Below are 243,793 nucleotides of genomic sequence, written 5' to 3'. Positions count from 1 at the left end.
CTGCAAGTGAAAAGTACAGCTGTTAAAAACCCAAGATATTTGTGAAAACCTTAATTAGGAAACGAGACCAAAGAGGTACAAGAGGTGGTCTGTAGTGTTCAATTGCTGAGGTAGGATGTGGATTGTGGAGGTCAGTTCAAGAACCTGCCATACAGCACCGAAACAGGCCCTTCAGCTCCACTTGCCCATGCCAACCAAGATTCCCCATCTCACCTGCCTGCGTTTGGCCCATATCTTTCTAAGTCTTCCCTATCCTTAGTTGTAGGAAGGTAGCTCTTCCTGAAACTGGTGGTGTGACCTCAGGCTTCTGTACCTCCTGCTCGAAGGCGGCAGTGAGAAAAGGACCATAACCTTTTGGTGGGGAACCTTGATGATAGATGCCACCTTCTTGAGGCAGCATCTCATGTAAATGTTTTCGATAGTGGGGACATCTATTCCGGTGATGGACCAGGTTGAGACCATCACTCTCTGCAGCCTCTTCCGTTCCTGTATGTTGGAACTGCCGTTCCAGGCAACTGATTGGGATACTTGCTGCAGTACATCTATCTTCGGTAAACTAGCATTTGCAGTTCCCTCCTGCACACTCCTTTCTTTAGCCAGTCTTTATCCAATTCCATTTGGAAAGTTCCTGTTGATTCAGATTCTTGCGCCTTTGCATTCAGCGCACTGTAGATCACGAGCTGACGAAGAATAAAACGACTTCCCACAAATCGCTTTGGTTCTTCGGCTTTGGAGGTGCACGGAAATGAGCCAAGCCTGGGACAAACACCATCAACTCTTAAGATAATCACAAAATGCTGTAATAACTCAGCGGGTCAGGCAGCATCTCTGGAGAGAAGGAATGGGTGACGGTTTGGGTCAAGACCTTTCTTCAGACTGAGCGTCAGGGAGAGGGAGACCAGAGATTTGTGGATGCGTGAAGTGTGAAAACGACAGATCAAAGCAGACGCTGTTTAAGGAAAACGTAGAATGGTTCATTGTTGGCTGAGGGGAAGATGACAAGGAGCCATACAATCATTAAAATTAACCGGGAGGGCAGCCAGTGAAACTAGCAGGAAGGAACTGCAGATGCTGATTTAAACCGTAGAGACAAACTGCTGGAGTGACTCAGCGGGACAGGCAACATCTCTGGAGAGAAGGAATGGGCGATGTTGCGGGTCGAGACTCTTCTTCGGTGAAACTAGTTGGAGAACGAGGGCAGAGTCAGAGGTTCTTGCTGAGCACGAATGGACCGCCTGCCATGGCAACGGGAGCGCCTGCCATGGCAACGGGGCCCGTCGCGTCATCGGCGGCGACCGTGTGCCCTCTGACCCCGTCGGCGGGTGACGCGCTGTCAGCGGCGACGGGCGTTTGGAGCGGCGGCGGCGGCGGCGGCAGGCAACGGGCAACGGGCAGGATGAGCTGGTGAGTCCAGGCCGGTCCGAGGGGATGAGAAACGACGGCCACCCGCTACGGGCCGGGCAGTTTAATTGTGGGAGGGGAGAGCGGAGTCGGTGTCTCGGGCGGCGGAGGAGGGGGGGAGAGAGAGAGAAGGGAGAAGGGAGAAGGGAGAAGAGAAGGGCCGTCCCTACGTTTGAGGCTGGAAGGGGTAGTGGCAGTGGGGTTTACAGTGCAGGGCGGGTGGTGGACTCAGGGTGGGGGGAGAGTCGTAAGGGAGGGAAGATATCTGCCTTATTGGAGGGCGTGTCCTTAACTCTGGGCCTCCAGCTGGTAGTCCCTTCATCTGCGTTTGGGATGCGGAGGGAACAGACCCCTAGAGTAAACGGGGAGGGACGGGACAGGACAGTGGATTATTATGGCGTGGATGGGAGGGCACGATACTTTACAATCGCGTGGAAGGGAGGGACAGTGCTTTACTATGCTCGGCGGGTTGGAAGAGGGGCCAGGGCAACGGGCCTTCATGGCCAAGTTAAGACTCCAACACTTACCAAAAAAAAAGGATTTTGAAGGTTGCAGGATGGCACCAAAATGTGGTGACTGCTCTCATACTTAATATGATTGTGCCTAATGTATAGTATTCATTGTACTTGGGTGCATGTGACGATAAAGTACAATTGAACCATTGACTAACCCCTCGGATCTTGGGGAAAGCACTTCTTAAGATGAGGTGCCATCTTAGCGGAGTGCTCTACACATAATTTCTTACAGTCAATAGTAATAATGTTCTCATTTGTAAGTTAATTTGATGAGATTGCCCAAGTAGTAAACGAACATATTGAATTATAGTGTAAGAAAATAACTGCAGATGCTTATACAAATCGAAGGTATTTATTTCGCAAAATGCTGGAGTAACTCAGCAGGTCAGGCAGCATCTCAGGAGAGAAGGAATGGATGACATTTCGGGTCGAGACCCTTCTTCAGACTGATGTCAGGGGGGCGGGACAAAGGAAGGATATAGGTGGAGACAGGAAGATAGAGGGAGAACTGGGAAGGGGAGGGGAAGAGAGGGACAGAGGAGCTATCTAAAGTTGGAGAAGTCAATGTTCATACCGCTGGGCTGCAAGCTGCCCAAGCGAAATATGAGGTGCTGTTCCTCCAATTTCCGGTGGGCCTCACTATGGCACTGGAGGAGGCCCATGACAGAAAGGTCAGACTGGGAGTGGGAGAGGGAGTTGAAGTGCTCAGCCACTGGGAGATCAGGTTGGTTAAGGCGGACTGAGCGAAGGTGTTGAGCGAAACGATCGCCGAGCCTGCGTTTGGTTTCGCCGATGTAAAGAAGTTGACATCTAGAGCAGCGGATACAATAGATGAGGTTGGAGGAGGTGCAGGTGAACCTCTGTCTCACCTGGAAAGACTGTTTGGGTCCTTGGATGGAGATGAGGGGGGAGGTAAAGGGACAGGTGTTGCATCTCCTGCGTTTGCAGGGGAAAGTGCCCGGGGATGGGGTGGTTTGGGTAGGAAGGGACGAGTGGACCAGGGAGTTACGGAGGGAATCGTGTCTGCGGAAAGGGGATGGGATGGGATGTAGCCAGTAGTGGGTCCCGTTGTAGGTGATGGAAATGTTGGAGGATGATTTGTTGGATACGCTAGCTGATGGGGTGGAAGGCGAAAACGAGGGGGATTCTGTCCTTGTTACGAATGGGGGGAGGTGGAGCAAGATTGGAGCTGCGGGAGGTAAAAGAGGCCCCAGTGAGAGCCTCATCTATAATGGAAGAGGGGAAGCCCCGTTTCCTGAAGAATGAGGACATCTCTGATGCCCTAGTGTGAAACACCTCATATTGAAATGAACATATTGAATTGTTTGGCAAACAGTTCACAATCGTATACATTAACATACTTTGAAATTAACCCACATGGAATATGCAGTACAATCAAATGGCTTTCGTTAACTTGATTAGTGGACCTATTCATCATATGTGAAGAAAGAGGAAAATATATTGTTTTCTACTTTTGGTGTTTGAAGTGTTGCCTGTAATAATGCATTAAGTATCATTGGCATTTTGTTTTCGGCACCTTGAGATGCCTGCTTTCGGAAGTCCAGGTTTCAGATGATTATAGCAGAGCAGGGATTGCTTTTGTCTGATAGAATGAGGTTTGTGCCAAGTGTGAGATTTTGATGTTCAAACGGCAATCAACATTGAAGGCATTGGTGAAGTTCATCTTTTGTCTATCTTTGTTGAATTGGAACCCAAGATATGGGGAAAGGTCCATGTTCTGAAAGGTGTCAGCTTGACCCTTTATTATCAGGGGCCAAGTTGATCGAGGACCTTTGTCTTACGGATGCCAAGAGTGCTCAAAGTGGAGAAGGAGCATTGGGATGGTATTGAGAATTTCAAGGTATCGAGAATGAAGCGAGGATGCACAAAGGCTCCGCTCCATAAGAGTAGTGGCCTATCTGCCCACCTCTGTCGTCTCAAGCCTGTCCTATCTATGGAAGAGACTGCTGCTCTTACTTTGTCCTTGTTAGCTGTCTCATGGCCCACCTACCAGAGTGCAAATAAGTCATCCTTGATCCCGAGGAGCTAGACAAGAAGATAAGGCAATAAATGTGAATTTTGAATGACCACTGACTTGAGCTTTGTTGTGTCAACAGAATGGCACGTAAATTCAAACTTAGAAAATTACAGAAAATTTACAATGCAGGATTCCTTTTGGCTTGTCACATCTGTGCCAGTCAGTAAAGGGTTCCCTGGCCCGTTCCTACCTTCCAACCATTGGTCTGTATCTCAGTTGGTTGTAGCTTTTCGAGTACACATCCAACTACTCTTTAAATGTATGTATTCTTGCTTCTACCATCCTTTCAGATAGTGACTTCACAACCTCACCATCCTTTGGGTGAAAATGGTTTTCCTCATCTCCTGTCTCATCCTTGCAGAAGATGTTTGGGTTCTTTATTTTTGAGCCTTATAAGAGAAATACATCCTGTATCTTCTTCTGAAATAGTCCATTGGGTTTAAGGGTGATTTACTACCAGTCCAGTCTGAGGGTTGTAAGGTGGCCGATGAGGCCACAGATGGAGCAGGAGGGCCAAATATGATATCGAGTCATAGAGTCAAACAGGATGGAAACAGGCCCAACTTGCCCAAGATGCCCCATCTACCCTGGTCCCAACTTCTCGTGTTAGGACCATATCCCGCTTAACCTTTCCTATTCATGTACTGTCCAAATGCTGTTATACTACCTGCCTCTGGCAGCTTGTTCCATGTATCCACAACCCTCTGAGTGAAAAGGTTACCCCTCAGATCCCTATTATTTTCTTTCAGTTTAAATCTATGTCCCCAGCTTCTTAATTCCCCTACTGTGGGTAAAAGACTCTCGTCCATGTTTCAAGACTGCATCTGTATTTCAGAGGCAGTGTTGTAAAGCAGGGGTAGATTGGTTGAGGATCTTTATCCTACATATGTTGTGTAAAAGACCCTTCCTCTGGTACACTTTAGCTGACTGAGTTGATGTTGATGGAGCTCTGATACCAAGTGAGCAAATACAAGCATCGTATGTATTGTGCAGCTGCTGAGTTAGGATAATCGTAGTTCTATAGCGTGGCTACGGTAGATTGAACAGCTTCCCATTGGTAAGGCTGTAGTATTGATACATTTCCTTCAATCTTTCTTGTTACTTTGCCTCCCAGCAGTACCAGTAAGCTTTCACTTGGAGTGGAGTAATCTATGGGACCTTTCTTTGAAATCTTCCTCGTCCGCTCATAATTTTATATAGGTCAATTAAAACTTTCAAGAAAACAGCTGATGTTCATCCAGTTTATTCCCATAAGTTTTTCCTCCTAATAACACTTTGTCAATCTCCTCTGCACTTTCTCAATGTAATTGCAACTTTCCTGCAATACGGTGATTCGAGTCATACCCAGTACTGAAGCTATGGCCCAACTAATGTTGTGTAGACTTGGCCCTTTGGCTTGCCAACCATTGCTTATCTGTACCAATCCCATTTACCAGTCCTCTGTCTGTAGCCTTTTATGCCAATTCAGGTGCATGTCCAAAATGTGGCATGTTTTGGATTTGGATAACATTCCAGTTCTTGATGAGCATCAAAGGTTAAGGAGAGAAGACAGGAGAATGGGGTTGAGAGGGAAAATAGATCAGCCGTGATTGAATGACGGAGTGGACGTGATGGGCCGAATAGCCTAATTCTGCTCCTCTGTCTTCTGTTCTTGTAGCTGAGATCCAGAACTCTGCAGATCTGGATAATTTTCCTTTTGATAAATTAACTCCTATAGGTGCTTATGTCAAAGCAGTTTGATTTACAGGTTAAAAACATTCTGCGATCCATACCTCCACCTCCACTTCAATGTGGATGTTAAATTCAATTAAGAAGTTCAAAACAAGAAGAGAATTTTGTTTGTTAAGGGCAACAAAAATTAGCGAGGCAAGTCGATAGATAAAGCATAGCATTGACTTGTGATCTAGTTTAATAGTGGGACAGGGGACGGGGAGGGAATGAATAGTCAACTCTGGTTTTCTGAAGCACATGATTGCCGTTGTCTATGATACTGCAAGTCCTTTGTCCAGATGAGCAAATGCTGACTACAAGAAAAGTTCAGATTCCCACCCTGATGTAAACAGTAAATGCCAGAAAAAATGTATATGTACAGAGTGTAGAAAAAGTTTATAAGAATTTATTTGATCTGAAGTACATTTATTTATCAATCCGACCATTCATATTTACGCAGTTCATGAAACCAAATGCCAAGGGAGCTGTGACTGGAACAGGGAGATGTCATCATGCTTCGCTATAGCATTCACTGCTGGTTTTCATTACAGCTTTAACTTCCTGATTGCCTTCTGTTTTCTCCTGTGGGTTTGAGTAAAAAAAACCTTTAAGATTTTCAAGCAGTCAATGTCCTGATTTGTCTGGCATATCTGTCTATTTGGATTGTTTCAGATTCTGTACATGCAGAGAATGTTGGCCACGTCCATTTCAGCCCGTTCTATTCAAACATTGCCTTTACTTGGCCCAACAGTATTTATATTGTTGTGAGCATGTTCCGAGATGACATCAAAAACAACACAAAGGGCAATTCGAATCTGGAATCCTCTTCTTAAAAAAGAAAGCTACACTGAGTTTCTCGTGGATGTTTGTACTAATATATTAGCATTTACATATTGCTTTTACTAAAGTCTCTTAGAAGACTGCAAATTGCATTTCATACTCAGGACTTCAAATTGAAATGTCTCCAGGCCGACAGGATTGATGGATCTGGCTGTAAAGATGATGATATAGGTTTATTATTGTCAAGTGTACACTGGAATGGATGGCAGGCGATAGACTCGCAGAATGTGGAAACACAAGGAACTGCAGATGGTGGAATCATGAGTAAAACACCAAGTGCTGGAGTAAATCGGCGTTTTAGGCCACCATTTCATTTCCAGCTTTTGTTCACACATATCCTATCAAAACCCACTCCACCCTCATCTGAATCCACCTATCACTTGTCAGGCTTTGTCTCGCCCCAACTTCTTTTCCAGCTTTCTTCCCCCCTATTGCAATCTGGCTGAAGAAGGGTCCCAACCCGAAACGTCACCTATCCATCTCCCTCTGAGATTCTGTTTGACCTGCTGAGTTACTCCGGCATTTTGTGTTTTAACACACAGAATGTTGTGTCTTGTCAAGGTGGAGGGGTTTCAGAAGAAATCACAGCTAGTGGGGCTCGATTTGAGGCCATATTTTTGGCTCAGAGATACACTTAAGTAATGGAGTTGGCTCATAACTACATCCTCAGTTTAGGGAAAATAAGGGAAGGATAATAAAAATATTGGCAAAGGCAGCTATACCCACATCCTGGAAAATAACAATTTATTAAAAATGTAGTAACTTATCTGATGTTTTCTTTGCTACTTTTCTTAAAAAAACATGTTAACAAATTACATTATCTAAACACTGAACATTTGGCACTTTGTATTATAACAGCAGCTTTTGCAGAACAAGAACCCAATATTGGTGAGACGATTGAAGATCTGTGGTTGTTGTGTGCATCTGCACGAAAGTTAGAATGGTATTGGAATTGAAACCAAAGTTTTGCTATCACAGTATTGCAAGTCAAGTGCAGTTCACAGTCATGATGGTTTAATCTCTATTGCAATGGCTTTTTGTACTCGATCGCAATTGTTCAGTTGGAGAGAAGAAAAATCTGCAGTTAATTCACTTTTTAAACTCTGCATGCCAAGACCATGCGGAGGTATTTGGAATGTTCCCAGGCAATTTAATATTCTTTAACATTGATTTTCTTACTTATGCGTGTGTGACCTTATTTGCATCTGAACATGAGGCAACTGGAATTGCAGGTTTATCACTACAAGTCTATACAATTGCCCTTGGTAAAACTCTGAATGGCTGGCAGCCTCTGCTCATTTCAATACCAACAAAGTGCATGCAAATGCACTGAGTCCAAAATGCTTGTTGTAACATCATGAAAGAGTACTTTATTCATTATTAATAGGAATTTGAAACATCTCATTTTTCATTTGTTGCCCTGTGATCTCAAGTGTATAATCACTGCTCGGGTCAGCATTTAAGACAATCTAGACTAGTTTGAGCTGCACTCCATCTGTCCTGCAAGTGTGTAAAATAATAACTCTTCTTCAGGACAACTTACATCTGAGAGCTGTTCCATTGTTGCCTGTTTTTGTCCAGCTTCCAGAAAGTCAAATTGCGACATTTATTTCATCTGGCGCTGTGGCTCGGCACTGAGGACAGTGGGCATTATTTGTTGGCCTGCTTTTGTTTCTTTGTGAAAGTTACTTTATGGACCTCTGATACTTTTAAGAAGTGGTAAAAACTTGCTAATGCTGTATCTTGCAGTTTTCTATTGTCTTCTAGCACAGTTGAGACTAATGACAAAGACCTGTGTTTATGAAGGAACATGAATTTTATTCTGCATTCAGCTGTCTTCGAAAGACTGTCCGGTCAGTGAGTTCGGATTAATTAATGAGGAATGGAAATGAGTAAATGACTGGAAGATAGGTTTCATCCCTAACCCACAGGCAAGGTGAGGAAATGTTCTTTGGTGGTCTTTCTTGTCAACCAGACTAATTTTCAAGCACGACACGTTTTATTTATTCATTATTCAGGATGACCGTGTGATTAGCAAGTTCAGCATTTAGCGTCCATCTCCATTCACCCTGGAGAACATGGTAGCGAGCCACCTGTTTGAATCACTACACTATGACAAAAGTGCTCCCACAACGCTGCTGAATGGCGAGCTCCAGCATCTAAACCCAGTGACGATGAATGAACGGCGATATATTTCCAATACAGGGTGTTGTGCTCCTTGGAAGGGAAACAGCTGGTGTCTGTATACCCATGTGCCTGTTGCCTTTATCGTTCATGGTGGTAGACGTTATGGGTTAGTGTGGTGCTGTTGGACAGGTGAGTAATTGTGTTTTTTGTTGAGTCGAGCAAACATAGGAGCCGAGGTACATTGGCGATGGAAGAATCATTGTTTAGGGTAGTGAATGGTTGTCAATGAAGTGGGCTACTTTTATCTTTGGTGCAATGGGAGCTGAACTTATCCGGGCAGCTAAATGGTAAACGTTTCCTTCCATATGGTCAGAAGTGGAAGATGATTGAAGAAGCAGCTATAGATGTTTGGATCTAGGACTCTGCCCTTGTGCAGTGATGTTCATTTACTGGGTTCATGAACCTACAAACTACGGCCATCTTCGTTTGTGTCATTATTAATTCTAACAGTTGGAGTTCTTTCTCCTTCATACCTATTGATTTTGGTTTACCAGGATTGTTCACAGTGACCATGTGGATACAAGAAACTGCAGATGGTGGTTTACAAAAAAAACAAGAAGGGTCCAGATCTGAAACGTTACTTTTTAGTTTAGTTTAGAGATACAGAGCGGAAACAGGCCCTTTGGCCCAGCAGGTCCGCGTCGACCAGCGATCCCCGCACATTAACACTATCCTACACCCACTAGGGACAATTTTTACATTTACCAAGCCAATTAACCTACAAACCTATACGTCTTTGGAGTGTGGGAGGAAACCGAAGATCTCTGAGAAAAAACGCGCAGGTCACGAGGAGAACGTTCAAACTCCGTACAGACAGCACCCGTAGTCAGGATCGAACCTGGGTCTCCGGCGCTGCATTCGCTGTAAGGCAGCAACTCTACGGCTGCACCACCGTGCTCCATGTTTTCCAGCGTGGCTGTCTGGCCTCTTGAGTTACTCCAGCATTTTGTGTCTTTTTGACTACCTGCCTTGAATTTAAGATGGTCATTCTCTCCCCACCTTTGGTATTCAGCTTTTTCTTTCAAGTTTAGAACACTCTTATGATGAAATCTTGGTATGACCCGAGTGAAATGTAATATAAGAAAATTACTGCAGATGCTGGTACAAATCGAAGGTATTTATTCACAAAATGCTGGAGTAACTCAACGGGTCAGGCAGCATCTCAGGAGAGAAGGAATTGGCGACGTTTCGGGTCGAGAGCCTTCTTCAGACTGATGTCAGGGGGCGGGACAAAGGAAGGATATAGGTGGAGACAGGAAGATAGAGGGAGATCTGGGAAGGGGAGGGGAAGAGAGGGACAGAGGAACTCCGAGTGAAATGTAAACTCAGTAAAAGTAAACAAGTTATTGGAGAATACTTACGGCTTGATAAAGTTATCTATGACATTTTACATCACTTCTCTGATGTTTGACAGTAGGTTGATTGGATGGTATTCAGCCAGACTTGTGATCAGAAGATAGTTGGCAATTTTTCACATGGTTGGGTAGATTCCAATGTAACTGTTTTAGAACAACTTGGCGAGAGGAAGAGTTGGTTCTGGAATGCAATTCTTTGGCAAGGGCAGCAAAAGCAGAGGAACATCATCACTTGGAAGCTGCCCAACAAGCGAGATCGCTGGGTCAAAAGCCTGAGCTCTCTCCCTGAGAACATCCTCTTCTAATGTCATCAACCAGTTCCTTGGATATTCTGATGTTGATGGCAAAGTTGCTGTTCTGGCACTATACAACCAGATGATCGAACTCCCTCGTATACTCTTGCTCATTATTATCCATAATTTGTCCAACAACGGTGTTGTCGCCAGCGAATTGAAGGATGGATTTAGAACTGTGTGCAGCCAAACTGTGATAGGGGGAGTGAGTTGAGTAGGGGACCGAGCACAGAGTCTTGAGGTGCACCTGTGCCAATGATTATTGAGGAGGGAGTGTTGTTGCCAATTCGTACCACTTGTGTTCTGTTGATGAGGAAGTCGTGAATCCAGTTGCAAAAGAATGTGCAGAAACCCTGTTCCCTGAGTGTTGTAACAAGTTTGGAGTGGATGATGGTGTTGAACTCTGAACTTTAGTCCATGAAGAACAGTCTGATGTATGTGTTCTTATTGCCCAAGTGGTCCAGTGCAGAGTGGAAAGCCAGCGAGATCGCATCTTGATTTTACCTACTCAGCCAACTGATCCATTTCTGCCTTTAGTATGGGTATGTTAATTACCATTATCTGAGCATCATCATCAAAAGCTAGACTACACCTTGCATGCAGTATATGGATAGCCAAAATCAATAAAGGAAGATGTTATCTTTTATGCTGCTGGAATCTTCAATTGATAACGATTGTGACTGCAGCAATGAAAGTCATACAGTGGAACCTGTCATAAAAGATATGTTTGGAAAAGAACTGCAGACGCTGATTAATACTGAAAATAGACACAGTGCTGGAGTAACTCAGCGGGTCAGGCAGCATCTCTGCCGAAGAACGATGTGTGACTTTTCTGGTTGGGACCCTTCCTTTACCTCCAGAGATGCTATCTGACCCGCTGAGTTACTCCTGCACGTTGTCCCTATCTTCTGTCATAAAAGACTCCTCTCTGACCTTTTCCAGGACACACAGTGACATTCAGTCAACTATACCATAGCCTACTTCCAAAACCTGGGCACCAGTAAGCAAATTGCTATCACCGTTTTATGAATAGAGGGAGATCACAGCGTGAGATCGTTGGGCTGTACTGATATCACAAATCATGGCACTATGAGAATATCAAGTGATTTTTTTTTTTCCTCCCCCAAAGATCATGTCATGGCCACGGTCAGATCCTAATGACTGTGACAAACCGGCCTCCCTGGCTTCCAGTTAAAGAAAGGCTGATTGTTCCAGCACATAGCTTGCTGGTGGAGGCCCAAGATACCGGAACCAATAGCGGAAAATCAGTGTAAAAACAATGACATAAAAGCTGAAAGTGCAATAAGAACATGACAGCTCCAGCTGCATTTAGGAAAGAAAATGCCAACAAGTAGTAGAAAGGGTAGCAATTCTGTGTCCACTTTGATGAAGCGATCATCGGAGCATGTTAAGCTGTCAGTGTCTGACTGACCTTTATCACTTCACTTGTCCTAGTTAAAAGAGACTGCAACAAAACAACTTGCATTGATTTTTAAGCAACTCTGTTGGCAGTAGAAAATATTTTCACTGGGCCATTGACTATGTTATTTATTGAACAGTGCCTGGTATAAGTACTTGGAATTTTCTAATCCCAAGTGCATGACAATGGGGCAGTGTAGATTAAATAAATGTGTGCCATGCAGTGACCGCGCTTATATTGAACAAACATTAAAATGGCAAACGTTTGCATTGGCGAAAAATGGCGTGCGTTACCTATAATCTAGGCCTGCTAATTTGTAGTTGTTTGACTGCAATCTGAAAGAAAACCCTCTCCCCCTCCCACCACCATCAATCACCATGGTGGAGTGGTACGTTTCGGAAATGGAGGACAAGTATGTCCCTGCGTGTGATGCCTCCATAATTCAAATGTAGATAAGGCTGCTTGTAAAAGCATATGTTGCTGGGTGTACAATGTTAACCGGAAGTGAGTATAAATTGTATTTTGAAAGGATAGAATAATTAACATTAGACACCTAACATAGCATCATTCAAGAATGACCACCTCTGGCCCAAAACAATATATAGCCAGCGGGGTGCATTATCTCTTAAGTACAATTAATGTTATGATATAGGAAGCCTGCAGCCCAGTCAAGTCAAGTTTATTTGTCACATACACATACACGATGTGCAGTGAAATGAAAGTGGCAATGCCTGCGGATTGTGCAAAAAAAAAGTTACAATTACACCATATAAATTAAAATTAATACAGAAAAGAAAATTTAGTCCCTGGAGTTATAATAGTTAACAGTCCTGATGGCCTGTGGGAAGAAACTCCTTCTCATCCTCATGAAACTCCGTCTCATGTTTTCACAGTGTGGCAGCGGAGACGCTTGCCTGATCGTAGCATCTGGAACAGTCCGTTGCTGGGGTGGCAGGGGTCTCTCATAATCTTGCTTGCTCTCGATCTACACCTCCTGATGTATAGGTCCTGCAGGGGGGCGAGTGTAGTTCCCATGGTGCGTTCTGCTGAACGCACTACTCTCTGCAGGGCCTTCCTGTCCTGGGCAGAGCTGTTCCCAAACCAGACTGTAATGTTGCCGGACAGGATGCTCTCTACAGCCCCAGAGTAGAAGCAATGAAGGATCCTCGGAGACACTCTGAATTTCCTCAGCTGTCTAACGTGGTAAAGGCGCTGCTTTGCCTTACCCATCAGTGCGGCAATGTGCGTTGCCCATGTCAGATCCTCTTTGATGTGGACTCCCAGGTATTTAAAACTGCTCACCCTATCCATAGTAGACCCATTTATTTCCAGTGTCGTGTAGTTTTTGTGACATTCAAGAGGAGGCTATTGTCCTGACACCAGAGTGCCAGATCAGCCACCTCCTCCTTCTCATCGTTGTCGGAGATCCGGCCCACCACCACAGTGTCATCAGCAAACTTGATGATGGAGTTTGAGCTGAACCTGGCCACACAGTCATGTGTGTACAGGGAGTACAGTAGGGGGCTAAGGACGCAACCCTGGGGGGGATCCTATGTTCAGGGTGAGGGGGCTAGATGTGTGTTCTCCCATCCTGCACAACAAGCTTCCATGTGCAGTAATGCAACATCAGTTCGATAATTTACGTTGTGATACTAATGAAGGCATATACATTGCGACCGATAGCTCTTCAGGATGCCATTTTGTGGTTGTCACTCCTTGAGGACCACATCAGAACATCAACTTTTATTTTCCATTTGAAAATGTCACGTAGCAGCAGTCTTGGACAATTTTTCAGTGAATATTTCTGAAAATTGGTGTGCAAAATCATTCATGTAATTGAACATTTTGCAGGAAATAACACTAATTGTTCTTCAACTGCTGATATCTGTGGATTTTATATTCTTGTTATGGGCCTATTGGTTTAATTTGCAAATTGTGAGGATCATAAATCATGTAATATTCCACAAATCATGTAATATTCCACAGAGATTTAAGCAATGTCCTTTTTCGGTAATTTTAAAACTGTAACAAATAGTTTTAAAACGATCCTGAGTGAAAGTAATTACTTTTTCAGTTTAATATTAATTCTTTTCCTTTGCATTAGTTATTTCTTGTTATCTGACAAAACATTTTGAATACTTTCCCTGAATGTTTTGCACTCAACAGTTTCATTGAAATATTGTAATTGTCGGAAATGGAGTACAAACCATTTCAGATTGAAGACCCTGTAGAGCTGGCAAAGAAATAAATAAAAAGGACACACAGAGAGCTGCAGATGCTTGTCTGCAGAAAAAAAGACAAAGTGCTTGAGTAAATCAACGGGTCAGGCAGCGTCTTTGGAGAATGTGGATACATAATGTGAAAATGAATAGAAACTTTGTTCTGTTAATGTTGATTGAGGGATAAATATTAGCCAGGATATTTGCATCCTTGCTTCTTCTCAGATAGGTGAAGGGGGTGGTGGGGGGGGGGGGGCAAAGTGGCAGCAAGCAGTAGAGTTGCTGCCTTACAGCGCCAGAGACCCGAGTACAGAGTTTGCATGTTCTCCCTGTGACTGTGTGGGGTTTTTTCCAGGGTGCTCCGGTTTCCTCCCACACTCCAAAGACATACAGGTTTGTAGGTTAGTGTGTAGGATAGTGCTAGTGTATGCCGGGGTGATCGCTGGTCAGTGTGGACTCGTTTGTCCGAAGGGCCTGTTTCCGCACTGTATCTCTAAAATCTAAAGGACTTTTACATCTACCTGAAATGGTATGGCAATATCCTCAGTTTAACACCTCACCTGAAAGATCTTGCCTTCACCTGCTCTGCTTTGCTGGAGTGCCAGACTCGATTTTTGTGCTGACATCTCCAGAGAGGCACTTGAACCACCAACTTTCTGATCTCGGTTGAAAGTGTTGTGAACTGAACCACAGCTGAACATTACTGCAAAGTGTAGAGTCCGAGGAAATGCAGATCTGAAATAGTAATTGCAGAATTATATTTTACAGGATACCTTTCAAGATCGGTCAACCCAAGAAACAGATTGTGCCAAAGACTGTAAGTAGATGCTAAAAGTAGAGAATGTCTCATTTTCACACTTGGGTCTTGCCTTTGTGGATTCATTACTCTTTCTTTTCAGTTTAGAGCATTTTATGATTCATTGATTTTAGCTTGAAACTTGAGTATGAAACTTGAATTTGTCCATCTCTGCAATACGTGTGATGTTTTCAAATGGATTGGATCTGATTTGTTTTTCTATAAATAAGAGAGAATGTAGCTGTATTTGAGGTGCCCAACAGAATTAGCAGCGCATATATGAGTTAAGTGTGAAAATCCGCTTGTTGGTGTGTGAGGCACGGTGTTCCTCTACGAACTGTGAGAGGTCAGTATTGTGGCAGAACACATTCCAGTTTTCCTGCAGTGAACATTAGTGCTCTTGACCTGATATCATAGCTGCTGACAACTCCTGCAGGTAGAAACCTCCTTGGCACTAAAAACAAATGTACACAAATGCCCACTTTCATTTCTTCAGCTTTATTGGTGATTGTAAATAAATTAATGGCTTCTTTAACTTAATGTCTTTCTTTTTAACTGTGATCACTTGTTATTGTCCCTATTTCCATATAGAATCAGAGTCATACACCATAGAAACAGATCCTTTGACCCAACTTGTTCATGCCAACTAAAATGCCCCATCTAAACTCGTCCCACCTGCCTGCATTTGGCCCATACCTCACTAAACCTTTCCTATCCATGTACCAGTTCAACACCCTTTAAAATGTCTGAAGAAGGATCTCGACCCGAAACATCACCCATTCCTTCTCCCCAGAGATACTGCCTGTTCCGCTGAGTTACTCCAGCATTTTGTGTCTATCTTCTTTTAAATGTTGTTGTAAGACCTGCCTCAACTACCTCCACAGTAAGATAGACACAAAAAGCTGGAGTAACTCAGCGGGCAGGCAGAACTTTTCTAGATCTAGAACTTTTAGAACTAGAACTTTTAAGGCAGTTCCCATTTCAAACACTATTAAAGACGTTCTATCACTGTGTTTAGTCGACGTTACATATTTTTGACTAGAAAAACCTAACAACCAAGTAATACCATCATTTAATGCACATAATAATGGATGTGAAAATCAAGATATAGTTTGCGGAACCCTTGCTAAAGGATTGTAGCTATATTTCCAGTTTTCTGACATGTTATTTGATAATGAAAACTGTCTACTTTGCCGGTCTGCCAATCTAGATTTGCACTGAGATAGCAGTGTTGCAACTGGACAGTCTGGTTCACTCTACTCATTTTTATTTTTTGTCTTCTCGTGATGTTTATTTGCTTACTTTGGCTTATCCCTGTGTACTGTGAATCATGGAGACACAAGAGACTGCAGATTGCTGGAACCTGGAGCAACGAACAATCGTCCGGGGGAACTCAGCGGCTTGAGCAGCATCTGTAAATAATTCTGATGCATGATTTTGACCCGAAACGTCAACCATTCCTTTCCACCCACAGTTGCAGCATGACTTGCTCAGTTCCTCCAACAAATTGCTGCAGTGAATCATGCCAGGTTTAGGGGCAGTGTACAGTAATCCTTGAATTATTTAAAAATTAAGAGCAATTTTTCATTTTTGTTTATATTGAGTGCTCTGCTTGCAGACCTAATTTTTAGGTAGATTTGTTTGCTATTTTTTAACTTGAAAAAACAAGTAGATATACAGATTAACATGACCATCAAAAGTGCAAACAATGCACTGGGGCTCATTTCCAGAGAAATGGATCTGAAAATTTATATTGAACATACATATACTAGACTCTTGTAAACTACTTAAGACTGAAATCCACTATTCAAGTTTCCATGTACGTTAGGAGATTTGGGGTAAATACAAGGGAGCAATATAATAGAATATGTAGAAGTTAGAAATAAATTGAGGCAAGAGGAAGACAGTGTGAAACATGAGCAGACTAGTTGGGCAAAATAGTTTATTTGTATCCTATTTATTGCATGTGTCAAAAATTAAGATTTTTATAGCTTAAATATGGACAGTATTAAGGAGACACTGTCCACTTGCATAATTCAAAAAGTATTTATATTAAAATGGCTTCATGTTTCATAATCACTCATTTTCCTTTAGGAGTGTGCTGTGTTTCAAATTGCTTCTGTGATATAACTTAATATAACCTCTGTGTGGATATGTTTGTTACTTGGGATAACTTGGGATGTGTGTGTTACTTGTGATAACTTCCCATTTTGAAACCAACAAGGATTGATAACTTGATCTTTGAAGAAGCATGCAAATGTTTTCTCCGAGTCCTGTGGTCTTAATCTCAGGGATTCTGCATGATTTATTCCTCCTAACCTCAAATCATCCTCTGCGATAATCCTCAACAATGGTGCCCTGCAAGAATATGTTTTTAGACCCCTTCTTTGCTCCTTATACACCCACGAATGTGTAGCCAAATACAAATCCAACTCCATTTACAAATTCATGGACGATACCTCCGTAGTGGGCCGGATATCAAATAATGATGAGACGGACTACAGGAACCAGATTGAGAACCCCGAAACCTCGTGCCAAGCGAACAACCTTTCCCTCAATGTCAGCAAGACAAAGAAGATTGTGATTGACTTCAGGTACACATAATCCAGTATACATTGACGGAACTGAAGTAGAGATGGTTGAAAGCTTCAAGTTCTTTGGAGTAAATATCCCCAGCAACTTGTCCCGAATCAGCCATATTGAAGCAATAGCCAAAAAAGCACACAAACGCCTTTACTTCCTTCGAAGGCTTAGCAAGTTCAGCTCTTACCAACCTCTACAGATACACTGTATAAAGCATTTTATAAGGATGTATCACAGCATGGTTTGGGAACAGCTCCATCCAAGACCGCAAGAAATTACAGAGTTGTGAATGTAGCCCAGATCTTCACGCAAACCAGCCTCCCTTCCAATAACTCGATCTGCACTTTGTGCTGCCTTGGCAAGGCCACCAGCATAATCAAGGACGAGTTTCATCCTGGTCACTCCCTCTTATCCCATCTCCCATCAGGAAGAGATACTGAAGTGTGAAAACTTATACCTCCAGATTCAGGGAGAATTTCTTCACGGCAGTTATCAGGCAACTGAACCATCCTATCACCAACTGGAGAGCGGAAGTGACCTACCTCATTGGGAACCCTCAGACTATCTTTTAACAGACGTTACTGAACTTTATCGTGCACTAAACGTTATCCTGTATATGTACACTGAATGATTGTAATCATTTATAGTCTTTTTGCTGACTGGGTAGTACACAACAAAAAAGCGTGACAATAATAAACTAAACTATTTCCTGTAACTCTTAAATAATAAGTGGTGAAAAAGTAGTGGCTTAATATTACAATTTAAGAACATGATCAGTGTGCATAATTGAAGTACAAAGTTAAATGTTGCTATAATAAGAATACCAATGATAGAAGTTAGCTGTTGTGGAGCCTTGTCGCCTTCTTAAAAAGAGGACATTTTGATACAAATGACTGCACAATTTTATTTGGTCACGAGATGGAACATGTTGTTCTACTCAGAAAACTATCCTGGCAGATTACAGAAGGTTTAATTCTGATCAAAGGTTTACATTGTACGTGTTTTGGAGTGAGCAAAATCCTGATGTGGATGATACTTCTGTGAGTTCAACAGCCTTGTAATATGCTTCAACACAACCATGATATATATCATAAACTATGCAGTTGTGTACACAGTATTGTCTGCTACAGAGTGCTGTCGTGATATTAATGTATTAGAATTTATCCTGAGGCAGGTGTGAAGGCTTTGACGCGTCACATTTATGTTTGGTGCAATCTTTAACCGTGCTGCTTTGGGTGGGGCAGATTTTCTGACTGAGTATTTAAATTTGACAGCTTATTTTTCTTTAAACATTCTTGCGTTCAAAGGCGTTTCCCTGCACGTTTAACAGATGCGTACAGGTGAGCTTCCATTATTAGACTTTGGAGATACGGCATGGAAACAGGCCCGTTTGTCCACTGAGTCTGCGCCGACCAGCGATCACCCCGTACACTATCCTATACACACACTAAGGACAATTTTACAATTATACCAAGCCAATTAACCTACAAACCTGTACGTTCTTGGAGTGTGGAAGGAGATCCCAGAGAAAACCCACGCAAGTCATGGGGAGAATGTACAAACACCGTACAGACAGCGCCCGCGGTCAGGATCAAACCCGTGTCTCTGGCGCTGTTTCAATATAAAATTTTCTGTTTTTTATAACACATGCAATTAAACTTTGAGTGCATTATGAATTATTTTACATAGTCATATAATAACAAAATAAATCTAGTCAAATTCCCATTTTCTGCACATTAACTAAATATCCAAGGGCTGACCTGATAAGTTATTGAACCTAGTAGTAACAATTCCTGCTACGTTGGCTCAATTGACCAATATGTGTATTTGTTTTTTTATTATTCAAGTTTCCATTAAACAGCTAATCTTTTTACTCCCATTTTGTTAGTATCAGATTAATTTACTTCCATTTCAGCTATTTCACCTCATATATAAATACATTACGCCAGCTACATAGAATGATGACTATATCCACCCGGTTTCCTCGATGTAGAAAAATAAAATTGCATATTGTTATTTCAAAATCAAGTAGGGAGAGACCTAGTCAGTAAATATCCTTCAATGCGATATTACAGAAAGCGATAATCCCAATCATTACTGTTTCTGGGAGCTTGTTGTACACAAATTGGCTGCCACGTTTCTTACATTACCATGGTGACTGCTCATCAAGTATATTTCAGTAATGATAAAAGGCTTTGGAACTGATTTGTGAAAGCTACTGTAGAAATGGTTTCTTCCATTGTTTACTTGGATCAACTGAAGAGCAAGGAACAAACTATGGAGGGCTTCCAACTTGCCACACGTTGACTCTTAGGTCTTTGGAGGTATTTATTCACAAAATGCTGGAGTAACTCAGCAGGTCAGGCAGCATCTCAGGAGAGAAGGAATGGGTGACGTTTCGGGTCGAGACCCTTCTTCAGACTGATGTCAGGGGGCCGGGACAAAGGAAGGGTATAGGTGGAGACAGGAAGACAGTGGGAGATCTGGGAAGGGGGGGAAGAGAGGGTACAGAGGAACAATCTAAAGTTGCAGAGGTCAATGTTCATACCGCTGGGCTGCAAGCTGCCCAGGCGAAATATGAGGTGCTGTTCCTCCAATTTCCGGTGGGCCTCACTATGGCACTGGAGGAGGCCCATGACAGAAAGGTCAGACTGGGAGTGGGAGGGGAAGTTGAAGTGCTCAACCACCGGGAGATCAGGTTGGTTAAGGCGGACTGAGCGAAGGTGTTGAGCGAAGCGATCGCTGAGCCTGCATTTGGTTTCGCCGATGTAAAGAAGTTGACGTCTAGAGCAGGGGATGCAATAGATGAGGTTGGAGGAGGTGCAGGTGAACCTCTGTCTCACCTGGAAAGACTGTTTGGGTCCTTGGATGGAGTTGAGGGGGGAGGTAAAGGGACAGGTGTTGCATCTCAGGTCTTTGGAGGCTGTGGGTGCTCAGCTATTGAGGGGACTTGATTGAATCATCAGGTCCTGGTATAATTTCGGATGAAAAATCTGATATACCAAATGGCAAAGCATCATCTTTTCCATAACTGCCTAATGATCAAGGGAAGCCCACAGGCCATTGAGCCTCTTTATTTTATTGTAGCTGTGAGGGGCTTGGACACCCCTGAGTTTCATCAGTTGGTGACCAAACCATGACCGAGCTGGCCTTCACCCGCATTTCTTTGCTTCCTTAAAGCTTAACCGGTTGACGAAGCTTTGCACACCTATCCTATCATAAAGGAAGCTCCCGCAAGGTGCCGTGGCAGTGCACAAGGGCAGGGCAGGGGTTCCTGCAAGGGGTTGCAGCGGCATACAACAATGGACCTGGCGGCCAGCGTGAACAACCGGTGGCCTGACGAGAATAAGATTGGCCCCGGCGGCTGACGAGAACAACCAGTGACTCGCCAAGGACGGACCAGGCGGACTTAGATCGCAGAGACCCAGCTGGCCGGTGCCTACGTGAGGAAGCTCAAAAGCCCCGAAGACTAGAGAGACGAGGGAGCCGCGAACGACGGCGGACGTAAGGAGTGGGCCGGTCGGAGAGGAACCGGGGTTATTGCCTCCAGCGCATTCAAGGTCAGCTGCAGGAAGTGCCTCCAGGAAACAGTCGATTAAGCGAGAAGAGGGCCGTCGGGTCGCAGGTCTCTGCAGCAGCCTGGGGCTTACCTGGGCCAATTAATATGCACCATATAACTTGATTGAAACACATTCAAAGCTATTAGAGCGAAATTAACTAAGAGTTTTACTATTCCCTTTAATTCGGAGTGCTGCAGTTCCAGTCCCAATCCAAATGAAACGCAGGCTCGAATCACCAGTGCGGTACTGAGGAAGTGCTAGATGTGTTGGACATGCTGCCTGGTTTAAGTATCAAGGAATACGTAGTTCTTTATTTAGGGAGGCATGATTCAAATAAACTGTCAGCATTGGTTCTATAAAAGGAAAAACATTTTTGACAAATACAATAGAACTCTTGAGGATTTAACAAGCAGTGTTAATAGATAGGAACCAGTAGATGCATTGTTTTGATTTCCTGAAAGCTTTCAATGAAGTGCCACATAAAAGGTGGTTGCACACGATAAGAGCTCGTGGATAAGCACACGGGTGAAGTACCTTGATTGGGGCACACCAGTACTTCCAGCATGTGGGCCGGACTTTGGACTTTTTTCTTTAAACGGCACCAAAATATGGCGAAAGTGCATTTATGGGATGTGCAAAAGAATTTCACTGATGTTCGCACGTGACAATAAAGAACCATTGAAGAACCATTGATTATGTATCTCGGCAAAACATTTTGTTTGATAATTCTCCAGTGAAGATTTGGAATGAATTACTATGTTAATTGTATATTTATGCAGTGTCTTTAAATGCTGCAAATGTGTTTCACAGGAATAATTTGAAGCTTGTTTATATGAACAAGATATTCTAATTTCTTTTAACAATCTTTTGGTCATTTGCTCCAATATTTTTTGTCGTCGCTTGCTCTAAATTGATCACTCTTAGCTTATGTGGGAGGGGGGGGGATGATGAGGGCTGTGAGGGGAGGGACGTAAGAATGGGTCGACTGGGCTTATATTCACTGGAATTTAGAATGAGAGGGGATCTTATAGAAACATTAAAAATTCTTAAGGGTTTGGAGAGGCTAGATGCAGGAAAAATGTTCCCGAAGTTGGGAGAGTCCAGAACCAGCGGTCACAGATTAAGAATAAGGGGTAGGCCATTTAGGACTGAGATGAGGAAAACCTTTTTCACCCAGAGAGTTGTGAATCTGTGGAATTTTCTGCCACAGAAGGCAGTGGAGGCCAATTCACTGGATGTTTTCAAGAGAGAGTTAGATATAACTCTTTGGGCTAACGGATCAAGGGATATAGGGAGAAAGCGGGAACGGGGGTACTGATGGGATGAGAGTCAAACTGATGATCAGCCATGATCATTTTGAATGGCAGTGCTGGCTCGTAGGGCCAAATGGCCTACTCCACCTATTTTCTATGTTTCTATATGAAATGCTGGGGGTTAGGAGAAATAGTGGCTTCAAGAGGGGGGTGGGTAGCAGGGCACAGTGGGTGCCATTACTGACGTTTCCTGTTGGAGGAGGGAAGCAGTAGGACCCAGGAGAGTCAAACCGCATGGTATTGGGCCGACAGTGTGGAGGCCCCTGACTTGGAACTCGGCCTTGATCTATTGTCACTGTTCTATTGACCTTCACAATGGACGTTTATCACTAGTGCACTTTGCTATTGCTCTGGTCAGCTATACCTCTGCTTACATGTAATTTCTAACACAGCCGATGTTCCACTGCCCACAATTACTGTTTGGAGCAGGAGGCCTTTTGTCTCCTCATTCCTCATCCTGCTTAATTCTCTTGCTCTCCTGGCCCAAGCTTCTACACATCCCTGGCATGCTGCTTGTTTCAGGGGTCAGTTCTCTCTCCCTGTTTCTGGCACGCCTCTCTCTCTCGCTCTTGGTCCCCTGTCCTCCCTCTTCTTTCCGCTCCCCTATCTCCCCTATCTCCCCCATTTTCTCTCTTTCCACCCCTTTATCATCTTTCTGGCTGTCCTCTTGTGAGTTTACGCACTGAATCTATCACCTGTGATTCTATTTGCATCTTGAATCAATCCAATTTGATTTTTCTCATTTCCGTGAAAAGCAGAAGTCTGAAGATCTGGACCCTTCCGATGATGATCAGGAGCATAGACAGTACAAAACAAGAACAGGCCTTATGGTCATGATGTCTGTGCTGAACATGATGAGAAATTAAACTAATCTGTTCTACCTGCACATGATCCATACCCTCTATTCCCTATATATTTATGCACCCATCCAAAGAACTCTTAAAACACCACAATCATATCTGTTCCCCCCACATCTCTGGCAGCATGTTCTAGGCGCCTACCAATCTCCAAAGTTTAAAAAAAAAAAACCCTATATTTTCAATTTCTTAGATGAAGAACTATTAACAGTATTAGGCTGTTTGGTCCCTTGACGTTTCTTCAATGTTCCCAGACAGTATAAGTGTCCTGATCCAAAAAGTCACCTATCCTTGTTCTCCAGAGATGCTGGCTGACCTGATGAGTTACTCCAGCACTTTGTGCCTTCTTCGCTTAAATCATGGCTGATTCCAAACTTTCCTGTGCTTTCAAGCATAACAATGTAACTCTCAGTTCAAAATATCTGTCAAGCTCAGTTTTAAATATACTCAATAACAGAATATACATGGCTCTCTGAAGTGCAACATTCCAGAGATGCATAGCCTCCCTCCTTTACTTTCCATACTTGTGATCTTTCTTGATGTGTTGAAAAGCAAAATAACCACTGCTCTGATAAGGCTTTTGCAGTTATTGAGATACTGAGCATCTTATGGTGATTAATGAGAGTGATTGTCCTTTGTTCCAAGTGGAAGTGTTGTTTCCTGAATTTTGTGCTGCCTTCTTCAACGATCAACTGGAGATTTCAACAGTGAGAGTGCCTGATCATGTGTTCGTAAGTTATAGCAGAATTAGGCCATTTGGCCCATCAAGTCCACTCTGCCATGCAATCATGGCTGATCTATCCCCCCTTAATCCCATTCTCCTGTCTTTTCCCCATAACCCCAGACATCCGTACCAATCAAGAATCTGTCAATCTCCTTAAAAAATATACATTGACTTGGCCTCCACAGCCTTCTGTGGCCATGAATTCCACAGATTCACCACCGAAAAAAAATCCTCCTCATCTCCTTTCTCGGTACAACCTTTTATTCTGAGGCTATGGGCTCTGGTCCTGAATTTTGTGCTGCCTTCTTCAACGAGCAACTGGAGATTTCAACAGTGAGAGTGCCTGAACTAGTGGAAACATCCTCTCCACATCCACTCTATCCAGGCCTTTCACTATTTGGTGAGTTACAATGAGGTCCCCCCTCACCCTTCTAAACTCCAGCGAGTCCAGGCCCAGCGCCATCACACGATCATCATATGTTAACGCAATCATTCCTGGGATCATTCCCTTCTGGACCTCTGCAACACCAGCACATCCATCCTCGCATATGGGGCCCAAAACTGTTCACAATACTCCAAATGCATTCTGACCAGTGCCTTATAAAGCCTTTGCCTTATATCCCTTTTTGTAGTCTAGCCCTCTTGAAATAAATGCTGTGTGAATGACTGTGCTCCGATCCTGGAAGATTTCTTTCTGGGGTCATTGTTACAGATGGAAGCCCAGCAGTAATTCAACATGGATCAGTAGCGGTACAGGTGTACTGGAGAATTAGCTGTTAGTTGTACTTAGTACTACACATTTGCTTTTTCTTTTTACAGTAGAACTGAATTTAATGTAACCAACAACTCTGCACAATTTTTGTCCTTTTGTATATATATAAATATATATATATATAAATATATATAGAAATATATATATATATTTATATATATAGAATTTACAACTGAATTTATTTTCACATTACTTTCAAATATTCCAGATTCCAGACATATAATTACATTCCCATGAAAAAAAAATGTTCTTCTATCCTCTCTGTTTTCCCAATTGTCTTAAATCTGTGTTCTCTGATTTCCAACTCTTCTGCCAGTAGAAACAATTTCTCCCTTTCTCCCCTGTCAAAACCCTTCATAATTTTGCAATAATATCTTGAGCTATCACTGTAATTATGTATTGTCTGGGCTCTGTATATCCCACTTTGTCTCTCAATTATCAGGTTGTCCATATTGTCAGCAGTAATTATATTTATGGCATTTGTAAATGTCGTTGTAGATAGAATTGGCGATTATTGTTAGTGCCGTGCTAACCACTGTGAATGGCCAATCCTTAACACTGAATGATTCATCAATCTGAGTGTTGGGCAGGTCAAATAGTGTCATCTGAATCATCTGGGCTGGAATGAAAATTGTTCCTTTTAATGCCAGCCCTGGTGCTGAATGGGCCACAGTAAAGCTGTGATGGCATTGTTTCACTGGAGGAAGTATTAAACCAAGAAGGAGCACTTTTACCACAGAGATTCAGAATGTCCTTGCAAATTTAGCATGTAATCCATCCAGTTATATGCATAGGTTAAGCTTGGACTCAGGGCTGTTTTGCAGGGTTCAAGTAAGATTCAAAATGTTTTAATGAAAGATAAATTAAGGTATGTGAGATTTTATTTGCACCTCGAGCACTCCCATAAGTTATTTTCAGTTCTGTTGCATCTCATAAATTGTTAATTAATTCCTTAGTATTGTCCTTTGTCTTCCTTTTAGAATACTTTTCCATTGAGGACACAAGATCTTTTGCTTCAGTGTGATGAGATAAATTGATTAAAAGTTCTGATTAATACAGTATTATGAAGAATCAAAATACAGTGACATGAAACAACTTGGTCAAGGCTTCAGCTCCACATGCATTGTGTGGTACCATCTACTTATTTTGACCATGCGTGCAATGATGTCCTGCTTTTGTTGAGCACTCTAAACTCCTAATTTATTTTTATATTTGCCTTTTTAATTTAAACTTCCCCATTTTTACATACACAATCAGATAAAACCATGCATTGGAGTTCTTTGTAATGATTTTCTATTGGTATAGGAAATGTTTTGAGGGATATGGGCCAAACGCGGGCAAATGGAACTAGCTCGGTTCGGTATGGATGAGTTGGGACGAAGGGCCTGTTTCTGTGTTGTGTGACCCTAGGACTATGACTCTGTTGGTTTAAAATGATGCACCAGAGAAAGTGATCTTCCTATTGACTGGCCATGACGCCCAGTATTAGATTAGTTTATTGCCATATGCACCAGAAATATGCAATGAAATATTTTGTTGACATGATGCTCGTGTCATGTATGACGTGTATATTATTTTGGTAATACATGGTAATTAAATGAACAATCAATACAACAGCAAATGCAAAACAATGGAGTGGTACAAATATTGTTGTGCAATCTGAAGTTGTGCAAAGAAAAGTAACGGGAAAAATAACCAATTCAGACAGCATCTGTGAAGAGAGAAGTATTATCAACAGCAAAAATATCACCAGCTTGAGAAGTACATAAATTACATTTGACTGTTTCTTGAAGGGAAAATTAAACAAATACTTTTTATATACAACAAGCACGATTATTAAATATTTGAGAATGGGGATCGGGTAGTGAGCTGGTCGGTATTCCGGGTGCTGCTTCCTCTCACCACTTTCTGCCCACCATAGATCCTTTTATCTTCACCAGCTTATTTCACAAAAAAATAAGAGCATGGTTGTGATTTGAAATTATTGAACTCTGTTCAGTCTAGAAGTCTGTAGTGTGCTTAATCGAAAGACAATCCAAGAACTTTCTTTGAGCAATGTAGTGCAAAGAAATTAAGTGTGTCCGTTGAACAGTAATTAAAATAATAAGCATTTAACACCCTGGGGTTATATTTATTGACATGGATTTATGTGTTACCTTTAAACATCTCGGGATGTTCTAATGCACTTGACCGCTCGTCAAATCATTTTGAGATTTGTATGACTTTATCTTGTACTAAATGTTATTCCCTTTATCATGTATTTGTACACTGTGGATGGATTACACTGGATTGTAATCATGGATTGTCTTTCCACTGACTGGTTAGCCAACAACAAAAGCGTTTCACTGTATACATGACAATAAATTAAACTTAACTAGATATCAGTGTTGAGGGAAATATGACAGTCAATTTGTGCACAAGATCCCACAAATAGCAATGTGATAAGATCATCTGTTTTAGAGAAGTTGAATGAAGGATACATTTTGGGTGAGGGTAAACACCTTAAATTTTCTAAGTGATTCTATGAGATCCTTTATGTCAACCTGAAGCAGTGCAGCAATACCATTGTTCTATAAAGTACTCGTCACACCTGGATTTAGTCTCATCAAATGATCCTGACTTCGGGTTTAGTTTTATTTATCGTCACGTGTACCGAGGTACAGTGAAAAATGTTTTTGTTGCATGCTATCCAGTCAGCGAAAAGACTATACAAACTTTCAATCAGTTTCTTTTACCCCAATTAAAATCAAGCCACCCACAGTGATACAGGATAACGGGAATAATGTTGAGTGCAAGATTAAGTCCAATATAGTCCAGTTAAAGATAGTCCAGGGGTGTCCAATCGGGTAGATGGAATGTCAGGACTGCTCTCCAGTTGGTGGTAGGATGGTTCAGTTGCCTGATAATAGCTGGGAAGAAACTATTCCCGAATGTGTAGATATGTGTTTTCACACTCTGTACCTCTTACCTCTTGCCTGAAGCCCTTCAAGCCAGCACTGCCATTCAATATGATCATGGCTGATGATCTGAAATCAGTACCCCGTTCCTGATTTTTCCCAATATCCTTTAATTCCTTTAGCCCTAAGAGCTAAATCTAACTCTCACTTGAAAACATCCAGTAGATTGGCCTCCACTGCCTTCTGTGGTAGAAAACTCCACAGATTCACACTCTTTTTCCTCATCTCAGTCCTAAATGGCCTACACCTTATTCTTAAACTGTGACCCCCTAGTTTTGGACTCCCCCAACATCGGGAACATTTTTCCTGCATCTAGCCTGTCCAATCCTTTAAGAATTTTATATGTTTCTATAAGATCCCCTCTCATCCTTCTAAATTCCAGTGAATACAAGCCCAGTCGATCCATTCTTTCTGCATGTGTCAGTCCCGCCATCCCGGGAATTAATCTGGTGAACCTACGCTACACTCCCTCAATAGCAATAATATCCTTCCTCAAATTAGGAGACCAAAATTGCACATAATACTCCAGGTGCAGACTCATCAGGCCCTGTGCAACTGCAGTAGGACCTCCTTGCTCCAAAACTCACATCCTCTCGCACTGAAGGCCAACATGCAATTAGCTTTCTTCACTGCCTGCTGTACCTGCATGCTTACTTTCAGTGACTGATGTACAAGCACACCCAGGTCTCGTTGCACCTCCCCTTTTCCTAATCTGAAACCATTCAGATAATAATCTGCCTTCCTGTTCTTGCCATCAAAGTGGATAACCTCACATTTATCCACATTATATACTGCATCTGCCCACTCACCCAACCTATCCAAGTCACCTTGTAGCCTCATAGCATCCTCATCGTAGCTCACACTGCCACCCAGCTTTGTGTCATCTGCAAACCTGGAGATGTCACATGTAATTCCCCCCGTCTAAATCGTTAACATATTTTGTAAATAAATGGGGTCCCAGCACCGAGCCTTGAGGCACCCCATTAGTCACTGCCTGCCATTCTGAGAAGGACCCGTTAATTCCTACTTTTTGCTTTTGTCTGGCAAGCAGTTCTCTATCCATGTCAATACCCTACCCCCAATACCATGTCCTCTAATTTTGCACACTAATCTCTTGTGTGGGACCTTGTCAAAGGCTTTTTGAAAGTCCAGATACACCACATCCACTGGCTCTCCCTGATCCATGCTACTTGTTACATCCTCAGAAAATTCCAGATTAGTCAACCATGATTTCCCCTTCATAAATCCATGCTGATTTTGACTGATCCCGTCACTGCTTTCCAAATGCGCTGCAAAACATCTTTAACAATCGACTCAAGCATCTTCCCCACTACTTATGTAAGGTTAACTGGTCTATAATTCCCCATTTTCTCTCTCCTTCCTTTCTTAAAAAGTGGAGTTACATTGGCTACCCTCCAGTCACAGGAACTGATCCAGAGACGAGAGAACATTGAAAAATGATCACCAATGCATCCACAATTTCCAGGGCCACCTCCTTGAGTACTCTGAGATGCAGACCACCAAACCCTGGGGATTTATCTGCCTTCAGTCCCAACAGTTTACCGAACATCATTTCCCGACTAATGTGGATTCCCTTCAGTTCCTCCCTCCCACTAGATCCTCGGTCCTCTAGTATTTCTGGGAGATTGTTTACATATCTGTAAAAAAAGATTTTTACATATCTGAAGAAGCTTTTCGAGTTCATCCATGCAGTCTTTAAATCTTTTCTGTTGCATCTCCACCGTCAACCCTTTAAGCATAATTTGCCAGCCTATCCTAGCCAATTCCCATCTCATACGTCCAAAATCTCCTTTCTTTAAGTTCAGGACCCTAGTCTCTGAATTAACCATGTCATTCTCCATCCAAATGTAGAATTCCATCATGTTAGGGTAGATTAAAGTCACCCATGATAACTGCTGTACCTTTGCTACATGGATCCCTAATTCCTGCTTGATGCTATCCCCAACCTCCCTACTGCTGTCTGGTGGTCTGTATACAACTCCAACAAGCATTTTCTGCCCTTGGCTATTTTGCAGTTCTACCCATACCGATTCTACAGCATCCAAGCTAATGTCTCTCCTTGTTATTGCATTAATCTCCTCTTTAACCAGCAATGCCACCTCATATTCCTTTCTGTCTATCCTTCCTGAATATTGAATACCCCTACGTGTTTAGCTCCCAGCCTGGGTCACCCTCCTTAAGAGGGAGTGTCATTCTCCCCGTGTCCACGTGGGTTTTCTCCGGGTGCTCCCATTTCCTCGCACATTCCAAAGAAGTTTCCTGACTGTATCTCTAAAGTAGAGGGGACTGAGAAGTGAAGGGTATACATTTCTGTAAGATAGGAAAGACACTGTTGAGGCCCCTGTCATCTCGAGGTGGCAGGAGGTCCTTGGTTAAGGTAAAAGACATTGAAAGCAGTGGTGAAATGTGGCATTATCTGAGGAGAACAATGGAGATGGAGAAATCACTTTGTGATTCTCGCGAACGGGTTCCTGTCGCAGTTGGGTGGAAAGGATGTATGGGGGGAGAAAACGGATTGAAGGTTTGTTCTCACAGTGTAGATATGATCCTGACATTCTTCTTTTCCACTTAAACTGAAGTATCCTATAACCTCAAAGTGGCATGTGTTGTATTCTGACAGCTGATGAGTGATTGTCAGTGAAGGGTAGAATGTTGAAGTTGGATGTTCTGCGTGGAATGCAGTAATTCAAGGTTAGGTGTTTTTGATCTCGGTATGAAATAGTGAGAATTAGGAATATACTGTCTGTTAGGCTGGTGGAAATACATTGAGCAGAAACCTTCAAAAGGGAGTTTGATAAATACTTGAAGAGATAGAAAGTTGCAATGAAACTAACTGGAATGGTCTCAGAAAGAGCTGCTGGGACTCAGGGGGTCAAATGTCTGCTTTAGTCTTAAGATCAACACTTGATAAGCCTAAGGATCTTTTCTTATTTAATTGACAATTATTTCCCCATTTAAATTTACAGGTAGAGAGAGATTTTGAACGAGAATATGGCAAGCTCCAACAGTAAGTACAATATTTAAAGCTGAGCACAAATTGATAAGATACAATCTTTATTTTTTGTTTTGTGTCAGCATAATGTTTGATTGTTAACATTATTTATTTGGTGCTTGCATTTCTTCTTCGGCAAGTCATGGGCATTTTTGATGATCGATCAGGTGTTGTTCATGGTACCTGTCACTGAATTTAGTTGATGACAACTCATCTTGACTGGTTGCATATTGACTGGTTGCATCATGACCTGGTTCGGCAACTCGAACGGCCAGGATCGAAGAAGATTGCAAAAAGTGGTGAACGCTGCCCGGTCCATCATGGGTACTGACGTCCCCACCATCCAAGGGATCTACAAGAGTCACTGCCTTAAAAAGGCAGCCAGCTTCATCAGAGACCCACTCCACCCTGGCCACTCTTTCATTTCACTCCTGCCGTTGGGAAGAAGGTATGGGAGCCCGAAAACTGTAACATCCAGGTTCAGGAGTAGCTTCTTGCCTATAACCATCAGGCTATTAAACACTACAACCTCCAAAATGGGCTCTGAACTATAAAGACTTGAGGACATTATTTTATATTTGTTGTTAATTATGGGTTTTACAGAGTACTAAGTTTACATATCTGTTGTGCCACTGCAATAAAGAATTTCATTCTTCCGTTTCGGGACATATGACAAAACGCTCTTGACACTTGATCTCCAATGGGTGCCACAGTTTGGTTTGCACCATGGCACTGAGCTTGGTTGACTCAGTTCCTGGTTGCATAGGCACCTAGCCCATTATGGACCGTATAAGAATGCCTCTTTTCAGGTCCATTCCGGGCAGTTCTGTGTCAGATAACTGGTTAAGAGTCAAGCGTGTTTTATTGTCATTGGTCCCAAAATGGAACAATAAAATTCTTACGTGCAACCGCACAACAGGTATGTAAACATAGTACTCAATAGATACTGTAATAAACAATAAGTTCAATTTAAAAAAAAAATGATGTAGTGCATAAATAAAAACTAAAAATCAAGGCCAAAGTGCCTAGTTTGGAGTTCAGTTGGAATTTGTAGTGTTCAATAGCTGATAGTTGGTGGAAAGAAACTGTTCATGAACCTAGACGTTGCACTTTTCAGGCTCCTCTACATTCTTCCCGATGACAGGAGTGAAATGAGAATGTGGCCACAGTAGTGTGGGTCCTTGACGATGCTGGCTGTCTTCAATGGTGGTGAGGTCAGTACCCATGATGGACCAGGCAGGGTTGGTAGTCAACACCAAAATGCTAGTCGTCTTGCTGTGTCAAGTCATCTGTTATGACTTGATATGGTAGCCTCAGCAACAAAGGATATTGTATTGTAAGATCTACAGATGCTGCATGAAATGGTGAGATCAAATGGTTGAACAGAGGCTAATGTAGCAGGTATGTTCCTGAGCAGCTTGCATGTTGCATTCTCCTTTCTATGTGGCTTACGTCTGGGAACCATGGAAGATGAGATGTTAGATTCCTATAACAATAGGCATTGTTGAATTGTGTAAAACACCTAATTTGTTAGATTGTGATGAAATATTTAACTCTTCTGAATTCTTCGTGGCAGCACAAATTACTATCCTTTTTTGATGTGAAATGTTAATATGAGACTCTTTCTGATTTTGTATTTAGGTTAGAAGATCAGATTAAGAAGCTTCACAAGGATATGAAGAAGAGTACTGAAGCAGATGTAGGTAGGTACATGTGCGGTACTGGATGAAATGAGGAGGTGTGGGCAGTGCGGAAAGATCACTTGTGAACTACCTGGAGACAAGGAGGCAAAGCACCATTCTTGTCACATTCACAAACTTAGTTCTCAGAATGGCCGGGGGAAAGCTCGAGGAAACAAGGGTAATGGGTTTAAAATCTACGATTGAGGATAGACAAATGCGAGATATGGTTGTATGGTCTTAGAATGCCTTTTCATGTGCTTCGGGACATGATTTACTTCCTTGCAGATAGAGTGTTAATGTCCCTGTAGGATAGAGTTGATGTGCAGGTAATCGTTGGTCGGTGCGGACTTGGTGGGACTTGGGGCCAGTTTCCACGCTGTTTCTCTAAACTAAACTAATCTAAATGAAGTATCAAATCTGATCATAGCCAGCTGCCATCCATACCAATGGAATGAACATCCAGGTAACTTGCCGTAGGGATTTTTCGAAGGACAAATGTTAGTTGGGACGCTGATTTAAACGTCCTTGCACTATTTAAAAATTGTGCTCAGGATCCTTTCTATCAACCAGAAGCTGGCACCTCGGATGGCTGTGGGAAGCCTGGATCTTGTGCTCAACTCTGGAATAGCCAACTCTCAAGAAACATATGGTTGAGGAAACATTGTGCTTACTCCCAGTGACGTTTGTGCCTGTTAGCTTGGTGCATCGTTCCTGATTCACTTAAAAAATCATTTTCTTAATGAAGGGGTAACATTTCCTATAAAAACATATGCCCATAGAGAAAGCCATCTAACAATAGAAATATTCACAATATGCACCCCTCATCATTGGCAAATAATTTTCTAGGAGACAGGTTATTTGCTCAATGCGAACCAATTTAAGACTTGATTATTGCAACTGAAACAAAAAGAGCAAATTAATAGTTTGTAGCCTATCAGAGAGAATGATTATTGTTGCATGAGCTAGTCAATTTACACAGTGAATACTGAGCCTTGAACTATCCACAATGACAGTGCAACATGAGTATATGATTACATATTGGAACTGAACAACAATTGCAGTGCACTAGAACCTCAAGAAGTGTTTTTGCTTACACAAGCTCTTGCACCCATTATACTTTAAAAATAACGTGAGAAATTTAGATGTATGTTATGTAATGTAGCTAAATGGTCACTGACAAAGAAAAAGTGAATATTGCATGACTCACGCTAAAGTGATAATTGACATTGCAAGCTGGATGTTGAGATTTTTTGTTAAAAAGCTGAATGATGGAAATAAAGCAACTCTAATGTATAACTTATCTTCAGAATTATGCAGGAAAATAACTGCAGATGCTGGTACAAATCGAAGGTATCACAAAATGCTATTATGTAACTGCCTTTGGAGAAAAGCATGATTTTTGTAAAAGGGAACTTGAAACACTTTGGATTGTACTGCCTACATTTCTATTTTATTTTTTTAACCTTCCATTTTGTATCCATTGAATCTAGTAAAACAGAAATACGTGCTTTTTAAATCTGTCTTCTGTGACCTCAGGAAATCCCAAAGTATAGAAAATCATGAGAGGAATAGATTGGGTAAACACACAGAGTCTCTTGCCCAGAGTAGGGGAATCAAGAACCATAGGTTTAAGGTGAGGGGGGGAAAGATTTAATAGGAACCTGAAGGGTTTTACACAAAGAGTGCTGGATATATGGAACAAGCTGCTGGAAGAGGTAGTTGAGTCAAGTCAAGTCAATTTTATTTGTATAGCACATTTAAAAACAACCCACGTTGACCAAAGTGCTGTACATCTGATTAGGTACTAAGGAAAAAAATGAAACATACAGTAGCACGCAAACAGTTCACAGCGCCTCCTCAATGAGCCTCAAACGCTAGGGAGTAGAAATAGGTTTTGAGCCTGGACTTAAAGGAGTCGATGGAGGGGGCAGTTCTGATGGGGAGAGAGATGCTGTTCCACAGTCCAGGAGCTGCAACCGCAAAAGCGCGGTCACCCCTGAGCTTAAGCCTAGACCGCGGGATAGTTAAGGCAGGTGTTAGCGCAACGTTTAAGAAACATTAACACAGGTACATGAATAGGATAGGTTTGGAGGGATATGGGACAAACGCAGGCAGGTAAGACCAGTGTAGATGGGACATGTTGGTCGGTGAGGGCAAGTTGGGCCCACGCTGTGAGACTCTATGAACTGTAACTATATAGCCATTGAAATTTGAAGAGCTGTTGCAGTCTGCAGTAGAAAATATAATGCCTATTTTATTCACCTTTGAAGTAAAAGGAAGAAGTTGCATATTAATTGCATCACTGGCTTCTGCATTCCAAAGACTTTGCAGCCGGAGAAGAAAAATGCAGTCATTCTTGTGGGAATGGAAGTGTCAAATTTGAGTATAGCCAACTCGCATCTACAGCAATGAAATGGACATCCAGGTAACCAAATTCCCATAAGCAGCAATAAGATAATACAGTCATACAGCGTGGAAACAGGCCCAACCTCTGAAGAAAGGTCTCGACCCGAAACATCACCCATTCCTTCTCTACAGAGATGCTGCCTGTCCCGCTGAGTTACTCCAGCATTTTGTGTCTACCTACAGTTTTAATGGTGGCTTTAAAACAGGCCTATTGACTGTTGGAGGCGTATCAGTATTGGTAATTTACAGTCTCTGGGGAAAAAAAAGTCTACTTTGCACTCATGATTATTTTTAATTGGCAATTAATTCATTTTAAGCAAGGACTGTAACATTCTTCTCCACAGCAATGTCAAAATCCGCAGTGAAAATTTCATCAGATCTGTTGGCCAACCCTTTGTGTGATCAAGACCAAACATTCATGGAGACAGTGACTGCTTTGGACACTGCAATGCGCAGAATGGACGCCTTCAATCAGGAGAAGGTGTGTACATTTTTTTTTTTGCTTTAAGGTAGGATATTATTTAAATGATGAAGTAACAGATTATACCATCACTATCGTGCGGAGTGAAAATCAAATGTGATGGTGTTGGATTGGCAACCAGAAGTTGATAATACTCCTTGAGTAATTTGGGAAATCCAAAACTGGGCAATCAATGAGTTTGTACAGATGAAAATTATCGTCATTGTACAAGTGACTCATCAATAGCTTAACTACATGTAACTTGAGTCGAACAAGAGGTGAATTTTAATGCCCCGTGAAGCAGCCATGCACTCTGATTATGAAAAAAATGATGGGAGTTTTGAGCTGCCCACCACTTTCTTCAGAGAAGACTGCACGTTCCAGCCCAGATACCTGAGCAATTAATTGAGATGGCACTCCACTGCAGTACTGAAGAACTACTGCTCTGTCAGATGTACCCGTTTAGTGAAGAGATCCTAAACCACAGGGCAGTCTGCCCCCTCACACAGTGGCAGCGAATGGTGACACGTGACTTTGTTCTAACCATCGCCTCCATCCTGAGAATAAATTTAGATTATCTCCTCTACTTTACCACTTAAATAATACCACATTGATTCTCAGGAGATCACACCTTCCCTAACCAACAAAGGACCTACCAGGCACCGCCTTACCTGCAGTCATTTTGGCTGGCTCTGATTGGTCCGGGGTCTTTCCTCACCTCCATTTCCCTCTCCCCACCCCCACCCCCCCCTACCCTCCTGCCCCTACATTCAGTCTGAAGAAGGGTCCCGGCCCAAAACGTCATCCATCCTCTTTCTTCAGATATGCTGCCTGATCTGTTGAGTTACTCCAGCACTCTGTGTCTATCTTTGGCATATGCCAGCATCTGCAGTTCCATATCTTGCTTCTCCTTTCCTTAGCCACCTATTGTCAAGGCCTTGAGTATTGCCATGGTCTCCGATTCCATTGTTAACTCGGTAGAATATTGCGTGGCTTCAGAGTCCTTGCCTTTTTTTTGCATTAATATGTTTGTTCTGTGCCATCTTGTGACATTCTTTATTTAATATTCTATATTTTCATAATTATAAACTCCTTTATTACAATCCCCTTTGTGTCACAGTTCATGTCTTTTGAGTTGTGTTTCTTCATTCCAAGCAGTAGATTGGGCTATTGTGTCTCTGTTTGCCAACATCTTTCTTACAGTGCGGAACCCCATGGAGAGAGACATTGGAGATGTCCTTGGTTTTGGGTAGGGGGACACTGGTAGGAGAGTTGGCTACCATTAGACTCACCATAAGATTAGCAAGAAAAGGCAAAGATAATCAGATAAGAATCCTTTGATATAACAAGTTGATTGATTAAAAAATCAAAACTTCCTGAACAGGTAATGGAAATGGATTTATTTCAACTTTCAAAGTGAAATTGGATAACTAAGGAAGAGTTGCAGGCCAGAGTGTGCAATGGAACAAGAATGCTTTGCATGCCTAGTCAAAGAACTGGTTGAGACAACAGCATGCTGAATGCCACCTCTGGTGTAAGATTCCATGGTGTAATCCATAGCTTTTGAGAGGCATTTTATTAATAATATGGAAAGAATGACATTTTAGTTGCATGCCGAGCAATGGCAAAATCTATTCCCCACCCCCCCATTCCAACATAAGTAGAGATATCTAGTATCTGCATTTGTCTATCAATTAAAGGCTTTCATTTCTGTTGAAAAGATGTTAGATGTGAGTCCCTGAACGTAATGGAGTCATATAGAACTTGTGAAAATTAGAAATTAACAATTGAACCCTGTGTAAATTGAATGAAAATTACTTGCATCCTAGAACAGTGGAACTGCTCACAGGCTTTTGTTATCTTCGTTTTTGCATGCAGCCTTCGCTCTTAACTTATACTTCCTTTCAGTGCTCAGCATATTTATGCAAAATGTTTCTTTATCAGGTCAATCAGATTCAGAAAACAACCATTGAACCCTTGAAAAAGTAAGTTCAAAATCTTTGACTGTAAGTTCTTGTTGGAATATTGACCTCTGTGTGGCATATTTGTTTGAAAGAAGGGATTGATGTATGTATTCAATAGTGGCAATGAAAGTATTGTCTGTTTTTCCTATTAATGCTGCAGCTAAACCAGTCTTTAAGTTAAATCGGAAATTGAGGCCAAAGAACTTGACAAATGAGCAAATCCAATTGGCGATACACAGAGGAGGCCATTCAATCCAACGGGTTTGTGCTGAATGTAGAGAAATTCAGCAACTATTCAGTGTTCTTTCTCCACAGCCCTCTGCATATTTACCTTCACATATTTATTCAGTTCCTTTCTAAAAAGTATAATTGAGTCTGCCATCAACACAGTTTAAGGATCACCTTCCGGATCATACTGCATAAAATTAAGGTTTTCCTTTCATTTTCCCTGAACCTCCTGCTTATTTAATCTGTATCCCCCACCTGTTTTTTAACCCTTCCATCAAGCAAACAATGTGCTCTATTTCCTTATCTAACCCTGTCAAGATTTTGTACACTTTGATTAAATAAATGTATTTTACAATCTATGCTCCATGGAGAAAAATCCTTGCTTTCCTACTCTGTCTTTACCAGTAAAATCCCCCAGTTCTGGAGTTGTTCCCTTTCCAACAGTTCCTACATCCTACTTGCCTGCAGATCCTTCAAACACGTAGTGGCCGGAATTTAGCTCTATGTTCTGATTGTGGCCAAACCAGTGTTATATAAAGATCAACCATAATCTCTTTATTTCCTCTTTCTGCATCTGAATAGGTTCAAGGAACGTTCAGACTTGAACATCACAATGTTAGTCCCTTCACACAGAATCATTAGTTGGACTTTTGGGATTGCAAAAAGACCTTGGGGAGTAGATGAGGGGGTAGATTGAGAAGTTTCTGGGAGATGAATCAGCCACTGAGCGAGAGTCACAAGCCAAGCAAATCTGAGTCACAAGGCCCACTGAATCGCAAAGTAAAAAAACTATTCAACAGCACAGCCATTGCAGCAAATGTTTCCCAGCTGTGGAGGTGACTTTAAATTCATGACAGTGAATCCCATCCTTTCCATCTCCCATTATTCCCTAATTTTATCCATGACCAGTTTGATTCTACGTGGTGATTTTGCCAGTTGTATTAAATAGGCCTTCCAAGAGAAGCAGGTGTGGATTACCAGTTGAGGGCAACTCAGATACTTGAACATTCTGTTCAATTATTAGCCCATGCATTTATCATTTTGTAAAGAAACAAAGATTTTTGTAAAAGTATCAACAGATAATTTGGGAACGGAATCAAAACTTTTATATAAAGGCCTGAATTATTCTTTTGTTTGAGCCCCCAGGGACTTTCTGTTCCACTCAATGAATTACTGATTCTACTCTTGATTGAGTGCCGCTCTTTTTTTAGCCTGCTGCCTAAGGATCTGTGGGATAGATACAGTAGAATAATATCCTGGAGTCCAGTAGAAATCTGTTTTGGAAGCCAATCGCATGCAGTTCTGCAAGCTGGTTCACATTGATTTGAATTGACTAGATAACCATTTCCATCATCGGCGACTTTCAATTGTGGACACCATTCAAAAATGCCATCGTAATGCCTACCATTTTCATTTCACAAACAGAAGTTAGCCTTGACATAGGAATTAGGATATAATCAGCAATAACACGATGGAGTTAGGCTAAACAAGAATCTGAGAGATTCTGACCGACACACGCTCATGCAAACACACAGCCTCGCTCCCTGAAAACTATTTTTTCACTCCATGGCTTTCTTGCACACACACAATTGCAGGTTGGGACACTGCCGCCATCAACCTGCCAAGTAAAGGGAATTATACTTAAAGGAACATCTCATACCTGTGTTAGACCAACAGGCAACATGTTATTAATTACAACAGGCAACGTGTTATTAATCAAAGAATACCTCTGGGATAACCTTCTCGGACTTGAATAGGCAATTGAAGCTGATATTTAAGCGCAATGTTGAAGCAACGTTTTCTGACTGGAAGCCATGTTCTCAGGTGAGATAGACTGAGATTTAGTCTGTTTAAATGGATGCTGACGACCCTTTAGTTCTGATAGAATGGCTTTAGTTCTGGTCTCTCAATCACTTGGGTAATTCTGTAGTACTGCATTTAAGTTTCATAGATCGAAGTAAGTTACTAACTGTTGTTTAATGTATTTTTGAAGAAAATGTTAGCTGGTCTATAAATACAAATCTACATTTCATTATGAACTGTTCCATTTGTGTGAGTAAATAGAGAAATGAAAGATATATGGGATATTGATTTATTTTATAATTTCTGATTTTACAGTCAATAAAATAATTCCCAAGTTTAAAAAAAGAAAACAATGGAAATAGTCAGGAGATTAGGCAGTATCTGTGTTAACCTATTAAGTCAATGATTTTTCATCAGGATGAGGAAAAGTTGGAAATCAAACCGTTTAAAGTTGCAGAGAAAGGAAAGGGGTGATGGAAAAAGGGGAACGTCTCTGCAGTGGTGGAGACCGACAGAGTTTGGATGAGACAAATGGCAGGCATGCTGGTTGACAGAGAGTGTGGAAGGTTGACCTGACTTCAAGAGAGTAACTCGAAGAGATGTAACTGAGAGTGAATGAGAACAAGAGGAATAAAGTGCCAGAACTGAGTTAATGGAACACTGCGGTTGCTGAAACTCTGAAATAAAAAGGACTGCTGGAAGCACTCAGTAGATCAGGTAGCTGTGAATCTTGGGGAGGAGGCAGAAGTGGGCTGTGCATGTTTGGAGGAACTTCAGAGGAACTGAGGACTGTGAGACACTGGCCAGACGTTCACTGTTGGGGGCCATGCTCCAGAAGGAGAGATGAGAAGGTGCCAGAGAACTGGTGTTGAACTTCTGTGAGATAGGTCAGTTGCCAAACAACACCACAACCATGTCTCTTGTGTATCTCATATTTCTGACAACCACAGGGTTTTTTATGAGACTGTTCCAGGATATTTATTTTCTCCATTCTTGTTCAGTTCTCAATACATCGCCAGACAGACCAGCTGCGCGTGACTTGCCTTCATCACCTCTTAGCTAACGTTACACAAAATGTGTGTCCATTAATCTGGTACTGTCACAGACATTTACTTTTTACTCTTTTCTCTCCTTTCTCGGTCCAATTTCTAATTTTTGCTATTTCTGATGAAAGCTTTTCAAACGGAAATGTTAACCTTGTTTTTCTCCCCTGACTAAAGTATTTCCAGCATTTTTTATTTTTATATTAAATTTGCAGCATCTTGAGTTTTTTTGTTTTTCTCCAGTAATTTGAAAGTGTGGTCAAATACCGTAATTTCAAATAGTGACAGTGCACTTCATTGTTTTTTAATCTCTTTGGATGCCCAGTGATCTTGTTAAATGGCATAAAACTAGAAGTTTTTTCTTCTCTGATTTATTAGAAATAAAACCACATATATTTATTAATAGGACAAAATAATGACAATTGGAACAGTCCAAAATAAAATGAATATCTAATTCAAAGTGAAAATAATTGACAAGGATTATTAAATGGCCGTTCCAACTCAACTTGAATTTAGCTTCCATTGGTGAACCTGTAATACTGAGTATCAAAACGACACGCATGTTGTGAACACCAATAGCTTGCAGCAAGCATAGAGCCTGACATTTTATATGTCTTTTATAGACTCGAGAATGTTGGAAAGTGTTACAATGCCAAATTTATGCTAAAAATTATAGTTTAAATTTATTGATGTATTAAGATTATATGCAAGTAAGGAAACTTGGGAAATATAATAGTGTAGATAGATTTTAAACAAACAGAGTTTATCTTAAACACTTGGAAAATGCCTTCATCATGAGCATGTTTTCACAGTCCAATACACGTCTGTGGCGGATTCTGCCTTTTATTAGCTTACTGGAGTGTTTGTACCTGGATGAGTTAATGTGCTTGCCTTCCCTGTAGACCTTGCATGTTGCCTTAGAAACATATGTACCGGGTCAGAATAATAGCTATCTTGCATACAAAGCCAGCATTAGATCTCAATATAAGAAGCTTTTGATCGGGTCAATTCAAAGAGATAATGGTGAATCACACACAAAGGATTGCTGTTAAAACAGCTGACATAGCTATTGTTTAATTAATTTCTTGATGAGGGTTGAACACTTAGTCAAGGGTTTTGTACTGCTTCTTATTTACAGATTTCCCACCTCTCATAGCTGAAACCCAGTCATAAAGAAAAAGAAAATCAAAATTATTCTCGGGGTGCTTGTGCAGGGAGCACTAAGTTAGTTCATATGTTTGATTGCCCGGTGAAGAGTTTTTAAGGCATCAAGTGGATAAAATAAACCAACTACAAATCGTTGCTCATGCCCCTCTCTTTCGTCTTCAGTTCAACAGCTCTCCAAGGTCTCGCTCGACTCCTTCACTTCTGTCCCTCTTTTACAATCCTGATTTTTATTGCAGCATTGGTGAACTTTTTCAATAACCCATAATTTGCCGTCAAAATAAATTTGAGTTTGATGGTGCTCAGCATTATATATTGTGAGGGTCAGATTCTTAAACGTACAAAGATTGATGGTGTGAGCTACATCTCTAGACCTTTAACTTTGGTAGACGGGCATTTTACTGATTGCCTCACCATTAATCCAATATAAAATAACATGAAAGTACTAGGGTTAGATGGTATACGCAAACTAATTGTGCGATTTAAAAAAAAAAAAATCTCATCTACATACAGGTGCTCTTTTAGTGATGTGATAAATACTAATTCATGCCACCCAATATCTCTGGCAGTGAAATTTGAAGACACAAAATGCTAGAGTAACTCAGCGGGTCAGGCAGCAACTCTGGAGAAAAGGAATAGGTGGCGTTTCGGGTCTGAGTCCTTCTTCTGAAGGGTCTGAAGAAGGGTTCCGACCCGAAATGTCACCTTCTTCCTTTTCTCCAGAGATGCTGCCTGACCTGCCGAGTTACTTCAGCAATTTGTCTATCTTCAGTATAAACCAGCATCTGCCGTTCCTTCATACACAGTGAAATTTGAAGCCTCTTTAGTCTGTAAATCTTCAGTCTAAATATTGAATGCTTTAAAAATTTACATTTCAGATCATTTTCTTTGTCCCTTTCCTTCCTATTTCTTTAAACCTTCTCTTAATCTAATCTTTATTTTGCTTTTTAGTATCTATCTTTTTGTATCTTAATTTCTGCTGAATTCATTTTTATCTTATAGTTCCGTCATATTGCTTGCACTGTCAATTTTAATGGGTTCAGTTAAAGAGGTGTGAAGTTGCTGCTTATTCTGCTCACTTGTGCCCGAGATGCCCAGTTTATTTTTGTACAAAATTTTAAGTTTGCACCTCTGCCAACTTGTCTTTAAGGAAAATTAGAAACTAACTTTCAGGTATCTTTAGTGGATCGCAGATGTTATTCTATGCATTTTTGTAGCTTGGCCAGTTTTGTATGGTCACATCTTAGGTTTTTTACGCAGTTGAATGCTGCAGAATCCTCATCTGTCACAGGTGATTCTAGATTATTTTTAAATAAATGCTGTATTATGTGCTTCATCACACCCTCTGTCCCAACCTAATGTTGATGGATGTTGGTAAGTTGTGAAGACTGCTGCATTAAGCACACATACAAATTTGGCAACTGTACACTCCAAAGTTTAATATTAAGTGTGTTCTATATTGCAGCTGTGACTTGAGAAGGTGCGCATTTGTATTTTGTGATTTTTAATTTTTTCAGTGTGTCCCAAAATGCTAATGACTTAAAACTGTAATTTTGGAGGGTAATATGTCAGACAGCACAGCAAGATCCTGCAAATAGTAATAGAAAAAAATGGGCAGCTAATTTGCTTTTGATTATATTTCTTCAGTGTAATGATGCTTGATTTATTGCTTCTGGACAAATTAATATAAGTATATAAAATTATGAGAGGGATCAATAGGATGGATAGTCGGTGTCTGGGGGGTAGAGGTTGAGAGGAGTACTGAGGGATACATTAAAACAAAACAATTGGTTGGTATTTGGAATGATCTGCTAAATGAGGTAGTGGAGGCAGGATCAGTAACAACATTTAGGAAGCTGGAGTAACTCAGCGGGACAGGCAGCATCTCTGGAGAGAAGGAATGAGTGACGTTTCGGGTTGAGACCCTTCAGACCCGAAATGCCACCCATTCCTTCTCTCCAGAGATGCTGCCTGTCCTGCTGAGTTACTCCAGCTTTTTGTGTCTATCTTCAGTTTAAACCAGCATCTGCAATGCCGCCTTAAACATTTTGGAAACATCTGGGCAGGTACGTGAAAGAGCAAGCATAGAGTGATATGGAATTAATGCATGCAAGTGGGATTAGCGTAGACGTGCATGATGGTAAGTATTGATGCAGTGGGCCGAAGGACCAGTTTCTATATTGTACAACTCCTTGACTTTATCATCAGAGTCGTTTCATGGTGATATAAATGGTGACAGGCATAGTAATGTGAACAATTTTAAGTTGTTCATATTTACCTTAGAGGTAAAAAAGGCAATGAATTGTCAAGCTGCAACAAAAATAGTAATACCAGCAAAGTGCCAAGAAGTCCAACAGAGGGAAATATAAACACATTCAACCTTTCATGAGTTAAGGAGACCAGAGTGAGTGAGAACAGATGACTGAAGAGAAAGCTTTGAAAGAATCTTAAAACGTTTACATCATGTTGCTGTTAGGTTTCAGTGTGAGTTTACAATATAAATGGAGACACGAGACTATAGATGCTGAAATCTTGAGCAAAAACAAACTCCTGGAGGATGTGCAAAAAAATAAACTGCTGGAGGATGAGCAACAAACAGAACTCTTCAGTCTGAAGAAGGACTCGACCCAAAACGTCATCTGTCCATTTCCCTTCACAGATCCTGTTTGACCTGCTGAGTTTCTCAAGCAGTTTGTTTTTCGGTAGATAAATATTTGGTGGCTGTAAAGCAAGGTGTTTTTAAGTTTTCAGGATCTGTGAAATAATTATTTCATCTTTGATTCTTGTGCGAATATTGGTTAAGTGAAGCCATTCAGGCAAAGAGCGCGGCACGGTAGCGCAGCGGTAGAGTTGCTGCTTTACAGCGAATGCAGCGCCGGAGACTCGGGTTCGATCCTGACTACGGGTGCTGTACTGTAAGGAGTTTGTACGTTCTCCCCGTGACCTGCGTGGGTTTTCTCCGAGATCTTCGGTTTCCTCCCACACTCCAAAGACGTACAGGTATGTAGGTTAATTGACTGGGTAAATGTAAAAAAAATTGTCCCTAGTGTGTGTAGGATAGCGTTAATGTGCGGGGATCACCGGGCGGTGCGGACTTGGTGGGCCGAAAAGGCCTGTTTCCGCGCTGTATATGAAATATGAAATAATATGAAATATGAAAATTTGTTCCAAAGCAAAGGAATTATAGTCATACTGGTACAGTATTTTGGTGGCAGGGTATAAAATGGCTAAATGTGTTATCAGTATTCCCTGATCCTATTTTCTTTCGCATCTAATTCTGTAAGGCCTTCGTAGAGGTTAAGCATCGCATACCATTCCTAAGCCACAAGGAATTATGTGATGCCAGAAACCTTTGTCACAACTTAAAAATGCAACATTCTAAATCACTTAGAATTAACGAGAAAGCACAAGGAAAAGACTAAGGTTGAAGTTATAGATTCATGTTGATCTATGTATGGTGACATTGTGTACAAATGGTAGAGAGCATGTGAACTTGAAGCAAGTTCTGTCTTTGACAGGCAGGTGGGCTCAGAGGCTTTGCTGCAGGAGCAGGTGAAAAATAAAAACAGGTAGTTTCTCCGTTTTATTGGGATTCTGTTGGAAGTTGTGTAGACCACAACATTTTGACCACAGTTTGACCAATATCCGAGCAATTTATTAAATCAGTCGAGGAAACCAAGGTAAGTTTCAGGTGCAAAACCTAAGTTTCAGCGTTTCAGGTGCAAAACCTTACTGCACTAAGTGGAAATCGGTGGAGATGGGGAAAGATGGCAGTAGTTTGTGAAACATGGGAACGTAAGAACGAGGAGCAGGTCATTCAGGTGCTGCTTCCATTCCATAAGCTTGTGACTAATCTTGAACATTAGATAGTTTCTCGCACTAACCCCTTATTCCTTGTTTCCCTTAACACCTGCAAGAAGTTAAAATGATGATCCAACTCTTAAATTCAGTACTTTTGATTCTGCCTTTCTTGGCTTTCTTGAGATCATGAAAGATTCCTTTGGTTTCATATTTTGTACAATGGTAAGCTGGGCTGGACTGTTAGCGTTCCAGGAACAAGCATTGTGTTCTTGCTCTGCAGCCCTGCATACAATATATGTTTTGTCTTGGAGGCACATTCGGGTAAGGAATTGCTCATGGTGGAAACAGAAAACTCATCCATATTCTGATGCCTTTCGATGTTAAAGAGCACAAGCTGATGGAAGCCATGGATTTCTGATCACAGACTGTTATGTTTGGACCATGTTTCGATCTATTGTCATAGTCTCCAACTTTATTACTGACATTGAGTGCCGCTTTTACTTTGTCCTGCTTTTACAATTCCAAAGTTGTGATAACATCATCGACAGCATTCCTGAGAATGTAGCAGTTAACTTGTAAAAATTAAAATGTCTGCTGCAGAGTCTGTTATTATTATGCTGTGCTTCGCAGTAGATGACAGACCCAGGGAAAAACTTCACTGAACAGCAGTTATATTCAAGAAAGTGGTTGTAACACTCCTGACTGTACCGTCCATTGAAACTAAGGATTTATTCAGTGGTCCATACTTATGAACGTAGCATAAATCTGTGTGGATCTCATATTTCTACAATTTTTCTTTCAAGGCGATTTATCTAGTGTGGTGGGAAAGTAAGGCATTTATCTATTTATAATTGTAGAGATTTACTGATTAGCACCTCATGCAAATCTTTCCTGTCTTTGGGGCGAGTGCTCTTTGCTCATTCATTGACTGTTAGATCATGCCTGTGGTTCAATGAATGGATTCAAATTTCCCTTTCATTAAGCCTTTAAAAAAAAAAATACTGCTAACACTGCCTTACATTTTAAACCATTTGGCTGAAGCAGACTGGTTTCCATTTCACTTCCTGGTGGGTGGATGGACGGACGTGTAGGTTCACATTGGGGAAGCAAGCATTCCTGAAGGCTGTTTAAATATCCGACGTTACTTCTTCTCTCTGTTGCATTCACTTGATTCATGGCTTGAATTGCACACCTGACAAACCGAGGAAGAATCCTTCCAGTGACGTTGACTGCGGAAGGCATGATGTCATCGTGCATTCTACAATCACGTTGTGCAGTTTAACATAATGGCTTTGCAAAAGCTCTCTGCATTCCTTCAACCTGAATAGCTCCGTGAATAATGGTTTATACAGTTGGCCGGTTTCTTCAACTTTCCAGATATCAGCTTGATTCTTTTCCAAGTAGTGTCATACCATTTAACCCTACAGTGGCTTTTTTCACTCACAAATCAAAGCCATGTATTTAAGGGGAAAAAAGTTTCCATTCTGAGGTTTTGGTGGCAGCAGTATTTTGTGGTTCTGCACATTTTCACAGCTGTGGGATAGTGTGTACTCAATGCAAGACATGAATGATAGGAACAAAATGTATTAAATTGGCACGAAAAGGTGCAGAGGATACGATAAAAGCAATCAATCTAATTGAACCTACTGGTCTTGATGAGAAAAATATGTTTCACTCCTCACTTTTGTATAATTTTATTAACGTATGTTTATGTTTGCGAGGTTTATACAAAAAACTGCAGGTGCTGGTATATACAAAAAGAAACGGTGCTGGAGTAACTCAGCGGGTTAGACAACATCTCTGGAGAATATGGAAAGGTGACATTTTCAGTCAGGACCCTTCTCCAGATTTTGAAGAAGTTAACGGCCCAAAATGTCACCTATCCAAGTTTTCCAGAGATGCTGCCTGACCCGCTGAGTTACTCCAGCACTGTGTCTGTCTTTGAAACTTAAATGGATCAGAGTCCAAAAAATAGTTTCAAGTATAGGTTGAGATCCAATCCCTACTGTGGCACAGCTGAGCAAAGTTGCAATGCCACTGGGGTGTGTTTGTGTTTGTGTTTTTCATCTTTCATGCCTCAGATGATTTGCGTCTCGTTCACTTCTATTGGTTCTGTGGTGGCTGAGTCAGTCTAGGCAGGATCTGCAACATCATCCACAGGCAATTTGAGTAGTTTACTGGCAGGAAATTCCCATTTCAATAAAGGATATTACCTTTCAACAAAATCTCCGTGAAGCATTTTCTTTGTCCTTCTGGAAATCCATTCTTGTGGCAAAGTTCGGGGGAGAGTTTCCGAGCGGTAAGTCGGGTGTTGGCGTGGTAGTGATTTGATTCCTCATTGGAGCTGGTTGACTGATATCAGAACCTTGCTACTGGGGATGGTGGTCTGAATGTGGACATTGGCTTTGTTTGCCCATCCTGCAAACTGCTTCAGAGGATTTAGCAGAGGTGTCATTGTTGAAATTTCTCCAGTGCCTTGAGGTGCTTTCAATGGGCTATCCACGATTTTAAAATGTACAAGTGGACGGGGATTTCTGCTACTTGGCAAACAGGCAGCTGGGTGCTGAGGTATGAATTCTTGGTGAAGACTATGCTTGTTGGGAGGTGCTCGTTAACATCGTGCTAGATTTTGGAGTGGACATAATGGAGAACGTGTCTGCTGTGAGGAATCTTGTCAACAATCACCGCCTTGGTAGAGAGGAATTACTTGATTGCGCAGTACTGGTACCAATAAAACCGCGGCACAAGTCACTAACCCGAGCAAAGAAATGGTGAAAAATTAATAAAAAGGATTTGTTTGAATGAAATTGATGCCTCAACCGTGGGCTTTTTCTTCATTCCACTTTATATTTCTGAGTGATATGGAAGCTTACCTTGTGACGATCCACATCCATTGTGTGACTGTGCGCTCTAATGTTCAATACAACTGGTTTGCTTAAGATTTTAAAAAATAGTTGAAGCTTGCTGCCTCAATCTCCACACTTCGCTGTGACAGCCTCTGATTTCTTTTCCTGCACCTTCGCTATTATCCGAGTCAGTGATGGTAAAACTGTCAGAAAGACGAATTTGGGCTTTGATCAGTGGCTCGGAAAGCCAGCAATCGCTTCATTTTGATATTTGGGGCTGCCTACAATTTTGAAATGAGTTCAGTTATGTTGCTACTTTGGGTGCTATGTCACTAAGCAACAAGTAAACAGTTAATTGGCAGCTACTCGCTCCATCTGTGGATTTTAGTACCACTGAGAGGATTTTTTTTTTTAACCTTTTGTGAAATCAAATGAGGATGTCAGTCAGCAAAACACCAATCACAGCTCACTGAGTGAAATGAGCCAGGGAGCACAGAACAGCTTTTTTGCAATTGGTGGTTCCAGATTTTATTTCGTGAGTTGAAGGCAGCTGATGGATGAGAGCAGGCATTGTGTTCACGTTTCTCAAAGGCTTGAAAACATTTGCAGGTTTTGTGGAACAGGCAGGAAAATGGAGTTGAGGCCAACGATCAGATCAGTCATAATCGTATTGAAGAGCAGTGCAGACTTGAGGTGCCATATGGCCCACGACTCTTTTTTATTTCTAATGCTCTTATGATAGGGAATAAAGCGGGGGAGTGGGACTAACTGGATTGCTGTTTAACGGAGCTGGTGCAAAGTCGGTGGCGAATTGGATGCCATCCTCCCATCACGTGACTTTATGAATTTACATTGTCAGTGTAAGGCATGTTCATTTTTGAGGGTGATAAAATTATTTACTGTCCTTCTCGGGCTGAAGACTCAAAAAGCTCTCATAACATGAAGTCGTATAATTTCACACCTTTAAATATATATATTTTTGAGATACAGTAAGGAAACAGGCCCTTCGGGCTACCGGATCCACGCCGTCCAGCGATCTTACCCCCCCCCCCCCACACAAGCATTATCCTGCACACTAGCGACAATTTTTACAAAGCTAATTAGCCTACAAACCTCTTTGGAGTGTGGGAGAAAACTGAAGCTCCTGGAGAAAACCCAGGTAGAATGTATAAACTTCGTACAGACAGCACCCGTAGTCAGGATCAAACCTGGGTCTCTGGCGCTGTAAGGCAGCAGCTCTGCCGCTGCGCTACCTTCTTTAGTTCACTTCCATTGTGTTCCCATGCAAGAGGGCTGGCAAAGCTGATTTAACATACGTCGAGCAACCCTGCATTTGGCATTACCTAGTTGGTTATAAAGCTCATAGAGATGCTCCAAGGTCTTATTGAAACATATAAAATTCTTAAGGGGTTGGAGAGGCTAGATGCGGGAAGATTGTTCCCGATGTTGGGAAAGTCCAGAACCAGGGGTCACAGCTTAAGGATAAGGGGGAAGTCTTTTAGGACCGAGATGAGAAAACATTTCTTCACACAGAGAGTGGTGAGTCTGTGGAATTCTCTGCCACAGAAGGTAGTTGAGGCCAGTTCATTGGCTATATTTAAGAGGGAGTTAGATGTGGCCCTTGTGGCTAAAGGGATCAGGGGGTATGGAGAGAAGGCAGGTACGGGATACTGAGTTGGATGATCAGCCATGATCATATTGAATGGCGGTGCAGGCTCGTAGGGCCGAATGGCCTAGTCCTGCACCTATTTTCTATGTTTCTATGTAAGGTCATGAAAGGTGCAGTTGAAATTCAGGTTCGTACTTCCTCGGACCACAGAACTCTTTGGATACGTTAATGTATCCACAACAGGCTTAAATCTGTAATCATAGCACTGAGCTGATGAGACAGGGATCCTCATAAGTATTGAAATTATTTTGTTGGTTGATAGTAAATACAGTCACACCAGCATAGAAATAGAAAGCACTACCCAGTCAAGTGATATGGAAGTTATTTTCATATTAATTAATTAATTACCCCCATAAATAGTAGTAAATGTGAATTATGTAATTGCCTTCACAGAAACACAACTGCAGGGTGACAGTCTGGGAGCAAATTTTGTTTTGAATTTATTTCTTTTTGTGGATTTAGGTTAATTGCCCATCCTTAAATGCTGCGGATGTTGTTGAGCTTCATGGGAGTTGCACTTGACCAGGCAGAGAGTTTTCCATCTGACTCATGAGTAGCTCCTTGTAGATGATGAAAAGCCTTTGGGATGTCAGGAGGTGAGTCATTTGGCGTAGGATGGGCAACTTCTCGACAGCAGTTTATAGCCACAATGTTTGCAACTCATTCAGTTCAGGGTCTGAAGAAGTGTCTCAACCCAAAACATTCCCTATTCCTTTTCTCCAGAGATTCTGCCGGACCCGCTGAGTTACTCCAGATTTTTGTGTCTATCTCCAGTATAAACCAGCATCTGCAGTTCCTTCCTACTCTTTCCATTGAGTGCCTGGTCAGTGGAGACTCCTGGATATTAACGGTGGGGGAGACACAGTGATATTGCCATTGAGTGTCGGGGGTGGTGGCGGAACTCCCTCTTGCCGGAAAGTGTTGGAGGAACTCAGCAGGTCTGGCAGCATCTGTGCAGGGAATGGACAGGTGGAACTTCAGGTTGAGACCGTTCTCCAACCCCTTCCTCTGTGACTGGCATTGATGTCACTTACCTCTTAACAGCCCTCATCTGAATGTTGTTTAGCTCTAGTTGCATTTTGGCATATGCTGCTCCATATCCTGAGGAATTGTAAGTGGAATTGAATGTTGTGCAATCATCAGTGAATATTCTCACTTTTGATCTTGAGATGTAATGAAGATTATTAATGAAACAGTGAAGAGAATTTAGCCTAGGACATCGCCCTAAGTAACTCACAAAGATACTGTAGCGCTTGAATGATCAACCTCCAGTGACCAAAACTGTTTTCCTTTGTACTTGGTGTGACTTCAATCACTGGAGTGTTTTTCTCCTTGACACCAATTGATTTCTGTTTTATTATGGCCCCTCTATGTCACACATAGTCAAATGTTGACTTGATGTCAAGCAGTCATCCTACCTTGTCTCGCCTTGGACCCAAGCTGTGATAAGGTCTGGAGTAGAATGGTCTTGGCAACGCCCAAGTTGGATGTTGTAGGTCAGGCAGCACCTTTGGAGAACATGGATAGGTGACGGTCTGGAGAACAGAGGTAGGTCATCCCACCACTAGTCGCATTTTCTCATCTCCACTTCTTTCCGCCTTTTGCAGTGACCGCTCCCTCCGCAATTCCTTGGTTCACTTGTCCCTTCCCACCCAAACCACTCCCTCCCCAGTTACTTTCCCCTGCAATCACAAGAGGTGTAATACCTGTCCCTATATCTCCTCCCTTGCCTCCATTCAGGGACCCCGTCAGTCCTTTCAAGTGAGACAGAGGTTCACGCGTATTTTACGTCTAACCTCATCCACTGCATCCGGTGTTCCCAATGTGGGCTCCTATACATTGGCCAGACCAAGCGTGAACTCGACCACCATTTGCTGAACAGATGCACTCGGTACACCAAGGCCTACTGGATAGACAATAGGTGCAGGAGTAGGCCATTCGGCCCTTCGAGCCAGCACCGCCATTCAATGTGATCATGGCTGATCATTCTCAATCAGTACCCGGTTCCTGCTTTCTCCCCATACCCCCTGACTCCGCTATCCTTAAGAGCTCTATCTAGCTCTCTCTTGAATGTATTCAGAGAATTGGCCTCTACTGCCCTCTGAGGCAGAGAATTCTACAGATTCACAACTCTCTGACTGAAAAAGTTTTTCCTCATCTCTGTTCTAAATGGCCTACCCCTTATTCTTAAACTGTGGCCCCTGGTTCTGGACTCCCCCAACATTGGGAACATGTTTCCTGCCTCTAATGTGTCCAACCCCTTAATAATCTTATACGTTTCGATAAAATCCCCTCTCATCCTTCTAAACTCCAGTGTATACAAGCCTAGTCGCTCCAGTCTTTCAACATATGACAGTCCCGCCATTCCGGGAATTAACCTAGTAAACCTACGCTGCACGCCCTCAATAGGAAGAATATTCTTCCTCAAATTTGGAAACCAAAACTGCACACAGTACTCCAGGTGCGGTCTCACTAGGGCCCTGTACAACTGCAGAAGGACCTCTTTGCTCCTATACTCAACTCCTCTTGTTATGAAGGCCAACATTCCATTGGCTTTCTTCACTGCCTGCAGTACTTGCATGCTTCCTTTCAGTGACTGATGCACTAGGACACCCAGATCACGTTGTACGTCCCCCTTTCCTAACTTGGCACCATTCAGATAATAATCTGCCTTCCTATTCTTACCACCAAAGTGGATAACTTCACACTTATCCACATTAAACTGCATCTGCCAAGCATCCGCCCACTCACACAACCAGTCCAAGTCACCCTGCAACCTCATAGCATATTCCTCACAGTTCACACTGCCACCCAGCTTTGTATCATCTGCAAATTTGCTAATGGTACTTTTAATCCCTTCATCCAAGTCATTGATGTAAATTATATTGTAAATATCTGCGGTCCCAACACCGAGCCTTGCGGTACCTCACTAGTCACTGCCTGCCATTCTGAAAGGGACCCATTTATCTCCACTCTTTGCTTTCTGTCTGTCAACCAACTTTCTATCCATGTCAGTACCCTACCTCCAATACCATGTGCTCTAATTTTGCCCACCAATCTCCTATGTGGGACCTTGTCAAAGGCTTTCTGAAAGCCGGTTGCTAACCATTTTCACTCCCCTTCCCATCCCCATACTGATCTTTCTGTCCTGGGCATCCTTCATTGCCAGTGCGAGGCCTTCCGGCAACCAGAAGAACAGCACCTCGCATTCTGCTTGGATAACTTACAATCCAACAGCATGAACGTTGAATTCTCTAGTTTTAGATAACCTCTAACTTCTTTCCCCACCCCATCTTTTCTCGCCTCTCCCCCTTTCTTTCTCTGTGCCCGACATGGACTCTCACCTATTTCTCCACTCCACCCCCACCCTCCCCCAACCAACATCCTACCTCTGGCTTTACAATCTGTCATTCTTCAAATCTGTCTCACTGTCTCACACCTTCTGCTCTTATATCAGGCCTTTGTTCTAACCATCTGGCTGCCAAAACCTCATTTGCCTTCGTCAACTTGTTACCTGCCGTGCTTTGATCTGCCTCTCCTCTTTTCCAGCTTTGCTCTCTCCTCCCCCCCCCTCCCCCCAATCAATCTGAAGAGGGGGTCTCAACCCGAAATGCCAGCTATTTATGTTCTCAATGATGGCTGAATGGCCTGCTGAGTTACTCCAGCACTTTGTGTCCTTTAGGATCTGACCTAGTTCTGGAGCTGAAGTAATAGTACTACAACTGGAAGGTTGTCTCATCTCATAGTCTTTGCTTAATCTCATGCTTTATGCTGCTTGTTGATATTCAGAGTATTCAACATTTCAGAAGGCCAGGCAAATATGGAAGCATTTTTAATAAAGGGTTGCCATTGATACAGTCCTTGGGAAAAAAATTGGGTCAGCAGATTATTGTATAAAGTAGAATCAGTTTGGGTTGAGTTAAAAAGCGGCAGAGGGTAGGAAAGATTTGGTGGGGTTGTTTATAGGCTGCTGAATAATAGTTGTGATGTAGGGATGCAAGGCAATTAGAGATGCATGCAACAGGGACAATATAGTTAGCACGGGGGATTTTAATCTACATACAGATCATGTGAATTAAATTAACACTAACAATTTAGAAGATGAATTTCTGCAATGAGTATGAGGTAGATGTCCAGATCGGCACGTCAAGGAACTAGGAACGAGCTTTTAGGTCATACGCAAAAGAGGGCTGATTAATAATTTTGTTGCAAAGCGTCACAGTAACGCAATTAAATTTTGTCAGTGATATTGTTCAAATTGAGAGCAGGTTTGCAATTTGAACAAAAGAAACTATGAAGGTGTGGCTGTGGTAGATTGAGAAACCACATCAACGTCTTAAGGTGGAAGACAGGAAATGGGTAAGATTTAAAAAAAACAAATGAGTTGTAACAAATGTTCATTCATGCAAGGCACAAAATGCAGCAGTTTTATTGATCCAACAATAGATTACAGAGAAATGAAACTTACGGAAACATCTTACAAAAACGTCAAAAAAAGAAATGCTTGGGATTGGGAACATTTTTAATTTAGCAATGGATGATGAAATGGTATGTAGTAATGGAGGGTAAACAATGAGATAGTTAAAAGCATCAATAAGAACTTCTCTAGATATATATTTAAAAAAATAAGAGTGTAAAAAATGAGAACAGATGTGAGTATGAATCAGACAGATGGAAAACTTGTAATGGGGTATAAGGAAATGGTAGTGGATTTATACATATACTTCCTGTTTATCTTTGTAGAGGAAGACCCAAAATGCCCAATAATTCTTTTCTTTACCATAAATCTAGAAGGGTAAATGTGTTGTAATGCATCAAAGATACAATTACTGATTGCTTATTTTACCTGACATTTTTATAAACTAAAATCTTGCTCAGTGGTTCAGGCGGTGGCTGCAGTGAGATGAGCAGAGTTTATGTTTCATAGAAACGGCCTTTCATCAGAACTGGCAATTCTGTACTTAACACGTTATTGGCAAAATCTAGATCAGATTAGAAGCCACAAGTGTTTACCTGGATACAAAATAATGAGTGTGTGCATTGGCTTGGTTTGTGACAGCTCATTGCTTATTAAATACATGTTTCTGATACGATGGGGCAGTATACCTCATGTTTAAGCAGCTAATGCTTGCAGACGCTCGTATTCTCTCTCTCACTCTCTCTTTTACCAAATAGTCCAGTGTGGCCTTTGTGGTATTTGATCTCCATGTACGTGAGTGTGGGAGGACCGGCCTTGAGTTCAGCCAGCTGGAGCCAGTGAATGCATATTCCTGAGAGAGTCCTCCCACTTACAATTCATGAAGAACATTGCAAGTGTGCCTGGCAGATTAGTCTCTCTCTTGATCCTTAAGTAGGGGTTTGAAATGCTTTTTCATCGCTATGGATTAACAATTCTATAATTAGTGTAATGTGGCAGTTTATATATATTAAGGGGTGAACGAAGGTCTGTAATTATTGGGCAAGTATTGAATTTACACCCTTGAAGATAAAGAAACACTTCTATTCCTTTGGTTTAGCATTGTTCTGTGTTATATTCAGCAGCTGGTAGTCTCAACGCTTGATAATTCAAAAGTGGGTATTACAGACGAACTCTTCGAATGAAAAAGAGAAAGCAATGTTGGTGTTGATTTCTAGGAAAGTTTATTTTATAAAGCAGGGAAAATCTTTTATTCGAGCTCTTGTGGCCTTTGAGAAAGCTGCGTAACACCTCAGTTCATGTTCACATGTGGCTTCTATCCAGGATTACTCTTGCTTGGGCTGGAAGCTCAGTTTGGCAGAGACCAGCTTTTTAAAAAAACGGAGACAAATATATTTACTGTCTTCTCCACAGGAGCAATAGGTTTCTATTGCATCCATTGCACACACCCTGCAGGACATCTGCCTGTTCTTGGTGGCTCATTATTGGAAAGAAACACATCAAGCAGGCTAGCGTTTGCATTAACTCTCAAATCTGATTGTAATTGTAGCCTCAACATTGATATTAAGTACCATTACAGCTCATGTCCTTGCTGGTATAGACATTATAACGCTCTTGTTGTGTGGGACCGATAAAGTTGAAGAAGCTGCTGATGCCTATTAACTGTGACAGCTTTCAGTTTAAGACAAGCTGGTGGAACATTCCCTCTGGGCATAATTTTTCTTGGAGAGTTAAGGCTCAGTGGGAGTATTTTCACTTACAGTAGATAATTTGATTTTTTTTGGCGGGGGTCGTGGTCTTTCTATTGGGCTTTGAGAAGTACCTCGAATTGGCAATTACTGCCCCTCCCAACATTGTATCTGATTTCAAATATGGTTCAATTTATTTCTGCATTACATTGTTTTTCTATAGTAACCATCTTCAAAGACCAACCTGTGATTTTTAGTAACCCACCATCTATGCAGTGGCCTACCCTGACCGCAAAATGAAAGAAAATGAAATGTAAATGGGATAAAACCATTTCTGAAAAAAACAAATTAAAATATTGATCAAGTGTGGAATATTTAGTAACTTCTCTGCATTCTCTGAATAAATTGAGATGTGTTTATATAGCACCTTTTAAGATCTCAGGGTATTACATTGTGCTTTACAGCATTTGTGTTGTATTCACTTGTAATACAGGAAACCTGTGTAAAATCACACCAATAATGTTGAAAAAAATGACCAGAAATCTGTTTTATGTATGATATTAGGTGAGTAAATTTTAGCTTGGGAACTGCAGGCAATCCTGTGCTCTTTGTTGAATGAAAGGCATTAGATCTTTCAGATCAATCTTGGAAGCCAGATAGAGTCTTGGTTTAATATCAAAATGTTCCTCATGATTGCTGACTGGGTGCAAGGTTCTGGACTTAAACTACAAATGTCTGGCCCTGAGGCACCATTACTAACAACTGAGCCACCAACAAACTGTTAAGTTCCATAGTTTCCATAGTCACTCAAATAAATAATTGCCATATAACCATTGGCAGCTGCTCTATTTTTAAACCATCAAATTCAGAATAAATTCACTTCAATAAATTTTGGTTTTGTGGCATTTCAATAGTATCGTTAATGATTTGGATCAGTCAGCTCTAAGATTTCCTCATCTTTCCGGCTCCATGTCAATGTGTAATTTTTCATTGGGAGCATGGTCAGACATGAGGTAAAAACTTATTTTTAGGTTATTACCCTTTTAACTACACATAAAACACCCTAAAGCCATAAGAATCTCCCAGAGATAATCAATGGTATCACAAAATGCTGGAGTAACACAGCAGGTCAGGCAGCATCTCTGGAGAGAAGGAATGGGTGACGTTTTGGGTCGAGACCCTTCTTCAGACTGATGTCGGGGGGGGGGGGGGGGTGGGACAAAGAAAGGATATAGGTGGAGACAGGAAGACAGTGAGAGAACTGGGAAGAGAGGGACAGAGGAACTATCTAGAGTTAGAGAAGTCAATGTTCATACCGCTGGACTGAAAGCTGCCCAAGCGAAATATGAGGTGCTGTTCCTCCAATTTGCGGTGGGCCTCACTATGACACTGGAGGAGGCCCATGACAAAGGTCAGACTGGGAGTGGGAGGGGGAGTTGAAGTGCTCAGCCACCGGGAGATCAGGTTGGTTAAGGCAGACTGAGCGAAGGTGTTGAGCGAAATGATCGCCGAGCCTGCGTTTGGTCTCGCCGATGTAGAGAAGTTGACATCTGGAACAGCAGATACAATAGATGAGGTTGGAGGAGGTGCAGGTGAACCTCTGTCTCACCTGGAAAGACTGTTTGGATCCTTGGATGGAGTCGAGGGAGGAGGTAAAGGGACAGGTGTTGCATCTCCTGCGGTTGCAGGGGAAAGTGCCTAGGGAGGGGGTGGTTTGGGTAGGAAGGGACGAGTGGACCAGGGAGTTACGGAGGGAATGGTCTCTGCGGAAAGCAGAAAGGGTAGGAGATGGGAAGATGTGGCCAGTAGTGGGATCCCGTTGAAGGTGACGGAAATGTTGGAGGATAATTTGTTGGATACGCTGGCTGATGGGGTGGAGGGTGAGGACAAGGGGGATTCTATCCTTATTCCGAATGGGGGGAGGGGGAGGGGGAGCAAGAGCGGAGCTGCAGGATATAGAGAAGGCCCTAGTGAGAGCCTCATCTATAAAGGAAGAGGGGAAGCCCGTTTCCTAAAGAATGAGGACATCTCTGATGCCCGAGTGTGAAACACCTCATCCTGGGCGTAGATGCGGCGTAGACGGGGGAATTGGGAGTAGGGGATTGGCCTTTTTGCAGGAGACAGGGTGAGAATCACCTCTTTCACAATTTACAATCTTTACCAATGATAACGTCTGCCTAGTTTCCCAGAAAGTCCATTTTCGAATGCGTGATTATTTTAGCCCCATCAAAGAAGTTAATGTTCATTTTTCTGTTACCGGAAGCTGATGTTAAATTCTCTATAATCTTGAACTACTGAGCTAATTCACTTCAGATTGTATTTGGATAAGGACAATTAAGTCTTTTACCCAACGCTGGCGGCGTATCTGTGGAGCAGTGGCCTTTAAATATGCAAATAGTATGACACATGAAAGCATGTCGCTACAAGTGGAATCTAGAAATCTAAAGAGTTAGTTGGGCAAGTAAAGGCAAGCGTAGAGTGGCTTGTTGAGTAACACTTTATTGAAGAGTGTATTCGCAACTAAATTAGGGTGCAATTTTTGGGAGGGTTAGAAGTCAACAGTGCCAAAAAGCCACAGTATTATCAGTATCACCCATCGCCTCATAACATATGTAGAAACAAAGAACTGCAGATGTTGGTTAATACCCAAAAGGACACAAAGTGCTGGAGTACCTTTTCCCCGCTTCCCCACCCCCCTCCTCCCCCACCTACAATCAGTCTGAAGAAGGGTCTGAAACTTCACCTATCCATATTCTCTAGAGCTGCCTGACCTGCTGACTTACTCCAGCACTTTGTGTACTAACTTTTTTGTTTCAAGTTCTGCTGTTGAAGCAGTGCAAGACTCTAGGCTGCTGCACACGAGTATGGTTCAAAGGAATGCTGTGGTATTAGAGGTGATACCTTTGGAATTAGGTTTTAAACTGGAGCTCTATCAGCTTACCAGCATGGATGCAAAATATTCCCTGGCACTAACCCTTGTTGGGGGTCAACATTAAACACTCACTCAACATGAATGAAAAACATCACCTGGGTCATCATTGTGTTTGTGGGAATTTGCCACGGGCAAACTGGTTGCTGTGCTTCTCGTATTGCAACTCTGACTTTAAAATGGTGCGGAATATTGGATATCCCCATTCGGCCCATCAAATCTACTCCACCATTCAATCATGGCTGATCTATCTCTCCCTCCTAACTCCATTCTCCTGCCTTTGCCCCATAACTCCGGACACCTGTACTAATCAAGAATATATCCATCTATCTCTGCTTTAAAAAATATTCATTGACTTGGCCTCCACAGCCTTCTGCGGCAGAGAATTGAGTATGAATGCAATTTGTGACAGAGTATGAATGCAAATTACTCCTTTAAATGACATCAAGTTTTAGCACTGAGAATGGTAAGTTGCATTACCTTTGTTTTATTGTTTTGTTTTTCCAGAATAAAACAATTTGGTTAAAACATCAAAGTAAATGATACATAGCTGTGACATTTTCCCTGTAGAAAAGGTGTGCAACATATCTTGGTCATTAATAGCGTAATTCTGCTATAATATCCGGAAGGGCCTAAATACACAACCTCCACAATGCCTGTTTTTGTTGGAGCTCTTTGCTTGCACAAGTAACTGCTTGTGCTACTCATGACGAAAGGTCATATTAATCCTCTGTAAAGTGGGCTTGCGTGATGAAAGCATTGTTTGATGCAACTATGATATTCATTGACTCATTTTGCTTTGGCACCAGTTGCCACTGAAAATGATGTGATGCAGTTAATGTCTGCCTTAGTTCACAGGCAAAGGTTTTTTGCTGCGAGATTAGTTGCCAATGCATCCATTGTTTTGGTGTAGAGTCATGGAGTCCTACAATGTGGAAACAGGCCCTTTGGCCCACTTTACCCACACCGACAAACATGTCCCATCTATACTAGTCCCTTCTGCCTGTGTTTGGCTCATATCCCTCTAAACCTATCCTATCCATGTACCTGTCTAAATGTTTCTTAACCGTTGCGTTTCTTTGTGATTTGTTATAGTTTATTTCTGTCCATTAGTTTTGTCTATCATATTACAAAGTTAATATTGGAAACACCATATCAATCTTGATGCAGATATTATTTACTGTGCAGGTGACATCTTATTATAATTTATGTCGGCATGAACTAAGTGCTCAGGTTGTTGGAGGGACAGGTCGAAGATGAGGAATTCTCAAAATTTAGAATACTTGTCATCTCCTGCATCTTTCAAAGATAGTTATTAATGACTGGTGTCTTGCTCCTGGGCAGAAAAGGGAGGGTCTGTGGTGAAAAGTATAAACCTTGGTCCAAGGGTTCGTACATGACAAGCTGTTTAAAGTTACATAATTTGAGAAAAGAGCATGAAAAATCTAAATGTGCCCAGGTTTGAGCCTGCCCAGGATGGGCATCACCATCAGTCATCAGTGTTTATTCGAAAAGCACGTCAACTACCTCATATTATACATCATCCAAAGCCTCTTTAAAAAACTGTGCAAGGATCCTCTTCAACTGTAACTGGTAGCTCTGTTTTCCAAGATGAATCTCAAAGACAGGAATATCGATTGATTCGTCATTTTTCTGCTAATGAGATAATTGCCGTCAGTACATCAGTACAAATTGTCCAGCCCGACGTTCATCAGTCTGTTCATCAGTTCGAATGCACACCCCAAACATAGAACCAAACATCTTTGGGAATGGTCAGAGGCTTTCAGTAATGGACATGTTCATATACCTTGGCAGCACCCTCACAAGATCAGTCCACGTTGATGAAAAGTCAACAACAGGACTGAAAAAGCCAGCTCTGCTTTTGAAGACTGAGAGGTAAAGTGTGGGAATGAAGAAGAATCGGCCCAAAGACCAAAGTGAAGATATATTGTATTGTTGCCAAACTCGCTCTCTGCTTGCATGAAATGGACAGTTCACAGCAGAGATGCCAGATAGCATTGATTCATTTTCTGAATTTATCAGAATATTTTTCTTCACATTCAAGCAGTTTGGCTTGAGATTGAAATACAAATATATTTGGAAGAAAAGAAAATTGTATCTTTGCAGAGACTTTAATTACTAATAGATATCAAATCTGTCTTTCTTCCATCTTCATTTCAATTTAATAACTTAAAATTTAGTTGAATTTTTGAAACAAATGGATAATCCAGAAAGGCTCTGGAACCAAGGATGCTGGAAAATCAGTGATGGACTTGTACTAGATATTTGCCTTGCCGTGCTGTGTATTGCATTCCTCTGCTATATATACTTCACTTCAAAAATGGCAAGAAATAATGATTTCATGTGAAGAAACATGTTATACACAAAGCAATTTTTATTTTTTATGGAATTGTGGAATCTAGTAGCAAGAGCTATCAGCTTGAGACTGGCTTTGACTTTTCAGTACATTGACCTTACCACAGTCCATATTTGCCAAAAGTAGTATAAATAAGAAGGTCACAAGCGAAGAAAGATGCCTTTGCCAGCGCAAGACAAAAAGTACAGAAGAAACTCCGTGAGATGCAGGACGCATGGTATAGCAAGAAGGCCGATGAAATCCAGGGCTACGCAGACAGTCATGACACCAAGCGTTTCTACGACTCATTGAAGGCTGTGTATGGACCCCAGTCCTCTGGCTCCTCTCCCCTCCTCAGTGCAGACGGGACCCAGTTGCTGACAGAGAAGAAGCAGATTCTGGAGAGATGGGCTGAACATTTCAATCGCCCTGCTAATATCAACGACAAGGCCATCACTCGCCTACCTCAGATGGAGATCAACCAGGACCTTGACAACCTCCCGACAGAAGAAGAAGCCACAAAGGCCATCAAGCAACTTTCCTGTGGCAAAGCACCAGGATCAGATGCAATTCCTGCTGAAGTGTACAAAGCGGGAGGCCCTGTCATGATGCAGAAGCTGACTGAACTCTTCCAGTCCATGTGGAATGAAGGGAAGGTCCCACAACAGCTGAAAGATGCCAGCATAGTCCACATCTACAAGAGGAAAGGCAACCGCCAGTCTTGCAACAATCATCGAGGCATCTCCCTCCTGCCATAGCTGGGAAGATCTTGGCTCGCATCCTGCTCAACCGTGTCATTCAACACCTTGAGCAGGGTCTCCTTCCAGAAAGCCAGTGCGGTTTCCGTGCTGGACGTGGAACTGTCGACATGATATTTGCTGCACGCCAACTCCAGGAAAAATGCCAAGAGCAGCACAGCGACCTGTTCGTGACCTTCGTCGATCTGACAAAGGCCTTCGACACTGTCAGCAGAGATGGCTTGTGGAAGATAATGCAGAAGTTTGGCTGTCCCAGCAAGTTCATCACGATTGTCCGGCAGTTCCATGACGGCATGATGGTGAAAGTGCTAGATGATGGAGACGAGTCGGAAGCCTTTCCAGTGACAAACGGCGTGAAGCAAGGTTGTGTTCTTGCTCCTACACTCTTCAGCATGGTCTTCTCTGCCATGCTGACCGATGCCTTCCGTGACTGCCAGGATGGAATACACATCAGGTACAGGACTGACAGCAGGCTGTTCAACCTCAGGCACCTGCAAGCTGTTACAAAGGTGAAGGAGACCATCATCAGAGATTTCTTGTTTGCTGATGACTGCACCCTCAACGCCAGCACAGAGCAGAAGATGCAGCATGAAATGGACTGCTTCTCACAGGCCTATGACAACTTTGGTCTCTCCATTAGCACCAAAAAGTCTGAAGTTATGTACCAGCCCGCGCCTGGAAAGCCCTACCAGGAACCACACATCACGGTGAAGGGGCAGAATCTACAGGCAGTCGACAGCCTTACCTATCTGGGTAGTACATTCTCGCGAGTGGTGAACATTGACGCTGAGGTCAACAACAGGATTGCCAAGACCAGCGCTGCCTTTGGGCGACTCCGTGGGAATGTTTGGGAGCGGAGAGGACTCAGCCTTACCACCAAGCTGAAGGTCTACCGTGCAGTGGTACTCACCACTCTCCTCTATGCTAGTGAGACCTGGACTGTCTACAGCAGACATGCCAAACAGCTCAACCACTTTCACTTGAGCTGCCTACACAGACTCCTTCACATCAGGTGGCAGGGCAAAATTCCCGACACAGAGGTCTTGGAACCGGCCGGAATCCCCGTCGTCCACACCCTCCTGCGGAAAGCACAAGCCAGATGGGCAGGCCGTGTCATCAGAATGCCCGAGTCGACTGTCAAAACAGTTTCTGTATGGAGAACTGTGTCAGGGCAAGCGCTCAGTAGGAGGACAGAAGAAACGGTTTAAGGACTGCCTCAAAGTGTCCCTCAAAGACTTGGACATCAACCTCAGCACTTGGGAGTCTCTTGCTCTGGACCGTCCAACCTGGCGTAGCAAGCTCACCACAGGAGCCCGTGCAGCAGAGAACAGACGCACTGCAGAGGCCCAGAGGAAACGCACCGCGCGCAAGGCCCGGGCTACCTCCACTTCCACTGCAGCACCCATCCACTTGTGTCCTACGTGTGGGCGTGCCTTGCGGGCCCGGATTGGCTTCACCAGTCACTTCCGGACCCACAGTCACCAATCCTCCAACTGAAAGTGAAGTCATGGTCATCTTCGAACCCGAAGGACGAACACCAACAATATTTGCCAAAAGTAGTATACATAAAAAGGTCTGTTAAATTGTGTTTATATTTACTAATATAGTTAGGTGCAGGTGTATGGTAGCATAGTTATGACACTGCTGATTATTAATCCATTAAAATCCAAACTGGAGTAAAAATCCCAAAAGCCAGGAAGACAATTTAAAATCAATTAACTAATTAAATAAAGTTAAAATCTTTAATTATGACCATGAAACTACTGGATTGTCATAAAAGCATCTGTTTCGTTGATGTGCTTCAGGGAAAGAACTGACAGATGTATTAATGCAATTTCAATGAACCTTCTCTATAGACTTTTAGAGCACAAACAAGCCATCATGTCCATGTCAACCATCTGGTCTCCATCTTAATTAATCCCAGTTATGAGCACTTTGCCCCTAACCTTTCCATACCTTGCCAGTTCCAGTGCTTATCCCGATGCTTTTTGAATGCTGCAAGAATCTGTGCTTCCGCCACCTTCCCAGGCAGTGCATTCCAGTTGTTTATACCCACCCTCAAGGTGCAAAAAACCTTCCCTCAGCTCCCCTTAACCCTTCAGTTTAATACTTTGCCCTCTGGTTTTTGATGTATCTATTAGGGGAAAAGGTTTCTCACCGTCCACCCTCCCTGTGCTTCTTATAATTCCATATTCCACTGCTGGGTTTCCCCTCGGCCTCCTCTGCTCCAAAGAAAGCAACCCAGCCTATCCAGTCTCATGGAAACGTTTCATCCAGGTAACATCCTGGTAAATCTGCTCTGCATCTTCTAAATTATAATTGTATTCTACCCGTAGCATTACAGCCAAAGCTGCACAATATTCCAACTGTGGCTGAACCAGTTTATAAAGTTCTACCATGACCTCCATGCCCCTATGCCCATGCTAATGAAGTGCAGCATCTTGCAATGCTTTCTCCACCATCTTGTCCACCCACGCTGCCACCTTTGAAGATCTACGGACTTGTGCACCCAGATTCTTCTGTTCCTTAATACTCCTCCTCGTGCCTTATCATTCAGGGTGTCTGACCTGCCCTTATCAGATCTCCCAAAATGTACAATTCTTGTGTTTATTACGATAACTGTCATCCAATCAATGTTAGAAACAAGGAATTGCAGATCAGAATCAGAATCAGAATAACCTTTATTGTCATCCAAAAAAACAAGTCTTTTGGACGAAATTCTGTTTCCCACAGTCCAATAATATGAGCAATAAAACTAAAGCAATAACACACACACAATCACAAACTAACACAAAACAAAAAAAAAAAAACATCCTTCACAGTGAGTCTCCTCCAGTCATGTCCTCACTGTGATGGAAGGCCAGAATGTCTTTTCTCTTCCCCTGCCGTCTTTACCCGCGGTCAGGCTGTTTGAAGTTGGGCTGTCGGGGCTCCCGACATTGAGGCCCCCGCCGGGCGGAGAAAACCCCGCGGCCTATTCCAGGCCGCGCCGGACGGTGAAAGGTCTGCAGCGGGCCGACCCAAGCCCCGTAATTCGGGGCGGGCGAAGACGCTGTCGCTGCCGGAGCTTCCGAAGTCGGCCCCCACCCAGGGGCCTGCGGGCTTCCGATATCCCCGCGGCCGAAGCCTCCGGAGCCTCCGAAGGCGAGTCGCAGCCGCATGCAGCACCACCACAGCCTCCGAAGGCAGCCAGCTCCGCAGGTGGTGAGCCTAGGGTCCGTTCCGCGGGCTCTGTGAACCAGAGCCCCAGGTGGTCCCAGCTGGAGGCCGCCAGCTCCAGTTATTTGGCCAATGGTAGGCCGCAGCGTGAACGGAGACACGACCTAGAAAAAAAGTCGGGTCTCCGTTCGGAAGAGCAATTTTTACAGTTTGCCCCCCCCCCCCCACACATAGTACACAACCACAAAAACCACTACATCACATCTAAACACTACAATTAAGACAAAAAACAACAACAAAACGCAAAAGACAAATGGACTGCAGGTGAGCCGCAGCTGCTGCGCAGCGCCGCCACTTCCAGATGTTTGTTTACAAAAAGAGACACAGTGCTGGAGTAACTCAGCGGGTCAGGGAGTATCCCTAGAAACATAGAAATGTTACTGTGCATGTTCTCCAGGGATGCAGCCTGACCTGCAGTTACTCCAACACTTTGTCTTTTTTAGCTGATCAATATTGTTCTGTATCCTAAGAGTATCCACCTCATTTATTTCAACTTCCAACTCCACTCCAAGAATTGTGATGTAACTGGCACGTAACATGCAAAGCGAGGTTAAAAATGCTTAATTTTTGAAGAAAGTAGATCATGTTTAGTCTTTTAGATAATGGCCTAAACTTTGCACGTTAACAAGAACTCTTTAATAACAATGAAAAATACTGTGTATAATGATTCACAGTTAAATATTTTAAACCTTGAGTCGAAAGAAGATTTTTCCCTATCGTTCATTTCCAGAGATTGTCATTGAAATTCAGGCGTTTTTGGATCACCTGAAATGTTAACTCTGCTCCTCAGAATTACTATTATTTTAAATATATACTTGCAGGTGATAATCACATCATAGTTACTGGATGGATGCTCTGTTGACGTATCTTTTACTACTATTGGTAAATTCTACTTGGAAGTGTCGTGAGAATAAGGTGTATGATTTATGGGTTTTTTAACATCAACACTTTTTCTTGTTAGTTATGACTTCAAAATGTATTTGAAAATTAAACACATCATTTGCTCTTACTGATTTGTTTTTACTTCGCACATGCATGTACTGGAAAATTTCAGCAAAAAAACCCATTTCCAAATGTTGACTTTTGGTGACTCAAAATTAGTTGATTCAATCCAGCAGTGTCTGATGTGTTGTCCATTTCAGCTAAAATAGTTGTGTGGTCAGCCACTACTGATTTTCTACGGGAATGTAAAGTGCTGATAAAGCTGCTTGCACTTTATGCAAAAGAACATTTCTGTACCACTGAACAGTTCTGGTTACGCTGTTAGCTGTTTTCCTCGCAGCTTTTAAAAATTTGAGCGGGAAGTTTTAGTTCTGTTTACCAAGAATTTAGCGAGCAACATTTCAGGTATCAATTGCAAGATACATAACACACGATGTCCAATTTTTATTGCGTTGCAATAGATAAGTGTATTTTCACTTGGAAGATATGGCATATTTTTCATACTCCTAAACCCCCAACTGATGCATCCTGAGTTGCCAAATTAAATTATTCTGCAAAGTGCATTATTTAGCCAATTGTTTTCAGTTGCTCTGTTAAAATACATGGCCCTCTTAGAATCTTGGAATTGCCTCTTGGAATTTGATACAAAAGTTGACATTGCACTCTTGAAAAAGATTATAGAAATTCATTCTGGTGTGAGACATAGTGTTATCTCTTCAGACAGCATCAGTAAACCAAACTTATCATTTGGTGTTTGAAGGATCTTGTGCATGAAGTGGGTACTTTGTTTCTAGCATTGCAAAACTTCAGAAGTTCTTTGTGGCATTAAAACATTTAATAATAATAATAATATATTCCTTTATTCGTCCCACACCGGGGAAATTTACAGTGTTAAAGCAGCACAGTGGATAGCAAGAGAGCAAGAGATCATTCATTATAAATAAAAGATACATAAATTGTCATCAGTTTTCGGTGTGTTCTTAGCCGTTATTGTTGACTCGTCTGCTGGGGGCAGCGCTGGTTGTGCAGGCTCACAGCAGCGGGAAGGAAGAACCTCCTATATCTCTCCTTCACGCACTTGGGGTGAAAGAGTCTGTCACTGAAGGAGCTACTCAGTGCAGTGACAGTGTCCTGCATGGGGTGGGAGTCGTCCAGCAGCGATTTTAGCTTTGCCATCATCCTCCTCTCTCCCACCACCTGCACTGATTCGAGGGGGCAACCCAGGACAGAGCTGGCCTTCCTGACCAGCTTGTCGAGTCTCTTCCCCTCCGCCGCTGAGATGCTGCTGCTCCAGCAGACCACTCCATAGTAAATGGCCGATGCAACCACCGTGTTGTAGAAGGTCCTTAGGAGTGCCCCCTGCACTCCAAAGGACCTGAGTCTCCTTAGCAAAACATTTAGAGAGATCTTTATTTTTTGAAATGTGCTGTATAGATGCAATAGGTAGTGTAAGAAAATAACTGCAGATGCCGGTACAAATCGAAGGTATTTATTCACAAAATACTCTTGAGTTGTTTTAAATTCTTCACTAATACATATGGCGTTGCCTTTTACCCACATTGCTGTTTTCTTGTGTTTTTTTGATGTTATTCTAATATCTGCAGTATTTTGCATTTGTAGATTCAATGATACTTTATTGTTGCATGTACCTGGGGTACAGTGAAATACATTGTTTTGCATGCAACCTGGTAAAATCATGTAGCAAACTTCACTTAGGCAGTACAAATGTTGCCACGGTTTTGCGCAGGCAAACATACAACTGTCACCGAACTGTCCTATCTATTGCCTGCTGCCACACGTGGCAATTGTTTATTGTCTATTATCTATTGCCCCCCCCCCCCCACCGGGTTCTCCTTTGTACTCGGCGGCCCCCTGCCAGATCCCCCTTTGTATTTAGCGGCCCCCCTCCCTCCGCTGGGTCCTCCTTCATTCTCAGCGGCCCCCTTCGTTCTTCATTCCAGATTTGGTATCGTTTTGGAGTTGCATATGATTTGTAGTGAGTAAAAATTACAGATTTCTCTTGCGCTTTTCTGAAAAAAATGTATACGAGGTACTGTTTGCATGTGATTGGAATATATTGCAAAGATGATGTTTAAATCAAGTTGCTTGAAAATCTTGATTACATCCCTGTTCGTAAATTCCTGGCATCGTGAGTTTGTTTCAGATTTGGGAATCGGTGGTACTGGATGCAAACCACCTTTTTTCATTTATCCTGGTCTTTGACCAAAGAACTCGCCCAAACTTAATGAATAGAAGCCTTCTTTGAATGCTGTAAAATTTCTGCAAACATTAATAAAACCTGACTCTTGTAATGATGCAGTCATCTGTCAGTCCTCCAGCGCACAAGACGTTGAGATCCAGTGCTGCTTTTCCCCCATTTCACTCTGCTTTTGGAAGCAGCTTGTTAAATGAGCATCATATCAGCCTTGAGATAATTCAGTAGCGGAGTGGGCCCAGCTGACTGAAAAGGCTGTACTTGTGTAGCATTTGAATTTGATCTGGTTGCTTCAAGACATATTTTCTTCAACTTACCTCTCCACTTGATTTCTATCATCTTTGATGTTAAAAAATGAAATACTTTGGTAGTGCTGTTAAAAGCCCTTCATTGTTGTTTCATGCCACAATATTTCAGGAGTATGTTGTGCTTTCTCTCCACACTTCTTGGTTTTTATTGTGTTCTTGTTTTCTTCAAGTCTCAGACTGCATACAATCATGGCTTTTCAGTTGATGTTTGACCAACCACATGATTCTTCTATTGTGCTGTAGAATGCAAATTCATTTTTGCTCCGACGTGAAACTGACCGATTGTCATCACCTTGAAAGGAATGTTTCGCTTTGAAATCCCCACAACTTCTTGTCGTTCACTTGCTGCTTGGTTCCCCGTCAGTATCTTACCTTGAATTTGGAGATAATAGATTTTGCAACATCTTAAACATGTGCTCTGATTTTGTTTGTTGTTCTTATTTATTTCCTGTTGATTGTAATGCAATCTGTATCTACGTTTTGTAACAGAAAATCTCCTTGACCCCTTTCTGTATGCATGTCTGAGATGTACTTTCACACCACAAGGTTATTCAGAATTGCACAAAAACTTTTCAACTTCGGTTATTGTGGCTAAATCTTTCTTCCAATAACGTGCTACCAGCATTCATTTCATCGACAGCCTTGACATTCTGCACACTTGCGCTGTCATCTTTGTGAGGTACGTATTGGATTTTATGCTGGTTGACTAGCCGCAGATTATTGTTTAATTTCCTTTGGTTATTTAAACACGAACCATTACGTATATGGTAGATGATGGCCATTGCCATGTAAAGCTAACCATGCCATCTCAGTGATCAAAAATCAAAAGATTGCACATGCTTAAAATCTGAAATAAAAGCACAAAATGCTGGAAGTCCATAACCTTTCAGCAGAACCATTCCAGTGCCTTTCCTCGAGGATGGAATCATCTCCTTCAAATATTTATTCACTTTGCATCAGTTCATAAGTCATAGGAGCAGAATTAGGCCATTCGGCCCATCAAGACGACTGCAGCATTCAATCACGGCTGATGTATCTTTCCCTCTCATCCCCATTCTCCTGCCTTTTCCATGTGTTGCGCTCCTTAGAGTCATAGACATGGAAACTGATCCAGTGGGCCAAATTGCCCACACCAACCAACATGTCCCATCTACACTAGGCCCACCTGCCTGCCTTTGTCCCATATCCCATTAACCCTATCCTGTCCACGTATCTCTCTAAATGTTTCTTTAAACATTGCGATTGTACCTGCCTCAACTATCTTCTATGGCAGTTGGTTCCATACACCCACCCCACCCTCTATGTACAAAAAAAGTTACCCCTTAAGTACCTTTTCCTCCATCATTGCCTTCTCTTGTTCCTTCTCTCTCATATTCTTGTCCAGCTTTCCCTTAGATCTATACTGCATGTGTGGTATTGAGTTCCACTTGCCAACCCTCGTGTGTCCACTACTGCTGGCAGGAGCACCTGTATTATGGGCCACAGCTGCTCAAAGTGAGGAGGCTGCCTGATTTTGTGTCCTGCCCAGGCAGTCTGAATACTAAGCTTGGAATCGAGAAACAGCAAAATGGCACTCTGCCAAATAGGAAACTAAACCTCACCTAGCTTAACGTTTGAGAGCAAATAACCAGCACAAACATTTGTGTAATTTGCTTCATTAGATTTCTAATTGATTGAATAGGTTCAAAGTCAGTACAAATGGAGGTCAGTGTGGGTTAAAACATGACAGCGGTCAAAGCACTCGCACTGAAGTTTGACTTGGGTGGTTTCAGAACCATGGCTAGTTTTATTCCTATCAACTCAGTTAGCATCACACAGTTTTGTGTTGCAGAGAAGTTATGCTTATGGAATCCTGTCCATATTATCATTGAGATGCATTTTTGTGGTAATGAATCTGTTGAGCATTAATGTAGAAACATGGAACTGCAAGTGCTGGTTTACCAAAACAAGGGCATAAAATGCGGGACTAACTCAGCGGCTCAGGCAGCATCGCCGGAGAACATGGATAGGTGACAATTCAGGTCAGGACCCTTCAGTTCAATTTCTTAGATGAAGTATTAGCAGAATTATAGGTGAATTGAGCTGGAATAACTCAGCGGGTCAGGCAGCATTTGTGGAGAAAAAGGATGGGTGACGTTTTGGGTCAGGACGTTACCCTATTTCTTCAGGGATGCTGTCTGACCCACTGAGTTACTCCAGCACTTTGTGTCTATGTTCGGTGTAAACCAGCATCTTCAGTTCCTTTCTACATTTGAAGCAGGATTAGGCTGTTTGATTCCTCCGTGTTTCTCCAGTGTTCCTCGTCTGTTGATCGTTAAATTACTTTGAATTACAGCATGTTTGTGTTAATCTGTAAGAGCCCTTCTAATGAGTGAATGTTCCAAAGCAGTCTTGTGACAATATCACTGGAAGGGAATCCTGCCCATAATATAATTGAGATGCCTTTTTGTGGTAATGATGCTCTGCTCCTGCCAGTGACCTGGGAATGATGGAGAGAGAGAAAAACTACTCGAAGAAATTAACATCTGACAAAAGGTCTGTGGTATGCAGATGTTTAGGAAAAATAGTAGGACGTATTTAAAATGGGCCACTATGTCCATTTTTATTCTCTTGTGTTTGATTTTCATGCATGATGTTGGTGTACATTTAATATCTTAGATTTACAAAATATCTTAATTTATCCTTGGAATGTTGCTAAAGTGCCTCCTATGCAGGGATATGCTTTGAAGGTTGGTCTCAGGCAAATAGGACGATGTGTATGTCATTAAATGAGAATCCAAAAAAAGTGTCCACATGCTTAACATCTGGAACAAATCCAGAAAATACTGGAGTCGCTCAGCAGGTCAGGCAGCATCTGTGCAGAGAGAAACAGCATTAACATCTCAGGTCAAAGACCTTTGGACAGAATTGTTTCACATTTCTGACAAAGGCACGTTAACTTGAGATGTTAACTCTTTCTCTTTCCTGACCTGCTGACTGTTTCCAATGTTTTCTGGTTTTTGAGTAAGTACGTCAATGCAGAGGAAGGGGATGAACCTTTGTGGGTAATGTTTTAGATCATCAGCATCTACATAAATACACTGAAAATTTTAATTTATATTTTTGTGAAAGAGAATAAAGTCTTCCGAGTCACAGAGTCCCACAGTATAAAACTCTTGTCAATACATTGTGTTACCTCCTCAAAAAATTCAATCAGATTAAAAAAGTCCTGCTGGTCATCTCTGATTAGTCCTATGTGCTTTTGAAATACAACTTGCAAAATAGATATTGTCCATTTTTTACCGTAAAAATGACTCAAATTTCAGCCTGTTTATCGGATTCTGTGCTCCAATTTTTAACTGTAAGGCTCTAGAACCCTATTTAGGTTCATAACTGGAACATTTTACTAGTTTTACCTCATTTTATATTTTGTTAGGTTCAGCAATGTTTTTCCAAGTCTCAACATGGCAGTAAAGAGGCGAGAACAGACTTTGCAAGATTACAAAAGATTACAATCCAAAGTGGAAAAGTATGAAGAGAAGGAGAAATCTGGACCTGTGCTAGTGAAGCTTCACCAGGTAAGATGACCCTTGATTTTCTTTGGAGACACGAGAGATTGCAGATGGCATCTGGAGAACTCAGCATGTCAAGCAGCATCTGTGAAGGTAAAAGGATGGTTGACATTTCAGGTTGAGACCATCGGGTTTCGGCTGAAAACATTGACCATCCCATTGCTTAATCCATTGAGTTCTAGTTGCAGTATGAGTTTTTGTGTGGCTTTTCTTAAAGTTACAGAGTGGTTGGTGGGATCTTAAATGTGCACCTCGGTTGGTTTGAACCATACTCCTCAATGCAGGTTGAGGCACAAAGTAATTGTAAACTACAAACAGTTTTATCTGTTCCAAGAAAAGATGCAGGAAAGACAAATAATCTATTGCAGATGTTTCTCCCTTCTTCTTCCCTTCCCCCTACAAGATGAATCAGATAAAGCAAAGTGGCTTTGACTACAAGTGATGTCAGGATATTTGGTCATGGAAGAGCTTGGTTCTGCTGTCAACGTTTCTTGAATTGCTGCATTGGAGTCCTTTTTTTCCCACCCTGGCTTACGACATTGTGTCCATCAAGATATTGCCCCCAACTATCCCATCATGGTCAACAAACTAAGAGCAAAGTTGGGGTACTGAACCAGAGATTGACCACTCTTAGGAAGGGTCCCCACCCAAAACATCACCCATCTTAAGAATTATATTGTGCAGGCGCAGGTTCGGGATGTTGGAGGTGCTCTCAATCAGCTGGGCTGCTTTGTTCTGGATGCTGTTAAGCTTGCTGAGTGTTGCCAGAACTGCACTGAAACCAGCAGCGAGAACCCTATAGGACACAGAATGCTGGAGTTATTCAACAGGTTAAGCAGTATCTCTGGAGAATGTGAATAGGTGACGTTTCAGGTCGGGACCCTTCTTCAGACTGAAAAACGGTCCTGACCTGAAACATCACCTATCCATGCTCTCCAGAAATACTGCCTGGAGTAGTGTGTTACCCCAGCACTTTGTGTCCCTCTGTGTAATCCAGCATCTGGAGTTCCTTGTTTCTACAGAGAGAACTGCATGACCATCCTCATATATGTCTTTGAGATGGTGGAAAAGTTTTGGGGTGTCGGGGTTTGTCATTCTAGTGATTGGTGATAATTAGGCGATCTGATAAACAGAACATACCCAGACAATTCTCCACTGTCAGTTAGAAGCTAGTGTTGTAATTATATTGGAACGGGGAACAGGTTGCCAGAGGTATGATTAGTTATTGAACACAGATCTTCAGTACTACAGCCAAGTTGTATTTTGCACCCATAGCCTTTGCTGTAAACAATGCCACCTGTTTTTACTTATGTATCGTGGAGTGAATCTAATTGACTGAAGAATTCCTTCTGTAAAGGTGGGGGTCACGGGAAGAAGCCAAAATAGACGTTCATCGGGCATTTCTTCATGAGCTTGGCTACAAATGCTTCATCTTTGACTTTAACGCTCATATCCTGAGTCCCAACATCATTTAGGACAAATTGAGTCTTGGAGCCTGCTCCAAGTTTAGTTTAGTTTATTGTCACATGCACCCAGGTACAGTGAAAAGCTTTTATTTGTTGCGTGCTGTCCATTCAGCGGAAAGACTATAAATGATTACAATCAAGCCATCCACAGTGTACAGATACAAGGTAAAGGGAAGAAATGCTGCTGTTGGAGTAGAGGTTTAAAAGAGTGGAGTGATTGTAATGAACAATTGCAAATCTGCTTCTGGGACCAGCATTCAGAGAGTCACTTGGCTTGTTAGTTGTTTAGTTCTCCACCATTAATCACAACTAGATGTGAAAGGATTGCAGAACCTTTCCGCTCATTATAAGATTACTAAGCTTTTTTGATGTCTGTTGTTTAGCACTTGGTTTGCACCTCAATTTTTTACTTGAATCTCTTTCTTATGTTGGTTCCACAGCAGAGTGAATCTCGCTCCACTGTGTTATCAGTGAATTAATGGCAAACTTTAATCTGAACCATCTGAACTTGGCACTTGCAAATGTATTTCTTTGCCCACTGCTGTTCCAAACCTTTCGTGCTACTTCTAGTTCGCATTCCTCATTACTGGCTTCAAAGCAGTGCAGGACACAAACATCACAACTCTCATGCTGTTTGTATTTTGCAGGCAAAGGAGGAACTAAGGCCAGTTCGAGAAGATTTTGAAGCCAAAAACAAGCAGCTTCTTGATGAGATGCCAAAGTTTTACAACAGTCGCATCGACTACTTTCAACCAAGCTTTGAAGCTCTGATTCGTGCCCAGGTAGGCCATGAGCAGAATTAACTTTTCTTAATTTCCGCACAACATCTTATATTTCAGCGGTTACCAGTTGCTTAATATTGCCAGCTACTTGTCCAACGCTGCAGCAGAAGAGTGGGTTCTACAGATAGCTCGTCAGAGTCATTGACAGGTGCTTGTTCTATAGAATGTGTGTTTCAGAAGGTTAGAGTGATTAGCATTAATGTTCAGTTTGCTGCACTTCACAAGTTTTTGAAACCTGTGGATTTTTCATCATGTCTGGCGTGCAAACATTTCATCTATATACTAAAACTCTCGTTTGTTTGTTTATTTGTGATCGAACTACAGCCAAAACGGTACACGATAGCTTAACAATTTTAGGCCCACCTTACTCACCGTCATCGCTTTAATGGTAAAGCAAGTAGTTTTATTGAAATCGGTGTTATATTTTTAAAGTTATTCACATTTTAAAGTTTAAATCTATCTCCTAGGGAGGGGGAGGGAGGGGGGAGGAAGGTGGATAAGGGGGGTTGAGGGGGATGGATAGGGGTAAGGGGAAGTAGGAGGGGGAGGGGGGTAGGAGAGGGTGCTACACCAATGCAGGAGAGGTTTGGGTCCAATGGGTCTACTTGATCTAGTCAGAATATAACATTGAATGAGAATATTATTCCTCAATCTTTGTCCTTTTTATGGACATCTTATTTCCTCTGATTCTAATTGTAATTTAGGTTTATTTACCTAGTACAGTGCAGCACAAGAGCAGGCCCACAATTTCTGCCCCGAACATGATGCCAGGATCATTACTTATCTACGTATAGGAAAAAAACTGCAGATGCTGGTTAAAATCAAAGGTAGACACAAAATGCTGGAGTAACTCAGCGGGTCAGGCAGCATTTCGGGAGAGAAGGAAGGGGTGACGTTTTGGGTCGAGACCCTTCTTCAGACTGATGTCAGGGGAGGGGGCGGGACAAAGATAGGCTACATTCTATCTTTGTCCCCTCTCCTCCCCTGACATCAGTCTGAAGAAGGGTCTCGACACGAAACATCACCTATTCCTTCTCTCCCAAGATGCTGCCTGTCCTGCTGAGTTACTCCAGCATTTTGTGTCTACCTTCATTACTTATCTACCTGCACATAACCCATATCCCTCCATTCCCCGCATATCCATATGCCTATCCAAAAGGCTTTTAAATGTATTAAAGTATCTGCTTCAGGCACTACCCTCAGCAGCACGTTCCGGGCACTCACTGCGCTCTGTGTTAAAACAACTTGCCCTCTGGTATGTGCCCTCTCCATCCTGGGGAAAAAGATTCTGACTCTCTATCCTATCTATGCCACTCATCATTTTATATACCTCCATCAGGTCTTCCTGCAATCTTGCAATCTCTGGCGTTCCAGAGAAAGCAATCTGTTTGTACAACTGCTCGCTGTAGCTATTACCCCCTAATTTTGCTTGTGGTTAGTTACCTAAAATTGGCAAAATCAACTTTCATACCGTTGGGTTGTAAGCTACCCAAGAAGAATATGAGGTGCTGTTCCTCCAGTTTGCGTATGGCATCATTCTGGCAGTGAAGGAGCCCCAGGACAGAAGGGTCAGTGTGGGAATGGGAAGGGGAGTTAAAATGGTTGGCAACCAAGAGACCCAACAGGCCTTTGCGGGCTGAGCGCAAGTGTTCAGCTAAAAGCCTGACAGGATAAGTGCACCAATATGTCCAATCCCTCCTGGAATAACGTCGCCAGTGCTGATTAACTAGTTATATCTGTGCTTGGTAGATTCATATGGGCAGGCACTGTCGAGCAAACATGCCTCAAACTCAATTGAATGGCCCAGGTAACTCAATAATGGCTTCCAGACAGAAGACACAAAGTGCTGGAGTAACTCAGCAGATCAGGCTGCATCTTTGGAGAACATGGATAGGCGATGTTTCGTGTCAGGTCCTGACCTGAAATGTCACCTATCCATGTTCTATGGAGATACTGCCCGAACTGCAGAGTTAGTCCATCACTTTGTCTTTTTTTGTAAACCAGCATCTGCAGTTCCTTGTTTCTCCAATGGTTTCCAGACACACAGGTTTGTTCCTGTACATTTAGAGATAAATTTGATGGGGATTCATTTTTCAAGTGTTGATGGAACCCTGTTTTAGTGACTGCTGTATAAAGTTGCAGGCAACTGAGAAACAAAATCACATCGGTAGGCATTATAGTGGGATGCTCTATTGCTCCTGGCACTGTGCCAATGCCCCCCCTATATAATAAGGGCAGTATGCAATAGTTGCATGATACTATCAGCAATGGTGAATCTTGCTGTTGTTGTTATTCAAGGTTTCAGAGCAGTTGTGATGTCCTAGCTTTGGTTGCACATGATAAGTGCTACTGTGCACAGAAGGGACTCATGGTTTATGTTGAGACCAAGACTATGAGGATCACAGATCATTTTTAATCATCCCCTTCAGAGCAGGAGTACACTGAGTAATGCTGGTTAAAGTTATTGTAAACATAACAAGCTAATTGTGCACTCACTGATTTCCTTTTTTAAACATCCTCTTTTGCGTGATCTGCACCACTCTTCCCTTGGAACATTGCCCAAGACATCAATGTTGTGGGGCATTACATATAATTACAACCCAGTAAAGGGCTATCAACCCCAGCAATCATTGTTGGTGTTTTTTCTTCGTCAGCAGTTCTTGGAAATCAAGGATGACGTGCTTCTAACATGGTGTTGTGGTTTCTGAGGTGGTTATTGAGGTTATTGTGGAACTCACAACCTTGACAATGGATGAGGCAAAAGGCAGGTGGCTGGCTAGTTTGGGAGATGGTGCGTTCCTTCCACCTTTTACCCTCCACTGCTGCGTTCTTGCTGTGTATGGATAATGACATCCTCCATACTCCTGCCAGGGGCTCACAGTGGAATGGATTAATTACATTTATTTCAAGGAGGTTTGGAGGTTTGGAGAAGAAAATACAGAAGCTTGAAAGCATGCACCGCCAGATTCAGGAACAGCATCTTCCCCTCCATTATTAGGCGTCTGAACGGTCCTTCAATAAGCTAGGGTACTATTCGATTAACCTCTTGCCCATTGAGGATATTGGACTTTGTCTATGGAACTGATATGCTATAATGCTAAAACTATGTGTAGGAAAATAACTGCAGATGCTGGTTTAAATCGAAGGTAGACACAAAATGCTGGAGTAACTCAGCGGGTCAGGCAGCATCTCAGGAGAGAAGGAATGGGTGACGTTTCGGGTCGAGACCCTTCTTCAGACTGAAGAAGGGTCTCGACCCGAAAAGTATATAGGAAAAGTAAAAAGTATATAGGAAAAGTAAAAGCAAATGAAAGTATTGTCACGAGGGAGACTAATATTCCCAGGAATCAATGGGAAAGCCTTAACTCCTCAATGAGTTCAAACTCAAGTACAATTGATAGAGCAAAGGGAAAGATACCGAGTGCGGACTATAGTTTTAGCATTGGTAGACACAAAATACTGGAGTAACTCAGAGGGTCATGCAGCATCTCAGGAGAGAAGGAATGGGTGACGTTTCGGGTCGAGACCCTTCTTCAGACTGAAGAAGGGTCTCGACCCGAAAAGTCACCCATTCCTTCTCTCCTCAGATGCTGCATGACCCTCTGAGTTACTCCAGTATTTTGTGTCTACCAATGCTAAAACTATAGTCCGCACTCGGTATCTTTCCCTTTGCTCTATCAATTGTACTTGAGTTTGAACTCATTGAGGAGTTAAGGCTTTCCCATTGATTCCTGGGAATATTAGTCTCCCTCGTGACAATACTTTCATTTGCTTTTACTTTTCCTATATACTTTCTAACTGAACTAACTCAATGTTCTGTAATCCTCATAGATCCCCTGATTTCTCCTCCTCCCAGTATTTATTGGGACATCTTGTTCCTTCAGGGCGTGTTGCCTTGCAGAATTAAAAAATCTACTGTTTTAAGTGCATCATCCCCTTTGGTTCAATCTGGTGTGTTCTGTGGTTTTGCTGCAATTTGTAATAATTTTCTCATGGTTTCGGAAGAGGCTGGGATTTTCCAAAAATTGCAATAGCCCTTTTACAAAAGCTGCAAATTTATTTCACTCCTCTCTTGAATTTCCATGTTGGTAATTTAATGTTGGTATTCCAAGTATAGTCTTTATCAAAGGTACCCAAGTATTTTTCTAAAGGTACACCTCCTCCCAGATTTACCAGCTGCCCACACATCCCTGACAGCATATTGTTTTTATGGAACATGGGTTAGTACCTATCCCTTCTCTGCATGTTCATGTGCCTTTGAGTTGAATTGAAAGATATAGCGCGGAAACAGGCCCTCCAGGCCACCAAGTCCACGGCGACCATTGATCACACTTATTCTATGTTATCCTACTCTCTCATCCACTCCCTACTTACTAGGGGCAATTTACAGAGGCAATTAACCTACTGACCTGCACTTCTTTGGGATGTGGGAGAAAGTCAGAGCACCCGGAGGAAACCCACGTGGTCACAGGGAGAACGTGAAAACTCCACACAGTCAGCACCCAAGGTCAAAATTGATCCTGGACCTCTGGTGCTGTGAGGCAGCAGCCTCCACCAACTGCATCACTTTGCCACCCCTTCCACATGCCTTTCAAACATCACTGCTGTATCTGCTTCCACCAAGCCCTTGGTAGTGCATTTCAGACACTTCCCATGCTGTTTTTTTTTAAATTGCCTCACACATCTCCTTTAGTATTTCCCCCTCTAACTATGCTCTTCGTATTTGACATTACCATCACGGGGGGAAAAAAGGTGAAATGTAAGATAAAAATAGACAGTAAATAGCAGGAATCTTAGGAACATGATATACAGAAGGATGTTGGGGTGCAGTGTGTCGGAAGGAACTGCAGATGCTGGTTTAAACCAAAGACAGACACAAAATGCTGGAGTACTCAGCAGGGCAGGCAGCATCTCTGGAGAGAAGCAATGAATGATGTTTCGGGTCGTCAGGGATGACCGGGAACGTCACCCATTCCTCCTCTGCAGAGATGCTGCCTGTTCCGCTGAGTTACTCCAGCACTTTGTGTCGATCTTGGGGTACAACTCCAATTGCATGTGGGGAGAAAAACCTTCTACCTTATCCATGCCTCTCATATTTTTATGTACTCCTTTAGGTCCCTGACTACTGATATTCCAGGGAAAACAATCCAAGTTTGTCCATCCCCTCCTTAGAGTAAGCACTCTCTAAACCATGCAACATCCTCATGAACCTTTTTTGCACACTCTCCAAAGCCTCTGTCCTTTCTGTAATGCGGCGACTAAAACTACAGGTGCTTCCCGACTAACGATGCTTCGGCTTACGATATTTCGACTTACAATGGTGCAAACGCTGGGCAACGGCCCGTGATCGCTTCCGGCCACATGATCGGGTGTATTAAATGCATTTCGACGTACGATATTTTCGGTTTGTGATGGATTTATCGGAACGTAACCCCATTCTAAGTTGAGGCGCACCTGTACATGCAATACTCCAAATGTTTTATACAGCTGCAACATGACTTCCTGACCTTCACACTCAATGCCCCAAGCAATGAAGGCAAGCGTGCCAGACATCACCTTAATCACCTTTTATACTTGTGTTGCTCCTTTCAAGAAGCAATGGACTTATACCCCCAAATCTCTCTGTACATCATTGCCCACAAGGTTCCCGTCATTGACTGTATATTTTCCTCTTGCATTTGACTTCCTTAAGTGCAACACTTCACACTTGTTTAGATTAAATTCCATCTGCCATTTCTCCACCCATATTTACAACTGACCTATATCATGCTGTATCCTTTGGCAACCTCTGCACTCTCTGCAACTCCACCAATTTTGTGTCGTCTACAAACTTGCTAATCTGCCCATTTACATTTTTGTCCAAATCGTTGATATGCACCGCAGCCAACAGAGGTCCCAAGGCTAATCCCTGTGGAACACCACTGGTAACGCAACTTCAGTCAGATTAAAAACGTCACCACCACTAAATCCTCTGTGCCAGGCCAATTTTGATCATTCACAAGTGGGTGACGTGAGGAGGGTGCTGAAGTTTCAGGGGTTGTAGATAAGCCAGGTAAAGGACGTTTCAGGTGTGAGTGTGTTTGTCCTACAAAGAGAGGTGATGCTGACAAGTCTTTTTACTTTAGAGTTATCTCTATACTTGGATGCGCTGAAATTTCACCCAGAGAGAAGCAGATATTTAGAATAATTTATGCATGAAAGCTTTGGAGACTCGGTCATTGAATATATTCAAGACAGACGTCAATACACTTTTACATATTAAGAGATTCGTGGTCAATGCAGGAAAGTGTAAATGAGATAAATGATTAACCATGATCTCATCGAATGGCAGAGCAGGAAAGAGGGATACATGGATTACCACTGGTTCTGTGTCTTATGTTCTTGTGTCTTGTGGACATTGGGGACTGGACTCAAACACTTTGTCATCGCTCTGTCTCAGCACTATTTGCAGACAGGTTTTCTTTGCTTATTGATTTACACAATCAAAATTGTGCAGAATGATCTGAGGTTGCAGCATCTGGCAAATTATTAGATTAACAGGAAAGATCGTGGAAAAATTTGGCTGCAGTCATTGACGATTAAATAAATTATTTGCTCTGTCTTCTACTGGTAGTGTGTGTTTCTATAGGTGAAACGCAAACACATTTTGCAGTTCTTTCTAGACCACATATGGAACTTACGAACATTGATTTGCATCGTGGTCTTCAGACATTGTAGAACATGGAACAGTACAGCACAGGAAAAGGCTCTTCGGCTCACGATATCTGTGCCGGAGATGATGCCAATGACCTCTCTTAACTACCTGCGCATAATCCATATCCCTCCATGCCCTGCATATTCACATGCGTATCCAAAAGTCTCTTGAATGCCACCATCGTATCTGCCTCAACCATCTGCCCTGGCAGCGAGTTCCAGGCACTCAGCAGTCTCTGTGTCAAAACAAAGGTTACCATACATCTCTCTTAAACTTTGCTCCCCCCCCCACATTAAAATGATTAAATATACAATGATGTGCCTACAAAATCTGTGGATTTAAGATGTCATCATGGCTCTCGGATGTCATGATATCAATATGGTAAAATCAGAATTCAAGCTGCAATCTTTTTCTGGTTTAATGTTTGTAACCATTCAATTTAATTGGATTCTCCTTTTGTCTCAGGAAAACATTTAACCTCGCCTGTTGAGCCAATTTATTGGTCATTTTTTTGTGTGTGATCAGTATTCTCAGAACTGTCTTCAATCTTCCATAATTAAATGGGCAAACCACCAGGAAGAATAGCCACAATAATTGTACTAGTTCAGAATCAAACAGGTTTCTATTTACTCCAAAATGTTGCATGTCATCGAAGAAAAAGCTCTGCCAGATATTTTGTAAAACAAATATATTTTTATCCTACCAGATTTTCGCACATCAATCAGGTTAGAATATATCAAATCTTTAATTGGCCCAACTTTCACCTGTTTTGAAGAAAAATGGCAGTCACTTTGTTTATTGTTGATGTGCTGGTGATTCATGGTCTGAAATTAAATGGTAGCTGTCAAGACCCTCATTTTGCAACCTGCTGAGGCAAGATCTGCATCTGTGGTGCAGGACTGAGCCTTGCAAAGTGTGTTGCCTTTTCTGAAGTATAGTGGCTTGATGTAGTGCGGCATTCCTTCCAGTTGCTCAGTTAAGACCTGGCAAACTCTTCCCAATGAAGGTCAGCCAGGATTCAAACCCTTGATGGTCACGGATGGAAGGCCAGCACTGCCTTGGTAGCTCCGGAAACCACTCGTTTGATCTTAACGCTTCCTCAGAACAGACTTGGATTTAAAGATCTACAGGTGAACAAAGAGAAACGGCTAAATAACAAAATACCGTGCAATGATGGCACTCAGACACTGCCTTAAAATGTTGATTATTTTAAACCATATTCTTGTTTTGTATTTTTGCAAAAGTGAAGTATCTGGCAGTGAAACAGCCTGTGATGTTTTGATCTTAAACAAATGTCAAACAAGGAGAAAACAGGCATTTTTCTATAATCCTTCACAATGTCAGTTCATCCCACAGCACAAGCAAAGGATTACATCATTGGTGAATTATTATCATGTGAAACTTTTAAGTATATATATCAGTCAAAGTGCACACAATCACAATGTGATTATGGGCAGATAATCTCTTTGTCGGAACGAAGAACTGCAAATGCTGGAAAATATACAAAGGGGCACAATGTGCTGGAGTAACTCAGCAGATCAGATCTGGAAAACATGGATAGGTGACGTTTCAGGAAGAAGGGTCTCGACCTAAAGTGGCATCTATCCATCTTCTCCAAAAATGTTGCCTGAGATGCTGAGTTACTTAAGCACTTTGTGTTCTTTTCAGCTAATCTCTTTATTTTAATGTTGGCTGACGAATAAACAGAACACTTGGGTTAAAATTCTCTTTTTTCATTCCTGGATTGAACATTCTTCAACTTCCCTTCCATTGACTCCATCTACACTTTACGCTGCTTTGCCAAGGCCACCAGAAAAATCAAGGACGAGTCTCACCCCAGTCATTCCCTTTTCTCCCCCTCTACAATCAGGCAAGAGGTACAGAAGTGTGAAAGCACATACCTCAAGATTCAGGGACAGTATTTTCCAAGTTGTCATCAGGCAACTTTTGAACCATATTATCAACAACTAGCGGGCGGTCCTGAGCTACCATTTATCCTATATCTGTACATTGGACCGCACAATTGTAATCATGTATAGTCTTTCCGCTGCACGGTGGGGCAGCGGTAGAGTTGCTGCCTTACAGCGAATGCTTGAGACTCGGGTTCGATCCTGACTACGGGTGCCGTCTGTACGGAGTTTGTACGTTCTCCCCGTGACCTGCGTGGGTTTTCTCCGAGATCTTCGGTTTCCTCCCACACTCCAAAGACGTACAGGTATGACTGGGTAAAATGTAATAATTGTCCCTAGTGTGTGTAGGATAGTGTTAATGAGCAGGGATCGCTGGGCGGCGCGGACTCGGTGGGCCGAAGGGCCTGTTTCCGCGCTGTTTCTCGAAAAAAAAATCGTTTAAAAAATCTGACTGTATAGCTTGCAACAAAAAGCTTTACACTGTACCTCGTTGAAACGGCAAAGGAAGCCTTGTTTTAGGTCTCATCTAACTTCCGACAGTGTAAACATTTACTGTGGACAAAATGTCATGTTTCTGGAGTGGAGGATTAATCTATAGGCTTCTGGCTCAAGAACTTGAGGGGTCTGGCACGCCAGCGATAGACATGAGTTACTATAATGGGAACCAACATAAAAATGTAGGGACAGAAGAAAATAGGAACAGGAGTAGGCCACTTACCAACAGTAGTAGACCATATGCTTGCCCTGCTATTCAGCATGATTGTGGCTGATGCACCCGAGCCTTGTCTCTTTGTCTCAAGATCTACCTGTTATATCCCCTTAGAATCTTGTTTCAGTATGATCATATATAATTCTTCAAAACTCCAAAGAATATGGATCTAATTTCTTTAGCTGCTCGTGATAAGACACTCTCCAATCCCAGGAACTTGCCGAGTGAATTTCTTTTGGGCTGCCTCCATTGCCAATTTATCCTTTCTTACACAGGAGACCACCCAAAACTAGACAGAGTAGTTGAGGCATGGCCTTGCCAGTAACTTGTTCAACTGTAACTACACGTCCCTATTTCTAAATTCCAATCTTCTTGCAATAAAGACCAAAATACTATTTGTCTTCCCTACTACTTGCTGTTAACTTTTTTGCGACTTCTGCCCAAAAACACCTAGATCTCTAAGCTATTTAAGAAATTCAGAGGAATAAAAGGTAGCTAATGCAACTAGAGATGCATCAACTTCATCAGAAATCCCGAACCAAAAGGTCGCCCATCCATGTTCTCCAGGGATGCTGCATGACCCGTTGAGTTACTCCAGCACTTTATGTCCATTTAACCAGCATTTTGCAGTTGCTTGTTTCGACTATGTTGTTTTGACAGCATGTTGTTTTGGCAGGAACGGGGTACTGATTGAGAATGATCAGCCATGATCACATTGAATGGCGGTGCTGGCTCGAAGGGCCGAATGGCCTCCTCCTGCACCTATTGTCTATTGACCCTTGTCCATGTTAGGAATGTGTTAATGAGGGAGCAAATATCAAAGTGTTTCCTCCTGAAATATTTTAGGCAGTTTCATCCTTGTGCATATTGAATGAACAAGTATGCAGATGTGTTTTAAGTTAAATATTGCAACCATGCATGAAATGCACAAAATCCCCACACACCAATCCAAGTGTACATAAAATTTAAAGTTTAATATTGGGAGTTTTCCACCTGTAACAGAACAAATATATTCCATCGATGTATAATCCCTCTATTGCCGGCAGTTTTTGCATTCCGTTGCAACTTGCCTGTAAATCTGCATATTTATAATTGTGGGTTTTTTGAATGTCAGTAAAGTCCCATGTGCACTGTCTTTATAATTCCTGTTTTTTGTTCAGAGGTTGGTCCCACTTTGGTTGGGAAATTTGAATTACTTTGAAAGGTTATTTCCTATCTGCGTGGAAGTATTCTTTGGCAAATGGGAGGAAATTATTGACATTTGTAAATGGCAATTTTTGGCAAAGTAAAATCGTCATATTAATCATACTTTCTTGGAGTCCGAGGCTATGGGGGGGGGGGGGTCAGCTTATGTTCGCACTGTTTGGTTCAAGTAATGTAGGTGCTTGAAGTTGCCGACCCATTTAGAGTGAGAGACATCTAATTTCTCCAAGTGGTTTCTCAGGAGTTATGGATTGATGGTCCAGATATCTGAATGTGACCCATGTTTTAATGTGAAAGAAGAAATTGGATGCTGGTTTTTAAAAAAAAAAGCTAAGGTTGGAAACTGATAGGAGTGTAAACAATTTCAGTTATTACGTATGCTTTGTCGGGAACTTCCATCATTTTCAAGTTGTTAGTCCAGTTGCCTCATGCTGTTAGTACATCCTCTTTCCACAATTTGCATCCTCCCATGTTTCTTAGAAAGCATTGTTATGTGAGAGGGCGGTGGCTGGTTCTCAATACTGGGTTATAGGAACGAGGATTTCCCGAGGAAACATCGTTTTGCTTGTCTTGTACAAGCTCCACCTATTATGCCAGCAGTGAATGATGACTATATTTCTGTAAGAAAATAACTGCAGATGCTGGTACAAATCGAAGGTATTTATTTCACAAAATGCTGGAGTAACTCAGCAGGTCAGGCGGCATCTCAGGAGAGAAGGAATGGGTGACGTTTCGGGTTGAGATCCTTCAGTCTGAAGAAGGGTCTCGACCCGAAACGTCACCCATTCCTTCTCTCCTGAGATGCTACCTGACCTGCTGAGTTACTCCAGCATTTTGTGAAATGACTATATTTCTGATCAGATTGCATTCATACTGCACTCAAAACGTCAATGAACCTGCACCAATCCCTGAAAAAATAATCTGTATATGTATAAAAATATGATACTGGAGAGATTTTTTAATGTTATTTTCATTTGTATGCAAAAGTGTATTCTGTTTACTTGATGGGAAAATTTTGCTTGTGTGTGGTACTTCATATAGCCATGTAATACATAATATAAACTTATGGTTCCAGACTTTCTTCAACTGTTATAAAATTAAAATTTGATGCTCAAGCCAAGTAAAATTAAAATTTGATGCTCAAGCCAAGTAAAAAAAATATATGTCCAAAAATTCTTAACTCAACATACTTTAAAGCAAACGAGACATACTGTGCTTACTTTGTTCTCTGTGTCCAAATTGTTACGTACATAAGCAGGCATCATTAACCCGCTGTTGTCATGTCTGGTGGATCTGTCAACTTATAAAAACATTTACATTGCTGTCATGAAAGAACCCGTGGGTAAGTGTAGTTTGTCAGTTTTCTGCTGACGGTGCTGCAGCCTGATGACCCTTCGTGTCTTCGGAGCGTCTGCTGGTTACGTACAGGAGACGTTCAAATGTCTAGCGCTATCTTCCTAATGAAAGCTGCCCACCGGACACCATCTTGTCTGCGTTTTGAAAGGAAAGATTTTGTTTGTATTTTAAATGTATTTTGGGGGAAATACTAGCAGAGTCAGGTCGAGATTACCACGTCTTCTGAAACATCGCGAAAATTCCCACGCTGTCAAAGCTTCTCCGGCGTCCTAATTTTCGCTGAAATCGCTGACAAGTCGGTAAGAACTTGAGAGTTTTGAACTATAACACCTTGTATGGGTTATTTGAAAACCAAGCTTCACTGTAACAAGGAATAAACCGGATTTACTTCCAGTTTACTAATAGCTGTATTAAAAAAAAAAAAATTAAGTGGTTAAGTGGATTTTTGTGAAAAGTGTGTGGGCATTCTTTGAAAATGTAAGGGAGATGCATATCTGGTTTCTAGGTTGAATATCTGGGTTTGGAGCCCACTTTACATGTAATGGCGGAGGCCAAAAACATCGCGAAAATTCCCACGCTGTCAAACTGTCGCCTCCAATCTACCTGTCAAATGGCCTGACGGTAAATAAATTGGTTTACTGTCCAATTTCATTGTGGACCGCCACGGATAGGATGTATCATGAATTAGAAAAAAGAAGTTCTACCATTGCAATCAAATGCCATTGAGACACCATGTTACGTACGTTAACACTTGTGTGGTAAATTTTAAATTACCTGAAAAAGCTACTTGCGGTTGTGGAACTATCTTCTTTCTTTTTGATAGAGTCAGACGGTTGTCAAAATTGTAAATAAATGTGTTTGCATTGGTTTTTACAACAATTAAATTTTGGGTGTCTATGTCACGCTTCTATGTCCCAGTATCATATTTATACACATATAGTTTGGAAGTTTATTCCAGCTGAGAACGAACCCTTTTCTTCCCGGTCATCTTTAATTTCAATGGGTCAGCCTATCCTTGCAAAGTACATTTTGAAATTCTTGTTCTTAAAAAAAACAAACAGATCTCTCATATACAAATATAATCTCTCGCATCCATTCTCTCATGTACACATCCACTCTTATACAAGCATGTATCTTCTAACTCGCTCAAATTCACGATATTCTTTGCGCACATGTTTTCTCCCATGTATACACTCACGCAATCACACACATGCGTATGCACACACCTGCATGCTCTTGCACTTGCAGAAGCTCTCTCATATCTACACAAGAGAACATTGTGCATTTACACCCATGCACACGCGTGTATGCATATGCATGCACACTCAGCAGGGACACATGCATGCACAGCAGACTTGCTAACTTAATCATCTTGGCTAACAAGTGAGCATCTTGCCATCTTTTAAATGTATTTCCTCTTGTGTAGCAAGTGTTTTTTTCAGTTGGAGATGTACTGAATCTAAATGTTAATTGGCTAGGCATTTATCTGATGGGAAAGGTGCACTATTTCATGCACCATCAACGGTCTGCTATTTCATGTCGATACAAACAGGAAATGCTACTATCTCTTGTCTCTCTGTCTCTAAGTTTTTTGCCTGCTTTTTCCCTCATAAAAGCTGAATATTGTAGGAAAGGCTGAAGCAGCTTTCCTAATCTAATTGTAGCCCATTGTGTCTCTGGTCATTTCCTAGAATTTCCTTTGGTCCCTGGAAATGTGGGAACACCAGATTTAGGGAGTTTCTTCCCAGCTGTTATCGGGCAATTGACCCATCCTATCAACAGCTAGAGAGCGGTCCTGAGCTATCATCCATCTCACTGGAGACCCTCGGACTATCTTTAATTGAACTTTATTGGACTTTATCTTGCACAAAACATTATTTCCTTTCTCCTGAATCTGTACACTGTGGATGGCTCGATTGTAATCATGTATTGTCTTTCTGCTGACTGGTCAGCAAGCAACTAAAGCTTTTTAATGTACATGTGACAATAAACTAACATCAAGTAAACTAAATCAATCCAATTTGGATGTTACAAGGGTATTACATGTCACTGGGTATTACACTATAGTTTAAATTATCCACTATGGTATGGACTGAAGAGAACCTGCCATAAAACCTATCAAGGTGGATGTCTGTTTTCCAATGAACAGCAACCTCAGTTGCCACGTAGTTCTGATACGCTGACCTTCCTGCTCAGGTTGCCTTCCTGTTGGGGCAATGGCCTTGCTTATATCACTGCTTTTTCATCCTAGAAATACCAAAATCAACGAACTACATGGATTCTGAAGGCACCACCAGAGCTTTGATAAAATAATGTACAATCTTGCTTCAGTCGGGCACCATCTGAGATTTTGAGCTCTTACATCAAATGCCTAGATTATTTTGGGGTCTCCTACCATCTAGACCCAATATTTTTTGTGTAGTGGGTCAGTGACTAGTGGGGTACCGCAAGGCTCAGTGCTGGGACCCCAGTTATTTACAATATATATTAATGATTTGGACGAAGGAATTGAATGCAATATCTCTAAGTTTGCGGATGACACGAAGCTGGGTGGCAGTGTTAGCTGCGAGAAGGATGCTAGGAGGCTGCAGAGTGACTTGGATAGATTAGGAGAGTGGGCAAATGCATGGCAGATGCAATATAATGTGGATAAATGTGAGGTTATCCACTTTGGCGGCAAGAACAGGAAAGCAGAGTATTACCTGAATGGTGGCCAATTAGGAAAAGGGGAGATGCAACGTGACCTGGGTGTCATGGTGCACCAGTCATTGAAAGCAAGCGTGCAGGTGCAGCAGGCAGTGAAGAAAGCGAATGGTATGTTAGCATTCATAGCAAGAGGATTTGAGTATAGGAGCAGGGACGTTCTGCTGCAGTTGTACAGGGGCTTGGTGAGACCACACCTGGAGTATTGTGTGCAGTTTTGGTCTCCTAATCTGCGAAAAGACATTCTAGCCTTAGAGGGAGTACAGAGAAGTTTCACCAGATTGATCCCTGGGATGGCAGGACTTTCATATGAAGAAAGACTGGATAGACTAGGCTTATACTCGCTGGAATTTAGAAGACTGAGGGGGGATCTTATTGAAACATATAAAATTCTTAAGGGGTTGGAGAGGCTAGATGCGGGAAGATTGTTCCCGATGTTGGGGAAGTCCAGAACCAGGGGTCACAGCTTAAGGATAAAGGGGAAGTCTTTTAGGACCGAGATGAGAAAACATTTCTTCACACAGAGAGTGGTGAGTCTGTGGAATTCTCTGCCACAGAAGATAGTTGAGGCCAGTTCATTGGCTATATTTAAGAGGGAGTTAGATGTGGCCCTTGTGGCTAAAGGGATCAGGGGGTATGGAGAGAAGGCAGGTACAGGTTACTGAGCTGGATGATCAGCCATGATCATATTGAAGGGCCGAATGGCCCACTCCTGCACCTATTTTCTATGTTTCTATGTTTCTATCAATGATTGCAGAAATTGAAGGTAGTCAGGGGAACTAGGGTGAAAATTAATGCAATGGAATCATGAATTAGGATATAGGTTTAAGGTGAGGGCGGAACCTGAGAGGCAACTTTTTTACACAAAGGGCGGTAGGTATATTGAACAGGTTGTGGCAGGTACTATCACAATGTTTAAGAAACATTTGGATAGGTACATGCATAGGATAGGTTTGAGGGGATAAGGCCCAAACACAGGCAGTTAGGACAATGTAGATGGGGCAAGTTGGTCAGCCTGGCAAGTTGGGCCGAAGGGCCTGTATCCACGCTGTATGATTCTATGACTCTATAATGGCAACTTTCCAAGTTTTCCAATAAATTATTTTCTAATTGCCATTACTGTACAGGGAGTCGGAATGAAATTACGCAAATCCAACAGAACAGATCTTCCAGTCATTTTTTTTCCAGTTTAATTAGTTGTTTATTGAAGTAGTTGTACAAACAAAGAGATGAACATACCAAGCTGTACTTATTTCGCATACTAGTCGTAGCTGGCTGCTCTGACCCTGGTCTGGTCCCAGGTCTCCAGGTCTTTTCCCCCCGTCTGCTCACAGGTCTGGTAAGAACTGTCCCTCCCTGAATCTAACTCCTCCCAGTCCCTGTATCCCATATATACCACTCTGTTCAGGCTAACGACCGCCCCCAAGAGTCCAAAAATAATACCGCGAAATATAACATGCTAACAATAGCTAGTCTAAACATAAATGGCTCCTACAGACTCTAATTCCAATAGTAGAGAGGATGACATAGGTGTTACAGATTGTATGAGTTACTCGACCACCTTCTCTAGATTACAACATTCAGCCGCACTTATCTCTTATCCTTTCTCATCAACATGTTCGTTCAGGGGTGGCACAGTGACGCAGCAGTAGAGTTACTGCCTTGCAGCGCGAGAGACCCGGGTTTGATCCTATCTGTATGGAGTGTACGTTCTTTCTATGACTACGTGTTTTTTTCCTGGGTGTTCCGGTTCCCTGCCACTCTCCTAAGACTCCAGCATTTTGTGTCTACATCCTAAGACTTGTAGGTCTGTAGGTTTAATTGGCTTTGCCAAAGTTGTATATTGTCCCTAGTGTGTACGATGGTGCTAGTGTACGGGATGATCGCTTGTTGGCGTGGATTCGGTGGGCCGAAGGATCTGTTTCCATTCTGTATCTGTTTCTCGTATTTTCTATTTGTGCTGTCTTAGCCAAAGTAGTTCCGAACCTTATCAAAAACTGCTTTAGTCCTATCATTTAAAAACAAAATTCAACCAATGTTCCTTTTTGATCATTGTGCCATTTGAACTTGTAAGTCTGGCCCTGTGCTGCAGTTTAGGATATGGCTTGAGATAATGAAATTGTCTAGTTCAGTGGACTGGAGCTGGCTATAAGCCCTGATGTATCACTTATACTGTGGCATTGACAGGCTGATATTATTATCCTTTCTGGCTTGTGAAAGGGCTGGTGGGAGGATGGCAGTAACACACTAGCAGATTCCTAACTTACCACAAACACTAGGCGTTATCTGTGGATGGGTTTCAATGAGTGAAAATACTTTGTGATGCCAATGCCATCAGTGGCTATGCTAGTCTGTGTCATAGTGCAATCTTATGGAGAATAGACAAGATATCACAAGCCACTCTGGTGCCAGAATCATTGTAGCAGCTTCTAAAAGACGTGCTATAACACCACCTGCCTATAGAGATCCTCAAAGGTCTTTCAACTGTGTATTGGCTCCAGTGACCCCCACTCTGCTGTGAAGTAAGCCACTGGGGTACTGTGCAAACTCTTGAATTTATATATCACTTCCTCAGTGTCCCTCACACATGTTATACTCTGTAAACACCATTTTTAATCGCAGATAAGTACTGAATGTTGAGGCTCTTAAAGTGCAGGACAACATTGTTGCAGCGTCTCCAAGTGAACCCTCACTCTCGCGCACTCAAAATTGGGTTGGGCTGTGTGTGTGTATGCGTGTGTGTGGGCAAGTGTGCACCCCGCGGAAGAGGCCTTGCCGAGGTGCCGCAACCGGGGAACCCACCCCTGGGACCTGAAGGCTCGGCCGACCGTGGAACCCACCCGAAGTCTCGACGTTCCGCTAAACCGGGAGGGAGCCATGGGAGATGTCGGATGCGAGGAGCAAGGACCAGTAGGAGGGTGAACTGGGGTAATGCCTCCCGTGCCTTGAAGGTCGGCTGCAGGGGGCACCCCCGGCATGCAATGATGGCCGGGCAAGGAGAGGGACATCGGTTCACTGGCCGGCACGGACGAAGGCGACTGAGGAAGGCTCTCCAGGAACCTGGGGCTTGCCTGGTTTGGGAACCGCTCCAGTAGAGCGTTCGCATGGGTGGACTGGACTTTGGAAATGGCGGCACCTTCATATGTAAATATGCAAAAAGAATTTCACTGTGCAGTGGCGCGTGTGAAAAATAAAGCACCATTGAACCATTGCTTGCAGTAAACTGGTCAGATCGATTGTGGTCTGCAAGGAGTAAGTGACTGCTAACACATTCTGTGAAGTTACCAAACGGGTGAAGGCATACAATCCTCCCTGTGTAATGCAAGATTTCAATCTGCTGATCAACACAGTTTGCCAACAACTTCGGGTCAGCATATAGTTTGCAGGATACCAGCTGTCGTCCAGTAATGCTCGATGCAGTGAGAGAAGGAGACATCAGGCTTATCTCAAGGAATTCCTCATTCCTCATCATCCCCCACTTCTGTTGCCTACCCACCTTTCATGCTCCGTGGCTTCTGTCTAGCACTGGATGGGCCGGGATACACTGGACACTTTACTGCATGCCACTACTCTCCATGTCACTCCTCTCCCCAATCCAGCCCTCTCCTCCTTGTGAAATGAGCACCAAAGCCGATGGCCACTACTGCGAGACAGAGAAAGACAGTTGGTGACTGTGTCTGCCTCTGCCCTAGAAATTAGGTCTTCAGGGAAGGGAGGGATTAATTTGCTGAGAAAATGAATATGGAGACAAATCTGTCCATGTTTTCTCCACTTCTCAAGAAATGGTACTAATTAGAGTAAGCAGCATTTCACTGTTGACGTGGTTGATGTGGGTTGCCCTGAAACATGACCCAGAGTTTAGGCAGCTGATAAGTTGTGCATCATTGATTGCTTGAAGCTTTGTAAGGCTTGAATTTGCCATCCCATTGCTCCTACTTGTCATTTTAGAGAAAATCCAACTTAATAGATAGCTCTGAGTACATAAAACAACTGCCTAGTTCCCAGACAAGAAAAAGTCATATTTTTGACCTTGGGTTGAGCGATATATAAAATTGCAATAATGCCATACAAAGCACCAGTGTGCTGGATAAATATTGGAAGAAGACTGTCTTAATTTGATTAGCAACTCGCTTCAAAAAGCACAGGAATTGGAATAAATATAATTGCCTATGATTAAATTCAATGGCCTGTTTCTCAGCTCTTCTGTATGTGTCATGAATATGGTTCCTCGTGCTGTCATTGTACTGACGAGTTCCCTTTAATCCATTGCTGCACTGCCACCAGCTGTAACACTGCCAGCACTTGCACTTGATCTAAACTAGATTGGATTGATGGCGCATTGCTCTTCAAAAAGTGTTTCTTGGCTCATTTAATCCATGATGCCTCCATGATGCGTGGCATGTTAGGACATCAACGCACAGTGTGACAGAATGCAAGATACATTCTTCCTTTTGCAATTGTTAATCTAACCGTTCATGTGTAGCTGATAACAGAATTTCAATATTTTCTCGCTCTGATAATAATTACACTTTTTATAGATGGTCCATGAGCCACAGTTATATTTGTCAAGGGAAGGTGTGTCTATTTCTTCAGAGTATAGCGATTTTTTTTACCGGACTGGTATCTGGAGACCTGGATTAATGAAGTGGATAGGAGTTCAAACCCACCACAGCAGCAGATTGATTTAAATTTAGTTAATTAAATAATTCTGGATATCTTTCAGTAATAGTGACTGAGAAACTGCCAGATTTTCGTTTAAAAAACCCATTTATTTTAATTCCCTTTGGGAAAGAAAATCTAATGTCTGTCTTAAACACAAAGTGCTGGAGGAAATGTCGAAACAAGGAACTACAGATGCTGGTTTACCAAGGAAAGACACACAGTGCTGGAGTAACTCAGCGGGTCAGGCAGCATCCCTGGAGAGCATGGATAGGTGACGTTTTGGGTTTGGACTCTTCATTAGACTGGAGGAAATTACTAGGTCGGGCAGTGTGTGGGGATGCAATGGGCAGGCGATGTTTCACCAGAGCTCCTGACTTAGAAGTCCGAAGAAGGGTCTTGACCTGAAACGTCACCTGTTGGTCTCCTCCTCAGATGCTGACTGACCCACTGAGTTCCTCCAGCACAGAAGATTCCAGGCTCTGCAGTGTCTCATGTCCACTATCTGGCTTATATTGATTTCAGACCCACAGTAGCATGGTTCATTCTGAAATGGCTGATTAAGACACTGATTAAGTGGAATGATATCTGAGATGAATGACAAAAATTAGCTGCGATAACCAATATAATAAAACAATATGGATTGGTTAGTCTTGACCTGAGCATTGAATTCAACTATGTCAAAGCTGTAGCCAGTCCTGGTGATCAACTGATGTGAACTTCACCTATTTGTGTGGTGTAGATGCATCTGTCATTGTGCTAAGTGGAGTAGTGCCAGAGCAGAATAATTTTAATTCTCTCTGACTAGAGGGTGGAGGTTTTTAAGATGAGGAATGTGGTTTAAAGGGAATCTGTGGAAGAATATTTTCACCCAGAGAGTGGTTTCAATCTGGAAATTAGGCACTCAACTTTTGGAAAGCATCTGAATGAGCCCTTGAATCGCTGAGGCATAGAAGGTTGCACCAAGTGCTGGTAAATGGGATTAGCATGGGTGGTTAGCATGGGCAGGATGGGCTGAAAGGCCTGTTGCTCTACTGTAGTGCTCTCTGACAATGTTCATAGCTTGATGTATCTCACTCGATATCATGTAGTGAGAGACCAGCCCTCGTTCAGTAAGGAGCCCAAAGTCGCATGCCAGGAGAAGCAACAAACAAATCTAAAAATAAGTTCCCATCTTGGGAAATCTACAACTTCTCTTTATACATGCTAATCAATGAAAATTGTCTAAAAAAAAAACGAGTTTAGCAATTTACACTACATATGGATCAGATTATATCATTGCAGTCCTGCCAGCTTGGTGGATGGTTAAACAATCAGCAAGGGTTCGGCGTAGTGAGCACTCCTATCCCTAACTGTAGGATGCCCGGCCTCTGATCTGGTCTTATAACCACTGTGCCCATGTGGGCAAAAAGAACGAGGCAAAAGTGATTATGATCATTTTCATTCACAGAAGCCAATTAAATGTTCCATTTATGTCTTGCTGGGGTCCCTGCCATTACAGAAGTTAATCTCTATTCAACTCGATTTACTCTATGTACTCCTTAAACCATGCTATTCAGAGGCAGCTTCGTTCCAGATTAGATCGTATGCCCTTTACACCAAGTCTGCAGTCAATTCAGTATGGCATCAAGGAGCTCTGGTAAAACTGGTCAATGCAAATAATGATGATAACTGCATAGAGTGGACAGTAACCCTGTCGAAGTACTTTCACCAGAAGGCAGCAGTGATTCAGGAGGTCAGCTCACCATTGCATGTACATGTGAAACAAAAGTGCAGGCAATAATAAATGCAGCTCTGCTATGATACTCACATCCTGTAAATGAATAAGACTCTCTTGAATTTCAAAAGGCAATTGATAAGGTTTAGTTTCGCGATACAGTTTTGAAACAGACAATAGACAATAGACAATAGGTGCAGGAGGAGGCCATTCGGCCCTTCGAGCCAGCACCGCCATTCAATGTGATCATGGCTGTTCATTCTCAATCAGTACCCTGTTCCTGCCTTCTCCCCATACCCCCTGACTCCGCTATCCTTAAGAGCTCCATCCAGCTCGCTCTTGAATGCATTCAGAGAATTGGCCTCCATTGCCTTCTGAGGCAGAGAATTCCACAGATTCACAACTCTCTGACTGAAAAAGTTTTTCCTCATCTCAGTTCTAAATGGCCTACCCCTTATTCTTAAACTGTGGCCCCTTGTTCTGGACTCCCCCAACATTGGGAACATGTTTCCTGCCTCTAACGTGTCCAACCCCTTAATAATCTTATACGTTTCGATAAGATCTCTCATCCTTACCCCCACCCTGTGGCCCACCATGTCCATACTACCATCGATCACCAGTTCTAAGTTAACCCACTTTCTCATTCATTCCCAACACTATTGGGGCAATTTTACAGTGGCCAATTAACCTACAAACCCACATGTCTTTGAAATGTGGGGGAAACTAGAGCACCCGGAGGAAACCCACGCTGCCACAGGGTGAATGTGTGAACTCCACACAGACAGCACCCGAGATGACAATCAAACTGGGTCTCTGATACTGCAAGGCACTGCCTCTACCCCCACACAAGTACCAAACAAGGTTGTCAAGTAAAATTTGTGGAAATAGAGTGGCATCGAACAATGGATATATTGGTTAAATGTCTTGATTTGCAGTGTATTGTCAGGGGATGCCATTAGATCAGTTTTGACCTCAAAGCCAAACGAATAATATATTAATAACTTAAACGAGTCTGTGTGTTGGGGCCCCAATTATTTATAATCTTTATTGGTGACATGAACTTAGGGACCAAGTGTGCTGTAGCCAAAAGCTAGGTGGCAACGTGAGCTGCAACGACGCAAAGTCTTTAAAGGGATATAGGCATGTTACATGAATGAGCAAGTAGGAAGTAGAATATAATGTGGAGAAATGTGAGGTAATTGAATTTCACAGAAGCATAAATCAATATTTTTTAAATGGAGAGGAAGTGATATTTTGTTGGTGAATAGAGGGATGGTCAAGCACTGTTTCGAAACTTGCAGGAGGTAAACAGGTAGGTGTAGTAAGCACTGATGGAAAATTGTACTTTATAACCATTATTCAGTGTGTTGGAGAACAAAGGTAAAGAAATCTCACTGGGAAAATAATCTTGAAATCAGTTTAACATGTTTTGCTCGATTGTTTCCAGTGACGAAATAAAGGGAACTAAATGGTGGCATTCAGAAGGATAAGCGATGATTTAGTTGAAACTAGCAAAATTATGAAGAGGGATGATGTGGGTAGATGCTGAGGTTCTTTCTGCATACTGAATCCCAGCATTACGGGCTGATAATTTATGGCTAAGAGGACGAGAAACTTCTTTGCACAGTAAATTGGAAATGTTATTATGCTCGCTCTTTGTCCAATGCAGCTCGACCAGGAACAATACAATTAAAAAACCCTTGCACCTGAGCCTGGATTAAATTATTAGCCAGCTCCAGTCTCAAGTTTTGATTGCTGCCGTCTTTATTTCCCTGAAGATCAATAATGGTGGTTCCAATTGTAATGTGCATCTTAAAGGCAATGGTGCAGTTCCCTTTGGAGACTCTGAGCCAAAGTTCTGCTGCCTCCACATTGTATTTCCTGTTCAACCTCCTACAATGTTGCACACTTGCAAACTCAAAACCCAGACCTAATCCGTGTGCTGTTTTGTGAATCCACTCAATGCAGCAATCCATTTTGCACCTGGTTCTGCAATTCCAGATTGGGACAGGAAATGAGAAAATTCTTTGTGTGGTTGTTGAGATTTTGCTCGCAGTAAAGTTCTGTGCTAAAGTAATCCAAATTGTACCTTTCCTGTCAGCTACGACTTGATTGATTTTTATAAATGAGATCAGGCAGGAAGAAGATTGATGACTTTCACAACCTCAAAACGTCCCAAAGCTCATTATAATGAATGAAGTATTTCTGAAGTGTTGATAGAAATTCTCAAATTTTGAGTCAGCATGCTGTTAGTCCATTCCAGAGAGCCAAGTAAAAACTGAGACAATTGCAATGCCATATTGGAGGAATACTGCACTGCCAGAGGTGCTGTTTTTCAGATGAGACATTTAAAAGAGAACATACTGTATCTACTCTTGTCAGGTAAGAGATCCCTTGGTTGTATTTTGAAGATGAACAAGGGAGTTCTCTGTAGAAACAAACAACTGCAGATGCTGGTTAATACACAAAAGGACATTAAGTGCTGGAGTTACTTAGCAGGTCAGACAGCATCTCTGGAGAACATGGATAGGTGACGTTTCGGGGTCTGGAAACGTCACCGACCCATGTTATCTAGAGATGCTGTTTCACCTGCTTAGTTACTCCAGCACTTTGTGTTCTTAAGAGAGTTCACTGTGTTGTCCTCAGAAATTGTTATTTCTCAAAAGTCACTCAAATAGATTATCATATTGCTGCTTATGGACCTTGTTTTGTGTTGATTGACTTCTTTCTTTCCTGTCCATCATCCATGTTTCAAATGTTACATCACTGTCATCGTCCGTCCTGAAAAGAGCGCAAGCTTCCGGCGACAATCAGTGGGAGGCATCACTTGTACAATAGATGATGGTGGTCGCAGAATTAGCTCAGGACACTTCCAGTTTCCAGCCTCGCGACGTGGATGCTTCTACTATGGGGTCTGTAGATTGACTATCAGATAGCAAACAATAGTAGGCCTTTGGTCCCTCAAACTTGCTTTGCCATTCAACAAGATCACGATGATCCAACCTTGGCCCACAGCATCATTTCCCCTACCCCCCACTCCCTTTTATCTAAATCTATGCTTACACCTCAAATTTACATTTTGAATGTATTCAATAACTTTGCCTTCATGGATTCCAAAGATTCACAAACCTTTAGAGAAAAAAAAATCCCCTCATTCTATCTGGAATTGATGACCCTTTATTCTGAAGCTATGCCTCTAATGCTGGATACCTCTCCCAAAAGAAACATCCTCTCAGCATCCGTCCTGTCCAACTACCTCCGAATCTTTCATTTTTCAATAAGATCTCATTCTTCTTTATTCAAGTGAATGTAGTCCGAAGCTGCTCAGCCTTTTTTCATGTGTCAACCCCTTCATTCCAAGACTCAACCTTTTCTACACTCGCCCCAATGCAAGCATATTCCTCTTAAACGTGGAGACCAAAATTGAATAAAGTATTCCAAGTGCTATCTCACCAATGCCGTGAAAAGTTCTACCAAACCTTGACGATTTTTATACCCCATTCCCTTTGCACCAACATTCCATTAGCCCTCCTGCATCTGCATGCCCATGTTTTGTGTTTCATATACTAAGACCCTCGAGTCTATTTGACGGCAACATTTTGTAGTCTTAGTCCATTTTAGTCATTTGCTTTTTCATTTATTCTTCAAATTGGATAATCTTGCATTTTCCCACATTATACTCCACCTGCCAACTCCTTACCTACTCATTTGCCTGTTGCAAGCTTTTTGTGTCCTCTAATCCAAAGATAATATCTTTGTATCATCACCAAATGTTACTGTGGTATATTTGGTCCCTTCATCCAAGTCATCAATATGTATATAAATAGTTGAGGTGAGTACTGATCCCTCGAGTTACGATTTTAATCCAAGAATAACTCATTTATCCATTCCTTTTCTATTTTTATTAGTCAGCCATCTATGCCAATACATTACCCCAATTCTGTTTATGCTTATCTTGTGCAGTATATGGCACCTTGTCGAATGCTTTGTGGAAATCCAAATGCACTCTTTTTACTGGTTCCCCTTTATCTATCTGTTTTTTACATCCTCAAGGACTTCTAGCAAATTTATTAAACGTAATTTCCCTTTCAAAAAAATACATTGTCACTGATTGTCTTGCAATTTTCCAAAGTCTTGTTGTCACCTGCTTAGTAATGGAAGCCCAGTAATCTCCAATTGGCCAGTAGTTCCCTGCTTACTGCTCCCTTCCTTCTTTGAATGGTGGCATTATTTTTACTCTTTTGAATCCAAAGAATTTTGGTCGGATTAAAACTTGTACACCCACCCACCACTTCTGCACCCACTCCCTTTAAGACTCTAGGGTGCAAGTTATTAGATCCATGGAGCCTGTTAGCTTTTGGCCACATAGTTTGTGTGGGCATACAGATTGTTTTAAGATCCTCCTGATTATCTATTATTATTGGGATTTATTTTGTGTTTTCTGCATGACGACTAATGTAAAATAATTATTTAGACTCTCTGCCACTTGGTTAAAGTACACTCGATTTCCTATATAAAACAAGACACAGTGCTGGAGTAACTCAGTGGGTCAGGCAGCATCCCTGGAGAACGTGGATAGGAAAGGTTTGGGTCGGGACCCTTCTTCAGTCTCTGTTTCCTATTATTGATTCTCCAATCTCATCTTTTCGGGATCCAATGTTTACCGACTCTAGCTTTTCATATACTGCATTGACTACATCAATAAAAGCACTCCAGGAGTAATTTGTTATTTGCAATGAGCTCTGGGCCATGTTGAGGTAGTGTATAAATCATCATATCATATCATATATATACAGCCGGAAACAGGCCTTTTCGGCCCACCAAGTCCGTGTCGCCCAGCGATCCCCGTACATTAACACTATCCTACACCCACTAGGGACAATTTTTACATTTTACCCAGCCAATTAACCTACATACCTGTACGTCTTTGGAGTGTGGGAGGAAACCGAAGATCTCGGAGAAAACCCACGCAGGTCACGGGGAGAACGTACAAACTCCTTACAGTGCAGCACCCGTAGTCAGGATCGAACCTGAGTCTCCGGCGCTGCATTCGCTGTAAAGCAGCAACTCTACCGCTGCGCTACCTTGCCGCCCCTGATACCTGATCACTACTTTTTGTACCTCCCCTTTGTACCTGATCACTACTTTTGCTCCGATTGATAAGCTGAGAAGTCTCAAAGCTCTGTGCTTTAGCTGTTCCCTGCAGAGATGCATCCATGTAGCAAGTGAGTCTGTTTGGGCAGTGCCTTGGAAATCCGTTACTCTCTGCATCATCTCATGCAGAGGCATCGGGATCTATTTTTCAGGCCGTTGACTATTAACCCAACAATACTGTGACGTGCACTGAGGGAATATTGTATCATTTTAACTGCCTCCAGGAATCTATCTTGTCATGTCTGCAATTCAGGGCACGCCCACCTTGTTCAAATACTTAAGGCATTAGACAATTGAAGCAGCCTTGGACTATAGTAAAGTATATGCCAGAGGTATATCACACCCCTGCCGCACCAAATCCCCCACTGTATCTTCACTAATAGAGTTATACTACAGCAGGAGGTCATATAACTCATTAAGCCCGTACTGGCTCAGTAAAAGTGATACATTTAATCTTATTTTGTTTGCTCTTGCTCGATTAATCACTAACAGATTTTTCTTCAAATGTTCAAACACTTTTTTTTCCAAAAAGGACTCTTGTACTCTGCTGCCACCATTACCAGCTCATTCGGCAGCACAACAAGTAGTAGAAATATTGAACTGCAGATGCTGGCTTACAAAAAAAAAAGAGGTACTAGTGCTGGAGAATCCCTGGAGAACGTGGATAGGTGACGATTTGTAACGGGATCCTTCAGACTGATTGTAGAGCGAGGGAAGAAAGCTCGAAGAGGTGAGGGGCAGGACAAAGTGTTGCAGGTAGTAGATGAACACAGGCAGGGGGGGGACTGGGGTGGGGGGCGTTGATAGGCAGGTGGTTGGACAAAGGCCAGCGATGGGGAAGAAGGGTGTGAGACAAAAAGAGTGAAGAGTTGCGGATTGTGAAGCCAGATGAAGGAATGTAGATGCATGGGGATTCTGAGAAATAGGTGCATATCTAGGTTGGGGAAGGGGGGAGGGGGAGATGTGTGGGAGAGAAATGGGAGGAGGGGGTTGTTGGGAATTACTTAAAATTTGAGAATTTAATGACATAACGACTTCTGTCCAATGAGCCTCTCAACTAATGTAACACTTGGGGCCTGTTTCACCTCCGCAGAAAATCCCAATGCCTACAGAGTATTTAATTTCTCAATGAAGCTTAATGATGTATGGATTTAATGTTGAGGCTATTCTTCAATTTGTAATTTAGGGCCTGCAAGTCAACCTTTACCCAAAGGAGGTGAATTTGGAAGTTAATGGTTTCAGCATCTCCACGCTTCCCTCCCACGCGATTTCCCCCAATCCTCCCCACTCCCAGAAATAAAATTAACTGCTGGAGAAACGCAGCCGGTCGGGCAGCATCAGTTTCAGTTTAGTTCATTGTCACGTGTACCGAGGAACAGTGAAAAGCTTTTGTTGCATGCTATCCAGTCAGCAGAAAGACAACACATGATTGCAACCGAGCCGTTTACAGTGTATAGATACGTGATAAGGGAATAACGTTTAGTGTAAGGTGAAGCCAGCAAAGTCCGACCAAGAATAGTCTTAGGGTCACCAAAGAGGTAGATGGCAGTTCAGCAATGTATTAGTGGAGACAAATGTTGTATGTATGCCTATGCTGTATGACTCTAAAGGCAGGTGGGAGTTGTGTAGATGGGGCATGATGGTCGGCGTAGACAAGTAGGGCCGAAGGGCCTGTTTCCACGCTGTATGACGCTATGACTAAATGGACTGACAATGCTTTGGGTCGTGATCTTTCTTCAAGCTCCTCCAATTTCAGAATCTCTACTCCCTTCGTCCTCTGTAAATAGAAAACATAATTTCTCAAGTGAATCTAACATTTCCTTTTTCATCTGCTGCCCATTAATGTATTGATCATCCCTGAAACACACATTTCTGCCGTCATTCTTAAATTTACTCCTGCCGTTCTTCTGGTTTAACTTCTGCTGCCTCCAAAGACTGATGGCAGGTGGATGGCTCTGAAATGGAGAAAGGTGGATCAAAGTGTTGAGTAACTGAGAAATTTCTGGTCCCGTCTAATTATCGTGAAAAGCTAGTGGACCCCTGTTTAAAAAAATATTCTGAAAAAAGTAGGGAACATTGGCTGTTTCATTCTGGATTCTGAAATACTTAACTGACTATGTTTTCTTCGGTGTGAAAAGGAACTGCAGATGCTGGTTTATACTGAAGATAGACACAAAGTGCTGGAATAACTCTGGGGGTCAGGCAGCGTCTCTGGAGAAGGGTCCCGACACGAAACATCACCCATCCTTTGTCTCCATAGATGCTGCCTGGCCCGCAGTCACTTTGTTTCTGTTTTATGTTTTCTTGGGGTTCTGTTAGGAGGATTGTACTCAACTCCCCACCACAACTCCGCAAGGCTATTGTCCATGAGTGGTGCACTGCCATTTCACCATAATGATGCCTTCTAGGTCTGGAAGTCTAGGATTGTATTCCCTTGGAATGAATGAGTTCTCCCTGATATCTGCAATGATTTATGAAGTTGATAAGATTTAATAGAGAGAAACTCAGTTCTCTGGTTGGGCAGACAATAACAAGAGCAGATAAACTTTAAACAAGATGTAGTACTGCTGCCAGGCACGTTAGTCACAAAATGTTAATAGAACTCTTTACTTCAAAGCTAGAACGATGCATGAGGGAAGTGGGGAAAAAAAATATTTTGTTTAAGCAAGTGTATTAAAGAATGTGAAATCAAGCGGTCTAAGAGTGATTCATAGCTCCACATAATCTAGGGCTGTTCCTAGATTTTTTATAGTGGCTTAGTTTGAGAATCTTTTTACTCTGTGAAACCTTGAGTCTGTTTCCGTCACATCTTTCATGGGTGAAAAGCCGAAATGCTCCAGTTTTTCTCATACTGTTGCTTGAGATCAGACTTGTGGTACTACTCCGAACCGTGCCTGGGGATTGAACATCTCTCTCGTGTCTTGTTTGGCCCTCATTGAAGCAGTGCATAAGGTACCCAACTGAAATTCCCCCCACCCACGCCTGGTCAGATGTGGGAACTTGTAAAAAAAACATGTGACCTCATGAGGGTTTACTCTAAAAGTGAACCACCAGAGTCTCCAGAGTTTATAGCTTGCTGTTTGTTCCGTTCAATCTGTGCACTTTCTTATTATAAGACTGCCCTCATGATCTGATTGCTGCCGTGTCTCTCTCACACTCTCTCTCACATACGCTTTCTCTCCCTCTCCCTCTCCCTCTCCCTCCTCTCCCTCTCCCTCTCCCCTCTCCCTCTCCCTCTCCCTCTCCTCTCCCTCTCCCTCTCCCTCTCCCTCTCCTCTCCCTCTCCCCTCTCCCTCTCCCTCTCCCTCTCCCTCTCCCTCTCCCTCTCCCTCTCCCTCTCCCTCTCCCTCTCCCTCTCCCTCTCCCTCTCCCTCTCCCTCTCCCTCTCCCTCTCCCTCTCCCTCTCCCTCTCCCTCTCCCTCTCCCTCTCCCTCTCCCTCTCCCTCTCCCTCTCCCTCTCCTCTCCCTCTCCCTCTCTCCCTCTCCCTCTCCTCTCTCTCTCTCTCTCTCTCTCTCTCTCTCTCTCTCTCTCTCTCTCTCTCTCTCTCTCTCTCTCTCTCTCTCTCTCTCTCTCTCTCTCTCTCTCTCATCTCTCTCTCTCTCTCTCTCTCTCTCTCTCTCTCTCTCTCTCTCTCTCTCTCTCTCTCTCTCTCTCTCTCTCTCTCTCTCTCTCTCTCTCTCTCTCTCTCTCTCTCTCTCTCTCTCTCTCTCTCTCTCTCTCTCTCTCTACACAAGCGATCAACAGCAGAGATCTCTCTTTTTAAGCAACTTCAAGATAAGAGCAGTTTTTTTCCTAAATACTTCATTGACAGTCTTCATTTTTTCCCCAATACATCTTAATAAAATCACTTTCTTTAAACAATGAAATCGGTCAGACCGACTGATCTTATCAAACATTTGTGGGCAAGGCGAGGAAGAGAGCATCGCATCAGTACGAGGGCATTTCTTGAAGATGTGATTAGATTACCCGATGCCTTTCTGGATATGGGGGGCTGCTGTGGGTGAAGTTCGCAAGCCAGTAACAGCTGTGTTACTCACTGCAGCCCACACTGCCATTAGTCAGGAACTGGAAACAAGCTGAGCAGTGTAAGTGTGTGGGATGAAGGTGTTTGACCCAAATTGACAAAAGGTAAGTTAGGTTGACACTGAAGAGATTTGTCCCTGTGGCATGAAATAAATGGTTGCACTGCCGAGAGAGAAATATGGTAGCATGGTTTTTAGCATGCTTCTCAAGGTGTGTTATTGATCATTTTAGGCTGGGCATCCATCAATTCATCGCTTATAAAAAGGTACTTGTGATACATGATGGTAATTGATACATTGTGAAATAAGTACTGTGTACCATTCTATGTAACCTCCATAGAAAGGGGCCTTGGATTTTCAGAAGCAGGAGAAATAAGAACAGATTTAAACACCTGGCCCCTGTCTCAATGCGAGTAGCTCCTGCAGGTGTTTCAAGCATTTGGTGAGCATGTTCTTGCCCTGGCCCTCCGCCTGTAGCTAAGTGTGGAATGACCTCCTCCTGTCACCTCTCCAGAGACCAAGCAAGATCTGGTGGGAAACTTGAAGCAGATGGTGAAATACTGCCAATATGTGGAGCCCATTATAAACATCCCCCGTGGGCTGGTGGGACTCTGGACATTAAGGGAAGCTTCCGTTACCTGCCGAGTTCCTGTCAGTCGTGTCCGCATAACGTGCCATTGTAGGGAAGAATAGGATTTTTTTAATGTAAAATATCAGTGACAGATTTGGGGCAAATTAAAGTTGTTGCCTTGTGAACTGATGGCATCTCACGGGATTGAAAACACACTGCTCCAGATTCAGGAACAGTTTCTTCCCAGCTGTAATCAGGCAACTGAACCATCGTACCAACAACTAGAGACCAGTCCTGAACAACTATCTATCTCATTGGGAGACCCTCGGACTACCTTGATTTATCTTGCACCCAACGTTATTCACCTGATTCTCTTTCTGTGCACTGTGGATGGCTCGATTGTACTCGTGCATTGTTTTTCCGCTGACTGGTGAGGTGAGCATGCGCCAAAAGCGTTCACTGTACCTCGGTACATGTGACAATAAACTAAACTAAAGCTAGTTTCAAGCTTTGAAAGCTGAACAAATACTTTTTGGGTTGGGCATAGTTAGGGTTATGCAGCCTTGAATCTGCGTCAACCAGCAAGGGCCAGTTACTTATTCATTAAAGGGTGCCGGCTTTGCAGGCTGAGCCATCCCTTGTACTCCTGAAGAAGGTAGTGGTGAGCTGCCATTCTTGAACCGCTTGCAGTCCTTAAAATGTGATATATATGCACAATGTGGGTGGGGAGAGAGGTTCCAGAATTTTGACCTTTGCGACAGTGAAAGAATGGCGATATATTTCCGAGTCAGGATGGTAATTGTGTGGCTTGGAGGGCAATTTCTAGGTGGTGGTCTTCCTATAGTTTAGCTGCTTTCATCCTTCTACTTGGTAGAAGGTGTTCACTTGGAAAATGATGGCTAATGATTCTAATCCTATATTCATTTTAATTCTTCCCACGGAGGCGCATCTGGTAGCGTAATTGCCAGGAACCCGGGTTCGACCCTGACGGCTGATGCTGTTTGTGTGGGTTTCCTCTGGGTGCTCCAGTTTCCTTCCACATTCCAAATACATGCGGGTTTGTAGGTTGGTAGGCCTCAGTAAATTGCCCTGAAGGTGTAGGGAGTGGGTGCGAAAGTGGAATAACATAGAACTAGTGGAAAGGGTGATCGATAGTCGGCATGGACCCAATGGCCCAAAGGGCCTGTATCCATGCTGTATATTTCATTTAATTAATCAATTTGCATCAAATCCCTTCAGTTACTACCAAAGACGAGAGGCACATTTTAACGGCCAATTATGCTATCAATATGTTAGTTCTTGTGACGGGGGGAAACATGAGCGTCCAGATAAAGTGCACGCAATCACATGGATAGTACGCACCAAAGACAGCACCGAAGTTGAACTCTGGTCGTTGGAGCTGTGAGGCAGCAACCAGTACAGCACTACCTGTAAGACAGTCATGCATTTTAGTGTTTGAAAAATCATGTTGGGTCTTGGGAATAAGATGAAAGTGTTGGGAATTCCATTATTTTAGAAGTTTTGAAGTTCTCAACACTTGCGAGAAAAGAGAAAATTCTTGGAGATCATGTTGCTATCTTTGCCGTAATCTGGAGGCAGCAGGCACATGGGGTTGGAACTGATTGCTTTTATTGGGCTGCTTCAAAAACCACTAAGTGTCAATTTGGCAGAATCTAATAAAACATTCAACTTTTGTTTACCAGAAAAAAACTGACTCCAACCCAAATGTATCCCTGCTCCTTTAATGAAAGTCTTAAAGCCAGATATCCAGATTAAATAATTGCCTCATGTGACATGCAATGATAATCAATATAACTCTTTTAAAATCAGGAAGAGGAGTTGAGCCCCCTCTTTCCTCTGCCGAGCCAGTCACAGAAGTGATCTCTGTTGCAGCCTGCAATTTCCTGTTGGCTAGAAACTGTGAATAAAAATTTGAAAAACAAACATAAAACAGCAGATCTTTTCACATTTCTCGAGTCCTCTGCAAACCACTGACTTTCTGTCCTGGCCCAAGCGCGTGTATGTTCAGGGTTTTTCTGTCAACTGATGGCAACTCCCACAAACCGATGTTTAGGAGCTTTCTAAGTGCAATCAAGTGTAGGGCTTGTTTCGAAATTCACTTCTAACCCAAAGCTGCTTTCAGTTGAAGGCATGAATTAGTGTGGTGTCCTTTTGAAAGGAGTTTGTTTTGGAAAGCAAAATATTTTCAAGATTGTTCATCTTAAAAATATGAAGTGAACCTCATCCACAAATAAGCTTGAATGCTAAATGAATCAGCAAACCTATAACTAATGAATGAAAATGCACTGAAAGCAGTAGCGTACCAGGCAGCATCTGTGGAGATGGTTGACTTTCACTAGATAGAGTGTGAGGTGGAACAGATTTTAAGTAAGTACCGAGTTCAGGAATTGCAGGAAAGGGAAGGTCTGTCATCAAAATAGTTTTTTTTCTTTAATTTAGAGATACAGCGAGGAAACGGCTTTCGGCCCACCAAGTCTGCGCCAACCAGCGATCACCACGTACACTAGCACTATCCTGCACTCTAGAGACAATTCACAATCTTTACCGAAGCTAATTAACCTACAAACATGGAAGTCTTTGGAGTGTGGGAGGAAACCGGAACACCCAAAGAAAATCCACGCGGTCACGAGGAGACAGTACAGACAGCACCCGAGGTCAGGATCCAACCAGGGTCTCTGGCGGTATAAGGCAGCGACTCTACCGCTGTGCCACTATGCTGCCCACTAGATCTACCCACAAAGGCATGAGTGGTTAAACAACTGACTACGGGTGCTGCACTGTAAGGAGTTTGTACGTTCTCCCCGTGACCTGCGTGGGTTTTCTCCGAGATCTTTGGTTTCCTCCCACACTCCAAAGACGTACAGGTATGTAGGTTAATTGGCTGGGTAAATGTAAAAATTGTCCCTAGTGGGTGTAGGATGGTGTTAATGTACGGGGATCGCTGGGCGGCACGGACTTGGAGGGCCGAAAAGGCCTGTTTCCGGCTGTATATATATGATATGATATGATATGATATGATAATAGCAGGAAGGATATTGGAAAGCAAAAGGAAGATGGTGATGGGACATAAGTTGTTGCTGAGGAGATGCCTGTGGAAAAAACAAAATCAATCTCTGACTCGGTTTTCAGGGGGCATTGCTGGCAAAGTATTAGGTAATTTCAAACTAAGTTACAATCGGGAGATTGCAATGACATATCATCATATCATATCATATCATATATATACAGCCGGAAACAGGCCTTTTCGGCCCTCCAAGTCCGTGCCGCCCAGTGATCCCCGTACATTAACACTATCCTACACCCACTAGGGACAATTTTTACATTCACCCAGCCAATTAACCTACATACCTGCACGTCTTTGGAGTGTGGGAGGAAACCGAAGATCTCGGAGAAAACCCACGCAGGTCACGGGGAGAACGTACAAACTCCTTACAGTGCAGCACCCGTAGTCAGGATCGAACCTGAGTCTCCGGCGCTGCATTCGCTGTAAAGCAGCAACTCTACCGCTGCGCTACCGTGCCGTGACATAGGTTGAGTATATTGTTTAAAAAATCACCCCCAGTGAGGAACATAATATTGAGGTCAATGAAAGAATTTCAAAATGAGAAAGCAATATGCTGATACATTTAGTTCTACAGTCTGGGAATGAATTTCAGGCAATATAGCTTAAATTAGTTGTCTTGCTGGGTTGAAAAATCTTCCACATGTCTGAAGATATTTTTATAACTTAATGAATAGAATATGTCTGTACAGAGCCCCCATATTTGTTTTCTGTGATAGTACACAAAATTAGAGCTCTTTCTTTTGACTGTCTAGACCAACTCATTTGTTTGTCAAAAGAGTCAACCATTGATTTATCAGTTCTGTTCCTTCAGCAAATGCCAAGTGACTACTAATTTTGAGAAGCCTGCAGTTTAGCAGCTTGCCGCCTCAAAATGAATAGGATAATGTTTTCTTCACGGTTTCAATTTAAGTCATCATGTGCTCGGAAGTAAGCTGCACTAATATTAATTACTGCATCTGAAAAATCATAAAACACTCACATCCAAATGCCTTACCGTGTCTTTATTTATTTCTGAAATACTAATGGAGGGACTGGCTGTTCTGTGAAGAAGGCCCAAGGGATGTGATGGCATTTGGTCTCTGATTGTGGCAACTTGTTCATGCAATTCCGTGACCATTATATGCAAGTAATCCGGTCCATGTAATTCATTCTTCCACCTCATTATTGGGGTTTGTGGAGTTTTAAGTGAGTTGTGACATCTTGGTCACCGTTACCCTGGGAAGTCATTTTAGTTTGGTTTATTGAGGTACAGTGAAAAGCTTTTTTTCTTGCGAGCTATCCAGTCAGCGGAAAGACGATACATGATTACAGTCAAGCTGTCCACAGTGTACAGATACAGCATAAAGGAAATAGTGTTTAGTGTAAAGATTAAAGATAGTCCGAGGGTCTCCAATGAGGTAGATGGTCGTTCAAGACAGCTCTCTAGTTGCCAATTCTCAGACCAAAGGTTCAATTTATTCAAAGTTGAATCCAGTCATAAAGTTTCCATTTCTGCCACGTTTATGAACTGATAATTCCACAAGGATGGTCTGCAGGTCAAAGGAGTGTTCTATCTCTCGTGTGTGTTCAGAATAACTGCCCTAAATATAAGGTTTTAGAAATTCAGGTGGTACCGAAACAGAAGCCACCCCCCATTGGCTTTTATTATTCCTATGATGACACAGATAATTCCCACGATTCCCGCTGCAGGCTCAGCGTGTTGGCAATCAGTGTAGTACCCGCTGTCGGGAATTATCAGCAGATTAGCGTGATGACATTATTGAGTGCAGGAGAGATGCCGGATGTCATACCTGTCCTTCCTGGCACTTGCAAGGTTGTATGATAAACAATCCTAGGAAGTCAAGTCTTAACAGGTGTGGACGTTCTTGCTTGTCCCAAGCACTGATATAGATTGTGAACTTTAAACTTTAGACTTCAGAGATACAATGTGGAAACAGGCCCTTCGGCCCACCGAGTCCATTGCTGACCAGCGACACAAAGGACAGTTTACAATTTTACCAAAGCCAATTAACCTACAAACATGTGCATCTTTGGAGTGTGGGAGGAAATCAGAGCTGCCAGATAAAACCCGCGCAGTCACAGGGAGAACGTACAAACTCTGTACAGACAGCACCCGTAGTCAGGATCGAACCTGGGTCTCTGACACTGTAAGGCAGCAACTCTACCGCTGTGTCGTCCCAATGAAGAAAATAAATTTGTATTTTCCTTCTCCCTGTTTTCTTTCCATTGACCAGGTCTCAGACCATACCAATATGTTGTCATCAATGCCACATGCTCTAATTTTGCTCACTTAACCTCTTTTATAGATAACCCTCCTTAATCCAATTTTCTTTCTCAATTTGGATATTGTACATGATTCTATCTTCAACTGAATGATATTAAATTGGGCCATGTGAGTGTATATATGCATATCCTGTAAAATGGTTGATGAGAATGGTTGCTTGCCTGTTTACTTAAGTCTGGACTCGTATATAAATCAGATCAAGTAAGGATGGTGCCACACGACTGTAGGAACCTGGTTTGGTGCTGATCCCTGGGTTCGGTCTCTGTCAAGCTTGCATCATGATCCTGTGAGCATGTGGGTTTCGCTGGAGAGCTCTGGTTTCCTCTCACGTGTCAAAGGCGTGTAAGTTGACAAGTTAATTAGGTTCTCTAAATTGTTCTCCCTGCGTAGGTCAATAGTAAGAAAATCTGGAGAGGTGTGTTGGGGTGCCCTTAATGGGGATTAGCATTGATGGTGCCTGATAGTTGGTGTAGACAGGGTGGGGCAAGCAGTCTGCTTCCCGTATTGCATGACTCTGTGACTCAAACAACATTCTGTAAAAAAAACATTATCACACAGCTTTTTGTGAACATTTGCTGTGTATAAAATGGGTTCCGCTTTTCTACATTGCAAAAGTTAATTCATTTTGTGAATTAGTTAATTGGTTGAAAAGCAGTTGTGGAAGTCATGAAAGGTGCTACGTAAATACAAATCTTTCTCAGCCGGTGGGATACCACTCACTGCTCAAGTATGAGTCCGCCACCTCAATTGAAAGAGAGACATAATGAAGATGAAAGCTCGATTGTGTGCACCTGGCTAGAGAGGCAGAAGGACCAGGTGGCCAGTCCAAAGTTGTGGTATTGTTTCATTTAGTTTAGAGATACAGTGCAGAAATGGGGCCTTCGGCTCACCGAGTCCACAGTGACCAGCGATCCCTAACACTATCCCACACACTCAAGGGACAATTTACATTTATACCAAGCCAATTAACCTACAAACCTGTACATCTTTGGAGTGTGGGAGGAATCCGAAGGTCTCAGAAAACCCACGCAGGTCACGAGGGGAACGTACAAACTGTACAGACAGCGCCCCTAGTCAGGATTGAACCCGGGTCTCTGGCGCTGTAAGGCAGTAGCTCTATCGCTAGGCCACCATGCCGCCACTAATTATATGATGAAATCTGAAGTACATTCTGTTTTATGCCTATCTCACCACCTGTTTGTGTTTCTTTTTGCAGGTCGTATACTACACGGAGATGTCCAAGATATTTGGAGACCTCACTGGCCAAATTGACCAGCAGGGCATCAGTGATGAAGAACGACAGAAGGAGAATGAAGCCAAGCTCAATGAGCTGCGGGCTCTGTCTATAGTGGCAGATGACTGAATTGGAAACGTTGTACATGAACTGAATACTGATTCCATACTGGCTTCGGTCTCTGATGCTTAGAATAATCCAATCAATGTGTAAGTGGGAATTCATTTGAGAAACTGGTGAAATGTAGAATGTCTTTGGACAATGATCTAGAAATCCTACATTTTTTACCCTGTTACCCCCCTTTGGGTCTTTACGGTTTAGAGGGATATGGGCCAAACGAGGGCAGGTGGGATGTGTGTAGATGGGGCATCCTGGTCAGCATGGGAAAGTTGGGCTGAAGGCCCGTTTCCATGCTCTGTGACTCTTAAGCCAAACAATGCCAGGAAATATCTCTTTTAATCAGTCCTCGATTTGACTTAGAGTGAAGAGTTCACACTCACTCTCTCCTTGTTACAAAGTGCCTGGACTTGTCTTCGTCACTGCCCTTCCTGAAAAAACAGATTTAGGTTTTGGAAGAAACGGATCCACCCTTCCATCCCATGGAAGTATGGAAAGAACAATCTTTGGGGGAAAATAATATAAGTGGGACAACTGGCACAACTGTTGGGGATTAAACAAATCATGGGAGTCATGGACCTTCTTAATATGAAGCTGAGGTCCCCTCAAACACAGATCTGAACAGTTTCACACGGAAAAGTAGATTACCTACAGCTTTTTAAAAATTTATATATAAACCGTGAGTTTAGAAAATATATGATTGAGAGTAGGTCACAGAGCTCCCTCAAACCTGCTCCTTCATTTCTTCAGACCATAACTTTGTCTTCACTTCATTTTTGTGCCTGGTTCCCATCAGCCTGGATTCCACCTTAATTTGAAAATCTTTGTGCCTTAGCTTTGAAACCTCGCACCCTGATGCTCCAGAAATCCACAGCCCTCCGATGGGAGAAATTCTTCCTCATGGTCCCAGGTGGTGATGCTATGTCCTGAGATTCAGACTTCTACACCAGAAGAGACATCCACTCAATCATTATCTCCAAAAAGGGTAGTCTCAAAGAGATTGCTGTTTGTTCGCTAAACTGCAGACAATATGGGTCCAGTCTGCTTAAACTTTTGTATTAGGAAGATCCTCTCATCCCACCATTCTAGCAAAACATCTGCAGAACCACCTCAAAGTCCAAACAACCTCCTTTCCTGAATAAGGGGACTGTAGCTTTATGCAATCTGTGAGTGTGGTCTCTGGCAAAATCACGTGTAGTTGTGGCAAGACTTCCATACTTGAATTTTCCCTGCAATCAGGGCTCATTGCAGGGGCTCATTGCATTTCCTTCCTCATTACTTGCATCTTTGTATGTTAATTTTGTGTTTCTAGAATGAAGCTGACAATACCTTTCTGAACACTAATATTTAATGTCTTCCACTATTTCAATAATGTTCTGCACTTCTCTTCTTCCTACCATAGTTGTAATTTCATGTTTCACCTCTCGAAATCTGTCTATATCCCTTTGCATAGCCACACACAATACAGAAACATACCAAGTATCTATTTATATTATTCCCATTTACTAGCACTTGGTCCATTGCCTCCTAAGCCTTGGTGATTCAAGTGCCCAACTAGATACTTAAATGTTATGTGAGCACCTATTTCCACCACTCACTCTCTGATTCCAGCCCCCCTCTGGGTGAAAACCTTCCTCAGATTTCGTCTGAATCCCATGCTTCTTATTCTAAACCAATGACCTCTACTTAGTTTTCAACACTTCCTGTGGGGAGTTTCCTGCTATCTCTCCTATCTATGTCACATATTTTTGTACATTGACTGATTGAAGGATACAGCATGAAAACAGACCTTACAGTTCACCGAAGATAGACACAATATGCTGGAGTAACTCAGCGGGACAGGCAGCATCTCTGGAGAGAAGGAATGGGTCGCATTTCGGGTCAAGGCCCTTCAGCCCACCGAGTCCACACCGACCATCAATCACCCGTTTAAACTAGTTCTATATTACCGCACTTCCTTGTCCATTTCCTCCCACACTAGGGGCAATTTACGGAGACCAATTAACCAAGAAACCTACACATTGTCGGAAATGCTTTTGGAAACTCCAAACACTACATCCATTGGCTCCCTTCTATCTGTCCCATCATTCTCAAAGTGCTCTCAGGAAAATTTGATGAACACAATTTCCCCATGAATAAAAACATGCCGACTTTATCTAATCATGTTCTACTTTGCTAAGTGTCTTGTAATCGCTTCCCAAATGAGGAATACCAGGTACAACTCAGGATCATTTTTAATGTAACTTTCGGCACTTTATCGGAAAAAAAGATTGTTACACTTGACCTTCCCCACCACCCACTCCCATGATGGCCAAACTACAGCGTAAAGGCTACATCCCGTTCCAACTCTTGATCCTCAAAATCCAGCCAGTTCGGTATTCCCTGTCCTTCTCTAATTTTTAGATTTTTTAGATTTAGAGATACAGCGCGGAAACAGGCCCTTCGGCCCACCGAATCCGCGCCGCCAGCGATCCCCGCACATTAACACTATCCTACACACACACTAGGGACAATTTTTACATTTACCCAGTCAATTAACCTACATACCTGTACGTCTTTGGAGTGTGGGAGGAAACCGAAGATCTCGGAGAAAACCCACGCAGGTCACGGGGAGAACGTACAAACTCCGTACAGACGGCGCCCGTATTCAGGATCGAACCTGAGTCTCCGGCGCTGCATTTGCTGTAAGGCAGCAACTCTACCTCTGCGCCACCGTGCCGCTATTTGACGAGGTTGGGAAAGAGTTTGAGATGGATATGCATTATTGTTGAATGACCCACAACCAGAATACCAAAACTTTCTCTTACCTGAGGTTCAGAGGTAAATTTAAATGGCTGAACCCAAGTTTAATGTGGATCCTACGTGAAGGTTTGGACAACACCTCTTGCTGACCCCACCAACTTTGCTGAATCTGTTTAGCACTTTTAACTTAAACACACATCCTGTCGTTTTTTACCAGCCCCATGTTAAACTGCGGCAGTGTATGCTTCCTGGTTTCCTCTCTGCTTTGTGGCAACAGTTCATGTTGCATCTGCGTGGAAATATCATGATAATGTTGAGGAACTGGAGCTCCCAGCATAAGTGTTACCCCAAGAACCGTATGAAGGAAATGTGGGATTGCACTGCAGATTGAAGGTGATGGTAATTACAGTTATTTGATTATTGTTCCTGATATAATGAGAAAAATGTAGAGCCATGGAAAAAAAGTTGGGTCTTTCTGCACCCAGAGGTTGCTTCAATGGGATGTGAATTTGTAATGTTTGTAAATATTATTAGATGTCATATTTTCTGCACTCCATTAAAAGCACTATTGACCATGGTGACACTGATTTCTTCTGAAGGGAACACCTGCCCAGCGGAGTCAGAGTGTGGGATCAATACTGAGAAAGGGGAAGTTTCTAACAATGCTTTCCCTGGAACAACGCAGAGAGATGCAGTTTTTCTCACAAAGGGTTTTTGCTCCTGTCGCACGGATGGTAGGGAGATGGGTGTGAAAGAAATCAGAACAAGTTACCACTGCCCACAAATAATGACAGGTTACTAAGGGGATTCCAGTCAAACAAAGCCAATCGGTCTTAGACACAACGAGTGCAAGACTAGAACCCTCAGACGTCAGTGCAAAGAGATAAAAGAGCCGATGATTTCAGATAGAAATAATAAAATAGAACCAAGGCGGCCTTAAAGCTTGAATAAAGTTGCTGCCTTACAGCGCAAGGGACCCGGGTTCGATCCTGACCTCGGTTGCGTTATGTACGGAGTTTGTACGATTCCCCTGTGATCCTTTGAGTTTTCTCCGGGTGCTCCGGTTTCCTCCCACATTCAAAAGACGTACAGGTTTGCAGGTTAATTGGCTTTTGTAAATTATCCTTTGGGTGTAGGATAGAAGTAGTGTATGTGTGACCGCTGATTGGTGGGCCGAAGCACCTGTTTCTCCGAACTGAAAAACTGTCTTGATCAGTTTGAAGAAGGGTCTTGAACCAAAACGTCATCCATTCCTTCTCTCCAGAGATGCTGCCTGTCCCGCTGAGTTACTCCAGTATTTTGTGTCTATCTTTGATTTAAACCAGCGAGCACTGCAGTTCTTGCCTACACAACCATGTGTAAATGTTTGGAATAGATAGGGTGAATGCATTTCTTTCATCCAGGGTGGGGGAAAGCAAGAACCAAGACATAAAGGCGAGGGGGCGTAAAGATTTAATAGGGACCTGAGGGGCAACTTTTTGACTCGGAGGATGGTGGGTATATGGAATGAGATGTCAGAGGAGGTAGATGAGCCAAGTACCGTATAGCCTTCAAAAAACACTTGGACAAGTACGTGATGAGGATAGGTTTAAAGGGACAGCAACAGGTAAATTGGACTAACCAAGGTGAGGCATCTTGGTTGGCTTGGATAGGTTGGGCCGCGGGGCATGTTTCTATGCTATGTAACACGTTTTGGCTCTTTGTATTTGCTTTACCATTCTTATGACCATTAGCCTTGTTTCCTATCACTTCTCTATTCCTTTTCCTCCAAGAATCTCTTTCTTATGTATATTTAAGGCTGGTTGCCTCCAATCCTTCAGTTCTCAAGCCTTTGAGGGAATACATTTCTCCTCTCCTTGTACGTGGATGGCTGAATCAGAAGAAGAATCTCTCAGCATTTTCCTCGTTTAAGCCGGAGGGTTTTATTAAATATCTATGTTACACGTTACTCCATTTCTCCCTCTTGATGGTGTGCTTCAATCCCTCTGCCGCCCATAAACCTTAAAGTATTGGAGACATTTTGTAGAATGACACGTTTAAGGGCTAAATGTTTGACTAGAAGTCATTGTGACTTAAAAATAATGGAAACCAAGTTGTTATCAAGCCTCTTCATCTGACACAGATTAGTGCTTGTGAGTTGCTCATGTTAGAATAATTCTTTTGCAGGATGGGAAGTGACCTTTTGGCATTTAAGGAATCCACTTCAAACGATTTAAGCATTGCGTTATAATTTCTACTGGGCTCTCTCTACCTGTATGTACATGGGTGTTAATTGTGCAAGATTTTCCTGCTGCTTTGTTTTTTGGGTTAGTTTTTATTTTTGAAGATACAGCATGGAAGCACACCCTTGGCCAAACAGAGCCCACATTGATCATCGATCCCCCATTCACACTAGTTCTATGTTATCTCATTTTCTCATCCACTCCCTGCACACCAAGGGAAATTTACAGAAGGCAATTAACCTACAAACCTGCACGTCTTTGGAATGTGGGAGTAAACCGGAGCACGCAGAGGAAACCCATGCAGTCACGGGGAAAGTCCAAACTCCATATAGACAAGACCCACAGTCAAGATCGAACCTGGTCTTTTACGCTGTGAAGCAGCCGTTCTACCAGCTGCGCCACAATGGGGGGGCAGTAATATTTCAGTTGTCAGTCCATACAATACGATATGGAGGAGGGAACGAGGTGATGGGGTGGGGGCAATGGAAAGAAAGAATGTGAAGGAGGAGAGGGGGAATTTAACCTGAAGCTGGAGAATTCGATATTCATGCCGTTGGGTTGTAAGGTACTCAAAAGGAATATAAGGTGCTGTTCTTCCAGTTTGCGTGCGGCCTCACTCAGGCAGTATTGCAGACCAAGGACAGACAGGTCAGTGTGGGGATGGGAAGGGAAATTAAAATGGCTGGTCACAGGTCAATTATTCAAGTAAAATAACTGCAGATGCTGGTACAAATCGAAGGTATTTATTCACAAAATGCTGGAGTAACTCAGCAGGTCAGGCAGCATCTCGGGAGAGAAGGAATGGGTGACGTTTCGAGTTGAGACCCTTCTTCAGACTATTATTCAGTATAGTGGTCGTCTAGTCTCTGCTTTGTCCCACTGTTCTGAGGCCATATCAAGACCACAGAATATGACTCGAGATTCCAGTATATGCTGCCCCATTCTTGGAAGTCAAGATCCACAAGGAGAGGGATAAGCCCCCACGGAGAAAATGACAGACACCATCAGCTCAATGTTACTTTCCTCCAAGTTGCAAAACAGGTCATTTGTTTTTTTAATCTAAAGAGAGTGGATTGCCACAGTGGGAGACATTGACCCCTGCTGGAATGTTGATAGTACTGCAACCATTGCTGACAAAATGAATTAGAATTAGATTCCTCGGAATAAATATCACCAGCAGTTTCTTCAGGACCAGCCACATCGAAGCTATGGCCAAGCACACAAAACCTCTACTTCCTTCGAAGGCTTAGGATGTTTGGCATGTTCCCAGCAACTCCCACCAACTTCTACAGATGTGCCGTAGAAAGCATTTTATTGGGATGCATCACAGCCTGGTTTGGGAAGAGCTCCATCCAAAACAGCAAGAAATTGCAAAGATAGACACAAAAAGCTGGAGTAACTCAGTGGGACAGGCAGCATCTCTGGAGAGAAGAAATGGGTGACGTTTCGGGTCGAGACCCTTCTCCAGACTCTGTCCCGCTGAGTTACTCCAGCTTTTTGTGTCACTCTTCAGTCTAAACCAGTATCTGCAGTTTCTTCCTACACAGAATTTGCAAAGAGTTGTGGACGTGGCCCAGATCATCACATAAATCCCCTTCCAATGCCTCCATCTACACTTCACCCTGTCTTGGCAAGGTCACCAGCAAGAACCAGTCTCACCCTGGTCACTCCCTCTGCTTCCTTTTCCCATCAGGTGAGAAGTATAGAAGTTTGAAAAGCATACCTCCAGATTCAGGGACGAGTTTCTTCCCAGCTGTAAAGGGTCTTCTCCTCAGCTGGAGTGCATTCTTACCTCATATCTACCTCATTGGAGACCTTTGAACTATCTTTAATCAAACTTTATCTTGCACTAAATATTGTATCCTTTATCTGTACACTGTCTGGCTTGATTGTAATCATTTACAGTCTTTTTCTTTGGATAGCACACAAACAAAAGCTTTTCAGTGCACCTTGGTAAAGGTGAGAATAATAAACTAAACATATTTCAAAGATCGACACAAAATGCTGGAGTAACTCAGCGGGTCAGGCAGCATCTCGAGAGAAAAGGAACAGGTGATGTTTTGGGTCGAGAGGGTTCTTCAGACTGCTAGCAGGAGGAATCTGGGTGCAGAGAGAGAGAGGGTGTTGCAGAACTCGGAGAAAGGAGGAGAACTTCTTCAAAGTAAGCATACCTTGAGGAGGTTTTCACTGGAGCAGACCCTTTCAACATCTACACGAGAAATGCAGCAACTACAGATCTCATGATTAATTTCTGAATATGATGTAATTATTGGACATCAAGCATCTTTTTAACCTGACCCCGGGTGCTATCATGGAGTTTACATAATGGTTTCTTCTCAATAGACAATAGGTGCAGGAGTAGGACATTTGGCCCTTCGAGCCAGCACCGCCATTCACCGTGATCATGGCTGATCATGCACATTCAGTATCCTGTTCCTGCCTTCTCCCTATATCCCTTGACTCCGCTATTATTAAGAGCTCTATCTAACTCTCTCTTGAAAGCATCCAGAGAATTGGCCTCCACTGCATTCTGAGGCAGATAATTCCACAACTTCACAACTCTCTGAGTGAAAACGTTTTCCCTCATCTCCGTTCTAAATGGCCTACCCCTTATTCTTAAACTGTGGCCCCTGGTTTGGAACTCCCCCAACATCGGGAACATGTTTCCTGCCTCTAGCGTGTCCAATCCCTTAATAATCTTATATGTTTCAATAAGATCCCCTCTCATCCTTCTAAATTCCAGAGTATACAAGCCCAGTCGCTCCAGTCTTTCAATGTTCAACAGTCCCGCCATTCTGGGAATTAACCTCGTGAACCTACGCTGCACTCCCTCAATAGCAAGAATGTCCTTCCTCAAGTTTGGAGACCAATGTCCTTCCTCAAGTTTGGAGACCAAAACTGCACGCAGAATCCTCCCCTTAGTGTGGGCAAGTTGCAAAAATGACCAATTTAAACAATTACCAATTTATCGCTCATTCCTTGAGTTGTTTGACTTAAGAGTTGGCCACTCAGACTCCCAAAGCAGCAAACCCATCTGTCCCAGTCTCCTCATTTCTCTGTACAACCTGATTTCTCTCTCTCTCGTGTCAAAGATGTGGCAATACGTTAATCAGCCAGTGAAAGTTACTCATTTTAGTTTTGTTTACTTTATTGCCACATGTACCGAGATACAGTGAAAGGTTTTCACGTTCTCTCTGTGAACGGGTGAGCTCTTGTTAGGAACTCTGGTTTCCTCCCACATCCACACAGGTTGTCCACTGTGAATGACCCCTCAGTGGATCGGTGGGCAATGGCTGGGCCTGTGAGAGAGAATACTTTACAGGGAAATAAGAGGGGGATGGGATTGCTCGGAGAACCAGTACCGACTTGACAGATCACTTGGCTTCTAATTGTAAGGAAATATGAAACTTCTCCAATAGCATGTCAGGACTTGGTGATGACGTGTGGGTATTGTACACGTCAGAACATTGCGAGAGAGTCATTAACCCATTCTATGTTTTCGAGCGAACTCGCGAAGAATTGAACACCAACTCTGATAGACACAAAAAGCTGGAGTAACCCAGTGGGTCAGACAGCGTCTTGACTCGAAACGCCGCCTGTTTCTTTTCTCCAGAGATGATGTGTCTGACCAGCTGAGTCACTTCAGGTTTTTGTGTCTATCTTCGGTTTAAACCAGCATAGAAACATAGAAAATAGGTGCAGGAGTAGGCCATTCGGCCCTTTGAACTAGCAGCACCATTCAATACGATCATGGCTGATCATCCAGAATCAGTACCCCGTTCCTGCTTTCTCCCCTTATCCCTTGATTCTGTTAGCCCTAAGAGCTATACGTTTCTAACTCTCTCTTGAAGCCTCTGCAGCTCTTTCCTACACCTTCAACCCTGATAATATCTTTTGGCAATTTAACCAATCTTTGTTGTTGGGAGCCTGAGGATGTTGTTGAGGTATAAATTGCCAAGTCGAAAGACGTGTGGGCTTCAGTTGGAGTGCTGCCTGACTGGGAGAGTTTCACTGACCTGTGAGGAATGCCTGGAAGTTCCAATCACAGCAGAGATAACCGATGACAATCAGAAAATAGTGAAAGCTTACTCACTGCTATGACTAAAAGCAAGTTTCACAGCTAAAAATAACTTTGAAGTATTCATTCCTCCGCCTACCCCCAATTATATTTACTTCAGGATGATTATCAGAACCCAAGCATGTGAGCTGAGGCAGGTTGGAACTGGCAGCTCAAGTGCAGCCTGAGACACTTTGTTGGGGGAGCAAGTTTCTTCTCAGTTGTTATCAGGTCACTGAACCAATGTATCACCAGCTAGAGAGCAGTCCTAACTCCCATCTACCTCATCGGAGACCCTGGGACTACCTTTAATCTGACTTTACTGGACTTTATCTTGCATTAAACGTTGTTCCATTCATCCTATATCTATACACTGTGAATTGTTTATCATGTAAATGCAACAAAAAGCTTTTCACTGTATCACGGTACACGTGACAATAAACTAAAACGAAAGCAATAACGTTGCTCATTCACAGCTCCTAAGGGTCAAGAATCATGTTGACAATGAGATTCAAAGATGCAAGAGGCTTTCACAATGCATCTGACAACATCTGAGGAAGAAACATGGATGGGGCTGTGAGTAAATAGACGGGCTGGTTTTCTTGTACAAAACACTAGTATCAGGTGCACAGTGGAGCAGCTTCCCACCCATACCACCCCCTCCCCAGGTACTTTCCCCTGCAACCGCAGGAGATGCAACACCTGTCCCTATTCTGTCTCCCTTGACTCCATCCTAGGACCCCAACAGTCTTTTCAGGTGAGGAAGAAGTTCACTTGCAACTCCTCCAGCGTCAGACACACGGGCTCAATCCTAACCTCAGGCGCTGTCTGTGTGGAGTTTGCAACCCTGTAACCAAATGGGTTTCTTCCCACGTCCCCAAAAATCGATGCAGGTTAGTTGGCCAACAGAAATTGCTCTCAGTGTGTAGGTGAGAGGGAGAATCTCAGGGAAAGACTCATCATGCTGGAATAAGTCAGCTGGTCAGGCAGTATCTCTGGAGAACATGGACAGATGACAGTCCACCGAGTCCTTAGCAACCATCCATCCACTCATTTCATCCACCCGATCTCCAACATCATCTCAATTGACCCACCCGATCTCCAACATGATCTCCAACATCTTATTCAACAACCACTGGCTCCAACATCATCTTCACCCTCCTCTCCACTGGCTCCATCTGCCTCATTATTTACTTCAGGACCAGCCACATCGAAGCTATGGCCAAGCACACAAAGCCTCTACTTCCTTCGAAGGCTTAGGATGTTTGGCATGTTCCCAGCAACTCCCACCAACTTCTACAGATGTGCCGTAGAAAGCATTTTATTGGGATGCATCACAGCCTGGTTTGGGAAGAGCTCCATCCAAAACAGCAAGAAATTGCAAAGATAGACACAAAAAGCTGGAGTAACTCAGTGGGACAGGCAGCATCTCTGGAGAGAAGAAATGGGTGACGTTTCGGGTCGAGACCCTTCTCCAGACTGTCCCGCTGAGTTACTCCAGCTTTTTGTTTCACTCTTCAGTCTAAACCAGTATCTGCAGTTTCTTCCTACACAGAATTTGCAAAGAGTTGTGGACGTGGCCCAGATCATCACATAAATCCCCTTATTTACTTCTTGTTTGCTTATCATCAACCTGTCTCTGTCTCCCAACTCCCCTTCCATTACCAAGCTCCATCCGCCCATCATCCTTCACACCTCCTTGATCCACTTCTGATCCGTGGGCGGTTGCTGCTGGGACGCAAGTCGGGGCCTGATCAACCCCGGCTGCGTTGCCTGGGCGAGGGTGTCTGATGTTGTGAGACCCGAAACACCCGATGACCCCAGGTCCCATCACTGGGCCTGTGTCCCAGTGCATCCAGAAGATGTATCTTGTACCTTCACTCGCTGGCTCCCATCCCACCACTCCCCCTCTGCTCTTTATACCGGCGATTATCCCTCCACGCTCTTAGTCCTGATGCAGTGTCTCAACCCAAAATGTAGACAACCTTCCAAGCCCCAGAGATGCTGCTCAACCCATTGAGTTCGTCCAGCAATTCACTTGAACCTCTAACACATTGGCAAGTTTCCGCAGAAGGTGCTTTCCTTTATTCTGTATTCTTGTACAGTTGTATTCTTTTTAAAATTGACCCGCAATAACTGGCAATAGCAGAGGGCTTGAAGGGCCCGCTCTTGCACCATGTTCTATGTTCAAAGACCATCAAACGGTCATTTTCTGAGGGCAACTCGTAAATTGTCATGCCAAAGTCAAAAGACAGTAGGTGCAGGAAGAGGCCATTCGGCCCTTCGAGCCAGCACCGCCATTCAATGTGATCATGGCTGATCATTCAAAATCAGTACTCCGTTCCTGCCCTCTCCCCAAACCCCCTGAATCCGCTATCATTAAGAGCTCTATCTTACTCTCTCTTGAAAGCATCCAGAGAATTGGCCTCCACTGCCTTCTGAGGCAGAATTCCACAGATTTACAACTCTCTGAGTGAAAAGGTTTTTCCTCATCTCCGTTCTAAATGGCCTTCCCCTTATTCTTAAACTGTGGCCCCTGGTTCTGGACTCCCCCAGCATTGGGAACATGTTTCCTGCCTCTAGTGTGTCCAGTCCCTTAATAATCTTATATGTTTCAATAAGATCCACTCTCAAAAGGATAATGTTTTTATGGACTAATTAAAAGAGTAAAATTAGGAAAAGTCTGATCATGGGGATGTGCTGCAGGAGATAAGTCGCAACGAGAAACATCTATCTAGTTTTAGATTCTGCTTTTTCCAAATAGATCGCCATTAACAAATACACTGGATACAAGAAACAACTTGGAGTGATCTCGAAGAAGGAATGAAATCTCCTTCAATGAATTGATGGCCTGTAATGATTCTCCAGAGGTAGGTGTTCTCAACACCACCCTTTCCATAAAAACAACAGGGAACCTGCCTCAAAAAGGGGATTGAATGAAGTAGAACAGAGGCACGTCTCACGAAGTCCTGATGAAGTATTTTGCTGAGTGTGGACTTTGACCAAACTGTTTATGGTTTTCTATGCAACTTTGAACATTGATTTAAACCCTCAAGTTTGATGTCAGTCTGCCCTCTAATGGTCAGAAGCAGAATTACAAGCGGCGGTGGCTGTCCCGTGCAAACAGTGCACAAACCTGGTCAAGGTTGTAGGCATGTGCATCCTTGTTGGTTGGTTTATACCAAAGATAGACACAAAGTGCTGGAGTAACTGAATCCTGGCACTAGCCTATTCTCGCTTCCAGCTCTTCACCTCCCCCCCGCCCCACCCCTACTTTCAGTCTGAAGAAGGGTACCCACCCAAAACATCACCCATCCTTTTTCTCCAGAGATGCTGCCTGACACGCTGAGTTACTCCAGCACTTTGTGCCTATCTTTGTTCGAAACTGCAGTCAGTCACTGTTCTGCCTTGCTGTGACATGAAGCTGCAGCTGCTCTGTTTAGAAAGTGTGCCTGCAGTTAACTGAATGGAGACAAATGTCGAGCCCCTCTGCACAAATGTCAAGACCATCAGAGATTTTAACTTTGAAACACGTTTCGGATTAATTGAGTCATTTCACACAATATAATTAGTACAATTTACAATTGTGCATAATTAAAATGGGCATAAAATATATTGCTGAGTTTAGCAAATATTTGAAAGAAGCAATAAACAGGGTCCACTAAGTTTCACAGTTGTTTAATTTTAAGTTCAATAATGGTATGTAACAATGGTAGAATTGGAGTAGCACAGTGGTGCAGCGATAGAGTTGCTGCCTTGCAGCGCTTGCAGCGCCAGGAGACCCAGGTTCGATCCCGACTACGGGTGCTGTCTGTACGGAGTTTGTACGTTCTCCCCGTGACCTGCGTGGGTTTTCTCCAAGATCTTCGGTTTCCTCCCACATTCGAAAGACGTACAGGTTTGTAAGTTATTGGCTTGGTATAAATGTAAATTGGCCCTAGTGTGTGTAGGATAGTGTTAATGTGCGAGGATCACTGGTTGGTACAGACTCGGTGGGCCGAAGGGCCTGTTTCTGTTCTGTATTTTGTGTCAAGACCCTTCTTCAGGCTGAAGAGCCATCATGTCACCTATCCATGTTCTCCAGAGATGCTGCCTGACCCGCTGAATTACTCCACCACTTTGTGTTTTCTTTTGTAAACCATCACTTGCAGTTCCGTGTTTCCAGCAGCAAGGAAAGCATAGCTTTGTGGTTAAATAACAAGATTAGCGGCCAGAGTTGCAGACCATTGATCCAGAGTCAAGAGTTCAAATCCCAACACAGCAGCAGGGAAGTTTGCGATGAAGCCCTTTGACCCTCCTGATTGCTTGCTTCTTCTGCTTTGCAGCCTTCCAATACCTCTGAACATACTGTGCTTTGCTTTATTTCACTTAGCAGTGTGAAACCCCTCACATTCATCAGCATCATTAGCTGGAGGGGGAAGTGAAGAGGTTTGGAGAGAGAATGGCAAAGCTTGGAGCCCCAGCTGCTGAAACCACAGCCACCGATGGCACAATAATTATTTTCAGGGGTGAATAAAAGACCAGAGTAAGAAACCTCAGAAGACAGGAGCATGTTTCAGAAACAGGAAGGGAGAGCTAAATCAAGCAATAAAATGAGAAAGTTAACATTGAATTTTGAGTCAACTCAAGTTTACAAACTGAATGTAAATTTTAGTGATACATTATTTAAAAACAACACCTAGCTCTCACGCTCCCCATTCCACCGACATTCCTTCCTTTGGCTTCACAATTTGCAACTCTTCAATCCTTTTGTCTTGCACCTTCTGTCTTTTCAACTCTGGCCTTTGTCCACCATCTACCTATCCTACCCCCCCCCTCCCCCCACCTCCCCTGACCTGTATTAACCTATTACCTGCCAGACTTTGTCCTGCTTTTGCCTCCCTTCTCCACAAGCCTTTGACCCCAACAATCAGTGTGAAGATGGGTCCCGACCCAAAGCGTCACCCATCCATGTTCTCCAGAGATGCTGCCTGACCCACTGAGTTACTCCAGAATTTTATGTCTGCTTTTTGGTAAAACAGCATTTGCAGTTCATTGTATCCGCACATCGTTAATTGCAGGGTGCATTACTGAAAGGAAACGGCTCCATCTCATGGACTTTGAGAAGCCTCCCAGTCAAGGAGGAGCCAAAGTTACATTTAGACTATATCTTCCAATTTGAAGTGCAGTCAATAGTGTTGGAATGAAGACAGACACAAAATACTGGAGTAACTCAGCGGGACCGGCAGCATCTCTGGAGAGAAGGATTGGGTGATATTTCGGGCCAAGACACTTCTTCAGACTAGTTAGGGAAAGGGAAACGAGACACATAGATGATGATGTAGAGAGGCTGTAGGTTTATCCATCTAATTTAGACTTCAGACATTAGAGATACAGAACAGAAACAGGCCCTTCGGCCCACTGAGTCCGTGCTGACCAGCACTCACCCCATACATTAACACTATTCTACACACTAGGGACAATTTATAATTGATCCTGTACGTCTTTGGAATGTGGGAGGAAACCAGAGAGTCTGGAGAAACCCACGTGATCACAGGGAGAACGTACAAACTCCATGCAGACAGCACCCGTAGTGAGGATCGAACCCGGGTCTCTGGCGCTGTAAGGCAACAACTCTGCCGCTGCGCCATTATGCCGCCCTCGTCTAATGCGACGTCTAATTTGTTTGGTCTATTACACTAACACAGGACACCAATGACTGTTAATGGGAGCAAGGTAACACTCTGAAACAGAAGGCAAATGGAATTGGTACATGCTGCTGGGATTCCCATCAGGTTGTCAGCAATGGTCAGTGTTCATTCATCCTTGAAGTTACGCCACACATCCCACATTTTTTTCGGTTCTGAGTGCTATTTTCTCTGTACAAAACCAACTTGTTCTCAAATCCCAACACCAATCTGGCCACTTTTCAAAACAGGTCAATAACACAACCTGCCTCAAGCCAAGAGAATATAAAAGCACTCAGTGGGGATAAAAAATCCTCTCGCAAACTCTTCCGCAATCCTGTGTAACCAGCAGAGGTCAGTCTAACATGGTTTGAAAACACAAATCTCTAAACCTCAACAATAAACGACATCAAACTTGTGAGAAAATCTCAATTCTACATTTCTTTCTACAGCTGAAGCCATTCTCTTTTTAAAACATCACGTTTATTAGATACAGCAATCTCCATTATTAGGTTGCACGGTGGCGCAGCTGGTAGAGCTGCTGCCTCACAGCGCCAGAGACCAGAGTTCAATCTTGTCCTCGAGGGCTGTATGTGTGGAGTTTGCATGTTCTCCCTCTGACCGCGTGGGTTTACTCCAGTTTCCTATTACATTCCAAAGACATGTGGGTTTGTAAGTCTGTAAATTGCCCGTAATGTGCAGGGAGTGGGTGAGAAAGTGAGATAACATAGAACTCAAGTGAATCGGTGATTGGTGGTCGGCATGAACTCGGTGGACCGAAGGGCTTGTTTCCTTGCTGTATCCTTCAAAGAACTATTGCAAATTTAACGAAATTGCATTTGTATCAACTTTAACACAATTAAATAGCTGAGGGATTGACAGATGAATTATCATAAGAAAATAACTACAGGTGCTGGTACAAATCGAAGGTATTTATTCACAAAATGCTGGAGTAACTCAGCAGGTCAGGCAGCATCTCTGGAGAGAAGGAATGGGTGACGCTTCGGGTCGAGACCCTTCTTCAGTCTGAAGAAGGGTCTCGACCCGAAACGTCACCCATTCCTTCTCTCCAGATATGCTGCCTGACCTGCTGAGTTACTCCAGCATTTTGTGAATAAATACCTTCGACAGATGAATTATCAATCGGAATTTGATGTGGAGCAGAGAGGAGAGGTTGGGACAGATTATTGACAGTCTGATTTAAGAGGATGAATTCAAGAATAGAGAAAGTTGAAGGGGTGGTAGATACTCTAGACCCATGACACAAGCAGCTGAAGGCATGGGAATGAATGGTACCTAAGGCAACAATTCATGACTTGATCCAGGAAGAGTGATCTTTTCAATGGAGCTGAGGAACACTGTATTTTGAACATCTTCAATATAGAGATCCCATTGCAGTAGTTTCCAAAGTTGTATCATCTTTCCTGCCATCTGCCACAGTGAAAGTCAATGCAGTCTTCTCAACTACTTGAAGATCTCCCAGAGTTACTCTCATGTCAGGTAGCCCCGGCATTCCCTCTCTCTCTATCCCTCCCCCACCCAAGGCGCACTAGTTTCTCGCTTTCAGCCAACAAACAGCTAACAATAACCTGTTTCCTTTATCATCTTTACTTGTCTGAAGAAGGGTCTCGACCCGAAATGTCGCCCATTCCTTCTCTTCTGAGATGCTGCCTGACCTGTTGAGTTACTCCAGCATTTTGTGAATAAATACCTTCGATTTGTACCAGCATCTGCAGTTATTTTCTTACACTTTACTTTTTTGCGTATCTTTTATTCATTGTTCGTTATCTCTCCACATCATCGTCTATATGTCTCGTTTCCCTTATCCCTAACCAGTCTGAAGAAGGGTCTTGACCCGAAACGTTACCTATTCCTTCTCTCCAGGGAAGCTGCCTGTCCCGCCGAGTTACTCCAGCTTTTTGTGTCTATCCCAGAGTCACAATGTGAGTTCTGTCCACCGAGAGATGCGGAGAACATTCTTCACTGTTCAACACACCAAAAATACATGTGGACCACAAATGCTGCCAAAGCCAGTACTCCCTCACTGACTACTCCTGCGGGGAGGCATTGAGGAGAACGGCAGGGGCATATTTGACATGAAACAGGGAGAACAAAGCAGGGAGAAAAGAAAAGATTTGCTGATAGTGAAAAGGAGAGGCGGGAATGTAGTTTAGTTTAGAGATGCAGAATGGAATTAAGTGCTTTGCCCCACTGACTCCACACCGACCATCGATCACACTAGCTTTATTTAACTTATTTTTTAATATCAAAAAATACTTTATTCCTGTAATAAATATTTACAAAAACATTTTCTTTTCAAAAACTCCATCCAACATTCCCGGATGTTATACATTCAATACAGATATTCATTGCCAAATTTACTCCTTATTTGGAGGGGGGGGGGGGGGGCGTCTCCACCATACCCTGCCCCCATGTCCAGCAGCGGAAGGACCCTAGACTGTGGTCCTCCCCCACAGGGCCTTGGCGTTGGCTGCACCGAGCTTCAGTGCGTCCCTCAGCACATACTCCTGCAGTCTGCAGCGGGCCAGTCGGCAACATTTTATGTTATCCCACCTTCACACCCGCTTCCTACGCATTAGGGCCAATTTTACAGAGGCCTATTAACCTGCAAACCCTCACACCTTTGGGATGTGTGAGGAAACCGGAGCACCCATTGGAAACTCACTTGGTCACTGGGAGATCGTGCAAACTCCACACAGGCAGCAAGATCAGAATGGAAGCTGGGTGCCTGGCACCGTGAGCAGCAGTTCCACCAGCTGTACCACTGTGCAGCTCATTGTCATTGATGTTTTAGAGATAAAGTGTGGAAACAGTCAGGCCCTTTGGCCCATCAAGTCCACGTGGACCATCGATCACCTAGTTCTATCCTACACACTAGGGACAATTTTTTTTTACAGAAGCCAAATAACCTACAAACCTGCACGTCTTTAGAATATGGGAAGAAAGCAGAGCACCCAGAGAAAACCCATGCGGTCACAGGGAGAGCGTGCAAACTCCATACAGACAGCACCTGCAGTCAGGATTGAACTCGGGTCTCTGGTGCTGTAAAGCAATTACTACCGCTGTGCCACCCTAATGAACACCAACAATGCACATCTCCTACAACAAAAAAATATTTTCCTCAGAAGTTGCCTTACAGCGCCAGAGACCCGGGTTCGATCCTGACTACATTGTTTTTGTCTGTACGGAGTTTGTACATTCTCCCCGTGACCTACGTGGGTTTTCACCGAGATCATCGGTTTCCTCCCACACTCCAAAGACGTGCAGGTTGGTAGGTTAATTGGTTTGGTATAAATGTAAATTGTCCCTTGTGTGTGTAGGATAGTGTTAATGTGCAGCACCGAAGGGGCGCTGGCTAGCGAGGCTGGAGGGGGATCCACCGCCGGGGATGTGCACACATTCTCGGTGTCCGAGCATGAGGTGAGGTGGGCTCTGACGCGTGTGAACACGAGGAAAGCTGGAGGCCCAGATGGTATATCTGGGCGAGTACTAAAGTCTTGTGCTACTCAGCTTGCTCCAGTGCTCACCACAATATTCAACCTCTCCTTGGCAAAGTCCGTGGTCCCTGCATGCTTCAAAAGATCCATCATTGTACCGGTGCCAAAGAATGCCTCTCCAGCGTGTTTAAATGACTACCGACCGGTGGCCCTCACCTCGGTTGTCATGAAATGCTTTGCGAGGCTAGTAAAGAAGCACATCTGCGCCCTCCTTCCTCGCAACATGGACCCACTACAGTTCGCATACCGTCCGAACAGGTCCACGGATGATGCGGTCTCCCAGGTTCTACACACCGCTCTCTCTCATCTGGACAGCCAGGGGGGCTATGTGAGGATGCTGTTCATTGACTTTAGTTCAGCATTCAACACAATAGTCCCCAGCAGACTGGTTGAGAAGCTGCTGGAACTGGGGCTTAGCACCCCTCTGTGTGCCTGGGTCCTGGACTTTCTCACTGCCAGGCCCCAAGTGGTCAGGATGGGGGAACACACATCTAGCTCCCTCACCCTGAACATAGGATCCCCCCAGGGCTGCGTCCTTAGCCCCCTACTGTACACACATGACTGTGGGGCCAGGTTCAGCTCAAACTCCATCATCAAGTTTGCTGATGACACTGTGGTGGTGGGCCGGATCTCCAACAACAATGAGAAGGCCTACCGGGAGGAGGTGGCTGATCTGGCACTCTGGTGTCAGGACAATAGCCTCCTCTTGAATGTCACTAAAACAAAGGAGCTGATTGTGGACTTCAGAAGGGCTAAACATCCAAGGACGTACACGCCACTCGAGATAAATGGGTCTATTGTGGATAGGGTGAGCAGTTTCAAATACTTGGGAGTCCGCATCGCAGAGGATCTGACGTGGGCAACGCACATTGCCGCACTGGTGGGTAAGGCTAAGCAGCGCCTTTACCACCTTAGACAACTGAGGAAATTCAGAGTGTCGCTGAGGATCCTTCATTGCTTCTACTCTGGGGCTGTAGAGAGCATCCTGTCCGGCAACATTACAGTCTGGTTTGGGAACAGCTCAGCCCAGGACAGGATGGCCCTGCAGAGAGTAGTGCGTTCGGCAGAACGCACCATGGGAACTACACTCGTCCCCCTGCAGGACCTATACATCAGGAGGTGCAGATCCAGAGCAAGCAAGATCATGAGGGACCCCTGCCACCCCAGTAACGGACTGTTCCAGATGCTACGATCAGGCAAACGTCTCCGCTGTCACGCTGCGAAAACGGAGAGGATGAGACGGAGCTTCTTCCCACAGGCCATCAGGACTGTCAACTTTTATAACCCCAGAGACTAAATTTTTGTCGACACTTTTTGTGCTATGTTTAGTAACTTATTAACTTTATTTATATGCTGTAACTGTAATTATTTTTGTGCACAACCCGCAGGCATTGCCACTTTCATTTCACTGCACATCGAGTATGTGTATGTGACAAATAAATCTGACTTGATTTGGGATCGCTGGTCGGTGCAGACACGGTGGGCCGAAGGGCCTGTTTCCGCGCTGTATCTCTAAACTAAAGAAGCCTGTCGAGTGTTATCAGCTGTTTGTATTTTGCCCTCCACTGTGCAGCGCCTCCTCTGGGTTGTATTTGATCGCCTGGCCAACAGTTCAAAGAGACTCAGTAAATAATGAGTACAGAGTAAATAATGACCACAGCAAATACTGGCCTTGCCTACATTGTCCACATCCCCAAGAATAACCAACGTTTTCATCTCAAAACTTCAATGCAGAAAAGCAAACCACAGCCATTAATAAATAGTCGCCGTGATGGCGTTCGGAAGGGCCGATCAAAGAGCTCTCGATCAAAGAGCAGAAGCCAAAGTGCTGGAGCAACTCAGCGGGTCAGGCGGCATTTCGGGTCAGGGAACCCCTTCAGACTGGGAGGAGTAGTGGGGGGAGAAAGCTTTGAGAGAGCTGACCTTGTCATGAGGTCTGATACCAAGGAACTTGAGATGCCAGTCTGAATTCAGGTGCCAAGCCAAAACATCACCTATCCATGTTCTCCAGAGATACTTCCTGACCCGCTGCGTTACTCCAGCACTTTGTGTCCTTGTGTGTAAAGCACTTCCTTGTTTTTTTTTTTACAGAGAGAACTCCACGACAGTCCTCATTTATGTCTTTGAGATGGTGGGAAGGAGGCGAGTCAAGTAATCTGGTGAACAGGACACACCTAGACCCTTCCCGAAACATCGCCTATCCATGTTCTCCGGAGTTGCTGCCTGACCCGCTGAATTACTCCAGTGTGTTGTGTGTTTGTAAGGAGGTCTGGCGTTTGGAGCGTTAGTCCAGGATGCCGAGTGTTAAAGTGAATGCTCCACGCAAGTCCTCGAGGTGAACGCGTTTGCAATTCTCCTTTAATTACCAATTCATTTTCTCCTTTACCGGTTAGATTTTTTAAAACGAAGGTCGTTTTCTTATTAAATGAGTGCAAGAGCCTAAAGCCGTGGGTATGATTATGTGGCGGCTTTGTGGGTCCAGCTGTTTATCTGGAATTGGTCAATCTGGGGTATCTCCTCGGGGGGATTACAGGGGCCTCCGTTCACTCTGGGGAACATCGGCGCTACAAAGGTCGACGATTGCGTTACTCATTAAAAAAACATTGTTCTTCCTTTTTCACCGGCAACTCTGTAACTGTGATTAAATCCTTGGATTCAGAACTGCATTCGACTCCTCCCCCCACCTCTGCCCCTTACCCCACCCCCCCCACCCCCATCCAAACCTCAAACCACAAGATGCTCACCCCCCACACCACAGAAAATGTCTCTGCTCAGTAAATTGAAACTGACCAAACAATAGAGACTCGAAGGTATTTATTCACAAAATGCTGGAGTAACTCAGCAGGTCAGGCAGCATCTCAGGAGAGAAGGAATGGGTGAATGGGTCGAGACCCTTGTCTCCTGAGATGCTGCCTGACCTGCTGAGTTACTCCAGCATTTTGTGAATAAATACCTTCGATTTGTACCATCATATGCAGTTATTTTCTTACACAAACAATAGAGTCCCCATTATTTGACCTTCACTAAAGCTGGCTCCTGTACATCCTGAATAAGGAAGAAGGTTAAGGCGTATTCTAAAATCTGGTACCTGCAGTCACTGACATAGCATTGAATTTATAGGAGCCAGGTACACAGATATAACTGATATATAATCAAGTCAAGTCTAATGTATGATCACATTTACAGGCATGGTGAGGTACAGGAACAATGAGATTCCCGCTGGCAGCAGCAACAAGGGCATATAGACTCAGACAGCACACAAAGGCATAAATTATACACAAATTATACATAAATTATACATATAATCATCTCCCAATTAACGAGGATTGAGCAGAGGAGGTTTGACTTGCCAGTAAGTGCCGAGAGGAAATTAACCAAAAGATATTGCTGCCGCTTAAAGGTCAAGAATCATGTTGAAAAAGAGATTAAAAAACACGAGAAGCTGTTGTGGGGTTCACCATTCACTAAACATGGATGGTTTTGTGAGTGGATAGACCGGCTTGTTTTCTTGTACAAAACACTAGGATAAGAGGGGAGGCACATTGGCGCAGCTGGTACAGTTGACTAAACTTCCTTCTCTCCCGAGATGCTGCCTGACCCGCTGAGTTACTCCAGCATTGTGTGTCTACCTTCGATTTTAACCAGCATCTGGAGTTTTTTCCCCAAACACTGCCTTTGCTGAATAGGCTATTACTCAGTCCAGGCCAGTAATGAAGTGGTCCGATTATTTAATTTGATATTTCAATATTAAGTTCCCAATGTGGCGTGTTATTTGCACATTTTTTAAAGTGTGCCTTGTTTCTCAGTATACTTAGTTTTAATTTAGAGATAGAGACGTCTGCACCAACCAGCGATCCCCACACACTAACACTATCCTACACACACTAGACAATTTTCATTTATACCAAGCCAATTAACCTACAAACTTGTACATCTTTAGGAGGGAACTGAAGATCCCGGAGAAAACACACCTAGGTCATGGGGAGAACTTACAAACTCCGTAACCGACAAGCACCCGCAGTCAAGATCGAACCCGGGTCTCGAGTGCTGTAAGGCTGTAACTCTACCACTGCACCACCATGTCTGCAGCCCTTGCTCCATTAAAAGACACAACACAAAAGTTGGTGATGTTACCCTCACCCCCACCCCATCCCTTTCGTCAGGGCCTGTTGTTTGGGATTTTATCATCTAGAAAGTAACTGTAGAATGAGAAGGGAGGCAATTCTTTAAACATGTCAAAATTAAATCTTCAAAGTCCATGGTCTGACTTTGGGTAAATTAGCTGTAATCCGTGTGAGCTTTAAAGATGAGATGCCGAACACTTAAACACACAAAGCCGACAGATTCCACCTTAACTCCTACTTGAGTAATGTACTGTAAAGTTTACAAGCTTGTCCCATAGCTCACTCCTATTTACAAAGCACTTGGTCCCTTTGAACTTAAAGTTATAGACTGCAATCTGCAGTTTAAAAAACATCCACCGGGCATTCATCGGTGTGAAATCTAAAGGCCAGCAAATCAATTATCTGACACACTGAACACATTTGTAGCTGGGTGCTACCCAAATGCAAACCCTTTGATGCCTTGGGCCCACCTCCTCTATCAACACAGGCAGAAGTCCCGATGTAGTCCACTTTACTTGGTTGTAATGCTCCTTGTCAGAGTGGAAGAGCCTTTGACTGATGAGAGGGTGCGCCCTGTCACAGAATTGCCACTCCTGCACGAAGCAGTGGATGGCCATTCAGCCCATCGAGCCCACTGCATGGGAATAGGAAAGCCTTTCGGTTACTCAGCACTAAGTGGGTTAACATATGATGAATGTTTGACAGCACTGGGCCACTGCTCGCTGGAGTTTAGAAGGATGAGGGGGGGGACCTCATTGAAACTTACCGAATGGTGAAAGGCCTGGATAGAGTAGATGCGGAGAGGATGTTTCCACTAGTGAGAGAGGCCAGGACCAGAGGTCATAGCCTCAGAATTAAAGGACGTTCCTTTAGGAAAATGAGGAGAAATTTCTTCAGTCAGAGAGTGGTGAATCTGTACAATTCATTGCCACAGAAAACTGTGGAGGCCGTCAAAGGATATTTTTTAAGGCAGAGATAGATAGATTCTTGATTAGTACGGGTGTCACAGGTTATGGGGAGAAGGCAGGAGAATGGGGTTAGGAGGGAGAGATAGATCAGCCATGATTGAATGGTGGAGTAGACTTGTTGGGCCGAATGGCCTAATTCTGCTCCTATCACTTGCGGACATGTGTCTGTGAGGACCCTAATAACTCTTCTGCAAACGCACAGTAGAAAGTATCCTGACAGGTTGTGTCATGGCCAATTCCAACGTGCAGTATTGCAAGAGGCTGCAGAGAGTGATGGACATAGCCAGGTCCATCACGGACACGGCCCTCTCCACCATCACAAGCATCCACATGAGATGCTACCTCAAGAAGGTGGCATCTACCATCAAGGATCCCACTACCTGGGCCATGCCCGCATCTCACTGCTACCACCGGGCAGGAGGGTACAGAAACCTGAAGACACACCACACCAGGTTCAAGAACAGTTATACTTTCCTACAACTATCAGGTTCTTGACCCAACCTGTACATCCCTAATCCCAGCTCAACACTAAAGCCATCTCTTGCACTACCAAGATCTTGTTCTATTTGCTAACTAGACCAAGTGGACCCATTGGGCCCAAACCTCTCCTGCATTGGTGCAACACCCTCTCCCCCCTCCCCTCTCCCCCTCCCCTCTCCCCCTCCCCTCTCCCCCTCCCCCTCCCTTCCTCCCCCCTCCCTCCTCCCCCCTCCCTCCTCCCCTCCCCCCCCATTCCTTTCCCCCCCTCCCCCCCTCAGGAACAAACAAACAAAAAACGAGAGTTTTAGTATATAGATTGTGTTTTAGTATATAGATTTGTCTTATCTTTTTATATGGTCTTTTTTTCGTTTTTTGGTCTTGCAGAATTTTCTGTGTCATTCACGTACAGTTTATGTTTTTTGTGTGGTCTGGGTCGTTGTGCCTGTGATGTTGCTGCAAGCAAAACATTTATTGCACCTGTGCACGTGGCAATAGATAAACTCGACATATTTCTTTCCAAACACTAATGCAACAAAGATCTTTTGCAAATAAAACCAGAACATTGGAAATACCCAGTAGGTCAGGCAGCGTATGTGGAAGAGAAACACGGTTAGGTCAATAACCACCATCAGATCTATCAGATTAGCGTGGAGTTTGCACATTCTCCCTGTGACCGCGTGTTTTCCTTTGGGTACTCCGGTTTCCTCTCACATCCCAAAGAAGAGTGGGTTTGTAGGATAATTGACCTCCGTAAATGGTGTGTGGAGTGGATGAAAATGTGGGATAACAAAACTGGTGTGAATGATGATTGGGTGTACTCAGTTAACAAAAGAAACATAGAAACATAGAAAATAGTTGCAGGAATAGGCCATTTGGCCCTTCGAGCCAGCAGTGACCTTCAATATGATCATGGCTGATCATCCAAAATCAGTACCCCGTTCCTGTTTTCTCCCCATGTCTGAACAAGGGTCTCGACCCAAAACGTTGCTTCTCTCCAGAAATGCTGCCTGTCCCGCTGAGTTACTTAAGCTTTTGTGTCTTTCTCCCCATATCCATTGATTCCATTAGCCCTAAGAGCTGTATCTCACTCTCTCTTGAATACATCCAGTGAATTGGCCTCCACTGCCTTCTGTGGCAGAGAATTCCACAGATGTACAACTCTCTGGGTGAAAAAGTTTTTCCTGAAAGGGCCTGTTATTTGCTGTATCGCTAAACTAAATGCTTCAATTGGCCCCGATCCTCCACAGGAGGGAGATATGAAGCTAGTCCAGATTACTAACAGCAAGTCTGTGTGTGGAATTTGCATGTTCTCCCTGTGACTGCATGGGTTTCCTCCGGGTGCTCTGGTTTCCGCCCACACTCCAAAGTCGTACAGCATGGTAGGTTGATTGGCTTGTTAAAAATGTAAATTGTCCCTAGTGTGTGTCGGTTAGTGCTCGTGTGCAAGGATCACTGGTCAGCGCGGACTCGGTGAGGCGAAGGGCCTGTTTCCGTGCTGTATCTCTAAACCAAACGAATCCCAGAGACGTGCGGGTTTGTAGGTTAATTGGCCTCAGTAAAATCGCATTCAAGAGAGAGCTAGATAGAGCTCTTAAGGATAGCGGAGTCAGGGGGTATGGGGAGAAGACAGGAACGGGGTACTGATTGAGAATGATCAGCCATGATCACATTGAATGGCGGTGCTGGCTCGAAGGGCCAAATGGCCTCCTCCTGCACCTATTGTCTATTGTCTATTGCCCCTAGTGTGTTGAGACCGGATGCGGAAGTGGCATTTAAGAGGCTTTTGGATGGGCACATGGATAGGCAGGGAATGGAGGGATATGGATTAGGTGCAGGTAGATAAGAGATGATCTTGGCATCATGTTTGGCACAGACATTGTGGGCTGAAGGGCTTTTTTTTGTGCTGTACTGTTCCATGTTCTATTTGCAAGTAAGGACTGTGTGAGTGTGGTGGCGGTGTGCCAGGCACCTGTTCCTCATGCCCTGCATCACATTCGCACAAGGATAGAGTTACCAGGCCGATGGATTGCTGCTGTTACAAAATCCGTTACACATTCCTGCTCTGACTGAACACTCCAATGGCAACAGCAACAAACCACTTGACGGGACTGTGGGCAAACGTTACGCTACACCCACAGGAAGCTCGGTCAAAGAGGCAGCTTTAATGAGGAGAGAAAATTTCACAGTTTGGGCCTCACAGTCTCTACATCTGACTAGACGTCAATGCCAATAGTCACTGATCCCCAGAGCAGGGAGTGGATTTATTTATAATGCCAACAGAGCAAACCTTCCCAAGGTGCTTAATACAAGGTGGTCATTCCTTCTTCTCTCTGCCCCCATCCAGCAGAAGGTTCAGAAAGCTTGAAAGTGTGCAAGACCAGACTCTCGAACAGCTTCTTCCCCTCTGAAATCAAACTTCTAAACGGCCCTTCCATAAGCTAGGGTACTGTCCGATTCACCTCTACCCATTAGACATTAGACTTTGTCTCTGGAACTGTGCGACAATGCTGAGAACTATGTTGTGCACTTTGTATCTTTCCCTTTGCTCTATCTATTGTACTTGAATTTGAACATTGTATATTATCTGTATGTTATATCTGATCTGTTTGGATAGTATGAAAAAAAAACTTTTCACTGTACCTCAGTACACGTGACCATAATAAACCAAACCTAATACAACAAAATAAAACTCGAAGTAGCTAATGGGATTTGTATGCGTCCTTTAAAATAAAAAGATTGCAAAAATTAAATGGTTGTAAAGTGAAACTATGCACATGGATTTAAGCCTTTTGTGAATAGCTGATCCTAATCTGCATTTCGTTGTCTGATTGAAATCCCCAGAAAGAGAAGTCACACAGAAAGTGGGTGCTTAGCAGGATCGCTTCTAATATCTAGTACGCAATGAGGCAGCCTGGTTATTACCCCTCAGTCTGAAGAAGGGTCTCCACCCAAAACGTCACCCATTCCTTCTCTCCTGAGATGCTGCCTGACCCGCTGAGTTACTCCAGCATTTTGTGTCTACCTTCGATTTAAACCAGCATCTGCAGTTATTTTCCTACACTCCTAGTAACTCTATCCTCTGCAAGAGGTGGACTCTTAAAGCAGACTTTCTGAATTGCTACTGGTTGAGATAAAGTGGGAGATCGCTGACAGTAAAAGGGGAGGCCCACATTCCGAGGGCCCACCTGTCTGACGAAGGGACCCGACCTGAAATGCCACATGTCCACGTTCTCCAGAGATGCTGCCTGACCCGCTGAGATACAGGCAACTGAACCATCCTACCACAACGAGGGAGCAGTCCTGAACTACTACCTACCTCATTGCAGCACTCAGACTATCTTTGATCAGACCTTACTGACTTTATCTTGCACTAAACGTTATTCACGTTATTCCCTTTATCGTGTACCTGTACACTGTGAATGGCTCAATTGTAATCGTGCATTGTCTTTCCACTGACTGGTTAGCATGCAACAAAAGCTTTTCACTGTACCTCGGTACAGGTGACAATAAACTAAACTAAACTAAGCTAAACTACTCCAGCACTTTGCGTCTTTTTTTGGTAAACCTGCATCTGCAGTTCCTTGTTTCTATACTTCTTTAGAGGTGGGGAGGGGGGGGGGTCGATTGGGGTATGGCTTGGTCAGTTTGGTGCTGGTCCTGGCCAAACTGGCCATTCTGTTCTCTGCCATTGAGTTCTGTGACTGGCAGACCCCAATGCTGTGGTGATTTGTTTACAATCCCCACTCCACAACTGCCTCAACTTCCCCCTCTGGCAGCCCCTTCCATACACCCACCTCTGGCAGCCCCTTCCATACACCCACCGCCCTCTGAGTGAAAAAGTTGCCCCTCAGGTTCACAAGTTATCAGAGTAGAATTAGGGCCATTCGGCCCTTCGAGTCTACTCTGCCATTTAATCATGGCCGATCTCTGCCTCCTAATCCCATTTTCCTGCCTTCTCCCCATAACCCTTGGCACCCGTTTTAATCAAGAATCTCTCTATCTCTGCCTTTAAAATATCCACTGACTTGGCCTCCACAACCCTCTGTGGCAATGAGTTCCAAAGATTAATTACCCTCTGACTAAAGAAGTTCCTCCTCACCTCGTTTATAAAAGAGCGCCCTTTAATTCTAAGGCTGTGACCTCTGGTCCTAGACTCCCCCACCAGTGGAAACATCCTTTCCACATCTATTGCTTCCATTGATTTTAAATCCTGTCCCTCTCACTTTGAACCAAAGTCCTCTTGTTTTTAATTCCCCAAAGCTGGATTAAAGACCTTGTGCATTCACCCTATCTATTCCCTTCGTGATTTTATATGCCTCTATAAGATCACCTCTCAGCCCACTGCGCTCCAAGGAATAAAGTTCTAGCCTGCCCCACCTCTCCCTGGAGCTCAGACCCTCGAGTCCTGGCAGTATCCTTGTAAATCTTCTCTACGCTCTTTCCAGCTTAATGATGTCCTTCCTATAGCAGGGCGCCCAGTACTCCAGGAACCCAGCCACATCCTCAGCAAAACACTGAGTTTCATGGGAGCTTTCTGTGCACAAATCAGTCACTGTGTTTCCTGTGTCGCAGTAAAGTCAGTTTTCCAAATGCTTCACACCCTGAATGTCCCTCTGTAATCCCCACAGCAATCCCATGCCTGGTACTATCCAAATAAGAACATTTGCCAACTCAAAGCAAAAAAGTTAAATCTGTTTAATTATTACCATTAAAACCAAACTGATCGATGCAACTAGTGAGCTAAACGTTGAGAATTATATCCTGCACTCTGCGTCTTCCCCTTTGCTCTAACTATTGTACCTGAGTTCGTCTTGATTGTATTTATGTTTAGTATAAGTGATTTGTTTGGATAACATGCAAAATAAACTTTTCACTGTACCTCCGTACATTTGACTATAAATAAACCTAAACCTAGCAGTATGAAGGGTTCCCATCCAAAACGTCGCCTATTCTTTTTCTCCAGAGATGCTGACTGACCTGCTGAATTACTCCAGCACTTTGTGTCTATCTTTGTTATAATCCAGCATCTGCAGTTCTTTGTTTCTACGGCATGAAGAAGGGTCTTGACCCAAAACGTCACCTATCCATGTTCCCCAGCTGGCTTTCATCTGTCTTTTTGCGTATCTTTCATTAATTTGTTCGATGTACCTTTTCATATCTCTTGGTTCCCTCTCCCCGACTCAGTCTGAATAAGTCTCCACCCGAAACGTTACCTGTTCATTTTCTCCAGAGATGCTGCCTGACCCGCTGAGTTACCCCAGCACTTAATCTAAACCTAAACTTACTTTGAACTAAGTTCATAAGGAATATGAGTAGAATTAGGTCATTCGGCCCATTAAGTCTACTCCACCATTCAATCATGGTTGATCTATCTCTCCCTCCTAACCCCACACTCCCGCCTTCTCCCCATAACCTCTGACACCTGTACTAATCGAGAAACAATCTATCTCTGCCTAAAAAATGTCCACTGACAGCCTTCTGTGGCAAAGAATTCCACAGATTCACTACCCTCTGACTAAAGAAATTTCTCCTCATCCCCTTCATGAAAGAACGTCCTTTAATTCTGAGGCTATGGCCTCTAGTCCTTGACTATCCCACTGGTGGAAACATCCTCTCCACACATCCATTCTAACCAAGCCTTTCACTATTCTGTATGTTTCAATGAGGTTCCCCCCCTCATTCTTCTAAACTCCAGCGAGTTTAATTGAAAGTGAAATTGGACAGAAATTCAGAAAGGGATAGAGTGCAAGTGTGCAGAAATCTTGACCCTATCACCTATCCATGTTCTCCAGCGATGCTGCCTGGTGCAGCTGATTTACTCCAGCACCCTGTGTCGTTTTGTGCAGAGGTTTTTGTTTGTCTGCACGGGATTTGGTCGGTGCAGCGGCCACTGAAAGTGTCCCTTTAACAGAGAAAGGCTCTGCTCAGAACCAAGAGCCAATCGATGCTGGTGTTTCCGCGGGGCTGAATGTGTAATGAGGAGGCTGGGCAGTCCTGTCGGGCAAGTGTGTGTGTGTATGTGTTAGAGATTGTACTGCAGGGATTCCTAGCTTCCCCCTAGAGCTGGAAATCTCAGCGCCTGTGAACGCGGCGAAGCGGGACGGGCGCAAGAACAACTTTACTACGCTCAGGCTGTGGAAAGATGCTGCCCCGAAGGTGACAATGGAAACTGATGCAAAAAGATTCAATGTGTGCAAAGTGCGACACTAAAATGACCCTTGCAGATGAAGCTTCAGCGAAGGAGCCTGCCAGATATCGGTGAGATTTTGCAATTGGAGAAGAATTCTATCGCAAAAGGATAATGAAGAGAGGTATGACAATTTGTACCAGCATCTGCACTTATTTTCTTACACTTATGACAATTTAAAGGTGCACTCTGAAAATACTGAGATACCAGGTCCAGGCACTGCAGGTGCTGGATTCTGGAGCAAATGCCAAGTGCTGGAGTGACTCGGCGGCTCAGGCAGCGTCTGTGGACGGAATGGATAGGGGACCTCTCGGAAGGGTCCCGACCAGAAACGTCGCTTGCCCATTCGCCCCCCCCCACACACACACACACACACTGAGCCGCTGAGTTCCTCCAACACTTTGTGTCTTGCTTTGGAAACACTGTTATCTTGCACTGCAGTCCCTGGGCGCCGAGTGCGTCGGCAGATCCCTGCCCCCCTTATCTGCACAGCCAGGGCAAGCTGAGACGTTTGCACTTGGATGGGTGTACTTGGTCAAAGCAAAGGTGTAAACAGTTTATGTCAGGATGGGAACAGCCGGGGTGGAAGCCAAGGCCCAGAGGGAGTCTACTCTGGGCTTGGAGGGGCAAGAACTGGGACGGGACACTCGCGGGAAGATGGTTTAAAAGCTCAGTGGGATACAACTGATTGGGGATAAAGGTCCAGTATGGATGTGATGGGACGAATGGGCTCCTCCCATTTATCATTCTATTATTGGTCTGTTCACGTCCCTTTAAAGGTCTCAGTGATCCAAGGTTTGTTGTTGGGACCCTCTGTGGCTGCTCCCCCATCTGTCCCCTGCTGTTTCACCATGTTCCTGTCCATTCCCCCTACAGATGGGTAGAGTTGCTGCTTTACAGCGCCAGAGACCACGGGTGTTGGTACATTCTCCCCGTGACCGCGTGGGTTTTCTCCGGGCGCTCCGGTTTCCCCTCCACGCTCCAAAGACGTACAGCTCGTGGATTAATTGGCTTCTATAAATTGTCCCTCGTGTGCACGATAGAACTAATGTATCTTCTTAATGTAATCGTTCTTGGGTCCTGTCTTCATGGGCCGAAGGGCCTGTTTCGGCGCTGTATCTCTAAAGTCAAGACTAAAAGATGCTGCCTGACCCGCAGAGCTCCTCCAGCATGTTGTGTGTTCTGCTGTTTCAAGCTGATTGCATAGTGTTCTACTTATTGTTGTCAATTAATTCTCCGCACAGCTGAACAACGTTGCACTTGGTCGTTTGCTTGACTTGACGTGATTGTGCTACTCTGGCTGTGTGCTGTTACCCCAGGACTGGTGTGTTAGTGTTTGGTATCTGCCCAAAGATTGGCACACCCACCACTCACTGGCTCCATTTACATTTGCAGCGTTGGGCTGCAGCTCTTTGGTGCTAAACTCAATAAAGATCATAGACTCTAAATGCTGCAGTGACTCACCGGGTCAGGCAGCATCTCTGAAGAAAAGGAATACATGATGTTTCGGATCGAGACCACTCTTCAGTCTGAAGAAGTGTCTCAACCCGAAATGTCACCTATTCCTTTTCTCCAGAGATGCCGATCAGCCCGTTCTGCCATCAGGTCCACTCCGCCATTCAATCATGGCTGATCTATGTATCCCTCTCAACCCCATTCTCTTGCCTTCTCCCCATAACCCCTGACACCCATATAGGTCAACCTTTTCTCCAGAGATGCTGCCTGATCCACTGAGTTGCTCCAGTGCTTTGTGTCTACCTTTGGCAAATGGTCTTAGATGGCATTAGCTTTAAGGTGAAGAGGGCAAAGTTTAAAGGAGATGTGCAGGGGAAATATCTTTACACAGAGAATGGTGGATGGCAGGAATGCCCTGCCAGGGGTTGTGGTGGAGTAGATGTGATAGGGGCATTGAAGAGGCTTTTGAGTAGACCCATGGAGGGAAGGATATGGTTTCATGCCAGCAGATGGTCACATGTTTGTAGTGGGCTGAAGGGCCTGTGTTATGCTGTTGAGTTTAGAGATACAGTGCGGAAACAGGCCCTTCGACCCACCAAGTCCGCGCCGACCAGCGATCTCTGCACACCAACACTATCCTACACATACTAGGGACAATTTACAATTTTACAAATCAATTAACCGACAAACCTGTACGTCTTTGGAGTGTGGAAGAAAACCAGATATCCAGGAGAAAACCCACGCAGGTCAAGGAGAGAACGTACAAACTCCATACAGACAGCACCCACAGTCAGGATCTCTGGCGCTGTAATGCAGCAACTCTACCACTGCGTCACCCCTCGGTGCCACTCCATATGTTCTAGGTTCAATGGTAAGGCCAAAGGATAAGCTCCAGTAGCAAGCCTGTGCTACGCAAGCACAATCTGAGTTGACAGGTGCAACCATCTTGGGTGTCATTCTCCATAAGTGTCAGACCTAGGCGGAAGTTAAAGGCATTCACTGCGGAAAGGCCAGCATGCAAAGCTGGAGTAAAGACTGTAAGCCAAAGTAGTACCAGTCAAGCAACTGCTCACTAAAAACGCAGAACAGGCTTGGGTAATGAAATTGCTGAGCATTGCAAGGAGCACAATTTTAAATTGTCGCCACCCCACTGAAGGCAAGAGCAAAATTTAATATAATAGTTAAGAACTGAGCCGATGCCAGGAGTATTGACAAAACATTGGGAATTAGTGAATATATCATCTTCCTCAATACATACAAGGCCAAGTTAGACTTTAGAGATACAGCGTGGGAAAAGGCCCTTCGGCCCACTGAGTCTGCACTGACCAGCGATCACCCTGTTCACTAGCACAATCCTACACACTAAGGACAATTGAAACTTTTACAAAGCCAATCAACCTACAACTGGACGTCTTTGGAGTGTGGGAAGAAACTGGAGCATCCTGGGAAAACCCACACGATCACGGGGAGAACGTACAAACTCCGTACCGACAGCACCCGTTGAACTCGGGTCTCTGGCACTGTAAGGCAGCAACTCTACCATTGCACCCCTATTAAATAACTGGTTAATCAATTAAATAACTCGCTGCACTGGGAATCCATTTCTACTCGGAAGGGTGTGGAAGATAAATTAGAAAAATAATTAATGTAAAAGCACTTCTGAAGTGAAAAGGTGTTTGCAGTTTGTGTGCAGGTAGTTAGTGGCACAAAGCTTGTAGATGCATTAATGCAAATGCCATGCTGATTCACTATAAACCCAGACCAGAGCGTGGGGGATGAAGGGTCAGGTGGACCTCATTGGAGACCTTTGAACTGTCTTTAACTGCACTTTATCAGGCTTTACCTTGAACTAAATGTTGTACCCTTTATCCTTTATCTGCGTACTGTGGACAGCTTAGACAATAGACAATAGGTGCAGGAGGATGCCATTCAGCCCTTCGAGCCAGCACCGCCATTCAATGTGATCATGGCTGATCATTCTCAATCAGTACCCCGTTCCTGCCTTCTCCCCATACCCCCTGACCTCGCTATCCTTAAGAGCTCTATCTAGCTCTCTCGAATGCATTCAGAGAATTGGCCTCCACTGCCTTCTGAGGCAGAGAATTCCACAGATTCACAACTCTCTGACTGAAAAAGTTTTTCCTCATCTCAGTTCTAAATGGCCTACCCCTTATTCGTAAACTGTGGCCCCTTGATTGTAATCCTGTGTAGTCTTTGACTGGATAGCATGCAAACAAAAGCTTTTTACTGTACCTCGGTACATGTGATGATAATAAGCTAAACTAAACACTGATTGTTTTGATGCCCATGGCAGATTGAGTAGGTCGATCTTTTGGAGATTACGTTGCAGATACAAGAGTCTGCGGATGCTGGAATCGTCAGCAAAAAGCAAGCTCAGGAACTCAGCGGGTCATTCAGCATCTGAGGGAGGAAACGGACAGATAACATTATGGGTCTGGACCCTTCTTCAGACTGTTTCTCTGGACTACGTTGCCTTCAGCTGATCTTGGACACCCAATGAAATGCATCCCCTAGCCTTATTTCAGCACCTGTGGGATCAGAGTCTGCAAAATTTACCAGTCCCACACTGAAGCACAGTAAGTGTGGATGAAGGAAGCCAAAGCTATCTGATGATCAACATACATTCTAGATTGTAGACATCAACCACTCTTTAAAAAAATAATCCTTTCTCTTGCCTTAAACCTATGGGCTTTTGTTTTAGATACCCCTGCCACGGAAAATTACTGATTACGTACCCCGTTAATGTCTCATAAACATATTTACCTCTCACTCCAAGGATAACAAACTCAACCTATCCAATCCCTCCTCATAATTAAAATCCGCCAGTCCTACGACCTTCCTAGCTTTCTCTGAAATGCTGCACAATTCTTCCTGTGTAACATACATTTCGCATCAGAGTTCTGCAGAATGCTTTAGTCGTGACGTTATGAAAGGAATGATACAAATGGAAGCTTGGATTTGTCCTCCTAGACTTCTATTGTAACGCAGTGCAGTGCAGAGTGTATGGAGCGAGACTTGATGAGCAGCTCAGACCTGATCATTCTTTCATCCAAAGGTTTTTATCCAATCGCCCACGTACGCACAATGGTGATATAATACTTCCCCGATGACAACCATGTATTTACATACACGGTCTGTGCGTTGGAAAATAATAAACATATTTACAAAGTTTACAAGTTTAATCAAGTCACCTACCTTTGCACTCTTTACAACGGTACTGGCGTGCCTGAACGAAAAGATTCAAGGGAACTTTGCTGTTGTTGTACCATCTCCAGCACTGTTATGATGTCTCGTCTCATCTTTGCTCTTTTCAGTCGTGTCTTTGACTCTTCAACTTTAAGACTCACCTTGACTTTAGTGAAGGTCCAACATTCTTTTTGGTTTGGTATCTTCATAAGGTCATAAGTGACAGAAGCAGAATTAGGCCATTCGGCCCATCAACTCTACTCCGCCATTCAATCATGGCGGATCTATCTCTCCCTCCTAACCCCATTCTCCTGCCTTCTCCCCATCACCCCTGACACCTGTACTGGTACTGGTGTCCTTTGAACAACACGAGCCTTCCCGAATCCCCTGGCAGTCTTTCCACTTGCAAAATTCTCAGATGTCGTTCTTTTAGGAAGGAGAGGAGGAGAAATTTCTTTCGTCAGAGGGTGGTGAATCTGTGGAGTTCTTTGCCACAGAAGGCTGTCAGTGGATATTTTTCTACGGCAGAGATAGATAGATTCTTGCTTAGTACAGGTTTCCGAGGTTATGGGGAGAAGGCACGGTGGCGCAGCAGTAGACTTGCTGCCTTACAGCAAATGCAGCGCCGGAGACTCAGGATCGATCCTGACTACGGGCGCCGTCTGTACGGAGTTTGTACGTTCTCCCCGTGACCTACGAGGGTATTCTCCGAGATCTTCGGTTTCCTCCCACACTCCAAAGACGTACAGGTATGTAGGTTAATTGGCTGGGCAAATGTAAAAATTGTCCCTAGTGTGTGTAGGATAGTGTTAATGTGCGGGGATCGCTGGGCGGCGCGGACCCGGTGGGCCGAAGGGCCTGTTTCCGCGCTGTATCTCTAAATCTAAATCTAAAAAATCTAAAAAGGTAGGAGAATGGGGTTAGGAGGGAGAGATAGATCAGCCATGATTGAATGGCAGAGTAGATTTGATGGACTGAATGGCCAAATTCTACTCCTATTTATTTTGACCTTATGTCCACAATCACTCCTATGTCCTATATTCTCATCTCTGATTCACCTGAAGGTCTTGGCACACAAACATATTCAAGCAAACTCTTAGTTAGTTTGTTTATTTGTCATTCCTTACAGATCATGCAACGAATGGGACGAAACAGAGTGCCTCCGGGGGCTATAGTGCAATACAAATGCAAAACATATAGACAGGGGATGACAGTGCAGTACAATACGATACAGTACAATACAATTAGACAGTGCAATACAATACAATACATATAGACAGGGGATGACAGTGCAGTACAATACGACACAGTACAATACAATTAGACAGTGCAATACAATACATGTAGACAGGGGATTAAAGCATGTAAACGGTAAAAGGTAAAGCATTTAACCTAGAGTTTAAAGCATGTAAATGGTGAATTTAAAACCATCAATGAGAGTTGCCTTTGTGATGCATGCCAAGACCCTTAACATGAGTCAAATGGCTCTCTTCTACATCTCTTTCTAGATTAGGTTGAACCTGATATCTTCTACACCTTGTGTGTGGCAATTCCGCTGGAGAGTGACCATATTCTGTAGCTAAAAATGTTCCAAATTAATGTTTTGTGTTAATACTTAGTTCAATTCTGTTCTGTTTAGTTTATTGCCACGTGTACCGAGGTACAGAGAAATGCTTTTGTTGCGTGCTAACCAGTCGGTGGAAAGACATTGCCTGATTACAGTCACGCCATCTACAGTGTGCAGATACATGATACTCGATCTTTACTAACTTATTTCTTGTCAGAATCGTCATCCATCCATGTTCTCCACAGATGCTGCCTGACCCACTGAGTTACGTTAGCACTTTGTGATTTTTTTTTGTAAACCAGCATCTGCCTGTTACCTGTCTCTTATTTCTTGTGTTGACTTTTCTGTGCACTTTGAAATTTCAGCTTCCCCATTTAGAGTCATGGAACAGGAAAACAGGCTATCCTGACTATGGGCACTGTCTGTACGGAGTTTGTATGTTCTCGTGACTGCGTGGGTTTTCTCCGGGTGCTCCTGTTTCCTCCCACACTCCAAAGACGTGCAGGTTTGTAGGTTGGACACAAAGTGCTGGAGTAACTCAGTGGGTTAGGCAGCATCTCTGTAGAAAAAGGGTGGGTGATGGAACTTTTCTTCAGACCCTTTTCTTAAGAGATGCTGACTGACCTGCTGAGTTACTCCAGCACTTTGTGTCTATCTTCGCTATAACCTGGCATCTGCAATTCCTTCCTACAGGTTTGGAGAGTTAATTTGCTTCTGTAAATCGTAAATTGACCATAGGGCTCGGCGCCGACTCGATGGGCCGAAGGGCCTGTTTCCACATTGTATCAGTAAAGTCTAAATGAAGCTGAAAGCAAGATTATAAATTGACACACATTCTGAGGGAGCAAATTTCTATTCCATATCTCAGGTATTTGTTTGGTAGCGACTTGCCACTTTAGTGAGGGTGAGCTTGTTACCTGAACAGGTGCAGTGCGGATTTCACCTGTAACCTGCTACGAGGGAGGGAGGGGGAAGAATCTTTGCTTTACGCAAATTCAAAGGGCAGAGGTAGCTGAAGACTCTGACCGGGTTGTAAATGATCTGAGTTAGCTGCTCTGGGTTACAGCTGGGCCGTCCACTTGCTGCTTATTTCAGGATGTCAGGGGAAAAAAAGTGAACTTGTCCCAGCTTGTGTTTCACTGTTGGACCTTTCAAGCAGCTGCCCGCAGAAGTAAGTCACTGATACCCAGCACTGCAGTGTGTTGGCACTGGGTCAAATAGTCCCCCAGCTGGAGCGTTGGGCAAAACAATGTTAATATACCATAAGACACGGGCGGCCCAGTGGTAGAGGTGCTGCCTTAGGGCGCCAGAGACTCGGGTTCAATCCTGACTATGGGTGCTGTCTGTATGGGGTTTGTACGCTCTCCCTGTGACTGTGTGGGTTTCTCCAGGTGCTCTGGTTTCCTCGCACATTTTAAAGTCGTGCAGGTTTGTAGGTTAATTGGCTTCTGTGAATCGTCCCTTGTGTGTGTGTGTGTGTGTGTAGGATAGAACTAGTGAATGCGTGATCATTAGTTGGCATGGACTCTGTGGGCAGGGCTACTGCCTTACAGCGCCAGAGACCCGGGTTCAATCCTGACTGCGGGTGCTGTCAGTGTGGAGCCTACACGTTCTCCCTGTGACCACGTGGGTTTTCGTATGGGTGCTCTGATTTCCTCCCGCATTCCACAGAAGTGCAGGTTTGTAGGTTAATTTGCTCCTGTTAATTGTCCCTAGTGTGGAGGATGCGAAAGTGGGATAACATAGAACTGGTCTGAACAGAGGGTTGATGGTCAACCCAGACTCGATTGCCTGCTGGGCCTATTTCCATGCTGTATCTCTAAACTAAAAGACCATAAGATATACAAGCAGAATTAGGCCATTCCACCATCGCATCTGCTCTATGGCTGATCTATTTTTTCCTCCCAATGCCATTCTCCTGCCTTCTCCCTATAATCTTAGATGCCCTTACTAATCTAGACCCTCTCAATCTCTTGTGTGGGAAGGAACTGCAGATGCTGGTTTCAACCCTTCCTTGTCAATCTCTTGCCTTGATAGGGCAGTGGGAGGTAGGAGGGCAGTATTTTCTCCAGGTCCCATGGCGGTACGATTCTGCAGCCTGGGAGGACCAAGGTACTGCACCCTTCTGAATGCACCGTTGAGGTGGACTCTAAGATCGTTGGAGCTCGGGAAGGGAAAGGCCCAGGCAGGTGGGCTGGTACTCTGTGGGCAAGGGCACTGAATGTGAGCCAGAGTCAGGGGCAAGAGAGGCTTTAGAGTGGGAGGCTCGCAGTGTATTGGAGGTAGAAGTGGGAGGAGTGTGGGGAGTTGTGTAAATGATCAGTAAGAGAGGTGATGTTTTTCAGATCACGGCTCACGTCATTAGCGTATTGGTCTTGGTATTAATTCATTATGGACATGTCTGCCTAAATATAGAGAACCAGTCTGAAAAAGGGTCCCGACCCGAGACTTCACGTATTCATGTTCTCCAGAGATGCTGCCTGAGCTGCTGAGTTACTCTCGCACTTTAGAAAGAAGATAAGGAAGAATTTATTTTGCCAGAGGGTGATGAATCTGTGGAATTCATTGCCACAAACAAGCTGTGGAGGGCTAGTCAATGGGTATTTTAAAGGCGGGGATTGATAGATTTTTGATTAGTACGGGTGTCAGGGGTTACGGGGAAACGGCAGGAGAATGGGGTTGAGAGGGAGAGATAGATCAGCCATGACTGAATGATGGAGTAGACGATGAGCCAAATGGCCTACTTCTGCTCCTACGACTTGTGAACTTTGTGTCTTTCTTTGTAAACCAACATCTGCAGTTCCCAGTGTATCCTCTCTCTTTAATAAAAATCTATTTTGTGTGCTATCAAGGCACAGCATTACCATAGGAAAGGCCCAAAGTGCTGGAGTATCTCAGCGGGTCAGGCAGTATCCCTGGAGAGCATGGAGAGGTGATGTTTTGGGTCGGGACCCTTTTTCAGACTGTTTGCAGGGGTGGGATGAAAGAAAGTTAGAGGAGTGGAGGGGAAGGGTGAAGCCTGGCAGGTCATTACTATCAGGCACATCAGGTAGTGCAAAAGAGAAAATAAACAGATTTCAAAATATGGTGTTACAGCTATTGAGAATGTGCCAATTTAAAAAAAAAGTGCAAGGGCCACAATGAGGTAGATGAGAAGATCAGGAATTATCTCCTAGCATATGAGATGATGATGGTGAAGGTGAAAGGGGGTCACAACTTGTTCTTCCAAGGGTTAAGCACTTTACTGAGAGTATTTCAGAGTTCCCCAAAATCAGACATCACAAGGGGCGGCACGGTGGCACTTATGTAGAGCCGCTGCCTTATGGCGCCAGAGACCCGGGTTCAACTGACTCGGGTGCTGTCTGTACAGAGTTTGCACGTTCTCCCCGTGGCCGTGTGGGTTTTCCCCGGTTGTTCCGGTTTCCTCCCACACTCCAAAGACGTAAAGGTGTGTCGGTTAATTGGCTTTGGTAAAAATCCTAGTGTGTAGGATAGTGCTGGTGTATGGGGATTGCTGGTCGGCGCGGACTCGTTGGGCTGAAGGGCCTGTTTCCGCGCTGTATCTCTAAAGTGAGGAACTAATTTCCCGAATGAATAGAACACGCTCGGCACAGACGCTCTTCATCCTGTTGCAGAAATATAGTACCCTTTAATTTTCAATTCATAGATGCATCATTACAAAAAATGCAATTGTGACACTTCACTCGTGTGCCTGGAGTTTTAACAGCTTTTGCGAATGAGAGTTGGGAGGTTATATCGAGGAAGAGCTGCCAGTGGCTCTTTGAGGGTCTCTCCTCTCCCTCGCCTTCCAGAAGCAACTTGTTGAGACAGGCAACACGGGCCCTAAAATAACTCTGGTGCGTGACGTGCCGGTCCAGATTCCAGGTGTAGGTTTACAGCATTCAAAGCCACCATGGAACGACCGAAATAGCTCGACCCTGTGGCTAGAACAGGGCCCACATTCACTTCTGTTTCAAATTTGGTAGCGATCCAAGGAGAAGTATTTCATCAATGGTCGGGCCATGTTAACCAAATGATCGGGCTGTCTTTATAATTAGTGTTTAATTTTTTAATATTCCATTGAACGAGTATATTCTGCGTTCTCTGTGAAGATTGTAAGGAAGATTGAGGTAAATCAAGTCCTTTGAGAGGAGGTTTAGATGCAGCCACATTGTTATGTGAATGGAGTCATGCACAGGGTAAGGGTGTCCTTGAAGCACATTAATTTGTGCCCATCAATAACAACATCCCTTTATGTGATAAAATAATCTCAAAAAATCTCATGGGTATGTTGTCAGGCAATGTTGTAAAGGGTTAGACTGTACTTTAGTGGTACAGCGTGGAAACAGGCTCTTCGTACCACCAAGTCCGCACCAACTATCATCACTGGTTGACACCAGTTCTATGGTGTCCCGCATTCCAAAGACGTGCAAGTTTGGTAGGTTAATTGGCTTCTGTAAATTGTCCCTAGTGCATAGGATAGAACTAGTGTACAGGTCGGCATGGATTTGATGGGCCGAAGGGCCTGTTTCTACACTCTGTCTTTAACCTACACTAAACTAAACTACAGCAAACAGACACACAATGCTGGAGTAATTCAGCAGGTCAGGCAGCACAAAATGCTGTAGTAACTCAGCGGGACAGCAGAGAAAAGGAATAGGTGACGTTTTGGGCCGGAACCTTTCCTTGGACTCCAGCAATGTGTCCCTTGCTCAGCTAGACTCTGCCATGGGACTGAAGCACTTGCATTTAGCCTGCCCACCCACCAGCTTGTGGCTTCTCAAATTCCATCGGAACAAAGTCTAGTTACCACCTCCACCTACGTGCTTGCAATGTGGACCTTTTTTGCTGCTCTCATTGTTTTCATTTCCTAAGGACAAAAGCTAAAGAGGATGTTCAGATGAAGCTTAGTTCTTCATACGTAGATTTCTAAGAAAGAGGAATATCATTTCTATCAGATTAATGCAACTAGCACCTGAATTATTTGCTTTCTTCCAGGTATTTTAGGTAGATTTCAACACAGTGTTATGAATGAAACTCTCTTTCAAGCCACACAATGCTAACAACAGTCCATGCATTCCATGAATTCAGCTTTTAAATATTTAACAAAAGAGATGACGTTCTGAAATTTAAAAATTCACCGTGACAGATAAAAGAATAAGTATGCTTGCCTGAGTCGCAAAGCTTAAAATCGCCATTGGTATATCACAACAGCAAACTCTTTTGAGGGATGACATGCAGCCTTGTGTATAAGGCTTTAACGAAAACTAAAAGGTAGTGCAAATTCAGCCAAACTTATCTCCCAGGTTAAGTCTCACTTATCATTTTGAATGGTCCCTGTTTACCAAGTCTTTGGACTTTAGAGATACAGCATGGAAACAGGCCCTTCAGCCCACCGAGTCTGTGCCGACCAGCTATTACCCATAGACTAGCACTATCCGACACACTAGGGCCAATTTACACAATCCAATTACCCCACAAACCTGTACACCATTGGTGTGGGAGGAAACCGGAGCACCCGGAGAAAACCCACGCGGTCACAAGGAAGATGTACAAACTCGTAAAGACAGCACCCATGCTCAGGATTGAACCCGGGTCTCTGGCAGTGAAAGGCAGCATCTCTACCAAATACAAAGTCATACGAGGAATAGATCGGGTAAACGCATTGAGTCTTTTACCAGGGGTAGTTGAATCGAGAACCAGAGAACAAAAGGTTTAAGATGAGGGGGGACAGATTTAATAGGAACCTGAGGGGTAACTTCTTTACACAAAGGCTGGTGGGCGTATGGAACGAGCTGCCGGAGGAAATAGTTGAGGCAGGTACTATAACAACGTTTCAGGAATATTTGGACAGGTGCATGGTAGAATCAGTTTAGAAGGATATGGGCAAAACACAGGCAGGTGGGACTAGTGTAGATGGGGCATGTTGGTTGGTGTGGGCAAAATGGACCAAAGAGCCTGTTTCTACACTATGATTCTATAACAGCAAATTATTTTGATGGATGACAGGCAGAATTGTATCACGTAAGTGCATAAGGCATTAACTACAGCAAATTAAAAGGTAGTGTAAATTCAGCCAAACGTCTCCCAGTTTGAGTCTCGCTTATCTTTTTGACTGGTACCTGTTTACCAAGTCTATTAATGGATAGACACAAAAAGCTGAAGTAACTCAGCGGGCTAGATGACCTATCAGTCTATCTTCGGTTTGAACCAGCATCTGTTGTTCCTTCCTACACATCTGTCAATGGATATTTACCTGATGCTACATTGATGCTGCAAGCTTTAATTAACATATCTCCAGTTTACTTTTACTTCTGTTAAATTAACAGAGCATGGGCAGAACAGAGGTTATGAGCTGAGTGACCCGAGAAAGTAATTGTCTGGAAGGAATTGGCCAATTAATTCACGTAAGACAATTGTGCTTCTGATATCTGAAGACTAGACAATTGGCACAGTGGCGAGATTGGTGGAGCTGCTGCCTCACAGCACCAAAGATCGGGGTTAAGATCCTGACTGTGTGGAATTTGCACGTTCTCTCCGTGACCATGTGGTCCTGGTGTTCTGATACCCCCCCCACACCGCAAAGACGTGCTGGAGTAACTCAGCAGGACAGTCAGCATCTCTGGAGAACATGGAGAGCGACGTTACCGGTCGAGACCCTTCTCCAGACCCATCAAGGGGAATTTGCTTCCAGTGATAGAAAGGGCATAGGTTTAGCAGGATTGCCAAAAGATCTGGAGGCTAACAAGCAGAGACGGAGTGAGACAAGGAGATCTCGGAGTGAGACGTGATCTGGAACATGGCTGGCCGTGGGAGAAGGCAGATTTAGCAGCAACTTTCAAAAGGAATTGGATAAACGTGCAGAGTGCGTTCATTAGTTGTGGGATAATGAGAAACAGTGTGGATCTAGTTGGCGAGCTCTCTCAAAAATCTGACACCAGCAGGATGGGCCAAATGGGCTCGCTCTACAGTACAGGCTGGACCGGATGAAGATGGATCTTCTCCCATGAACCAGATGAGATATCCAATCATCTAGTAATAATCTACAGCTCTAGAGGACTTTGCTTGGGCAGCATTGGGAATACCGTGTGAAGTTCTGGTCGCCCTGTTCCAGGAAAGATGTGGAAGCTTTGGATGGAATACGGAGGAGGCTTACCCGAATGCTGCCTGGATTAGAGGGGTTCGGCTGCAGGGTGAGGTAGATAGACACAAAATGCTGGAGTAACTCAGCCGAACAGGCAGCATCTCCGGAGAGAAGGAATGGGTGACGTTTCGGGTCGAGACTCTTCTTCAGACTGAGTCAGGGGAGAGGGAGACATTGAGATACGGAAGGGTAAGGTGTGACAATGGGAGATCAAAGATCTCTCCAATATCAAGGATAGAGTTGGACTGTTTTCTCAGTAACATCGGAAGTTGAGGGGAGATTTTAAAAATTATGAGAGGCATAGATTATCATGTAGCAGAGCAGACTACCTGGTACTGAGCCAGGCACCAAATTCAGGTTGCTGGATCCAACACTCTCCCCAACATCACAGCAGTGGCACCTTCATCCATCCACAACACGTAATGGTTTGCTTCACCGGAGAACTTCTGTGCAAATTAATATCGGCTTCCTCATCCAGCCACCTAACCTCTGGGCACAACGGTAGAGCTACTGACTGCCTTACAGCGCCAGAGACCCGGGTTCGATCCTAACCGCGGGTGCTGTCTGTACGTAGTTTGTACGTTCTCCCCGTGACCTGCATGGGTTTTCTCCGAGATCTTTGGTTTCCTCCCAAACTCCTGGTTTGTACGTTAATTGGCTTGGTGTCCCTTGTGTGTGTTTGTGGGAGGTAGTGTTAATGTGCGGGGATCGCCGAAGGGCCTGTTTCCACACTGTATCCCTAAACTAAATTCTCACAGACTGTGCGCGTGCGCGTGCGTGGAGAGTAGGGGAGAATGAGAGTGCAGAGAGAACAAGCAAGCACGCTAGCTACAAATCTCCCAGCACTTTTTGCTTTTATGAGTTGAGGTGTTGTTTATGGCAACAATAAACAGACCATATGTTCATTTGAATAAAGTAGTTAAATCATTAAGTACCCCAGGAACACTTTAAATGTGATCCTCATTTGAGGTGTGCAGTAGTTCGACTCTAATTCGGAGACATACACTCAGCTGATAATCACGACATGTGTTGAAATCTGTTTGGATTGATGTGCGTCGTTAGATTTACAACGTTACATCAATTCTACTTTGCACAAGGGGAAGTGGAGTTGTGGACTTCCAGCAGGGGGTAACAACTGGGGAAAAAACAACTGATCGTAAGGAATACAGAATGGGTGATCGTAAGTTTTGCTAAGCTGTAAAAGGCGAATAGTAAAGGCAGCCATCTATTCTTGTTCAATCAGACTCCTCCCATCAGACAAAAGCACGAACCAACCCCACACTTACATGGATCACAGTATCTAATAGAACATAGAACGATATAACACAGGAATAGGCCCTTTGGCCCGCAATGTTTGCGCCAAACATGAAGCCAGGTTAATCTGATCGCATCTGCCTGTACATGATCCATATCCCTCTATTCCCTGACGTACATGCAGTTATCCAAAAGGCTCTTAAATGCCATTATCGTATCTGCCTCCACCACCCCACCTGGCAATGTGTTCCAAGCCCCTACCACCTTTATAAAAAGAAACTTTCTCCACACGTCTCCAATAAACTTACCCTCTCTCACCTCATAGCTATGCCCTCTGGTGTTGGATATTTCCACCCTGAGAGAAAGGTTTGGACTGTCTACCCTCAAGGATGGCAGGTGGCCCTGCTTCCATGCTGCGGAGCTCTCTGTCTCTCTCACTTCGCTGCAGCGTGGAGTTTCTACAGCCTTCCTGTAATGTGTGGGTTTCTCCCCACGTGTTCCCCCGTTTCCTCACATCCCAAGGAAGCCTTGGCCTCTATAAATGGCCCCTGCTGTAAATTGGTCGCAGGAGGATTGGGAGTGCATTGATGGGTATAGGAGAGAGATTAGGCCGCACAATTATTAAGGGGGGGGGGGGGGGGGAAATAGGGCTGATGGAAATAGAGCCATAGAGTGACACAGTGCGGAAACAGGCCCTTCGTCCCAACTTGCCCACACCGGCCAACATGTCCCAGCTGCACTAGTCCCACCTGCCCGCGTTTGGTCCATATCCCTCGAAACCTGTCCTATCCATGTAGCTGTCTAATTGTTTCTTAAACATTGGGATAGTCCTTGGCTCAATTACCTCCTCTGGCAACTTGTTCCATACACCCTTTGTGTGAAAAAGTTACACCTTAGATTCCTATTAAGTCTTTTCCCCTTCATCTTAAAACCTATGTCCTCTGGTCCTCGATTCAACTACTATGGACAAGAGACTCTGTGCGTCTCGATTGCTGTAGGCCCGGATGCTGTAGGTCCGCAGGCCTGGGTGCCGCCTAACCGAGGTTGCGTAGCAACCTGCCTTCCGGCCAGGACGGCTGCCATTGGTGGAGTGGGAGCATGTGGCCGCTGGCTGGGTGAGGTCACGTGGGGCGCGGGGCGGTGACGTCACCTTGTCCCTTATTTGGGAGTGAGGAAGTTGGCAACCCTAGATCGGGCAGACTTGGATTTTTTTCTCAGGAAAGCCAGAGGTAGCGGGGAGTCCCGATAGAAGTCTTTAAAATTATGAGAAGCATAGATAAGGTAGACAGTCAGAACCTTTTTCCCAGGGTGAAAACAAAATCAAATATTGGAGGGCATAGCTTAGATGAGATGGGTAAAGTTTAAAGGAGACGCGCAGGGCAAGTTTTTGTTGCACAGAGGGTGGTGAATGCCTGGAACGAGCTGCCAGGGATGGTGGTTGTGGCGGATACAATAGTGGGATTTAAGAGACGTTGGATAAGTATGTGAATAAGCGGGGAATGGAGTGATATAGATTATGCGTGTGTACATAAGAGATAGTCTTGGCATCAAGTTAGGCACAGACATTGTGGCTGAAGGGCCTGTTCTTGTGCTGTACTGTTCTATATTTTATGTTCTTTAGTTTAGTTTAGAGATACATGATAGAAACAGGCCCTTCGGCCCACCAAGTCTCTGCTGACCGACAATCACCCAGATACTAGTTCTAGCCCGACACGCTAGGGGCAATTTACAGTTTCCAATTAACCTACAAACTTGCATGCCTTTGGAATGTGGGAGGAAACCCTTGCTGTCACAGGGAGAACGTGCAAACTCCGTACAGACAGCACCCGTGGTCAGGATCGATCCCAGGTCTCTGGCGCTGTGAGGCAACAACTCTACCGCTGCGACACTGTGCCGCCCCAAGCACTTGTTGGCATGTATTGGCTCTAGAATTACCAGAGTTAGCCAAGTAACAAAGCAAGGGCCATAACCGTCGCTGTGCTGTATATGCTGTTTTATGTTCTATTCCACCAAAAGGATGTTGTAGACTTGGGGCATGGATTTGAACAAAAAAAAAGCGGAACGTTGGGTTGATTCTTGGCCAGGGAGATTTGCACATTCCTTGAAACAGGGAAGTCTGGGGTCAGGAGGGGGAGATGACAGGTGCTACAGGAGGTGACTGGTTGAGGGTGGGGCTGGGAGTAAGGGCCTGCGTGCGTCAGGGGCATTCCTGTATTGTGCAACACCGCACGACAGAGAGGGACGCTTTCTCAGTAGCTGGGACGTGCTGGGTCTGGCTGCCAGGGTATTGTTTGCAGTGAACAGGCTGCGGTGTGTGGGCATGGTTCAGGCAATGTTACTGGGCCTGGTGCCAACACTGCCAGCTGACAAAAGGCAAGTGACTGCAAGTGGCCGATGGCAGGTTGAGCTCGGCAGAGGCGCCCACGGACTGTAGCGTGTGGCAACTGGGCCCCTGTGTGTGTGGTCCCACGGACTGTAGCGTGTGGCAACTGGGCCCCTGTGTGTGTGGTCCCATGGGCTGTAGCGTGTGGCAACTGGGCCCCTGTGTGTGTGGTCCCATGGGCTGTAGCGTGTGGCAACTGGGCCCCTGTGTGTGTGGTCCCATGGGCTGTAGCGTGTGGCAACTGGGCCCCTGTGTGTGTGGTCCCATGGACTGTAGCGGGTGGCAACTGGGCCCCTGTGTGTGTGGTCCCATAATCGGCAAGTACTGTGAATGCTTCCTCTTTGGAAAAGCGAAGTGGGATTAGATTTTCAATATTGGTGCCCTGCCTTCAGCTTCCCCCACCCCAAGCCACTCTCAATCTATCCGCCCCTGTCTCCTCCTGTAGTTGTGTCAATGATTGTTGCTAAATATTTGGAGTCCTTCCAACTTGCTGGTAATTAATTTCTTATTAATAGAGTCATAGAGTAATACAATGCGGAAACAGGCCCTTAAGCCCAACTTGCCCACACCGGCCAACATGGCCCATCTACACGAGGGCACTTGGCCCATATCCCTCCAAACCTGTCCTATCCATGTACCTAGTTTGTTTCTTAAACGTCGGGATAGTCCCTGCCTCCATTACCTCCATTACATCCACTGGCAGCTCCTTCCAAACACCCACTACCCTTTGTGTGAAAATGTTGGAAAGTTGTTGGGCAGAGCTCCAAATCCCTCCTCTTTTGGATCAGACTTCTTTCCTGTCAGATCCTCTGAGCACCTGGGACGAGGCCATTCAGTCCATCTTACCCTGTGCTATCTCTGTGGTTCCCCCCTCCGAACACCAGGTTACTTTTCCTGATCCAGTTTCTTGCTCCCATTGTCCCTTCAGGCAGTAAATTTGGGATTACAATCTGCTGTGTAAAGATCTGTTTTGGTGTTGAAATGCTTTGGGGTGTTTTTTTCAAATGAACGCGGCATAATTAATGGCTGAGAAGAAACACGGAACCCTTCAAAGCTAGTTCGTGTTTGTTATCATAGGGAACACGTTGTCAGGAAAACAAAGATAAAAAAGTTTCAGGAGAATGGGGCTGAGAGGGAAAGACAGATCAGCCATGATTGAATGGCAGAGTATATTTTTGGGGCCGAATGGCCTAATTCATAAGATCGTAAGTGATAGGAGAAAATTAGGCCATTTGACCCATCAGGTCTGCTCTGTCATTCAATCGTGGAGCACATTAAACACTGCCTATAGACACAAAAAGTTGGAGTAACTCAGCGGGTCAAACAACATCTCTGGAGAAAAGGAATAGGTGATGTTTTGGGTCGAGACCTGTCTTCAGTTAAAACCAGCATCTGCAGTTCCTCCTTTCACTTGAAACACTGCCTGTTGTATTAATGAACCACGCAGTCTCTTCAAAGAGTATTCTTTCAGCATTTCATTATATCTTTAGCCACTTGACTACAACAAAGCCCCAAAGCTGGTCTGAGGGCTCATTAAACCAGCCATCGTTTACTGGGATTTGTGAATGAGTTTAAATGCTTTCTAATCCAACTTGTTGATTTTTGGAATATCTCACTTTAACGTGCTTCGTTTCATAAATCCTGTGACTCTTCAGAACCAGTGTTGGCGGAGTAACGGCCACTCGGAGTGACCATCTTACAGATAATCAAGAATAGGCAGCACAGCAGTGCAACTGGTAGAGCTGCTTCCTCACGGCGTCAGAGACCTCGTTTTGATCCTGACCTCGGGTGCTGTCTGTGTGGAACTTGCACGTTCTCCACATCACCGCGTGGGTTTACTCTAGGTGTTTCGGTTGATTGGCCTCTTTAAAATATTGGCCCAAGTGCGTAGGGAGTGGATGCGAATTAGGTTAATTCCCGGAATGGCGGGACTGTCCTATCTTGAAAAACTGGAGCGACTGGGCTTGTATACACTTGAATTTAGAAGGATGAGAGGGGATCTTATTGAAACATATAAGATTATTAAGGGATTGGACACGCTAGGGGCAGGAAACATGTTCCCAATGTTGGGGGAGTCCAGAACCAGGGACCACAGTTTAAGAATAAGGGGGCGGCCATTTAGAACGGAGATGAGGAAAACCTTTTTCACTCAGAGAGTTGTAAATCTGTGGAATTCTCTGCCTCAGAAGGCAGTGGAGTCCAATTCTCTGGATGCTTTCAAGAGAGAGCTAGATAGAGCTCTTAATGATAGCGGAGTCAGGGGGTATGGGGAGAGGGCAGGAACGGGGTATTGATTGTGACTGATCAGCCATGATCACATTGAATGGCGGTGCTGGCTCAAAGGGCCAAATGGCCTACTCCTGCACCTATTGTCTATATTGTGAAAGTGGTTTAACATAGATCTAGTGTGGATGGGTCATCTGAAGTGTGTGAAGAAGGGTCCCGACCCCAAATGTCACTTTTCTCCAGAGATGCTGCCTGAGCCGCTGAGTTACACCAGCACTCTGGGTCTGTCTTTGGATTGGCGATCGATGGTCAGTGTGGACTCGATGGGCTGAAGGGCCCGTTTCCATGCTGTATCTTTCAATCAAAAAATCAAAAGAGGTGGTGTAAAAGATTCCCTGGTGTCCCATTTCTGAGAAGAGGAGACTTCTCCAGGGGACGATATTAATTTCTCCCATTAAAGCAAAGCAGATTATCCGGTCAATGTTTGTTGGAGTTTGTTGTGCTTTAATTGGCTTTACGTTTGGCACAGTCGTAGCTGGTAGAGATGCCTTATTATTGCGGTCAATCCTGACCTGCAGTGCTGTCTGTTTGAAGGTTGTACATTCTGCTTGTATCTGCTAGGGTTTCCCAGAGGTAACAGGCCCTTCAGCCCACCCTGTCCATGCTGACCATCGAATGGCCAACTATAATCTTCCCATTAACCAGCACTTGGTTTAGTGCAGTTTAGAGATACAGCATGAAAACAGGCCCGTCAGCCACCCAAGTCCACATTGACCAATGATCACCCGTTCACATTAGTTGTACGTCACCCCACATTATCATCCACTACCTATACACTAGGAGGCCTGTGAACCTACAAACCCTCATGTCTGAGTTGTGGGAAGAAAACGGAGAACCCGGAGGAAACCCATGCAGCCACAGGGAGAACGTACATACTCCGTAAAGGCAGAACCTGTAGTCAGGATTGAACCTGGGCCCCTGGGACTATAAGGCAGCAACTCTACCGCCGCGCCACAGTGCAGCTACTATTTAACATGAATAATTTTGCAGTCATGAGATATTGCACATCTTTTTAAGCTATGGTGGCCAGCAAGGTGGCATGTGGTAGAGTTGCTGCCTTACAGCGCCAGGAACCCGGGTTAGATCATGACTCTGGGTGCTATCTCTACGGAGTTTGTATGTTCTCCTCGTGGCCTGTATGGGTTTTTCCCCGGGTACTCCGGTTTCCTCCCACACTCCAAAGACGCTAAATTGGCTTTGGTAAAAATTGTGAGTTGTCCCTCGTGTGTAGGATGGAGTTAGCGTACGGTGATCGGCGTGGACTCGGCGAGCCAAAGTGCCTGCTTCTGCACTGTATCTCTAAACGAACCGAAACTAAAAAGCCTCCCTGTGCAAGCTGCCTGGTTTGCATTCAAAATTATTCATTTCTAATGAAGCCACATGGAGGGAACCATTATCCCCAGGAGTCCAGGCGTGTACCTTGCGATGTCCTGCTACAATTACAAGGCAAAAGCGTTGTTTGTGTGTGAGAGGGGGTAGGACTGGGTCCCAACTCACCCTGATTTGCATTCCAATAACATCAGCACGGCTGCACGCCTCAGTGACCCAAGACTGGTGCATTTTAAATGAGGCTGAGGCAACATTTGGTTTAAGTGTTCTTGCCATTCACCAAATGTCACACAGATTGAATTAAACAGCGTCGTCTATTCAAAGAAAGCTGGTTAAATTGTTCGTCATGATTAAGCACCGGCTTACGCCTTCTCCTTCAAATGAAAATTAACTTACAGGGTACTCCACTTGTTTGAATTTAATTAAGCTTGACTTTATTTTACACTGCAGTGAAAAGATGTGCCCCCTGTCAAATATCAGGTTGTCACTCAGACAGCTACGCAGATTGAGAAAATGTCCAACATTTTTAGCTGAAAGTTTCAGTTTCACTCGGCTTACTGTCATGGGTCTAGTGAATAAAACTGTAAGGTCTATGTTTATCATTAAAATGTGATCAATAAGTTTAGTTTTGCAATGTAGCATGGAAACAGACCCTTCATCCCACCAGGTCCATGCTAACCATTTATTCACAAAATGCTGGAGTAACTCAGCAGGTCAGGCAGCATCTCGGGAGAGAAGGAACGGGTTGAGACCCTTCTTCATGCTAACCATTGATCACCCATTGTCACTAGTTCTATGTTAACCCACTTTCTCATCCACTCCCTAAATATCAGAGACTAATTAACCTACAAACCCGCACGTTATAGACAATAGGTGCAGGAGGAGGCCATTCAGCCCTTCGAGCCAGCACCGCCATTCAATGTGATCATGGCTGATCATTCTCAATCAGTACCCCGTTCCTGCCTTCTCCCCATACCACCTGTCTCCGCTATCCTTAAGAGCTCTATCTAGCTCTCTCTTGAATGCAATTCAACGTTGTTGGGATGTGGGAGGAAACCGGAGCACCCGGAGGAAACCCACATGGTCACTAGGAGAATGTGCAAACTCCACATAGACAGCGCCTGAGGTCAGCATCAAACCTGGGTCTCTGGGGCAGCAGCTCTACCAGCTGAGCCTCTGTGTTTGATTCCACAGACAAAGAAGGAAGTCATTCAGCCCATTATGGTTAAACTGAAACAAGAAAGACACAAAGTGCAGGAGCAGCGGGTCAGGCAGCATCTCTGGAGAACATGGATAGGTGACGTTTTGGGTCGGGACTCCTCTTCAGACTGCAACAGTGGTTGCATTGCCTCTTTACTAGACTAATCTAATTAATAGCACTTTCGTTTCAGATTTTGAGATATAGCACGGAAACAAGGCCTTTGACCCACCGTGTCCACGCCGAGCTTCCATGTTATCAATTTTATAGAAGTCATTTAACCCCACAAACCTGCATGTCTGTTGAATGTGTGAGGAAACTGGAGCACCCGGAGATAACCCACGCGGTCCCAGGGAGAACAAAAAAGTCAGCACCCATGATCAGGATCAATGTACACATGCACATGCACACACGCATATGGCAGGCAGGGCTTACACTTTTTAAAGAAGACTCTGATCTTCCGCTTTGCTCTTCCTGCTGTACTTGAGTTTGGCTTGATTCTATCTGTAGAAGATACAACAATACCAAACAAGAACAGAACCTTCGGCCCACCGAGTCCACGCCATCCAGCACTATCCTACACACATTAGGGTCGATTTACAATTTTTACCCAAGCCAATTAACCTAGATTTTTGGAGTGTGGGAGGAAACCGGAGCACCCGGATACAACCCATGCAGTCACAGGGAGAAGGTACAAACTCCGTGCATACAGCACCCGTAGTCGGGTCCAAACCTGGGTCCCTGGCACTGTAAGGCAGCAACTCTACCACTGCGCCACCGAGCCTATCCAAATGTCTCTTAAATGCCACTATTGTATCTGCCTCAACCACCACTTCTGGCCGCCTGTTGCAGGTACTCACCACCCTTTGTGTGTTAAAAACGGTCGCCTGTATTGTGTATAGTATTATCTGAATTGATTGGATAGCATGCAAAATTCAACGTTTTCACTGTATTTCAGTACACGTACCAATAATAAACCGAAACTAAACATCCTACTGTGGTGGATATTGGAGTGGTGTACCTATTTCCAGAGTTTGCAGTTCAGCATGTGAACAACAATGTTTATTGGAGATCAGTGCAGTGTTGGAAAAGCAATCTCTCTGACAGCACACCTCTGCATACTGCTGACAAGTAACTGCCTTTACGTAATCAGGATTATCAGTCTTTAGTTCTTCTGCATTAGCTTCAGTTCTGCTTTCCAAACCCTCTTAATGTGTCCGTGGCTCATAGAAATTAGCGGGTCCTGCTGTTTCAGTGACTGCTCTGGGTAGAGACCTTGTATAATTTAGTTTATTGTCACATGTACCGAGGTACAGCAAAAAGTTTTTTTTGTTGCGTGCTATCCAGTTAGCGGAAAGACTATATGTGATTGCAATCGAACTGTCCACAGTGTACAGATATAGGATAAAGAGAATAACATTTAGTGCAAGGTAAAGTCCGATTAAAGATCGTCTGAGGGACTCCAATGAGGCAGATGGTAGCTCAGGACTGCTCTCTAGTTGGTGATAGGATGGTTCAGTTGCCTGATGACTGGGATCAGCTGGGAAGAAATCTTCTCTGGATCTGGAGCTATGGGTTTTCGCACTGCTGGAACACTTGGTTGAAGGGAGAGGGGCAAGACTGGTGCTTGATTATGCCTTTTCTGAGGCCGCATGAAGTGCAGATGGAGTCGATGGAAGGGAGGTTGGTAATGGTAGCCAGTAGTGGATAGCACGCAACAAAAGCTTTATCACCGTACCTCGGTACACGTGACAGGGCGGCAGGGTGGCGCAGCGGTAGAGTTGCTGCCTTACAGCGAAACAGCGCCTGAGACCCGGGTTCGATCCTGACTATGGGTGCTGTCTATACGGTGTATGTATGTTCTCCCCGTGGCCTGCGTGGGTTTTCTCCGAGATCTTCGGTTTCCCCCTACGCTCCAAAGACGTACAGGTTTGTAGGCTAATTGACTTGGTAAATGTTAAAAATAAATAAAAAATTGTCCCCAGTGGGTATAGGATAGTGTTAATGTGCGGGGATCGCTGGTCGGCACGGACCCGGTGGGCCGAAGGGCCTGTTTCCACGTTGTGTCTCTCAACTAAACAATAAACTAAACTGATTTATTCACAAAATGCTGGAGTAACTCAGCAGGTCAGGCAGCATCTCGGGAGAGAAGGAATGGGTGACGTTTTGGGTCGAGACCTTTCTTCAGACCCTTCCTTCTCTCCCGAGATGCTGCCTGACCTGCTGAGTTACTCCAGCATTTTGTGAATAAATCGATTTGTACCAGCATCTGCAGTTATTTTCTTATAATAAACTAAACTGAACTGGATTGGCTCCTGCTTGAAGGGCCTGGATAGAATGAATGTGGAGCGTGGTTTAAGAGTTAAGTTTTGAGACTTAAAGGAGAGGTGGGCCTTACTTGCTGGAGTTTAGATGAGGGGGGACCTCATTGAAACTTACAGAATAGTGAAAGGTCTGGATAGAGTAGATGTGGAGAGGATGTTTCCGCTAGTGGGAGAGGGCACAGCCTCAGAATAAAAGGACGTACATTTAGAAAGGAGATGAGGAGAAATTTCTTTAGTCAGAGGGTGGTGAATCTGTGGAATTCATCGCCACATACGGATGTAGAGGCCAAGTCAACCCTTGCATATCTCTGTTTCACTCTCCCCTGACTCTCAGTCTAAAGAAGGGTATCAATCCAAAATGTCACCCATTCCTATCCAGATATGCTGCCTGTCCCGCTGAGTTACTCCAGCATTTTGTGTCTATCTTTGGGTATTTTTAAGGCGCAGATTGACAGATTCATGATTGGTAAGGTGTCAGGGGTTATGGGGAGAAGGCATGAGAATGGGATTGAGAGAGGAAGATAGAACAGCGATGATTGAATGGTAGAGTAGACTTGATGGGCCGAATGGCCTAATTTTTCTCCTAGAACATATGAACTTATGAAGGGCCTGGATCGTGGCCTGGAGATTTACAGCGCTCACCCATGGTGTTTGTGGCTATGGTGGAAAGTAGTTGGGGCAGCCACCAAAATTGCAAGGATTTTGCAACCTCCTTGTATTCACTGGAGTTTAGAAGGATGAGAAGGGATCTTATAGAGATGTATAAAATTATAAAAGAACTGGACAAACTAGATGCAGGAAAAATGTTCCCAATGTTGGGGCAGTCCAGAACCAGGGGAAACAGTCCAAGAATAAAGGGGAGGCCATTTAAAACAAAGGTGAGAAGAAACTTTTTCACCCAGAGAGTTGTGAACTTGTGGAATTCTCTGCCACAAAAGGCAGTGGAGGCCAATTCACTGGATGAATTTAAAAGAGAGTTAGATGGAGCTCTAGGGGCTAGTGGAATCAAGGGATATAGGGAGAAGGTAGGCACGGGTTACTGATTGTGGATGATCAGCTATGATCGCAATGAATGACGGTGCTGGCTCGAAGGGCCAAATGGCCTCCTCCTGCACCCATTTTCTATGTTTCTAAAAGCAGGCATAAGGAACACCAGTTCCCCTTTCCCCTGTGGGTCTGAACAAAGTTTCTGATGGAGGCTTGTGGCAGAATTGCCTCCTTCTGTGCTCCATTATTCCACGTTTCACAAATTCAGGACAATCTTGCACAAAAAGATTGATATTTCTCGAGCAACTCCCACCTATCCATGATCTCCAGAGATGCTGCCCGACCTGCTGAGTTACTCCGGCACTCTGTGAAGCGTCACCTGTCCATGTTCTCCCGAGATGCTGCCTGACCCGCTGAGTTACTCCAGCATTCTGTGAAACGCACCTATCCATGTTCTCCAGAGATGCTGCCCGACCCGCTGAGTTACTCCAGCACTCTGTGAAACGCACCTATCCATGTTCTCCAGAGATGCTGCCCGACCCGCTGAGTTACCCCAGTACTCTGTGTCCTCTTGTGTAAACCAGCATCTGCAGTTCCTTGTTGCTATAGCTAATTTTGAGTTGGGTTGAGAAATGAAAAATTTAGAGTCAGCGTTTGAGCACAATTCTGCTTCCAGCAGCACATGGAAATGTGTAGGAAGGAACTGCAGATGCTGATTTAAACCAAAAAATGGACACATAAAGCTGTAGTAACTCAGTGGGTCAGGTAGCATCCCTGGAGAAAAGGAATAGGTGATGATTTAGGGGCTCCTATTCCTTTTTTCCAGAGATGCTGCCTGACCCCTGTGACCAGGTTCAGCTCAAACTCCATCATTAAGTTTGCTGATGACACTGTGGTGGTGGGCCAGATCTCTGACAACGATGAGAAGGCCTACCGGGAGGAGGTGGCTGATCTGGGACTCTGGTGTCAGGACAATAGCCTCCTCTTGAATGTCACTAAAACTAAGGAGCTGATTGTGGACTTTAGAAGGGCTCAACATCCAAGGACGTACACGCCACTGGAGATAAATGGGTCTACTGTGGATAGGGTGAGCAGTTTTAAATACTTGATAGTCCACATCAAAGAGGATCTGACATGGGCAACGCACATTGCCGCACTGGTGGGTAAGGCAAAGCAGCGCCTTTACCACCTTAGACAGCTGAGGAAATTCAGAGTGTCTCTGAGGATCCTTCATTGCTTCTACTCTGGGGCTATAGAGAGCATCCTGTCCGGCAACATTACAGTCTGGTTTGGGAACAGCTCTGCCCAGGACAGGATGGCCCTGCAGAGAGTAGTGCGTTCAGCAGAACGCACCATGGGAACTACACTCGCCCCCCTGCAGGACCTATACATCAGGAGGTGCAGATCCAGAGCAAGCAAGATTATGAGGGACCCCTGCCACCCCAGCAACGGACTGTTCCAGATGCTACGGTCAGGCAAACGCCTCCGCTGTCACGCTGTGAAAACGGAGAGGATGAGACGGAGTTTCTTCCCACAGGCCATCAGGACTGTTAACCTTTATAACTCCAGGGACTAAATGTTGTCTTCTCTGTATTAACTGTATTAACTTTATTTATATGCTGTAACTGTAATTATTTTTTGTGCACAATCCGCAGGCATTGCCACTTTCATTTCACTGCACATCGTGTATGTGCATGTGCCAAATAAACTTGACTTAACTTGACCCGCTGAGTTACTCCAGCTTTTTGTACCTGTCTTCAGCACATGGAAATATTTGTTTTGTCAGATGATTAATATCTATGCAGAGTGCATATTTAAGAGGATCAATGAGTTGGGAATCTTATTTGTCTTTGCCCCCACCCTTAACCCTCGAACTTTTCTGAAGTTGGCGGCATTGTTTACCTATCAGTTCCATCATCTTGACACACCAATGCAACACAAACTGTGGACTCCTGTTGTTGCTAGTGGTGTGGGTCCGTACTAATTAATCGCAAAGAGAATGCCGTTAGAAGACCGGCCCTTTGACTTCATGGCGAGTCCACCTAATCCCTCAGACCATATGCTCCTTGAACAAAGATTTTGTAATGTGGTGTCGCAGTGTATGAAGTCCCTCGGATTCCAACGCTGCTGTTTATATTACTGTCAGAGGGCTTGGCTACTTTGGCATTTGAAAGAGTTTTTAACTGCGACTGGGGCAATAAATTGACAATCATTCATTCCTTCCAGACAATTTGACAAGCAGTATCCCAAAACATACATGAGTCAAAGGACTTGTTCTGGAGAAAGTCTTGTGAACACTAACACCTCCGGCAGCACGGTGGCTCGGCGGTAGAGTTGCTGCCTTACAGCGCTTGCAGCGCCAGAGACCCGGGTTCGATCCCGACCATGGGCGCCGTCTGTACGGAGTTTGTACGTTCTCCCCGTGACCGCGTGGGTTTTCTCCGAGAACTTTGGTTTCCTCCCACACTCCAAAGACGTACAAGTTTGTAGGTTAATTGGCTTGATGTAAATATAAATTGTCCCCAGTGTGTGTAGGATAGTGTTAGTCGCTGGTCGATGCGGACTTGGTGGGCCAAAGGGCCTGTTTCTGCGCTGTAACTCTATAAACGAAACTGTCAATTAAAAAAGAAGCATGAATATCTAATGCATGTAATGTTCAGAAAATTCTTTGCTATTTACACTGTACAAACTCAATGGAGCATTTAATTAAACGTTTGCAAAGCTTGTGCTTGTGAGTTTTAATCTTTTAAAAAACATTTATCGATATGGATAGATTGGGTTTAGAGGCCTCTATAGGCATAATGCCAGTGAATGGAACTAGCCCAATATGTCGACTGGTTGGCATGGACAATGAAGCCAAACAAGCAGGGAACATGCAAGAACTCCACACACCTGCTCCGTCCAGAAATTGATGTATACACTGTTGAGAAAGGAGCAGTGTATATTTTGGCTAATGAATGCGTCTCAATCAGACAGGCTGCTTAACCCTGGCCATTGTCAGTCTTCTTCAGTGTGTGATTTCTTCGTTTAGAGATGCAGCATGTAAACAGGCCCTTCAGCCCACTGAGTCCATGCTGACCATCGATCGCCCGTTCACACGGTTTCTATGTTATCACACTTTCAGATCCACTCTGCGGACAATTTACAGAGGGCCAATTAACATACAAACCCCCACGTCTTTGGGGTGTGGGGGGAAACCCATGGGGTCACAGGGAGAGTGTACAAACTCCACACGGTCAGTACCCGAGGTTAGGATCGAACCCGGGTCTCCGGCGCTGAGAGGGAGTGCCTCTACCCACTGCGCCGCCATGTTTAATCCATCAAATTCTTTACCCCTTCCTTTTGTCTCCTGGCAGGAACAGCGGATGGATTGGACGGACTGAGTTGGAGTTGTTTCAGCGATCGGCGATGCCGTGGACATGCGAGGCAAAGCCCGGTCTCGGGAGAATAACCTCGGGCAGCCCCACCACCGTTACGTCATCCAGCCGCACACAACATGGGGAGTGTGAGCAGCCTCATCTCGGGGGGCAGTCTCCATGACAAGCACTGCAAAGCCTTCGAGTCCCGGAGCAAGAAACCGTCGCACCTCCAGAAGTTTATCAGGCAGCAGGACGGGCTGCTGAAGTTTGGCGGCGGGCACGAACCCATCGGCAACGGCTCCAGGTGCGAGAGAACCGAGGACTTTTTCTACATCAGCATCAGCCAAACCAACGGACTGACTGCCGCGGGCAAGCGGAAGAGCTGTGCCTCTGGCCCAGGGCCTAAGCAGGACGTACCCATCATCATGGATATTAAAGGCCCTCCACCAACACTGGTACCTGTCTCCGGCCAGCTAGAGAAGGTGAGACCCCCCTCTTCCACCAGACACCCCACATCACACACCCCACCACTCCAGCCCAAAACCACATCATGGGCTGTGAAGTTGTTTAAAAAAAAATTTGTTTTGCATCCTGACTGCATGAAAGGCGCTATATCAATGCAAAACACTTTCTATTTCATCATGGAGGAAAGTGGTGTCGTCAGAAGCAGGCCCCTCAAGGGGACTAATGGGGCCTCAGGTTCAGCTGTGTGGTATAGTGACGCTACGGTACAGTTGCTGCCTTACTGCCCCAGAGACCCGGTTTGATCCTGACTGCGGGTGCCCTCTGTACGGAGTTTGTACGTTTCTCCCTGTGACTGTGTGGGTTTTCTCCAGGTGCGCCGGTTTCCTCCAACACTCCGAAGACGCACAGATTTTTGTAGGTTAATTGGCTTCGGTAAAGATTGTAAATTGTCCCTGGTGTGTAGGCTAGTGGTAGTGTACGGGGATCTCAGATCAGCGCAGACTCGGTGGGCTGAAGGGCCTGTTTCCGCGCTGCAGCTCGGAATTCTAAAGTGTGGTTTCCAGGTACATTGATTTAAACGTGAAAATTGGACTGACTGCCAGACTGCACCTTTAAGACTGAGCAACAGTGCAATTCAGAAGTACATAAGACCATAAGGCATAGGAACAGAATTAGGTCACTTGGCTCAGAGTCTGCTCTGCCATTCGATCATGGCTAATCTATATTCCCCGCTCGACCCCATTCACCTGCCTTCTCCACATAACCTTTGACGCCCTTACCAATTAAAAACCTATCAATCTCTGCTTTAAACTGTGACTGTCCGAGTGGGGAACCACAAAGACTGGCTTCCCCCCACTGTTTCCAAGGGTTACCACAGAGAGTGAGGGTACAAGTAACGGCAGGATGCTCTGGCAATTTCTCATTTGTTCGGTGAGGAAAATCACAGTTTGGTGTCTGCCGCAAGTGAAATTTCATCCCACTACCAAACAGTTGTTTATTTTGTGATTCACAAGATATTTATAAATGATGACAACTCTGGCCTTCAATTCATCCAACCGATGACCCCTCAGTTGCTCATGCTTGTATATTTGTAATAAACGCCTATTAGGATATTATCTGAAGGGTCCCGACCAGAAACGTCACCGATCCGTGTTCTCCACAGATGCCGCCTGACCCTCTGAGCTACTCCAGCAGTTTGTGACTAACGTTGGGTATAAACCAGCGTCGGCAGTTCCTTGCTACACATACTTCCTGACCCGCTGAGTTACTCCAGCACTTTGTGTCTATCTTTGGTGTAAACCAGCATGTGCAGTTCCTTTTTATTGCAGGATATTATCTGCACTGGCTTTTAAGCTTCACCTGAACTCACCACCATATTCTTATTCACCTTTACCCCAGGTTTTCCTTCACTCCTCTTTTAACGGTCATCTCATCCACTCCCTGCGGGTGCAAATTTCACATTCGCCAAGAGGTTTCCCCTGACCGCCTTTCCCATTTTGAACTCCCTTTAATTTAGTCCTGCACATCATCTTGTTTCTCCATTGAGATACTAAAAGCACCTCATGCCGATGGCTTTTGTCGATTTGAGGCTGGCAAGTGTGCCATGTTTATGTGCTGTAAGATCGCACAAGTAGTTTTGAAATTAACGTAATGATAGAATTGAGAAGGGTCCCCACACTTCTTGGAGCGCAGGAGGATGAGGGGTGATCTTATAGGGGTGTTCAATATCATGAGAGGAATAGACAATAGGTGCAGGAGTAGGCCATTCGGCCCTTTGAGCCAGGACCGCCATTCAATGTGATCATGGCTGATCATCCACAATCAGTACCCCGTTCCTGCCCTCTCCCCATACCCCATGACTCCGCTATCATTACGAACTCTACCTAACTCTGTCTTGAAAGCATCCAGAGAATTGGCCTCCACTGCCTTCTGAGGCAGAGAATTCCACAGATTTACAGCTCTCTGAGTGAAAAAGATTTTCCTCAAATCTAAATGGCCTACCCCTTATTCTTACACCGTGGCCCCTGGTTCTGGACTCCCCAACATTGGGAACATGTTTCCTGCCTCTAGCGTGTCCAATCCCTTAATAATCTTATATGTTTCAATGAGATCCCCTCTCATCAATAGATCGGGTAAATGCAGAGTCTTTTGCCCAGAGTAGGGGAAATCGAGAACCAGAGGTCATAGGTTTAAGGTGAGGGAGGAAAGATTTAATAGGAACATGAGGGATAACCTTTTTACATAAAGTTTGGTGGGTGTATGGAACAAGCTGCTGGAGGCTGTAATTGAGGCAGGTCCTATCACAAAGTTTAAGAAACACTTCGACAGGATAGGTTTAGAGGGATAAAGGCCAAACGCAGGCAGGTGGGACTAATGTAAATGGGGCATGTTGGCTGGGGCAAGTTGGGCCGAACGGCTTGTTTCCACACTGTATTTCTCTACGACTCTATGACACAAAACATAATTTGTTTTATATCTCTCTGCATCATCGTCTATATCTCTCATTTCCCTTTCCCGTAACTTTCGGTCTGAAGAAAGGTCTCAACCCGAAACATCACCCATTCCTTTTCTCCAGAGATGTTGCCTGTCCCGCTGAGTTAGTCCAGCAGTTTGTGTCTATCTTCGGTTTTAACCAGCATCTGCAGTTCCTTCCTACACATCCCACCTATCCATGTTCTCCAGAGATGTTGCCTGACCCCAGCACTTTGTGTCCTTTTTTAAAAAATGATAGTGTTTTTTTGTAATTAATTTATTAGCCAAGTATGTAAAAACATACAAGGAATTTGATTTGTCATACACTCATACCAAAAAAGCAACAAGACACATAACTACATAAAAATTAAAATAAACATCCACCACAGCGCACTGTGATGGAAGGCAACAACAATCTTCTTCCCTCCTTGGTTGGGGCAGTTGATCCATCCAGTCGGGGAGATCGAAGCTCCCGCGTTGGGGCGGTCGAAGCTCCTGTGGTTGCAGCACCCGAAGTCGATCCCTAACCTAGGGACTGCGAGCTCCACGAAGTTAAGTCCGAAGGCTCCCGTGGTTGGAGCTCCCGAAGTCAATCCCCAGCAAAGGGACCGCTAGCTCCACGATGTTAGGCCGCAGTACGGACAGAGATACGATAAGGAAAAAGTCGCATCTCTGTCGAGGAAAGAGATTTTTTTTTAAACCCCCCCCTCCCACACATAATACAAAACTAAAGATACACTAAAACATACATTCAACAACAGACTAAAAATAACAAAAGAAAAGCACGAGACAGACTGTTGACGAGGCTGCCATCGTACGGTGCCACCCGGTGGAGCTTGCCAGAGGAATTTTAATCAGACTGATGAGTGGTAGTGTGGAATTCTCTGCGTCTATCTGATCAGGGCTTTTTAAGATTCCCCTTCAAACCCTTTGCAGAGGTCTTGTCAATCTCTGTAATAAAGATCAAGGCCGACCTATGAAAGCTACAGGTGAGATCAGTGAACCACCACACCAGGGCGGCACGGTGGCGCAGCGGTAGAGTTGCTGCCTTACAGCGAATGCAGCGCCGGAGACTCAGGTTCGATCCTGACTACGGGTGCTGTCTGCACGGAGTTTGTACGTTCTCCCCGTGACCTGCGTGGGTTTTCTCCGAGATCTTCGGTTTCCTCCCACACTCCAAAGACGTACAGGTTTGTAGGTTAATTGGCTGGGCAAATGTAAAAATTGTCCCTAGTGGGTGTAGGATAGTGTTAATGTGTGGGGATCGCTAGGCGGCGCGGACCCGGTGGGCCGAAGTGCCTGTTTCTGCGCTGTATCTAAATCTAAAAAAATCTAAAAATCTAAAAAATCTAAAAATCCTTCGCCTTACTCCTGATGAATATTCACTCCTTCCATTTCATGTCAAGGTTTAAGTTCTTGGCAATGAGAGCGTTACGTACTGAACCAAACAACCCGCACAGTGGCTCAGCTGGTAGGGCTGCTGCCTCATAGTGCCAGAGACCCAGGTATGATCCCAGCCTCACTAACTGTCCTTGTGGAGTTTGCAAGGTCTCCTTGGGTTTCTCCGGGTTCTCCAGTTTTTCCCCCACATCTCAAAGATGTACAGGTTTGTAGATTAATTAGCCTCTGTGAAAAATAAATTCCTCTGGTGTGTAGGGAGTGAGATAACAAAGAACCCATGGGGATAACGAAGGGGTGGCACGGTGGCGCAGGGGTAGAGTTGCTGCCTTACAGCACTTGCAGCGCCGGAGACCTGGGTTCGATCCCGACTAAGGGTGCTGTCTGTATGGAGTTTATACGTTCTCCCCATGGCGCGGGTTTTCTCCGAGATCTTCGGTTTCCTCCCACACACTTGTCCTTAATGTGTGTAGGATAGTGTTAATATGCGGGGATTGCTGGTCGGCGCGGACCTGGTGGGCCGAAGGGTCTGTTTCCGCGCTATATCTCTAAACTAAACTAAATCGGTGTGAATGGGTGATCGATGGCCTACATGGACTCGGAGGAATGAAGGGCCTGTCTCCATGCAGTTTCTCCAAACTAAACTCGTAGGAAGACGAACTGGGTCTTCTGTAAATCTGAAATAAAAGCAAAGATATGCTGGCAATACTGTGGAACGGGGCAAACTTTCACCAGAACAAAATATTCTCCAGCCAAAGCACTTCACGCCAATGATGGCCTATATTCTTTGTTAAAGTTTAATCAATGCTGTGATGTGGGAGAAAATGCCAGCAACCAATTGTGTGCAGAGAACGATTCCAAAGCAGCAACTTGACACTGCATATTTAATCTGCCAATTTAACGGGTAATTACCAGCTAACGATGCTGAGGATGCCAAAGATCCTGTGACAAATTAGTGGTCTGAGATCTGTTACTCTATCAATGAAGAGAGCAGATGGAACCTCTGTGTCTTGATTCTTCCGAAGTATTGGATCTCCAAGATACCGAACCTAAACAGGCTGATTATCGGTGGAAAAATTGAAAGCATGTAATATTAGAGGTGGCACAGTGGAGTTGCAGCCTCCCAGCACCAGAGACCCAGGTTCGATCTTCACCTTGAGGGGGCTGTCTGTGTGGAGTTTGCACGTTCTCCCTGTGACTCCGTGGGTTTCCACTGGGTGCCCCGGTTTCCTCCCACATCCCAAAGACGTGCGTTTTGCAGGTTAATTGACCTCTGTAAATTTCCCTAAGTGTGCAGGGAGTGGATGAGAAAGTGGGACAACACAGAGCTAATGTGAATGGTGATCAATGGTTGATGTGGGCATGCTGTATCTCTAAACAACTCAGATTAACCAAGTCCGATTATATCTCTGATAGACACAAAGTGTTGGAGTAACTCAGTCAGTCAGTCAGCATCTCTGGAGGAAAAGGCTATATGTGACATTTCAGGTCGGGACCCTTCCTCATATTGAATGTGGGGGGGAGGGGGGTGAAGAGCTGGAGGCGAAAAAAGACCAGGAACAATTAACAAATGACCTCAAGCAGGGAGGTGCCCTGGTAGGCCAATTGTTGGCTTGGTAAGGTGTGATCTCAAGGGGGATACAATTTAGTTTAGATTAGAGATACAGTGTGGAAATAGGCCCTTTCGGCCCACCAGGTCCATGCCGACCAGAGATCCCCGCACATTAAAACTATCCTATATCCACTAGGCACTTTTTTTTAACATTAACCAAGCCTATCAACCTACATACCTGTACGTCTTTGGAGTGTGGGAGGAAACCGAAGATCTCGGAGAAAACCCACGCAGGTCACGGGGAGAACGTACAAACTCCGCACAGACAGCACCTGTAGTCGGGATTGAACCCGGGTCTCCGGCGTTGCATTCACTGTAAGGCAGTAACTCTACCGCTGCGCCACCGTGCCGCATGACAATGTGAACTATAGAACTGGTTAACTGGCGAGGGTGGAGGAAGGTGGGGGGGGGGAAGGATTGTTAGTAGAAGTTACTTAAAATGAAACGATACGATAGAACTTTATTTATCCCAGGAGGGAAATTGATCTGCCAACAGTCATAAAAGCACAAGATACATGAAATGAGAGAATTCGATGTTCATATATATATATATATATATACAGCCGGAAACAGGCCTTTTCGGCCCTCCAAGTCCGTGCCGCCCAGTGATCCCCGTACATTAACACTATCCTACACCCACTAGGGACAATTTTTACATTTACCCAGCCAATTAACCTACATACCTGTACGTCTTTGGAGTGTGGGAGGAAACCGAAGATCTCGGAGAAAACCCACGCAGGTCACGGGGAGAACGTACAAACTCCTTACAGTGCAGCACCCGTAGTCAGGATCGAACCTGAGTCTCCGGCGCTGCCTTCGCTGTAAAGCAGCAACTCTACCGCTGCGCTACCGTGCCACTATTCATGCCACTATTGTTTCTCTGCAGGGCAGCAAAAGGACTGTTGTCAGGCCGACAGCAGTCAAGGCTGTGGTGCCTAGAAACGGCGCCAATCTCGACGGTCCCTTGGGAGACCAGACGGACGCGAAGCTTGCGTCTCAGGGAAGCGTCCCGAATCCGGGAAACCCTGCAGGGAAACAGCAGGGACGAGAGCAGAAGCAGACGAGCTGCTCGGGAACATTGTCGGACTCGGGTAGGAACTCCATGTCCAGCCTCCCGACACACAGCACAGGATGCAGCCGGGAGCCGGAGCCCACTGGAGCCGCCACCACCCTTCGTAGAAGGTTTGGAGGTTCAGCCCAACACATTGGTTCCGTTGGGGGCATCTTGAGAAATGGGAGCATCGTGCCCACCTCTGACGGTGGGCATTGGCCTGGCAACAAGGACCTGGGCTCCAACCACTGCAGCTCACGCCACCACCCGACCCCTTCCGCCAGCAGATCCGCGGCTCGGGATCCAGTGGTGGAACCGGCAGGAGGAGGAGTTCAGGAGTCCCTGGACAAAGTGAAGGACCAAGTCAGCCGGCTCCAACAAGAGAAGCAGCAACTGAAGGACAACTTTGCCCAACTTCTCCAGCAGTGCAGCAGCCTCAAAGCCAAATGCAAAACGTACGAACGAGAACAAACTGAATTTGGCCCAACGCTTGAAGAAATTAAATGGGAGGTAGGAACAGCGGCGTTTACAAAGAGAGAAAATAAATAATTAATGTTGTGGCCCATGCAACATAGAGTGTAGAATGCCAAGGGGAATAGGATGGGACACAAGGAACAGCAGATGCTGGTTTACAAGAACAGACACTAAGTGCTGGAGGAACTGAGCAGTTCTGGCAGCATCTTAGTTTTGGAAGGAACTACAGGTGCTGGTTTAAACCGAAGAAAGACAAAAAATGCTGGAGTAACTCAGCGGGTCAGGCAGCATCTCTGAAGAAGAGGAACAGGTAATGCTTCGGGTCAAGACCCTTCTTCAAACCTATGAAACTATAAAGCCTATTAACACTTTTTGTTCTTTTGCACATCTTTCATTCATTTGTTCTATGTACCTTTTCATATCGCTCGTTTCCCACTCCTCTGACTCTCAGTCTGAAGAAGGGTCTCGACCCCAAACGTCGCCTATTACTCTTCTCCAGAGATGCTGCCTGACCCACTGAGTTACTCCAGCATTTTGCGAGCATCTTAGTTTAGTTTATTGTCAGGCGTAGCGAGGTACAGTGAAAAGCTTTTTTTGTTGCATGCTTTCCAGTCAGTGGAAAGACTATATGTGATTACAATCAAGCTGTCCACTGTGTGCAGATGCAGGATAAAGGGAATAACATTTAGTGCAAGTTAAAATCCGACTAAAGATAGACCGAGGGTCTTGAACAGGCTACATATCAGGTCAGGACCCTTCCTTAGACTGATACAATAGACAATACACAATAGGTGCAGGAATAGGCCATTCGGCCCTTCGAGCCAGCACCACCATTCAATGTGATCATGGCTGATCATTCTCAATCATTACCCCATTCCTGCCTTCTCCCCATACCCCCTGACTCCGCTATCCTTAAGAGTACGTTCGCAACTCCAAGCTCATTGGTTGTGTGGTGATTTAAGTCTTCAGTTTGCCACGACATCATGTATTTTTGGATTTGATCTGTTAACAGAGTGGACTCGGTGGACCAAAGAGCCTGTTTCCACACTGTATCTCGGAAGACTAAAAAATCTAAAGTCATAAGGGGAGAAAAGGTGCAAGTGTGAAGCTCGAGGATGAGATGTAGGTGGAAGGGGAAAGGGAATGAAATGGAGGTCATGGGATATGATCACCCAAACACTGGTTCTATCCTACACATTACGGACACTTTACAGAAGCCAATTAACCAACAAACCTGCACGTCTTTGGGATGTGGAAGGAAACTGGAGCATCCGGAGAAAACCCATGCGGTCACAGGGAGAACGTACAAACTCCATACAGGCATCACATGTAGTCAGGATCGAACCCGGGTCTCTGGCACAGTGAGGCAGCAACTGTCCTGCTGTGCCACAGAGGGGAGGAGAGTGAGGGGGGGGGGGGGGGGGGGGGGGGGGAGGGAAAAGGGGGGGGAGGGAAAAGGGGGAGGTGAGTTGCCTGAGGTTGGAGAATTCAATACTCGCACAGTTGGGTTGTCCGCAACCCAAGCAGAATTGGAGGCGTTGTGTTTCCACTTTGCCACAGTGGGCTCTCCCTGGCTGTGGAGGTGGACCAGGATAGAGATGTTGACTTGGGTAGGGAAAGGGGAATTGAGATGGCTTGCAACTGTGAGCTCCAGCAGATCCATGGAACCCGTCTCCAACAAGAGACCATAGAACCACGTTTCATAATTTAAACACTGCAGAAAATTGGTCGACCAGGACTATGGCGCTCCCTACTCCTTGAATTGACTTACAAACCTGAATCGATTGAAAACATTTATTTGGTTATAAAACCTTACCATAAAAAAAGGTTAGTGCATGATGGATGAGAAGGTATTCTACTTGCTGCAAACAGTCTAATTTAGTGTTCCCAATGTAGAGTAATTGTGTTTCATTCATCTTCCATTAACTAAGAAGGTTGCTGCAACATGTTGTAAACCACTTTAGTCTGTGTAACTTGTGGTCCTGAATCGATTGGAAACATTTATTGGGTTTTAAAACGTTACCATGTGAAGATAGTGTAAGATGTATCACAAAGTCTTCCACTGGCTGCAATCTCATTTGCGGGTCTCCAATGCAGAGAAAATGACTTTCATTCATCTACCGTTAACAAAAAAAATAAATTGGAATAAGTTGTTGTTCAGAAGTCCATAAGTTATAGGAGCAGAATTAGGCCATTTGGCCTATCGTCTACTCTGCCGCTCAATCATGGCTGATCTATCTTTCACTCTCAACCCCATTCTTCTGTCTTCTCCCCATAAGCCCTGACACCCGTTATTAATCAAAAATCTAGTCCATCTCTGCCATAAAAATATCCATTGACTTGGCCTCCACAGCCTTCTGTGGCATTGAATCCCACAGATTCACCACCCTCTGATTGAAGAAATTCCTCGTCATCTTTCTAAAGATACGTCCTTTTATTCTGAGGCAATGGTCTCTGGTCCTGAACTCTCCCACTAGTGGAAACATCCTCTCCACATCTACTCTACCCAGGCCTTTCACTATTTGCAATAAATTATAAACCATTTTGACAAGGGGGAGTCACGGTGGCGCAGCGGTAGAGTTGTTGCCTTACAGCAAATGCAGCGCCGGAGACCCGGGTTCCATCCCGACTACGGGTGCTGTCTGTACGGAGTTTGTACGTTCTCCCCGTAACCTGCGTGGGTTTTCTCCGATATCTTTGGTTTCCTCCCACACTCCAAAGACCTACAGGTATGTAGGTTAATTGGCTTGGTAAATGTAAAAATTGTCCCTAGTGGGTGTAGGATAGTGTTAATATGCGGGGATCGCTGGTCGGTGCGGACCCGGTGGGTCGAAGGGCCTGTTTCTGTGCTGTATCTCTAAACTAAACTAAACTATTTTATTTTACATGGTTGCAGTGACCACGGCCTTGGGTTCCCCACTAGTCCATTCCTCAGTGGACGTCTAAGCACAGAGTTTAGATGGTCCATTAAACCACATGACCATGAACACAATTCTTTAAGATTCCTTTACCCCTCCTTGTCTTTGTAATCTCCTCCAAGGACTGTGTAATGCCTGTCCCAGCTCTTCACTTCATTTAGTTACTCTACGCTGCATATCTACCTTTTGCAATTCAAGTTCTCAAGCTCGGGAAATATCTTCTTTCTATTGTAAAAATCTCTCTTTGGTCAAAGATTGATCGGCGCCAAGCCTTGCTTGATCAAGAAAGGACACAAAGTGCTGGAGCATCTCATTGGGTCAGGTAGCATCCCTGGAAAACATGGATAGGTGATGTTTCGGGTCGGTACCCTTCTTCAGAATAAAACGACAAATCGCCACCTATCCTTGTTCTCCAGGGACGTTGCCTAACCCACTGAGTTCCTCCAGCACTTTGGTGCATTATTTTTGTCAGCAGCATCTGCAGTTCCTTGTTTCTACTAATCAGATCAAGCTTTGATTGGTGTCACATCGAGTTTGACAACACAGTTGTGGGGCAGTTGTGGTGCAATTGATGTTCGTGTGCATTTGAAGATTATGGACCATTACTGTTTCAGGTCTGCCAGAAGTCTGGGGTGATCTCTCTTCTAAAGCAGCAGCTGAAGGACTCGCAGACAGAGCTGGCCAACAAGACCAACGAGGTGCTGACCCTGAGGAACCAGGCGAGGGAGGCGAGAGGGAAGCTGTCCTCCCGTGAGCAGCAGGTCGAGGAGCTGCAGGGCGCAGTGCAGACCAAGGCGAGGGAGCTGGAGGTCTGCGAGAACGAGCTGCAGCGCATGCGGAATGCGGCCGAGCTGCTGCGGGACAAGGTCGGCCTGCTGGAGCACAGGGTTCGCGACCTGAAGCGCAGCTCGGTCAGCTGGAAGGAAGCGAGCTGTGGGGGCGAGGGCGACGGCCGGCCTGAACCGGCCCCGTCCCTGCGGCAGAGCCAGCAAGGGTCTGCAAACCTGCAGGGACTAGTGGACAAGTTGCAAGCCCAGCTGGAGCACGAGAAGCAGAGGAACCAGGCGCTGGCCCTCGACGCTCAGAGGGAGCGGCTGCTGTGGTGTGCGGAGAAGGAGCGGGTGATTGAATACCAGAAGCAGCTTCAGCAGAACTACCTGCGCACCCGGCGGCAGAACCTCAGCCTCGAGAGGACTGTCCAGCAGCTCTCAGTCCAGCTGGAAGCCAGAGATTGTGTGGAGAGAGTGGGACAAGGTGCTGACTCTTTTGAGGTGACAGTTGCCACTGCGATATGACACAGGGAAAAATGTCTCTCAGTGAGCAGGGTATTGACTGGCGATGGTACGCAAGCCAGTGAGTTCAAAGGTGGGAGTATGGAGAAAGGGCTGATGAAAACAGTCAATTTACTCAGAAAACAAGAGTGACACAGAAAGCTGGAGTAACTCAGGCTGAAGAAGGGTCTCAACCCGAAACGTCACCCATTCCTTCTCTCCAGAGATGCTGCCTGTCCTGCTGAGTTACTCCAGCTTTTTCTGTCTATCTTCGGCTTAAACCAGCATCTGCAGTTCCTTCCTACACACACTCAAGAAAACAAGGTCTGTTTAGAGAGTGCAGCAGACAAACCACAGCAATGCCTTCAATTAAAATAGCAACGTTTTTCCAGAAAATGACTGGGACAGTTACTTGCAACTTGCCTGCATCAAAATCGATCATTTAGAGCAATATTGTCAGCAAGGCTGGTTGACAGGAATATTGCCTAATGGTCTCAATGGCTGGTTATGGTGTTGTCATTATATACAGATTTCTGCAAATGCAGTGTTGATAACAGGGCTGTGTGTGGTGACTGGATATTTTGTGAAATGCGTCTATTGGCACGTCGATAGCATTTCTTTGAGCTACAACCGAATCAAAGTGCGCCACATTTTTGCTTTTTTTTTTGCGGACTTGGTTCCAAGTGGATTGTATGCTTTTGAACCACACTGCTCCAGCTTAGTGCGACCTGCTTGCTGCCGGTGCTGTTAAAAATGTGAAAGCAGTGAATTGTAAGTTGGGAATTATAAATGCTAATGTTTACACTTCAAACCAAGCAGAACTGAGCCAGTGGCACGACAAATCCACCTGTTAAGGGTGGGCTTCAGGGAAAAACTTTTTGTAAGCACACGGCATTATACCCCATGCCAAAGATCATTGCTCGCGCCAGCGTGGCTGTAGCACCAATTTCTAAAAAGTACTTCCAATGGATTTTCACCTGATATGAGCCTGGGCCGTCAGGATCCCAGGTGGCTGCAGCAAAATTGTTCGAGAGAAAGGATTATCAAAATGCACAATTATTGAAAACAAATAATAAAGACAAAATAAACAGAGGCACTCGGGACTGCTGTTGCTGGGATCTGTAACACACGGAGAAATGCTGAAGAAACTCTGCAAGTGAGGCAGCATCTGTGGGGGGGGATGGTGGGTCAGTGTCTCCTCAGTCAATATGAAGGCTCTCGACTGTCGATTTTCCTCCACAGATGCTGCCGGATCTGCCGAGTTCCTCCAGAAGCTCCCCTTTACTGGGGGCTAAAGGAAATGAAACAGCGGAGTTACTCCACCACCGTGTCCTTTTGAGGCGAGCAAGGTTGTGGTCGTCAGGCGCAAGGAGCTCTTGTTGTTGGTGTCCACGGTGCAGGTGTGGCCCAAATGCCACTCCTCCACCTTGGCAGTCGCCTGAGCTCGAGATCCCCTTCTATCTCATCTTGGGGATCCACAGCGGTGTGTTCAATGGGTGGCAATGCACAAGTCACCAGAGACGGGGAAATGTGTATTCAACATCACCCTCGTCCTGTGCACAAAGTGCTGGAGTAACCCAGCCGGTTCCGACCGAGGAAGAGTCCCATCCCGAAACGTCACCTATCCACGTTCTCCAGCCTTGTGCCGTGTCCTGGGATAAATAACATCGTTGTTTGCCAGGAGATCACGCCTTCCATGGACACATGCTAACAATTGCAGAGAACATTGAAGATTGAGGAACTGCAGATGCTGGTTGACCAACAAAAAAAACACACACAAAGTGCTGGAGTGGTTAAGCGGGCCTCTGGTGAACATGGACAGGTGGGGGAAATGGACACTTTAATGGAACATTACATCATTGATAATGTAGTAGTTTGGAGTTGTAATGGGGTGAGAAAAGAGCTAAAAAAAAAAGTGGGAGGAAAAAACTGGTTTTCTGCCTCCAAAAAAACAGGTACATTGCTTTAATCTCAGGTCAGAGAGCATTGCATGCATTTTCAAATGGCAGACTTTGAAAGTCAAGTAGTGCTGCCCCTAGGACTCTCCTGGTTCGTGCTACAAACAAACATTCATGGGAAGGATGCAGAGGGATCATAGTTCAATAATAATAGTGGGATGGTGTCATTCACAAAGTCTTCCTTCCAAGGTTACATTGCACTGCCAAGAACAGTGCAAGATTGATAACATCAAAGAAACCACCCCAGGCTCTTTAGATGTCTATAAGTTATCCTTCCCACTTACACTGAGCTGCACCTAACTGCCAATATCATTAGTGTTCACGACCCAGAAGCTAAGGCAATGCTTTGCATGCTGCTTCCAATTAAGCATCGCCTATGTTGTTTAGGAAGGAACTGCAGATGTTGGTTTAAACTGAAGATGGGCTATAATATTCAGTTCAGTTTAGAAATACAGCGCGGAAACGGGTCCTTCGGTCCACCGAGTCCGTGCCGACCAGTGATCCCCGCACAACATCACTATCCTACACACACTAGGGACAATTTACACTTCTACCAAGCAAATTAAACAACAAACCTGTAGGTCATTGGAGTGTGGGAGGAAACTGGAGATCCCGGAGAAAACTCACTGGGGAGAATGTACAAACTCCGTACAGACAGCAACCGGTTATTTGATGATGTGAGGCAGCAACTCTACACCACCGTGGCAGAAAAACAAAGGTGTTGCTGAACATGCGGAAGACTGCATGTGGATTCTGGACTCTATCATCGTTCCAACTGTGACTACAGGCTTGACGGCATCAACAAGTCCATGAAGTCCAACCTCTGTGTTCTACTTGCCTGATCCCTCATCTCACTGAGGTTAGAAGGGAAGTCATGTCTACGTTGGCGGTAGATGCTCTAACCAACTTTGGCAGAGGGGATAGATCAACAGTTTAGGTTTGTTACAAGCACCCTGCAAGACCATAGCAATGCATATGTCTTTGAATGCTTCAATGTCCACTCCTGTTGCAAACATTAAATTACAGTGACGATCCATATTCAGAACACGGGGCTTAGACACATCGAAATAGCCAATGGTGGAGGGGAGGTAGTAATCACGGGAGTCGATATCTGCTCCGGAGACTAGACCATAGACCAGTGCAGTACTGGACGATTCCTACACTGTCACAGGTTCCATCAATTGGCTTTGATTGATTCATTGAAAGTGGCAGCCGGCCTTTCAGCCCACCGAGTCTGTACCGACCATCAATTACCCATTCACACCAGTTCCAAAGCACAGGGAACTGGTTGCCAGAAAAAACAAAGGTAAAAAAGCTTCAGGGTTTTTGATTGAAAGACATTAAAGAGCATTAAAACAGGCCCTTCAGCCCACCGAGTCCACGCCAACTGTCGATCGACCGTTCACACTATTTCTATGTTACCCCACTTTCACATTCACTCCCTGCACACAAGCGGCAATTTTACCGAGGCCAATTAACCTGCAACCTGCAATTCTTTGGGATGTGGGAGGAAATTGGAGCACTTGGAGAAAATCAGTGCGGAAACAGGGAGATCATGCAAACTCCACACAGACAGAGATAAGTAGAGCCAAGGTTCTTTTTTTTATTCCCCCCCCCCTCCAAAGATGAATGTAAATCTCTACAAACTCAACAAGCTCGATACAATCAAGGACAAAGCAGACCAATTGATTAGTAGCTCATGCACTACCCTAATCATTGATCTTGATTAACACGCAGTTACTGTATGTATCATCTACAAAATGCATAGGAAAAAAAAACTGCAGATGCTGGTTTAAATCGAAGGTAGACACAAAATGCTGGTGTAACTCAGCGGGTCAGGCAGCATCTTGGGAGAGAAGGAATGGGTGACGTTTCGGATCGAGACCCTTCTTCAGACTGATGAAAGGTCTCGACCCGAAACGTCACCCATTCTTCTTTCCCGAGATGCTGCCTGACCCGCTGAGTTACTCCAGCATTTTATGTCCATCTACAAAATGTACTTCAGTTGCTCAGCTGAAGTACTTGTCAGCATCTCCCAAAGCTACTGTACATACCTTCGGGGATGACAGGGGTTTCAAGTGCATAGGCTACAGCCACCTGCATGCCCCCCTCCAAATTACACCCTATTCCTTCATTGTTGCCAAGTTTAAATCCTAGAACTTCCTTTTCGGCAGCACCAAGGAAGCGACTTCACCAGGTCTGCAGAGCTTTGATCATAAGACAGAGGAGCAGAATGAGGCCATTTGGCCCATCAAGTTCACTCCACCATTCGATCATGGCTGATCTATTTTTCCCTCTCAAACCCATATTCCTGCCTTCTCCCCATTACCTTTGATACCTTTGCTAATCAAGAACCTGTCAATCTCCATTTTAAAATTCCGCAATGACTTTAGACATACAGCATGGAAACAGGCCTTTCGGCCCACTGAGTCCACGCCAACCAGCAATCAGATCAAACGCTAACACATGAAGGACAATTTACAATTTTTTTTACCAAAGCCAATCAACCTACAAGTCCGGAGCGTGGGAGAAAACTGGAGCACCCGGAGAAAACCCATGTGGTAACAGGGGGAATGTACAAGTCCCGTACAGACAGCACCTCGGGTCAGGATCAAACCCAGATCTTTGGCGCTGTAAAGCAGCAACTCTACCACTACGCCACCGTGCCGCCCTAATGACTTGGCTTCTGCGGCCATCTGTGGCAATGAATCCCACAGATTCACTGCCTTCTGGTTAAAAAAAATCCCTCCTCCTCTCCTTTCTAAAGGTACATCCTTTTATTCTGAGGCTGCGCCCTCTGGTCCAAGACTCATTGAGGTGGCTCACCTCTACCTGAGCCCGGGCAATAAATAGTGGACTTGTTGTGGTTCTTTGATTCCAAAGAATGAATACATAAAATAAATTTTATGTATTCATTCATAATGAACGGCACGGTGGCGCAGCGGTAGAGTCAATAGTCAATAGTCGTTTATTTGTCACATACACATAAATGTGTAGTGAAATGAAACATTACCCGCAGTTGAAACATTAAGACCAATAAGAATAATCAATAAAAATGCAATAACACATACAATCATACACTAACACCAAACCTTACAGCGAATGCAGCGCCGGAGACTCGGGTTCGATCCTGACTACGGGCGCCGTCTGTACGGAGTTTGTACGTTCTCCCTGTGACCTGCGTGGATTTTCTCTGAGATCTTCGGTTTCTACCCACACTCCAAAGACGTACAGGTTTGTAGGTTAATTGACTGGGTAAATGTAAAAATTGTCCCTAGTGCGTGTAGGATAGTGTTAATGTGCGGGGATCGCTGGGCGGCGCGGACTCGGTGGGCCGAAGGGCCTGTTTCCGCGCTGTATCTCTAAATCTAAATCTAAAAAATTGCTGCAGCATTTTGAATCCACCCACCCCAGGCTTGGGAGCTATGAGAAGCAAGTCCTGCTAGCCACATGCATAGGCAGGGAAGAGTTCTGATGAGGCTGAATATCTGCTCTTGTTAGGATCAGTATTCACCCACTGGAATTAGTGAAAGATTGGCTTGCCTCATCCATGATTAGAAAGGAAAATCCCCGCTGCTATCTTCAGTCAGCCAGGGTTTTTGTAAGGAATAATTCATGGCATGCATGCTCCCAACAAGGAGAATGTGCCTAGCTAGGGGAATCAGCTCTGTCATGACCTTTTCTCTGACCCGTGCTTAGGGTTGCCAACTTCCTCACTCCCAAATACGGGACAAAGGGTGACGTCACCGTCCCGCGCCCCACGTGACCTCAACCAGCCAGCGGCCACGTGCTCCCGCTCAACCACTGGCTGGGTGAGGTCACGGGGCGGTGACGCCACCCTTCGTCCTGTATTTGTGAGTGAGGAAGTTGGCAACCCTACTAATACGGGACAAGGGCGGTCCCGCACAGGACAAACTAATTTAGCCCAAAATACGGGATGTCCCGGCCAATACGGGACAGTTGGCGACCCTACCCGTGTCCATTAAGGAAGTAATTTCCGTAATAGGAATGAAGTGGTTGGTGAACTACCCACAGCATCTGTGATGCCGAACATTAGTTACAAAATGGCTGTAATATTATAACCAAATAAAAGCTAGATCTGCATGTCTTATGCTATTACTGTTGTATTAGGCTTGACTAAACTCAGCATATTTGGGCCTTTAGTTATATGTTGGGGAGAGCTTATCAAAACTCATTGAATTGGGTGTCAGGATAAAGTGGGCTTCAATATTGCACAAACGACAAAGGCGGCGCAGTGGCACAGTTGCTGCCTTACAGCGCCAGAGTCCCGGGTTCGAACCCGACTATGGGTGCTGTCTGTACGGAGTTTGTATGTTCTCCCCGTGACCGCATGGGTTTTGGAGGGGGGAAGAACAATGGACAATGGAGGAACCGGCGTGAGGGGGGGAGAGCAAGGGGGGACCTTGTGCTTTGTAAGCGCCCTTTATGGCCGACTATTTGCATACCTTGGGTACGCAAGCAAAGAATTTCACTGTGAATTGCCACATGTGACAATAAAGTATTCATTCATTCATCCATTGATTCATTCCTCCCACATTCCAAGGTGTGCAGGTTGGTAGGTTAATTGGCCTCTATAAATTGCCCCTGGTGTGTAGGATAAAAATAGTGTACGGGGTTTGCTGGTCAGCATGGACTCGATGGGCTGAAGGGCCTGTTTGCATGCTGTATCTTTAAATAAAACTAAAACAGATGGAGAATCTTTTTAAAAAACCCGAATCTGTTCTTCCCGTTCACTCATTTCTAAAGGAATGAGGATTGTAAACATCATAGGACATAGGAGCAGAATTGGGCCATTTGGCCCATCGAGTCTGCTCCTTGGAACAGTCAAGGCTACTTAGACAATAGACAATAGGTGCAGGAGGAGGCCATTCGGCCCTTCGAGCCAGCACCGCCATTCAATGTGATCATGGCTGATCATTCTCAATCAGTACCCCGTTCCTGCCTTCTCCCCATACCCCCTGACTCTGCTATCCTTAAGAGCTCTATTTAGCTCTCTCTTGAATGCATGCAGAGAATTGGCCTCCACTGCCTTCTGAGGCAGAGAATTCCACAGATTCACAACTCTCTGACTGAAAAAGTTTTTCCTCATCTCAGTTCTAAATGGCCTACCCCTTATTCTTGAACTGCGGCCCCTTGTTCTGAACTCCCCCAACATTGGGAACATGTTTCCTACCTCTAACGTGTCCAACCCCTTAATAATCTTATACGTTTCGATAAGATCTCCTCTCATCCTTCTCAATTCCAGTGTATACAAGCCTTAGTCCACAAGCATTGCTAATATGGGTAATAATATGCTTCAGGTCTGTTCATTATTTTTGTAACAACAGAAAAATACATCAACTGCACCCATGCGCATGATTCTGGAGTATGAAGGGCGCTCTCTAAATGAAGGAAAAAGCAAACATTTGCACCACAATAAATGTTATTCATCACTCACTTGTCTATTTTAACAATAGTTACTCTCCTCAAAGTGGCCTGCGTATTTATCAGTGTTATTCTATGGAACAAAAAAGTGGGTGTGTGAAATTAAACTTTACTGTTGGCACAAAGAGTCAGCACTTGCTAAACTGTTCCCATTTTCTTCTATGCTTCAACCTTCTCTCTTCATAATAGCCTCAGAGGAGGTGTTAACTGTTGCAAAACAAAAGGACTGTAAAGGTGACAGAAGCCAAATTTTGTTTTGGGATGTAAAGTATGGTTCTAGCTAATTTTATTTGTTTTTGAAAACTGTTTGAACTACCTTAACTATTAAGCATTCTGAAGTGCCACACTGAAACTATGATCAGCGCTGTGAAATGTCTGAGTGCATGGTTATATTTATAAAGCAAATGAGGCAACTAGTCTTTTAAAATAAACTGGTTAATAAACCTAGTCCTGTTCATTTTTCCACGACAGGAGGCACGGTGGCGCAGCAGTAGTGTTGCTGCCTTACAGCGCTGGAAACCCGGGTTCGATCCTAGCTACGGGTGCTGTTTTTACAGAGTTTGTACGTTCTTCCTGTGACCTGCGCGGGTTTTCTCTGAGAACTTTGGCTTATCCCACACTCCAAAGGCATACAAGTTTGTAGGTTGTGCAGGAAGGAACTGCAGATGCTGGTTTAAATCGAACATCAACACACTATGCTGGAGTAACTCAGCGGGACGGACAGCATCTCTGGAGAGAAGGAATGGATGTCATTTCGGGTCGAGACCCTTCTCCAGACTGAAGTTTGTAGGCTTATTGGCTTGGTATAAAAATGTGAAAATTGTCCCTAGTGTAGTATAGTGTTAATGTGCGAGGATCGCTAGTCTGTGTGGACTCAGTGGGCCGAAGGGCCTGTTTCCCCGCTGTATCTAATTATGTAATTCTCTTTATTTTGCTGCCTGCCGTACAAAAGGATATCCCCAGACCTTATCCTAAGGCATACAACCTATCTGAACCAATGGAAACTGCACCTCATAAAATTTGACCCTCTAGGTTTAGCTGAATCAACTATTTCTAAACAAATCAGCCACATACTTCCCAGCCCCCAACGATTGTGCACTCTGAAGTTAATGAATGGTTGCATGCATTACTTGAGTTTAAACTGATAATTTAACATTGCATTCAATTTGTGATGCAATTATTTGCTTAGTGTTCTTACATATCTTATCTGAATCCATGACTGCATGTTTCAGGAAGGAACTGCAGATGCTGGTTTAAACCGAAGATAGACACAAAATGCTGGAGTAACTCAGCGGGTCAGACAGCATCGCTGGAGAAAAGGAATAGGTGAAATTCAGGGTCTCGACCCGAAAAGTCACAATAGACAATAGACAATAGGTGCAGGAGGAGACCATTCGGCCCTTCGAGCCAGCACCGCCATTCAATGTGATCATGGCTGATCATTCTCAATCAGTACCCCGTTCCTGCCTTCTCCCCATACCCCCTGACTTACCATTCCTTTTCTTCAGAGATGCTGTCTGACCCGCTGAGTTACACCAGCATTTTGTGTCTATGTTCTGCATATTACATGTATGCTGGCTTCTTGCTCATCCCTGTTTGAACTGAACCACTGTGAGCAGCTGTGCCTTCAGATGCCAGATCCTAAACTCTAGAATTCTCTCCTTAAATCTCCTTGCCTCTCTAATCCTCTTTTTTAAACACTCATTAAAACCTGGTGGTGACCCTGTAGAATTCTTTGGAACAGAACGCTGTGCAGGCCAAGTCAGTGGATATATTTAGAGATAGATAGATAGATCTCTAATAGATAGATTATTGATTAGTACGGGTGTCAGAGATTATGGGGAGAAGGCAGGAGAATGGGGTTTGGGGGGAGAGATAGATCAGCCATGATTGAATGGCGGAGTAGACTTGATGGGCCGAATCGCCTAATACTACGCCGATCACTTATGATCTTATGACCTACTTGTGTGATTACATTTTGGGCCATTTGCCCAAAAGTTTCCATTTCTATCTGGGAGTCACATTTTACTTGATAAACATGAATGACATAGATATGACACAAAGTGCTGGAGTAATTCAGCAGGTCAGGCAGCATCTCAGAAGAAAAACAATGGGTGACGTATCGGGTCGGGACCCTTCTTCAGACTGAAAGTAAAGAGGAGGGAACTGGGGATAAGAAAAGGCCAGAACAAAGCTGGGCCGGCAACAGATGATCAAGGAAGGGTGGGAACCTTTTTACCAATAACAGCTTATAACGTATAGCAACAAGAAACTGCAGATGCAGGTCAGAGGCAGCATCTCTGGACGAAAAAGGATGGGTGATGTTTCGGGTCGGGACTCTTCTTCAGACTGAAAGTAGGGGGTGGAGGTGTGGACCAGGAGGCTAGAAAAGACCAGGTCCCCAGATACTGCTTGACCCGCCGAGTTACTCCAGCACTTTGTGTCTATCTTTGCTATAAACCAGCATCTGTAGTTCTTTGTTTCTACACAATGACAATGAATTAGAGACACATTCAGACCTGATATAAGGCTGGCAATTGTGGAATAGGTACTGTGAACATATAATGAGTACACTGTTGTATTGTTTCTTCAAATTAACTTACCCGTTTAAAAAAATAAAATAAATGTATTCTATTATTGCATTAATATATACAATACAAAAAAACCCCAAAGAAACCCACCACCATTCATTAAAACTGCTACTGGTGCATTATACAAACACGGACCATAAGATTCCAACATTGTCAGCCGAATCCACCGTAGCACTCGAGCCTCCGCAGCGACCAGCATTCATCCTGAGATCATAAGTGATAGGAGTAGAATTAGGCCATTCGGCCCATCAAGTCTACTCCACCATTCAATCATGGCTGATCTATCTCTCCCTCCTAACCCCATTCTACTGCCTTCTCCACATAACCGCTGACACTCATGGAAGCCTCTAAGGTCTCTGAATACCGCATGCGCCTTCTCCAAGGACACACGGGCACGGACATAGGCCCGGAAAAGGGCCAGCCAGTCGACTCGAGTTGAACCCTTGACTGCCCTCTACCAAGTCAAGAGTGTTATATTGTCGTATGTCCCAGATAGAACAATGAAATTCAGACTTGCAGCAGCACAACAGAAAAATATGCATACATTGCATAATAATATAATAAACGAGAAAAAAAGTTCAGTGTGTGTGTGTGTATACACATACTCACACATACACATATACATATACACATATACATTTTTCCATATAGACATACAGTGCATATGTACGCACACACACACACACACATATGTATATACACACACACATATATGTGCCCTTATTAACTCCTTGCTGTGGTATGTATCACGACTTTGTTCCTTGCAACAGTCGAACACTATTTGAACTCTCACATCCCACCCACCTGCCTATATTTCAGTTTAGTTTTTAATGGAGGAGGATTCTCTAAACTCTAAACTAATCTCTATCAGAGTCACGCTGGCCGGCATGGACTCGGTGGGCCGAAGGGCCTGTTTCTGCGCTTTGTCACAAAACCAAACTGACATCTCTAAACTAAATCAAAGGATTCATACTCAACGGCAACAGAAAGATCTGTGCACATACTTATCACTATCAAAAACAGTGAATGTGTTTGATTTTCACTTCTCCTAACCGGGGGGATTGCACCAAATTGCCAGGCCCCAGCTGTGCAGACATAGTTTTGACTGATAAGAGAGGGCTGCCGGATTGCAAGCTGGTGAGCTTCTTCCCCAAGCAGCTGAATAGTCGTACTGTGCACAGCGGGGGACTTCTTTGCAAAGCACCACAATACTGTATTTAAAATAACCTCTATTATCAGTTTCTCTGCACCCGTTCATTTAGGTCCTCCAGACCTGCTCCTAGGCCGCACGTGAGGGACACAGGCAGGAACCAGCTGCCAGCAACAGCAGCAGCGCTGTCTAATAGCTTCCACTTTCCTCTCCAGCCCTAATTGCCTTGCTGTGACAAGGATCTCCTTATGGTTGCAAGCTCGTCTCGTTTAGCTGCTCCATCCCAGCTTGGCACCGTGCACAAAGAGAGTGATTTTGCTTTAAAAAAAATTACGGATGAGGTAATGCATTGGTGAATTACTAACTGGCTAACGTTCCAGTCTTACTGCCATTCCCAGTACAGGTAGGATGGGTCCTTACTGAGATGATGCACAACTGGAACACAGAACAGCACAGCATAGGAAAAGGCCCTTCGGCCCACCATGTCTGTGTCAAACATGATTCCAAGATAAACCGAACTTATCTGCCTGCACAATATCCATGTCCCTCCATTCCCTGAAGGAATCTGAGCCGAAATGTCGTCTGCCCGTTGCCTTCGTGATGGCAGCGATGCCTCGCGGGTTGACCGACGGTCGACGAGAGCGTGGAGGACCGCCGTGAGGGTGGGGGGAGGGGAAGAACAATGGAGGGCCCGGCGTGGGGGAGGAGGGGGGAGAGCAATGGACAATGTGGGGGGGGTGTCAATGGGGACTCGGCGTGGGGGTACTGTTGGGGGAGGGGAACAAAAGGGGGAGCCGGCGTGCTTTGTAACTTTGTCAGCTCCGTAGGTGGCTGCTCTTTGTATACATTGTGTATGCAAGCAAAGAATCTCACTGTGCCTAGCCACATGTGACAATAAGATATTCCTATTCCTATTCCTATTCCAATGTATCACAAAATGTATCACTGAGTAACTCAGCAGGCCAGGCAGCATCTATTATGAGAGAGGATATTTATTCACAAAATGCTGGAGTAACTCAGCAGGTCAGGCAGCATCTCAGGAGGGAAGGAATGGAATGAGAGAGGGAATGGGTGACGTTTTGGGTCGAGACCCTTCTTCAGACTATTCCTATTCCTATTCCTTCCACAGTTGCTGACCGACCCGCTGAGTTCCTCCAGCACTTTGTGCTTTGCTAAAGGTTCTTCGGTGACCAGACAGGGTAAATGCAGAGAAGATGTTTCTTCTGCTGGCAGAGTCAGAAGGAATGATCTCAGAATAAAGGAGACCCCCCCCCCCCAACGTAATGCTGAGATGAGGAACCATTTCTTATCTCAGAGGTTTGAGACCCTTTGGAGCTGCAGACAGATGTAAGAACAGAACCCTGTTCCTGAGGGAATGGAATGGAATACATTGTTGTCACATGTGACTAGGCACAGTAAAATTCTTTGCTTGCATACCCAATGCATACAAACTACAGCAGTGGAGGACACCGCGGCTACACTTGGCCAGGCCAACCCTGCAATGCCGCCAAGACAACGGACCTTCATGGTCAGATCAAGAACCCTGCACTTACAACAACTGGGACTCGAAAATAGTGCCAATTCTGCCGACTCTGTATACTGAAGATGGACACAAAATGCTGGACTAACTCAGCGGGCCAGGCAGCATCGCTGGAGAGAAGGAATGGGTGACGTTTCGGGTCGAGAGTCTGAAGAAGGGTCTCGACCTGAAACGTCACCCATTCCTTCTCTCCAGAGATGCTGCCTGTCCCTCAGAGTTACTCCAGCATTGTGTGTCTATCTTCGATATAAACCGGCACCTGCAGTTCTTTCCTACAGACTCTGTGTACTGACTCCGTGTACTACAATGACACACTTGTACTGCAACTGAGATGCTTATCTAAGATGTATCCAAGTGCTTATGTATAGTGTTACTTGTACTGAACTATACACATAAATAACTTTCACTGTACCTCGGTACATGTGAGAAATAAAGTACCATTGAACCATCCATGTACCTAAAAGCTTCTTAAACGCTACTATCATATCTGTCTCTCCCACCACCCTGGCGCCCTCCAGCCTCTGTGTAAAACACACATTTCCTCTGTGTACGCTTCAGTGAATACACTTGAAAATTCCTGCAAATGGAAACACATGGTTTCAAGCATTGAAAAGAACAGAAAATAGAGGGCGGCACGGTGGTGCAGCGGTAGAGTTGCTGCCTTACAGCGGATACAGCGCCAGAGACCCGGGTTCGATCCCGACTGCGGGTGCTGTCTGTACGGAGTTTGTACGTTCTCCCCATGACCTGCGTGGGTTTTCTCCCACACTCTAAAGACGTGCAGGTATGTAGGTTAATTGGCTTGGTAAATGTAAAGATTGTCCCTAGTGGGTTTTGGATAGTGTTAATGTGCGGGGATCTTTAATCGGTGCGGACCCAGTGGGCCGAAAGGGCCTGTTTCCGCACTGTATCTGTAAACTAAACTAACCTAAAATCAGTACAGCACAGGAATGGGCCCTTCAGCCCACAATATCTGTGCAGATTATGATGTCAGAATAAACTAATCGCATCTACCTGCACATCATCCATATCCCTCCATTCCTTACATATCCATGTGCCAATCTAAAAGCTTCTGAAATGGCAGTATCGTCTCTGTTTTCACCACTGCAGTGCATTCCAGGCACCCACACACCTTCTTTAAACGTTTTAAGGTGAACTTTAAGTTCTCTTTACAGCCATGTCCTCTAGTCTTTGACATTTCCACCCGCGGGAACAGGTTCTGACTGTCTCTCCTATCTATGCCTCTCGTAATTATATATACGTCTATCAGGTGTCCCTTTAACCTTTGACATTCTAGAGAAAACAATCCAGTTTGGTTAACCTCTCCTTGTAGTTAATACCCCCCTTATCTAGGCAGAACTGCAGATGCAGATTTACACCGAAGATAGACACAAAATGCTGGAGTAATTCCTGAACCCTATAAGATATCAAGGAAGTACACAAAATGCTGGAGTAACACAGCGTCCCTGGGGAACATGGGTCGGTGATGCTTAGGGTCGGGACCCCTCTTCAGACGCCCTTCATCAGATACAAGATATGGAAGGCTCCGCTGTATTCCACACAAGCCCTATCTGGTTCATGTCTTTACTATTTGGTACGAACGTACAACTTATATCAGATGTCCACCGTGCATAATAGGCTGATAAAGGTATTAAGCACTGCCTGGGCCAAGACCAGAAGCAGACCACTGCAAGCTTAAGCAGCTCCTGCTGTGCAGCCCAATTTTTAAATGTAAATGCCATAATTTCGCAGCCAGGCCCATATCGGAGGTTAAAGTGAAGGCCGGCCCTCTGCTTTGTTCAGTCCTCAGAGGAAGCTCGTTAGGCACATCAGCCATCTGTTCGTGCCAGTGCCACGTTTTGCAACGCGCAAGGCTTAATCCAATCGTCCCGCGGCCCTTTGAAGGTAAAGTCATCGCGCATCTGGGTCTCTCCTCAACTAATGAGGCACCAAATTCAATGCGTCCCTGTCAAACCTGGCACATTCACTGTCGCTGACGGGCTTTAAGGATTCTCCAACACAATGCCGCGGCCTACAAGACACACACTGAGGGCACACTGAGACCCAGCCAACCGTGCAGAGATGAAACTTACTCCACTGCTTGTTTAACATGGGCTGATTTTACTGTGGAATAGATCAACACATGTACAAGCTCCACAAGGCATTGCTCAGAGTAATGAATTGCAAACAGGTCTCAGTCAGGTATTGAAAGATTTGCTTTCATCAGTTTTTTTTTGTTTGTTGTAAAACCCTTTTAAAAGACATGAAATAATATTGTGGAGCAGCACCTTCCTGAATCCAACTTCGAATTTCACAGTAGAAATAATAGCTGAACATCTTTTCCAGGGCTATTGGTGTTTAACCTTCTGCCTTCCAGATATTTAGTACAATACTAGACCAAGTGGACCCGTTGGGCCCAAACCTCTCCTGCATTGGTGCAGCAGCCTCTCCTCCTCCCTCCTCCCTCCCCCCTCTCCCTCTCCCTCTCCCTCCCCCTCCCCCCATTTCCCCTCCCCTCCACTCCATCCCCCTCAGCCCCCTTTATCCTCCCTCCCTCCCTAGGAGTTAGATTTAAACTTTAAAATGTGAATAACTTAAAAAATATAACACCGATTTCAATGAAACTTCTTCCATTAGCACCAAAGAGACGATGGTGAGTAAGGTGGGCCTAAAATTGTCGTGCTATCGTGTACCGTTTTGGCTGTAGTTCAGGAAAAAAACAAACAAACAAACAAGAATTTTAGTATATAGATAATTCATGAGCATTATTCATAAAGTCATAGCGAGGTGGATGATTACTAGCCTGCTGGATACTGTACATAAGTGCTGGGGCAATCATATTCTCTTCAGATTTGTAGGTGTTTAATTATAATCTATGTGGGACTTAGAACCACTAAATGCTCCCAGATACTTCACCAGTTCATCTTTCTGCAATAGCAGCACAGTATTTTTTTTTCTCAATAGAGCCGGGAAGTTATTTAAAAATCAGCCATAATTAATGACCTCTCACCGATGTGTCCGCACCACTTTCTAGTATGATCTCATTACATAAAGTGCAGCTACTTCAGCTAACTCGATTTTCCTGTCAAGTATGAAGGCACTATAGCCACAGCAGAAGAGCCAATGTTGCCCTGAAATGATCAATAAGTGTGTGTACATTGTCGTGCTGTCTATTTTTATCACAGACACGACCTACCAGGTCTTAAATGCAATAGGAATCCGTTATTGCCAGGTGGTGACAAGCAGGAATATGCTATGATAGACACTAAAAATGATGGAGTAACTCAGCAGGTCACGCAGCATCTCTGGAGAAATAGAATAGGTTGTGTTTCGGATCAGAACCCTTCTTCAGAATTTCTCTCCAGAGATGCTGCCTGATCCGCTGAGTAACTCCAGCATTTTGTATCTATCTTCGGTATAAACCAGCATCTGCAGTTCCTTCCTACACATGAATATGCTAAGACTGGGTGCAGACTTTTAAAGGGTTTCTATAAATCCTGATCCTCCTGTTCTGCATTGGTTTCTTGGATTCCATCTGCCTCACAACAGAAAAGATTGCAAACCATTTCAATAATTATCCAAAGACTGACAATGCAGAACTCTCAAAATTCAGTTGATATGTGACTCTTAACAATCAAACTAAACTAGGACAGACCCAGTAACAATTAGACACAAGAAACTGCAGATGTTGGTTTATTTAAAAAAACCTCAAAGTACTGGAGTAACTCAATGGGGTCAGGTAGCATCTATGGAGGACATGGATGGGATAGGCAACGGTTCAGTTCAGAACACTTCATCAGTCTGAAGAAGGATCCTGACCCGACTATCCTCCAGAGATGCTGTCTGACTCACTGAGTTACTCTAGAACTCAGGGTCTAATCTTGTATCAATCCTTTGCAGTTGAATAATTCACATTGTCTGAAAAGAAATGATCATTGTCAATTTTTTTTTTCTTCCCAGTAACTCATGCAGGTACATGCAATGTTTAGCACTTAAGCAGTTTAGTTCAAAATGTAATATTTTCTTTTTTTTTTAAAGCCTCAAATTACAATTTTGTAAACACTGTCTATCAATTTCACACACTTGTTTAAATTCATAGAATGGAATGATCCCACCACAGGTTTGTAAGCAGGAGCTCTGCCTTGTTGCTGCCTCACACCCACACAAAGCACCCCTTAAAAACACTTATCTACTTCAGCTAAACAGAGCAACTCTTTGCTTAGCCCAAAGAGGCAGAGAACGGTCACATCCCATTGAAGATATAGTGCGATTAAAAAATAAATCTTGAAATAAAGATGTTAATAATTTATTGGAGTGAATAGTACTTTGGGGAATGAGAAACGATGGGTTATGATGCATACATTATCCCACAGCGATTTTCAGAGAGATTGAGAACAAAATAACATGGGGCTAGGCCTTTTGTTATACTTTTGGTTCTTTTTGCCAACACAGATTGTCATCGTCGACAAAGTATCATCATCATCACAAGAATAGGCCCTTCGGCCCACAATGTCTGTAGAACTTGATGCCAAGATCATCACTTATCCACCGATACATAATATATACCCCCCCCCTCTCCCCCCATTCCCTGCATGTCCACATGCCTATCTAAAACTTCATTAAAAGCCACTAACATATGTGCTTCAACCACTACCCCAGGCAGCTTGTTCCAGGCACTCTTCACGCCCTGTGAAAAAAAACTTGCCCCGTAAATCTCCCTTAAACCTTGTCCCTTTCACCTTACCTCAAGGTACTCTAACTTACCCTCAGATTTCAGACAGCACCTTCCAAATCCATGACCTCCACTACAAAGGAGGCCAGAAGTTTCAGGTGTATGGGAAAACTGCTGCAGGGTTCCCCCCCCCCCCCCCACACCACCCCCCTCCCCCCCAGTCACAGATGATCCTGACAGGGAAACACATCCCTGTTCTCTCATCGTTGTGGGGCTGGATCCTGGAAATCCCTCCCCAACATCAATGTGGGGGTAGTTTCACGTTATACCTGACACTGACTCTCCACAACTTTCTCAGGGGCAGTTAGGAAGAGGCAGTAAATACTGACACTGGCAGTAGATTCCACACCCCATGAATGGATTTTTAAAAGAAGTGTCCAACTCCAGATTGAAATACATAATCTACACTGTCGACTTTAGACTTTAGAGAAACAGGCCCTTCGGCCTGCCGATTCCGTGCCGACCAGCGATCACCACGTGCACTAGGACTTTCCTACACACACTTGGGACAATTTATAATTTTTATTTTACTGAAGCCAATTAACCTACAAATCTGTTTGGCTTTGTAGTGTGGGAGGAAACCGGAGCACATGGAGAAAACCCGCGTGATCACGGGGAGAACATACAAACGACGTACAGACAGCACTTGTAGTCAGGATCAAACCCAGGTCGTGTAAGGCAGCAAACTTGTTGTAGTAAGGGAGTGCGACACTGTCAGAGATGCCACCATTCGTGATATTAAACCGAGGCCTTGGCTACCCTTTCCAGTGGGGAATAGTGAATGTCACGGCTTTATTTGAAAGGAGAACACAGATCTTGCCGGGAGCATGTTGAATGTTATATATTGCCAGAGTGACTTCACTTCAAAAGTTGCTAACTGTCAACCGCTTAATATGCCCTGAGGTAGTGAAACACAGAATAACTTACCACTGCATTAAGCAGCAGATAATGTAGCCATGTGATTCATTCAAGGATATAACAGGGCTGTGTTCTGTGCATTATGCATTGACACTGAGGAGCTTATATATAAAATAATTGATGGTTTGATGTTCCAGCAGTTCACACTCAATCTCTCTTAAAATCAATTTAGGCTATTGTGTATCTCATCACGTATCCTACATTATTCCCGCCAGTATGCAATAATACCAGATCATTAATCATGTCCTGGCAGCTGAACTTATAGCCAACACATATTAGCAATATTACATTTGTTATGGATGGGGTAATCAAATGCACATCCTTCATGCAGTTATAAAGAGGGGGAGCACACTCTGCACCCCGGGAGCTCACATAATCTTTCAAAAGCCAGGCACCGGGGAAATGGACTGTTTAAATAGGCTATCAGGAACTCTTTCATCACTGTTCACTATTCCATCTTTTACAGAACGCTTGCCTCTTATATCATAGTCTTGACCAAACAAAAAACATCTTTCAGTATTCTTTTTATTTCACTGCACTAACTACAAGTTACCTCGAACCACAAGTTCCGATGACCAACGGCAACTGATATCAGGAGAAAAATGGATTTTAACCATTATGCAGCATACTCTATTGTACATAAAAGGTGATGATTTAAGAAATGTAATCAATCAATGTAATGGGTCACATCATTTGTATCTTTAATGATGACCTGCGTTTCACCATATTCATTATATGATATATGTGCGGCACGGTGGCGCAGCGGTAGAGTTGCTGCCTTACAGCGAATGCAGCGCCGGAGACTCAGGTTCGATCCTGACTACGGGCGCCGTCTGTACGGAGTTTGTACGCTCTCCCCGTGACCTGCGTGGGTTTTCTCCAAGATCTTCGGTTTCCTCCCACACTCCAAAGATGTACAGGTATGTAGGTTAATTGGCTGGGCAAATGTTAAAAAAAAAATTTTTTTTAAATTGTCCCTAGGGTGTGTAGGATAGTGTTAATGTGCGGGGATCGATGGGCGGTGCGGACCCGGTGGGCCGAAGGGCCTGTTTCCGCGCTGTATCTCTAAATCTAAATCTAAAAAAAAAATCTAAATATGAGTTTTTAAAAAAGTTTATAAATACAACGCAGGCCCTTCAGCCCACCAAGTCCGTGCCAACCAGCGATCACCCCGTACACTAGCACTATCCTACGCATTAAGGACAATTTACAATTTTTCCTTTGATAATTAGCCTACAAACCTGTGCGTCTCTGGAGTGCGCGAGGAAACTGGAGCACGCGGAGAAAACCCACACTGCTCACGGGGAGAATGTGAAAACTCCATACAGACAGCACCCGTGGTCAGGATCGAACCCGGGTCTCTGGCGCTGTGAAGGCAGCAACTCTACCACTGGCCACCCATGAAGATATTGTTCTTATATTTACCGAGAGATTTATATCATAAAAAGTCTTCTCCATGTAGTTGACAGAAGTCTTGTGGCACCGTTTAAAGAGATCTTATTTAGTAAGCAAGTCACTATTTTTTCTATTGCCAGAACATAGAAAATTAGCTGCTGCTTTCTCTCAAATGCAATCTGATGAATCTTACATTGGCTGCCATATTTTCATTGAACATCATAAGATCATAAGACATAGGCCATTCAGCCCATCAAGTCTGCTCCACTATTTGATCATGGCTAATCTATTTTTCCCTCTCAACCCCATTCTCCTGCCCTTTCCCCGTAACCTTTGATGCCCTGACTAATCAAGCACCAATCAATCTCTGCTTTAAAAATAGACAATGACGACCTCCACAGCTGTCTATGGCAATGTATTTCACAGTTTCACCATCCACTGGCTAAAGCAATTCCTCCTCATCTCCTTTCTAAAGGTATGCCTTTTTATTCTGAGGCTGTGCCCTCTGGTCCGAGACTGCCCCACTACTGGAAACATCCTCTCCACATCCACTGTTGAAAGACTGGAGCGGCTTGGCTTGTATACACTGGAATTTAGAAGGATGAGAGGGGATCTTATGGAAACATATAAGATTATTAAGGGGTTGGACACGTTAGAGGCAGGAAACATGTTCCCAATTTTGGGGGAAGTCCAGAACCAGGGGCACAGTTTAAGAATAAGGGGTAGGCCATTTAGAACGGAGATGACGAAAAACTTTTTCAGTCAGAGAGTTGTAAATCTGTGGAATTCACTGCCTCAGAAGGCAGTGGAGGCCAATTCTCTGAATGCATTCAAGAGAGAGCTTTTAAGGATAACGGAGTCAGGGGGTATGGGGAGAAGGCAGGAACGAGGTACTGATTGAGAATGATCAGCCATGATCACAATGAATGGTGGTGCTGGCTCGAAGGGCCGAATGGCCTACTCTTGCACCTATTGTCTATTGTCTAAATCTAGCGCGGCCTCCAACCACAACAACCTGGCCGCGGGAGAAGACGGCAGGAGAAGGGAAAGACATTGTGGCCTTCCATCACAGTAAGGAGAGGACTGGAGGAGACTCACTGTGATGGATGTTTCTTTGATGGATGTTTCTTTTTTTGTGTGTTTTTGGGGTTGTGTAATTTTAATGCCTATTTAATGCTTTTATTGTTGGACTGTGGGTGACTGAATTTCGTCCAATATTGGATGACAAATAAAGCTATCTTGAATCTTGAATCTTGAATCCAATTCATCACATTTTGCGATATTAAATTGATTTGATTCACATGAGCAAATCCTTTGTTTTTTCTTTGCCGAGTAAGCACTTATTTTTAATCAAGGATCTATTCATGCATATGTTTTTTTTCATGAAAGGAATTGATCAGCATATGTTACTAGTGGGGAAAGAAAGTTTTTAATGACAGACACTGAGTGTTGGCATCAGGTTTTTGTGATGAAATGTAGATATAGAAATAATTTTCGATTCCAAATTTTTATCTCTTAGTTACAGGATCTGAGACTTGGTCTCCATGACATTTTTCCAATTTGAAAATTGCATATCAAATGGCCTCTCTCATCAATGTTGTTCCTGCCATTCTCTGCTGGGATCAATATTGTGCGGAGGGCACCAGGCACACAGGAGTGCGCTGAGACCAACTAACCTCACTTCACAACTAACTAACGCAAGTCACTTGCACCCCAGCGGTCAGATGCACTGCAAAGATGCTGACTCAGAGCATCACTCCTCTCTTTGCAATCATCGCTCATCAAGTTTCTTCTGCATCTAATAACTCCAGTCGTGCTGAGTTTGGCAGCTCTCCAAGTCAACTAAGCCAAAAGAAGCAAGCTGTCAACGAGACTCGTTTTAGGCAGTGCAACCAGCAGCAGGTTGAAAGGCAAGGTCTTCGGGTTGTTCTGAATTTCCAAATAGTTGACTCAAATGGAATCAAATTAGGAGTCAAGGAATCTGTTTCATCAAATGTAGTGCAAAAGAGCATGATTCAGTTGTCTGCTGCATTATCGCTGGTCGGTCCTTCCCTTCCCTCCCCTTCCCTTGAGGATCTTCCTGATGGTGTGGCTAAGTCAGAATTGCTATTATTCTATCCTTACCCAGGTGCAAATCATGGATAGAATAATAGCAATTCGGATTGAGCCACACCACCAGGAAGATCCGCAGCCCAACTACAATAAATCAAGGCGGTTGAAGGATAAACAGTAGAGTCATACAGCATGGAAACAGGCCCTTTGGCCCAACTTGTCCGTGCCAACCAAGATGCCCCATCAATACTATTCCCACCTGCCCACATTTAGCCCATGTCCGTCTAAACCTTGCCTTTCCATGTACCTGTCCAAATGTCCTTTAAATGCTTTTATTGTAACTGGCTCAACAACTTCCTGTGGCAGCTCATTCCATATAACCACCATCCTTTATGTGAAAAGGTTGCCCCTCAGGTTCCTATTAAATCTCTCTCTCCTCACCTTCTACCTATAAGGAGAATTGCTGCCTGCACTTTAACTTGTGGCAAGACACATTATAAGATGTAGACCACATTTAGTATTCAGTCCATTGAATGTTAAACATCAAGGGCTAAATAAAGTCTAAGAAAATAACTGCAGATGCTGGTACAAATCGATTTATTCACAAAATGCTGGAGTAACTCAGCAGGTCAGGCAGCATCTCGGGAGAGAAGGAATGGGTGACGTTTCGGGTCGAGACCCTTCTTCAGACTGAAGTCTGTTTGACCCTCCTATTCATTGCCCTTATTAATGCATCACTTTACTAAACTGCATTAAACTCCATCTGCCAATTGATCCAATACTATCATTTCCATCTGCCAATTGATCAATACTATCAAGACGGCAGGGGAAGAGAAAATACATTCTGGCCTTCCATCACAGTGAGGAGGGCACTGGAGGAGACTCACTGTGATGGATGTTTCTTTTTTTTGTTTTGTGTTGATTTGTGGTTGTGTGTGTAATTGCTTATTTTATTGCTCTTACTGTTGGACTGTGGGTGACGAAATCTTGTCCAAAAGACTTGTTTTTTTTGGATGACAATAAAGGTAATTCTGATTCTGATTATCAATGTCACTAATTTTCTTTCCTTATGCAACTCTAATCATACAGTATCTCCAACATTTGCATCCAAATTGGAAACTAGATCTGTTGATTTGATTATCAGCTTCTCTCCACAAGGTGATAAAAGAGCACACGAAACCCTTAAGAAGCTCTCTTTGTGTTTATGCATTGAAAATTATGTTGCTTATAGATCTCTAGGCTTGGGGACATGACACAAAGTGTTAAAGTTTTAATGAATTTGATGCTTGTACATGATTGATTTTTTCGCTGTGTTTCAAAGAGCACAAACGTGTTCCCAAGCCTGTCCTCCTGCTCAAGTAAGACATTTGAACTTAAGTCAAAAACATGCACCTCAAAGTGTCGATAAAAAAGTGTCAGTCTGTAAACGCACACCTCCAGATTCAGGGGCAGTTTCTTCCCAGCTGTTATCAGGCAACTGAACCATCCTACCAACAAATAGAGAGCTTAGACAGCAGTCATGAGCTACTATCTACCTCATCGGAGACCATCAGACTAAACGTTATTCAAGTTATTCCCTTTATCATGTATCTGTACACTGTGCACAGCTCGATTTGTAATCATGTATTGTCTTTCCACTGACTAGTTTGCACGCAACAAAAGCCTTTCACTCTACCACATTCAAGAGAGAGCTAGATAGAGCTCTTAAGGATAGCGGAGTCAGGGGGTATGGGGAGAAGGCAGGAACGGGATACTGATTGAGAATGATCAGCCATGATCACATTGAATGGCGGTGCTGGCTCGAAGGGCCGAATGGCCTTCTCCTGCACCTATTTTCTATTGTCTATTGTCTATTGTCTACCTCGGTCCACATGACATTAAACCAAACTAAACTACTGATTACTATATTTTTCCCCATTGAAAGCAGAATATTAGAGGAAAGCCCACAATGTTAGAGGAAAATACTTGATTGTAAAGTGACTGATGTAGGCTACAATTTCAAATCCCATGAGAATTAGCAAGAATTGCAGATGCTGGTTTATACCAAAGATAGACACAAAGTGCTAGAGTAACCCAGCGGGTCAGGCAGCATCTCTAGGGAAAAATGATGGGTGACATTTTAGTTCGGTCCTGAAGAAGGGTCCCGACCCGAAACATCACCCATCCTTTTTCTCCAGAGACGCTGAGTTACTCCAGCACTTTGTGTTTACCTATGAGAATTAGGTTTAGGTTTAGATTAATTATTGTCACGTACACTGAGGTACAGTGAGAAGCTTTGATACGCAAGTTAAATCCAAGTACCATAGATAGAGCAATGAGGAGAGTGCAGGATATAGTTCAGCATTGTAGGGCGTCAGTTCCATAGACAGAGTCCAATGTCCACAATGTCATAGTGGTGAATCAGTCTGTACTCCAGCTTATGTGCACGATCTCCCGGTTGCCAAACATTTCAACTGTCCTCCTTCACTGTCAGAGTCAGACCACACGCAAATTGGAGGAACAACTCCTCATATTTTATTTTGGGGAGCGGTAAGAATATTGATGTCTCTAAGTTCAAGTAACCCTTGCAATCCCTCTCTCTCTCCGTCCCTCCTCCACCCTAGTCATCCTACTAGTTTCACTGTTTGTGTCGCTTGGTTATCACCTCTTCCACAGCCAACAATAGTAAATTGTGGGCTCCACCTTTCCTTGGCCATCGGTGCCGGCTCTGATTTGTTCCAATCCATTTTATACCTCTCTTTTTCCTCCCCACTGACACTCAGTCTGAAGAAGGGTCTCGGCCCGAAACGTCGTCTTATGGCGAGTCCGAAACTTGTAAGTTGTAGACGAAGTTTATTGCAGCCGCAATACACGAATACAAAGCCAAAACAACAAGTTACAGGACAACCAATATAAACTTACTGTCTTCCTTGAAGACTTCGCCGAACTCGCTAAATCGGGCGCCAAACGCGCACCTGACATCGCTGGCCAATCAGCGATGTCGTTCCCTGGACCAATCCCCACGGTCGCGCTCCCACGTGACCTCGCTGGCCAATCCGAGGGTTCGACGACCTGGACCATTCTCTATGGTCGCTACATGACCCCCCCCAGAACCCGAGGTGCGGAACCTAGCAGGGAGCCGGATTTCGCGACCATAACGAGTACGGAGAGGGACAGCCTGAACCACAGGAGCCGGAGGTTCCGGACTTGGTGGAAAAGCCGGCACGGGAGGTTCTGGAGGAACTACCGGCACAGGGGGTCCTAGAGGAACTGCCGAAACGGGGGGTCCTAGGGGAACTGCCGAAACGGGGGGTCCTGGAGGAACTGCCGGAACGGGGGTTTGTGGACTGGGCGGAACTAACGGAGGTCGGCCTCTTCTAGGGGTTTGACCGACCAGGACTGGTTGATCCGGGTCCAAATGGGCAGGTTTGAGCCGGGACACCGAGACGAGTTCACTCTTGCCGCCCATGTCTAAGGTGAAAGTAGCCGTTCCCTTACGTAAAACCCGGAACGGCCCTTGATAGACTCTCTGCAACGGGGCGCGATGGGCATCTTTACGCAAAAAAACAAACTCACAGTCCTTCAGGGAAGACGGTTCATGTACCATAGGACACCCATGACGTGAAGTTGGTACTGGAGCCAGGGAGCCCACCCGTTCCCGGAGAGATGCTAACGCTGCTGGGACTGTAGGGAGCAGGGCTGAAGGGTCCGGAAACAGATCTCCGGGTACTCGAAGGGTCGAGCCATATACCAGCTCTGCGGACGACGCACCGAGATCTGGCTTAGGAGCAGTCCGGATGCCCAAAAGAACCCAAGGGAGTTGGTCTACCCAGTCCGGGCCTTCAAGCCTTGCACTGAGGGACGCCTTAAGTTGGCGGTGGAACCTTTCTACGAGTCCATTTGCCTGGGGGTGATATGCAGTTGTGGGTTGTAATTTGGACCCGTACAGTTCCGCCAGCGCGGCCCAGAGGGACGAAGTGAACTGTGGCCCTCTGTCAGTTGTAATAACTGCCGGGACCCCGAAACGAGCTACCCAATGAAGGGCCAAAGCCCTAGCACAAGACGCGGACGAAATATCAAACAATGGGAAAGCCTCTGGCCACCGGGTGAACCGATCCACCACCGTGAGGAGGTGGGTGTAGCCCCGGGAGGAAGGCAAAGGCCCGACCAAATCCACGTGGATGTGGAAAAAACGAAAAGCCGGGACTTCGAAATCCTGTACGGGGGGCTGGACGTGGCGCTGGACTTTAGCGGTCTGACAGGGCACGCAGGAACGTGCCCACCCCGCTACCTGTTTCCGCAAGCCATGCCAGACAAACCTCGCTGCCACCAAGGCAGAGGTGGAGCGGATGGACGGGTGCGCCAGCCCATGAATGGCATCGAAAACCCGGCGCTGAAGGGAGGGCGGTACTACCGGCCTGGGACGAGGAAGAGAAACATCGCACCAGACTTTCGTGCCCTCCGACCCACAAGCTACCTGGGCCAACTTCAATCCCGAAGTGGTGGACTGGTACGTCGAAACGGTATCCGCCAGGAGCTGTGCCTCCGCGAGCTCCTGGGGATCCACTTCGCAGTCCACCGCCGAAATAGGGGGAAAAGCAGGTCTAGACAGGGCGTCCGCAACGGCATTAAGCCTACCCGCGATATGACGGACATCTGTGGTAAATTCGGAGATAGCAGTCAGGTGCCGCTGCTGGCGGGCCGACCATGGGTCAGACAATTTCAAAAAAGCAAATGTTAATGGCTTGTGGTCCGTAAAGGCCACAAATGGGCGGCCCTCGAGGAAATACCTGAAATGACGGACAGCTAAATAGAGAGCTAGAAGCTCCCGGTCAAATGCGCTATATTTCAGCTCGGCCGAATTTAGTTGCCGGCTGAAAAACGCTAAAGGCTGCCAACGGCCACCAACCTGCTGCTCCAGAACCCCACCCACCGCCACGTCAGAGGCGTCAACCGTCAGGGCCGTGGGGGCGGAGGGGCTCGGATGGACCAACATGGTGGCGTCTGCCAAGGCTGCCGTAAAAGCCGACTGCGGCCGGGGACCACAACAACTCTACCGGATTCCCTGCAAGGCATTGGAAAAGCGGGCGCAGAACTCGCGCCGCTGCCGGAACGAATCTATGGTAGAAATTAACCATGCCTACGAACTCCTGCAGACCTTTAACTGTGGTGGGCCTGGGAAAAGCCCGGATAGCCTCAACCTTCTCGGGTAAAGGGACGGCGCCGGCAGGAGTAATTCTGTGCCCTAGAAAATCGAGAGCGGGCAGGCCGAATTGACATTTGGAGGGTTGGATAATGAGCCCGTGGTCTTGAAGCCGCTGGAACACGGTCCGCAAATGGGCCTGGTGTTCCTGCACTGAGGGGCTGGCTACCAGGATGTCGTCCAAATAAATAAACAAAAAGGGTAAACCCCGGCCCACGCGGTCCATCAGTCGCTGGAAAGCCTGTGCCGCGTTCTTTAAACCGAAAGGCATACGCAACCATTCAAACAACCCGAACGGATTAATAGTTGCAGTTTTTTGTATGTCCTCCGGTCGCACCGGAATCTGATGGTATCCTCGCACCAAATCGATTTTGGAAAACACCACCGCTCCTTCCAGGCCAGATGAAAAGTCCTGTAGGTGCGGTATGGGGTAGCGATCAGCCGTGGTGATAGCATTGAGACGCCGATAATCGCCACATGGCCTCCACCCCCCAGATGCCTTGGAGACCATGTGTAACGGCGAGGCCCACGGGCTGTCAGACTGACGGACAATTCCCATTTCCTCCATCTTCCGGAACTCCGCCCTTGCCACCACCAGTTTGTCTGGCGGTAGTCTCCTGGCCCGAGCGAAAACGGGAGGGCCTTCGGTGCGGATGTGATGGACCACACCGTGCTTAGCCGAAGGTGCGTCGAAACGTTGGACGAGCAGCTCTGGGAACTCTGCCAGAATCGCAGCATACGAGTCGGGGGCCGCGACGACGGCCTGGACAGTAGGGCTGGGCGAGGAGGCGATTGTCGGAGCGACGTGCTCATCTTCGGCAGAGGGTCGGAGGTCGTTACCGCGGACATCAGGAACCAGTGAAAAAGCCCAGAGAAAATCTGCGCCCAGGATCGCTTGTTTGACGTCGGCTATGATGAATGGCCATTCGTACGTGCGGAGGCCTAACACAAGGGACATCTTCCGTGTACCGAAAGTGCGAATTGGGCTGCCATTAACCGCGATGAGGGTGGGACCTGTCTTACCCGATCTGGTTTCGAGGTCGGTCGGCGGCACTATGCTGACGATGGCTCCCGTGTCAACCAAAAATTCTGTGTCCGTGAATCGATCATGGACATAGAGGCGCCGGTTCTGGCCAATCGTAACTGCCCCTATGTACGATCGGCCGAGGCATTTCCCGCGAAGGTACAAGGCAAACGACAGTTGCGGGATTCGTTACCCCCATCGTAGGTGATAATAGCACCAGCCGCGCTTGTGCGGATCTTTTTGGCGGGCTTTCGGAGAATTGGCGGGAGACGTGGCGCCATCTTGCTGTCGCTGTGGCGTGGTCACCGATGTCGAGACTTTGTTGATCGAACCACTTGCCTTGTTTTTTGCCGCCATGAGCGCGTCCGCTTTCGCTGCATATGCTTCGGGGTCCTTAAAAGAACAATCCGTAAGCAGCAGTCGGACATCCTCGGGAAGTTTCTCGCGGAATGCCTGTTCAAACATCGGGCAATCCGTATGCTCACCGGCTAGCACCATCATTTCGGCCATGAGGACGGAAGGCAGTTTGTCTCCAAGCTCCGGTAGGTGCAGAAGTTTTGCCGCACCACCATGCTTATTTAACCCGAAGGTTCGCAGTAATACCTTCTTCATGGTTTCATACTTGTCTTCCGCAGGTGAATTTACGATGAACCGCATCACGCGCTTGGTTGTGTCCGGCGATAGAGCGCTGACGAGGTAGAAGTACTTCGTGGAATCGTCCGACACCTTCTTTATATGGAATTGGGCCTCGGCGTGGATAAACCAAGCTTGCGGTGCGTACATCCAAAATAACGGAAGATGAACGCCTGCCGCGCTTGACTCCGGTGTGCCCTGCTCGGTCATCGTCAACGAGGCGTCGGGTTCCTCTCAGTCGGTGATCGTCCAGATCACATTCGGGGTCACCAATATGGCGAGTCCGAAACTTGTAAGTTGTAGACGAAGTTTATTGCAGCCGCAATACACGAATACAAAGCCAAAACAACAAGTTACAGGACAACCAATATAAACTTACTGTCTTCCTTGAAGACTTCGCCGAACTCGCTAAATCGGGCGCCAAACGTGCACCTGACATCGCTGGCCAATCAGCGATGTCGTTCCCTGGACCAATCCCCACGGTCGCGCTCCCACGTGACCTCGCTGGCCAATCCGAGGGTTCGACGACCTGGACCATTCTCTATGGTCGCTACAGTCTATTCCTTTTCTCCAGAGATGCTGCCTGACCCGCTGAGTTACTCCAGCATTTTGTGTCGACCCTAGCTTATGAGTTGGAAAATACCAGGGTAACAGAGGTAACCGGTGACCCGACCCCTCAGTGATAGTTCATGGACCAGCTTGAACTGTGACCTCGCCAATAAAATAAAGCATTATGTGAAACCTGCATCAGCTACTAATTGGCAAAGTGAGTGGCATGTTAACTCATTTGGGCTGAGAACAAAGCCCTTATGTTGAAGTTGATGGAATGGATGGGGGCTGCTGTCAGGTTGAAAATGTCTAATTTCAAATACATGGCGTTCGGATCTGCATCCTTGAATAGATTTAAGAGTCCGTGCGGTAACAAGAGGAGTAAATTATTTGATGTACTCCAATCTATTGTTGATGTGATCCAATAGCTGCTATTAATATCCTTAAAGTGGTTCTGCCGTCATTTATATAATTAAACCTGGCCTTTACAAATCTCAGTTAAACTGTGTGCAATGTATCAAAGATTAGTTGGAATACTAATGTAATTAATTTTAATTTGATTTAATTTAAATTTAATTAAGTTTAATTGTTAGATATTGAGTTTGAGTTGAGTTTATTGTCACGTGCACCAAGGTGCAATGAAAAGCTTTTGTAGCGTGCTAAACACTCAGCGGGAAGACAATACATGACAATACAATACAATTGAGCTAACACATGGTAAGGGGAATAAATTGAATAACGTTTAGTGCAAGATAAAGTCCAGTAACGTCCGATCAAAGATAGTCTGAGGGTCTCGGTAGAGGTAGATAGTAGCTCAAGACTGCTGTCTAGTTGTTGGTGGGATGGTTCAGTTGCCTGATAACAGCTGGGAAGAAACTGCCCATCTGGAGGTTTTCACACTTCTCTGTCTTTCGCCCGATGGGAGAGGGGAGAAGAGGGAGTGGCCGGGGTGCGAATTGTCCTTGATTATGCTGCTGGCCTTCCCTGAGGCAGCGTGAGGTGTAGATGGCGTCAATAGAAGGGAGGTTGGTTTGTGCGATGGTCTGGGCTGCGTCCACGATTCTCTGCAATTTCTTGCGGTCTTGGATGGAGGTGAGATGTCAAGAGAAGAAACTATTGACTATAATTCGGTGGGGATTATGGAATTCTAGGTAATCTAGATATTTCTGCCTGGTTTGTTAAATCATTAAGCAAAGTTTACACTAAAAATCGATCCACTGAAAATCAATGAAGTACTACTTGCAGGAACTCCTCAAAGCATTCTCAACTCTCAATTTCATATTGCAAACATTAAAAACGACAAGACCAAAGATCTGATCAAAATGTAAGAATATGGTGCAAGAATTGACATTGTTTAAAATTTAACAATATTTCGTGGGGTTAGGTGGGAGAGCGAGGTCAGCCATGGTTGAATGGTGGAGTGGATTTGATCGGCCGAATGGCTTAACTCTGCTCCTAGAACTTATGAACTTCTCTACCAACTGCACAGGTACATAACATCCATTGCCAGATCTATACAAGCAGTGACCTACTGCATCCCTATAATAGAAAATTATCATATAACAAGTCAAAATCGAAAGAGTTTTTCAAGAGGAAACATCCTTGCCATTTTACAAAATACATAAGCAGGAATTCTCTTTGCTAGAACATCACATCGTTCCTCACAGAAGATTTGTTCTTAAATTACGGTTGACATCTTGATCTTCAGTCTGAAGATCTTCAGTCTGAAGAAGGGTCCCAACCCGAAACGTCGCCCATTCCTTCTCTCCTGAGATGCTGCCTGACCTACTGAGTTACTCCAGCATTTTGTGAATAAATAATCTTGATCTTATAGAGGTGTACAAAACCATGAGAGGAATAGATCGCACCGAGTCTCTTGCCCAAAGCATGGGAATCAAGAACCAGAGGACATAGGTTTAAGGTGAGGGAGGAAAGATTTCATAGGAACTTGAGGGGTAACTTTTGTTTGGAAGGAGTTGCCGGAGGAGGTAGTTGAGGCAGGTAGTATCGCAACCTTTTAAGAAATATTTGGACAGGTTTAGTGGGATATAGGCCAAACGCAGGTAGGTAGGACTGGTGTAGATTGAACATGTTGGTCGGTATGGGCGTTGGGCCGAAGGGCCTGTTTCCACACTGTATGACTGTACATTTGGATTGCAGTTGTGATAAATGCAACTCACGTAATTCAATTATAACACACGGATTCGAAAGCAGCTCCACTCCAACTCAAAACTACATACAAGATTGCACTGTTCCAACTTTGCAAGAAATTATGATGAAGATATGCATTTATATTGTGCCTCAAGACATCATGAAGCATTTTATAGTGAATGATATATTTCTAAATTGTAGGTTCTGTTGTAGGAAGCCAATCTGCGTAACAATGGATTGCATTTGCTGGTTTTAATGATTAAAGGAAAAATATTGAGCATGATACTCTGGCAAACTCTTCTATGCGTCTGAGGATAGAAGACGCTATTTGGCATCTCAACATAAAATGGCTTTGCATGGAGTTTAACAATCCCTCAGTTCTTATCCTCATACCATGTAGGATTCCCTGAGTACCACATTGATGATCAGCCAAGATGTTTGAGATTAACTCTCAAGAGTGGAACTTGTCTCCAATCCTCCCGAGTCAGAATGACACCAAATGAATCATGAATGACACTCTGGCCATGGGTGTCAGGGGTGAAGGGCAGGAGAATGGGGTTAGGAAGGAAAGATAAATCAGCCATGATTGAATGGTGGAGTGGACTTGATGGGCCGAATGGCCTAATTCCTCTCCTATCACTTGTGAACTTATGAACTCTGGACAGGATTGTCCCAAACTCTCAAAGGTAGACACACTCTGACACTGTAAATAACGGCAGCACAGTGGCGCAGCTGGTAGAGCTGCTGCTTCACAGCACCAGAGACGTGGGTTCAATCCTGACTTTGGGGAGCTGTTTGCATGGAGTTTGAACATTCTCCCTCTGACACCGTGGATTTCCTTCAGATGCTCCGGTTTCCTCCCACATCACCAAAATCGTGTAGTTTTGTAGGTTAATTACGGTGCGGTACGGTACAGCAGCATGGTGCCGCAGTGGTGGAGTTGCTGCCTTACAGCGTCAGAGACCCGGGTTCGATCCAGACTACAGGTGCTGTCTTTATGGTGTTTGTACATTCTCCCGGGGACTGTGTAGGATTTTCTCCAAGATCTTTGGTTTCCCACCACACTTCAAAGACATACAGGCTTGTAGGGTAATTGGCTTTCTATAAATGTAAAATGTGCGTAGGGTAGTCTTAATATATGGGGATCGCTGGTCGATGCAGCAAATTGCCCCTGATGTGCAGGGAGTGGAAGAGAAAGCGGGATAATATAGAACTAGTGTAAACAAGTGATCAATGGTCAGCGTGGAGTCAGTGGGCCGAACAGCATGTGCTCATGCTGTATTTCTAAACTAAACTATTCCAGCACTTTGTGTCTTTAAACTAAACTAAATATGGAAAAATACTTATTTTTTGCTGCATAAATTTTTCTCAGCCATATCTGAAACTATCTCTGCATTAGACACAAAATGCTGAAGTAACTCAGCGGGACAGGCAGCATCTCTGAAGAGAAGGAACGGGTGATGTTTTGGATCGAGACCCTTCTTCAGACTAGTCACGGGAAAGGGAATCGAGAGATATAGACAGTGATGTTGAGAGAGATATAGAACAAGTTTAATGTGGATAAGTGTGAGGTTGTCCACTTTGGTGGTAAGAATAGGAAGGCAGAGTATTATCTGAATGGTGTCAAGTTAGGAACAGGGGACGTACAACGAGATCTGGGTGTCCTAGTGCATCAGTCACTGAAAGGAAGCATGCAGGTACAGCAGGCAGTGCAGAAAGCCAATGGAATGTTGGCCTTCATAACAAGAGGAGTTGAGTATAGGAGCAAAGAGGTCCTTCTGCAGTTGTACAGGGCCATAGTGAGACCGCACCTGGAGTACTGTGTGCAGTTTTGGTCTCCAAATTTGAGGAAGGATATTCTTGCTATTGATGGTGTGCAGCGTAGGTTTACTAGATTAATTCCCGGAATGGCGGGACTATCATATGTTGAAAGACTGGAGCGACTAGGCTTGTATACACTGGAATTTAGAAGGATGAGAGGAGATCTTATCGAAATGTATAAGATTATTAAGGGGTTGGACACGTCAGAGGCAGGAAGCATGTTCCCAATGTTGGGGGAGTCCAGAACAAGGGGCCACAGTTTAAGAATAAGGGGTAGGCCATTTAGAACTGAGATGAGGAAAAACTTTTTCCGTCAGAGAGTCGTGAATCTGTGGAATTCTCTGCCTCAGAAGGCAGTGGAGGCCAATTCTCTGAATGCATTCAAGAGAGAGCTAGATAGAGCTCTTAAGGATAGCGGAGTCAGGGGGTATGGGGAGAAGGCAGGAATGGGGTACTGATCACATTGAATGGCGGTGCTGGCTCGAAGGGCCAAATGGCCTCCTCCTGCACCTATTGACTATTGTCTATTGTCAAATGAATGAAAGATATGCAAAAACGTAATGATGTTAAAGGAAACAGGCCATTGTTAGCTATTTGCCAGGTGAGAATGGGAACCTGGTGCGACTTGGGTGGGGGAGATGATGGAGGGGGAGGGAATGTATGAATTACTTGAAGTCAGAGAAATCAATATTCATACCACTGCATTATTGACCTAAGTTGTACTGCAGCAAGCTTATTGCATGATTCTTAGATATGCAAGCAGCAAGACTTAAATTATTAGGCTCAGTCCAAATTCTAAGTGCTCTATTATCTGGCACCTGATGTTGGACCTGACAGGGCAGTTTTTCAAAGCTGCTGGTTGCTCAAGAATCTGCCGCGGTTGATGTAGGTTCCCTTGTTTCTGCAGGTCTCTCTCTCCCCTACATGTTGGTTAATAGACTGTGCTACATTGCAGAGTTTGAAAGCTATTTTGTCATCCCCTTCAGTCTCAATGTAGTTGTGTCATGCTGACATCTAGTGGAATGGTTCATAAATGTAGACACAAAATGCTGGATTCACTCAGGCAGCATATCTGGATAGAAGGAATGGGCACATTTTGTGTCGAGACATTTCTTCAGACCGAGAATCAGGGGAGAGGGAGACAAAGAGATATGGAAGGGTAAGGTGTGAAAATGAGAGATCAAAGGAAGCTGTCATTGTTAGCTAAGGGAAGCTGACAACGAGGCATACAAAGATAAAATTTAATCAGGACAGTCAAACTGGTCAGAGAACTAGGATGGGGGATGGATGGAAAGAGTGGAGTATAAATGTATATTGGCATCAAATTATTCCCCTTCTCACTTGAACTTCCATCATCTCTCCTTGAAGGTGACCTGCCATGTATCAGGTAAATCAAGATGAGTGCACAATTTGTCTATTTAAGTAAGGTCTTGCCTGATTATTGCAACAGACAACGGTAGAGGCCAATTCATTGCGTATTTTGGGTGATCGCTGGTCTGTGCGGACACATGGTATTGTGAACAATTTGGGTCCCCATATCTGAGGAAGGATGTGCTGGGTCTGGAGAGGGTCTTACAAGAAGAGGTTTACAAGGATTATCCCAGGAATGAGTGGGTTAACTGGCACTGGGCCTGTACTCGCTGGAATTTAGAAGGATAAGGGGAGACCTCATTGAAACTTAGTCAGAGGGTGGTGAATCTGTGGAATTCTTTGCCACAGAAGGCTGTGGAGGCCAAAACAATGCAATCAGCAGTAGCAGCAGCAATCAGCAGTAGCAGCAGCAGCAATCAGCAGTAGCAGCAGCAGCAAGCAGCAATAGCAGCAGCAGCAGTAGCAAGCAGCAGCAAGCAGCACCAAGCTGTGTTGCTTGGGAAGTAGTGTGTGGGGATTGTGTGGGGATAGTAAGGAGTAAGACCTGTGTGATCTCCCAGACTAGTTTCGATCGCCTAGCTTGGGGTCGGAGAGGAATTTCCCGGATTTTTTCCCAAATTGGCCTGGGTTTTTTATCCGGTTTTTCGCCTCTCCCAGGAGATCACTCAGTTCTTTTGGGTGGGCGGTTGGAGCGGTTGGAGTAGCAGCCGGGCGGTAGGTTTAGTAACCGAGCGCGGGGCTTTGTTTGGTGAGTATGACTGCCAGGGCAGTTTTTTGTTCTGGGTGTCGGATGTGGGGAATCTGGGAGTCTGATAGTCTTCCAGACATCCACATCTGCGCCAGGTGTGACGAGATGGGGCTCCTAAGGGACCGTATTAGGAACCTGGAGCGGCAGATTGATGACCTCCGTCTGATCAGGGAGAGTGAGGAGGTTATAGATAGGAGTTACAGAGAGGTGGTCACTCCTAGACCACGGGAGGTAGACAAGTGGGTCACTGTTAGGGGGGGCAAGGAACAGAGGCAGGGACTAGGGAGTACCCCGGTGGCTGTACCCCTTGGAAATAAGTACTCCTGTTTAAGTACTGTTGGGGGGGACAGCCTACCTGGGGGCAACGACGGTGCCCGGGCCTCTGGCAAGGAGTCCGGCCCTGTTGCTCAGAAGGGTAGGGAAAGGAAGAGGAGAGCAGTAGTAATAGGGGACTCTATAGTGAGGGGGTCAGATAGGCGTTTCTGTGGACGCAGTCAGGAGACCCGGATGGTGGTTTACCTCCCTGGTGCCGGTGTCCGGGATGTGTCTGAGCGTGTCCAGGATATCCTGAAAGGGGAGGGAGAGGAGCCAGAGGTCGTGGTACATATAGGTACCAACAATATAGGTAGGATAAGGGAAGAGGTCCTGAAAGGAGAATTCAGGGGGCTAGGAAGAGAGTTAAAAAAAAGGACTTCCAAAGTAATAATCTCAGGCTTACTGCCTGTGCCACGCGATAGTGAGAATTGGAATGGAGTGAGGTGGAGGATAAATACGTTGCTGAGGAACTGGTGCAGGGAGCAGGGTTTCAAGTTTCTGGGTCATTGGGACCTCTTCTGGGGGAAGTATGACCTGTACAAAAAGGACGGGTTGCATCTGAACCCGAGGGGAACCAATATCCTGGCGGGGAGATTTGCTAAAATAACTGCGGAGACTTTAAACTAGTACGGTTGGGGGGAGGGACTCAAACACAGATAGCTAATAGGCAGTGTGTGAGGCAGGAGGCAGAAAAGGGAAACACTCAGACCCAATATGTAGGAGAGAAAGAAGGGAAAAGAAATAAACTGAGAATAAGAAATGATGGGTTCCTTAAATGTGTATATTTTAATGCTAGGAGCATTGTAAGAAAGGTGGATGAGCTTAGAGCCTGGATTGACATCTGGAAGTATGATTTTGTGGCGATCAGTGAAACATGGTTGCAGGAGGGTTGCGATTGGCAATTAAATATTCCAGGATTTCATTGTTTCAGATGTGATAGAATCGGAGGGGCAAGAGGTAGGGGTGTTGCATTGCTTGTCAGGGAGGATATCACAGCAGTGCTTTGGCAGGACAGACTAGAAGGCTCGATTAAGGAGGCTGTTTGGGTGGAACTCAGAAATGAGAAAGGTTTAGCAACACTTATAGGGGTGTATTATAGACCGCCAAATAGGGAACGAGAATTGGAAGAGCAAATATGTAAGGAGATAGCAGATATTAGTAGTAAGCACAGAGTGGTGATTGTGGGTGATTTCAATTTTCCGCATATAGACTGGGAATCACATTCTGTTAAAGGGCTGGATGGTTTGGAGTTTGTAAAATGTGTGCAGGATAGTTTTTTGCAGCAATACGTAGAGGTGCCTACCAGAGAAGGGGCAGTGTTGGACCTCCTGTTAGGAAATGAGATGGGTCAGGTGACGGAGGTATGTGTTGAGGAGCACTTTGGGTCTAGTGATCATAATGCCATTAGTTTCAATATCATTATGGAGAAGGTCAAATCTGGACCAAGGGTTGAGATTTTGGATTGGAGAAAGGCTAATTTTGAGGAGATGAGAAAGGATTTAAAAGGAGTGAAATGGAAATTGTTGTTTTATGAAAAGGATATAATAGAAAAATGGAGGATATTTAAAGGTGAAATTTTGAGAGTACAGAGTCTTTATGTCCCTGTTCGGTGGAAAGGAAAGAATAATAATTTGAAAGAGCCGTGGTTTTCCAGGGAAATTGGACACTTGGTTCGGAAAAAGAGGGAGATATACAATAAATATAAGCGGCAGGGAGTAAATGAGGTTCTTGAGGAATATAAAGAATGTAAAAGGAATCTTAAAAAGGAAATTAGAAAAGCGAAAAAAAGATATGAGGCTGCTTTGGCAAGTAATGTAAAAGTAAACCCCAAGGGGTTCTACAGATATGTCAATAGAAAAAGGATAGTGAGGGATAAAATTGGTCCATTAGAGAGTCAGAGTGGACAGCTATGTGCTGAGCCGGAAGAAATGGGGGAGATATTAAACAATTTCTTTTCTTCGGTATTTACCGAGGAGAAGGATATTGAATTATGTGAGGTAAGCGAAACAAGTAGAGTAGTGATGGAAATTAGGAGGATTAAAGAAGAGGAGGTACGGACACTTTTGAAGAATATAAAAGTGGATAAGTCTCCAGGTCCTGATAGGATATTCCCTAGGACATTGAGGGAAGTTAGTGCAGAAATAGCAGGGGCTATGACGGAAATATTTCAAACGTCATTAGAAACTGGGATGGTGCCGGAAGATTGGCGCATTGCACATGTTGTGCCTTTGTTTAAAAAAGGTTCTAAAAGTAAACCTAGCAATTATAGACCTATTAGTTTGACGTCTGTGGTGGGAAAATTAATGGAAAAGATACTTAGGGACAATATATATAATTATTTGGATAATCAAGGCCTGATTAGAAACAGTCAACATGGATTTGTGCCTGGAAGGTCATGTTTGACTAGTCTTCTTGAATTTTTTGAAGAGGTTACCAGGGAAATTGATAAGGGCAAGGCTGTGGATGTTGTCTATATGGACTTCAGTAAGGCATTTGACAAGGTTCCACATGGAAGGTTGATTAAGAAGGTTAAATCGTTGGGTATTAATAGTGAGGTTGCAAGATGGATTCAACAATGGCTGAATGGGAGATACCAGAGGGTAACGGTTGACAATTGTATGTCAGGTTGGAGGCCAGTGTCTAGTGGAGTGCCCCAAGGATCTGTGTTGGGTCCACTGTTGTTTGTCATTTACATTAATGATCTGGATGATGGTGTGGCAAATTGGATTAGTAAATATGCAGATGATACTAAGATAGGTGGAGTAGTTGATAGTGAGGTAGATTTTCAAAGTCTACAGAGAGACTTGGGCCTTTTGGAAGGGTGGGCTGAAAGATGGCAGATGGAGTTTAATGCTGATAAGTGTGAGGTGCTGCATTTTGGTAGGACAAATCAAAATAGGACGTACAGGGTAAATGGTAGGGAATTAAGGAATGCAGTGGAACAGAGGGATCTGGGAATAACTGTGCATTGTTCCCTGAAGGTGGAATCTCATGTGGATAGGGTGGTGAAGAAGGCGTTTGGTATGCTTGCCTTTATAAATCAGAGCATCGAGTATAGAAGTTGGGATGTAATGTTGAAATTGTACAGGGCATTGGTGAGGCCGAATCTGGAGTATGGTGTGCAGTTCTGGTCGCCAAATTATAGGAAGGATGTCGACAAAATGGAGAGGGTACAGAGGAGATTTACTAGAATGTTGCCTGGGTTTCAGCACTTAGGCTACAGAGAGAGGTTGAACAGGTTGGGTCTTTATTCTTTGGAGCGTAGAAGGTTGAGGGGGGACTTGATAGAGGTTTTTTAAATTTTGAGAGGGACGGACAGAGTTGACGTGGGTAGGCTTTTCCCTTTGAGAGTGGGGAAGATTCCAACAAGGGGACATAGCTTCAGAATTGAGGGACAAAGGTTTAGGGGTAACATGAGGGGGAACTTCTTTACTCAGAGGGTTGTGGCTGTATGGAATGGGCTTCCGGTGGAAGTGGTGGAGGCTGGCTCGATTTTATTATTTAAGAGTAAATTGGATAGGTATATGGATAAGAGGGGATTAGAGGGTTATGGTCTGAGTGCAGGTAGATGAGACTAGGTCAGGGAGAATGGTCGGCGTGGACTGGTAGGGCCGGACAGGCCTGTTTCCATGCTGTAGTTGTTATATGTTATATGTTAATGGATATTTTAAAGGTGGAGTTTGACAAATTCTTGATTAGTACGATAGTCTGGGGTTATGGGGAGAAGACAGGAGAATGGGGTTAGGAGGGTGAGATAGATCAGCCATGATTGAATGGCTGCGTAGACTTGATGGGCCAAATGGCCTAATTCTGCTCCTTTCACCTATGATCTTATGATTTGGAGGGCCGAAGGGCCTGTTTCCACACTGTTTGTCCAAAGTAAAGTCTAAAGTCATTGGATATTTTTAAAGCGGAGATTGATAGGTTAATAAATAATAATAAATGTTATTTGTCATATGTAGGTTGGCACAGGGTCAACGGTACAATGAAATGTATTTGACAAGACAATGAGTCACCTCACCAGTAATATTCCAAGGATAAACAAGATTTAAAAAATGACATTAGTAAGGTAAAAAGACAATATTAAAAACAGGTAAAAAGACAATATTAAAAATAATCAACATATATGATTTGAAATGTGTTTATGAGTTCAGAAGCCTGATGGCCTGATGGTAGAAACTGTTCTTAAGTCTGGTAGTACGCGCAGCCATACTCCTGTATCGTCTGCCTGACGGTAACAAGGAGAACAGCCTGCGTGCTGGGTGGCTGTGGTCCTTGATGATGCTGCGTGCCTTCCGCAGGCACCGCCGGGAGAAAATGTCCTGAATGGCTGGGAGACAGTTGCCAGTGATGTGTTGTGCCTTCTTCACCACTCTCTTAGTGCTTTGTGGCTGTGGGCAGAACAGTTCCCGTACCAGACTGTAATGCCGCCCGTCAGCAGGCTCTTGATGGTGCATCTGTAGAAGTTTGTGAGGATGCTGGCGTTCATGCCAAACTTCCTCAGTCTTCTCAGGAAAAAGAGCCGCTGGTGGGCCTTCTTTGTTATTGTGTCTGTGTGCAGTGTCCAGGAAAGGTCCTCAGTGATGTGCACACCGAGGTACTTAAAGCTGCTGACCCTTTCAACCTCAGCTTCACCGATGTGGATGGGGAGGTGTCCACTCCCCCTGTGTCTCCTGTAGTCCACGATCATCTCTTTAGTTTTGCTGACATTGAGAGAGAGGTTATTTTCCTGGCACCAGCTGTTTAGTGCCTTTACCTCCTCTCTGTAGGCCCTCTCATTGTTGTCTGTGATGAGGCCCAAGATGGTCGTGTCATCAGCAAACTTTAGGATGCTGTTTGAGCTGTGCTTAGCAGTACAGGTGTGTGTGAACAGGGAGTACATGACAGGACTGAGCACAGAGCCCTGTGGTGTGCCTGTGTTGAGGATCAGTGAAGAAGAGGTGTGGCTGCCAATTCTCACCACCTGGGGCCTGCCCGTCAGGAAATCGAATATCCATCCGCAGATGGAGGTCTCCAGTCCAAGATCAAGGAGCTTGGGGACGGGTTTTGAGGGAATAATAGTGTTGAATGCCGAGCTGTAGTCAATAAAGAGCATTCTCACATATGTATTTCCTTTGTCCAGGTGGGTGAGCGCAGTATGTATTGCCATGGCGATGCCATCGTCCGTGGCCCTGTTTGGTCTAAATGCAAACTGAAGAGGGTCCAAGGTGTCAGGGAGAGAGGAGCAGATGTGAGTTTTGACTAGTCGCTCGAAGCACTTCATGATGACTGATGTCAGTGCAACAGGACGGTAGTCATTTAAACTAAGGTTCTTCATTAGTAAGAGTGTCAAAGATTAAGGGGAGAAGGCAGGAGAATGGGGTTGAGAGGGAAAAATAGATCTGACTTGATTGAATGGCAGAGCAGGCTTGATGGGCCAAAACAAAAGCATCCTGCTAATATGCTGGATAGCAATATTCAGCCTGCTGTTTGTTCTGTCACTTAAATGTTATTTTATATGCTGGAGGGATTGTTTTCTCTGGAATATCCGAAGCTGCAGGGAGACCTGACTAAAGTACATAAAATTATGAGGCATAGGGACAGGGTAGACAGTCAGAACCTTTTTCCCTGGATGAAAAAAAATTAAAATACAATATTAATATACAATAGTAGCTTTAAGGCGAGATGGGCAAAGTTTAAAGGAGGGCGTACACAATGGGCAGCACAGTGGCGCAGCAGTGGAGTTGCTGCCTTACAGCACAGAGACCCGGGTTTGATCCTGACTACGGGTGCTGCGTGTATGGAGCTTGTACGTTCTCCTTCTGACTGCGTGGGTTTCTCTGGGTGCTCCGGTTTCCTCCCACACTCCAGAGACACACAGATGCAGTTTGCAGTACGGTTTGCAGTTTAATTAGTTTCTGAAAGTTGTAAGTTGTCCATACTGTGTAGGGTAGTGCTGGTGTACGGGACAATCGCTGGTCGGTGCTGACTTGGAAGGCCCAAGGGCCTGTTTCCGCGCTGTATATCTAAAGTCAAAAGACTAACGAAATGTGCAGGGCAACTTTTCTAGAGAGGTGAGTACCTGGAACACGCTGCCAGGGTTGATGGTTGAGGCATATACAATAGTGCCATTTAAGAGGTTTTTGGATAGACACATGGATATACAGTGAATGGAGCGGTGTGGATTATGCACAGGTAGATATGGTCTTGGCATCATGTTTGGCACAAACATTACAAGCCAAAGGACCTATACTTGTGCTGTACTGTTCTATGTCGATGGTACCCAATCTTGTCCCATCTCTACCTTAACCTACAAAGACTGCACCTGGAGTACTGTGTCTCCAAATTTGAGGAGGGATACTCTTGCTATTGAGGGCGTGCAGCGTATGTTTACTAGGTTAATTCCCGGAATGGCGGGACTATCATATGTTGAACGACTGGAGCGACTAGGCTTGTATACACTGGAATTTAGAAGGATGAGAGATCTTATCGAAAGGTATAAGATTATTAAGGGGTTGGACACGTTAGAGGCAGGAAACATGTTCCCAATGTTGGGAGAGTCCAGAACAAGGGGCCACAGTTTAAGAATAAGGGGTAGGCCATTTAGAATTGAGATGAGGAAAAACTTTTTCAGTCAGAGTTGTGAATCTGTGAAATTCTCTGCCTCAGAAGGCAGTGGAGGCCAATTCTCTGAATGCATTCAAGAGAGAACTAGATAGAGCTCTTAAGGATAGGGAAGTCAGGGGGTATGGGGAGAAGGCAGGAACGGGGTACTGATTGAGAATGATCAGCCATGATCACATTGAATGGCGGTGCTGGCTCGAAGGGCCGAAAGGCCTCCTCCTGCACCTCTTGTCTATTGTATATAAAGGAAAACAACAGGTGCAGGGGAAGACCACTTGGTCCCTTAAACCTGCCCCACCAATCAATACGATCGCGGCTGATTTCCTGCAGGCCTCAACTCCTCTTCTGTGCCACTTCCCTGTAACCCTCGTCTACAATCTTTCAAAAATGTATCTGCCACCTCTGTAAAAACCTCCAGTGAGTGGTATTCACAACTGTCCTGGATGGAGAATATGAGATTCAGCACCGTTGAGATAAACTGCCCCACACTTGTCAGACTGCCCCATCTTAACTCATCCATGTCGACTAAGAAACCCCATCTAAACTAATTCCATTTTCCTACATTTGGCCTATATCCCTCTAAACTTTTCCTATCCATGTGCCTGTCCAAGGGTCTTTTAACTTTTGTTATTGTACCTGCCTCAACCATCTCCTTTGGCACCACATTCCATATTCTCACAACCATAGTGATAGTGTGGAAACGTCCATCGACCCAACTTACCCATGCCGACCTACGTACCCCATCTACACTAGTCCCACCTGCCTGCATTTGGCCCATTTCCCTCTAAACCTATCCTATTCGTATACCTGTCTAAATGTTTCTTAAACATTGCAATAGCACCATCTGTGAAAAACTCTCAGGTTCCTATTAAATCTTTTCCCTCTCAACTTGTAACTATGTCTTCGATAGACACAAAATGCTGAAGTAACTCAGCAGGACAGGTTGCATCTCTGGACAGAAGGAATGGGTGACATTTTGGGTTGAGACCATTCTTCAGACTGAGAGTCCGTGGATAGGGAGACACAGGGATATGGAAGGGTAAGGTGTGAAAAGGGGACATCAAAGGGCACGAAGCTCAAAGAAAATGTAGAATATTTCCTTTCAGATCTGATGTTTTAGTAAGATTACCTGATTCTTCTAAACTGCTCAAAACAGTACAATTTTTTAGCCAGTCATGATAGAGCACTCCTCTCTTCCTTGACAGCCTAGTGAATCTCATTGGACTGCTTCCAATGGTAGTATATCCTTCTGAGGTTCAAAACGCCACACCGTACTCCAAGTGACCTTATCGTAACCCTGTACAACTGTAACAAGGCTTCTCTATTTCTAAACTCTAACCCCCGAGAATAAAGGCCACTATACTATTTGTCATCCTAATCAGTCACTGCATCTAAATGCTAACTTATGATTAACACAAGAACTCCTAGATAGCCTCAGTTAGCAAGCACTTGCAGCCTTAAACTTAGCAGACCAGACAGCACACCATGTTAAAATGCACAACCCGACTTCCAATGTTGTACTCTCCCTCAAGAATAGAAACATGCCAGAGGGGGCGGCACAGTGGTAGAGTTGCTGCCTTACAGTGCCAGACCTGGTTCGATCCCGACTACGGGTGCTCTGTATGGAGATTTACCTTCTTCTCCTGCTTGGGGTGCTTCTTCTCTGGGTGCTCCGGTTTCCTCCCACAGGCCAAAGATATGCAGGTTTACAGGTTAATTGGCTTTGGTAAAATTATAAATTATCCCTGGTGTGAAGGATGGTGTTAGTGTGCTCTGCCTGGACAGACACGGAGACCAGGTGCAGTATTTGCTCTCGCTGGCAGTCTGTTTGGCCTTTGTCCTTTTTGTTTGTGTGTTGGTGGTGGGGTGTTTTGTTTTGGTTGTGTATGTGGGGCTGGGGGTGGTGAGGGTGGGTGGGTATGTGGGGGGGGAAATCTTTCTTTTTTTTTTAGGTCTCTTCCGCGGGGCCTTCCATCACCCGGCGCGGCTCGGCCGCGGGACTGAACAGCGCCCGGTGCGGCTCGGCCGCGGGGCCTTCCATCGCCCGGTGCGGCGCGGCCGCGGGACACCATTCTGCTTTAGTTAAACATTTTGTTCAAGATGGCCGCGCCGTTGTGTTTGGCTGCCTGCCACTGTATGTTGTTTCTTTTTTTTTTCCTAATCAGATGCGCAGCACTTTGGTCAACGTGGGTTGTTTTTAAATGTGCTATACAAATAAAATTGACGACTTGACTTGAGTGTACTGGGTGATCGTTGGTTGGCATACACCCAGTGGGCCGAAGGGCCAGTTTCTGCTCCGTATCTCCAAAATCTAAAGGAATAACAGATCAACCAGCAGCTACACGGAGAAGATGCACGGAGAGAATGGGTCATCCACAATCTAATTACCTTTAATCTTCTCAAACCATCAGGGACCGAGTGAAGTTGCAAACCAATAGATGCAATGTACCATTTTTCTATCAATGGTATATATTTTTCCATAAATTGGAAGACTACAATGAAGATTTAGCAGACCAATTTCTGGTTTTGCGCTGAGGAGAAATTAAGCAAATTACTGGGTGGGACAGCAGTGGAGTTTCTGCCTTACAGCGCCAGAGACCCGGGTTTGATCCAGACCACTGGTGTGGTCTGTACGGAGTTTGTACGTTCTCCCCGTGACCTACGTGGGTTTTCTCCAGTTTCCTCCCATACTCCAAAGACGTATAGGTAAATCGATTCATTGGCTTTAGTATAATTGTAAATTGTCCCTAGTTTGTTGGATAGTATTACTGTGCGGGGATCACTGATCGGCATGGACTCGGTGGCTATGTTCAGGGACTATGGGACTAGAATCAGGGACTATGTTCTCAAGGTAAGCAGTTGACCATTTAGGACTGAGATAGGAAATCTCTGCACCCAAAGAGGAGGGAATCTTTAGAATTCTCTACCAAGAGCACTCTCTACCTGTACAGGCTCAGTGCCAAGAGTATTTCAGACCGGGTTGGATAGGTCTATCAGCAGTGGCCATAGTAGGAAAGGATAGGAAAGGTTTGTGTAAGAAAATAACTGCAGATGCTGGTACAAATTGAAGGTATTTATTCACAAAATGCTGGACTAACTCAGCAAGTCAGGCAGCATCTCAGGAGAGAAGGAATGGGTGACGTTTCGGGTCGAGACCCTTCTTCAGACTGATGTCAGGGGGGGCGGGACAAAGGAAGGATATAGGTGGAGACAGGAAGAGTGATATGGGCCAAATGCGGCCAGGTGGGATTGGTGTACATGGGGAATGTTGGTCGGCGTGGGCAAGTTGGGCCGAAGGGCCTGTGTCCATAGGATATGACTTTATGATTCGATGAGTAGCATTCAAGAAAATGTATTGATTTTTGTTGACTGTGAAAGGTCTGAAAAATGTGGACAATTCACTGGAGATACAGGTACCAATGACGCAAAAGTCACCTTTAGTGTTGTGGGAATTACTTGGTCCTGTAGTTAAACAATCATGCACATGCTGTGGCAAAGGTTGATTACTGCAGCTTAAGGATTAAAAGCTTGCTGCAGCCTGGGGAGTCCAGGACCAGGGAAAATAGATTTTAATTAGTGTTGCAAGCCTTGCAAGAGTGAAACCTACAAACATTTCTGTACACCAAGGATGGTGAAAGCTTGATATACTCTCCAAATATAGATGATACTGGATCAATTGACGATTTTAAATCTTTGGATGAATAATGTTCTCATAACAAAGATAGCAAGAAGTACTAGACCCATTGGGCCCAAACCACACCTGTATTGGTGCAGCACCCCCCCCCCCCCCCCCCTTCCCTCCCTAGGAGATAGATTTAAACTTTAAAATGTGAATAACTTTTAAAATATAACACCAATTTCAATTTCAACGTCTTCCATTAGCACCAAAGGGACGACGGTGAGTAAGGCGGGCCTAAAATTGCTGCGCTATCGTGTACCGTTTTGGCTGCAGTTCAGGTACAAACAAACGAGTTTTAGTATATAGATGGGAAACAGCCAGCTGTGTGGCATTAGATCACTGATTTGACAATCTCAATGAAAAGGCTTGAAAGCTTAGAGTCCCTTCTAGTTTGGATGCCCCCAAGACTGGATTGATAAGTATCTATTATAGCAGGACCCTTCTTCAGGCTGAAAGTGGGGGGAATTGAAGAACTGGAGACTGACTCTTCTCACATCCAGCTCTTCACCTCCACTCCTGACTTTCAGTCTAAAGAGGGATCAACAGCTTTGATTAGTCCGCCTGGACCTACCTGATCTCCCGGTTGTTAACACTTCTCCTTCCCATTCCCACAATGACCTTTCTGCCCTAGGTCTCCTCCATTGTCAGTGAGGCTAAATGCAAATTGGAGGAACAGCATCTCATATTTCGCTTGCGCAGCTTACAGCCCAGTGGTATATTGATTTCTCTAACATCTTGCTATTGAGGGCGTGCAGCGTAGGTTTACTAGGTTAATTCCTGGAATGGCGGTACTGTCATATGTTGAAAGACTGGAGCGACTCGGCTTGTATACACTGGAATTTAGAAGGATGAGAGATCTTATCGAAAGGTATAAGATTATTAAGGGGTTGGACACTTAAGAGGCAGGAAACATGTTCCCAATGTTGGGGGAGTCCATAACCAGGGGCCACAGTTTAAGAATAAGGGGTAGGCCATTTCGAACTGAGATGAGGAAAAACTTTTTCAGTCAGAGAGTTGTGAATCTGTGGAATTCTCTGCCTCAGAAGGCAGTAGAGGCCAATTCCCCGAATGCATTCAAGAGAGAGCTAGATAGAGCTCTTGAAGATAGCGGAGTCAGGGGGTATGGGGAGAAGGCAGGAACGGGGTACTGATTGAGAATGATCAGCCATGATCACATTGAATGGTGGCGCTGGCTCAAAGGGCCGAATGGCCTACTCCTGCACCTATTGTCTATCAAGTAATCCCGGCATTCCCTCTCTCCTTCCCTCCCCCACCCAAGTCGCACCAGCTTCTCGTTTTCACCCAACAAATAGCTAACAATGGCCTGCTCCCTTTATCATCGTTACTTTTTTGCATATCTTTAATTCATTGTTCCTAATCTCTCTATATCACCGCCTATATCTCTCGTTCCCCTTTCCCCTGACTAGTCTGAAGAAAGGGTTCAACCAGTAACATCACCCATACCTTCTCTCTAGAGATGCCTGTTCCACTGAGTTACTCCAACCTTTTGTGTCTATCTGAGGCAGACACAGTTGAACTTGGCATAATGTTTGGCACAGACTTTGTGAGGGGAAGTCCTACGCTGCACTGCTCTATGTCACACGAGCATTATTCGTTGGAGGACAATTGAACTGCATCACTAACAATTGGCAGCTCATTCAGATTTATCTGCAACATACACAAAAGCAATGAAAATAAGAGCAATTTATCCAATCCTTTGTCCATACAAAAATTTCTTATTTAATGGTCTTTTAAGTTTCGAAGGTACAAAGTGTAAATTATTCACAAACTTCTGATTAACAAGCAGGCCCCCTTTATAAAGTAAACAGCAATGAGGCGTATAACAGACAAAATCGATGCTTCAAATGCAGGTGTGGTCACTTTACAACGTTTCCAAGGCTTCATGGGTGAGGTCTTCACTATACTCTTTCTAAAGCTTCGAGCATGATAATGCTGTTCCCTCTAATTACCTGGTGAAGAGAATGCAAAGTTAAAAACCTCTGAAAGGATAGCTAAATTGTAGTAAAACGGAACGGCAGATGCTGGTTTATATCAAAGATCGGCACAAAATGCTGGCATAACTCAACGGGGTCAGGCAGCATCGCTGGAGAACATGGATAGGCGACGTTTTTGGTTGGACAATTCTTCAGACTGATGGAAGAGTGGGGACAAAAACATAAAACAGGACAAATCAGGGCTGCCAACAGATGACAGATCTGTCTTTTCCTCTCAACCACATTCTCCTGTCTTCTCCCAATAACCCCTAACACCCTTACTAATCAGGAATATGTCATTCTCTGCCATAGAAATATCAAATGTATCTTTTTATTACATGCTATCCAGTCAGAGGAAATGCTATACATGATTACAATCAAGCCACTCACACTGACACAGGATAAATGGACTAACGTTTGGTGCAAGATAAATTCCTGTAAAGTCCAATCAAAGTATGAGGGTCTCCAATGAGGTAGATGGTAGGTCAGGACTGACCTGTAGATAACTACAGGCACAAGAAACTGCAGTTGCTTGAATCTTTGAGCAAAGCACAAAGTGCTGGTGGAGGGAATGGGCAGATGACAATTCCGGTCGGGACCCTTCTTCAGACTGATCAGAAGGGCACCAACCTGGAACGTTGTCCGTCCATCTCCTCCATAGATGCTGCCTCCACTGAGCTCCTCCAGTACTTTGTGTGTTCACGAATTAGGTTACGACGCATTTTGATCGAGTCAAACTAATTCACTGTAGTAAACTCAAGTAACTTACCACCATGCCAATGTTATTCTGTTGGCCCTGTACCATCTCTACGGATTCGTCCACGACAAGATTCATGAAGGGATCGAACCCACGTAGAATTCCTTGCACATGTCTTCCACCGTTCAGTTTTACTGAAAACAAAGCATGAAAAACCTTTGCAGTCTCCTTGATCTCAGAACAGAACAGGGTGGTGCAGTGGCTCAGCTTGTGGTGCCTATGCCTCACAGCGCCATAGACGCAAGTTCCTTCTTGACCCCCGGGTGCTGCCCATGTGGAGTTTCCTGTTCTCCCTATGACCGTGTGAGTTTCTTCCGGGTGCCCCTGTTTCCTCCCACACACCAAAGGTGTGCAGGCTTATAGGTTAATTGGCCCCTGTAAATTGCCCCGAGTGTGCAGGAAGTTTATGAGAAAGTGGGATAGCATAGAACTAGTGTGAAGGGGTGATCAATTGGTGGCGTGGGCACGGTGGGCAGAAGGGCATGATTCCATGTGGTATCTCTAAAAAATAACGGAACTGGGATGATTTAATAATAGGAAACGGTCAAGTTTTTAATGCAGCGCCCCAGTGCAAAACAAAAAATTGACAATATACTCACCATCCTGAAATCAGGATCACTTCCTCCATCTTAATTTATCAAGATTGTGGCAAAACATTATTGAAACAAATATTTTGCAGCTTTCCCGAAAGAGACCAATAATACCTTTAATCTATTTGCAGTTGCCCAAATGCAGTTTCACCATCTTACCTACTTCACAGGAGACCAAACATCTAGCTGAATCAATCTGAAATTTGCCTTTCAGAACAAGAATTGGAACCAGCATAATTAAAGCTACTGTTGTGCAGCACAGCACACAATCAAGCAATTTAAATTTAAACTTAATTAAATTAGAGTTCTGATCTAATGCACAAGAGGATGATGCAAACTATGTATGGAAAGTCAGACTGGTATATTCTTGCAGATTTACGCATTTTTTAATTGAAAAGAATTGGTGAATTACCACTTACACAAGATCAGAATTTGCTCAACAACTGATACACTGCACATTTTGCCTCAGGATTGGTTTCCAAATACTCTGTAGGACGTAAAATGACTCATTCAGTGGAATATATCACAAAATGCTAGAGTAACTCAGCAGGTCAGGCAGCATCTTGGAGAGAAGGAATGGGCGCCGTTTCAGGATGAGACCCTTCTTCAGTCTGAAGAATGGTTTCGACCCTAAACGTCACCCATTCCTTCTCTCCAAGATGCTGCCTGACCTGCTGAGTTACTCCAGCATTTTGTGATACCTTCAATTTGTGCCAGCATCTGCAGTTATTTTCCTACCTTCAGTGGAATATGTTACCACATCAGATACATTTAAATCGAGCCTGCATTCGTTTTAAATTCTATTCTGATTTACCATGGAAAACACCAACATTAACACAGCAGCAGGCCCAGCATGAAATCAAGGGACGGCACAGTGGAGCAGCGGTAGAGCTGCTGCCTCACAGCGCCAGAGAGACTGCGGGTGCTGTCTGTACGGAGTTTGTACGTTCTCCCTGTGACCGCGTGGGTTTTGTCCGGGTGCTCCAGTTTCCTCCCACACTCCAAAGATGTAAAGGTTCGTAGGTTAATTGGCTTCTGTAAAATTATAAATTGTCCCTGGTGTGTAGGATAGTGTTATTGTACGGGGTGATCATTGGTCGTGTGGCCTCAGTGGGACGATGGCCTGTTTCCGCGCTGGTGGGACACAGTTTTTTGCTTAGTGACTTCCCAGTTATGGCAGCCATTCAATACTCAAGATTTCTTGAAAGACTTTTTAAAATACTTATTCCAGAGTTCCTGTCCTGTACAATACAACCCTCTTCCCAAAACGCTCCCCAGCTCTTTCCAGGCAATTTTAATTCAAAACTTACGTGACAGCTTCTTGTCCATGAATCTAAAATTTAAAAAAATTCTGGTCAATGATATGTCCAGGCTAGGTTTAGCAATAACTAAAGGGTTCTTAAATCAGCTGTATTTAAAACTCAAGAACCTCTTGTTATAAATAATGGTCAATGGTTTCTTTATTGGCATGTGTACCAGGTACAGTGAGTTTTTTTTGTGCATAAAGCTCAGCCAGACTATTCCCATACATAAGCACCATCACTCCAGTTAGCACTGTATGCACAGAACAGCCCATAGGCAAGAGGCACCATTTTACAGTCCCAGCTGCTGCTGGCCACAATGGCCGTTGCAACCGTTGGCTGCATTTCTGTTAACTGCATGTTGAAACCAATGTAAGTTTATAGGTCTGGCAGCAGCTGTGAAGGTGATGGCAGCATTCACAAGTATTATTCCTTAGATTGTAATGAAAATGCTTCATATTTTGATTTCCTCTCTAGAGTGGTGACTGATCCAGTACATTCCCGTTACAAAGTGGATCCCGTTTCCAAAACAGGGGAGGGGAGGAGAAACCTTCCAGATGTGCTGTGCAGAGATGCAACAGGTTAAGCTGCATCTGAAGGATCCCAACCCAAATGATCATCCATGTTCACCAGAGATGCTGCCTGACCTGCTGAGTTACTCCAGGATTTTGTGTCTATCTTCAATATAAACCAACATCTGCAGACCCTTGTTATACTATTGTACTTGAGTTTGGCCTGATGGTATTTATGTATAGTGAATTGGTACATGGATAGTAGTGGTTGAGAGGGGTGTGAGCCACACAGGTAGCTTCGATGGGGCATCTTGGTCAGCCTGGACAAGTTTGGACCGAAGGATCTGTTTCCGTGGTGTATGACTCTAGTCCCGGCCCTGATTTGTTCTGGCCTTTTCTCACCTCCAGTTCTTCCCCCCTCCACCCTCAATCTTTCAGTCTAAAGAGTTACTGAAGCATTTTGTATCCATCTTCTAATATTAGCTGGTAGACACAAAATGCTGGAGTAACTCAGCAGGGCAGGCAGCATCTCCAGAGATGTTGCCTGACTCGCTGAGTTACTCCAGCATTTTGTGACTACTTTCGATTTAAACCAGCAAGTGCAGTTCTTTCTTACACATTCTAATATTAGTTGATCTGATTGAAGTGGTGCGCTACAAAGCTGCATTCTGTAAGTTCCCCTCTACCCAATGTACTTGAGTTTGACTCGGTTGTATTTATGTATGTTATACCTGATTCATGTAAGAAGGAACTGCAGATGCTGGTTTAAACCGAAGATAAACACAGAAAGTTGGAGTAACTCGGCGGGTCAGGCAGCATCTCTGGAGAGGTGATGACATCTGACAGATGGATGACATTTCGGGTTGAGACCCTTCTTCAAACTTATTTGCAGGGCAGGCAAAACCAAAAATAATAGCTCCATTAGCTTTTCCCTGAGCCTCGGTACCTGTGACAATAATAAACCCGAATCTAAACCCGCCACCGCGTCTCCTCCTTCCCCCCAGCGGCCATGCCCGGGGGAGCGGCCCTAACTGCCTCCCCGGCCCGGCCCGGCCCGGCCCACAGACCGGCGGCTGCACATGGGCGCCGCCTCCGCCAGCCGGAGCCCGCCCTCACCCGGCGGCCTGGGAGGATGATGGGCGCCGCCCGTCGACTATACGCGAGGCCGAGGCCCGATCCGATCCGATCCGTCGTGGTCAAGCTCCCGCTCCCGGCCACTCACTTCTTCAGCTCGGGCGGGTGCGCTTTGCTCATCTTGTCCTCGCTGCCGCCGCTTCTCTCAGCCCCCGCTCTCCCGTCGCGCTCACACGTGCGTCAGAACGCCGGCGCTGGGTTTTTACGTCAGCGATGTGCGCGCGCAATGCGGTTCCAACGGCGGTCCCTGATCCAATCGAATCACAGGATCTCCCTCCCTTCAACCAATTAGATGGAGACACCATTTGACCAATAGGCTCCATACTGTCCATCATCCAATCGGACCCCAGTACCACCCTTCTTACCCATCCATAAACAAGCCAAGATTTTCTTCTTGACTGACTGGAAATCTTAACACTTCATCTGGAAGGCTGCCTCAATCTGAAATAAATGCTGCAGCAACTATGAGGTCTGTTTTCCAGGGGAACAATTTGTGGCGACTCTGCTGCTGATAGCTCTCCGAGAGAAATTTAGGGCATTCAGAACATTACGTCCAGAACACTACGTCCAGAACACATGTGCAATGGAGCCGACACTGGAAGTGTTTACTGGAAGATGGAGCTTTATGGCCAGCTGCAGTTGGGACTGTGAAATGGTGCCAAAACCTGATGACTACTGCATATAGACTCAGCGGGCTGTCTTTATGCATTATGTGCTTAACCGGGCATTGTACTTATGTATGGCAATACTATTACTGATTTATATGCAACAAAAAAAAATCTCACTGAACCTTCTCAGTACAAATGATAATAAACAAAACTAAACTGAACTGAACCATTGAACCAAAGATTTTCGCAATCCGGACCACAAGTGATGTAAAGGGCAGGTTTGATACTTATCTGGTACAAATTTAATTGACTCATAAATTCAAGCATTGCGTAAGTTGCAAACCGCTCACATAACTCATGCCCATTTAAATGAATTAAAACTATTACGTTTTCCAGTGGAATATTTCATCCAGAAATCAGAATGGGTGGACCTGCTATTTTCCAAGAGATGGACACGAAGTTTGGTTCTTGCTTTCAGATCTGTTTTAATAAAGAATTAAGAATGACAAATGATGCTCTCGATTTAACGTCTGCTGCATGAACCAAGGACACACTTCTCTCCATTGCCCGGTACCTCCACTTAGAGTTTGCAGAGAGTTGTGGATGTAGCCCGGACCATCACACAAACCAGCCTCCCTTCCATTAGCTCTACACTTCATGCTGCCTCGGCAAGGACACCAGCATAATCAAGGACCAGTCTCACACAGGTCACTCCCTCTTCTCCCATCAGGCAAGAGGTACAGAGGAATGCATACCTCCAGATTCAGGAACTGTTTCTTTCCAGCCGTTATCAGGCAAGTGAACAATCCTCTTATCAACTCTAGTGTGGTCCTAACCTCCCACCTACGTCATTGGAGATCTTTGAATTATCTTTAATCTGACTTTAACAGACTTCAGTGTTATATCTTGCACTAAATGATGTGCCCTTTATCCGTGCACTGTGGGTGACTTGATTGTATTAATGTATAGTCCTTTCTTTGAGTGGATAGCAGGCAAACAAAGCTTTACACTGTACCTTGGTACGCATGACATTAATAAATTAAACTAAATGCATTCTGCTACTTATCTTACTTGCTATATTCCCTTTCAAAAGGCAAAAGGTCATCATGTGCAGCTGTCTCTATCTGCTAATGTTTTTGACCCGGTGAATGTTACGACATTTTATGTTTTGTGATCATGAAAGAATCTCTTTAACCATAAAGGCAACTGTCATATTTTGCAATTATTTCTCCATTTTATTAACAAAAGAATTCAAAAGTAAGGGTTGCAATCAAACATTAGGTTCTTTCAAAATGGGCACATCTTTTCATTTAAAAAAAGCACCAAGACAATTCTAAAACAAAAAGAAATGTGAAAACAATAAAATCAAAAATGCTGGAAATTCTCAGCAGGTCAAGTGGTATCAAGTGGAGAAAGAAACAAAGATACATTTTTAACCTCAGAATTTAATAGGGAGGAATCATCGTTGCTCTGAGATGTTGACACAAGAAACTGCAACTGCTGGGGTCTGGAGCAACAGACAAAGTCTGGAGGAACTCAGCAGGTCAGGCAGCATCTGTAGAGGGAAATGGACAGTTGGCCACTCGGGTCAACACACTTCATCTGGACTGAAGTCTCTCGACCAGTATCTGGTCAATAATGGCCCCTCACTACAAATCTCAGAAGGATCTACACATCTTGAACTTGGCTATGTTGATGTCAATTGTACACCATGTTCATTAGTTTATCGGTGATAGGAGCAGAATTAGGCCATTCAGACCATTAAGTCTACTTTGCCATTCAATCATGGCTGATCAATCTTTCCCTCTTAACCCCATTCTCCTGCCTTCTCTCCACAACCACCGACACCCATACTAATCAAGAATCTATCTATCTCGGCCTTATAAAAATATCCATTGATTGCCACGTGTAGCTGGCTAGATTCACTCCATTAAAGATGTCTCATTACCTGGCACAGGTATGGCACAAATGTTACTTGCCACCCACCACTCGGCCGTGCCCTGGATGATGCCCAGGTCTTGCTGCCTGCTGGCATGGAGTGCTTCAACACAGGAGGAGTTGCAAACGGAATGAAAATGGAGGTAAGATCTCCCTCTGGCAGGAAGGTCACTGCTGAAAATACTGAGCTAGGATCCTATCCTGAAGAATTCATGCAGCAAGATCTTGGGGCTGGAATGATTGACCTCCAATGACAAAGCAGCTTCTTCTTTGAAAATATAACTCCACATGGAGCACATTTTCTCTTTCATGTTACGGTCCTCACTATTTCCAATGCCACGCTCAGTCAAGTGCTGCCTTGATGTCAAAAGCAGTCACTCTCATCAATCCTTTGTAAATCCGTTCTTTGCACCAATTTTGAACCATGGTTCTGGTTAGAATAGGTGATGTTATTAAGTTATCAATCCAAAGTCCATGTTCTCCAGAGATGCTGCCTGACCCACTAAGTTACTCCAGCACTTTGCAACCTTTTGTGTAAGCCAGGATATGCAATTCCTTGTGTCTACATGTGCAAGCTAGATAGGATGTTCCAGATTAATCTACGTGGAAATTCAAGACAAAATTTGTTTGGAAAGCTACCGAATATAGACACAAAAAGCTGGAGTAACTCAGCGGGACTGGCAGCATCTCTGGAGAGAAGTAATGGGTGACGTTTCGGGTTGAGACCCTTCTTCAGACTGAGAGTCAGGGGGGAGTGTGGCTCGAGATATGGAATGGGAAGGTGTGAAAACGTCAGAGCAAAGCAGACGATGTTCAAGGAAATGTAGAATGTTTCATAGTTGGCTGAGGGGAAGGTGACAATGAGGTATCCAAACAACAAAATGAATCAGCAGGACAGTGAAACTAATTGGAGAACCAGGGTGGGGGATGGACGGAGAGAGAGGGAAAGCAAGGGTTAGTTTAAGTTAGAGAATTCAATATTCATACCGCTGGGTTGTAAGCTACCCAAGTGGGGCCCCAAGAGAGCATTGAGAATTTAAAATTTCCTCCCAACGTGGAGGGATTAAGCAGCATTAGTGAGGGGAAGAGAATTGCTTGGAGTGTCAACAAGAGCACAGACTGGAATGGCAGCATAGTCTTTCTCTGTGCTGTGAATCTCAATGTAATTCTGTGCTAACATAACCCAACCCTCCAGGTAGAAGCAAACATCCAGTGTGCAGAAGGGCCTTGAAGTCAACACTCAAAAGTCTTTTCTGGCCAACTTGGGTTAGAGTTCGAGCTTAAGGTTTAGTGGCGTTTCTTGGTCGACTTTGTCCAGCTGCTGGAACCAGCGGTGGTGGGCGAGCAGGGCGGCATTCTTGGCAGAGATGGCCATCATCTCCAGGGTGCTGGCCGCCCACTCGATGGCGTTGAGGTGGTACAGCTGGTGGTGGAGGACGAAGGGGGGCACGCGGTCCTCGGGGCTGTAGCGGGGGTGGGCGAGCCACTGGGCCTGGCGCACGGCCGTGTGGGATCGGAAGAGTCCCCTCAGCCCCTGCTCGCCCAGCGGCTTGGACGACAGCACTTTCCAGACCCGGGCGGGGGCTTGGGTGCCCCCTGTGGGCGTCGAGACACTGGCGCCCAGGACAAAGCTGCCCGAGGTCACGGTGGTGCCGATGGTGGTGCGGTGGAAGGGTTCGGCCCCGTGGTAGCGGAAGAAAGAAGCGTTTAAATGACCTTCCACCAGCGTGACCACCTTCTGTTGATATCGGCCCCGAACTACGTCAATCGGCTGGGAGGAATCGTGGAAACGGATATCCGGGTTGTCGCTATGCAAGGGGGCAGCAACAATTACAATATCATATATCCCATAGTCAGTGTCAGTACCGGCCAGGTAGTTCACTTCATAGACAGTAGCCATCTCACCTGTAAATGAAGGACAGAATCCAACGTTATCTGGATAGAACACTTAGCCACCGGCGCAGTGGCAGAGTTGCTGCCTTACAACGCCAGAGACCCGGGTTCGATCCTGACTACGGGTGCTGTCTGTACGGAGTTTGTATGTTCTCCCTGTGACCACATGGGCTTACTGCGGGTGCTCCGGTTTCCTCCCGTACTCCAAAGATGCAAAGGTTAATAGGTTATCACAAAATGATGGAGTAACTCAGCAGGTCAGGCAGCATCTAGGAGAGAGGGAATTTGTACCAGCATCTGCAGTTATTTTCCTACACAGGTTTATAGGTTAATTGCCTTCAGTAACAATTGTAACTTGTCCCTAGTGCGTGGAGAGTGCTAGTGTCTGGGGTGACTCGGAGGGGCATAGGTCCTGTTCCAACGCTGTATCTCTGAAGTCCAACGTCTAGATTTCCTGCATCATCACTCTCGTGATATGTCCGACGGCACTTTAAACTGGAGATACAGCACGGAAACAGGCTCGTCATCCCACTGGGTCCAAGCCGACCAGCAATCACCCCGTACACTAGCCCAATCCCACACACTGGCGACAATTTACAGAAACCAATTAACCTTCAAACCTGCACGTCTTTGGACGGTGGGAGGAAACCGGAGCACCCGGAGAAGAGCCTTGTGGTCACAGGGAGAGCGTACAAACTCCGTACAGATGGCACCGGTAGTCAGGATCGAACCTGGGTCTCTGGCGCTGCGATGAAGCAACCCTTCCGCTGCACCACTGTGCCTCTACTTCCCAGGCAAAATTTCATCGCCTATAAGCCAAGGTAAATTATTTTGTTACACAAGACAACAGTTGCAATTTGGAATTCACTGTCTGCACGTGTGCTGGAAGTGATTCACTGGATAGAAAGTGAATTGATTGGGCATTTGATACAATCTGTGGGGAAAGAATGAAAGGAATGGGAATGATGATTGGAATTGTTCTCCTTGCAGCCTGCATGGTCTCAATGGGCCAAATGACCTTCTTTATGCCCAGACAGATCTCTGGTTATCAACTGGAATAGACATATCAGGATTGGAAGCTTCCAAGAACCTTCACAACATTAGGATAAAGAAATAACAATGACATTCGGTCAAAAGAGCATGCACAGTGCTGGAGTAACCCAGGCAGCATCCCTGGAGAACATGGATAGGTGATGTTTCGGGTCGGGGCCCTTCTTCTGTCCTTTGAGCACAAAGCACCCAAGAACAACGCTTTGTTCGGCTCCTATCAGCTTTCTTCAGACCGCACAAGGCACGGACTGACTGTTGGAACTAGAAATTGTTGGAACTAGAAATAGGACTCACCATCGCGACGAGGCCTCTTCTTTGCATTGACCGAGGTGACCTTTCCCTTGATGAGGTTGACTCTGGCCGTGTAGAGCAAGCCTGAGCAAACCATCTCGTTCCCCTCTCCCACGGTCCACAGGTCGGACTCGGTCTCCGAAAGAGAGGTCATCCCTGCAGGTGGGGCAAAGGCATCCACTGTGAGTTTTGGTTCCATTTATCACCTTCCCCCTGATTCACTGAAGATAGACACTAAAAGCTGGAGTAACTCAGCGGGTCAGAAAGCATGTCTGGAGAAAAGGACTAGGTGAAGTTTCGGGTCGAGACCCTTCTTCAGATTCACAGGTTCCATTTACAGGACTTGAGCATACAAACGCTTTCAAATCAATACAGAGCAGGGGGCGGTCAGTGGCGCAGCGGTAGAGTTGCTCCATCACAGAGCCAGAGACCCGGGTTCGATCCCGACCAAAGATACCAGAGGAACAAGATAGACCACTTGATCCTAAAATCCGTAGTACGTCACGGCGCCATTTTAGTAGGCAGAAACTTGCAGAAACATTTAAAAAGAAAAATAACAAAAATCTGTGAATTGATAGATGAGATATATTCTGCATTTTAATGGTATCATCACACATATTGTTCCCCCAAAACACTGACTACACTGCGAGAGGCATAACGGATGGCGGGTTTTGCCTACTAAAATGGCGGATGTTACACTCCTTTGCGTACTACTTTTCAGTATATCCAACAAGTCTTCGGGTATTTTTAAAGCAGAGATTGATAGGTACCTGATTCGTAAGAGTGTTAAAGGTACGGGAGAATGGGGTTGAGAGGGAAAACGATACCAGCCATGATGGGCCGAATGGCCTAAATCTGCTCCTTTGTCTTATGATTTTACGGTCTAAATCAACAAATGTTGTTCTTTCTACCTGTAACGCAAGGACAAGGTGCAGAGCTTGTGTACCTACGAATGCGTTGACGTTGATCCCTTCCCCGTAGGTGAGCCTGATGATGGGGCCAACCATCTCATCAATGTACCTCTGGCTGATGCCGTTCTTCTGCAAGGCCTCGTCAATGGAATGCTTGGTCAACTGCACAAACGTGTCACCTCCGAGAACGTGCAGCAGCTTATCCATGCTGGTGAAGGAGTAGCCCAGACTCTGGTACTGGTAGATCCTGCAGGCGAGGAATACAGGTGCTTCAGTCTCCAGCAAAGAAGCGAACAGCTGTTGGAACCTGGGTAGTCCTCTCCACGCCCGCTTCTTTCCAAACCCCCTCCCCGTTACCCAGTCTCTTCCTCTTTTCCCCCATCTGCCTACCGCCACACACTCAATCCACCCGCGGCACAATTGTAGAGTTGCTGCCTTGCAGCGCCAGAGACCCATTCTTCGATCCTGGCCTTGGGTGTTGTTTGTAAGGAGTTTGCACGTTCTCCCTGTGACCCGGGGGGGGGGGGGGGGGAGGGGTTTCTCCGGGTCTCTGCTTTCCTCCCACATCCCAAAGACGGTACAGGTTTGTACGTTAATTGGCTTCTGAAAAATGCCCCTAGTATGTAGGATGCAATACTGGGGGAACATAGAACTAGTGCACAGGTGATCGTTGGCTGGTGCGGACTCGGTGGGCCGAAGGGCCTCCTTCAACGCTGTATCTCTAAACTAAACTAAACTCATGGTCCCTTATCTCCTTTCCCCACACTGGTCCTCTCTGCCCAGCACTTTGTAATTATATCAGGATCAACTACCCTGGAAACTTGTTCCAAGTGACAACCACCTTCTATGAAAAACATGCCTCTCAGATCTCCTTTAAAATTTTCCCCTCACCTTAAACCCGTTGCCTTCCAGTTTTAGACTCCCCAACGTAGGAAAAATGCTACTTTAGCAATGCCCATAAATTCAACAACTTCTGATAACGACCACTGTTTAACCTCCACCAGACCCACACAAAGACGTACAGGTTTGTAGGGTAATTGGCTTCTGTAAATTGTGAATTGTCCCCTGTGTGTAGGATAGTGCTAGAGTATGGGGTGATCGCTGGTCGGTGTGTACTAGGTGGGCCGAAGGGCCTGTTGCCGCCCAGTATCTCTAAAGTCTGAAGTCTAAAGGATCAGCATCATGCTGGCAAAGTGGAGACTCGGCTCTTCCGAGTCCAATGGATTGGGTCAAAGCTGGAGGAGATCGGACACTGCAACTCAGCCAAATCAGAAGTTGGTAACATAGCAGTAGTCTACGAGCAGCTCTACTCCCTTGATAATGGCCTTACCTCATGAACTTGTGCTGATAACTTTCCAGCCACATCTTCACCCGTAGGAAGTCAAAGCCGTACCGCCAGAGCAGCTTGAAGAAGTTGACAAGGAACCACTCACTCTCTTCAAACACAAACTCCTCGCCATCGTACACCGCCAGAAGGTTGCTGGGGTGATCGCGCTCCGTAAGGCCTTCAGTGCCCACAAACACAGGGATGGATCCTGGCATTAGTGTAAATTCACTGCATAGAAACATGACCGCGCGGATTTTCTCCGAGATCTTCGGTTTCCTCCCACACTCAAAAGACTTACAGGTTTGTAGGTTAATTGGCTTGGTGTATGTGTAAACTGTCCCTAGTGTGTGTAGGACAGTGTTAATGTGCGGGGATCTCTGGTCGGTGTGGACTCGGTGGGACGAAGGGCCTGTATCCGCGCTGTATCTCTAAACTAAACAGGCCATTCGGCCCAACTGCCCCATGCTGGGGTATGGGGTCCAGCTTAGTTTAGTTTAGTTTATTATTATCACATGTACCAAGGTACAGTGAAAAGCTGTTTTGTTGTGTGCCAACAGGTCAGCGAAGAGACTATACATAATTACAATCAAGCCGTTCACAACGTACGGATACAGCATTAAGGGTATAACGTTTAGTGCAAGATAAAGTCCAGTAAAGTCCGATTAAATATAGTCTGATTGTCTCCAATGAGATAGATGGGAAGTCAGGACTGCTCTCTAGTTGGTGATGTTCATAAGTCCTAGAAGCAGAATTTGGCCATTCGGCCTATCAAGTCTACTCCGACATTCCATCATGGGTGATCTATCTTTCCCTCTCAACCCTATTCCCCTGCCTTCTCCCCACAACTACTGACACCTTTACTAATCAAGAATCTGTCAATCTCTGCCTTAAAAATATTTACGGCCTCCACAGCCACCTATGGGAACGAATTCCACAGATTCACGGCCATCTGACTAAAGAAATTCCTCCTCATCTCCTTTCTAAAGGTACGCCTCTGGTCCTAGACTCCCCCACTAGTGGAAACATCCTCTCCATATCGACTCTGTCCAGGCCTTTCACTATTCAGTAAGTTTCAATGTGGTCCCCCCTCATCTTATTCTAAAATAGGATGGTTCAGTTGCTTGATAACAGTGATAACGGAAACTGAATGTGGAGGTGTGCGTTATCACACTTCTGCACCGCTTGCCTGATGGGAGAAGGGAGAAGAGGGAGTGACTGGGGTGAGACTTGTCCTTGTGCAGTGTGGACATTGGTGGGGCCACATTTTCAGTACTGTGTACAGTTCTGGTCACTCTTTATTCACAAATTACTGGAGTAACCCAGCAGGTCAGGCAGCATCTCAGGAGAGAAGGAATGGGTGTCATTTCCGGTCGAGACCGTTCTTCAGACTGATGTCAGGGGGGTGGGATAAAGGAAGGATATAGGTGGAGACAGGAAGATAGAGGGCGAACTGGGAAGGGGGAGGGGAAGAGAGGGACAGAGGAACTATCTAAAGTTGGAGAAGTCAATGTTCATACCGCTGGGCCTCAAGCTGTCCAAGCGAAATATAAGGTGCTGTTCCTCCAATTTGCGGTGGGCCTCACTATGGTACTGGAGGAGGAGGCCCATGACAGAAAGGTCAGACTGGGAGTGGGAGGGGGAGTTGAAGTGCTCAGCCACCGGGAGATCAGGTTGGTTAAGGCGGACTGAGCGAAGGTGTTGAGCGAAACGATCGCTGAGCCTGCGTTTGGTTTCACCGGGAGATCAGGTTGGTTAACAGGGTTCTGGTCACCCTGTTAAGCTGGAAAGGGCGTATGGAATATTTATGAGGACGTTGCCAGGATTTGAGGGCCTGAGCTATCGG

At 44.6% G+C, this 243,793-nt stretch overlaps 4 protein-coding genes across 5 annotated transcripts in view; 2 read left to right on the top strand and 2 right to left on the bottom strand.

The window, feature by feature from the left end:
• Window positions 1-1,225: 1,225 nt before the first annotated feature.
• On the top strand, window positions 1,226-115,003 carry bin3 (bridging integrator 3). The gene is made up of 9 exons (XM_078428905.1): window positions 1,226-1,404; window positions 14,747-14,795; window positions 30,528-30,568; window positions 32,195-32,256; window positions 34,986-35,122; window positions 37,046-37,086; window positions 71,867-72,008; window positions 74,116-74,250; window positions 111,535-115,003. Exons 1-9 carry the CDS (start codon window positions 1,241-1,243, stop codon window positions 111,679-111,681), a joined length of 918 nt encoding a protein of 305 aa, XP_078285031.1. The 5' UTR covers window positions 1,226-1,240; the 3' UTR covers window positions 111,682-115,003.
• A 55,260-nt stretch (window positions 115,004-170,263) lies between these two features.
• Window positions 170,264-181,811, top strand: LOC144610371 (leucine zipper putative tumor suppressor 1-like). The gene is made up of 3 exons (XM_078428996.1): window positions 170,264-170,608; window positions 176,960-177,634; window positions 181,131-181,811. The coding sequence occupies exons 1-3, from the start codon at window positions 170,264-170,266 to the stop codon at window positions 181,809-181,811; spliced, it is 1,701 nt and encodes a 566-aa protein (XP_078285122.1).
• A 47,557-nt stretch (window positions 181,812-229,368) lies between these two features.
• snrpg (small nuclear ribonucleoprotein polypeptide G) lies at window positions 229,369-234,154 on the bottom strand. The gene is made up of 4 exons (XM_078428728.1): window positions 234,021-234,154; window positions 232,296-232,318; window positions 230,408-230,529; window positions 229,369-229,614 (listed from the first exon to the last, which is right to left on the bottom strand). Exons 1-4 carry the CDS (start codon window positions 234,050-234,052, stop codon window positions 229,564-229,566), a joined length of 228 nt encoding a protein of 75 aa, XP_078284854.1. The 5' UTR covers window positions 234,053-234,154; the 3' UTR covers window positions 229,369-229,563.
• Window positions 234,155-235,777: 1,623 nt separating this feature from the next.
• The window catches only part of LOC144610369 (prenylcysteine oxidase 1-like), a 12,735-nt gene continuing 4,719 nt past the window's right edge, over window positions 235,778-243,793 (bottom strand). The window contains exons 3-6 of one of the 2 annotated variants that reach the window (XM_078428993.1): window positions 241,954-242,158; window positions 240,659-240,870; window positions 239,716-239,868; window positions 235,778-238,383 (exon numbers count right to left, since the gene is read on the bottom strand). In XM_078428993.1, coding sequence (XP_078285119.1) covers window positions 237,746-238,383; window positions 239,716-239,868; window positions 240,659-240,870; window positions 241,954-242,158 — 1,208 coding nt within the window. In that variant the 3' untranslated portion in view covers window positions 235,778-237,745. The remainder of the gene's footprint in view (window positions 238,384-239,715; window positions 239,869-240,658; window positions 240,871-241,953; window positions 242,159-243,793) is intronic. The other variant, XM_078428994.1, reaches the window with a different exon arrangement.

The sequence above is a fragment of the Rhinoraja longicauda genome, chromosome 36 (genome assembly GCF_053455715.1).
Source record: "Rhinoraja longicauda isolate Sanriku21f chromosome 36, sRhiLon1.1, whole genome shotgun sequence".
Lineage (NCBI taxonomy): Eukaryota > Metazoa > Chordata > Chondrichthyes > Rajiformes > Arhynchobatidae > Rhinoraja > Rhinoraja longicauda.
This window is presented reverse-complemented; position numbering and strand designations above follow the sequence as displayed.

Excerpts from the sequence above, each read along its gene's own strand:
- bin3 (XM_078428905.1), top strand. The coding sequence starts at position 1,241 with ATGGCAACGGGAGCGCCTGCCATGGCAACGGGGCCCGTCGCGTCATCG. Across the intron at positions 35,123-37,045 it reads ACGCCTTCAATCAGGAGAAG|GTCAATCAGATTCAGAAAAC; the intron begins GTGTGTACATTT and ends TTTCTTTATCAG. Across the intron at positions 72,009-74,115 it reads TGCTAGTGAAGCTTCACCAG|GCAAAGGAGGAACTAAGGCC; the intron begins GTAAGATGACCC and ends TGTATTTTGCAG.
- LOC144610371 (XM_078428996.1), top strand. The coding sequence starts at position 170,264 with ATGGGGAGTGTGAGCAGCCTCATCTCGGGGGGCAGTCTCCATGACAAG. Across the intron at positions 170,609-176,959 it reads TCTCCGGCCAGCTAGAGAAG|GGCAGCAAAAGGACTGTTGT; the intron begins GTGAGACCCCCC and ends GTTTCTCTGCAG. Across the intron at positions 177,635-181,130 it reads TTGAAGAAATTAAATGGGAG|GTCTGCCAGAAGTCTGGGGT; the intron begins GTAGGAACAGCG and ends TTACTGTTTCAG.
- snrpg (XM_078428728.1), bottom strand. The coding sequence starts at position 234,052 with ATGAGCAAAGCGCACCCGCCCGAGCTGAAGAA. Across the intron at positions 232,319-234,020 it reads CACCCGCCCGAGCTGAAGAA|ATTCATGGACAAGAAGCTGT; the intron begins GTGAGTGGCCGG and ends TTTAAATTTTAG. Across the intron at positions 229,615-230,407 it reads AGAATAACATTGGCATGGTG|GTAATTAGAGGGAACAGCAT; the intron begins GTAAGTTACTTG and ends TCTCTTCACCAG.